Raw genomic sequence first — 288,358 nt, 5'->3', positions numbered from 1 at the left:
AAAATAAAGTAATAAAATATAATAATGTTGGAAATAAACTTCCTTAATTGAAGCCCGCAAAATCTAGTGGCATTGTCATACATCAGATTATGTGTAAACCCGCAATTCGTATAATAAGTAGTTGTGGGTGTCAACAAAAACATAATTATGCGTAAAAACAATAGTTTTCATAAGTAAACCCAAATATTATAGTCTCTCGCCCTAAATTTGTTGATGAAGATTGTAAATATAATGGAAATTAAAAGGTTTTTTTAAAAATATAGTTTTTTAGGGTAAAAAAATTTTCTCAAATCAAAAATAAAATCTTCCCTTAAATAAATATTTTATACGATTATGTATTAATCTGATTATATAATACCTTATTTATTTTCTATTTTATTCATTTTCTTTTCGATTTTACAATATGTATTTTCAATTCTACTTTATATATTTTCTATTTCACTTTATGTATTTTAAATTCAATTTTTAATCTTTTATATTCCACATTATATAAAAAAATTCTACTCATTATCTTTTCAATCCAGTCGTATCTTTTCAATTATACTTTATTATTTTCTATTCTTTTTAAGTTTTTAGAATTATACTTTATATAATTTTGATTTACTTATTTTTTTTATGTTTTCATATGTTATAAACGCCAAGTTATGCTCTCTCTAAAAAATTAAGAAGAAATGATTTTATAATGTGTTTAAACAAAGTTTTATATGTTCAAATTATTCAAAAGAGACAAATTTTTCACTGATTATATTTAAAAAGCCCAGCTACCAAAAAATCCATCAATTTATGTAAAGAAATACTTAAACACTTTTAGTAGAATTCAAATTTATTGTATGTATAATCAAATCATTCTATTTTTTTTTAGAAAAAAATTTAAATTTATATAGATATTTATGCAATTTTTGTATTCTATAGTATAGTCGACTTTTTAATTACACTTAGGATTTGTCACGTAAAGTAATTCGTTAGAAAAATTAACGTGTACTTTTTAGGAATATAGCTTTCTCTACTAATTGACATCTCAAAATTTTCATTTGATTTCTAATAAAAATAATGAAAATGGTGCTTGACAGGATTAATACCTTGAATTTTTTAATTTTAATTTGATTAATTTTTCCATGCCAAAATATATCAGTTTATACGCGTTTATCATAATTTAGGTATAGATAATATTGTAGTCTAATTTTTTGAAGATCAATGAAAAAATATATAAATAGCTTTATAAGGATATAATCAATAGAGAGATTATTATATAATTATTCAAAATGGCGTTTTAATACCTTTAATGTATTTTGGACATTTTTGCTTAATCAATAAAAAAACCATCTGGATGTCTTGTATCTATTCTTATTCTATAGTTTAATTGACTTAAATATAATAAGCAAATACGATCTTTAAAATGGAAAGATTATATGTCACAAATTGCGTAGTTTATAAACTTCACATGTTTCTTATTGTGTTTTTAATGGTTACTAGTTTATATATAAATACAAAATGAAAATTTTGTAGCTTAAATCAATAATGTCATAAATCTTTTGTTAAATTCATTTTTATCCACTTTCTGCTGTTCTATAGAGAGAAGAATATAGTTTAGTCATCAAATATGTCTGATTGTTATTTGAAATTTTACTTTTACGAAAAAACACAGCTGATGGAAAAATATTAAAAATAAATATAGAATAACTTTTTTACGCTTTTTAATTAAACATATTGTAACAGATTCTTAATTTCTTCTATTTCAGCGATCTTATATTATTAATTGTGTTATTCATAAAACCAATATATTATTGCCAAATCATTCCTTTTTTATTTCATAATAATAACTAAAGCTTTCTTTTATAAAAGAATACGGTGTGTTATTTATTTATACATATAAATTTTTTTTTAGTTTAATTTATGGAGTTATATAGAAGCTAAATTTTCATATTTTACATAATATAAAAACGTCAAAATATCATAAATCATATGTTGAAAATATGTACCATTGCCCTTATCTAATTCATATTTAATATTTTAAAATAATTATACACCGATTTCAGGATTTTCCAATACTAATTTTAGAAATTTTCCTATTTCTATTTGTTTATATTTTTTATGTTCATAAAGATACTATAATTCACAAAAATGGCATTAACTTTGCAATTATCTGCTTGATTTATGCTCAAGGTTTTTTTCTTTCCAAGTAATCTCTTTGACCATTTTTTTAAAAGCCTGTTTTAAAAAAAACCTGGTGTATGATATCAGATCTCAGCTGAAAACAGATAGATCATTTTTGAACAGCATTTTTGTGAAAAAAATATAAGGAAACGAAGAACATATCATTTTAAAATGCAAATTTTTATAGTGTATATGCTCTTTGATATAACAATTTTGTCACTTATTCAATCAATAGCCTTATTTTTATGAGACTTGGATTCCCGTTCTTGGCAAAACATAATAAACTTGTGCCGAATAAAGATGATTTATAAGCGCAAAATTGATATTTATAAGTGATTAAATCCATGATTTTGTATATCTTTTGTAAGGGCAAGTATAATTAGAAAGTGTCTTTTTTTTTTGAATAAAAGATAGGGGATTTTCTGACGCAAATAATTAGGCTTTTATGTAGATTTACTTCATTATTTTACAGCCGTAAATGTTATGTATTTTTTTCATGCATAGTTATAAAGGTAATTTATGTGTTACCAAATAAACTACATCCGGTTCAACGTTTTATATCAGAATTACGATGGGCAAACCTGTCTGTAATAATATGAGCATATAAATTCGGAGGGTTATTGTTCATCGTTAAACTTTGATTCTTTAATGTTTTTATGTTGTATACCTTAAAACAAGAAAAATCCACCATATCATAAATCATTTTTTTATTTATTTTGCATTTTGGTTGTTACTGTTTTTATTTTTAAAATATTCTTATATTGTTTTATGAAAACATGTTTGTAAAATTTAAGTATAAAGCTAAAATATTTTAATATATGCGATTTTTGATACGCCTAGAATCCTATTAAATTTATTAAATTAAGTTCCTAATGGTCTTAATCTAATATTTAAATGCATTATTATTATTTTAAAATAGATTTTGAGCAAGATTACGTTATTGAAGCATAGAATAAGCAAATAATTTTTTGATCTATCTTCTAACATTAACATTTTATTCCTCCTGCGGCAATTTCGATATTTTGTATAAAATTTTTATACTATTGTTTTTTCTGCAAAGATACCAGTATTTTAATATGAAATTCAATCTTAACACCTTCATATACAAATATAAATGGATTAGTTGACACTAAAATATTATATCAATATAAGCTTCTATTTAGACGTCTTAAGTGCAACCAGAATACCGACAGACATTCCAAATACGAGACGCTAGTTTATAGGGTCTAAAAATTTAAAAGCGACTATATATATTAAACAGTTATGAATTACAAGTTTATAAACGATGTTCCCTATAAATAAACATAGATATTACACATTAGAATCTGATAATAAAATATTAAATTTTTATGTAATATTTTTTAAGTCCCACCCAAACCACTTTTAGTAAAATATATTACTAATTGTTTTTTATATACGGGTTAAGTTTATTTTTAATAATTTCATCTATTGTGTAGATTGCACAACTCCTTGATGTATCTTTTGGCACATTCCTCTGATCTATTTTCGATAACAACTCTTCTCTCTTAAAAGTGATGGGTTAAAGTGTCTTGAAATATATTACAAATTATTTTTATTTATATGTTCCAATATCATAGATATTTGATAATACAAAGTAAATTGACTTTTCCCCCATAAATATCCATTATTTCACATAAACTATATCTTCTAACATAATCCCGTATTATAAGATGTATTTTGAATAAGTAATCCACGCTTGTTGGATATATTTTAAAGTTTAAGCTAATTTTCCGATAATTTTTTATATCAATATTTATTATTTTAAATAATATAGTTGGCTAAAAATAATCGATATTTCCGTTAACATTTGTAAAAATTAACCCATTTTTATTACATATTATGAAGTTATACCAAGTGATCATTAATTTCTAGTTTAGATGGTTAATTACATTCGTATTTCTATATATAACATGATCTACAAATTGTGGCATTAATTCTTTGTTAGACCTCAAAACAAAAGCTTCTATCTGAACTTTTGCATTCTTAAAAATTATAAAAAATATTTTAAGCTATCTTTGTCTTTACAAATGTTGGAAACAGACAAAAAACTAGCATTTATTTCTTTTTCGTAGAGAAATATAATCCCCAACATGCAAATAAAGTATTTCCAATAAAATATTCTTTCGGTGATTTCGCATATTTATAGTACTAACTGGTCTAATCTTCTGATTTTTTTACAATTGGTTGCATCTATAGTCATATTGTACTAGTTTCTTTATATATTAAGTTCTATTGCTTCATATACTTCTTAAATAAAGTTTAATAGGTCAAAAATATGTTTATTTTATATTTATTTTTTATAAAGCTGTTGACTTTCGCATTTGTATGTAATTACTGATAATTTTAAACATGACAAGCAATCTTTAAATTTACTGTAATTTAGAGAGCATCTAATAATATAAAAATCATCTACAATTTTATGATACCCTTATATTTCTTGTATTAATATAAAGTCAATTCTCGCAATTGAGGTATATTTTTCAATACACAAAACATTGATATTATACACATATGTGAAAATATATTTGCGGATTTGATGATTCTCATACAATATATATATAAAATGTGTGTGAACAATGGGCTTATGATAAATGAATTTTATTATTGATTATAATGTTTTTCTTTGTTTTATATATCATTTTATTTCTTTTTTTTATAAAATCGGTATAGTATAATAAAAAAATTTTCTTGTCTTTAATTTACTTTTTCGATGATTTTTTACTAAACAAACTTTTCATTACATGGTAATTCTCATTTTCCCAAAACATTATTATAATACTTAAATTTCAACCATACAGAATTCCAGGCAGTAGAATACTTATTTAAACATCAGAGACAAAGTTATGAAGTTTTTAGAATTTAGCATTTTTACTATCATTATATCGATTTTACTATTTATCAGGATGAGTTAGGACATAATATTTACTCAATTATATTGCAAGAGCTTTTATATATTTTTTTGAAATATCTAGTTTTGTTAATTCCGCTTATTACTCAAAATTTGTGTTGTTAATGAATTACATACAAACCTAATTTAAAAAATTCGTTTTAACAACAATATTATTTTTTTATGTATCTCGGGCTAGAATACTAAGTTATGGCAATAAAAAACGAGTTAAATAATTCACTAACAAATGCAATGACGCCATGAAAATTATCTAAAAATTTTTTAAAAAGTCACTAGATTTTTATTGCCTTCAAATAATAATTAAAATCAACAAAAATGACCATCTTTGTGAGTATTTAGCCATACTTTTTTTTGAATTGATTTTGTCGAATTCAAATCATAGGTTTACTTGTGAATACTATTCACTGTAAAATTGTTAAATAATTTCTATTCTTATATGTTCGAATAAAAACCGCTTTTTGAAAATCTTTCTTTTTATAAATTGTAATATCATAAAACTGGGTCTATGAGTTTGTTAAGTGCTCTTAAATTTATTTTTTTTCGGTATTTCACACAATGTGCATTTTATTGGAAAAATAATCATGTGTCTAAATGTGAATATGATTTTTTTTGTTTGTTAAGATAGAATTCTTATGATAGATTTGAATTAAAGGGTTAAACAGTGCTTCTGCGCGTGGTTTATTTAATACAGTGGCATTTCAATACAGCGGCCAAATTAAAGCATATTCATAACTTAAACCAGACCCTTACACATATTCTAAGTTTAAATTTTTTTTTAATATTGACATATAATTTTTGAAGTTTGAAATAACGTTTGCATTATTATGAGTTTCTGCGTAAGATTCACTTCTTCTAGGTCAATACCACAATATTTCACATGGATTTTGCCACTCTTCTTATTTGAATTTTAGACCTGCAAATTTACTCTGCTATGTATTTATTCAGCTAATAAAGTATTTAATTTTCTTTCAAACATAATATAATCATAATATAAATTTTGACGGGTTCAAGCAAAGATAACACTTGTTTTTTTATATTTACCGTTAGTAAAGCAAGATATGAAACACTAGATCAAAATTAATATTTAATACAACTTTTTCTAATTTTATTGCTGAAAAAGAAAATAAACATTTTAATTCATGGATGAAGGCTATCAAATATAGCTTGTGCTTCTCCCGTACAATGAAAATAGACTTATAGTGATTTTTATTTTGCCATGTTTACCTCAAAATGTGATAAATTTTAGAATTTATACAATAAGCACATCTTCATACACATGTTTCATCACTAGGCATTTTTTTGAACAATAAATTAAAAAAACATATTTTAAAATTTATTTTTTATGTTTCTGTAACTATAAAGATTTTTAGATATGCAAGCCACATTTTTTCATAAATAAAAATACATTTTTGTCGATATATTATAGGCCTTGACCCCGAACAGTGTTAATTTTAATTTTCAACTTAGCTTTACCCTTTCAATTCGCATTTTATCATAAAAATTAGAAGTATTTGAAACTTGAAAGGTTTATAATTTAACTATGAATTTTATTTTTTATTTAAAAATTTAGGAATCGTTTGCTTTAAGGTAAATTCAAGAAATTTCAAGAAAAATAATATGTAATTCTAAATTTATGGAATGAATTTGATAATCTAGTCTTACAAAGATGGCATATCAAAAAATTTTAAAGCATTCGTTTCATTTAAATCTTTTATATCCAATAAATTACCATTTGACCTACAAAATACAACATAAATAAAGTTTTATATCATTTTCAATTTTATTTATTGAAGCTATACTATTCCACTTTATTGATAAATATAACATTAAAGAGTAAAAATAGTCTCACATATAATTGTAAACATATTGAAACATTTTACAATAATGAAAAAGATTGTGGCTCTTCAAATATCTTTTAAATGCTTGAATATACAATATATAATTAATTTATAATACAATATCACAATAGTAAAAATCAAATTATATCATCTTTAATTAAAAGTGGATTGAATTTCTTATTGCAAAAAATGAAGTTATTTTACGTATGAAATCAAATTAACATGAGCGTATTTGTGCAAAAAATTATAAAATAATACAAAAAACTTGTGATCTATAGATTTCACGCTATAAAAATTAAAAATGCCTTAATTAAGAAAATTCATATAAGTTTGCAAGGTTTTTTCTTCAAAGATGCATAAATCCGAAATGAAGACTATTTAAACATTACTTTTACGTTTATTTCGCAAGAATATTATGCACAAGCAATCGAAAATATCTATTTGCTATTTATCCCTTTCTTTTATTATTGTTTCTAAATTCTTATATTTGCAAGATTTAATGTATGTTCATAATTCAATTTATATAAATATGCATAACAAACAGAACTTCAATGCAACTTAACCATGAAAAAATAAATAAAGAGATCAAAAGTATCCATATATCAAAGACTTTATCCAGTAAATTATTGATATTTAGATCTAAATAGAATCATAAATCGAAAATAAAGATTACAATTGAACATTTAAAAACACTATACACATATATTTGCATTCATTTTCTCGGAATATAACGGTTTTTACCCTTTCAAAAAATTTTAAACTTAAATATTTTTCTAAGTCTTAATTCTTTATAAAAAATTTAAAATGGTTAGTTATAAAACATGTAAAGGGAACTACGATTTTTGAGAAAAATTTGCATCAAGAGGGCAGACAGTAATTTTTATAGGAATTAGAAGTTTATTTTATTATAGATTCTAAAGTTGACTATCATCTCCGAAATGCTTAAAAAAATGGAACTTAGTGATTTAAAAAAATTATATGCGATTTAATTACTTAGGTTTTCTCTTTCTAGTTCATCAAAAATGGTTAAGAGAGAAGAATTAAACACCAAATCAATATTTACGATACATATACCGACTCTTAAATGTTTTATATGCTTTTATTTAATCTTTTTTATTTTTAAACACATTTTTCTTAATATTAAAAACACATTTTTTTGAAACAAAAGGTTTTCATAAAATCACAAATCAATTTTTCGTTAATATTTATTATGATAGTTTATGTCTCTATCATCCGAAACTATTTAATATACCTTTATTTAGTATTTATCTGAAAAAAGATATTTCAATAAATTAAATTTATAATAGAAGATGTTGAGAGACATATATTTATTTTTTTTAGGATGCTTGTACGATTTTCAAATATGCCGAATTAGCTTTCAAAATAAAGTGGTTTCATTTTTTAATCTCACACACTAACAGAACCATTCCATATAACTCTAAAGCATTGTAAATAAAATTCCAGTAAGATATGATCAAAAGTTATAGTATGTGATTAAGAAGAGGGTTTGTGTAATTTTCCGGTATCAACGGTAAAATTTCATATAAAAATATTCTACATACAGTTTATGCTAAATTTTCAATCGATTCTCTAAAATGAAATACTTGACAAGCATCATTTATTTCTAATTAACTTTTTTTTCTACCGCACTTATTAATTAAAAACGAATTATTAAAAGTCTAAAAAGTTATTAATCTTAAAAAATAACGATTGTATTTCTAAGGATAAAACTATCTTGGTAATTGTCGGGGTTGAAATCGATCTAAACCCCCCAAAATATACATGTGTCAAAAAAAGAAAAGTAAATAAAGTGGAAGAGGGCACAATAAATCATATGAACTTCAACTTATGGATTACAAAAAATAAACCAACCATTTACATATTTCTCTTAAATATGAACTACCCAATATAAACACTTTATATGATCACATCATACAAGATAGATCCCTGGTTTTTCCCACCGTTTGTACAATGTAAAATTATCCAGATTGACTTATAGGCTGTGTTTGAGATATAAAATCCATTTTTTGATAATATGTGGATCTTATGGATATTTCTTTCTGAAGCATTACCATTCAATTATCAAGAATTTAAAATTTTAAATAAATATTATAAAAGTTAGGGATGTCATAAAAATTTCACACATATGATTGAAAAAAATTGATTATTTACTCTTCTAGAAAGGCATTATTAGCAATAAAATGAGCATTTTTGTATAAATTTTTTTTTCGAAATGTAGATTTTCGCTTTTAATGTTTATTTGGTTTTTGTTGACTCTCTTAGGTGTTGCTTAGGATAAAGAAATAAGAAATCAAAGTATTAAGCAATACTTTATATAGTCCCGACATATATTAATTATATTTTTATGATTTTATATGCTCAAGCATCAATAAAATTTTCTTAATATAAGCCAGTCTAAAGATTTGGAGATTTTTAACTATATATTTTGACTAATTCTTGGACAGAATTTTATAATATCCTTTAACAAGACAACCTACGAATTCTGATATCTAAAATTAGGTTAATGATTTTTACATTTTATATTTTACAAAAAATATTACTACAATTAAGGTGTCAAATTTAGTTTTATTTTTACAATTCGATTATTATTTTTTTAACCCATAAATTTGGGAATTTTAGATTCTTACTTCTAAGAGCCTTATTCAAAAAAATAATTAAACTATATTACGATATATTTATGATTTTGTAGCAGAATTATATATAATTCTATCTGTACTTAAAAAATTATTTGTAAAGAATAACATAAGTTTTTCAAATATAGATAAAACATTCACAAAAATAAAATTGAAGAATTAAAAAATATGACGTTTCCAATTGAAAAAGCTTAAATAATCTATTTTTATGTGTTACCAGGCTTAAAAATACGAAAAATAGCGAAAAACGGTAGCTGAAGAATTTTTTAGGTCATGAGATTTGTGTTAAATATATAAGCTTGAACTATATTTTATAATTTCTGCCTATTAGAATCATGATTTCATCATTTTTCAATTATTCACTTTTTTTAATATGAACAGATAATAATTAATATATTTGTAATTTCACAGTATTTCATCATTATATTCTTTTAGCATTAATTGACCCTATAATTTTTTAATATCGCATACGTTTGTTTTTTTAACATTCAAATTTTTTCGTACATTCCTTGAAACAAAATTGTCTGTTTATAAATATGAATTAAATTTATTAAATTGAAAGTAAATATATGTCATATAGCTTTTTATTTTTTCAAAAAAAAAATTATAACGGCTCTAATAGGGTGCATAAGTAAGGTTATTCACAATATTTTTTTCAATTTTTATATAATATGCCACTGTTTTATTCATTACAATTAAATATATCAATTTAAACACACATCTGCTTAAAATAAGGTGAATTGCGCTTCGAAAATAAAAAGGCAGAAAATTTTAAAATTTTAATATGTGAATAATTTATTATATTTGTTTGGAAAATTATAGTTGTTTGTGATGAAGATATCAATATATCAGAGGATAAATGATTTTTAGTTATTTTAAATACGATTATAGATTGAATTGTATATATTAATGAAGTCTCAACGCGTAATACTTATAGTTTTAATGAAATTATTTTAGTGATCGATTAAAACTATTTTATTTAGGAAAGATCTGTGATAAAAAAACAGCTAATATAATATTTATCTTTTTTTTGCAACATATAGCTAAGATTTCATTTACTAATAAAATGTTTGAGATCAAATATTAGACCACAATAATTGGGGAATGATGAACATTGACTTTTTAGTGGTTGTTTATATTGAAAGAATGGTTCTTATTACTACATTCTAATCAATACGGAGAAATTATGTTTTATAGAATACGTGTCTTAGCCAGATTTATAAGAAAAATACAGAGCTATTTTGTGTTTTATATTTGCCTGACTGGTGGCTACGGTTAGTGGTAAAAATTTTCGGCTTAGAATCTTCAAATTAAATGTGTGGAAGTTCGGATCCTCATCACACAAGAACATCATAGATTACCAAACTGATAATGTATGCCTCCTAGCAGCGAGTGATATAAGAAATACGGCTAGGCTGACACATAGTAAATTTAGGCATTCGGCTTAAAAATCTTCTTGATTATGGCGCTCATTTCACTTGGCTCGAGTCAGGAACCCAAATTTCAAGTAATATAAACCATATTGGTATCATAGAGATGTTTTACCGCAGCGGTAACCCGATTTGCGCATTCGATAGCGTTAAAATTCGTTTTATTTGCCCATCTACTGTCACAAAAATTTTGGACTAAAAATATTTATAGTCTGTGGAAAGTCTAAATACATTATTTAAAGTTCAAAAGGGTTGCATTTTTGACGCAATTTTTAATAATAAGCAGAAATTATTGTGAGAAACATCCGAAAAGATATTGTTAAAAACACAATGTTTTTTATATTTACTTTATAGATTCTTTTCTCGAGTAGACAAATGATTTTTCCAACAAGCAATAGTTCTAGTACCTATATGAAATATATATTATATTTTATAAATTGATTTTCACTGAACAAACCTTTAGTAAATTGAATGTATTATGTAAATGAAAAATATCATACTTTAGTCTTCCGATTTTAAAGTTGGCATTTACATAGAATTACCTATTTGTATAATGTGGCGATTTTTTCTTTCAAGTGCCCAAATAGACAATTTATTAATAGTTATATTGAACAGAATAAAGTATCAAATATATAATTATTAGATAATATCAAATATTTCCCATATAAGTTATTTATTTATAATGTTTTTGGTTATATTTGCAGCACAAACATATAATATTCACGCATTAAATTAGTTAAAATCGAAAATTATAGGATAATAGTTTCATATTAAGAATGGTATGACTTTTTTTTTATTTCAAATGGCAAATATGCAATTTAAACACATTATAATTGAAAAATATAAATTTTGGTGAATAAGAGTTAATAAAGTATGCATAAATGAAAGGAATCGAAGTCACGAATCAAGGCATATGTTCAAACTATAGGATTGAGGAAAGCGCTTGAAATAATAGGTCTTGAAAGAAGAGAGGTATCTAAGAAGGTGTAAGAGAAGAGGATATAGCCAAGGGCATAAATATTATGTGTACACGGGAAACAATCAAGTTAAGCTTGAATAAATAATCCAAAAGAAAAAAACCCCAATTTTTCAAAAATCAAAATTAATTTCGGAAAAATATGATTCGATAGCACCTTATTCTCACATAAATAAACTTTAAAACATAGTTTCGCTATTTTGTTGTAAGATGACATGATCTGCTAACATAATATTGCAAAAGACTTCTAAAAGAACACGAAGTTTATAACCAAATCTAGACATACATTCAAACTATAGAACCAAGATATTATTGAATAAGCATTCTTTATCAAGAGGTGAGATATAGAAGAGGATGTAAGACATACTGAGATAACCAACATTTTCTTTTAAATTTATTAACAAGAACTAATCAAGTTAAAGTCGAAGAAGGAAAATTTAATGTTTTGACACAAATTAATTCAAAAAAACTTAAATATTATTTATAAAGAGATAATTTTTCTGCTTCAGATGTCAAATAGGCAATCACTGCATAATATTACCAAAAGATACTAATGATTTAAAATAGTGGTTTGATATTGATAGAATTTCAATAATTTTGTGTTTCACATGTTAGTAATTTATCTATTAGTTATGGTCTAATTTATATTTTAGCCATTTAAATTTGCTGAAGTACAACACTAGATGGCTCTATAGAACATGTTTACCAACACTTCTTTCAATTTAATAATTTTTACAATCACACTCAATATATCTTCATCTTTCAATGATTATTGATTCAGTACTTTTACTTAATTCCATTGTTTATGTATATGCCTTGCTTCAGTCAGAATTTATAACTTCTTAATATTAGACCTTTTATAATCTGTCATGTATGATAATATGCCGAATCCCATAGTAGTTAAATTACACATTTTTAATTATTTATCTTCGGATTAATTTTTGATTTAACTTTTATATTTTCACAAACAAAACTTTGATACAATCCTTGATCCATTCTTTATCAAATATTTTTTTTTATTTATTCCTCTAGTATATCCTCATCGGCCCCATCTTCTCTCAATACATATCAGTTCAAGAGTCTTTCTCAATCCTATGGTTTGATTAAACAACACACATAATAAAATTTTCATATCCGTAAAAATCAAATAAATCTTTGAAAGACAAATTTACCTCTTTGAACACAACCGCCTCAATAGATATATTCAAATTCTTCGAAAATATTTGTAACTGATGGTTTTTCATTTTTTATTATATTAAAATAAATTATCGATCTAGATTTTCATACTATTATTCTTATTTACTTCTAAATATTTATAGAAATTATATCTAATCGGTATAAAATTTAATAAATAGGGAAATTATGCTTGAAATTGATTCAATTGCCAAAAAATGAATATAAATCTTATATGTCGAGAATCCAATATTTAAAATAATTGAAACTCAAGTATATTTTGCCCAAGGATTCAAATATCTTAGAAAAAAATTAACACAATTTTTCTAATGCATCTTTTACCGGAATAAGGAAGAATTATATTATAAATTAACCTTTGAAATATACAATAGAAGGTATATATGAATAAAAAGTGGGTTTTTTTTATAAAAACAGCGCTTTATATATGCTACAAAAATTTCTCGTAATTAAAATTGTATTATAAAAAATGCAGAAAACTATACACTTATTTATTTACAATAATTGTCTAATCAGCAAATAAAATACAAAATTTTCCGTCTCGTTTATATTAATATATACTGAATCACATAAAAATCGTTTATCTTTATTTAATAGATAAGAAGTTGCTGAATATATGCCTAACAAAAATAAAAGCATTATTTTACACAGGAAATGTATTTAATGATTCTTTTAAATATATATAGATTATGAACAGATAAAAAAAGTTCTGTTGTGCCATTTTTAGTTATTTTAAAGATTTAAATCTCTGAAATATATAAATTTGTTGAAAAGAGTAGTAAATCTGGTAACTAAAAACAAGCTGAAATATGAAATTTTTAGATTTCCATAAAAAATACAAATATAATTGAAAAGATCGTATATCACAACAATTCGAAATTGTTCATCTATCTTGATTCAAAGTATTAAAGTAAGGTCTAAGATGATCCATGATCCATCTAATATAAATTTTTTGAATGTGTTTCATTCCCAAATTTATATTGTAGCTTAAGATCCATGTTAACCATTTCCAAAGACATATGTTAGCGTTTATATTTATAAAAAATATTATTTATGTATAATTTGTAAAATTTTATATTATTAAGAAAATTATTTATGTATAATCTGTAAAATTTATATATTATAAAGAATATTGATTTTTTACACGACCTTTTTCTATGAGCCTTCGATGATAGAAACATTTGTTTTTCCTTTAAACAGAACAATATGAATTTAAACATAATTTCTATCTATAACGAATATAAATAATAATAATAAAATCTTTGCAAAAATCTTATGCTATTAATGTTTTTAATAGTTTCCTCAATTTTTGTTTTGTGGTAAGAATTCTTTGCTTCGGTTGATACTTCGAAACGCTTCATTTGTTGAATTAACTATTGTAAAATCCCTTTATAAGGGGTGGGAGTAGAAGATATAAAATTTAAAATATATTTTTCTGCATAAAAAAATGGTTTTTAGTATAGTCATCCAATACTGTGTTCCATTATAAAAGACATTAAAATATGTTTCTAGATCATTGCAATTAGAAATTGTGCTTAATTATTAATTTTTATGAAAAGATTGCGATGAGAAATCTAAAATATTTTTCTGAAAAACCTTATTGAATTTTTATTTTCAAAATTTTGTAAAAGAGGTCAATTTTAATCTATTATTTTTTTTTTAGAAAAACTTTATTGAATGCATATTTTTTCTTTTCGTAAAAAGACTGCGATGTAAAATCGTAAACAGTTTCCCGATAAACTCTATTGATTTTTTTATTGAAATATAAAAAGCGGATTTTCTATGGTATATAAATTGTAAATTTCATAAAAAAAGCATTTTTATAGCAATTTTTTCTATAAAAATTGTGTTTAAAGGATTATAATTCCCATTTATTATTTTTAGTTTTGATGGATTTAAAGAAACCAAAACAAAACACACAAAATAGGATTTTTCTAAATTCGACTTCTATAATCTATTCTTTTGTTCTCCGAAATTGCTCAATAAATTTATTGAGGAGTATCATGCGTTAAATGCTATGATTATTCCAATTAATAAAAATCTGCGCAAAGAGGAAAAATTACATGCATTGATGATACCAATGAATTTTTTATCTAGTTCTTCATATTCATGTGTCTGACAGAAAAAAAGTTATTTTCTTTGTTATTGCTTGGAATTAAACGTGCATTTAGACCAGCCCAGCATCTTTAATCGATTCAGAATGAAATACAATCTGTTTATCTTCGAAGCCTACTGAATTATTCACATTTTTGTGTTTATAGAAATATCTATTTAGCAATCAGTATAATAAGAATTTCTTTATTATGCCATGATAGATCTCTTCTTTAAGCGTTTATTTTTTTTTATTTTCATTAACAATATAATTATTTTTTCGTTAACATTCGTATCCAACATCCAAAATATCCGAAATTATTGTTTTTATGGTACTTATGCTCACCAAACCTAGACACATCTATCTCAACCACACTTCTTTCGCCACCCATCTGTTCCAATGTTTCATAATACTTCGGAATTAATATATTATTTAATTTTATATACATTGCTCATATTTTTGTCTCATCATTTTGAAGTACATGAACATAATTTTTTTCTGTGTTTCTTGCATCACATTTGAATATTATTAGAATTATATATTTTGATGTTTATCTTAATAAATAGTAGCTTCTTCCCAATTATAATAAGTATTTTTAGAAGCACTCTAAAGAAAAACTGTTCTTTTCTTGTCAATCACCAACATATTAACTTCACAACCACAGTAACTTCAATTCTTTCCTCTTTTGTGTTTCATCGAAAAAAAGGTTTAAAAACAAAAAAGTGTAAATCGTGAAATTTCAGTTAACTCTGATCTGCTAAATATTTTAATGTCACGTAAGATAGACCAAACTATTCAAAAAGAATATATGAATTAAAAAAAACAAAAGGATATTCAAAAGAAAAGCAAAATGCACAGAATCATTTATAAAAACTTAATTAACAAAATATATTGATTAAATTAAATATTTATAGCACATATGCTACGCAAAAAAAGATTTTAAGAAATATTTGATTTTAAACAAAAACAATTGAAATATTTTAAGTTTCGTCAACATAAACCTAAGTATTATAAGAAATGAAATTCCCCCAAAGAAATAATGAAATAAAATATTCTTAAAAATAAACATGCCCTATATCTAATTAAATGCACCAATAGAAATATTTTTACACAATAGTTGCCACAACAAAAATACAAAAAACGATAAATTTCATATATTATCATTAAAAAATAAATCTATGGTACAATAAAAATAAATCTAATGCTACAATGAATTGTCTCAAAGAAAAAAAAAGAAACTGATTTTTATTAGTGTTTATGCAATATTTGCACTATTAAAAAATTGTTTCTTTAAATACACCAAAGTATTGCAAATAACTGTATTAAAATTGTGTATTTAATTTCTATTAGTTAGTAAATTCAAGTACTACCTATATCATTTTCCAAAAAAAACATATGAATAGGCAAAAATAGATAATATTCAGATGTTAAAATCATATTATTTTTAGTAATATGTATATATTTACAAATCATGTTGAAAGCATTATCTTTTATTGAAATATTTATTCCCCTTATTATTTTAAAAATATATGTGTAAGTAAAAATAATTATTATTTAATCTAAGAATCCATCATTTTTATATTGTCTAATTTACATCGGAAAATCATTAAAAACTCGTATTTTTGCTTAATATCTTGTATTTATTGATAAACATTTTAAAAATAATGCCTATTTATTGATAATACAATCAATACGGGTTCTTATATATTTAAAAATATAATTTTAATCTCTAATTAACCTTTTTATTAACAAATTAAACTACTTTCTAGAGATAAAAAATGACCTTAATTTATATTTATTCGATAAAAAAACAATTATTTATATAAATTCATGATTTTTAGCGCAAAATAGTCGTTTTGATCCATAAAAAAAATCTTTGGAAAATTCGCACTGCAGTTGTAAATCAATTTTCGGCATACTATAATAGATTATATTTAAGCTGAAAAATATGTGCTAGATATAAAAAACAAGGCAAAATCTAAATACTAGAATACGATTTTTTTAATGATTTATTAGAACGTGACTTAGTATAAGGTTTTTTTGTGGGAGGAATCATTGAATATTATCCGTAATATTTTATAAATCCAGGGTGAAATATCAAAGGAATAACTTTAAAGCACAAAAAACCATACAGTGTATCTTTTTAAAGATTTTATTTTACAAAAATATATAAAAATCTGCTGATATTTTCTCGTTTAATAAATCAAGCAGATTTATAGTGCTAAAAAATATAAGTATGTATTTTTTAGTAAAAAAGATATGTTCATGGAAAACAGTATAATTATGTATGTGTTTTTTCCCAATTCGGTATATCCAGGCATATCTTTCAAGCAGACAAAAATGTTTTGTATGATCAATTATCTACAATCAAATAATAGAAAAAAAAGAAATGATAACATATGTTTCTAATTTTTTTTTTCGTTTCTTAAAGGTAATCCCTAACATGTCAAATCCAATATTGTATTTGAGAAATTAGCATATTGATGCCGATATAATCAATTTAAGTACAAAAAAAGTTATAAAATATGCAATTTTTTTTTCAATAGATTATACTAAATCAAAATAATCTAATAAGGGTATTATTTTAGATTGTGTTGAATAAATAGACGAATCCATTTATTTTATAATTTACTAAAATCTGATTTTTAATTATCATAAAGCCTTTTTTCTTTATAGATTTTGATGACATTATATTAAGGTCTCTGTGATAAATTAAACCTGAATTGAAAGTAAGAAGTCTTTTTACTAGCCCAACGACTTTATAATAGAAATAGATAGTTACAGGAAATGAACCGAATTATATAAAATAATAAAAATAAAGGATTATTGCCATAATGCGTGCAAATTTATGATATATAATCTACGTGATCTCATTTAAATCCATGAAATCATTTAAATTGAATAAAATTTAAGTATATTTACCATGATATTGCCGCAATTATTTATATGCAATACAGAATATCATACAAATTAGTTTATAATGTAATAAAACATTAATATATTATGCGCGCATGTTTTTTCACTGATGCTATAATATATGGTGCCATGTTTTTCATTTTGTCGGTATTTACGTAATAATAAGTAAAATCAAATCTGTATTCAACTAGTATTTTATTCATGGTTCATCGAATTCTTTTTGTTTTTTAATTTTTGTCTCGAGTTTTATCAATAATAAATTTTAATTTGAAATGGTATGTTGATTTTTTTTGAAATTTGGTATAAATATATATTTACAAGCAAAAAAAGGTTTATTTCTTAGCTTATAAATGTTTAAAACAGCTTTTTGACTGTTATGAAATAGCTCCTAAAAATTTAAAACGTTTTTATGAAGAATTATGAAAAAAAATTTAAAACATCTTTATGAAAAAGTTATAAAGTGTATGAACCATCTTTGTAAAAATAAAAAAAAAGCATCAAAATATAACAATACACTTTAATCAATATCTAAATCTATAAAACATATATTTTATTCTTAACACAACATAAACAAAAGAATATGGGTATTATTTAGTATTTCAATTTCTAATTTCTTTTTTATATTTTATTGTTAAGTTCATTAAAGTTTATCAGAAATAAAGACGAGGAAGATATAGAGTTGATACATTATAGGCTATATAAATGTTATGAAATCATATTTAAATAATTGAAGATTGGAATTAAATACAAAGACATTTAAACCTTGCTTGTATTGTATTTAATATTGCGGTTAACCAATAATAAAACAAAAACAGCTATCATCGCAAAAAAGGGTGTCTTTGTCACTAAAACGAAGTTATTTGTATTACTAAACAAGTTCTCACAATTAACTCGCGAAAGTAAACTATCAAAGCCAAAAACTATGGGTATTATTGAGTGTTTCCCAGGGAAGAATGCTGGAAAAGATGTCCAATCAATGCGGTATAAATATATTAACCATTCATATAAGAAATAATAAGTATCTATAAATATAAATTTAATTATTTTGTTTTTAACATTCAATACAATCTTAATTTGATATTCTGCATTATTAAAGTTTTATTTATGTCAAAATTTATAGATCGAACGCTTTTTTTACATTTTTATAGATTTATGAAATATAAAATTCGAGATAAATTTACCATATCTTATTCATGCTTTTATCTTTAAAAGTATGTTTGTTACATCAGGTGCCATTGCCTAACTGATAAATCACCCCATGAGCTCTCTCACTACATCTTATTGTCCGTCATCAGAGTGAGCAAGGCTCTTTCTCGAAGACGACAATCGGTATACAGATGAAATTGGATCTATAATTTATGCTCGCCTGCTTAAGGAATATAATACAGTCTCGATCTTCTCTTGTCTATATCCATGCAAAACATTGTAGGTTGTTTTTTTCATACTGGGACCTGTCGATGGCATACACAACAGCATCTTATTTATTAGATTCTAAAATCTTAAACATTAATATAATAAAATATTGAAATCAAAAACCCACCAGTAATTTTTGGATTATTATAAATTTTATGCAGATTTATGAAATATAAATGAATATTTTTTTTTAGGATATTGAAAACTGAATATGTTTATTTTTAGATTTTATTAAAAAATAAATTGATATTAATTTTTTTTTAAATGTAAAAATGAATGAATATTATTTTTAAATATATTGAAAACAGAATATGTTTATTTTTTATTAAACTCTAAAAAAAATGAATATAAACTTTTTTATTAAATCTAAAACTAAATAATATTTTTTTTAAGATATTGGAAACAGATCATGTTTATTTTATTAAATCTAAAACTAAGGATGTTTATTTTGCTAAATTTAGTTGGCGAATTGTGAATATTGCGAAACTTAAAATTGTGCTTTTGTCTATTTGAAATAATAATGAGTAAATTATAAAAGATATACGAGTGAATTATATTCAATTTTAAAAGAAAATTTACATTAAATGGTTATTTTACCCATAAATTTTTTTAAGGAATTCTGATTTATATTTTTAAATTAATTAGTACGAGCATTGAAATAAAATTATAAATACAACAACTAATTCATATAAAAATTAAAACTTGATTTCCTTGCCATAATTTTATAAATACAGCCAGATAATGGTAGAAAAATAAGAGTTTTATTTGAGTCTTATAATATTTTTTTAGGCTGAAAAGATTTTATGGTAAAATTTATATTTTAAAGAATGACTATATTTTAAAGAACAACAATCATAAAAAGAATTCAGACAAGAATATTTAATTATTTCATGCAGCCTCAACGAATTCCTCGAATTTGGTATCACATCTGCAACAATATTCGAATTTTGCATTAGTACTCAAAAAGGTTCCAATACCACAATTAGAACAGCTCTTAGGTTTAATTCTTACTGTTCCATCATTCAATAAATCGAAATGTTTAAGAGCAACAAGTTTCTTTCGTATTTTTTTAGTCTTGACTTTTTTTGGAGTAGTGTAAGTTTTCTTCTTCTTCTTTTTACCTCCACGAAGTCTGAGAACTAAATGAAGAGTACTCTCTTTTTGAATATTATAATCGTTCAAGGTACGTCCATCTTCAAGCTGCTTTCCTGCAAAAATCAGTCGCTGCTGGTCTGGCGGAATTCCTTCTTTATCTTGTATCTTTGCTTTTACTGTCTCGATAGTGTCATCTTGTTCTACTTCTAAAGTGATGGTCTTACCCGTTAATGTCTTGACAAAGATTTGCATTTTTATGGGTACGAAAATCTCAAAAATAAATTATGGAAATGAATGATTTTTGGGGCATGATTTATTTTACATAAATTTGAAATTTCTCTTTTAAAAGGGATGTCTAATAAAATGGATCGTATCACTAAAATTTTTGTTCTATAAGTTTAAAATGTTGATAATTGAAATTCATCGTATAGGAGAAAGTATATAATTAATTAGAATTGTCTAGGATATTGTGAAAGATAATTTTTGTATAATTAATGACCCGTCAGTCGGATATTATGAAATGTGAATTACAACTAAAGCATAAACACAAACAATAGGATTGAGAAAAACACTTGAATTAATAAATCTTGAAAATGGAAATAAATATATGAGGAAGGTATTAAAGAAAATGAGACGAAAGAAGTATAACAGGATTGAGAAAAACACTTGAATTAATAAGTCTTGAAAATGGAAATAAATATATGAGGAAGGCATAAGAAAATGAGACGAAAGAAGTATAACAGGATTGAGAAAAACACTTGAATTAATAAGTCTTGAAAATGGAAATAAATATATGAGGAAGGCATAAGAAAATGAGACGAAAGAAGTATAACAGGATTGAGAAAAACACTTGAATTAATAAGTCTTGAAAATGGAAATAAATATATGAGGAAGGCATAAGAAAATGAGACGAAAGAAGTATAAAGGATTGAGAAAAACACTTGAATTAATAAATCTTGAAAAGAAAATATACATACATGAGGAAGGCATAAGAAAATGAGACAAAAGAAGTATAACAGGATTGAGAAAAACACTTGAATTAATAAGTCTTGAAAAGAAAAGATACTTACATAATGAAAGTTATAAATATGAGAAAATATAAAGACATATTGGGCAAGTCTGCTCTAAAAATAATATTAAATTTTGATCAAACAAGTTTAAAATTTACAAACATAAATTAAAGGATAAAAATAAATAAATAAATTATGTTGTGAAATATTTTATGGATATCCACAGGACTGTCTATATTTATGATGTTACTAAAATTCATCTTTCAGCAACAATAATCAACGAAATCAATTTTACTTAATATTTTGTTATTGGTTATTTAACCTTTTGATATAAATTCATCTTTCAGTAAAAACAATCAATGAAATCAATTTTACTTAATATTTTGTTATTGGTTATTTAATCTTTTGATATAAATTCATCTTCCAGTAAAAATTATCAATAAAATCAGTTATCTGAATAGTTTGTTATTGGCTTTTCGCCATTTTGGTATAAATTCACTTTCAGTAAAAATAATAAGTGAAATTGTGTTATATACTGAACATTTTGCAGCTATTAAGTTGTAATTTACTTAGATTCATCTCGTATCAAAAATAACTATGAATTCCGTTATTCTGATTATATAGTTTTACCCAATTCATTTCATTTTGCTTTAAATTCATCTTTAAACAATGAAAATTTTGGTTTATATGGTATTGATCGTTGCAATGCCACTAAATTTATGATTTTATCTTATTTATACTGCTTAAACATGATTAAAATCTGTTTTTGTACTATTTAAATTTTGTGAATGTTTATTAATTTGGCATCAATAAACATATTTTTTTTATATTTTTAATTATTAATCCTCAAAAATGCATTCATTTTGTCTTTTGTAAAAGTTTATTAATTTGGCATCAATAAACATATTTTTTTATATTTTTAATTATTAATCCTCAAAAATGCATTCATTTTGTCTTTTGTAATCGTTTATTAATTTGGCATCTATAAAAAATATTTTTGCACTAATTGTATCATTAAAACTTATTGTTATCTTATCTGTATTTAATTTCATTAAAACCATGTTCCAACACCAAACAAAAAGGATATATCAATTATCAAATCACACCATATTCAGAAAAATACTACATTAAATTATAATAATATGGATATCCAAGTTTTAAATTGTTAAAAATAAGGTGTGTCGTTTAGTTAAAAGACAAAAATAATAAAAATATTTTCGAATTAAGAAGCTCTCAAAGTTTTATAATGCTATGGTATTCATATCAGAATGTATTTTGGGGCTAAATATTAGAATTAGTTTCATTTACAAAAATAAAAAAGACGCAAACGGGTATTTTACTTAAAAAAAATATAACTATATGTATTAAAAATCAATATTAAATATTAAATCACAAAGGATAAAAGATTGAATATAGAAAATCTTTAATTAATCTTTAAAGTATTTTCTATAAACAGACTTTAAAAATTTATTTTGTAAGTTTTTAGGTTAAAGAAATTTTGATGTTAGTACAATATATGTACTCTGAAAACTGGATAATGCCAGACACAATTAGATAAAGTCAAAAATAACAGTAAAAATCTGATATATTTTTGAACATATAGTTTTGAATTTTGATTTGTTACATTGATAACGTTTCACAACAAAACAAAAAAAAACGGAGCCACGAATATCTCCTTTAAAAAAAACCAATAAAGCAATACAACTTTATCTAAAATTTAAAAATAGAAAAAAAAATGGACGACAAGTACAGCCAACATCATTTTCAAAAATTTCTAGAAAAGAAAGAGAAAAAAAAAGTGTACAGTCCCATACAAGATGAAGCACTTAAGCGCGCCTGCCAATTAGAAGACAATACGCATTCAAAAGCCGAACAAGCTTATCAAAAACTTCACCAGAGTTCACAAAAACAAAAAATAACCAGCGAACTTTTAAATTCACAAGGTGAAAAACTTGATGAAATAAACGACAAATCTCATCAAATAAACATGAACATGAAAGAATGTAACAGACTTTCGGGTGAAATCAAACAAGCTGGAAAGATTTTTGGATTTAGGATACCACTAGTCAGCAATGTAAAATCATATTTCTCTAAAGAAGCTCGTATGGACAGAAAACTAAAAAAATTAAACAGACAAGGTAGACTAACTAACTCAGAAGAACATGGGAAAGGCGAAAATGGCGATGAAAATGATAGTAACGAGTTTACAGGAAAGAAAAAACAAAAGGGTTCGAGAGATAACGAAGATCTCACTGGGGAGGAAAAGACAGACGATGAACTGAGAGCCATATTAAATGAGTTAAAGGGAATGCAAAAGGAATCTAATCACCAAAAAAGAATTATCAAATCCCATAAAGGAAAAATTGCGGAAATTTCTAGAATGAACGAAAATTCGGAACATTATATGAACACTACAAACAAAGAACTTAAAAAACTCTGATGATTGGTAATATTTATATAATACCTTATATTATTTATAATGACTAGAAAAATATAAAAGATTGTTTGAATTTGATTTTGGTAGCATATAAGATTTATTTTTGCTCTATTGAATGTTGAAATTTAGAATATTATAAAAAAGCAATATTTTGCAGCCTATACACATACATAAATAATTGTTCCTTGAATTATTAAGATACTATAGAATTTATCGAGATAAAAATATCGATAGTTATAGCATCCTGTTTTTATAATATATTTAACTTCGAACAGTCATTTCTCAGCAATAAAAAATTACGAATTAATGCACCATTCTTGATCTTTATCATAAAATAATTTCGAACTTGTGATTCTATTTTCATAAATATTGTCTACCCATGATTTTATAGTATTAAAATAAAAAAATTTATTATTCTTAGCTTAATTTTTGTAAAAAAACATGTTTATAGAAACTAATATGAAGTTCATTTAGAAAATTGCAAATTATATCATTTTTAACATATAAATTTGTAGAACTCTTGATTGGAACACTAAATAATAGCATTTAGTGACCAATTAAAGATTAGATAAAAATAAATATTGCATTATTAATGACACAATAAAAAAATATAAATAATTTATGGATTCAATCACATTATATATAAAATAATAACCGATCATTACATGGCTTTATTTGCTATTTGACACCTATTATCGAATATTTTCAGCCAATGATTTATTAAAATCGGGCATCAAAGTTAATAAAGCCAAAAAATAAATGAAAGTCGAAAATAAAAAATTTAATTGGACCTATATTATACGTTTAATGCCTAAATATAAAATATATTCTTTCTAGTTTGAATGTTACAACCTCTATTTTCTAGGGGGATATATTATGTGAAATGTTTTGATTTTTAGTTTTATTAGATATTTAGATTATATCTTATTTCTCACCCAAAATCTAGCAAATATAAAAATTACATAAATGAACTAAAATCAGAAAGACTATTCAGTATAATAATTCAAATAAAAAAATAATTATAATAATCAATAATAAAAAGTAAAAATAATATGATCATATTCATATTAATAATGAAATGAACAAGTATTTGCTATTTTTAAGTATATAATTATTTAAAAAAAATAATTGACTAGAGCAATCAATATTTGCCCTAGAAGCTAGCATTTCAAAAACCTTGGATTAATGGTTGTGTAATTGACTCTGATTTAATTAAACAAAAAGTAACTTTAAAATATATATACAACTTAGACAATGTCCCTAGAATAAATTTGAATGAACAAATATATTACATAACACACAATTTAAAGAAAGTGATATTGAATTTGTGATCAACACATATATAAAAACCACAAACAGTGGTTATATTGACAGCGAAAAAATTAAATTTACTAAAGAACTTTTAAATAATAAAAGAAATTATAATGTCCTTCAATAATGGGTATTTATCCCATAAAGAATCCCATTTATGCGTAAATATATATTGATTTCTTAGATTTACAAATATAAAAAACAGAATTTATGTAAGATATAATTTTCTACAGACATAAACTAAGATAAATTTTAATAGAATATAATTTTGAAATCATCAATTTGTTATATTATCTATATGAACACTAAGAGCCGCGCCATACAACATGAACTGAATTATCATTATCATCGTATCGACAATAACACCTAAAGTTTTTCTTTTTTTTGCTCCAATTCTGATTTGCGTATTAAATACCACAAAAGAACCATAAACCAGATTGTAAGTCAAAAACGAAATAAAATTGGTTTTTATAACTTCTGCAAGAGAATTAACCCCAAATATGGTACCAACTGTACATGCAACCGTCACAAATGAAAAAAGAAAAAACCCAGAAAATCCTTCCATCGAAAATTGTCTTTTAAAAATATCAACAAATATCGTTCCTGTAAATATTATTGAAAAAAACGCCATCGGCACAAACGAATAAAACACCCAATCAACAATATTAGCAACAAAGATTGCAAAGTATGCAAGAAAAACGATACCATATAGCAACAGTGCTAACTCTCCTCCCCTCAACAACCTTATATTTTTAATAAATGGTAATTTTTTTCTATATAACTTTCCACCAAAATAAACTGACAATAACATAGACATACCAAGAAAAAAAACATACACAAGCTTGAAGTCGATTGCGAAATCAAAAATATATAAATAAAAACAATATAAAAATATCTGTAAAGATATGAAGTCAGTGTAAAATATCTTCGTATTCTTGTTTGAACACCCCTTACGAATCCTTTCATATTGAAATTCACATGTGTTGTATATTTCATCATCAATTGCAGAACATCGTTTTCTTTTGCGCAGATGTTGATCTGGAGAAGGCGATCGTGATGGTGGTAGACACGGGAGACTCCTTTTATACATATCTTCACCTACTGGACCTTTTTGAATATCACACTTTGAGACATACTCTTCTTTAACTATATCAATTACCGAAAATTTATTTTTTTCTGCTCGGTCTTCAATAAAAAGTGTTTTTTCGTTCGCCTCCATAAAATTTTATAGAATCAAGGATCTATGGCATTATATTTCTTCGAATTTCTAATGATTTATTCACAAATCAGATGATTATCAGATTTTTTTCAATATAAACAAAATATTATTGATCATTTGATAATAGTGATGGTAATATAATACTTTTAAGCAGATTTACGTAAATTCAAACTAAATATAAAAAGTTTAAGAGAAGAATCATATAAAATTCGAAGAGATATAATTAAAATTAGAAAAATATTAAGATTAAAGATTATAGAAGCTAATTTTTAAAAAAATTTAAAATGTAGAAAATAAATACTCAGAAATCATTCGAAAATAATTCAATTTGGCTCTCAATACAAATAAACTTAAACAATAAAAGTTCCTTGATTTGGGGCATACCATTTTAAATTAGACTATAAGGCATGCAAGATATTTATACTATATAATTATATTTTATCTCACGATCATAGAAACACCTTAAAGATCTTTTTTAACTTATTATTTCACACAAGATTTATTTGTATATATATTTATTATGATTGATACCTATCGTAGCAAATTATAACGAATAAAATAAAATTTTAAAATAATTCATATTTATTTCATATTAAAACCAAAATTTAAATCGGAAAAAAAAATTATAAAAAGAATTTGTATTAGAGACATCTTTTCACCAAAAAAACCCAATAAAATTGCAAAAATACTTTTTTGTAATATAACATCAGGTAAAACTCACCTATATATTTTTACTCTTTAAAATGGCAGTATATTCAAGCTAATTTAATATTCATTACGTAAATTTATAAATTGACCAATAAATCGCCAAAGGAAAAAACCAACCAATAAAAACATCACCAATTAAAAACCACTTCAATCATTTGTATTATTTGTAACTTGATCTCAATGAGTCACTTAAATTAGATGAACTTATGCTCAATGGTTTATATTTTAAATACCCCATTACAAGGCAGAAATATCGCGAAATCCCTATGTTAATTCATATCGAAATACTAGATTTCTCTAGATTTTTGCTACTAATATAGGTGCATTATCTGCCAATTAATGCATTCAAAATATTTTCGGTCATATATTATAATCAATTTGGGCATGTACCCGAAGATGGAAAAAGGACGGCAGCTCATTTTTACGATATGATTATAAAACACAAAATATTTAACAATCAGAATAGAAATTCGATAGTCAAAAACCACTTTTTTCGTATATTAACATCCCAAATTCAATCAAATTTAGCATTACTCCGCTATTTCCTAGTTTTCACAAGAAATTAATTCGGGCTTTATTAATTGTTAGAGCCATTTGTAATATTAAATCATAAATTTATTGAGTTGAACCAGAAAATGAACATATCATATAGTTGACAGAACATTGAAAATACTAGAAATTGTAAATATGCAATTATAATTATTTGAATCGTGACTTACGCCTTTTATTTATTTTAATAAAAGATTCAGATCAAAGGAATGGCTTTTTTACATATTCATAATCATATTTTTTTATGATTTTCTTCGGATTTCCAGCTCAGCCATAAAGCTGAATAATTTCCATTGGTCTGCCACACCTATAACGTAAAGCATCGTTTATTAAAGCTCAAAATTTACGCTTCGAATTATACTCTAATTATTCGAATCTTTTTTTTTTTCTAAAGTCTTGTTGAATAAACACGAATTTAACTTAGACCAAGATAAAAATAGGAAAATATTATATTTTTATGATTTTTCTATTCCATATCCCCGTGTAAAATCTTATAATTTATTAGAATGAAAGATTTGAAATCTATATTTACTTTACTATGATCAAAAGATCACAAATAAAATAGATTAAGAGGAGAATATAATGATTATATATTAAACCAAATTTAAATTCGGAAATCACTACCTGAGTGAAAATATTACTTAAATATATCGAAACCAAAAACTATTTAGGGGGACTAACACATAAATTTTAGTTTCGAATATATTTTATAACTTTTTTAACTCGATATATTCAATAAACTTTCTTTCTTAATAAAAAAAAGCTTTTGTTATTTTTATTTAAAACCATTCTATTTTTGCACAAGAACTATTTAAGTTAGAATCTAACAATAAAAGAATCTATGTTGCTCTAAACCAATACAAATTTTTTATTTTTATTAAACTTTTCTCATTACCTTTTACAAAAGTTTGATTTTTGAGTTATTATATAATTTTAAAAGATAATCTCTCATAACAAGCGTTAGAAAAATCATTCATATAGACATACTGAATACAAATCTTAAATGTATCTTGGTACATTATATCATTAAAAATTAAATTTGAATTAAAACGGTAAAGATAGCTGGCGTTATTAAATTGAAATTGTAATATATAAATTTTTTCATAATAGCATGCTTAAACCCATAGAAGGGTTTTACCCGGTTATGTTTTCTATAGTGTTAGAACACTGAAATCTCGTTAGAAATAGCTTTTAAGAAAATAAACATTCGAAGATTTTGAGGGAAACGACAAGGGGATCAACAAAAAAATCATAATTTGTGAGTTATGTGTGCATATATATTCAATATATAAAGATAAATTTATCTACAATTCAGGCTTATCATCTCACATAATGTAATTTTTACAGATTTAGTATTCAATAATATATAAGATCGCAAAGATGTTTAAAAACCTAATATTATAATTATATTGTTAAATATATAAATAAAACTGTTGAATATTAATTAAAGAAAATAAAACCAAAAAAATACACACATACTTCCGATAAAAACACCTTGGAAATAATTTTTATCTCTTTTAGGATTAAGAATTTTCTATTAACCTTTAAATGACCACTTGATATATAAAAATTCAGATCTAGTTAAAATTTTAATATGATATTGTTGAAAATATCCATAGAAAGCTAAAAGGTATTCGCATTTTTGAACCGAAAGATTTATAAAAATTTTGAAATTAACTATATAAAAAGACGAACAATAAAAAAAAACAACGACATAATTTATAAACGTGTGTTAAAACGGGTAGATACTTCTAGACTATTTAAAATATAATTCAAAGAGACCTAACTTATTCTTATCTTTTTTCAAAAAAACAATTTCATTTTCTATATATTCTATTGAGAATGAAGTAAAGAAAGCCTTAGATTTAATTTGTTTTTCAATATAAAAATTTTTTTATTCCAGTGTGCAAATAAAAAAATTAAATGTAATTAAATAAAAATTCAATCCAAGAAGTCTTAAATCGTATTTTCATAGAATAGTCGTTCAATTTAACAGAAAATCAAATCTTTCGTTACGATATTTCTTTTAGCATCGATTTTCTTCGACTATAAAATAATATAATTATTCTAGATTAGTAAATGTATAAACAAGGTCTGAACGTAAAGAATAAGAGATATTTTTTGTGCAAAGGCGAGATTAAAAATACTTTAAGCAACAAGTTATTTTAAAATACCATTACAATAGAGATAAAAATAAAAACGAATTTTAAATGCAGGCTTTTGAAAATTACGTGGCTCAGGATAAAGGTAAATAGATCTAGACTTGATTTATACATACAAAACATGTGCAATATAAATATTTAATATTTATTTATGATATTATAACCTGAATTTGGTAAAAATTAATTTAAATTTAAGCTAAAGCCACATTGAATTGAAAGAATCCTTTGTTATTTGATACTTTAATATTGTATAGATAAATCGAACTTCTTAAACATATATTCTATTATGTCTACATTAAAATAAACATCAAAAAAAATTTCTTCTTAATCATTTAAATACATCATTATTATCTATTTTTAATATAAAATCATCCTATCATTTTAGAAATCATACAATATAAAATACAATTTGGATCTACGAAGAAAATTAAAAAAAAATACAATGATTTATAGATTTAAGAATGAAATTAAACAATTCAATCCTATGCATTTATTTTTGCTGTGATGTTCATAAATCTATTTTCTTTTTAAGTTAGAAGTGTGCTCGAATTCATATTTTTCCTGTGTATAATTGAACTATAATATCTTAAGTACCTTTAAATTTATTATTTCCTGTAATACTATATTTCCACACTTTAGAAATCACTTACATACATTCTATAACTCTCCTATTTTGTTAAAGGCTAATATGTCCAATACTTTCCTCATTCCTATAGCTTAAATTCTATCTATGACAAAAAATTACCTTTATTTGTAAAGTAATCATGGTAATTATTTCCGTGAGGCGAAAATTCAAATTCATTTTTTTTCGCTATTATTATTATACATTGAAACTAAGTCTGGAATAAATGAACAGCAAAATTTTAAAAAATATTTTGCATATTTAATTTTATGATGTGTATATTCTTGAATCCCTAGACTATTAAAAAATACATCTAAAGATAGTAGATACTGAATTTTATTTTCATGTTAAAATTTTATTTGTATAGAAATCTTACAGAGAACAGGCTCAGAGAAACGATCTTATTTTAGAAATTCAGGTCCATCACGTCATTTCTTATAATTCTTAAAGCAGCTAGTTGTTGTTTTTGCGGAATTTTTTGAAATACTTTCAAAAGCATCTAATAAAAATTAAAAATAAAACATATAATACGATTTTCTTTTTTCCGTATAAATGATTATTTATATTTTTGGATTAAACAGTTCAACAATTAATTGATTTCTTTATTTTTTCCAAGTTTATTCTATGTGTTTCGAAAGTATTACCGTATACTTAAATTTAAAAGACATTTATTTAATTAATATAGAACTAAACTATTAATTAAGGGCAATTCGGGCTGTGTTCCAATCACATTTACTATTAATTCGTAGAGCTAAAATACAATCCATGAATATTGGTTTAAAGGTGTTAGCCCGAAAAAACATATAAACAATGTAATTTGAATATAAATGATTGTATATTTTTTTTCAACAAAACAATATACTGATTTTGATATTGCTAAAGTTTAAATTTATATATCATGAAAAATCACTTAAATTCATTCATGGGCCAATTTGATATTACCTATTCAAATTTGTTCTGTGAAAACTTTACATCGCTCTATAGAACGGGTTCGCTTGTTACTTCATTTATTTTCATCATATTTACAATCATGCCTATTATATTTTCAGCTAGCAAGACTTATTAATTCGAGTTTTACCCACAATTCTATTGTTTGTACATATTCTTCAGGTAATATTAAAAACTCTTTAATATTAGACCAATGCTATTATTAAAGGCAAAAAAGGTATTATAGCAGATTTATCCCGGTGTAATTTTTATATAACTTTGTAGAATAATTTCATGATTGAAAAACTTTGTTTAATCATAGATAACCATATGTTCGACTAGAATTGATGTAATGCGAACAGACTGCACAAATAAAATCTTTAAAATAGTAATAATAACATGATTATTTTGTTGATATTTGAAATATATGATGTTTTTTTAATCTTATAAATCGATTTACGTGAATTTTTTATACGTTTTTTTTTCTGTATGAAATAACTTTAAATTTCACTGAAAATTTTATTATATCATAAGTTTAATGAAAAAAAGCTCAATAAACTTTTAATAAATTTGCACAAACCTAATAGTTCTCTATTTATAGTAAATATATTTAGTTATATTGTCCCCATTACCATTTAATCATAAAAAAATTTATATAATTTAAAACACAGTGTGGCATAAGTTAAGAATTTTTTCGATTCTTAAATTAAATCGCACATTATTCTCATAAAATTTATCAGTCGATAGATGTTACATATGCGCTCTATACATAATTAACAAAAAAATAGCAGAAAGAGGATTTTATATATCTTCGATTGTTACAAGTAATTAACGCACCTTTAAATTATAACAAATATACAGTAATCTCCTTTTTATAATATAATTGATTGATTTTATGAGCACAAGTCCATAATTTAATTAGAATAGATTCTCGATTTTTTGAATTGTTCACTAAAAATAACTTTTTTGCAAAACAAAACCATCACAGCCTATAAAATTAAAGATTTATTTTGTTTTGGCTTATTCTGATGACATTGTATACTGGTTGAAACAACATTAGCACACATAAATGCATAATGAAATGTTATTATAAAAGACCAACACGTTTCTTTGTTATGCATTAAGGCTTTGTGGGAAACCAAACTTCTATAGATGCACTGAATAAGATGAACATAATGTATAGAAAATTAGTCAAAATAAAATAACTCTGTGTAAAACGTTCGCTTGATACTTTCACCAACGTTATCAAAGATAAAGAAGTCTATATTTTACTCATATACACAAATATTTTTGAATTTATGTTTGCTGTTTGCCAATAAATTTTAAGAAAAAAGATTAAAGCGCCTTAACACTAAAAATATGGATATATTATACATTTAAAACATTAAGGTGCGTCAGAAATATTTTATACAATTAATTAAAAAAAGATCCTAAATTTTTAATCAATAGAACTTCTATATATGCGTCTGAATATATCAAAATACATGAATTGATTATATATATCAAGTTAAATTTAGAATTTAGGCGCAAAGGCCCGTATACAAATAACATATCAAACCCTTAATTATGCTAGCTGATTTTATATGCAAATAGCGCAAATTTTTTTATGTTACATTGATTATGTTTTTTCAACTCACGACAAAAATTTAGCCAATTAATATTTAGTAGAAACTCTTTGTAAACAATCAGGAATCATGAGTATGTACCCATATATTCATGAAAACATAAAAATAAATTTTCTAAACAATAACTTTCGAAACAGTACATAGCTACCACCGTATAATTTATTATGATGCCATGTGAAAACTTAAAGACATAAATGAATCTAATCGAATAAAAAAAAACGGACTTACTACAACCCGAAATTTTTTGGCCAATTTTGTTTTCATCGAAATTATTAAATTATAAAAAACAAAAAATATTATTATATATAAAATTCAAACCTTTTTTTTAATTTTAGAAGAAACAACCTCCAATAAAGTAGATTTTATTTTAAACTATAAAAAAGATAATATAAATAAAATGATTTTCAAAAGGTCTATACAAATTAAATGATATTTTGTTCTCAGTGTATTTCTTGCGTTGATGCACTTAAAATTTATTTAGTGCCATAAAATAATTATATATTGGCATTTATAAATTATTCTGATTATCTACACAATCTCATGACCTAATCTATGACAACAATCGGTTAGTTACATATTTATATTTATGAACACGTCACAAGGCATATCTAATCATTTTATTACGTGTTTACGTCTCCAACTTGTTTTTATCGTTCATATTTTTAAATCATCAGCACGAATTCAACATAAAAGTTTATATAATAATTCCTGTATCGTATGGTTTAAATTTAAGTGAATAAAAAAACACTATCACCAATAAACTATATTTAAGGCCTAAATAAGATTTATACTAATTCTAATGGGTAAATTCTTCTATACTATTATAAGATTTCATTTTTTAGACACATCCAAGCCAATAATTTCACCTAAACTTAAGGGTCATACAGAATCCCCAAATCTGATAGCGAAATTGACTAATTATTAAAGATATAGTTACAATGCCAGCCCAAAAATACAAAGGTATTTGTCTATTGATATCAAAATGTGCATTTTAAAGATTCAATTACATTTTTATACCTATATTAGCAACGCAACTTTTATATAATTAAGATAAAAAAATAGGCTATTAAAATAAGAAAATACCTATGTGAAGTTAAATTGTATAGCAGATGTTGTTTTTTAGTATCTTTTATTTTTCTTTAAGACAGTTGGATGTAATATAAAACATATTAAGATGTTTATCGGCATTTTTGAACAGCTTTTTTTATGCATATTACTATTTTTTCTTATTTCTGGACTTATATACGATTAAAGTAATCATAAAAATAGCCTTTTTCACTATTTTATAATACAAAATGGTAAAAAATTTAAGGAATATTATAATCTAAGATTTTGAGCAAATAAAAATGATATCTTACATTTATTGATAAACAAAATATTCGCTGGAATTATAAGAAGGAATAAGAATCCCAATTTTTCAATAAATTTTGATGGTAGATTTTACTTAATAGAATACCGTATTAAGATATATAATAGTAAGTAAGAGTTCATTAACAATAAATTTTTTATCCCTTTTTAATAAAATAGCAATTCACGCCTCGTATACAACTAAATATAGGGTAAGAGTATATTATTAGGCAAGATTTCATAAACACAGCAACACACTCAAATCCTTCAATTTTTGCGACCAAAAAATTAAAGATTTATATTGAATAATGATAAAAAAAACACATGATATTTTTCGAATAAATTATTTGTATAATACATATTCATAACTCAGTTTTAGATTTTTCAAAAAAATTAGTTCTCTCCTTGAAATCTTATTGTTGAATGAATATGGTTGATCTTAAAAATAAAAGAAGAAATGGGTATATAAAGATATAGAAAAACAACCTTTTAACTATAGTTGTTTCTGTTAAAAAGAAAAGATAATCAAATAGTTAGAAAAATATTCATAGAGATCATGATGCAACACCGTTTGTTAAAAATGCTTTGCAGCACAGATAAAAATAATGTTATTTTTCATATTTATAAATAAAATCGGTTTATTTTTGTATTAGTCTTCTATAATTTTGCATATTTAGACTACCACGAACATCTAAGATTATGTTTTAAAGAATTATGATGTTGAAATAAACAAGAACAGCAATACTTGGAACATATTGTGTTTTGATATATTTAATATTTCTCTAATCAAATAAAAATACCTTTTTTACAAGGGAATTTTATTTTTAGCGATATATATTAGATGACCTAAATTATGTTCATACAATATTCCATTTGTAAGAGGTAAAAATGAACCAGTGATATTTTTTCGGTAAATACATTGACTTATTTCTTATGATGAAAAGGGCCAATCAAGATTTTCAATTAAATTATTTCTTTTTAAAACTTTGTAATCTCTTTTATTTGAATTAAAATCATGTTAGAGCACATTCTCAATTTTTAAAGAAAATTGAATCATTGAATAAACTCTAAAAATAATTAATCTGGTAAAAATATCAAAGATTTTTTTTTGATATATAATATATTTATGAGTTCAATTTTAAATAGAACACTTCAACTTTTTATCCAGGTTAAAACTAAATTAGAATAGTTCCCGCAATATAAAAGAATGCAATTTAAAAAATTACTTTTATTTGCCCATGTTTGGATGCATTTTATTCATATGCTTAAAATTCTTTACCATAAAATGCACAAATTTGATTATAAGTGAGTCATGTCCCAATAATTCAAAGATAGAAATAAATTATGATATAACTGAGCCTACACTTCTGATATTAAAGATGGATAACAAAATATTTCCATTCCTCAGAGATATCAAGAATATGTTTGGATTTGAACCTGTTAAGATTAAAAAAGGCAGAAAATATACACATTACATATTGTATAACAATCAAAATCATGGCAAACAAAATCTAATTATAGATTGTGTAAAGACATTGCAAAAAGTATGGGAATATGGTTGGGAAGATGAGAGAGGGTTGTATATAGGATATACTATATTGTCATTAACGAATATAATCATTCAAAATGAGAATATCCTGCAAGATTTAGCTTATGTTCCGGATTTTACAGTACCGTTTCTTGCAATTAGCACATGTGGTTGGGGCTTTGCTGTTATTTTTGGTATTACAGTTAAAAATAGAATTAAAAATAAATTTTAAATCATATTGTATTTTGCATTTATTTTTTTTCATCTGTAATTTATCTATTAGCTTGCATTTTTCTTAAGGTGCAATTATTCATTTATTTTTTGTTTTTTAACTCGAATTATCATTCCAGGCCAATTATGTTAAAGTGTATTTATCTGTTGATAATTACTCATTATTTTTTTGTAAATTGACTTGAATTTATCTTTAGGTTTATGAATATAAATTTTTTATTATTAACTGGGATTGTTATGTTGATCGAATTCCTCAGATTTTCAAATGAACGAAGTACGCCTTATTTACACTATAATGATTATTTTAATTTTCTATTTGAATTCATGTATAATCTAATTATTTGACTTTTTTTTAGTTTAAAAAAAAATAATTTGCTATCTTATAGATTATATATTAGAATTATAAAGCTTGGTATAATTCATTTTATTATTCAAGCCATCTGTTTGGCGATATGTGTCATAATAATAAATTCAAGACATTAAATCTGCGTTTTTTATGGATTTACAATCTTATAAAATGTAAATGGAGGTAACAGTGTTTTTTTCAGAATAACGATACATTATTTCGCTATACTTATTAAATAAAATGGATTACAATCTTAAGTAAATGAAAATAGGAGTAAATGTGTTTTTTTATGCATACTGATACGTTGATTTGCCATATTTAGAAAATAAAATAAAATATAAAAAAGATTTTCGCATATTTATTAATTTTTTTGTAAAAAAAAGCATTTATTTTTTAATCCCGAAAATATGCCAAATATCGATTCATGAGCTCAAATTTGTTCAAATATTTAAATTTCAAAAATAAGATAAATTTTGTATCCTTAAAAAATAGACATTCATTTTTAAATGTCGAAAAAAATAATTTCCCTATTTTTATGGTTAAAAAGTGTCTCTAGATTGCATACCAGATTTTACAGGGCCTAGCCATGTTCATTCAAATATTATAAAGATAAATTGAAATTATACATTATATATTTAATTATGAAAGGTAACCAGATAGGATTCCGCTATTAAAAAGATCTTTGTATGTTATATTATTCCAATTATCTATTTTTATCGTGGCATTAATAATATGATTTACAAAAATTATTAATACAAGTTTCTTGCATTGACAAAAAGATGTAAAATACAATCTACGAAATGTTTTTTTTATTTTAATTTAATTTTCATATACAATAATAATGAGTTTTATTGATCATAAATCATAATTTTATTTTTAATAACTATGGATTCGTTTTGCCAAAAGAATTTAAGGGCAAAAAATACACTCTCTGATTTGATAGAATCAATTATAAAAAAGAGTAAAAAACATAATAATATATATTTAATAAAGTATAATACAAAATATTTGTTCTTAAATCGTTTAAAATATTGCTTAAATGCGGATTATCGTTGGTAAAGATAATTTTTTCAATTGAATTCATAAGGGGATTTATAAAGATGTATAAATATAACTTTAGACACTCTTGTGCAAATCTACCATACTGTAAATAATCACAAAATTAAAATATAATTTTGTGCATTTATATTTTTTATATTAAAAAAGAGATGAATTTGCGAATAGGTATATATGATATCCAAAGATGTACCCGACAGGGCAAATTTTTGCTTATACAAGAATATAAATTCTTATAAAATGTTTTCTTAGATTATTACATTTCACCGGGTAATATATTTATCTTAGAGCATGTCAACTTGTTTTCTCCTGGTGCATTCAAAAAAAAATATCTAATATCTATTCGTGATTTTTAAGTTTTTATAAAATATATTTTATTGCTTATTTCTATCACTATAATACCAATTATCACATTTTTGTTAGATTTGATACCTTTTAAAAATCAAACGTAACACAATATTTTTTTTCTAAAACCTATTAAAATCAAAGAAAAATCAGGGCTTAATTTCTGTTAAAAAAAAGGATTATAATGTGCCTAATCGAATTTTTCTCCTTAAAAGGAAATATTATAATACGAAAGCAAGCATATAATATCGGCTTTTATAAATAGAAAACGCTCGTTTAACTAAAATATGTTCGAAAATATTCAAAATATGCAGATATTGAAAAGACTCACAATTTTTATTGTATTTTATTTAGAAAAAAATTAATTATAAGAGCATATTTTTATGAGAATATGAAACTCAAAAGTATTCTACACTGATTAAGAAATTTTTATTATTTATTATTTAAAAAATAGTATATTTAGTGCATATTCGACCATAAAAAAATTGATTGTTTTATATAGGTTCAAGTTTGAGTGATTATAAAAGAATTTTTAGTTGTTTCAGATATTTTATTTATCATACAGGGTGATCTGATCATTAGAATCTGTATATAAAACTAATATCAATCGAATTAATATAACATGGTAATTTATTCGCTAAATTTTATTTGTGTGATAAATTCCTGCAAATAATAAATCCAAATATCAGTATCAAATGTCAACATATTTATGATATTCAACCAATACCGCATTTTTAATTCAAATAACATGCAATAAAACAAGATCTGCGATATTTTAGGGATTTGTGCACACATTTAAATTTCTTAGCAATAAACTTAGTTTTATATGCTTAAGAGTTTTTATTTTATATCTTGATACTAAAAACGTAAAAGCAATTATTTAGGTTCTTTTTTTTCTGGAATTATTCTATTTTTAAATTTATTAAATAACGAGCTGTAATTTTTATATTTAATAGAAAAATTAATCTAATTATTGGTTACCTAGACTTCATATATTCTTCAAGTGTATCCCGATCACTTCAAAAAATCTTTAATTAGAATAAAACTCCGTCTTTTTTGAATTTTAGCATAATATCAAGTTTTTTTATTCATATTGCAATAAGTAAAAACTATTTTAATGTAATAGAAAAAGTTGGGTTTGTTCGCAAAGATGAAATAGCCATAAAATACTGGTTTTTTTATACGATGGCTAATTATAAAAAATATTATGTTAGTTTATTTTTTCTATTTAGATTCTCCTTTTTTCTTGTACGGAAGTAAATATTATAAGATCGTATTGAACAAAGTCTCATATATATTAATAAGACACTCGATTGGAAAAGTATTGGAAAGTTAAGTAGGCAAAAAAAGATAATTTCTAAGATATAATAAAAAATAACTAGGGTGAAATATAAAAATAGGCAAAATTGAAGCGCTCAATATTCTTTTAGAACTTTAAAAGAAACAAAAAAGCGCAAAAAATAAATCAACTCACAGGTAAAAAAAATGGAATTTGTTAAAATTATCCTTAAGAAACAGTTCATGTCAAATCAAAATATTTCAAAATTTTGTTTGTATAAAATTTCAAGATATAATAATAAGAAATCGTATTCATGGATCTAAATTAAGTGCCCTCGAATTCTGAAATTTAATATTAATAAGGTCATCTATAATTTTAATCCTTTTGCATTTAGCTATCAAAATCTTTATAAGAAAATATATGGTTTATAGAAATGACATGTCCAAAATTATGTGCTAAGATTAAATAGTCAAAATTAAGCAATTCTTAATATAAATCGAATCATGTGTTTGCATGAATTAATAATGACACTTATTCGTGGCCTTGATCTCTTCTTTTTGGCTTGAAATATCTTTACCCAATAGATTTACACAAAGAATGGAATTAATATTCAAGAAAACTAGCTTTTATAAAACAAAAGGCGAATTTTCATGATTTTTATAAAAAAACATCGATATATAATGGTCTTATGTTCAAATAGCTTTTTTTATCCGAATAAATTGAATTTTTATATTATTGCGTAAGTTCAAATCATTTTCTTGCCACTTAAATAGCATATCATTTTATCTGTAGAATTTTTTAGACACTAGGATTATACATATTAATGGCAATGGCGCTTACAAACTTATATATGCGAAAAATAAACTACCTATATATATCAAAAAAAGAGCGTATAAAAATTTTGGGTACTGCTATATTTCATAAATTGTTTGGGGAATCAATAACATCATAAAAAATGTTCACTTCATCTACAATTTACTATGTCAAAAAAACATTTTTTGTGGTTTTTTTGTGTTTAAAAGCATTTTTTTCAATCAGATTGTTAACATCGAAAAATTTATATCGTCAAGGAAATCAAAATATCAAGCTATGAACACAAACAAATCCGTCATATCTTGCTCCTATAGATACTTATATATAGACCCCCGCGTCGGATTCGAATATAATTAACACCAATAAAGTAAGATCAACCCTTTAAAATGCCCATAACTTGCATAGTAATAACATACCTAACCAATTTATATTTAGCTTATTTGCTTTGCCGCAATTGTGTGATACAACTTGCCACAAGTTTATATCTTCATATTTATCCACCTGTAGCAGTCTGATTATTTTTTTTTACTAAAAAGAAGATCATCGATAGAAAGTTTTTTGAAAGATTTCAAGACATCATTTACATAAGGTAATTCATTTTCTGATAATTTCTTATACTATCAAGCATAAGAAAATTTTGTTAACATTTTAGCTCTATGGAAAATTAAACACCATTTATTCCCAAGTTGTGTAATTTTTATTAGAAATAGTTGATTACAATATAAACTTTCCTATAGGTTTGCAGAAAAATTCCTGCATCATAGCTTAAATTTAGACAAAATTTCTGTATTCAATACATCAGAGCAACCATAGGAGTTAGAGTATAATAAAACACCGATTTATTGCAATATTTTACTATCAATAATATAGAATAAATCTTTACAACAGAGATTCAAAACTTTTCTCATTCTTGAACAAGATAATGCACTAAGTTTTAAGAACTTTAGAATAAAGACAATTAGTTTTATTTTAATTCAGCAGTATATTATCAAATGATTTAATATATTTTGATTAAAAAAAATTAAAATTTTCATTAAAAATTGATTAATGTACAAAGAAATATTAAAATGATATCTTTTAAATGATCAAAGTAAATAATTGATCCATTAATTACAAAACTATATATTGTAAAATGTATGCTATAGCAAATGATATATTTTGACTTTGTTTTAAGGATAATACGGGTTTTAATAGCATTGGTTTTTTTAGCATACATAACATTTGGATTCTATTTGCCGGAAAACACCGGCCTTATGACTTATAAAAATAATAATGGATCTGAGGTGATATGCCAAAATAACAATTCGGTTTTTTCAATAGCTAATATTGAAAACGATGAACCTGAATTCGGATATGAAGGTATGTTTTTGAGTGATGGTATAAACTCAAATAGCTCAAAATCCTTACAATCGAAAAATAAATTATTCAATAGGGAAAAGAAGAGCAGACCTTATGGCGCAAGAAATCGAAATTATTTATTTAATAAGGGTTTTAGAAGTGAGAATAATTATAAGAACCGAGAAAGAAGATTCAATATCAAACCAATAAATAAACCAGATGACAATAAAATCACATACCATACAAATTTGGCCTCAGAAAGTCGACATAAAAGGAATATAAAAGCAAATGAAATCTTATTTACTTCAAACTATACCTTTTTACTAGGAATAGAACCTAAAACCGCGTGTGAATCAATAAAAAACTATCGAAAACTTAAGGGGGGTTATAGAGAAGACTTTGAAAAGATAAACAGGGCAAAAAAAGAGATGATCACAATATTTGGAAAATTGATCTCGGAATCTTATACCAAGGTACCAGTAAATGATAATGCTTTCCACACCTCAAACATATATTTTGATATAAAATATAATAAATTGATATATGGTCATAATTTCGGATATATTACATGTTTTTCGCAGAAAGAAATATACCTTAAACCAAATCATGCAGTAGATTACAATAAACTAAAAGTTTTATTAACGAATAATGACACAGATTCTAGTGAAATTGAAAATTTATTCAAAGAATCAGATAAAAGTGTTATTATTAGTAATTTATTAACAAGCGATTCGGATTATATTTTTGTAAAAGAAATCAAAACGGATATTTCTAAACGTTTTCATATAGAAATAGATAAAGATATAAACAAAAGAAACGAAACCTGTATGCTGAAAATTTCAGAGGATAATATAATAACTACATCTGATGATTTTTACTATTTGTTTTGTGGCAACCGAGCATCCATTGCAGCAAAATCAAAAGGAACCCATTTGATTTTTTTGGTTATATTTTTTTACAGATTCACAAGATAATTGTCAGCTGATTTTGTTCCCGAAAGAATTCTGCGTTCAGACATAAATTCACAAAAAAAGAATAAAAAAATATGATTAGGTTAGCTTAAAATTTTAAATCATCAAAATTTTATGCTTTTAATAAAAAAATTGTATTTAAAAATTTTTATATTGTTCTGTTTTCGGGTTATTTTTCATAAATAAAACGATTTTCGAAAAACAACAGAACTTAAAATTGCCTTTAATTACCATCCAAATTTTATTTTAAATCCAATTGATTTAATAAGGAGGTTTTTATTGTAAGATTAATTTGCTAACAGTCAGTTATTAAAATCAATTAAATAACTTAGACATGAATTTTGTAATAATAAAAAACGAGACCAGGGGCACATTATCATATTATGTTCGCAAGAATGTATAAAAATTTTATATATACGTAAAAATGACTAAAACTGCTATTGTATTCACCTTTTTTTTTAATTTTTAATGAATTGGACTTCGATATGATTAATTTAAATTTTATGATTATCTTTATTGAGAAATGAAAATTGAACTTTCTAATATAAAAAGTTTGATCGAAAAATTTTCTGCAAGAAACTTAAAATAATTAATTTGCTATGCTTCTTGCACATATGATGATGAAAAAATAGTAATCTAAATTTTAAAATCGATATTTTTTAATATATTTATCAAAATATATATTTTTAAAAATAAAATCTAAACAAAAAAAAATAGAAAGTTACATTTTTTTCAGTCGATACAAATAATTAATTCTTTTATTTTTCTTATCAACCTCAATAAAAAAACTAATTTCCAATAATAATTTTGTTGTTAATGGTTTTTTTTACATTTAAAATATAAAAATTATTAAAAAACTTGTTTTTTCCCTATGTATTTTAAAATTTGTGAAATTTTAAGGACATTTTTTCCAATAAGATAGATTATAAATATTTTATTGTTCCTCTGTACATAAGTTAAGTATCAGTTTCTCACATATTTCTCATCCTTAAAGCACAAAAAAGTGTTATAACAGTTTTTAAATATTTTGAAAAAATATAAATTTATAATATTAAAGGGTATGAGAAATATCTATACATTAAACAAAAATTTATGCATTAGTTGTTACATACACGTCTTATATTGGGCTTATATTCGATTTACGAATCACTGTGACATTAGATAAAAAACAGAATACCACCTTTATCCCATAAAAATATTTTATATTATTTGTTTAGTAATTTATAAATCCGATAAAATTTACCCGTTTTTTTTGCTTTTAATCGCAACAAAAAGGAAAGATAATGTATTTGACTCATAAGATTCGAAACCAATGAATCAAATTAGAACATATTTTTAGCCAAATATATATAGTATGGCATATTTATTCACACTTATCTTGGATTTAACAGGGGGCTGCCAACGAAATCTTATAAACCAAGCTATATAAAAACATGGACCTAGTAAAATCAATTCATGGCTTAAAATATGAAGATATTTTAAAATTTTGCGATCATATTAAGTTTTATAATCAAGACGCAAAATAAGCAAGTATAATCAAATAAATTTGATAGACTAATGAAAAAATCAATAAGTTATGATTAGCATATAAAATGCGTTTTTCACGCGAATGACAAAAAGATATGGCCCAATATATATGGTAAGCTATTAAAAAACTGATGAATAGCCCCTAAAAATAGAATCGAATTATTTACACGACTTGATCTTAAAAAAGGATACAAATTGGAATTATATAGCGCATCATGATTTTTAAATAAATTGCATTTAAACCTTAAATGATATACATAATAAATAATTAATATCATCACTGTGTTATAATCCTTCTTATCCAAGAATATAATAAATTATCCAAAGAAAAAACAATTACCAAATTTATTGGTCCAAAAACCACAAAAACGTAACTATATAATGCCACTAATTCAATATAAATTTTATAGTGTTAAACATAATAACGATAAACAAAACTATAGTAGTCATTTCATTTTTATGAATAATATCAATAATTTATAAAAAAAGAAAAATTCACTTTTAAAATACAAAAATTCTTATTATTTTCATAAATGAAAGGTTTTTTTTTGTAAAAAATAATTTAAAAGTTAATGCATAATACATGTCGAGTATATATGATAGAACTAAGATCGGGAAAAGCTGCAAGTGTACTTTACATGAAATAAGAAGCATATGAGAATATTATAAACAGAAAAAGACCATAAAGATAGAAATATATGGGGAATTATATCACAATTGTTAAATTCAATTTTTAGACTGCATCATTGGATGGGCAAAGAATAAAATAATTCAAGTAATTAATGCCTCTATCATATATTATATGCAGTTGTAACTAAATCATTTTTTATTTTCAAAATATATAATTAAATATATTCTGAACATACATTAAACACATAATTTAGTATATATTTGGATTTGAACGCTTTATAATTTTTTGATTTCGACTTAATTTTTATAAAGTTAAGCAGATTTTCTTAAAATATTTTTAATAATATAATCATATATATGGTTTTTTCCATGAACAAATTAAATATCATCAATTTAAGATTCAGGAAAAAAATACTACTTTGAAAATATAATTATTTTATTTTTTTTAATCTCACCTATAATAGAAAATTTTAGATTTACAATCGAAATTAATTCTATAATTTATATGAAAAAGTAAAGTTGATGAAAGATTTATTTATCATCAAAATTCTATATTTATAGCTAAAACCACATTATATTTAAAATTACATACAATTCAAAAATATATTGATGTATTTTATTTGTGAAATATACTGATAATTCTTCAAATTAATAATTTCTTATTGGAGAATATTTACCAATATGCCACATATGTCACAAAAATAAGGGGAATTGTATCATCATAAAGCCAATTGTGTAAAATATAATTAAAAATAGGTATTTATAATCAATAATTTTCAAAAAATAATGAGAATGAATTATTGTATTGAAATACACAGCGCTGATCCATTTAAAACTATAAATGTATATTCAGAAAGCTGATAAAATCCTTATTAAATTAGTAAATAAAATGCAAGATGATAAGTTAAAATATCCCCAAAAAACACAAATTTGTCACGAAAATATCCGTCTAATGCAATATATAGTAGATATAAGTTAAAATAGAACCTTAATTTTACTTAGAAAAATACAAAGTAGGATAAATCATATATCTAGTTTATTCTAAACAAAAAAATAAAGCGAAGAAAGCTTATAAAAACGCATTATAGAACTTTAATTATCTTTTTACCTGTAATATTTATTTCAACCTTTTCGAAATTTATTTTTCTTGCAATTCTATATTTTATCAAAAAATATAAAAGTTGAGATACATGATGTTCATACTATTAAGTGAGAAATATATCATATGAATTTTTAAAAACAATAATAAGAAATAATACAAATTTTAATATAGAGATTTAAAAGGCGCATCAAGAATTTCAAGGGGAGTTCTGATCTTTTTACAAAAAAAAACATAAATTTATCATAAATATTGATTTTTTTATAGATAAAAATGTAATGTGGTTAGACTGTCAAAATAATTCCATAATTTTTATATGATTTAAAATATATCCGATTATTTGAAATATCCGAGAAAGGTAAATCATATTTACAAACTACTTCATTTAAACTTTTATTAAATCGAATAAACATAGCAATAAATAAAAATGACTAAAAAAACCATTAAAAAATTGACAAATTAAAGAACTAAGATCAGGGAATAGTAGAATTTAATATCTGTGTGCATATCAAAATGTAGGGAAGAAATTATTACAAACGTTAAAATATAATTACTGTTTTCTTAATATTTGTAATGTCTAAATAGTATTATTTAATAAACAAATTTTTTTACAATGCACGAAAAATTTAGAATATATATGTTTTATACAGCTGTGAATATATGCCTAAACAAAATTCAATTTTTATGGAGAAACTTAGATCGAGCTTTAAAATTGAATAAAACCAAAAAAAAATTATTTATATTAACAGCCTAAAATGATTTCGAAATACTACAATATACTCCATTATGCTTATTTTTTAATATATAGCTCGGATTAATAGACTATATGATCCGACGAAATATCAGATTTTTTTGCTCTTTATAATATTAATGTAATATTTATATGCACTAATAAGCATAAAATTTAAATTTTGGTGTTTATTTTATATCTTTGGATGTGTTTAAGGTTTAAAAAGCAGGAAAAATTGCTATAGATGTAGTCCTGCATGTTTGTAACTATGAAAATAAGAAAAAAAGACTTTTTAAAATTTACATATTTGTATTTATGAAAAGACTAACGATAATAAATGACAAAATCAAACAAAATTCGAGACACTCGGTTTATTTTATTTTTTTAAATAAGAGTTTTTTTATATTGAGAACAAAGTAAAGTTTCCCAAAACACAGGTAAATATATTTCAATATCAAATAAATGTATAATATACCAATATATTACGCCTGAAAAAGATTCCTCAAAGTCTGTGACTTGGCTCTTGGAAAAGAAAATATCATTTGAAATCACGATAAATTATTAGTCGATAAAAATTATAAATGTGACTAGAAAATAAATATATAGTCGTGAATTGATATTTGGCTGCAAAAAAATAGTTTTGAAATAATAAAAATAGAACAAGGGTTGAGTAATTAAAGTCAATCAGAAAACTTATGTATAATATAGATATAAAATCTTTAAAAAAGACATTTAATTACTATGTAAGAATATAATTATGCTGTATTCCCTTGATGAAAATCCACGTCACGAGTATAGATGAAATAAATAAGGTCGAAAACGTTAAAACTGAGAAAATCCAATTTATTAAAATACGAATTGCCATTAATCTACGCGTGTAAACAAATATTATACTATATTGTAACATGGTATAGTGTGGTAACACATTATGATAAAAATTGTCTGAAAGAGATCGAAGTCAAAAAACAAATTGAGGTATATATTCAAACTATAGGATTGTGAAAAACCCTCGAAATAATACGTATTAAAAAGAGAAGAGGTATTGAAGAATATTTAAGATCTGAAATTGAAGAAAAAAGGAGTATATATTTGATGTTTCATGGGAAATCAATCAAGTTAAGCTTGAATAAAAATAAAAAATTACAATACTAAAATTAAATCATAAATATATTCATTCAAATTATCGATGGTATTGATACATTCAAGATACATATTTGATTCGAATTATTGTGATCAGAACAAAAATATACATTCTCTATTTTAAAACTTATGAAAAGCTACAAAGCAAATATTTCAAGAATTTGTATATATTCATATTATATATTTTTTTTGTATAATGGGTAATTTAAGAATGATTAATAAGATTTTCTTTCAAAATGATAAACAATTCTGGAAAATAATTTATTTCACAGATATATTTTCCCCTTTTTTAAATTTTGTATATTATTTTCGATCGTAGTATATATTCCCACATTTTTAATCCTTTAACTTCAAACAATAATCTATTATACAATCGTAAAATTAAATAATGCCTATAATTCTCTTATGATGAAATTTTATTATGGGGTTTTTATTTAAACTGAATCCAAAAATAAAACGCATAAGCAAACAGCCGGGTTGACTAATAACTTGAATTAATACTTTTTAGCCGAAATTTACATAGAATAAATTTTTAAATATGACTAAATAGTGATATTAATAAAATATGTTCTTTCAAGAAATCGCAGTTTTGTCAAATAATTATGTAGTTTGTAGTATCAATCAAACCAAAACATTAAAAAATATTTATATAATTTTTAATAGTTGAATATTACTCTTCTCAAAAAATAATATAAAATGCATTGCACCTCTAATCAAACGAATTTCAAAAAAATAATTAAGCAATAACACAAATTTAGCTATATGATATGTTGAAAAAAACAGTCGTGTTTAAAAATTATAAAAGGCATCTAAATATGAAAAAAAAGATAATTTTAACAAAAAAAATATACCAGGCAAACACACTTATATATAGGATGTGGTTTTTTAATATTAAACTTTTCAACGAAGGTTTGGATTAAAATCTTTATAAATATTTTAAGGAATAATATAACAATTACAAATCTACAGAGTGTAAACTCAATGCAAAGCATTTCATTTTATATTCCTAGCACAAGGAAAATCTATCATTGTAAGCATTATTAAAATTGGATTTCATTTTCGTATTTAAAAAACGCTATGATGCAAATTTTTTTGTAGTTTTTATATTATTACTCCAATGAAAATAAAGAGATAAGACAAATAACCTAATTTATGTTTATTTGTATGCTGCCACAATTCTTTAGAAGTGTTTTTAAAAATATTAAAAATTGGAAATTTAATGAGCAGAATTTTTTACGAATATCTCTATTAAAAAACGTTCCTTAAGTTTGATCAATAAATAATATAAATTTCTTGATATAAATAAATATATTCATGATTATATCCAAGTAAATAAATTATCCAAGACATTTATTATAATGTTACATGAAATTTGAAGGCAATTAGTATATATTTTCTTTATGCTGATATCAGTTAATGATACACTTTACTTCCTTTAGATTTTATTTTTCAAAAGCAGAAAAGTAAACAGATCACATTTTTAGATATTATCATTTAGAAAGGAGAAACAAAAAAAAAACAAAAAAGGATGTATTTTATGCTAAACAGCAAAAATATTTTATATATAGCGGTTCCTAGAAAAGTTAAATTGTATATTCGAGGCTAAAACCTCAAGAGTTTACATATGAACCTATTTATGGTTAACTTTAATGCTTTTTCTATCTTGAAAAGTTATTTAAATTATCAAAGACTATTAAAAATGTGTTTTTCAATAACTAAAAATCCGAAAAAAGGTTTTAAATTATTCTAAGTCTGCCGAATTTTAGGCTTTATTAATATATAATATTTTTTTTTATGTTGCAGAAATTTATATGTATTAATTAAAAGGGAATTACAAGTAAAATAGGCATTTTTACATCTTTATTAAATTAAATTAGCATTTGATCGTTTTTTGCCTGATATTCATTGACAGAAAATATGTAAAACTCGCGAATTATTTTGAAGATATTTAAAGGATTTAGATAACCTATTTATCAAAAAAAAACACAGAAATTTCATCGCTGATTATTTAAAAGAAAAAAGCATGATAAATAAGATTGGTAAATGCAATATACAACGAAAACGTTGATATAATTGTTTAAAAATCAATATTATACCATGGTCGAGGGTTAAATTTTCGAATTTAGAAATATAATAATATTGACAATTATAAAGAATTTTCGTAACAAAAACCTTTAAAAATTACATTAAATACCTTCATAATATAAATTAATTGTTTTTGTATCCATAGGCATGATGTAAAACAATAAAGGTTTTTATATAATCTAAAGAAACAAATTCATAGCATGAAAACTTAAATAAAAATGTATTATAAAAAATATTTTATAAAATTATGCAAAAATGAGGATTCATAAAGACTTTAAAATACAGATATACGTTTTTTTTAATATTCATCTAAATATAATGGTATATAATAGCTATATCGAAGCCAAACTAATGAAGCTTATATTTTAGCTACTTAAATAACAGTTAAATAAGATATTTGGAAAATTATATGATTTTTCAGATAAAAAATTTTTATGTGTCAAACTCGGAAATAAAGAAGCATACAATATATAACTTTTCTATGATATTCAACCTTAGATGACATATTTAAAAATCTTCTTATATTTTTTTAAATTATAATAGCACACTGATTATTATTTTTTATAGTGAAAAGTATAAAATATATGATATTTGTGCCATTTAGAAAATAAACTTATAAATTGCTTATCATATTAAATTTTTTTGGTTATAGGGTTGAATACAAATATGAAGTAAGGTTTGCGCATATAAAAATAAAATTCAGTCGAAATCATAAGTTAATAATTAGGAATGGATAAAGAGTATCTTTAATTTTTAAATTGTAGACTCAATACTAGTTTTTTGTTATATAATTATAAAATTACATTTAAAGATAATTTTTTATATAGGTTAGATGTGACAATATAAATGGAATTTAATAAAATTAAATAAAAAGACTAAAAAAATAGTAGGAATATTATTATGTCAGTTTTATAAAAAGTATTAACTAATAAATGTATAAAAGCTATCTCGCCCGAAATTTTTAAATATCAAAAATAAACGACATTTAGGCATATTAAAAGATAGTTAGATGGAATTCCAGCGTGTTTTTTTGATACATTTAAATATAGTTTCGTTTTATTTATTAGAAGCCTAATAAATATAGGGGAGCTTAAAAGTACTTATGAATTAAAAATACTTATCGACTTCTACAACTATGATACAAGTATTTTTCTCTGAAAATATTTTTTAAATAAAACATCTTCAAATATTGTATTTTTTATCATTTAATTACGGGTATTTTTCAGGATAGAAAAGAAAATTTAATTATATTAAATATCATGCTGTGCGGTATAACATTATAAATTAATTTTTAAAGATAAAGAATAATCCTGCATTTTTTCATGATTTTATCCTTTCACTTGTTTCAATAGTTTAAACTCAAATACAATTACTTATGGAAATAATTTATAAATCGCAAAAAATATCTTATCGAGATAAACATTTTTTTAACTCGTTTATGTCATTAAGAAATTAAAATGTATATAAACACAAAACAAATAGGAAAAGAAACACATAAACAAGCCAGAAGAACGAGAATTTAAAAGGATACAAAAAAATAAAGAGAGATTATATTTTTTTCTGCACTATTCAAACTACTTAATCTACATGATTATTTACGTAAGGTCACCAAAGGAAATTTTTAATAAAATATTTAATCCTTTTTTATGATAAAAAAAGGTTTATTATTCGAGTAAAGCTAAAGAAAATGAAATAAGCCCGGTAAATATTATTTTTTAAAATTATTATAAAGTATTATTGATTTTTTGATATTAATATTGGAATCCTATGCTGGGAGAATGGATATTTTAGACTAATTTCCTGCTAAAAAATGTGTAAGCAAAAAAATTGTGTAAAATAAATAACTGAATACATAATTATGAAATAAATAGTGTAAAAAATATTTTTTTACTTTATTTATACTAAAAAGATAAGAATTCTGGTACTTTATCTGCAAAATCTATAGTAAAATCACAAAAATTATTTTTTTAATTTAAATAAATTAAAAAAAAGTAGAATAATATAAAGCCCTATTTTTTAAGTGTAAGTAAAATGGAGTAGATAAAAAAAGAAATAAACCTTACAAGCCCAAACGATAATAAATTTTATATTTATTAAAATATAAAGCATGTATATGAAAATAAAATACACTTTCAGTACAAAAATACATAGTTTTTTTGAAATAACCTTGAAATTTCATACCAGACTGAAAAACAAAATGATTTAAATTACGACTTTTTAAATATGATGACAATTTAAAAACGAAATATCATATCTTCTTATCAAGACAATTGTCAATTATAATATGATGATTGGTGATATAATGGGAAGTTTTTAGCATATAAATGGATTGATTTTTGGCTATTTATAATTGTTTTTGTTTTATCTGTACATTTCAATTTTTTATTACAGCGTTATTTCGTCATAACAATATAAGTTCTATTATTTTTTATGCAATCAGTAAACATTATAAAATTTGAAAATTCGAATACATAAAACAAAATAAATAAGTTAACTTATCTTTTGCGGTAAGAATTCATTTGAGTCCTGCTAAGATCTTTACTTTATTACATATTTAGAACACATGCAGATTTTTGAACATATAAAACAATATAGACGGAAATATGAATTCTATGGTAAAAATTTGGGCTTAATAATAAAATCATATTTACAAGAAAACTCAGTATTAGCATTTAAAATAAAATTACATCTACAAAAAAAAGCATTTTGATTTTATAATGCATTGAGGGTCCAAATGATCCAGGAATCTTTATATTCGTCTAATATACTATGGCTATGCAATATTACGGAAATGAAAAAAAAATATTAAAGATAAACAATTGAACGATCCGGATTTTTTGAAGAAAACCAACGTATTTTTTTTATAGCATGATATGCAGGTCAAGACATACATTTAAATAATATAATAGGATCTAAATGTTTTTTGCTCAATCACATGATTGAAATTTTTTTTTATTGAAATTTAAATTTCAATAGATCAAGCGTTTTTTTAAGATTTGATGCATTATATTCAAACCCTTAATTTTACCAAATTTAAAATAATAAATAAAACATTTTAGTATCGATTTTATCATAATTTACTGCAATAACTTATATTTTTGCCTTTATTTGTAATGCAAATCTTTCTATTTTAAACTGCAAATGGCTTGGTTAATTTTTTTTTGAACTGTGGCATAGATTCATATATATTTTACTAACTAAAATTTCCTAAAAAAATAAATATTTGGAGTGATTTTATGTGAAAAAAAAGCCCAATAAAATATCATATTAATATATACCGTTCATGCAATTTCCATAAGAGTATCTTCTTTTAGAACTTTGTAATATTCTTAGATGAAATAAGATGAATAAAAAAAATCAAGAAAAAAGTTAATTTTATATTTATTTTATGTGTAATTTCAAGAAATTATACCAGATTTTGCATAATTATTTATAAAATTCTACTATATAATCTACCTAAAAAGAGGACATTTATATTTTTGTATGCTTGTTGTTTCGCAATTTGAAGAACATTGGAATTTCGCGATGAGGGCTTATTAGGATTTTTTTATCAAAAAGCAAATAAAAACCTTTGTTTTGACTTAAAATATCTAGGCTTTTTTTTATGTAACGGTTTTACGGGCTAGTAAAGTCTATTCAACAATTCAGCATACAAAATTTGAGTTTATAATTGAAATGTATAATTTAATTACATATTTTATGTAATTGACTACACCAAAAGAAGATTGAAAGAACTAAATTTTAATAAAACATAAAAATATTCGTTTATTTTATGCTTTTTTTTATAAACACATAATTTACGATTTATGTTCACATAATATTGTTTTAAAAATGGGGTTTTCAATTGTTCGTTTGCAGATTCGATCATAAAATATAAGAAATATATGTTTCTATATTTCCAATTTAACATAAAATAAATCATATATCATAGAAGAAACCGGGGAGCCGCCATTAATATAAATTCAATTGTATATACTAGAGTGAATCGAAATTTAAATGATAGTCATTCCGGGTCTAATTTGAAATGCAGCATCTTAGAAATGTATTCTCAAATTCTAGATTTTAGAGCAGTGATTTCTTTAAACCAAGATATTACTTGTTTTTTAAGTCAAATTAAATCAGAATTGTCTTGGTTTAATCAATTTTGGGTTTTTTATACATAATGCGGATACCGATTAGGATAAATATATCAGTATTTTTTGTTTTATTTATGACAAGGTTACATGTTAAAGACTTATTTCTAGGTATATACATCGCTTTAAATACCTTTTTGTGGTATTTTATAGAAAAGCTGTGTATTTGTATTATAATTATTCTTTACTATATTATTTGTCGCATCTAAACAGTGTATATTAGAAACTGGACTTTCATGTACTGCGACTCCCTTATTCTGTAATTATTTATTCAAAATCAGTATTTTCAGCTGTTGTACTTCAGAACAGATAGAAAATACCCAGAATAACAAAATTATAGCTTATTTAATACTATTTAGCGGATTTAAAGCTTTATTTAGATGAATCTAGCAAATTTGCTATGCATTAATTTTTCTTCTAATTTTATTGCTCAAATAATAACACAATGATTATATAAATGTAAAAAAATTATTAAAATAATGTTTATGATGTTTATTACGTTAGATTTACAAAAAAATTATAACTTAATTCTTTTTCGCCACATTCAATTTCTAATGCTTCAAATGTCTCCTTCATAATTGATTATTTTAGAATATATTTGGCGGATGAATAAATTTTTATAAATAACTTAAGAAAGTCACATTATAGATTACTTGCGATCATTTTTACTTACTATATAAAAGACAAACCCTTTTTTGATTTTTATAAATAAAATGCCATTTAAAAAATATGAAATTTTAATAATAGATCCTTAGATGTGACTTCTGGATAAAAATACTTATTAAAAATTTTATATGATGCTTTATAATTTCCATTAAACACACAAAACAAATTGTCACAATGAAAATTAATTTGATTTTGATATATTAATATTATTTTAATTTTTGTTTCTAAACGTACTAAAATAAAGAAAATAAATCGACGTTCCAGATAAAATAATATTGTGAGGAATAAACCTACCTTATGATTTAAAAAGATCGACAAATTATCAATTATAAAACTAATTTTATTGACTTTGTCATGTAATAAGCCTATTATGGTTATCCGATGGCTCAAACCAATATAATGTTTTCATGATTTTAGAGATTGTATAAAAATAAATTGTGAATAGTTTATTTTATCCTAAGAAACGAGGTAAAGAGAAAATTAAAATACAAGTCTTATTCTAAAAATTATTTATGACACCAATGACCATATTTTATAATTACACTTTATTTAAATAATGTCGAGGTCTTAAAATAATTTTAAATTCAATTTTGGTACTTAGCATATATTTATTTGATTTCAGAAGCAAATTCATATTGTATTGATGATACACTCGTAAAAATAATCAGCATCATTGATAAAATCACACATAAATTGACACTGCTAAAGCCCACATTTGACAAAATTCATTATACTTAGCTTCCATATTAACAAAATTATACGGTTTCTCACAGATGACCCTTGTGTTTTGCTATTTATGGGTCACTAAAATTATTTTATATGTTAGAAATAGAAGTCGGATTTGTTTTTATGTGTCTATTTTATTCTATATATGGCTAATAATCAAGAAATTTGCAATCAAAAGAAGTCGATTTTCGATAGTCATCCCCTAAACCCGATTCTACGATATTAAAATTATTTTCTTTTTATTATTTAATTGATTTTGAAGCGAAATACAATTTTCATGATATCAAAAAAATTATTTGCATGACTACTAAACAGTTACTTCTAGCTACTTTCATTTGCATATTATTTATGAAAAACATCCATTATTTGTATAATCAAGCGAATTTAATGCACTTAAAAAATAATTTAGTGATAAGAAAAAATTCGCCCTTGATGTCATATAAACAATTTTGAAACACAGATTAATAAAAATTAAATACAATGTTGCCGAAAAAATACTATTATTATATCTAAATAGCATACGCCTTTTGAATATTTAATCAAATTTTCAATAGTGACTTCTACAAGTGATTAACTAAAGATTCATTTAATTCATATTGATCAATTAATTTTGAAACAATCAATAAAAATTTTCACAAAAATAATGTGCATCACCAATAAATTAAATGGAAATCATTTGATAAATAGAAATCAGAAACAAAAAAATCGATTCTAATTAAGTATTTAGGACATAAAACTAATTTATATTAAGGGATTTCAGCTTCTATGGATTTTTTAAACTACATATTTAGAACTATTTTTATCATTTTTATTGGCACTTTTTTTCTAAATAATCAAATATCGTATGGGAATGACCTCGGGAATCACCTTGCAAATGAAAATAAAAATTATTTGAATGATTTTACAAATTTGAGTGTACAGGAATATGATTTTAATTCTGAAATTAATTATGATCATGCAAATCCATATATTTTTTACACTAGAACATTACTTTCAGATGAAGATCTAAGATATAATTTTTCAACTCCAGATTCAGAAGATCTTCAGAAAGATAATTTACCGGAAAGAAATAATATAGATTATACGACCGAAAGGAAAGATAATAGTCTATTAACAAATGAGATGATATCAAAGTCAAATACAAATATCATAGATGAAATTATTTCACATAAAGAAGATGATACAAGTGAGAATAGTGAAATAGCAACAAAGAGCCCATATTTCGAAAGAAATAAAAGATCACATGGCGATGAATCAGATAATTATGATAGCGATGAAGTATTTAATGCAGATACCATTTGTAAGGCGATAAAAATACATAAGAACCAAATAAAATCCATTATTAGCATAAGAGAACATGAAACTATAGCGCGAAACAATCTAAAAGAAGCTCTTTTATACGCCATAGAAAGTCTTTACAATCAGACTAGCTTTAAAAATACAATCCAATTCAATTTAAAAGAATTATTATATAAAAACAACATAACACTTTATCATAATTTTAATGCGGCAATACAAGCCCAGAAAATGTACAATTCATGCTTTGATAAAAATCTAGTTTTTATTGTGCCTATTAATAAAAATATATGTTGTTATGATTTTATGAATACAACAGGGAAAGAAACAAGCTTGCGTGAATTTATTTCGAAGAATAATATTTCTGGTTGCGAGTATGAAAAAGAGATAAATAGCAGTAGCGCACAAGATTATTTATGTACATTGAGCTTGAAAAAGGAACCTAATGGAAGCGTTAGTATTTTGCATAAAATTATCTTGAAAGATCATCTAAAAAATATTTTTTATTTAGGAAATCAACAAAAACAATTTAATTTTTTTTGTAAAAATAGGACAGAAGAAAAGATATTACATGATGTATATGAATCATTCGAGACATATTTTTGCTCTAATACTTATCTTACTGATGCTGAGAAAAATAAAATCACAATAGCACGTATTGGTTTAACTGTATTCGGAGTTATAATAGCTGTAGTAATACGACCTTTGTTCGATGATTAAATTTCTAAAATGAAATGAATTTAGTAAATTTTATGCAGAAAATATAACAAGATTAATTACAATATTTATAGTTTTTTTAAGAAAGGTAACGGGCAGATTTGCGCCTTATATTACACTTTTGGCGTGTCTTTTATTTTTTATACCCTTATTTTTAATGCCGAAAATCACGAAATCGTATTCAGATTGATGGAAAATATCGCGCAAAACCTAATGAAATCTTCGCTTGGCCCTTAAAATTTTTCTTTTTGGTGATTTCGGGATTTATTCATTTCTAAAATACTTCAAGTCTACTTCAAGAAATGTAGAAAGATACAGAATGTCTTTTGTTGGGTGACATTATATAAATAACACCTACTAATCAAAGACACATTAATTAAAATCAATTCAATATTTATGAATTTTTATTCATTCAAATGAAATTATAATAAAAGCATCTCAAAGCCATATCATCTTTGCAGCATAATCTTATAAATGAATTGCGTAAAAAATATTAAGATATGAAAAAAACCTGTTTTACAAGAATAAACGTTAAAATTAACGTATCTAAAATAAATGAACAAAAAATAATACTGAGGAATCAGTATAGAAAGTTTTTTGTTCATTAGGTGTAGTTAAACGCATCAAATCTCGTCGAGTTCAATACTTTGATAAAAATTCTACTTTTATTACACTTCGAAGTCCACTAAAACGTATTATTTTTCCTGGAGACATAATCATTTCAAGAATAGTGGTTTGGTTATTCTGAATTAAGTCAACTTGGCTATACGCATTCTGTAGTAAGCGACTGTCAGTCATTTATTGATGTAGTAACTAGGGCATATAAAAATACGATCGAGGGTAATATTCCGTCCAAAAGCTTATCATCAAAATGAATCGAAAAAATTAATGAAGCTTTTTTTGTCCGTCAAATGATTCTAAGAAATCATAATTTCGGCTTTTTTGGTGTTTTTTATATTTATGGCTAATCAAAAATAAAAAAACTTTTTTGAATTTAATTTTCTGTTTATTTTATAAGCGATCCTTAGATTTTTTAAATTTTTGCGCTTTCTGAATTATTTTATATATTTTTTGACCTAAGTAATTGCGTTTAAAAAATAATAGTATTACCTAATATGCGTCATTTGTAAGGGTCGAATCTAAAATACCTTTTTTAGTTTTTTATTCAATAGTAAAATAGTGAACATTTGCAGAAAAATAATTTAAGTTTTTCCAGTAAAAAAATGTACTTCTTTAAAATAGTAATATATAAAAATACTATGTGTTTATCATTTTACGCTAAAAGCGTATGATCCAGTTGGAATGGACTAATCTATTTTCCTCGAAAAACGACAATTTAAAAGAAAACATGTCTTGACAGCAAAAAAAGTCAAGAAAATTATAAAAGTAGATAAAATTATTTATTAAACCTGTTCTAAATCTTGATTGCATAACTTCAAAAAAAGTTAGAAATTTAAACCTAAATAAGGGCATAGAAGAATTATAAATCTTTTATAATAAAACCAATTTGTCATAAAAAGTATGTTGCGATAATTAATCAAGAAATAAAATTATTTAAAGAAAAAATACGAAAGTTTTACAAAATTTATATAAAAAAAGCTTAAAAGACTTGATCAGTGTCGTAAAGACAAGTGGCAGAACGAATCAGTCTAAATATGTGACTTTAATTCTCAAATATTACAAAGAATTCATTTAACTTATCGGAGCTCACCAGAAAAGAAGAATCAACATCCTAAAAAATACATTATAGTATAAGAAGAAAAATAGCAAGCACACCTAGAAAATGAGCCCCTAAACCATGTGCTCTGTAGCAAAAAATTATTTAACTACATAAAAAAATGTGAAAGCAACAATAAAATCTTGAATTAAAAATCGAGCCTTCATAATTTATAAATTATAACAATGAGGAAAAATGAAAAAACCTATATCAGAAGAAAAATTTTTAAAAGGAAGCTTGTCTTGATGTTATTTCAGACGATTTAATTATTTACTAGCGGATTTGTCAATTAATAATAGAAAAATAAGGAATGATTTATAATGGAAACTCATTGAAATCTTTTTGTGGAAGTTTAGTTAAAAATTTGAATAAATCATATAAAAGCAATTTATGAAAAGCATATTTGCGCATTATCTGAGAACAAAAAGGGAAATTTCGTTTTTTAATCAATCTAAGAAAACATTTACTAGTCTATCTGGAAAGCTTGCCGGTAGAATATGCGAATAAAAAAATTATTAAGAAGACGTCTTGTCTATATTTATTTATTCATGATTTTATCGCATATTTTCTCGTAAAAAGGTGATAACGATTGTTCAATTAAGGCATATTACAGATAAATTCAAAATGAAAGATCATTCGGGGTGGTAAATTAAAGCCAAAAATCCCTATGGCTTATATTTACTAAAAAACACAAAATATAGCTGAAATATTTTACTATTAAAATGAAAGACTCAACCAGTTGGTATCTAATCAACTCTGCGCTGTAAGCCGGATACAAAGACCCCAAGATTAAACGTTTAAAAACAGACCAATAGATAAAAAATACGTCAATGTCAATGAACGCCATGAAATGATGTTAAAAAGCGTAAAAAAGTAAATTTTGTATATAATATGGTTATATCTAAAGTACCTAATTTTTTATTATCGCTATATTAGCTCACCGAAGTGAATACTGTCAAATGAAAAATTTTCGATATGGCATGAAAACAAATAAATTTTTTATTTTATGTATGATAAATTTATACACTAAGTCGATGGTATGTCACTGCTCCCATTTGTTTTTGCGTAAAACCATAAAATAAATTGCCCCGAATAGAAATATAACTAGATGAATCTATTTATAGAACGAATCACTTTCTATTCAAAAATGAGACATTTACTTGCCTCTAAAAAGTATAAAGACTTAAGAATATGACATGTGAGACAATCAATTACTTTAATTGCACATGATTAGAAATAACTAGCTATAGTTTAGCCCCAAATGATACAAGATCCAGCTCATATACTGCTCTCATAGAAAAAAAGAATAGAAACTAAATACCATAAATGTAGTAAGATAGTCCACCAGCGCAAAAACAGGAATTGTTTATGAATTTTTAATTTAGCCAAAACGTATATTAACTCAAAATTATATTTATATTACCTAAAAAGTTCAATCTTCCCTTTAAACTTATTTTTATACTTTCTTGTAGTAGAGCTTGTGAATTCGGCAAAATAAATGTTTGTATATGCAAGGTTTTTATAGAAGAAGTATAAATTAGCAGCCGGATTGTCAAAAAGGCTCTTTTATGGATAGAGGTGTTGAAAAGACCTATTATATATAATTTATAGCGTAAAATATCATTTTAATTAGATTAGATTACGACTACTAATAAAGAACTGATAAATAAGGGCAGTAATATTTTAAATGGATGATAAAAAAACACATATAAACCTAGAAAAGATTGAATAGGTGTAACTTAGAAAATTTGTGCCTCGAATTAATAGAGATGAAACAAAAAGAAATATAAATATAAAAAAAAAAATCAACAAAATTTTTAGAAATTCATAGCTATTTATTATTTAAATAAAGGATCGTCAAGATAATCTAAATTGAAATATAAAAAGAATTTTATAAGCAAGGTATTGTTCCTTACTGAATATATTTTTTTTTCGAAGAAGAAACGCAGTGCCAAAATTATGGAGAAGCATCTAAGAAAAAATTTCATCTAAGTTATTGCAAAAAAAAACTTGGTAAAACTACAGACCTATAATGGCGAATTGGTGGAATCTTTCACTTTATGTTTGATGAAAATTTAATTTTAAAAGATCAAACAAATAAAAATACATTCGGTTAAGAAAGAAACTGACAGAGATAAAAGTAGACACTAAAAAAACATAGGTGGTTATTTAGCTTAAAAAACCAGATATTTTTATGCATTATAAAATCAAAAACTTGATTACATAAATGGAAATAGAAATAAAGTTTGTTATCGCATATTAATGTTAAACATATGAAGTCGATGAATATAATTTGCTGTGAATGAAAAGTATTTAATTGAAAAATATTATGTGTATGAAATAAGATTATTTTACATTTAATACTAGAAGTCATTGCCTTTTCCAAGTTTAGCAGTATAGTTTTATAACTTTCTGATAAGAGGTAACTCTCTTAAAGAGATTTATGACCATATAATGGGGTTTGAACGTGCTTTTTCGTATTAGAAAAGTTTGTAAGGCGGTTGTTGAGTTTTTTAGGTTGATTAAATGTTTCAAGATTATGTGCAGTTTTTTTTCATAAAACAATGTCTTTTTATACTTTTAGATGACAAATTCAATAAAAATGAAAATTAAGTGTTTATCCTTTATATTAAGATGATTTGCTACAAACCAAATAACGCAGCAAAGTTAATTATATATTGTGTGTGCACACCACAGTTTTATATATATATAAATTTAATGGAAGCCAGTGGAAGCATAATCATAATGAAAATAAAGGATCTGAAAAAACACTTAAATTAATATGTTTTGAAGATAATTGCATTGAAGAATATTATATAGATGATGGGCTGAGCAAAGTACTTTTTGTGTCTGTTTATATGTGTAATCTAAAGTTATACAAGAACAAATTTGATATATTAAGGATCAAATCTACACATAAATAAAGAATTATTCTATTTTTTGTAAAATTAATGAAAAAAAAATATTTATTGGAATTATCATGCTTCATTTACAAATATATATGTTTTTGCTATTCTTTTTTAATAAAAATATCATTTTTACCTTTTTTATCTATTAAAAATAGTGTTAACGTTTTTTAAAATATAATATACTTAATTATATGTTTTTTTGTAACTTTAAAAAAATTTTCATATCCAGATCCTATTTATATTGATAGTTAATTCTTTATATCTTTATACATTTTTTTCATACATAACATTAAGACGATTGTTATCGATGATTAATTTTGGTTTTTTATTTTCTGCCATAAAAAAACCATATATTGCGAAGTTTTAATTGTACTTATATTCGAGAACTGCAAATAAATTTTATTTCTCATTTTTATGAATATATAAGTCCAAAATGTCATCCTATTTTGTTTTTACTATTCAAAAATAATAAAATTATTTTGTGAAAACATTTTTTAGATGCATGTTCTAGATCAATTATATAAATATTTATGTATATTAGAGTTCTTTAGATCTCTTATTTCTGAGCATCATAACTTTTAAAGTAGTATAAAACACAAGTTTTTGCTATTTAACCCATGTATAAAATAATTATATAAAAAATTAATTCAAATATTTTTGTCAATTATATTAGAGCATATAGTATTTCGGCCAATTTTAGGCTAATTATATATTATTGTTTATTTTAGATGATGTATACTCGACACGTTAAATATGATGGCATTTTTAATTTAATAAGTATCTGCTTTATGTATTCTTTTCGATCTCTTATCGTCTTATAATCTTTCTTAAACATATTCATTAAACAAGGTTTATGTGCAATCTTTTTGCAAGGAATTGGTACTTTGAAATCGCAAAATAATTTTTTTTAAAATAAAATTTAAGATTAAGATGGTGATTTATAAGTTTAAAAGGTATAAAAAGTATAAAATTTATGGAAAATCAAGAGAAGTAAGATTTCAAGGGGTATTTTCGCTTAGAATCTATGGCAAGCTTTGTGGTACACCGATGTAATTCATAAAAACCATTTAAGACGTAAAATGTTATAGTTTTATAATTAAATATTTATCGTAGAACAACAAACAGAATATATATTGAATCAAAAAAATGATAAAAGGAAGACTTCAGCTTTCGGAAAAAACAACAAAAATAAGTGCAGGTAAGAACACTAAATTATTTTTGCTTATTTATGGATATATATTAGATTAATATGGTATTTCTTTACTTAAAATGCCGTGTTATTGGTATTTTATTTGATTTTTATTGTTTATATTGAATAATTATACTGTTATTACTAATAAAAAGAGAAACAAAAAAAATTTGCTTACTTCCCCTAAAAATAATGCTAAATAATTCATAAAGATCATAAAAATAAAAAAGATCATGATTTACGATAATGTTTTAACAAAAAAAAACATGATATGTAAATAAACCTAAGAATATGATCAGATAGAAAAAATACGCGCAATAAATAGGATTGTGATTGACAATTTATCATAAATTATTAAACGTAAATAACGTATACTGTAATTTTGTAAATATCATGTGTTAAAAGAGGTCTGAAATGAATCGTCTCATAAAGATGTTGAATTTTATCTTTTAAAAAAAATAAAAACATGAAGATATCCCCTAAATAAATCTAAAATTTGTCTTTAAAAAAATGACTTGCAGTAAAAATTTTATAAAAGGCATTTAAAAATATTTTAAGGGTTTTAATGTTTTATTTTTCGATTCATTGTAAATTTATATGATTTCCCAATTTGTGCAAATTCTGATAATTGTTTTCGCTGTAATAATTTATTAAATTTTTGATAATACGGAAAAGAACCTAAAATTAAGATATTATATTTGAAATACACGATTATTTAATGCTTCACAAACGCAGTAAATATATATAGAGGATTGAAAATATTTTAAACAATTTTATAATAATCAATGGTATACCTTATAATCATTCGAACAAAAAAAAACTTTAAATTCACGGCTTAAATTGATTTATCAAAAAATGAGAGGATAGCAGGGGCTATATTACGATAAAATAGAATGATACACCTGTATTTTTTGTAAATTAGGGCAGTAAAATTACATAAAACAATAAAAATCCATCAGAAAATAGAAGATTCGAATTAAAATATCCAAATATTGCATATAAAATGAAATCTTCTTTTGGTATAAATTTTAAACCATGTGTCTTTTCTATTTTAAAATATATATTTCTTTTTATTATGGAATGATGCTAGTGTTATAATTTTAGACCTTATGCTCAATAAAAGGAGATTTTGTTTCCTGTGTGCATATTTTATTTATTTTTTGACTATATCCTCTTCTCTTAAATCTTCCTCTATACCTCTACTTTTTTCAAGGCCTATTGGTTAAAGATTTTCCTCAATTATAAAGTTAAAAATACGCCCAATTTAGCTTAAAGCTTTGAAATATTTTGTATTTTAATATAGTATATGATGATAGAAACATACATAATTATAATATATACCTAACTTTTATCTATGTTAATTGTACATTAGTTACGAAATTTGGGATTTTTAATATCGCTGATTTATCTAATTCTGCAATTTTTTATGAACAAAACTACCAAAAGCAGTTTTCACATTAAATAAATGGAACGTATGCTTTTTTTCAACATATATAGATTCAGAAACATGCTCTTTTATAAAATATGCAACGAGAACCTTTTTTAGTAAAGTCCAAAATTATGTAGGTAAATCAAGTATTAATTAAAACGTGTGAAGTAGAAAAATTGTGCTAGAAATATTAAAAATATATTTTTCGAATATATATATAAATGTCAGGATTTCAATTCTTATTCCTATCATGCATAAACAATTATAAGAATTTTTTTCCCAATTTGTATGCATTTATTAGTTTTTATTAAAATTCTAGTGATAGAAGGTGAGTTTTACAGTGATTAACATAGATTATTCTGTAAACTGTCGAATTTACCGAACAAGTAATACCATTATAGTTTATATTGCATAGAATTATCAATATTACCAATCGATTATAATATAATTAGATTGTCACGGTTTTTGAAAAGAGATAAAATATTTTTCTGCATTTATGGTGTGTTCTAACAAATACGCAGACGTTTTTCTATCAAACTGGAAACTCTATCCATAATAAATCTAGAGGTGATGAAATTCTTCACTTAATCACATAATTTCAGGAAAACAATATTAAAAATTAGTAATGATTTATTACAAATTATACATATATTGGATTTTAATTGAAATTTAATTGCGATAATATTAAATCTAATGCATATTATTAGCTGTAAAACTGCTGGAATGGTATTTTAATATGCTCATTGACGTTTTAATTGCTCAGAAAACAAACTATAATTTTTTAAGTCAGAAAGATGATTATTTTTTTCATAAATACTCTTCAGAAGAATTTCAGGAATTGAATAAAATAATAATTCTGAATAAAATTTCTTTAGTATGCCTCTACCTATTGCACAAAATCAAAGCTTTTACTCACCATTTTTATAAATAATTATGTTTTTTTCTGTATTATTAAGACTTTAATAATTATGATAAACTAGAACAGGAATGAAAAATCTTAAGTTTTTTTATGTATTAAACTCAAAGTTATCATGATATATTATGGCAGTTTTTGATTTATTTACATGATCATAGAATTAAATTTTTTTTCGATTGCATCCAAAATTATGATTTTCTAGAATACAAATGTTTATAAACTTATAGAAAGATAATTAAAATGTTTATATACTTTTTAACTATTTATTTAAAAATAAATATCAGCCAACGATATGTGAATCCCATTGATAATTAAAAATGATCGATTCAGGTCTATATAATTCAAAGCTAGAATTTTAATATCTGTTTTACATATATGCATCACAGTTATATTCTGTAAAGATACATGTTAATACTAAACATTTATTTTCGATAAAAATACAGGATACCTATGAATTTACAGATAAATACAATAGAAAGTAAGTAAAAAAAAATTAACCCAAAAATGTACGAAAAATCATAAAAAAATGGAAGAAGTCTTTAAGTAAAATTATAGCTGCACATTTATATCCAGTCTAAGATTTTTTTATATAATTCAACAGAATATTTAATTTATCAACATAAGTTTATGTATTTCTAGTTTTACAATAAAAGAGTGTTTACAAGTAGTTATGCAACAATTACAACGTAAAAAAATTAAAATAAACAATTAACTGATAACCGAGATATTATATGATTAGAATTGTATTTTTTTCAGAAAGGATTAAAATAGCATGAATAAATCTTTCAATATATTATCTTTTAGTCTATTATTTGTTTCTGTTTCCATAATTTACCTTATGGAAAGCATTTTACTTTATTTGTGTTATTTACAAATTTTTGCGTATATTTTTATATATTTTACTCAAAACAACTATTTACCTTGAATTAACATTTATTATTTGGTAGTGTGGTTTTTTTATCCTTTTTAGAGAAATAAAAACCTTTATCTCTTCCAAAAATTTTCGCGTGTTTATTTAAATTAATTATAGACTAGAAAATGAGTAGAATGCTTGTTAGTATATGTATATATAAGATTTACTATAATATAAAATATATTTTTTATGTGTCTGCTAGATATTTTATTACTCATATAAATATTCATCATAAATTGAGTTTATTTTATAATAACTTGATTATATCTCATTAGATTTTATTTTATAATAAAAAAATACAGATTCCTATTTCGCTATATTAGAACATTCATCATGTACACGAACATTTGTATTTATTATTCATTGAAATCACAAAATATATTTCAAAGGCGCTTTATTTTAATAAATAATTAGATTTTGTGTCTTTTTGAAATAAAATACCGAAAACTCAAAATTTTCATCAATGCATACTTTATTTTGTTAAAAAATTGTGTTTTTCTTATATTAAAATACTAGTTTATGAAGTCAAAAACATTTTAAAAACAATTAAAACACTCGAAGATATGAACTATTTTAGTGTTTTCTAGACATATATTCGTCAATTTATGAGGTTTTATGGTCTTTCTGTAATCTAAAATATTGATTCATTTTTTTTACAATTAACCACGTACGAATATTATTTTGCTATTCTGAAAAATATAAGGTAGTTAAAGAAAAAACGGTTAGTATTTTTGGCATTACCCTCACAATATTCTAATAACCAACGAAAACGTCGCAACAGTTGAGTTGTGTAAATAATCGACCTATAATTTTATGTTAAACGACTGCTGGTTTGATAACCTTCGTGTAAAGGCAATAATAAATTACCAAACTCGTAATTAATGCCGCCTAGGTGCAAGGGATACTGTTAAAACAGTATGGCCGATTCTCAGTAAAAGAGAGCTCTTGGTTATAAACATATACTTGATTGTGGTGTTTAAACAACTCGATCCGTTTCTCGAATGTAAGCCGGGTCGGTCATCAGTGGCATATTGGTATGATAGGGATGTTTCCGTGTTACGTTTACCCGATTTAAGTTGTCAATACCATTAATCTTTTTTTTCTAACAACCAACGAATTTATATATTTTTAAATTGTATGCAAGTCACTTGAACATATCAAGTTTGAGAGAAGAAGAGCAGTTGATGAAGATAGATCAGGTAAGGTGTCAAAAAATGCATCAAGGAATTGTGTAATATTCCCAATATGCTGATTACGTCTAAATAGACATGATTGATAAAAAGAAACTTAATCCATATACATATAAAAAGTATTCAAAAAAAAACAGTAAGTTTCTCTTTTTTATTATTCGCTGAAAAATTACTCAGTCTCAATATATTTACAATACTTATTGGTTCGAGTGTTTCGTTTGGCATCCTGGCTCTTTAAAATGCGAATATGGTATTTCGCCACTACACGACGCCGTGTTATAAAATACATAAGGATGTAACAATTGATTGTTTATGTTTAAGTTATAAAGAAGTTTGACTACTCTAAATTTAAAGTAAAATATTTATGGTTCTATGAGAAATGATGTTAAAAAGCTTTTTTTATTTTATTATTTCATTCAGTGGCTTCCTCGACCTTGTTTTCCGTGTTAGCCACTTTATGACCCATCAATTTAAACACCTTTTTAGCATAGTCAGTACCATCCTCAATCTTGAATCCGCATTCAATAAGAGCAGTCATATAAATAACTTCGCCTTGAAGTTTCCAAGACTCATCGTTTTTCTCAAAAGCATCTTTTAAGTTTTTAATGATATCGCTATTGCAATTAATTTCGAATATTTTTTTAGTTTTAAACATCATATTAATCATTGGGTTAGAATCGGATCCGGGTTGACTTCTTATCATTTGTTCCATTGCTGCAGAATAGCCATAAGCGTTTGTTGATACTAAACAAGGAATATGTGATGGCATAGCCTTGAGGTTGATTTTTTCGACGTAAGTGTCAAGTAATTTTTTATATTCTTCAGCAAACTTTTCGAAAGATACTTTAGTTTCTTCATTGTCCATTTTACCTTTATCTTCCGTATGAGTTATTGAAGTTATTCTTTTAATATCGTGCTCTTTATATTTATTAAAGCCTTGGAGCATAAGTTCATCAACAGGTTCATACATAAACATGATTTCATCTTCGGGGTAAAGTGAAAGGAAAGGACTATTTATCACTTCTTCTTTACTTAAACCTGTAAGTACGAGTATTTCTTTCTTTGAGTCTTTTGGTTTTTTCTCAATATATTCGTCAAAGCTTATTGTTTTATCAACACTTTTAGATGTTGTATATTTTAAAATCTTGGCTAATCTTTCTTGCATTGCTCCTTTACTTTCTCTAACACCTATTTTCAAATTCGATCCGAATTCTTTCATAAAGGTTTGCATAGATTCGTCATCAAGTCTTTCGATCATTTCTACGACTTTCTTCACAAGATTATTTTTGACCATTTTCATAGTATTGGTACCTTGACAGATTTCTCTGCTTACATTCATTGGAATATCATCACTAGCTACTACACCATAAATAAAACTAGCCCATTCAGGAAGAACATCATTAGTAAATTGGCTCGTCACAAATACGTTGCTTACATATAATTTTACATTGCTGTTTTCCTTGTCTTTCTTTTCAAAAAATGATTGCTTGTTTCTTTTGGGGATAAAAAGAAGTAGGGTCAGGTTTATATAACCTTCAAGGGTACAATGTTTTACTGAGAGATAATCATCCCAGTCAGTGCTTATAGTTTTATAGAAAGATGTATATTGATCTTTGGTTACTTCTTTAGGCTTTACCATCCATAAAGGCTTTTCCTTGTTGATTAATGTTGGTACCTCGACCATTCTTTTTATTTTTTTCTTTGCTGCTCCATCCACTTCAGTAACAACTGGTTCATCATCAGCAACAACTGGCTCATCATCGGCAACAACTGGTTCATTATCGGCAACAACTGGTTCATTATCAGCAGCCTTATTAATATCTTCTGCGGCATCTGCTACCTCAGTTACCTTATTATCATCATTTTTCAAATTTTCTGTATCGGCAACTTCTGTAACCTTATTGTCTTCAAGAGGCGTGTTTTCATTGTTTACTTCCTCATCAAACTCTCTTTCTTCATTCTTAATAAGATAAATTGGATAGGGAATAAACATGGAATATTGTTTAACAATTTCTTCAATCTTATTCACATCCCTATACTTCTCATCTCCCTCACGAACATGCATGATTACTCTTGTACCATGACCCTTTATAGGTGAAACAAGTCCCTCACTTTCCTCAGAAACCATCGAAACTGTATACTCTCCAAGTGACTTACTCTCAAACATATAAGTACTATTGTCATAAACTGATTTGGTCACAACTTGAACCCTATCAGCCAACAAAAAAGATGAATAAAATCCAAGCCCGAATTGCCCAATCATTTTCTTCATATCACTTTCTTGTTTAAACTTATTCTCTGCTAATGCCTCTTTAAATTTCTTAGTACCAGAAGAAGATATCTTTCCAAGAAACTCCTTAAGCTCATTTTTGGTCATTCCAATTCCATTATCTTCAATACATATCCAGGCATTGGGCTTATCTCCTGTAGATATGGTAATTCTTAAATCACTAGGCTTGATCATAGTCTGCTTAAAATCTCCACCAAGAGTCTCTGCAATTTCATTGTATGAAAGCTGGAATTTGTCACAGGCATCGGATGAATTCGATACTAGCTCTCGGAACCCAAGTGACTTGTCGGAATATAATGAATTGATTATCGTGCTCATCAATGATGTTATTTCGGCATCGTATTTGCATGTTTCATTCTCGGTAGTTGGTGTAACTGCTGTTGTATTATTTGGTTTGGTTGTTGTTGTCATTCGTATCGATATCGGGATTTTCGCTTATTTATAGAGTTTCGGATTTTTCCGGAAAAAAATATGTTCTTGAAAAATCTGGAAAAAGATAGAATGATCAATAAATCAAATATAATAATGTATTAGTGCAATTATGACATCTTTCATTATATGTAAATGAAATTATGGTCGTAAATAGAAGATAAAACGAATATAATATACATTTAATACAAAAGAGCTATAATAATATAATAATGTGAATATATATTTCTAATAAATTTTAATTTGCATTCAATACAAAAGAGCTATAAAAATATGATAGTATTTTAATATACATTCAAACAAAGAAGTTATAATAATATGATAATATGAATATATTTCTAATGAATTTCAATACAATGAAGCTATAATAATATCATGTAATAGTATTTTAATTTGCATTCAATACAAAAGAGCTATAATAATATGATAATGTGAATATATTTCTAATGACTTAAATTCACACTTAATACAGAGAAGTTATATACATGATAATGTAGTGCTATTATTAGATGGATTTTAGTATACATTTAATAAATAAACATCACTATGATAAAAATCAACACCATTAATATTATATTATAGCTATAGTCTTAATATCAGCCGTCGAGACAAATTATATAAAGTCTATTGTATCATTTAATTCACCATCAATGCTGGTAGTAAAAGAGCATATAATATATATTACGTAAAAAAGAAAAATATAAAAATAAATCCCATACATTTTAATATAATAAATTAATATTAAATTATACAGGAAAATCATTATTAATTTTTTATATTAAACTGAAATCCACAAAATTTTCACTAATTAATTGTTGCTAAGGCACATGCTCATCAATGTTAAAAAATAAAAATAGACCCTAAATTGTATTTCTACCATCTGATTTTACAAAATAATTAAAATATCAAAATTTAAAGAATCGACTGGTGTTCGACTTTTCCTTATAAAAAACATGATTTAATTAAAAATCTTAAGAGATATTTAATATATAAAATAAAGCAGCGTGCATCATACTTGGTTATTTATATTATTGAAATACCAAAATTTGCAATTACTAGATTAATTATATAATCATGTTCTATGGAAATTTGAATCTCTTGTGTGTCTTACTATAATCACATTATGTTTTAAAGACATAAAAAAGATCATATTTCATGATTCGTCAATAATAATAATAAGAAATGGAATGAGGAATGTCTTTGGATGATGCATAAATTTTTGTGATTGGAAAATCTTATATCTTTCTGTAAACCCAAATCTTGTGATTTTTATTGATCTTAAATTATTCATTTTTAATGGTGTAATAATCATTCCCAATAATAAATTGCCCTTTACTATAAACCCAAATTTTGAATTTTGTGTTTTTCTTTAGTTTTAACTACTTTTATAATAGATTGTGATCAGTTTATTACGGGCTCAAAATCTTGTGTTTTTTTATTAATTACAACTACTTTTATTATAAATTATGATCTGTTTACCATAAACCCAAATCATAAATTTCGTGTTTTTCTATAATTTTATTATAAATTATGATCTGTTTACCAAAAACCCAAATCTTGAATTTTGTGTTTTTCTTTAGTTTTAACTACCTTTATTATAAATTATGATCTGTTTACCATAAACCCAAATCATAAATTTTTTGTTTCTTTAGTTTTAACTGCTTTTATAATAGATTATGATCGGTTAACTGTTTACTATATGCTTCTTTGCTTTAACGCTTATTAATCATCAATATAGACATTATTTTTCACCCATAAAAACTTATAATATTCTTTAATTTTTTTAGACCATATTCTTTATAGCCCTTTTACATCTCTTATTATGATCAAGAGTAACTTGAAAAAATCACTGGCATATTTTCTAATTTTATATCTTAAGAAATCCATTCAATATTCTTTAATGCTTCAAAAAAAGTTAAGGAGTCTGCTGATTTTCCCCCAAAATTCATATTTATAATCAAGTTTGATACATTATCATTTCTTTTCTACTTACACACAATCTAAATACATCTTGGATACACGTTATTTCTAAAATTACTTTTCTTAAAATAATTAAAGAAAAATTACTCTTGTATTATAATTCATATATTTTTTATTAATAATATTTAATTCATATATTTTTTATTGATATTATTAAATTCATATATTCTTTATTTTTATTGATATTATTTAATTCATATATTCTTTATTGATATTATTTAGTTCATATATTCTTTACTAATATTATTTAGTTCATGTATTTTTATTGATATTATGAAATTCATATATTTTTTATTGATATTATTAAATTCATATATTTTTATTAATATTATTAAATTCATACTTTGTATTAATATTAAAAATTAATAAAAAAACTTGCCAGAAATATGCTTAAAAAATATTTATATCATCGAATTATAAAATAATAAAAAGTAACCGTGATTTAATGTTTTCAAACTTCAATAAAAAAAACTGAAATAAACCCAAATATGCCATACTAAAATAAATATTCCAATCTCCATTTACATTCTTTTTTTTCAAATAAAACATTGTCTAACTACTACAATTCAAATTCATAAAAATTTTTATTACTTATTTTGGATATGCCAAAAAAACTTACATAAAGGTTTTAACAAAACTGTACTGTGCCTCTCAATAAGATAACTATCATTCTCGATTTATAAATTTAATAATAAGCCACAACTTAATTTTAATTTAACTTAGTCTATTCTTGTATAAAAGATTCTTGTGTAATTTATGTGTCGCAAGTCTAAATTTTGACTCTATATCTATAATCTAAAAAAACCGAAAAATTTGCATGTAAGATAGGCAATGAAAATAAAAAATCAATTTAATGTGTTATAATGTATGTAAAATTTTAGAAAAAAATATTTAGATAAAAAGTTTCAAATAAAAAGTGGTGTATATGACTCTTGGATGAATCGTTAATGAAAATTGTCATAACTTACTGCATTAATATGATTTTTTTTGTAAGATCGAGTAAATTAAATCAAAAATGAAATATCATACAAGATATCCAAATTATATTTATGTGTTTATTTATGGCTAATGTTTTATTGTAATAACAAAGAAAATAAAGAGATGTGTTCCCATAATAAATGATTAGCAGGAAACTTTAAACATTTATAAATATTTTTATTGAATTCTATGATATATATCGATGGTCAAAATAGACTAAACGTAGTATTTAAAATATGCATGTATAATACTAAATATATGTGTGTTGCCAGTGACGCTAATAAATTCATGGTATATAATATCCATATAAAACAACGTATATCTTATTAAAGGTTAAGAGGCTTAATATATTGTATAAGACATGTATATAATCAAATATTTACCAATACATTCTATTATTATGAAAATATACACAATATATTCTATTATTAAAAATATACACAATATATTCTATTATTAAAAAAATATACACATTCTTTGTTTAAAAATATTGCATAAGACATGTATATAATCAAATATTTACCAATACACTTTATTATTATGAAAATATACACATTCATCTTGAAAAATTTTACACAATACATTTTTATAAAAAGATATTAATCAATACACTCTATTGTCAAGAAAATATACACATTCATCTTTAAAAATATTACTATTTTATTTATTTCTGGGTTAATTTCTTTTTATCGATTTTATCTATTTAGACGTGTTCAGCGTGTTGGGAATATTGCACAACTCCTTGATGCATCTTTTGACACCTTCCTCTGATATATCTTCATCAACTGCTCTTCTTCTCTCAAATGAGATGAGTTCAAGTGTCTTGCGGAGTGTGAGAGCTTGCATGTATGCTTCTACTTCGTCCGGGATTTTTAACTCCTTAACATATTTTTTATGATATTTTGTGACCACCCCATCCCAAATCATCACATATGGTATTATTCTTGTTTTACATTTGTTTAAAAAATTACATAATACATTTTTATAAAAAGATATTTATCATTACACCCTATTATTATGAAAATATACACATTAATCTTTAAAAATATTGCATAGGACATGTATATAATCAAATATTTACCAATAAATTCTATTATATAGAAAATATACACATTCATCTTTAAAAATTTTACACAATACATTTTTATAAAAAATATTTACCAATAAATTCTATTATATAGAAAATATACACATCCTTATATTAAAAATATTACACAATACATTTTTATAAAAAATATTTACCAATACATCATATTATTATGATAATATACAAATTCTTTGCTTAAAAATATTACACAATACATTTTTATAAACAGATATTTACCAATACATTCTATTATTAACAAGATCAACTCTTTCGTCTATTAAAAATAAAATATTAGAACAGTTCTGAGAATAGTACATAAGGGGTATATTATTCTATTCCAGAGATTAACAAACACTACGTAGAGTTTCAAAAATATATAAATCATCAAAATTTTAAATATTAATTCTATTTTAAATTATAATTCCCATCCAAGCGCCTTTTTTTGAACTTAAAAAGAATTGTCTAAAAAATCATACGAATATTTTAATCGCATTTTTTCGAAATTATGCATACATTATATTTTTACTTTGTTGTCTCTGCTTATGATATCATGTCTGTTAAAATGGTTTGTCTTCTAAACTTATAATTTTACTCGGAATTTTAAATTAATTCAAGCCAAATATTCAAAAAAAAGTTGGTGTTCTTAATCACAGAAAATAGCTATACATCCCATTTTCATTTTAAAAATACAATTTTGGGTGTGTTTTACGTTTTTTTAGCCACAAATACTCAAGAACTTAAGAGATTTCCTGTATAGTTTATCCAGGCTTTAAATTGTATAAAAAACGCGAATTTTGGAAGAATTAATCATCGTGTTACATTTTTTAGACTTAAAACATACATATAGCAAAGATAAACTACGTTTAATCTACACAAGCAAAACTTAAGAATGATCTTTGTAACATATTTGACTTATGCTTCTTTCAACCTCGTCATATTTAAAATATTTTGGTGACATTTTTATTTCCTCGCTTTTCATATTCAAGTGATTGTTCAATCCTAATGTTTGTATATATGCTTCTGCTTCAGTTGGCATTCCCAGCTCCGCAATATAGGAATTATGTCATTACGTAGTCCTTCATCCCAACTTGGAATTTATGGAGCTAATTGTACTCTGCAATTTTAGATGTGATATGGTTCATTTGCCAGTAGGTTTGCATGGATATATCAATATTTTGCCATCACATCAAATAACAATGTTTCTTTCTTTTGAAGGTTGTCTAATTGGATCATTTTGTGATTTATGTGTATGCTAATATAACAGATAAACATATATTCCCTATAATATTATGTCCTTTATTTTTAAAATTATTTACTTCGGTATTTTGTGCTTTGTTTATTGCTAAAACCACACTCTAATTTACTTTTTTTACGTTCATAATTTTTACATAAAAAAAAACACTATATCGCAAAAATATCGTCCATCTAATATCAAAAATTGTGTGGAATTATTTATATACGTCATTTTTTTTACTAAAATGTATTTTATTTATAATTACCATAAAAACTATAATATGATAACCAAATAAAATATTAAAAATTACTTTTTGCTATTATTACTGTATATCGGATTTTGGATTTACATATTGATTTATAAATTTAAATGTTTTTTTTTTTAAAATAATGCCCCAAAAATTACAGAAAATATATATCAATTTATATTTCTTTAAGTATCTCAATAGTTCATTGAAATCATTAAATAAATTCTAAAATAAATATAACATTCGAATTTTAACCACTATGAAAATATTTAAACCAATGATTTTAAACCAAAACAATGCAGTTATAAGTGAGTTTTCATATCCGTGTGTGCTACATATTCTATGCACAGCTCTCTATATTTACTCAAAAATAACAAGATTTAAAATATATATAATGAAGAAAATAAACCATTGTCGCGCCTTTCCCATAGAAATTTCAAGCTGGAATATATTATTATTTAATGTATTCATCGTACAAACTTTTAAAATATCATAAACTGTCATAATGTCATATAACTAAACTGTTCATATTTTTTAAATATACATTATTTGTTTGAATTTAATTATAATTTTTTAATTTGTTACCATAATAAATTACAGAAGCTTTAGGCATTTATAAGTTTGAAATAAAGGTATTGTGTTTATTGAACAATAATAGTTCACAATTATATTAGAAATTGGTCGATTTGATTTTTCAATCCCTCTTCCCGACGCAATTACTGCGAAAAGAATGAGAACCATCTTTGAATTTTACTATTTTATAGTTTATAAAATATAAGGTGTTGGTGCTTGGATTTTTGTTATATTCTGTTCATAAATTCGTATAAAAATTTAACAGGTTTCAGATTTCCACTAGATTTGCTTAAATCTTCATGAACATAAAATTTGATAAACTAAAACACGAATTTATAAAAACAAAGCGTCTTCATATTCTAAAAAATTATTCATAACGCGTTTAAAATATATGAAAGTATTGCCCTCTCTTCATTTATATCCTTATAAAATTTTCTAATGATCGATTTTACAGAATCCATTTTTTCTATAAGGCTAATATATAGGAAAAAACTAGAAATATAGTAACTTGAACGGTATTGATCCAAAAATGCGAATAAAAATCTTTGTGTTGATAATTGTAGTAATATATAAAAAACTATTCATATTCAGCATAAAAAAAATATAAAAACTCCCTCTAAACATTATAAATACTTATCAAATTCTATATTATTAGAAAAAAAGCTTGTGATAAAGGAATAATTATATGATAATGAAATTTCTTTTGCATTTAATATTTTTTCCCTTTAAAAACAACAAAATTGATAAAATTAAATGCTTACTTGATTCAACAATGGCTATTTTTGATAGATTTGATAAATATTTAACCATAAAATTTATAGAAGATGTATTTGAAAAACAAAAAATTCTTAATTAAATTTATGTTCGCTTATTTAATGATCTTTATCTTAAAACTTGAAATCAAAAAGCATCCCTTTTTATGTTAAACTATCATAAAATGCAATACTTCAATTTTTTAATAGAATACACAATATGCCAGACGCGATAAACTCGTTTCTTGTGATTTAATATCTTGTATTAAACAAAATTATAGTAGAAATATCTAAAATGTGTTTTTTTGATAATTCGACGGAAATTTGTGCTATCCAGGTATTTTTTTACTAATGGAAACTGTTAAATTTTTAATAATATATAATCTTTTTCTTCTGTGTTAAGTTTCTTTTTATTAATTATGTCTATTTAGACGTCGTCAGCCCATTAGGAATATTGCACATCTTCTTGATACATCTTTTGACACCTTCCCATGATCTATCTTTATCAACTGCACTTATTCTCTCAAATAAGATGATTTTAAGTGTCTTGTGAAGTGTGAGAGCTTGCATGTATGCTTCTAGTTCGTCCGGGATTTTTAACTCCTTAATAAGGTTATTTTTAATATATAATTATATTCGTTTACTAATAATAATATTTTATCTGATCGGTTTTTTCATTCTTAAACATCATTAAAATAAATTTAGCAGAATAAGTCTGACATACAAATTGCTTTTTCGTAATTTTTTTTATTCCCACTGTCACAAATAGATACAAATTAACCTTAATATTAATATTATATTATATTGCGTTTTGTTTACATGGCGGTTAAAGCAAATATATTTCTATAGATCAACAATATTGATATAATTTGAATTTAATGATGATTCTAATATTTGTATTGCCAATAAAAACATTTTTTTTTGGAAATTACATATATATCCTTTACTTATCATATTACATATTTACTATAAAGTCAAATTTATGAATAGTTTCGGTATTTACTCAAATTTAAACACGTAGAATGTTTAGTTTGAAAACTGTAGTGTGCATGATGAACTATAGCTTAATCTATTCCTTAAAAAGTAATTATGTATTTTTTTATGCTCTTTATCAAATAAAATATAGTAATGTGTGTTTGCTATTAATTGCAAAAATATCATGAAATCAAAATAAAAAAATAAAAAAAAATGTAGATTTCTTTTTAAAATGTATGTTAGGTATTCAGATATCATTGTTTGGTTTGTGATCGTATTTATTTCTTCTTATCGTTATATTAAAACCCTATTTATTTTTTTATGTTAAAAAAGGGCATTTGCTTGCTATTTTCTTGCATATAGTGATTAATATGCTATAAAGTATTTTTTCATCGAATTTCTACTAATAAAAATTTAAAAACCATGTCTAGAACAAATCCAAATGACCTCTAATTATACCATTAGCTCTTAATTGAGATTAAAATATATATGATTATAATCTTTATTCAATATAAGTCATTTTGTATATGAAAATATAATTATAAATTATTAACTTCATATTTTGAGAAAAATATCACAGTGTATACACATAACCTCATAGAAAATGAGATTTAGCTGTTGTTAAAAACTTCGGTTTAAATAAATTCTGGATTGAAAAAAAGTTCCACATTCATCTCTGTTTTGGATTTTTTTAAATATCTTCTTTTATTTCTAAATAATTGTTAAATGTCAAACGAAATTGTGAGTTTATTAAAACCACAGCATTAATTTATAGCGCATATAGATAAAATACCTACGAAATCAATAAAAAAACGCATAATAACGCTTGTCAAAACCAGATAAGTACACTAACGGTTGATATAGCAATAAAAAAATCAAATAATATTCAAATGTTCAATAAAGTATACCTTTTAATGAAGGAACTATAAAAGACCATAAAAAAATCTAGTTATATATAAGAACATTTATTAAAATTACCGTATCAAATATCCATAAGTAAAAGCGTTCGTTTAAATTTTATATTTGCATGCACAAAATATATCATCAATAAAAAAAAACACTAGAACATGCATTATAATTTACCCTAAAAGATAATATGATTCACAACTGAGATTTTAAAAATTCTAGAATAAAATAATAATATAAAAAAGTGGTCTGTTGTATATGATTATGCTTCGTTCAGCTGTACAAAGTAACCTTGATTAAGTTTGTGTTATATTTATAAGTTTTCTTCCTCTACAAAATTTATATAAATATTACTTTCATGCTAACATCAACACTATAACATTATATTTTCATTGTTAAAACGGTATCTTTAAATAAAAATAATAAAAATTTTGTACATTACGATGAAAAATTAGCGTCATTTGGTGAAATCGAATCTCGTGATTTATATTTGGATGCTTGAGTTCTTTGATTTATTACATTTTTTTAAACAATATTGACTCTCCATCATTCTATAAAATATAGATGGATGCCAAATATACATGTATTAAGTTGATTCTAGTAAAAAAAAAATTTATAAATTATTATGATCGAGAATTCGCGCTATAGATTAGATCATCCTTATATTTTATATTCATCATGATCACCATTTTCAATTTCAATAGGCTATAAAATTTGTTAACAGCGCAAAATGAACAGTTTGTTCAATTATATAAACATTAATGAATTTCATTCAATGAAAAATTCTTTGGAATATAGAGTTCTTTTAACATATGATTTATGATTATTTTTTATTCGATGTACATTTCTTGTTGTGTTATAAGCACTTAATGATAAATTATATTTTTACTTTAATCACCGAAATGTAGAGGTTAAATTCACTTAAAATAAAACCATGTGTTTTTTATAAAATACTATAATCACGTAGCAATATAATAATGTGTTAGAAACTAAATATGAAATTATTTGAAGTATGACAAAATTCAGAGGGTGTTTAAAAAATATAACATACTATCGAAGTAAAATTTTATTTATCGTCTATAAACTTTTAACGTGTTAATTAATCTTCAAATTACATTTAATTAAAACAGTGAAATTTTAATTTTTATTACTTCTATTAGAATAAAAAAATTCAGATGCATGATGCTGGTTTTTACCTTTACATATAAATGGTTAAGAATTTTTTTCAACTTGTGATGCAAATTGCACTTTTATTGTCACAAAAAACATGTGTTTCACGATAAATTACGCATCTTAATATATTTGCAGCTAAAGCAATATGATGTTTTATTTTAGTTGCTATCTGTTCTTTTTTCTTTAATTTACTTATTTTAAGCGATTTTTGTTGTAAAATAAGCGTTCGTGTATTTTAGAATTGACTTTTAATTATAGAAATAATACCCAAAATTTCAAAATGAAAAACCCATTGATAATTTTTTTTAGAAAATTAAGTCGTAAGACTCTGAGATTTCTTTTTAATATATTTTATATTGGTCTTTTAAATGACTAATATAAATTACACATATCAATTGATGTTTTTGTTAATTAAATATTATTATTTTATGTCACATTTTTATTTGTATTTTTTTTATATTTTTGCGACAGATAATTTATAACTTTGTAGACTACATTCTCTTTTAAATATTTATGTTATGGTTAAAATATATATTTTAATGAAAAAACTATACAATATCAGCTTTTAAAAATATCCATAATAACTACAAATGCAATTGGGCAAACCAAGTGTTTCCTGACTCTAATAGATTAAATTTTTTTGTAATGAATATACATGAACACTTGGGCTTCAATACGCTTCCCAATTCATTTATTTATATTTACACTTTTTATAAATATATTCAAACATAAACTATGAGACTGCATTAATATCTTGCGATCTTATTAATTGAGTGCAAATTATGCTCTCGGAGTTTCCTTAGAATTACCAAAAAAGGTGAATCTTAATGTTTCAATTTTAACATTAAAATATCAACGCTTATGGATTTATTTAAACTTGAGTATAATATAAGAATAAAATATTACTAAGATTCTAGGCTTTGTTTCTTTTTTTTATTTATTTTTCGAAATAAAAAAGATCTTAGAGCAGATATTTGATTTAATCTTTTTCTTTATATTAAATAAAGGGTTCCCTTTGTATATTGTGAACTTTTTATCGACATTCAGCAAGATTTAGACAATTAAAAGGTTGCATATTAGTTTTTGTTTTGATTTTTCAAATATGAAAAAGAACTTTATTTAATTATAGTAAATAATTAATTTACGCATTCGTAATGCATCTGGCTTATTTTTATAATTTAAATTAAGGACCGATCAAAATACGAATTTCTTTATTCTGTATGCTTTGATAGTGTGTAAAACATAACGTATCATTTTTTGAATTTTCTACATGCTTATTTAAATAATAATCAAGAAATAATCGACATAATTTACGGAAATGATTTATTTAAACATTTAAAAAACAAATATAGCGTTATGTTCTTATGAAATTTATACTTTATTAATAGGAAATGCGGTGAAATTAAAACTACTAACGCAACTTTTTAGCGCTGGGATAAAGAATTATTTCATTTTACTGCTATAGATAATTATATTTAGACTTTGAGAGGACAATTTCAGAGAAAATCATGTAATTAAAAAAATAGATAAATAAACAGTTAAAATATATGCGAATTACATTTCCAATAAATAAATTTCGCTAACTTATTTTTTTATATTCTAATGCTCTCAGTTTTGTTGTTCTTTATATATTTTATATAAACCAAAATGGCTTTTTAAAGTTTATCTAGTTCATTTAACTTTTATGAATAACATAATTATATGAAACAACTCTAACTGCACCTTAAAAATTTTGCTTTTTTTTAAAAATCTATGTGCATATATTTTGCACAATATAATTTGTAGAACAAATATATAAAAACCATTTAAAATTAGCTAATCGAAAGACATTTTTATAAGCGCTTTTCAGATTCTATATTTGTATATTCTAATTCTTAAATTGCGATGAAATATTTATTCTGAACAATTAGAATCATTTATTATCAATGCAGAGTTCGAGATAATCTAAGCATAAAAATCAGTGATTTCAGTGCTAACGTAACAAAAAGATTACATACTCAAAATTGGGAATTCACATTTTTTTAACTGTGTATACCTACGACATTGATACTTCATAAACGATTACAGATTTGAAATCAAAAAAGACACTAAATTATATTTGGAGTCATTTTTGTATAACGGGTTTTTTTATGAGCCGGTTAAAAATAAACTTTTTGGTAATTTTTCAATACTTTGAATCTTTTTAATTGTTTTATTCTTCAATAGTCTAAAAGTATGTTCCTATTATTCATTAACGGAATTCAGAAATATTTTTCCAGAACCATAAGATTTGCCGAAAAATCTAAATTCTGAGAATGAAAGATCTTAAACTTCCGAAAATATTAGATCGATGATTTTATATACTGTTTTAAAAACTCAGAAAACCCTTTTATTTCTAAATAGGCATGGGAAAGTATATTCAACGGATAACATGGAAAAAATAATGTGGTTTGTTTTAAACCTTATTAAAATATATAAAAATGCGTCAAATTTTCTTTATTATATTTTTTTTATATATCTCATATACATAATCTTATCAACTCACGAAATATATGGATCGTTTAATAAACTACTAATAGCCCCCCAATCATATTTTTGCATTTTTTGTTATTTATATAGATTATCTTGAGAAATAAAAAAATCATAGCTTTAATATTTTATACCATTGTGAATACAAGGAATTCGCACAATATTTTCATATTTTCTACGTAATGATTTTAAAATATAATAACCTCAATAACCCTCCACCAAATTTGAGATATTAAAGTCTTTAAAGGACACTTTAAAATATTTTCTTGTGCCACACATAATAAATTTTTACAATAAAACGCCAAAAACTTTTAAATAAAATTCATCATATGTATTCGTTGATTTTTTATTCCAATAATCATGGTTGTATTTCTTATTAAACAATGGAATATTTAAATGTATTGAGAAACATTAAGATAACATCTTTGACGCAACAGGCATGGTTTGATTTTAGTTATGCCAGACATAAAAAATTCTCGATTAATGTTAAGGGTAAACACATTGCGACTGTAATTATAAATAGTGCGAAACTTTTTATTCTAACGTTGATTTCCCTTTTATTAAAAGATTAGCTAATTTCAAACTAGATTTATATATTTATAGAAATTTAGAGTATATTATGGACTAATTTAATAGCTGGATTTCTTTATTTTTTTGCATAGCTAGTATAATTGAGAAAAATTCCAATTTGTAATATATATCATTAAAAAGAAGACATTATTTATTATAAATAATTTATGGATTCAAACTTGAACGATAATTTACTAATTAATAGAACTATGACCTATAATCTATTCAAAGTACCTTTCATTTTTTTGGTTTATATAATACACCTTCAGTAAATATTTAGATGAAATTCTTTCATTCATTTGCATATCAAACTTTCTTTAACATTTAATATTGAAAATATGCCGAAACTTATAGCTTTTAATATGCCTTATTTGTCATATATTTATTATTCTCTAATCATAGAATTTTTGACAAAAATACGTAGTTGCATGTTCAATAGAAAAATAATAGGTGGAAGATACAAAAACCGGTTATTCTCTGTAAGAAATATAAAAAATCAAATTCATGGTTGATAGTTTTATATAGACTTTAAATCCATGGATTTCCCAGTCATTTTTCGGTTCACCTGTATTTGACGCTTAGGGCTTTTTTTAGCAGATTTATCAAGTTTATTTCATATTTCAGTTTTGTGACATAATATCGTTTGGGTGCTTTTCCATATCCTGAATTTTCAACAACAATCAAACCCGTAATTTATTAAATTGTGTTAACATTCCCATAAATTGAAATATTTCAAAGAAGAATCTTTTATTTTAATTCTTTCAGAGATAACACAACTTGTTTTTCCTTCATGTTTTTAAAATGTTTCAGGTCTTTTTTTAAAAAGAATATGTACTCGGTGTGCACAGAATAATAGAGAGGCTTTACATTTTATTTCTTAGGAATCAATATGAACATCGTTTTTTTGCAATATATATAACAATTTAGCTAAAGAAAATACAAATAAAAATAATATAAAGTACATTAATATAATATAATCCTTTAAATTAGATGAATATAATATTAAATCGTAAAAAAGTATTAACATACATAAAATGGTAATTATATTTAAAATTCTTGAATTTTATATACTTTAAGAATTTATTCCTGAATATCCCACAAAAAAGGATTAATTTTATCTAGAATAAAAAATCATTGTATAAGCTTTTTATAAAGTTAAAAAAAAAATTCTTTTGCATTATTATTTGTATATATAAGATCTGCGTTGTAATTGTAGCATCTTTTGCGCTTATTCATGAAAAACGATATCAATCACTTCAACTAAGTAGTACTTCTTCATTTTTGCTAGTCTGCACAAAAAATAAGAATTCTCTGTGATATTTCACATTTTTTTCTTTACAATATAAAACAAATTTATGTTATTAAATGAAAGTAAGACATAAATAGGTCTGGTGTTATACATGATCACGCAATAAAATGTAAATAAAGTATAAAATTGTGAAAAAAGATAAAAAATCGCAAAAACTACTGAATAAACATCTTAAATGCTCTAAATTCTTGTATCAATAGCAGCGAATAATATCTAAACATTTTAAATATCTATTTTTCCAACTACTATTGTATAATTTAGCCTTTATTACTTTTTAGCCATCAGGAAACCAGTATTTTATCTTATAACCAGAGAATCTTTTAAGGTGTATTTTTAAAGGACAATTTTGTCCGTGAAACAGATAAAATTATAAGCAGAAATTTTTATTCTATCATTAGAATAAGAGCCTATTTGTGCTTGAAAATAAATTTTTTGTTGAAGACTATCCATAGAAAAAAGGCTTTTTACAAAAAAATGTTTTTAGGCTGTGTTTCTTTGCATGATCAATTTCATTTACTAAGACAAAATTAGCTGATTATGCAAAATAAAACCCCTCGGAGCATCTATGACATATCTCACAGATTTATTTATTTTAACTCTATTCTTCTCTCATACGATATAAATTTAAGTTTTCTGCTATGGTTCTGTATGAAGAATACGTGTTTATACTGAGGATTTATGTATAGGATTATTCTAATCACATTTATTTTATGTTATCGGATTAAAGTTCGATAGTAAGCCATTAGCATGGATTTAATTTTTCTTTATGCACTTTACCTGTTATCAATCAATGTAAAAATAGTTGAAGGACATCGTAATATGTATATTGAAAATCGATGTCTTACGCTCATAAGTTCTATGGCAAATTGATGATTTCAAAAAGCCAATCAAAATTATCTCAAACTATTTTTGAAAAAGAAAAAAATAATAAATGTAAACTTTACTAGATTTATATTTTATACAAATCATTGATAAAAAAAAATTTTCTTATTTTATGCGATCAAAATATTTAGAGAAGTATATAAGCTAAAAAAAATTATATGATCGGAATGCATTTTGAAAAAATGGCTGTTTTTCATGTGAAAAATCATATCTTATATAGAAGAATGGCATAAAAAACGTAATTTTGCCATGCCTTTTTGGTTTTTAATTTAAAAAACGATGAATGGTTTTTTTATTTAAATAGAGAAAAACGGTGATCGTCAAGATTCTATTGAAAAATTAGAAAATAATTTGCAGATAAAAAGTTGTGCTAGTTAAACTAACCTAACGAAATTTCTGTAATTTAATGAGCGAAGTATGATATACCCGTAAATGACAAAAATGGTTTTTTGCAGTAGTGAAGTATATAAAGCCAAATTAGCGTGTTTATTTGTTTATTTTTTTCTATTTCTTTTATAAATAAAAAAATTCCCTGCTATAAACTAAAAATAGAGTGTTTATGTACCCTTTATTTATATTAAAAAAATTTGTATCTAAAAAAATGTGTTTAAAATTTGTATTATATGTTAGAGAAGAATTTCAACCAATAAACTGGCAAACTTTTCATTTTATCTGTATACACATATTTTTTCTACATCTGGCCTAATTGAATGATCAGAAGAATCTATGTTTCAAAAATGATATGCCTATACTATGACTTTACTTTTTTTTGGATTGAAATCCGATTATCTTATTGTATGTGTTATTTTAAATCTTCGAAAAATTTTAATGTAAATTTAAAAGATATCTATATAAAACAACAAACAAAGGTCTTCTTGAAATTTCTTCTATTATGCGTTGCTATTTTGTGTTTTTTTTAAACTTCTGAGGCATATCTATATGGTACATTATATATTCACCCAAAAAAAAGGTTTTCTTTATAAATGAAGTTTCTTGCTTGGTAAAACTGTATGAAAAAATGAGTTCATAGATATTCTGCATGAATTCTAAAAAATTAAGATCAATAAATATTTTGCTTATATTAAATTCCAGAAACTTTATATTATTTATTTTAATCATAATATAAAAATCGCGCCATATTAATGTTCATAACATGTATTTTAGTATATGACTGATTTTGACAGTCAGCTAGTTTTACTTCATCAAAAGTATTCGAGCAAAAAACAATAATTTATATAAAACTGATAAACAGTCGTTAATATATTTAAGACTTTTTATGTTTAAAAATAATTCCAAAGCTCAAATTTTAAGCTTTGTAAGTCAAACACGGTTTTTTGTCCATCAAATTATTTAAATTTATCCAACTTTTTATTTATAAAAATTTCAGTTTGTGATCAGAAATATAAAAATTTATCGGTTACCACTTTTTCAGTAGCAATCCTGATAAATTTATTGCTATAAAATATAAAATTTTAATTTCTATCACATCCAGTAAAAAACTAGTTTAAAATTGTGATAATAGGGCGGACTCATGTTGCGTAAAAATATTCCAATACTATATTTATCTGGGCTAATACATTTATTTTATAATTTCCAAATTTTTATACGTTCATTATTGTTATAATGTAGTTTTTATTAATGTATTATATTTCATGCAAAAAAAAAAACCCTTTATTTTATATTTTTGGGGTGAGATTATGACTGCAAATAATTTCACTTAAGAATCAAAAAATATAAAAAAATTGTTCTTACAACCATATAAATGTTATATATCACCAAAATACATAGCAAAATACTGCTAAACATTAAAATCACAAAATTTCTGCATGTTTGGCTCTTAATAAATTTGTTATTTCACAGTTTGAGATATTAAATAAAAAAAAAAGCAAGCAAATGACAATTAAAAGTTATATAGATTAAATATTGGCAAACTTACAACATGATTTATACTCTTTAGCCCACATAAGTAATATAGGTATTTTTACATCTTATTTGATTTATAATTTCTTGTTAAAATGCTTTTTTATTGTTTCGTTAATTTTTTATCATGTAAATACCTTTTTTTCAATCTTTGTATATTATAAGCGAACAAGATTTCCCTTGTATATTAAGCAATGCATCTGAATTATACATAATTATTTGCTGCTATATTCGAGACTAACTATCTCTGGTTATAATTACATGTACCAATTATGACAATTTTTTAAAAAAGGTATAAAGCAAGTGATTTAAAAATTAAAAAAATTATAAAATATATTTAAATGTAATATTTCGATTTTAATCATATAGATTTTGTCTACTATAAAATTCTCGCCATATTAGATCTTTTAAGCGTAATAACGTCGAGTATAGAACTTATATTTTCTCTGATTCAATAAAGAAGAATTAAATTGAATCAAAAATTATATTCCTACGATATAAAAAACCTTTAAGACATTTAAGCAACTTCTTTATTACTAGATTCAACCACCCATCTTATCTGCAAAGGCATTTTAAGCAAAAAAAAAGTATCTGGATAGCATAAAATTCTGTCAAATTATCAAAAAAAAAACTTTCGAATTAGGTTTAACATTTTTTTACGTTTTTAAATTAAATGTACGATTATATTTAGTTAAGAGGAATGTAGAAACAAATGTTTTCTTTTTTTAATAGTCAAAGCATCCTAAGCGTGTTTAAGTACAAATTTATTAATTTAAATGTGTATTTTTCTCATATTTAAGACGCATTAAATCAAAACAATAATATGCATTTAATATAGCTTATTTTTTAAACTTAAAATGCTATCTTTGACAATATTAAGACTATAGGATCTTATATTCATGTTACATAAAATTAAAACTCGATCATATTGTTATGATTTGCAAGAATATTATTTAGTTTTTTTATGTCTTATTTTCACTGTGATAAGATTCAAATTAGATACAAAATTAAGCTAGATTTGTAAAAAAAATCATATATTTTGATATTTTTTTTCTTATTTTGTTTATTTTTGTTTATTTTTGTTCTTTAGGCTTTATTGTAAATAATTTATACATTTATGTCAAGCGACAACTTTTTTTAAGCATAATAATTGAATTATTGTTCATTAATAGTGAATAGTTGCATTGAGAAAGTTGTACTTGGTCTTTTCTAAATGATAAATATGTTTGTTTTATATATTTTTATATGTACAGAGGGCACTGTATTTTATTTATCTGTTTCTAACAAAAAAAAATATAATTTAAGACTTATTTTTGTTATTTTTACAACACATTATTATGTTTAACACTTTATTTAATCGTATTTTTTTTTAATGTTTCTAAGGTATTAAACAAGAAATATGGCTTATATGCTTATACTTATTCTTCTTTTTCTTTAAAAATTTAAAAAAATTATATTGGTCAACTTGATCTTCATTCATAGAAATTTGTTCAAGAAGAACTTTAGATTGCTCTATAGAGTGTATTTATCTGATATTTTTCTATGCATTATTAATTTTACATTATTCCTCGATGTTCTTATTCTTTCAAGATTTATTGATCAAAACTCCCTAATAATATTAACTGTAAGTATATTTCATGTTCAGTTAGATTTCACAAATGTTTAATATAAGACTTGCGGTATTTTGAAATAAATATTAATAAAGGCATAAAAAAATACATGAAAAAAATAATATATCAATATTATGGCTTTAAAATATCATTATTAACACTGGTTAGTAAATTCTATAAAATAATGTTTGAAACTAAAACCAGCACTAAACTAATATAAAAAAGTAAAAATTTCTAAATTTGATTTATTTTCATTTTAATATAAAAAATGCTAAAATATTCATTATGATTTGAGACTTTGCCTTATTGTTTTAATTTAGCTAATCTTTGATTGCACTTATTACTAAAATATATCCACCATCAGGATGTATTTGATCAATAATCTTTATATTTCTTTTAAAGCTTTCATCTGAATTATTATCTGAAAATATTTCTATGTGCTTATTCACTTTATTAATTGACATTGCTTCATTTCTTTCAACACAGCCTTTTAAATAAATTAAATTCATCTCTTTCTGGCAAATTTTATTCGATTCTTTTTTTAATCCAATTGATTCGTTCATTAAGTTTTCTACTTCTTCTTTGTACACATTTTGTTGCATTTCTATGGGATCTGATCAATGGAATATTTATAAAGATACTAGAATATGGTTTTTTGGATTTAAATGTGAATAGATAACAAATGAATATGTTTGTGTTTTATGAATGTAAAAGAGTGAGTTTTTTGGTTTTACTCATATAAATATTTCGCAAATTATATTCTTTTTATAATTTCTGTAAACACAATATGTACTTATATTTATCTATTTTTCATGTAAATACAATTACTTATGTAATTTTATTAAATATTGATAAAACCACTTCTTATCTGTTCTTTCATTATCAATTTCTAAAAATAAATGGCACAGCACACGATATTCCCATAAAATGTTTTCGAATCTACAGCATATATTATTTTGTAAAATTGTATTAAAATATTTGGATGTATTCCATAATTTTAAATTTTTAAATTATAGCCGAATTAGTCGAAAGGTGTTTTATTTTTGACCACACAAAAAGCTTTAATTCTTCTTAGATATTGAATTTAAAAATATTAAATAAATATAAAAATTATCAAACATATTATATTTTTTATTTATAATACGACTGTAAATTTTAAATTGCTTGACTCTTATGCTTCTATTCCACTTTTTAGTTTATATATTAAAAATCGATTCATTTCAGCAAATTTTTTATGTGTATTAGTGAATAATAAAACTTGTCATTTAATATAGTATACAAATTCAATTCATGTTTTCATTTATATTCATTACAGGCAAATTTTTGTTTTAATTTAAAATTTGTTGATTTAGTTCACTTAGCATTGTTTTTGGCTTTATATACTGTAGGCTTGAATCTTATATATTATTTTTATTTACAAGGATTTGGGTATTTTTATTGTATCCCATGTGTACACATTATATTTATGCCCAAAATATACCCGTTTCTCTTATATCTTCTTTGATACCTCTCCTCTTTTCTTGAATCGTACATAAATTATATTGTTGAATATCAAACAAATAGAATAAAACATGGTAATTAAATCCATGAGTTAAGAATTTGCAACTAATTTTTATTAATCAACACTATAAACATATCAAATTCCAAAAAAACTATTACATTGACTTGAAATATTTTTCATCGTAATATTATCATTTTTTTCAATAAAATGTAATTTTTGAGCACTAATCAAGCCCAAAAAAAAATTCTTCAAAATACAGAAAAATTACAATTAAGATTCTAATCATAAAGGTCAGCATTCTCAGAGAGTCATGCATATATTAGATCCAAAATATTCAATTATAATGTTGAAGTTTTGAATCCTTCTAACACACAATCAATGATAAATTACCTAACTAGTAATTACTGCTTTCTAGCTTTAAGATACACAGCAACCTCATTTAGGCCTAACAACGATACAAAAAACTCTCTTCTTTAGAAAAACCTTGACTCGATTCTCGAACGCAAGTAATAAAAGCCATATCGAAATGATGAGGATGCTTCCAGTAGCTGTAATACGTTTTACATGATTAAAAACGCTAAACACCTTTCCAAATTTCTGAATATAACTCTTAAATAACATCTAAAATTATTAATAAGAAACTAAATTTTTCCATGCTGTAAAAATTATAAAGGGCAGATGTGCGAAAATAAGAAAAATTATGTATTTTTTAATATAATAATTTTTGAACTTTAAGCCAACAAAATTAAATTTTTTCTTATGACTCTCATGTAAAAAGCCAGAAACGGAAACCAATTATTTTGACGAAAATCAAGGGGTAGCTAATTTTAAAACTTTTAGCCCTTGTATATAAGGTTCCAAAAATTTTGAACGTCGAGTAATATACGCAGAAAAATGTATTTTTTTATTGCCAAGAAAAGACAATGGTTATGGAATCTTTATAAATGTTTTAATGTAAAATAAAATTTAATAACGCAAATCAAGGTAATTTTTTTTTTAATTATATCCATATGATTGAAATAATTATTTTTTATTTATGGTCTTAATTTATAGTGAAATAGAATATTTATCTGAAATTAAAATATAGGGATATCTATTGGATATTTTAGGAAATATAAATTATGTTATTTTTAATTACAATTATTTTCGACATCTTATCATATAAAACATATTATTGTTGTTGCGTTATTGAAAAAAAAATATGTAAATTTCTAATTATATTCAATAAATATACTTGAAATATGGGGTTTTACCCTTTAAATATATCTATAGTGGATTTATTTTATATCTAATATATGATTTTTTTTTAATTTTTTGATATATTTACAAACATCGTAGGATCACAAAATAATACTCTTGACAAATGTTTCGTTTATTAATTTTAAAACCGAAAAAATTGTTATTTATACATATAATATTATCTCTCAATATATAAAATCACATGATTTTTAGTATATGTTTAACAATATCTGATTAAATTTATTCATTTCTGGATAGTTTATGTTCAATAATGTGGAATTCACACTTTTAAACATGAAAAATATGGTCTGTATTTGAATATAGAATTCATATTCATTTATAATTTTTACTATTTTAAAAGCATAAATTAAAATGATTGAACATGCTGAAAAATAAATATGTTTAGAATATATATAAAAATGACAATGGTTTTGATAGATTCAAATGTAAGTGCAGAAAGTAATTTTCACCACAAGATATTTACTCTTTATAATTTCTAAAAATTTGTAATTTTCTAAATATTAATAATACAAGAAATATATAAAATTACAAATATTCAGAAAAATTATAATTACACTAATTAAAAATGAATGGCCTAAAATTGTTAATCTTTATTATTATTGTCTGTAAAAGCTTTTATACCCTATTTTAATAATTTTTGTAAAATATTAGATCTATTTCTTTGTGTTTGAATACCATAAGAATGCGTATATATGTACTAATATACACATGAAGCTATTGATCCGGATCTTAATAAATATATTGTGATCAAATTCGATATTTTTATTCTTTCTATCGGATAAAAAAGCAAAAAAATATATATCAAGAAGTTTACATAGAGGTTTATTCAACACAGTAATCTAGATGCAAATTGATCATAATATCTATAATTTCAAATTACTGTTCCTCACGTACTTGTTTGCATCAAGATACAAATATGAACTATTCACAGTGACCATATTTATTATGTTTATAATTTAATTATTTTTCAAGCTTCTACTAGTATACAAGGATATTCATAACTATCTTTACGTCAGATTACATGATAAAGCTTAATAACTGCAACATATTTTCACCTAAAATATTGTGAGTTTTTTCTCATTCTGAGACAAAAAAAAATATAGTTCAAGTCGTTTAAACAATTTTAAATTCAACTAGTTGATATATCTAAATTGGTTTCTTTTTATATTTAACCTGGTTCTTAAATATAACTCCTTAAGCATTTCTCTTTTTTATGGGCATTTATTTTTTTAAATCAGGTTTTTGAACAGTTTTCTAAATTGATCATATTTAATTTTTTTTTAAAGAGAAATACAAATTTTGTCGATATTATAACAGTAATCTTTATATTTGAATATCAATAAATTGTCGTAGAAATTGAAAATCATTTTAAATCAACAGTGGCTTTAATTAAAACTTTTCATTTATGTAGTCCTTCTTTTATCTACGTCCTTATATTTAATATATATAGTAAACCCAACCACATAAATAAAACCAGAAGAAGATTTAAGTCGGATATTTATCTTATATATACTAATAGTTTTTTAGCATCAGAAATTAAAGTCAACAGTGTTGATTAAAAAAATAACATATAATATCAGTTTGATTGTAATGCATATATTGAGAGCTAAAACTGTACTTTATCTGTATATGAATGTGAACGAAAAAAACAACTTTTTTAATTTAAATTTGTTAAAAAAATAAATAAAATCTCTCGTTTACAGAATTTAAAAAAAAATTGTTTCAAATTTATTTTTCTTTTACTAACCGTATTTTATAAAAATGCTCGAATTCTACATTTGAGCAATCCCGTTTGCATGCATCAGTGTCTTCAGTGCATCGGATTATTTTGTACATGTAAAGTAAATTTTTGCATAGTTTATAATAAAAAAATAGATTAAAAATGTCTTTTATATGGGGTAATATCCATTTTATCGGCATTCCATGTATTTTTAGATTCGCTTATGATCAAGATAGCAGCTAGAGTACTAAACATATACAATATACACAAAATATTAAGTTATATTATATTAATCTCAATTCATCACCAAGAGCTGTATTTATGATTAATAGTAAATTTATCGAATATACATTATATTTTGTTATTCATTATAAAATATTCGAAAAATTAAATTTTATATGACTGCAAACATATTTTAATTTCTTATTTATCTGTTTGGACGTTAATTTTAAAAATTACAACTCTTCTCGAAGAAGGGTGAATTGACCAATCTGAATGAATTAAAACAAGTTTATATGTTATAATCTGTTATAATTTATTTAAAATATATCGTATATACCTAATATTTTTAAAACTGAGATGCTCTCATCTAAAATATCGATTCCCGTCAATTTTTTCAAAATAATATATGTGTTCATACTATTATACTTTTTGTACTGAATATTTTTTGACATTTTATGATAGTTAGCATCGAAGTCACGCAAGAAATCTTGTATTTGCTCAACCAAACTGTCCATATATTTTAGTTTTATGCTTGAATATTTAGGAATGGAAGAAATTGTTTTGAAAAATTCCAAAATACATTTCACAAAGCGTATAAATGGAATCCTATAATATTTTAGATGACTATGAAAGTGTATTGCCCTAAAATTATTAATTTGATAAAAATTATATAAAGGAATACCGCCTATTAAAAATTTAGTGGTTTCTAATTGACATTCCCCCACAGATATTTGTTGACATTCCGTACATTTTCGTTTAGGTAAATATATTCTTTGTTTCGGGAGCATCATATTCGATTTTTCGACAAAAAAAATAAGTCGAATTAGAGCACTATGGTGGTTATTAGTCATTATTTTTTTGAATTCCACATTATTTTTAGCATTTTCACAAATCCAATGCTTTGTTTGCGTTAATAATAACATGTTTTTACAATATTCCTTGGTGTTTATTGCTTTATATACTTTAAAAAATTGACTTTCCCAAATTATTTGCGTTGAATTTAGGAAGAAACAACGCAGACTATATTTTAATATAAAAAATTCATTGATTAAAATCTTGTTCTTTGTTTCCAGCTTCAAATTAAAATCCTCAGTGCATATGTTTTGACAGAATGACATGAAAATATCAGTAATAAGATAATATTCAAGTGTGACAAAATTTGGAGGTGCTGTATTAGTCAAATTATTTTTAAATATATCATCTAACAGATGAAATTCTGGTAAAACATTAAGTATAAAGCTATTTTTTTTAAGGGAATCTAAACAGCTCAATATTTCATTGATTCTTTTACTCCCGAAAAACAGAAGTATCCGTGTCTCTTCATTTTCAAGCTCTTTCGATACTTTACTAATAAATTCTTCAACATTTTGTCTATAGATATCTAAAGTACATAGACATTCCTCAATAAAAATCTCTTTAGACTTATTCTTAAAGCCGTATAGGGAATTGAATTCTTCTAAAGATTTAAGCATGCAATTTTCAACTTCACTTTTATCTTTAGCGCTTCTACAGAAAATAATTCTTTGTATCGAAAAAAACTTATTGATATCAATTAAATCATATTCCACAATTCCATTTTTCCCCATGTTTCTAACACAATTATATTTTATCGAAGCTTCTTTTAAACAGATATCATCTTTCGAAGGATTATGCTTGGGTTTATCTGCGGAAACTTGTTCTTCTGCATTGTCTATTGAGGAATAAGATTGATTATTATGGATTTTATTTGTCTTAATATCGCCATTATCATTTGTACACAAGGTATTTTTGGAACAAGTTGATGTTTTTGTTATCTTTTTTAAACTAATCGGAATATATTTATAGACTTTTGGGCATGTACTGAGAAACGTTTTCACATAATTTCTATCATTCATAAAATTATCTTTTTTGATTGATTTCTTAGCTTTATCAGTCGATATCACTGGTTTAATTCGTTTTTTAATTGTTTTTTTAACTTTAAACGTCGGTATCACAGGTTTAATTTGTTTTTTATTTTTCGGTAAATTATCTTCGCATGTTTTCGCAATATTAGAAAAATAATCTGGGTCTTCTGTGTTAGGTCTATCGGTATTGATTAAAGCTTCACGCATAGCTTTAAGTATCGTGTCTTTTGGCTCCAATTGGTCACCTAAGGGTGTGCATATATCATTTACCGGATGTGCTTCAAGATTGATTCTGCTTGGGTCTTCCAAATAAAAAGCATCTTCTATTTCATCGTATAAATTTATTGTATTTGAAGGCTTTCTATACATGTGGCTAATATCTAGAACTGATTCACCCATCTCATATGAATGTTCTTGGTCAGTATTGGTTTGCTGTATTATTTCATTTAGATTTAAATCGGCCACGGGATCTCCGATTCCCGCCTCTAAACAACTTTCCATAACATTGGTAGCATGAAAGGTTGGGCAATTTACGGTTTTGAATATATCTTGAAAAGAGTCAACATCCATTCCTAATTCAGCATGAATTAAATGATCCGTCATGACATTATTTTGAATCATATCATTCAATGAGTCGCAATATAAATTTCCATTTGATATGTCCGATGTTGTATTCTGATTATATTGAGAAAGGAAATGATCCTCATAATTTGAAATTTCCATATCGGATCCTTCGTTGAATTTGGTTGTGATTATTCTGTTGATATAAGTCATAAATGTAAATAAATTCATATTAATTTTTTTTTGTAGTTTGCTAGCATCAAAAGATTTTATATTTGTAAAATTATGTGAATGGCTAATTTGTCTCTACCAAATGAGTAAATTAAGTATGTAGGGTTAAATTTGCAACAATTGGAAAGTAACGATTTAAAAATTTCTTTACAGGCTTCACTTGTTTTTTAATCTAGCGGAATATCATTCTGAAAAATATATAGTCCATGAATTCAAATTCATTTAGCGCTTCATTTTTAACTAAACATAAAGTGAATAGACATTCTTGTTGATTATATATTAATTTTTAATGAATTTTGTGTTCATTTTGCAAGCAATGTTGATATCTGAAATAATGACGTATGTTTTTTTTGCTATCGATGCTTATTAATAACAAAATTCATACAGCCTCAATTATTATCATCGGGAAATTACTAATTATATTACTCAAAATTTAAATGTACTTACCTTAGAAAAATAAAATTTATCGGGTGTTTTATTTAGGTTTGTGTTTTTGTTTCTTTTCTAGCCAGAACCACATTGGAATAAAAAAAACAGAATCGGAGATAAGAAAGTCACTACGTACATTATTTTTATTTAAATAGCGCAAACCTGCATTTTAGGATTTACTTATGAATTAAATTCGAATCCTATGATAATTTCTTGGGTATTTTTATGGTGCAAGCACAAATTAAACCATATTATACAAATTATAAATCTAAATATAGCATATATAATCTCGAATATTTCCATAAATAGAAAATAATATACCAAACCGGCCTTTATTTTCAATTAAAAATGTATACTGTTGATTTTTCGAGCGATCGGTAGATTGATTTTGTATTAAAAGACTGGTAAAATGATTTATTATATAATATTAAGGTTTTTACTGTCATATCATATGCGTTAAATATATTTTTCATGATAAATGTGGTTTATTAATATATTCTAAACATATTTAGTTCATTTTAAAAATACTTTGGATATTTTTTATCGACTAAAATTAAAACTGAAATCAAGTATTTTCTGATAATTTGTATCATTTTGTAAACATTTGTCAAAAAATAATAATTAACTATAGAATTACTTAGTAAATTCATTGTAGTGCAGATAAACAGCATAAAAATGCGGAAAGGTCTATTGTTTCTTATTAAAGATCTAATAAAATTTAAAATTCTAAATTCCAATTTAATTGCTCAAATCTCGCCATAGTTTTTCGGTTTACTGGTTTTTATTTTATATTTTTTTGGTTTTATACTATATTGATTAATATTTATCCTATTTAGACAACGTCTTGGGACCAATTTGTTATTCATTTACAGATTTACAATAAGAGCTGTCCTGTCGCCCTAAAAAACGATTTTAAAGTTGAATTATATAAATATAGGAAAAAAATATATTTTATCAATACGTGGTATATCAATATTTGGAAATAAATCATATAACTGCATAATTTATGATGAAAATAGATAAATAGCTAATGTTGTATTGACGCTATTAGGATATTTAAATGGACATACAACCTTCAAAACTTCGAATGTATGTATTTTGAATTGATATTTTTTATGATCGAAATTAATCAATTAAGAAGTATTCTCGAAGCAGCTGATCCTCAAATTACTCAAAAAAAATTCTTTTATACCTTTTGTGTTTTCATATAAATTACATAAAAATATTTTTCATTTATTTTCAATTTGTAAATATCAGTTAAATTAATTGTGATTTACACTAGGTTATATCATTACATAAAGAAATCGCTTTTTCTTATCTAAAGGTGTTTATTCCTTTTATTCTGGGCTAAATATTATTGCTTTTGTTAGAAGTTGCAGTTTTCAGATAATAAATATTAACTTCGTCTTTTATGACTGCAATCATAAGTTCTCTCTTCTTAGTTGATTCGGGTATACATATAAGACATCACAGAATAAATATACAAATGCATCATATCGCGACCATATAAGCAACTAAACGCTCTATTACCAGCAAATGTGTTTTTTTTATTTTTTAAAGGATCCTGTATAGGCAGTAAAATGGGCGGTAGACTTTTATTTAAAATATTTAAAATAATCTTAATATTTTTTAAAATGTTTAATGGCTAAAGTATTATTTTATCATGTGATTTATCATTCAGAGAATGTTAAAAATATTTAAATCTAATATTATGATTTTTTAAATTCAATAATCAATGAATATACAAAAATTAGGGTCAGGTTAAGTAGTATGGGCATAGATCCAGATTTAATTTTATAATTTTGGAGAACATATTCGGCTTTTATACAATATAAATACGAATTAAAACTTTAAATTTTCTATTCTAGATATAATGGTTTTTTAGTGCCTATTGTAAAAATATTTAATATAGTATCTACATCAGAGCAAAACCTTAGGCAACTTACAGTCTAATATATTGAATTTATACATTTAAATTGTTTATTGAAACATTCTATATCATATTTAATTCGAGTATAATAATCAAATTAAGACGGATTAAAGGTTTCATTATCCATAAAATTTTTAAATATAACATCAATACTTTTATATATATTTTTTTTCTAGCAAGAGACTATGTGGATTGAGCTTTATAATCATAGAGAAGCACCTAAAATATTTAATCTGCGCATATACGCTATGATTACGACCAAGATTGTCTTACTATAAGTGAACAAAGCTTTTTTGATTTTATACGCTACTATCATTAAAGGAGATTAAAATTATTGATTTTTATTTACATGGTCTTCATAAAATACTGATGTTTTATTAACCTAATTGTTACTAGATAAAATGCTAACACTATAAAATTCTCATTAAGTTAATAAAAATATGTACATATTATGTGTATTTTATCGAAATTACTTTAGCTTGATCTAAATTTTTCATTTAAATATCCTTATCCTATTATATAGGATCACTGGAATTTATTTCTTTAACGCATCTTAATATATTACTGTGTTCACTACGGATAACTCAAGAATATCTTCGTTATATTTCAAAATTCTTACATGATAAAAACATAAAAAATATTATCAAACCTTTCCCGTTAAGAGGTGTTAGAAATAAAATCCCGTAAATATTTAGCCTTATAGTTTTTAGTATTTATTTTTCTAATACTTTATTAAATTTATCTATTTTAATTAATTAAAAGAGCTGGAGACAAACAAACAAAAAAAAATATTTGCTTGCTCTTTTATTTAGCGAAATAAAATTTTGATATAATTTTAGGTTTTTACTATGTTATTTAATCTCTTAAGTGAAGGATAAATAAGAATTGAAATATTTATGTAGGAGTTAGATGACATGTCCCTAGACCTCTTATATATAATTAAAATTAAAATAATTGTATTGAAATTTCCAAAGCAAAATAAATATATTTTTATTATAGAATGCAATTTATGCCAGTATTAAAACAAAATGTCAAAATAAAAAGCAAAAGTATATTAACAACGATGAAATAACATGCATATTTGCCATAATTATTTTTTTTATCATATAAATTCAGTTTTATTAATATTTAAAGGCATAAAATATTATAAAAAAATATTATTAAAATAAAATATTATATAAGGGTACTTAATGATCACAAAAATAGCGATACTATTTCATTTCTCAATGTATATTATTTTATAGAGGCACGTATCAGTCGAAACTGGTTTTAATAAGTTGAGATTAAAGGCATAAGACCCATTCAACTTATACCCTATTGTTTTTATTTGCTACATATATGTATCACCTAATTGTTCTTATAGAATAAGATTATAATTATAATTTTATCACATTTTTACAGAAAGATAATTATTTGCATTTAGCGTTTCTAATAACTTTTATCCTTCTCTTTTTTATGATTAAACCATGCAATCAATATATTTTTATTTTTTTTATTTGAATTATTGTTAAGATGATTTTTATAGCATTTAAAATTATAATTACAAAATAAAAGTCAATTATTTACTTCATATTTAAACTTAAATATATTATTTACTTAAATGTATTAATAACATTTAACTAATATTATATGGAATATTCCTATCTATGTTATACTTTAAATAATTAATTTCTTCTTCAAGTAGATCATATTAATATTAAAAAAAAACAATTATTTTGGTTGTTGTATTTTTAATCTTTTAAGTTGGATTTTTCTGTTATTCTTCGAATTTTTTTTCCTTCTAAATGTTCACACATATTTATATTAAATTTATCAATCGGTAGATTTTTATTAAAACTTTTTACACATCCACAACCAATAAAAAGGTTTGGATGTCTCAATAGGGCATGATACCTATTATTTTTATGGATATTTATTTCCTCTCTTCTTAACAAGATTTCTCTGTATAAATAGCTAAATCCATACCTAAAAATTAAAGTGTTTTTTTAAGCCATATTTTTTTCTCTATGTATCAGCTTTCGACAAATTCCTAAAAGTTAATATATAGGTTGCTGTGTTTTTTCCAACCTATATATACTTATTCATAATTTATGGGGTTATTACTGTTAGATGGTGTAAGATAGAGAGATTAAAAAGCCTAGTAACTCAAAATTTTCTATTTTATTTTTTTTTATGAGCCTAAGTTTTTTGAAAGATTTTTCAGATTTTAATATGTATAGAGAAATTTTGCTTTTTCTCATGGGTAAAATTATCTGGTCTGACTCGTGAAATTTATATGTTGAATTTTTCTTCATAATTTCACCTTGATTTTTGCATTTTTATTTTCTATGTGTCCTTATTAAATCTAATTTTCTCTGGTATTATTGATTTTTGAACTTTAGAATGCGGGAAGCGAACACATCTGAACACTATTTGTCTGTCACCTTCGTATGTAATAGTAAAAAAATTATATCTGGTAGCCTTGGAACTTACTGTTTTAAAAAGCCCTTCTAAGTCTTGGTGTTTAATGTTTTCCCAAGAATAATATTTTTATCATAAACAAAACAGAATCTCACTTATTTAATCATTTATGTATCAGAATATTAGCTAATTTTAAAAACCCATCATATTTAACAATAAATTAACCCAATTCTAAAAGATTTTTAACGTATCTACTTCTTTAATTCTACAAATATAAATTTTTTATGCTTTATAAGCTCAAAAATTCATTTATTTTAAATCTTACTCGCAATTGAGATTAGGTAATAAAAATCAAGTGGCTCGCTAAAACATTGAAATTGTCTCTAAAGAGCGGCTCCTATTTCAGTGAATTTGTTTCATTTTAGAATATCTCCTGTTATTAACTAATTTAAATTTTCGGCATTCCATGGCTAGCTCCTAATTTTTCGGGCATTTGATTTTCCTTTTTACCATACATGTAAATATATAAGTTTATATATTCGTATTTTCAATATATGATTATCATTTTCAGCAAGGTCTTTTGGATTAGAATTTTCAAACACTTATATGTTATTTATTGTGGATTACATGGTTTTTGATGATCTATTAAATAAATCCCGCTATGTATAAAAAAAATCGTAATTTGTTTATTCTTAAATGTATTCACGTGAAATTTTCTTTAATGTATTTAATAGAATTTTTGATCTTTTTTCTGTATTCACAGCCATTTTTATTTTGTTTTGATTTGTAAAATTTTTAACTATTCCAAATCAAGGATTATTGGTTCTCTTAATTTTAATTTAACAAACTGGTATATTTTTTATAAATCTAATTTTAGGTTTTCTTTTGAAATTAACTTCAAATTTTTGGGTTGATTTATGAAATGATGCATATACTCAATAATACTAGGCTATTCCACTTTTAAATAAAGTCTTCTATATGTACATATACCAAGTAATATTTTTAATATAGTAACACTATAGTGGATTTTTTTACGAAATTTTTTTTTGAGATATCCAAAGTCTTTCTTTATTGCTTCATGTCTATTTAAAAGCTGACATAAGATATATATGTTGTTTGCATTTTCTATCTTTCAAATTTCCAATTTTTTGGGTTTTTTGAGCATTAAATTAATGTTTTATATTTTTTTGTTTGCCAGAAAAAAAAACTACAAGTATTCTTTAATTTTTATATTATTGATTTCTTTTAAATTTATAAAATTCTATAAAATGGAAAAGTGACAAACAGAATAAAATACACCCAGAAAGCATAGCATAAAACATTCAATGACTAGATACAGAAAGTAAAAAAAAGGTAGAGCAGATTGTAATTGATGTATAATAAACGTAAAATTTTTTAGATTGAAAAAAGCTCTACAGGAGGGCTGCATTTTTTTAGTTTGAAAATATGTATCTATAAAAACTATTGTGAATAGATATAATGGGGATATTTAGTTTTATAAAACGGTCTAATGTGTATAACACAGTCAAATAATAGTAGATTTACTCATAATAATTAGTGTATAGTTGAATTTTGATGTTATACCATAAAGAATACACGTACAGCGGAATACATAGTAAATATATTCTTTATTTAGAGAAAAGAACTTGAAAATAATGTGAAATATATTGGACATCCTCTAATACCAATTAAAAAAATAAGCAAAAACGCATATGAAATCGCAAAATAAGACACAAAATTTACAGGTGAAATTGTTTCAGATGCCATATTTTGATTAATATTTATCTTATTAGATTTAAACATCGTTCAATTATTTTTATTGTGTTTAAAAGCCTGATTATTTGATTATGCTGCATATTCTTGCACTTAAAACCCCAATAAATTTTAAAAAATAAACATTTAAAGGTTTTATATATTCTTTTATATATGTCAAGGTTATATTTTTACGTATTTTATTATATATTTAGCTGCCTAATGCCCACTAGAACCCCCAAAAATATTCAATAATAATATTTTATATATTTTAAATTATACTTACAATTTTTCTGGATTTACAATATTTATTCATACTTTTCTGTTCTTTCTTAATATTAGAATATAATATTTCTTTTAAATTTTTTATTGTATTATTTAAATAAATAATATATTTTAATCCAATATTGCATGCATTGTTATCTCAGAGTTAAGATTTTACTGATAACCAAAATTTATGCCATAATATCTATTATGAATAAAATTTCTTAGCTATTAAATATGTTGAATTCTGGTATTATTTATCATTTTTTAATCTATCTAAAACCAAGGATATAGAGATAAAAACATTACCTTATAGGCAAAAAAATATCCTAGCTATAATATGATTAAGCGGGAAGCTATAAAATATATATTTTAGCATTATATCTTTATCGATTATACAAGAAGTAGAAACAGAATTGTGATAAAACAAAATTATAAAATTATTGGTGTTACATGCATGATTTTATTTTCCATTTGCACACATCAAAAATGATTAGTAAAAACGAACCTTTTTCTTTCATCGACTCCAAAGAAAGTCTCCTTCTATATTAACAAAAAATATATATCATAGCAAACCATCTATATACTTTTGTACTTCAGGTTCTGTATATTAAGAAATTAGGTGTAAAAATGTAAGCAGAGGCATACAAACAACCAAAGGGTGAGGAGAGCACCCGCAACATTAAATCTTAGAATTCCTAGATGGTTAGTGCAACTTTGTGAAAGGATAAATATTATAAGAATCATTAATATAGTCTGGCCTATGGTGGCATCTAAAGTTCTACTTGATTGAAAAATACAAACGATTAATGAGATAAACCTAACCTTTAACTAATGTTTTGACCATAATTCAATATCAAATATTTAAATTTTCATATTTAGATGTTCGGATAGTTTCAATTTATACACTAATCATTTTTCAATCTATCAAAATATCAATGTTATGCAAAAAAAATATAAATTCCATACATAGGAGACATAGAAAAAAGACATATAATATATTTTTAAATAACCTAAATTTTTTCAGAAAAATGAAGAATTGTTGTAAAAAATGCTGGAATTTGCGATTTATATGTAAGGCATTCAGAAGTACGACTATTCTGTCAATAATTTGATTTTATAGCTTTGATCATATTAAAAATTGTTTAGGAACGAAATGACTTGTATTGATTTTTTATATATTAAATCAAATCATTCTCGAAACTGTAATTGATTTTATTGTATTTTCTAATTATATGATAGCCCACATATTCATACTAAAAACCTCATTACAAAATCATAATAGCTAAAATTTCATAATACATATCCAGACATTTCTATATAATTAGTGTTCGGGGCACAAATTATAAAATTTTTTTTTTAAATATTGTCTATGGAAAAATTAAGGCGAGGAATCCATTGGCTTGAGCGAAAATCATATGGACACATATAATATAATGGATGGTGAACCTTTAGATTTTATTTGAATTTGGAGCTAATATTATTTATATTTACCTATGTAACTTTAATTTTTACGGAAACTTGAATTTAGTGTGATATGTTAATTTTGTTCTTAAATTATCTTCTTAACTCTTTAATGCTATATTCTTATTTTTAAAATAACTATAATTAGATTCTCTGCTTTAATTTTCTGGGTGTGTATATTTAAAACTACCTTGGGCAGCATTTAAAAAGAAAATTTTTTCCAATCATATAGAATTTTTTTTTTAATACATATTATTTTTTAGCGTCAAAAATTTTAGCTTGCATGCCTCGGTCATCCGTCTTGGCCTTTTGTGTCTATTAGAGGATAAAACACCAAAGATTTTCCTATTTTTTTTGTGAATACTACGCCCTTGTGACAATGAAATGCTTAAGACTATTTTTATACATTATTTTCTAGAATGAATTTTTCATGCTCTTTAGATTTAATGGTATTTAATTTATCTATATTGGAGACGATTTGAAACATGAATTCTTAAGGGGCGAGTTATAAGTTCTTTAGACGTTTTCCGCATATGAAATCACTTGATATTGTTTTATAGTAGAGAAAAACCATTTTTTTTATACATTGCACAGTTTTTTAATTTCACTAAGTGTTTTTGTTTAAATAATTTACATATTAACCTCCTAAATATATAATCTTGGTTTTTCATATACGAAAAGACATATCTTGGTTAAAAATAATGTGCCTGTTGACGGATCCAAATTGTTGTATAAATTTATGATGTTTTTAGCATTTATTCTCTCAAAAGAGATTTACTAATCAAATAGAGAATTCTATTCTTGGTTAAACTCAGAAGAATTCGGTCTAAAAAACGAGCGAAGGCATTTTTTCACTAAAGTCGTATAAAATATCTAAAAAATATACAATTTATTGTAAAAAAACCAAAATTCACTGAATTAAAAATAAAGGAAAAAACATGAATACAATTTGAAAAAAGTCTTAATTATAGAAGGATACATTCTATAATAAAACGTTTTCAAATAAATTATAAGGGGTATCAATAATATAAGAACATGATTTGATTGATGAAGAGCTAAAATATTAAAATATATATTAAGGTATATTTAAAGAATGTATAAATTTAATAAAAAACCGAAAAATTTATCCGCCGAATATTTATAAAATTACTATGTAAATAAAAGCGAAAAGCCAGTTACATATCATAAAAAAGAAGCTTGTTGCATGCCATAATTTTCCAAACAATCTAAAAATTTACCACAGTCGCAGGAATTTGTATATTTACCTTAAAAATAATTTTAATGTATCAGATAGATTCTTGGATGTTTTTGATATACGTTTCAATTATTTAAACAATATATATACACTTAAATCCTCTTTGTTGAGCTTTTTAATTACTGTTAAATAAGCAGAAGTATTCTTAGATAATTAATCTATTTTACACGGATAAATAATTTTATGTTTATTTACCAAGTATTTACTAATAAAATATCATATGTTTCGGTATTTATTAAGTTGATGTTTCCCATTTCCCCCTGAATTAATATTGAAAGATTTCATAAACCAATGATTTTTATTCGGTGATAATATTTAATAGATATTTTTTTTTATATTTAGCTTTACTACTTTTATTTAAAACATTTATGCAGTTTCTGTATGTGTTTGCACCCCTATTTTAATAATATTTAAGTAAAATGCAAAAAATTTATGCTTTTTTGTCAAAAAAAAATTATGGTACAATTTTATTTTCTACGCTGCATAATATCATACAACATATACAAAAAATATTTATTTCTATTTTTAAAATTACGTAGATTTTTTAGTTTATTCTGGTAAGCAATTATTAAATTTTTGATGAAAGTTTTGTTTTTTTTATCCCGATATACTTATAATTGTTTTTATTTCTCTGGTTCTACGAGGGTTGTATTTTAAATCAAAATTTTATGAGCAATCATTTTGCTGATTAAGTAATTTTATCAAAAAGGTGTTTATGGTCTTCATACAAATTTAATATTTAGAAATTTTAATCTATGATTATTTTAGATATAAAGTTTGTCTTTTTAATTGGTTTTGTATGCTTCGGTGCTACTTTCACGGTATTTTTTTAATTAATAACAAGCATTTATTTACGGATTATAGAAGGGGTGGTATGGTTGAGTGGTTTACATGTCGAACCCCTGTGTGGGGTCGCGGGTTCCACTTCAACACCCCCCACTAATTTCCAAGCAAATATACTCTGAAGAAAAAAACCCAAGGGGCGGCTAGTGATAAATAAAAGATAAACTATAAAGCATTTACAAGCCATGAAAAATAGGAGGTTGCTGTGTAAGCCGTTGAACTGAGCCTCCAATATGTAAAAAGATCCCACATCGTTCAAAAAGGATATGGGTAATGTTAAGTATGGTTTTAGCTTGTATATCTTAGCGATGACTAGTAGACAGAATCTCATTCCCTTTAAATAATGACTGCCGCTTATGAGAAAGGGCATAATTCACAGTGAATTATTGGTAACGAGAAGTTCTGGGGGAATCCCACAGATAGACGCAGCAGCTAAGCAATAGTTCCTATTAGTATAAAGCGAACTTCCTAAAAGTAATAGAAGCAAAACAAGAATAAACAAAGTAAATTAGACTTGAATTTTTTTTTATAATACGGCCGATTATCATTATTTCGAATTTTTTTGATCCTACCCATTTTTTTATTATTAGTATATAAAAAGCGTTTTAAATTAGTTATTTTGTCATTTTTAATTGAAAACAATTAATCCGTCGTGATAATATAGCTTTATATGTCATAAAATTATATGTGGGGTAACAAAATAATGTAATTCATATGCTAAAAATCTCTTCAATACAATAAATGCACAAAACACTATTTTTGAAATCACAATTATAAAATGATTTTTAAGGAATGAAGACTTGATTAGGAGTATTATAGATGTTTTGTTTGACGCAAACATTGCTTTCGATCAGCTCATAAGACTAATCGAATGAATTTTTTTGGAAACAAATTTTCTAAAATCAAATAAATTATTTATGAAATTATATTTAAACTTATCTGTGTGCTATAATAAGAAATTAGGCCCCTGAATCGAAGTGGTGCATATGCACATATGAAAAGATTGAAAAAACTTATATACACAGTCTTAAGGGTAGCAAATATATTGCAGGTGACTGTAAGGATGCTATAGTTCAAAATGTGAAATATGGACCAATCTTAACTTTTTAGCGAGCAAATATGAAAAGTTGACAGAAAAACTAGCTTTTTAAAAATATATAGTTTAACGTTTACCTATAAAGAGCTTTTTAATCTATTTATATATATTCGTTTAAGATATTTAAAATGCCTTCATCTTCTGAATTACGATAATTTTTAGACGTATTTATATTTTAGACGGTATCTAGTAGTTTGATAGGTTTTTTTTGCTAGTGTATTTTATGCTTTTCTTGGATTTGGCTAATATGTAATTTTTCTTTTGAAATGCAAAATTAAATCCTTATATAGAGTTCTTATAGATGTATGAAAAAAAAATATTTTTTTTATAAGCTATTTACAGTTTTAATTTGACTATAAAATCTTTTTATTGCTTCTGGAAACATTCCCGTCATATTAATAATACTGTTGATTAATATAAATTGCTTTTGAGAATCGATTCATGTTTTTTTTACCACCAAAAATAAGTCTATGTTATAAGCTAAAATTTTTCTTTTACTGTGGGTTGGACTACCAGTATTTGTTGCATCCCATGCGCCAGGGTACATTTTTACGCGGTAAGATAATTTAACAATGCCCTCGAGAGATAATAAAGGTAACTTTTAATAGGTTAAATTAAATATTTTTTTGTCTAATATTTACAAATAACCAATATTTGTCACTGCCAATATAATATGTAGATAATAAAACTCAAATTTAACTAAGATTTCATTTTATTAGACAAAAAAAAATTTGTTAGCCTCGAAAGTACAAATAATACACTAAAAATATATTCAAATAGCAATTTTTTTCATTTTTATATGAAAACTTAAGTTCAATTTATAAAATACAAACTTGTTTTTACTTATGTAACATTGAATGAAACTCTTATGATAGGATTAGTATTATGTTTTTGAATCATAATAATTCTATGTTAAAGTTAAAGTAAACATGTTTCTTCGGTATTATTGGAAAAATCATATTTCACCGAAAAATAGTAGATTAAATATTGTTACGTCTTGTGTATTTTTCTTAATTTCTCTGTATTTAGATTTCATTTGAATAACCACCGCAGTTTTATCTATGTGCAACATACAGATTTTTAGAACATCTACAATTTTAGAACTGTGTTTCTAAATTTAAATTTAGTTTCATTTTAGCATACATGATTGGTTTTTTTCAAATAATCTATATATAGTGATTTAATCCACATTTTAATGTATTATTTACGATTAACATATAATAAATAAAAATACCATTGTAAAAAATATTTCAGACTTTTTATATCATTTACCGTCTATTTTTGATCTAATTAATACCAGTATAGAAAAAAACGTTGATTTTTTTTTGAATCTCGAAAATATAGGATCTTCCTCTAAATATGATACAAAATATACGTTTTTTAAACTTCAAATCTTTATTTACACACAAAAAAATATGAAAATATCATTTGTTTCGACAAGTTTTTCTATTTGATATGAACATAATTTTTTTATTATTTAGTGATGCGAAAATGAAATCAAATTTTTATTGATATTTAAAACTATCATATTTAATATATTTTATCCATAAAATGACCATCATAAATTTTCTATTAAATGACCTGCACATTTAATTCAAGTAAACATTTTTTTAGTTTATTCGAGTAAATGATATATCTCTAAAATGTCTAAAAAAATTCAAAATTAGTAATATACACGTTTCTCTTGTAAAAATAACAGAATTTAATGGTTTAATTTTTTTATGGTCGATCTTCGTGTAAGTTTTTTTACGTGATTGTAGTTGTGATAGTCTTCAATTTGCATAAATTTTTTTATTCCTTTTTTTTGAGGTTGGATTTTATATCTTTTGGAAATAAAATAAAAAATGCATGCAAAATGCGGCTTAAAATAGACCACTCAGTATAGTTTTGCGCTTTTCATTATAAATAGCGCATGTAAAAAAATTGGATTTAATTTATGTGTAAACTAAAGATAATATATTTCTTACATTATTATATGGTTTATTCTTATCGTTTAATATTATTTGGTTGTAATTTAGATAATATAATGTTTTGCTTGTATTCAACATATCTTAAGATTACAAATAGTTTGATTTAATTTAATGTGTTATTTTTTTAGCGTAAAAAACGATTATATCTATTTACTATTCGAAGCCGTGATCTTTAGAGCTAAAAACATCCATCATTTGCATGAATGTATTTGTTAAAATTTTATTACATAAAAAATATCAGGTGCTCTACGTTATTTTAAATCCAGAACTTAAATTTTTTAAGGCTCATATTTACTTCTTATTTTTAGCTTAATTATAATGCAAATATTAAAAAAATTACACATAATTAAAAAAAAATCTAGAATATACTAGTAAATATTTTATTAGCCAATTTTAAAGTTATATTTAAAGGATCTGAATATAAAAGAATAGTTTGAAAATTTATATTTTTTTAATCATAAAATATCATACAAATTCATTGTTGATAAAATGTTAAGGCTTTTATGAAAAATTTTATGGCACCCCATCATCTCAAGAATGATAAATTGATCTAAGCGAGTAATTATTTTAGGATGGAATTTTTCAACGTTTGACTGATATGTGGCATCAAAATCTTCAATAAACTTTTTTATGTCTTTTCTAGTCGTCTGTAGATCTTCAAATATCAGTTTATTCTGGTAGTCTAAAGAAATTATGCTTAAATAAGCATCAACACATTTTAGAAATCCAATCATAGTGACTGTTTCTTTCAGTATATATTGGTGAAATCTAAATTTTTTAGATATATCTTTGGAATAGTACTCGTTATATGCTATTCCATATATTTCAGATGATTTTTTCTCGCTACTTTGTTCATCACAAATAATTGTTCCCGATTTCATGTCTTTTTTCGATTGTGTTCTTATTTTCTTATTATTTTTAAAATCTAAATGATCAGCTATGAATATAAATCTCATCAAAACAGTATGAATGTTTATGTGATTTTTATTTTCATTGATTTTCCCTTTAGTGGCGGATGAAAGTGACTTGTAAATGGATATATATATTTTTCGATTGAAAATGAACTCACGTTGATTTATTTGCAAGTAAACATTTAAGAATTCCTCTTTCCACAAGAATTTGGAACTTTTTATGATAAATTTTCGAAAATCATGTCTTAATTTGTAGAAACTTCTAAGGTTTTCTTTTTTTTGCAGACAAATATCTAGTTCGAAGGTAGGATCTAATATCTTTTTTAGCAATGCAAGGCATATTTTCATCTGTATGTAGTCTTCCAACTTTACATTTATCGAATCAAGATTTAGAAAGCATCTACTTGCTAGTATTCTATCAAATACAACAAATTCTGGCATTAATTTCCTCAAAAAAACATTTTCTTTGAATATATTAAAGACATCTACCAATTTCTTCTTTTCGAGGCTTTCGACACAGATTAAAGCTTCAAACCCATCCTTTTCAAAATCAGCAATTTTAAATTTTATTTCTTCTTCTATTTTACTGACATATTGATCAAAAATACTTAAATTCTGCAATATAATTTTTTTGTGTGTTTTATAAAACAAATCGTATTTTATATTAAAATATTTTATCACTAGTATGATCTTTCTATTGATTTCATCACGACTATAAAAATGATTGCCGATAACAGATATTTTTAATTTTTTAAAGTCTTCTATTTTGATTAAATCACAGCCGGATGAAGATCTATATTTTGGTTTATACGAAAAAAATCCGATAATCTCTTTTTTTGCTGAAAAATCCGGACATTTGGGTATATTGCTTGTAAAAGTGGATTGTTCATTATTCGCATTGGAAATTGGTGTTGATAAATTCCTATTTTTTGACCTAAATTTTGTGCCCGCTTCTCTTGTTTCTTTGATAACTTCATGTTTTTCGTCTCCCCCAATTTTTTTGCATTTCGATGAAATTTTATCATTGGGATATGGTGTGGGTTGTTTTTCTATGTATGTATTTTCCTTAGGTTCGAAATGGATCTTGCTGTTATTATTTTGGGTTGCAATAAAGGTGGCTTTCAAGTCAAAGCTATCCGCATATAAACAGGGTTCTAATATATTTGCATTATCTTCCGATAAAAAAATGTTTGGAGATGATCCGAAAGAACTTTTCGAATGATCGGTATCATTATTTCGAAATGAATTCACATCATGGTCTCTCGAATTTTCAGTTATGGGAATCACACTTGTTTTTTTCATTATTTTTTCAGTAATATATTTATTTTGATGAGCCTCTGGGAATTTATTTGACTGTGAAAAGTGGCCATCGTATGCTATCGTATTCGTTTCTTCTATAGTGGTAGGGCATGAATTAGGGGGGTAAGTTTTAGATTGGGGCTCCATACAATGAATCAATGAATCACAGTATTGTTTTAAAGAGCGAATAGAACAGAACTGATCATTATTATTGCTCGATAAAAACCCCATTTTACCAAGCTCTTCTTGATCTAATGTATCTAGATCCGTTTTTTGTATTTCTACATCAATAAAATTTGACAATTCTTGAAAAACCGCATTCTCATCAATAAATTTATTCATTTGCAAATTAGAATGATTTCCCGAAATACACAAAGTACTACTTCCTGCAGGAGTATCGAAAAAAAAATCTGGATTTAAAGATGAATTTGTGTATTTTGTAATTAAAAATACTAATTTAATTCCAATCATCTTCTCCCTAAATACATTCCATATTTAAATATTTAACGACATTAGCCTTTTATGAATTTGTAAATAGATGCAGAATTAATTTTCCATATTTAGAAGTGATTTTTCTTATATCTATTATTTGATTTGGTCTATAGGTATCGAAGTATGTCTAAATCACACATATACATCAGTACTTGATGAATTTTTCTGTATTAATTAAGTATTGAATCTTTAATTAGCGAAATTCAATAATATTGGAATGTGCTAAAAAATTCGAAAAAAATATAATTTGCTATATATAGATAATCATGTTTCAAATTGGATTCATAAATTAATTCAATTTTTCATTATTAATCCTAAAATATATATTTAAAAATGAATACTACATTATACGATATATAAAGAGAAAAATTATTAAAATTTGATGCTTAAAAGTTTAAATTTAAATTTTTATATATAAATATCTTTGGCTGCTTCTTTTTTTGTATTGAATGTTTTTACAGAAATTAGTGTAAGATTATATATTAAAATATGTGATGTTGGATATATAGTATGATATTTGACACAATAAAATGTTAAAAGATCCGTTATATTCGTATTTATTATTTTATACTGGGTAATATCATGGCATTCTTTGACTACAAGGTGCCATTAATCTTAGTTCAGTTAATTTTAGTTTCATTATATAAATTAATTGTGTATTATTTAGATTTCTTAAAAAAAAACTTTTTATTCATTATTTATAATTGATGGCTCGTACTTTTTTTTGACATAATCATTTTATAAACTTTCTCGGTGCGACGCTTCTTACAAGAATTATCTATTAAAGTGATTTTCTTGATACTTTTGTTTATATGTATACCTCTGGTTCAGTTCATACTTCTACCTTTAATGAGATATAGCAAATGTAAATATCAAAAAAATATTTAAAGAATAAAGTTATTTACCATCTTTTCCGGTAACCGCCGTGGTTAAACATCTTCATCATATTAATATGGTTTTGATCACTTCTGCATGTGTTTGCAAATCACATAAACTTGTTTCAGCACCAAAATGAATTGTATGTTTAAAGTCAAAAGCTTACTTATACAGCGGAGCACCTAAAGTATTTTATCGTATTCCTTGCTGCTCAGCGGCATTTATTACCTGTTTAGTAATTTTACTATACCCTTATGCGTATCGAATTAGAAACATTAATCATTTAATTCAAGATTCTATGTCGAATATTTACGCACCTCGAATATTGCTTTTTTATATTTAATAGTAATTTTAGAGTTAAAAGAGACGATGCATTCCTATGTATGCTTAGAACATTTATAGTAGTTTAAAGAGATATTCTTACGCATTATTTAACCAAAAAAAAGGTATCTTGATATATATAATCTCCCTAAGAATATATTTTGTGTTTGAAACAATATGCTCGAATAATTTAAAATAAATTAAGAACAAAGCATAATTTTCCACAACAAACTATAATAGTAGCAGTTAAAAAGGGTTTATAGTTTTACTTTACTCGATATAAAATAAATTCGCAGCCGATCTAAATTATGAATTTCTATCTCAAATATCGTAAATATATTTTAAAAATCAAAAATTATCGTTAAAATACATTTTTTATTGATGAGGCTTAGACATTTTAAAATAAATATCCAAAATAAAGAGCTTTTTACTTATGGAACCAAAGGGTTTTTTATTTTAAAGCAAGTAAAAAAAACCTATTTATTTAAGCATTATAAATATATATTTCGTCAATGATATATGCAGCTGATCTATTTATGATACATTTATCTAGAAGAAATTTTCTTCGAATATTAAGATTATTTTATTTATTTATGGGTAAATTTCGATTTAAATTTTTATTTCTCAATCAGATTGTGGGCTAAAATCCTTGGAGCAAGCTTTATCAATACTTTTCTCTATCTCTTTCTCTGCCATATCCTCATCGATACCCCTTCTTCGTTCAAGACGTATCAGTTCAAGTGTCTTTCTCAATCCTATGGTTTGCACATATGCCTCGACTTTTTTGATTATTCTAAGTTTTTTTAAATGATTCTTGTGTAATTTTGTAACATACCAATCCCAGGTTATTACATATGTAATTATTTTCGCTTTACATTTATGGATCTAAGACAGTAAATTTTTAAGAAATCATATTTCTTTGTTTTCTCGTTTTCTACTAAGGTTATGTTATCGATGCTAGTGACAACTACTTCTATCAGTGTTATACAATCATTTTTCTTGTCATAAATAAATATACCTGGGCAATCATTTTTTTAATTATGACATTTGTTTTTAGCCTAGTATCAACTTTTATTTCAGCAAATTTATTTTACATAATTTCTTGCAAATAACGTCTATGGATTTTCTTTGTTTTTTTTAATTTTATTTTATTGATAATATAAAATGAAGAGATCTTACTATTTAATTGTGTTAATTTGTGTAATCATGACCTAAGATTCTCTTACATCTACTTGACAAGTGATCAACTGTTTTATAAGATTCATTGCATTGTGAGTATTTTAATATATCCCCGAAGAATGGTTGCTTTCTAAAAAACCAATTTATTTTAAAAAAATATAACTTGCACTAACTCATATGTTTATATGGGGTGCTTTCTATAAATCCAAGCACATCTAAAAAACTTATTCATAATAATATCAATACTTGCAAAAGGTTTAGGAAGGTATAAAAAATTGTTTTTGCTTTTATTTTTGGATTTTTTTATCAAGAAAATCCGATTATTTCTTTGACCAAAGTAAATTTAAGACTATCGTTTCTTGCGTAAGTTTAAAAACTAAGTAATATGACTTTGATATTTTTTTATATTACAATAATATACCGTATGAGTTACCTATTTTTTTGAACAATGAAGTTGGTAATTAACCCAAAAAATAATGTTAATCCATATATTTAATAATTAAATTATATAAAATATATAAAGAAAAAAATTATTTTTAAAATATGCTGAATGATACATCAAATTACATAAAATATTGGACGAAGATAAAGTTGGTAATTTCTTTTTTTTAAATTTTGAACGAATCATTCAAATAATAATATAAAAAATGCTGAGAATAATTTAATTAGTAATATAAAAAATATTGAACGATACATTTAATGATTAATATAAAAAATTTTATAGGTGAATTTATTCATTAATATAAAAAGTGTTGAAGAAAAATTTAATTATTAATATAAAAAATATTGAACAATACTTTTAATCATTAATATAAAAAATTTTGAAGATAAATTTAATAAACAACATAAAAAATGTTGAAGATAAATTTAATTATTAATATAAAAAATATTGAACATTACATTTAATCATTAATATAAAAAATATTAATACATACATTTAATAAATTTAATCATTAATATAAAAAATATTAATACATACATTTAATAAATTTAATCATTAATATAAAAAATGTTGAAGGTGAATTTAATCATTTACATAAAAAATTTTGAAGATAAAAACAATATTCATGTGTGAAACAACCACTGCATATCTGATTTTCAAGAAAAGCGTGAATTAATGCACCCAATATTTTCTAGTAATAAAAATTATGGGATTGATGTAAAAGAATATTTGAATAATAATATTTTTATCAAGCTGTAAGTTAACTGAGACCCCATTACTATAAAAGATGGTAAAACTTAAGATCCAGTCAATAACGATAGAGATACCATATAAACCGTATCCCGCCCAAATAATAACTATTGGGAAGATAATAACGTGTTTGAATGAAGGATCATCCGCTTTGATAGAGTCGCCGACCGGAACAGGAAAGACACTATCGATTCTATGCGGTGTCTTAGCCTATCTCGAAAATCCTTTATGCTATAGAGACTCGGATGGAAACATTCCAAAGGTATATATATGTTCCCGTACACATAAACAGATAGAACAAATAGTCTCATCATTAAAAAAAACAGTATACAGACCCAGAATTACAATTCTTGCTTCTAGAGCCCACCTTTGCATAAACCCAGCATTAAAAAATGTAAGTGATAAGAACACGGCCTGTACTGATCTATTAAAAAAAAAGAGCTGTGAATATTTTAATAAACGCGATGCATTTGCAGAACGAATCAAGAATACAATTCTAGATGTAGAAGAACTCACAAAAAAAGGAAGGAAATGCAAAGGGTGTCCGTTTTATGCTACAAGAATATTAAAAGAAACGTGTGAAGTTATATTTGCACCATATAACTATCTTGTTGATCCGGCTATTAGAAGATCCATGGATATTGATCTTAAGAATTGTATTGTTGTTGTTGATGAGGCGCATAACATTGAAGATTTTTGTAGGAGTGCGGGAAGTCTTTCGCTTTCTTCTGTTACTATTGATATTATAATTAGTGAAATGTTTAAAGTGCAAAGGGATCTCATTCCTGATGATTTTAGAAGAGAAATTATTTTTGTTAACAGTTTTATGAGAATATTAAAAGACTATGTGGAGGGTAATTCTGGATTTAATGTCACTAAAAGAATAAAGACTGATGAATATTCCCCTAATAACAATGAAAATGTCGATAATAACAAAGAGAATCACCCCAATTCAAAATATAATTTTTATAATAACAATAAACTAAATTCTTACACTAACAATAGTAATAATTTAATGAATGGTAAACAAAATACAGCTTACTATAATAAAGAAAATAAAGGGTATAATATTAATCCCGCCTCACATAATTCTCGAAAGATAAAACCCACTACATTACAAATTACGAACGACCCTTTACCAATAAATGCACCAAAAAGGGGATCAGAGGTAACCCTATCCAAACCTACAAAATTTGTAGACATACTAAAGAAGGGAAAGGGAATAATAGAATTTCTAGCCTCGATAAATATTCGCCAAGAAATAATATTAAAACTAAAAACAAGCCTAAAAATCTTAGGAAAAGACGACATTATTTCGCAAACTACCCTCCAAACCTTAGAAAGTTTATCAATGATCCTCGAAATAATATTTTTTGGAAATCCAGAAGCATACTCTTTCCTTATAAAGAAAACTTCACACGATCAATATAGTATAGACTTTTTTCTCCTCGACCCATCAGTCATTTTTGCACCATTAGCCCGATCTTGTAGATCAATAATTCTTTTATCTGGAACACTTACCCCCTTCAAAGGGTTTAGCACGGAACTCGGTTTTTATTTTAAGCATAGAATCGAAGCTCCCCATATAATCACAGAATCTAATGTGTTTATTGGAATTGTTAAAAAAGGTAATTTGAATAAGGAATTTATGGGAACGTTCAATAATTTTGAATCGTTTGAATATATCAATCAACTCACAAGTTTTATAGAATCAGTAAGAAAAAGGGTTGGCCATAGTGGTGGAACACTCGTTTTCGTACCAAGCTACTCCTTTTTGGAAAAGTTAGTGACAAGAATGAATGAAAATAGTGCTGTTTTTAAAGAACCAAGAAATAACTCGCTTTTCGATACAATTTTGAAACAATATAAAGCTAGCATAGAGAAGAAAAACAGCCCAGTTCTTATTTGCGTCTATAGAGGAAGAGCCGCTGAAGGTATGGACTTCAAAGATGAATATGCAAGAGCGGTTATCGCTATCGGAATCCCATATCCTAGCTTTAAAGACATGGAAGTAGTCTGTAAAAGACAATTTAATGATAATTACCGCAATATTCTTATCAGAGAAACCACCAACAAGCCTAATATTGCGAACAGTAATGATAAATCGCAAAACAGAAGTAATATTTCATGTATTACAGATCCTAATAGATCTACTGAAAGTATTAGCAACACTGGTAATTTAAGTCAACCATCTAACATTTTAAATAATAGCATAATTAAAGGGAATTTATCTATAAATTCAGAAAGTAATGGAAACTTATCTACAAATTTAGAAATTAAAAATAGTTTAGATGGATCTCAAAGTAAAACCTCACAAAATACAATAACACAAAGAATGACAGGAAGCCAATGGTACGAAATACAAGCATTTAGAGCCGTAAACCAAGCTCTAGGAAGAGTAATGCGCCACAAAGATGATTGGGGTGGTGTTTTTCTCGTAGACTGCAGATACGCTGAAAAAAAGGCAATGGGTTTGTTGCCAAAATGGGTTACTGAAAATATGAAAATTTATGAAAAAAGTGAAAATTGTATTGACGAATTCAAATGGTTCGTCAGAAAAAAAACCTCTGAATAAAATTTAATTTTTTATAAATTTTAAGAAATACATACAATATTTTTAATTAATAAAATCCGTAACAAAAGGTAAAATCGATATATAGATATGTAAAAACTAATATTATTTCCGTTTACTTAAGCCATAAAATGGAATGTGTGATCACAAAATAACATAATTCGTATATTAATGAGCTTAGTAATTCTGATGAAAGCGTTGTTGTACGCACAAACAAAGGGTTAGTATAACACTTAAATTATTAAAAAAAAGTGTTCATAGAGGGTGTTATATGGAGAATGGTATTTAATATATATTAATATGGATTATGGTGACACTTGTACTAATCAAGCTTTAAAAACAAGATACACGTAGAAAGGCTGTAAACAGGTTAAATATTATTGAGACGAAACTTGAATTTATAAGTCTTGAATCATATAATTTATAAACGTATAATAGGATTAAGAAGAAAATTGAATCGATTATTCTTGAATGTGCAAGAGATATAGTGGTTGGATATAAGGCAATGATTAATGGAGAAATACTAAACTAGCAGGAAAGCTCTATAATTTATATGTCTTGAAACTGAATATGTACTGAGAGATATGATTTAATGATGTATAAATAGGATAAAGCAAGATGCTTGCATTAGTAAGTTCTAAATATCAAGATATATAGAGGTGGGAAATGTGGTAACAATGTTACAAGATGTGTTAATATGGGGGAAGGCCATTGAATTTATAAGTCATGAAGATAATGAAGTAGAATGTGATATGAAGATGTATAAATGATATTAAGGAAGACAATTGAATCGATTTGTCTTAAATGTACAAGATTTATAGAGGTTGGTTAAAAGTAACGATATTTAAAGAAGTATTAATATGGTTCGATTAAGAAGACACAAAGGCTTTCTTAGTTGAAAAGGTGCAAAATGCAATGCGATAAACTAACCAACAAATAATTTATATTATTTATCTGCTTAGTAATAAAAACTATTACATGAAAGAATAAAATTAGTTAATGGATTTGCAACAGAACGCGAGAAAAGGCTTTAAATCACAATAAATTCAAATAAAGAAACAAAATTACCGGATTGATACATAAACGGTTTTTTTGACCACGAAGAACTAATCCCCGACATGGAAAGTATCTCCATCATACAAATAACCGCTTTCATCGCTTGGGCTTGCGTACACTAACGAGTCACGTTGTTTTGGTGTCACAATCAAGCGTATATTTACAATTGAACGCTTACTTTTAATTGGGTCAGACTATTAGTGTTTGCTGTATCTTATACTGCTAGGCGATATATATTATCAGTGTGGTAAGTGAACAATGCCCTTGCATGTTCATAAATTGAACAAAAATCATTTAAAATTATGATTATAGGTCGAGTATTTACACCACTCAACCATCGTTACTTCTGTGTAGTTTAGATATGAAAGATTTTTATTAGAACAACTTAAACATAGAAAACAAATATACTAAAAACAACATTACTTTATTAATGTGTCTAATTAGGATTTTATCCGCTATAAATTACTGTGTTGGTGTTTATAAAATATGATAATTCAACCAAAACAACATAAACATATATGCAATTGTTTATAAGCAAAGTTTATTCTTTAACCAACAAGTATATTGCATAATTTCTGTTATAAACGTAAGCTTTAATAACGATTATATATTAAAAATTTATATATTATTTTATTAAAAAATTATTTATTTGATAATTAGCATCAAGATTTCATAAATTTTGCTATCAACTATAAATTCTATTGGTATGGCACAATGTTTAAAATCTAAAATATTGAATATAAAAAACTTTGCACATAAATTTCAATTTATTTTAACAACACCTCGAATATTTCCTTCATCGCGCTTTCAATTCCAGAATACATTGTTAATTAAATTAAAGAAATATATTTACATTGAACTGGATGCATTTATTTTTATTTGAAATATCATTGGAGTGGTATGTTAAATATATACATTTTTTTTCACTATTTGTATTTTTTTATAAAGTCTTCGATTCTGTAACAGTCCTGATTTCGGTTAAACTAGACAAATCGATCATCTTTATAATCCTATTATATTATCCTTCTAAGACGCATATATATATTTTTTTCAATTTAATTGCTTGTGCACATGCGAAAATTTCTTAATCGTCCAAAAACTTTAGATAGATTTCGGTAAACAATTCTATAAAATCTCACCATTTCTCAAACAACACTAGAAATCTTCTCGAAACATAGAATGATTGATTCATGAAATTCATAAAACATAAATTATTCGTAGAAATTATTTTCATGATAATTCTGTGTATAGTGGGTTTTACAGATTACAAACTGGTTATAAAATTTTGATTAAAAATATACTTTCTTGTGTTTTAACATATTCTGGTTAATTTTTTTTAATGTAGTTTTTTTGTTATTCCCATTTTTTATACAAAAAAATTACAATTTAATCCAGTAATCATTTTATTTATCAAAACTGAGATAAATCATATGATAAAAAAGCTTTATTATCATTAATTTGTTTTTTGATCATCTTATTAGATTCTTTTTTTAACACAAAGGATGCACTTGTGATACACGTTCTTTGTTTTTTTAGAGAATTACAATCGTTAATTCTATACGTAATAAAAAAGACACGCAAAATTTGATTAATTTATATTTTCGAAACCTGTCAATTCACGAAAAACCATGAAATTTTCTTATAAAATGCATTAGACTTCATATTATAATAGAATACTTCATATATACAAATTATTATAAAATTTTATAGATATGTTCTACATCAAAAATATACGCGAAAATGGCTAAATTCAAGAAATAAATATCAATAATATTCTTTCTTGTTATAAATATCAGAAATTAAGAAAAATATCACTTTACTTTTAAACCTTTATTAGACCCAACTTATATATATATTTATATGTTAAATTATAAAATTTAAAGGTGGAATCCCCATACCCTTCTTTTTAAAGAAAGAAAATGTTTTTAAACTTTATCTGTACATATCTTTTATTTGTCTAATCAACTATATCAATCTATAATTTTTTGCCAGAAAAATAGTTAAATGATATTTTTTTTACATTGACAAGATAAAAGGCCAAATAAGCAATTAATCAAGAATATAATTATTATAATAACATTAAATGCATATCAAAATAAACTTTCATAATTTTTTTGATTTGACCGTGATTCCGGCTAATTTTATAATTCTAGTAATTTATTAAATATAATATCTTATTTTTGTAAACTTTTTCGCTGGTCTTTAAAAAAAATATGATGTATTTATTTGTTTATAAGGTTTTTAAATACACTGTAAATTATTTAACTTTCTGAATGACACAAATTTATTCACTTTAAATGCGGTAAAAGCTTTCACAAAATGAAAGATTACAATTAAGATTCGTCTATTTCCAAAATTATTTAACCAGAAACAAATATTATTAAAAATTTTAATCCGGTAAAAGAAGGCAATTATACAACGTTTTTAACGCTTATAAATTCCTTTATACACAAAAAAATTATTTCAAAGATAAATAGCAAATAATAGTGTGTTATAAACCTTAAATCCGAATATTAAATATTCATATATATTATAATTTATCCAGATATACATTCAAGAAACAGAAAAAAATCTCAAATTTGTTACTTTACGAAAAAATCTGTTAATTATAAACGAAGAACACTTTTTTCAATGATCAAATACTTAAAAAATATAATAATTTATTGCTAAAAGGTATTTAATTATTTAAGTGGAGATTTATGCGTTTAATTTTAAGAATTTTAGGTTATTTTTATAATAATTAAGACTTTCGCAATTAAAAAAAAACTGGATAAATATGAAAAAATCCAAAATATGTTTTGATCCGACTAAATGTCTGCTTTTAAGCAAAAATTACATAATTTCATTGTAATTTTAGCGATTTTTTTTTGCCTTAAAGTTTATTATGTGGTATAAATTTTTCAATCATATTATTTTTTAAGTGGTTAGGAAAATCATGTAAAATTTGAATCTGTGATTTTTATCGCTGCTTTAAAGAAGAAAATCCTATTAGTCTTTTAGTTATTTTTTTGAGGGCACATTTATTTTTTTCCGGGAAATATTCATTTATGAGCAATATTATATTTTAGTTGACTAATGTGTTTATGAATAATATATTCTTTTATAAAATTCTATACAATATAAAAAATGTGCAAAATTAACAAAAAACAAAATCAAAATGGATAAAAATTTAGATTTATAAAATGTAAATTATTCGCAATATACATTTAGAAGTATAATTAATAGCTGTGTTTTTTCTTTTTTAAATTAATATTAAGAAAAAATCCATTAATGATGAATTATATAAGTAAACACGAACACATTTGATCTGATTATTTTTTATCAAAATAAATATATAAACTGCGAGCACTCAAAAACGTATCTTGTTTAAAAAACGAAAAATTTATAACAATATAAAATGCCGCGGGTACGATAGCGCAGGTGTTTTAGAAGAGCTTTAATTAGTTGGCCTTGGCTCCCACCGCAAAACACCCTCGGATTATTATGAATTTACTCAAAACGAAAATACCCGCATGGTGCGGTCCATCAAACTGGAAAGTCAAAACATAACAAGACTGACAAGTCAGAATAAATTTGGTGGTTTCTGTGTAAGATGCTGAAAACGTGCACTTAGCATTGAATGAAGCCTGCTCTATTCAGCAAGAATATGTGCAGGTATAGACTGTGGGTAGAATAATTTACTACCGACGGAATGTAGATATAATCAGACCCCCCCTTTCATATCGACTACCTTATGGTAAGACTAATCTAATCCACAGAGATCAAGCTAGTAAAAAAATTTATTGAATTTAACGTGGGAGATCATCAGATAAGCAAAGTTTTTTGAATGTCATCAGCAAATTTCCTAAAAAGAAATAATATATAGTAAAATAAATAAATAATTAAGCAAATTCGTTTCAGATACAAAATATATATTAGTAACTATTTACCATTTTAAAATTTGTAAAAATACCGGTATATATGGTTATCTACTTAAAAAATTTAACAACAAATGAGTAATATTTTTATTTATGAATATCGAAGCGGCAAGGCATTATAGGTGTTTCGAAACTGAGTACGATATTTAGAAAAGTCTTGCTTTGATTTATTTATGGTCGCTTCAGAGAACCAGAAAACATAAAGGCTTTTGAGTAATTAAAAAATTTAAAATACATTGTTTTTTTTTGAAAAAATCGTCAATTTGATCTTTATGAAAGAGGCCCATTTTTCTCACAATAAACTAAACAAAAATTTAAATTAGATAAAATTATATTTAATTATGAAAATCTAGCATTATTAAAGCTCTCAAATTACGTTGAAAGTTCGAGAATATATGTAAACCCCAAAAGTGGGAGTTTAATGTATAAAATAACTCATAATATACTGTAATAAAAATCACATAAATGTAAATTTCTATTTTTTAACTCGACTTTAATGCTACAATTATATCTCAGATTCATTGATCTGTTTTTTTAAATATATGTAGTATGAATATATAAGTAGAGAAGACACAACAAGAAAACTAGTTTTTGGCGAATCAGTAGAAATTTAGATAATTTTTTTAATAAATTATATTGAACTTAATATCATTCTTAACCAGACTATGAAAAGAATTACCACCACCCGCAAAATATTTTATATAAGCTAAGTAAATTTTTAGGCGTTTATTGCTTTTAATATTTTTATTAAGCATACTACTTGTTTTTTAGCATTTTGGGTTGTTTTATTGTAAAGTTGAAACAAGCTGCATTTACAAATTATCAATTACCTGAAAAACTCGAAGTCGAAAATCAAGTCGAGGAACATATAAAAACTAAAAATATAGGAAAAACTTTAAAATAATGTGTCTTACCCACAGAGAATTATCAAGAAGAGAGTATAAATATTTTTTGCCCAGGGTAAATCAATCATGTTGCGCTTGAAGAAGAAACCAGAAATTACAATAACAAAATTAGCACATAATTAAAGCAATTAAATTATAAATATTCTAAAATTTAAATCAAGCGACTATGTTTATTTTACCAGTAATTTTTCTGAATAAATGTTTTTATTTGGTTAGAAAATTAAAAAAAAACAAACCTATGTTTTGATCTTTGCGTATCTCTTTGACCAACTTTTATTTGTAGATTAATTATAATTCTGATATTTTAGCAATCAATACAATATCACCAATCTGAAGGCTAAATCGCGTCGACTTAATATCAATTTTTATAGCAAAAAGTTTATAACTCAAATTTTCATATAAATTCTTCTAGATTCATTATGCATTTTATATTTAGCTTACATATATATGATCTTTTCGCAATCATCTTCATATTCTTATTTATTTACCATTTCATTGATTTTTCATTCCTACAATCTTGAAATTTAATTGGTCTAGAAAACATAATGAAGAAATAATTAAGCACAAATAATAAATCTCTCAAAATTATCCTAAAATTATTTTTAAATAAGTAAACCACTTGCCTGTCCATCTTTTCTATATATATTATTAAATTATCTGCAAAATCATAATATATATACTAGTATTTATAAGTTTTCGAAGCCTCCTTAGCTCAATCGGTAGAGCGATCGGCTTTTAACCGATAGGTCGTGGGTTCAAGTCCCATAGGGGGCGTCTTTTTTGCATGTAATAAATTTTATTTTGAAATGTACCCTCTATTAATTTAGTTGCTATTGTAATTTAAGTTTTGGTAAAGCTTTATAATACAACATACAAAATATGTCACTGTTAATTTATATATTTACGTAGATGATTTAAAACTCTGATTTAAAAAATTGATTGCTTTAATTCGTATTAGAATCAAAATATCTAATATGAATAATTTATATCAATCGGTAAAACACGAAAGTATACAACAAAAAAATTAAAAAAAGACCTTTATGAAGAATATCAATAAAGTATGGAATCTTATATTTCACCTAAAAAAATATTTTATAAAAAATTCTTGTTTAAATGTATTGCCTTCTGCAGCCGCATAAAAAAATGCCTGTAGGTAGCAGCAATACGCGTGACTTGTAAATTAAACATCTGGATAAAAAAATGTAAAATTTCGAGCTATCAAAACTTGAAACTCCAAATATTCTTTGTAGTTACGTAAATTGGCTCCGAATTTCAGAAGGAGCCATATTTTTATCCTTAAAATACTAGCATAATAAAAAAATTATATGTGTTTTTTTTCTGGTCTATCTTTCACCTTGAACATTCGTTCAATAAGTCCATAAGGAAATGCGATAATGATTGAATGAATTTATGATAAATTTATTTCTAGATATATTATAATACTGTATTTTATCCTGCTCAATGAATAAAATAGAATTTATTTATAGCCCTTTATTTGGGTTATAATTTTAATTTTGTTCTCTAGCACATCTTGCTTGATTTCCCTCGCACAAAGTGTATTTATACTTTCGACTATCTTCACATTTCTGAAGTCAATTTCAATGCCTCTCCCCTTTTCGAGACCATGTACATTCAAGTGTTTTTCTAAATCACAAGGTTTGTATATATGCCTCAATTTAGTTCGTGACTTCGAGTTCTAAATAAACTTATAACAAAATTTAGAAAGTATGAAAATTCATTCACTAATATATGTGTTTCAAAAAGAAATAAAATAAAACTTAGTTTGTATGCTCGTTATATTTTTAAAATATGATAATCATGAAATATGTGTTACAGTTTATAAAAACTTGCTCATTCTAGGAAATATCTAAGATAGTATAATTTTTCATAAGACTTGGTCTTCTTTGTGCCAATAAAGAAGATCTTGGGAATTAACTTTCAAAATAAATATTTTGCCTGATTGTATTATTTTATTAAGATTAAACACCGAAAAATCATGAATAGCTGAATACTATTATATTTATTGTAAAACTAAAGCATACAGAGTCTATTTGTCCCTGCTTGTAGTACGGGGTGGTTTCTCTCTCGAAAGAAACATTAAAAGTTAATTATCTAATAAAAAATTATTATATTTTCTAGTTTATGATTTTTTGATCGTATTAAGATAATTATCTAAATTAGAAATTTAGATCATTTTTAATGATAATTTATCTTTTATGTTCAAAAAAAAGTAATATGATTTTCTAATTGTATTAGATCAATGCATAATTACAGCAAATTCAATGCTTTTAATCTCAAAATTACATTGCTCAGTAGCAGTATTGCAATGAATAATTTTAGTTTTTAAGATATATTGTTATCCAATATCATTTTGAAACAAAAAAAAATCTTAATTTTAAAATAAAAAGATAGCATCTGCTGTTACATTTTATAAAGACATAAAGAATTTTATGAATAGAGGTAAAAAACGAGATTCTTTGCCCCAAAAAAAGTCACAATAAAATTAGATATTCCCGAATATTAACTCTATATAATGTTTGCTGATTAAGATGATTTAAAAGAGCACTTATGAGAAACAAAAGATTCAAATATATCGTATTTGTAAATACTTTTAAAACTAGCAATATATATATAGAAAATACAAACTTAGTTACATTATGATATTTTAGCAACTAACTTACACAAGAATTTTTTTCTAATATTTGTGATTTTAGTAAATTAATAACATTAAATGTTTTTAGAAGCTTATTCACTTGTATAATCTACTAATTTTTACATATGTTATCTATATCATATACCTTTTTTCATAAAAATGTAATTTATTATATGTAACTTCAAAACAGCAAATTAAATACAAAATTACACTATCAACCTTCAAATTTAAATTTAGATAACTATAATTTTAGAAATCGCATACTTTTTATGCCAAAATAGATATTATAATTTTATAAAAATGGCGTAAATGGTAAAATACTGCTAACGTATCCAAATTTCAAAATCTAAAATATTTTCATTGATTAATTTTAATATTAAAATGCAAAAATCACACAAAAATCTTATATCATAAAAGGCAAATTCCATGAAATATAAACAAAATCAATTATACCACTATGGAACTTGCAAATTTAGTTTTTATTGCAGCATATGTAAAATGTACTTTTTCAGAATTGGATTCTAGATCCCTATACAAAATATTTTATTGTGAGGATATTGATGTTGATGAAGTGGAAGAGAATTCGGAGATAGCAGAAGTCCACAAAAGAGGGAACTTTTCACGTGAAAAATTCATGATTAAAAAGACTGATTTTGACATGGTTAGTGAAAATGAAATTGAAAAATTCTCATCCGAACAAGAAATAAATATTGAAAGTGATAATCCAACTTTATCTAATTCAAATTATAACCCTGGCTTACATCATAAAGAGCCCGATGTGATAACTATAACATCAGACGTTAAAACATTTGTAGAAAGAATAGAAAGCTCCCCAAGGGAATTCAAAGAAGCAAAGAGGGAAAAGTTTCTATTTTGTAGCTTCTGTATGAACTCGAATATGTTTGGTTTTAATTAAAAATTACAATTTTTAACTAATTTTTTTGTGGCTAAAATTATTATTATCCCAAAAAGTGTATTTTTATATTATATAATTGTTCGCTAAGGTAGTAAATTTTAATTATTATGTTATCATAATATTTAAGAGAATAAAATTTCATTTTATTTATCAATTAAAATATATGGCCGCTTCGGATCTGTAAATACAGACAGACAGGCGGTGGATTAAATTTGTTTTAGTAGGTACTTGAAGATAAATGTTGCTATTAAATCATTAAAATGGGCAATGATAATTAATTGTGATAATACCACATATAGCGCTTTGAACTAGAGTATAGACATGAATCCTAATTTAAAATGTAGTTGAACACATTGATTTTTATATTTTCTCAAATTTTGTTATTCTACATTATTTAGCCAGTGTTCTTATAGACCGGTGTAGCTTCAAAATTTTAATTATTAAATGGGTCTAATTTTGCCAGAAAAATAAAAATCTTTACAAAGAGGAAATTTATTCAAAGGTTATTCTCAAAAATAACAATATAATATAGCTTATATGCAAAAATATTTTTTTTGGTGACTTTAATATTAAGTAATAAATATTTGGACATTGATACATATGATATTAACAACGAAGAATAATAAAAAAAGCTTAAAGATCACAAAATAGTTGGTCTTTGTAATATATAAAATTTTAAATGGATTTGGAAATGCTAATTTGAATGTGTAAACCATATTAAAATGACCATGTCACCATTGATAATCTCCTATGATCATAGGCATTGAATTTTACAAAAAAAAGGCTTATGCGTTATTGAAACATCAAAATTTTTAATTTCTCAAGTAGATGTGCACATAAATTTTAAATATACGATAGAAATTTATGGGATCCTTTTTTAATTTTTGCGAAATTTATAAAAACTCTTTATTGTAATATAACAAATGTAAATCTATCAATTGATACTTATTGTTTTATGTTTATATTATTGCGATAGAAGGCTATATCAAAAACTTTGAGAACACAAATGAACAAAATATACTATTTTTTGATATTACTAAAATTCAATTCAATTTTAGCTCGAATGTTGATCAGGTCTCTATATATATGATTATTTTTATATATTTAAGCATTTTTTCACTCGAAACTGACTTAAACACACCATAAAATTTGTTTTTATTTTTTGCGCTTAATATTAATATACTTCTAAAATTGACTACCTTGTATTCATATAATGTTTTTAAACTTTACTTATGCAAAAAGTATTCGAGCTAAGCCAACGATTTACATAAAAAAAGACCTTAAAACCTATGAATATGCAATATAAAATGATATTCTATCAATAAAAATACCGGAATTTTTACAAGTTACTAAAAATTTAATTTATGCCCATTGAATCATTTAAATTGTTTTTTTTGGTTTAATAGATAACCTACTAGAAAAAACTTACAAAAAACCTAAAGATTGTTGCTAAATATTTATGGAAAATTATGACATTTTTACCAACTTTTTATCTAAATTTATCAATGCTTCTGTTTTAAGTTTTTTCAATGAATATGGCACACAAATTGCGTAAAGAATACATTTTAATAAAATAAGTTAAATAATCATTATATCTTTTAGAAAAAAAACAGTATAATTGTATATTTATTCGTCAATAATTTTATAATATGTACTGGCCCATATAAAGTGTTATATTAAGTCCATCTAAATTTTTAATAAAAAGATCAACGAACAATCCTTGTACATCACATAAAATATTTAATTTTTCTAAAAAAAAATTATAATGCTAATATTCGAATCATAAATAAATAAGCATTATACATTTCTTATGCGCGGAGCTTTTCAAAATATCTTGAAAATATAAAGACTAAAGCATTTCATTTTGAATTTTGTATCAGCATAACTATACCATGGTGCAAAAAAAAAATTTTTAGCTTAAAATTTTTATATTTGAAAAAAAAAGTTTGGACAATTAAAAACATTTATAAATGAAAAAAATACATTTAACTATATATTATTTTGCTTCTTAATTCTATAAAATAGTTATATTAACAAAAAATTACGAAATTTCTGACAAAACTCACTCGCTAATATTGCATGTGGCATTTATTATTTCTTCTTTAGACAAGAAATATTTTTTTATATTTAAACTCATAAACGAATCTTCCTCATAGTATTAAGAAAAACACTTGAATGTATAAGTCTTGAGCGATGAAGATGCATTGGTAAGACTTTAAGGATGATGAGGGTATAAACCAGCTACATCAAACCTTTAATATAAAGCAATATAAAGTTTTGCGCAAGCAAACATGAAAAATTAAAACTTAAAAAAAGCTCTAAAATAAATAATGAAAAAATTCTATCTATCAGAAGTAATAAATATATAATCATAAATTTATAGCGATTTAATATTCTTAAATAATTGCTATTCTACAATATTACAACCAAAAAACTATTGCGTAACTATCTAAACACGGATAACTTCTTATTCATTTTATAAAATGGTACAAAGTCATTAATTATATTCCTGTCATGGATAATATGCCTTATATATCAACAAAATAAAAATAATTCATGTGATCAAAATACCCACAATTAAATTATGTAAAAGATTTATTTTTATTTTTAAGAGTATGATCTGTTCTTTTGAAGAGTAAATTTGCAATTTACCAGCTATAAATGGTCGAAATAAAAAAATGGTATTTAAAATTAAGGGTAATAAAGACATATCATTACATACATTATATGTAGAAAATAATAAAAAAATTTTATTTTCATAGAAACAAAATTTACGTATTATTAAGGGCAAATTTATTTAAAAATAATTAGAGGTTTATTTCGAAGAAAAAAATTTGATTGCCGCACAAAATTCCCCTTTAATTTATAAAACAAGAAGCATGCATTAATACTCATCTAAAATCATTTTCAAGTTAGAAGCATGGATACATTAGATTATCACATAAATGTAATTTTATAAAGTCAAAACTCAAATATAATGCTCATAATGATAAGTTTAGCTGTAATAAAAAAAGTGAAATGCACTTAATGGGCTTAGTTAAGTATCACTTACATAAATCCTTAGCGTTTATATTTTTTAAATTTATCTTGCACTTCTGTGTGGTATAAAATCACTAGATTGGGTAAATATTTGGAATCCGCTTGCTAAATTTATTTGCCTTACCGATTAAACTGAAACATAAATCTAATTTTTTTTTTGTATATTTTTTTCTAAAGGAATAATCAGTTTTCAGATTTTTTTAATGATATTCATAGGTCTAATAAATTTTCTTGATGTATAAAATTGTATTATATACCCAAAATAAATTAAAATAATAATATAAGTAAAAAATCTTATAACATATATTTAACCAAATTTTATTGATTCAGTTTTTAAAATTATTTTACAATACATTACTTTTTAAACACTAAAATAGCTATAGAACATTGAAGATATAATTTCTAATATATTCTGATATATAGTCGAGACAGTTTTTTTGTAAAAATAATAAATAAACCCGAAAAAATAGGCATTTCATATTTAGTATGTTTATTTGTGTGCAAATAGTATAATTCTTTTTTATAATTAACCTAATGCTTTTTATATTTACTTGGGTAAAAACATATCATCACGTAGAATTCAATAAAGTAATATGTGTATAAATAGGTCGAAATGACAGACCCTCTTTTTTCACAATTAATGTTTTTAAAAAAGTAAAAATACCAACCTCTAATACGCTTTATATTGATTTTTAATTTGTATAAAGGTCACATTTAGCTATGAAACCATCATAACTTTGATATAAAAAGAGTTACTTATTAATAAAATTTGAATTATTCTTGAATGCCCACGGATCTAAAAGATATATTTTCTTTCAATATCGCTTCATACTATCTTACGCTTAAAGAAAGGTTTTTACTATATATAATATAGAAAATTTATGAAATGATTACAAATCTAATAATGGAATTTGAAGTAAAATAAACGTATTTTTTACGATCAACATTTAAATAAGGTTTTTCAATTGTATTTTTTATTTCTACATTTTTTTTTGAATGTTACAAAACATCTGTAACTATTTTTTTTTATTTTAAATTTTATTCGGCATATTTAAATTGTATATAATTTTTCGTCGTGTTTTATTTTCTAAAATTGGATAAACACCATATTAATATAAACATAACTTGTGAAAATATTTCATGAATTTTTAAACCGGAATTTTAAGCATCTTGTTGCCGTAAGTTACATTTTCAAGCATCAGTTGGTTTTTTCGTATTAATCTGCATTACGGATTCACTAATTAAAAGACCATAATATCCTTACTCCATAGAACAATACTTATTTAGCAGTTTTTATTTTTAAAAAACACGCTTTATTTTATATATCTTTAAGTGCATTTCTTTTTAATTAAAAAAATCCATTTTTTAAGATCTTCTCACCTAAAGCACTAAACTTTGGTTTTTTTGGAATTCATCTTTTGATTAGATTATGTACACTTTAAATCATATATCAAGCCGTTTCTGGGCTATACCTTCTGATGTGAAGAAAAGACGGACAAAATACATGGTGTTTTAATTTTCGAAAACTAATATAACCAACAAGATAGCTTAGCATAAAAAAACCAAATAGAAAACAGATAAATTCTTGGTAATCAATATTAAAACTAAAAATTTTGCTCTTTAGTTTTATCTAATAATTAATTTTCATTAATGCTTAGTTCTTATAAATATTGTTCAATCTAGTCTTACTCGGCAGAAATAACAATTGTCATAGGAAATAAATCAGCAGAGAGAACTCACCTGAGTCCTTAGTTCCCTGGATATATTAATAGATAACCAACTAAATATTTTTGCTCTCTTTACGCTTTTTAATTGTGCTTATAATTAAAATACAAATTATTTTAAAAAAAATGAAAATATGAGATAGATGCAATATAGATTTCAAATTAAGGTGTTAGAGTGTTTTGAATAAAAATTTGTTGCCCCATTTATAAAAATTAAGGTAAATATACAACAATCAAACGTACTTTTATAGAATATTGTTTTCATTGGAAATTATATCATAAATTTCGACTTCTTATTGCAATTTATTATGCGTAAGATATTAACTTCAAGATCTTCTTGCATCTACTTAGATCTAAAGGGTATAATTTTTTTTAATATTGACTTACACATGAACAATTTAATTATTTAAAAATATATTTTCGATCTTTACACTATAATTTGCACATCCACGTTTATTTGAAACATTTTTTCTTTCTAATATGGTGTAAATAGCACCAACAAAGCTTTATATTATGAATTAGATCATGAGTAAATCCTTAAAAACTCCGAACCCAGTTAATTTTTATAATACTTTATAATACTTTATGATGATCTTTAGTGTTTATGTAAAACAATAAAAAATAATTTATAGTTTAAAATCTAATAAAATAAATATTTTAACATGGTTAGAAAATTATGATTATAATCATATATATTTTTAAAAATCAATATTATTCAATGGATTTATATAGAAAAATGGCTTTTTGTTTGATAAGAATGGTTTGTTTTCATTGAAAATACAAAACACAAGGAATTTTTTTATAAAAATTTATGATTTTACGGACAAAAATAAACCAGAATCGAATTCTAATATATTTTATAAACCATAAAACCACATTATGTAATTATAATATACCTACGAAGGACTTATTGTTTGAAATATTAAATTTAAATAAAATAAAGCCTTACAAGATGAAGCTGATTATTTGGCTAATTAGACTACATTATTACTATCTTCCACCTAAATTTTTGTTTGAAAACCTTTTAGGATATTTTAAAATGTAATAGTAGAGCAATTTATGGTAGTTATTGTTGATTGTAATCGGCGTATTAAATTAATTAATAAATTAGATCAAAATACAGCTTATATTAAGGTGAAAAAAATCTGCCATATAAATGCAAAAGCCAAGTTTGATGCTCATAAAATAACTTAACCTTACAGACGCGAGATTTAAAGCAAGTCTAAGATTTTATAGACCGCAGTTAAAATATAATTTGTAGATGAAAATAGAAAAATCTTTAATAAAACAAAAAATTGCTATTATTAATTTCAAATAGATTATAATTAAAAAGTATCTTGTTTTCTATATCCTGCACGCATGAAAATAAGAGTGTGTACTCTAAATAAACAATTTTACGGATCTACAGCAAAAAATACACAGTTTTGCCATAAAAATTTGTGATAGATATCGCAATACCTTTTTTTACCTTTTTTTCTATGATTTGTGCCATCATTATTTTACCTTTTTATTCAATAACGCAAAATATCGTAAAAAACCACTCATTAATGTTCATAATCGCATTTAATCTAAAATTTATCTCTAGAGGTAAAAATAGGTTTAAGATGTTTTCTAAATATCATAATCAATAAGTTTTATCGTAATGATGCTTAAATAAAGACTTTAAAATTATAAACAGTATTTTTTAATATTTACGGAATATATTAACATATAGACACATAGTTTACACATAAAATTGTGTTTATCGGGACAATCCTGGTTTTTGATTTAAATATGTTGCGATTTTTTCTGTGTAAGTAATGAATATCGAGCGAAAAATGATATTTGTTAATAATATACCGATAGCTTTAGCTTGGTATTTTTTCTAGAAATCAGTTCTGTTGTATTTAAGAATTTTAGGGACAGCATTTCTTTTTAAAAAAATTATTGCTCATTTTATTTATAATTAGCTAATAAATATAATTGTAGGTATAATATTAGCATAAATTTTACGTAAAATGCACAATGGTCGATATAATATTAAACAATTTCAAATAAAAAATTTACTTCTTTTATATAAGAGTATCATAAAGCAATATCCCTTATCAATACAAGGTTTTTTTATAAAAAATAAACATAAATTTTAATATTTTTAACCATGAAAGCCATAATTTGTGTCAATCCTGTATCCAAGATATCCATTTATTATTTATAGCTCATAATGTCACAGTAATTCATTAAAACATGTATATAAATCTTCTTAAGACAAATTATTAAACTATCATTAAATAAATTACCAAAGCTTCACTTTAAGCTGGCAATCGATATGTTTATTCATGATAATTATGAATATCTAAAATTTCTTGTATATGATAGAAAAAATAGACCCCTATATATTGTGCATTAAAACTCAATATGGTAAAATATATCTGAAATTAGAGGATATGTGCTTAGTAAGCTTATTATAAAATATAATCTTTACAAATAAACGATTAACAATATCAATTTAAAATTTTATACATAAAATATGCTTTTGAGAACTATCAAAAACGAGAAGAATAAACTTAATACCTATAAGACAAGAGTATCAGAACCAAAAAAAATTATTTCGAGAGAAGAAAATTTTCTGCAAATTGCAAAAATGATTTTTAGTTATGAATTTTTTTTTGAATGCTGATTAAAAGTCGTACATCCAATGATATAAACTATAATCCCGATCGATTGCAATAGAAATTCAGATTATTTTACAATTTTTTTTTGTTTGGGTATAATAATATCAATAAGAACTATGTATCATGGGTAAGTATATAGACAAGAACTACATCATCATATAATTTTCATTGTATTTATCTACTTTTAAAATTTAAACTTTTTTGGTTTTCTTGTGGCATAAAGTGTAGTTATAATTTAATTAAATGAATTTTATAAAATAATCACCTTTTATTTAAGCTTTAAAATAATTCGAAATAACACTGTTCCATGCATCTAAGAGATTATTGTATTGTAATCGCCAATCTAAAACCTGAATATATTTATAATAGTTTTACTTGAAATTTATAATTCTAGTACAACCATAATTTATAAAATATACATAGATTCGTTTTTTAGGATTTTGTTTTGGTTCTACCCATTAAATTTTTACCATGATATAAATTTTAGTAATAAAAAAATGCACTGTAATTTATGAATTATGAGATGGAAAGTGACAACATACTGATCATTATATAAAATATTGAAAAGGTCTAATTTAGGCATTGTGCCATTTTTTTGGTTCTATTAGGATTTAAAGCATTAAGTTGTCAAAAAAAACATTTTATATCGGCATTATGTGTGGATTATTTTTTTATAAATCTTGCACAGAATTCGGTAAAGTCGTTCGAATTTTAAAGAGTAAAAAAATCCTCTTAATTAGGCAAAGTTTCAAGAATTTTTAAAGGAATTTTTATCATGTGCAAATATTTCTACAGCAGCTATCAGTTTTTCAAGGTTTTTTATGGAAAAAATGAAGAATTGCAATTGAGGGATAAATAAGTTTTTAATAATTTGATTTGTATAAAATTTATGCAAAAAATTTAAGATAAATAGAAATAAAATTTTAAGCGCCAAATATAGATAGAAAACAACATCAAGTATACAAAGGGGTCATATTTTAGGGAAAATACATATCTTCTATTAAAAATAAACTTAAAGTCTTGATATCATCCCAAATGAAGATATTATTTGCCGATTTGTAAGCATTAAATCAATATATTTATAATTAACGTCAGAAAAAAATACAGATTAAAGATGTTTTTTTTATAATTTGATTATTTTCTCTGTAAAAAGTATTGGATTATTAAACAGCCCTAGTATTTATGTCGCTCTTAAAAAATTACATATATTTATTTTAATTTTTATTTAAAAAAACGTAGAATATCCAACGAAGTCGAGGCATATGTGCAATTCAAAGGATTCCGAAAGACCTTGAACTGATAAGCCTTATGCGAAGAAAGGGTATCGATATGCTGTAGCAGAGGAAGAGATGGTGAAAAGTATTGATAAATTTTGCACCAAATATTGTATCACACCATTTGCTTGAGAAATATAAATACAGATAAAAAATATACTTAAAAATAAAAATTTTGATTCGATTTTAAATTTTTTTGGATTTAAGATAAAATAAATCGATAAATTCACATGTATAGTGGTTTTAGAAGTAAAAAAGGTTTACTCGCATATTTATAACCCAATACACACCACAATTTAGGTGCAAATTTATTAAAAATTTCATTTTTTAATTTAGAACCTCTAAATTGATACCAAAATTTGTGAAAGTATTTAAAAGATCATGTTACCAGTGTTTTTATTTTTTACTTTTAGACTTAAGTAAAACACATCATGTTATATATTAATAATTGGAAATTATTTTTTTGCACAAAACAAAATTTTTCATGATTTCAGCAGAAGTGTTATCTCGATTTTCATCACTTGAGGATTTAAAATTCTTAATACAATCAATTACGATATTACGTCTATATTAACATGATAATCGTCCTTTTTTAAAGCTCTCTATAACATTATTATTTTTTATTCATACTTTTTGTTTTTTAGATTCAAGTTTCTCTTATTATTAACTTAAATACACACATAAAACCTTAAAATAACTATAAATGGGTTAAATTAAATATAGTTGAAGTTCAGCAACTAATTTTAAGAATATACAATTAAAATCTAAGTATATATGTGAAACTATTTGGTTATTTAAAAATTTATGATCAGCACCAATTTCACCTATTTTGTAGATTTGAAATTAATTTGATCTATTAGATCACTTCTTTCTAAATATGGTAAGTGATTATTCTATTTCAACAAAATTTATTAATTTGAATATAAAAAAATCTAACTAATATATGTTTTTTAGCACTAATTTTTTTATAAAGCAGTGAGTAAAAAGTACGTCTATAAGAAGCTAGAGATTGTTTTTTTGAATTTAAAAACACTGAAAAAGGTGGAATACATTTTATATTGTTAAACTTATAATATATTTATGTGTTTGATAATGTATTATAACTTTTTTTAGCCAGGGAATCATCAAATGACTAGAATAATTTTATACTAGCGAAATCTTGAAAATACCCAATATAAAGATTTACCAGTTTAAAAATTAATTTCTTGCTATTTAGTAATTTCAACTTGCTTTTTCTTAAATCGAAATTTATAGTACTCTCCTTTTTGATATGTTGGAAAATTTGAGGGTGATTCCGTAAAAAAATGAAAATTCGATGAAAAAGGCATTTTTGATGCTAAAGTCAATCTTCAAAGACATAAAAATCATAACATATTTGGTTGGATCACAATATCTCAAATTTTTATGTCTTAGGGCAAAAAAATCTATTTAAACAAGCACAGCAACTATATTTATGTACAAATCTATATCTTTAAATAAAAATACTTATAATTTAGATATATTCATATTAAAATTGCTGACATAAATTATAAATATATTTTTTGGTAAAAATTTTTACTTTATTACGGTTTATTATATCTTCCTTTAAAAAATTACTGAATTTATGCAATTTTTATGACTTATTATACCATTTATCAGCCCTCAAATAAAAAAAGGTTCTTCTGTATATAAACAAGTCTTTGAACAAAGTTACAATAAAAAATGCATATTAAATATAAATTTTTTAGAATATCGAATACTTAATCAAGAATCTTGATAAGTTAATTACCAAAACATAACAATTACGAAACGCCAATTTATTTGAAGTAAAAAAAGATAACTATTTTTTGGAATATATAAAATGTAAAAATTACCTATGTTCTTATCGTTAACATTTATTTTAAGAAACATTTCGATAATAATTTAATGTTCAATTTTTTGATTTAAAAATAAGGGAGATAATATTTAGCTGTTAAAAATAAAAAAATTATTCGTTTTAAAGGAAAATGTATCGGCTTTCATGTTTTTTATTCGTTTGAAAATAGTTTATTTTTAATATTTTTCTAAAGTTTGTAGTTTCGAATTAATATTAAAGATGACTAGCATCTGTGATCGTTCCTATGTTTAATATTTTATGAAAAAACATTATGACACATGTATTATCGTTTTATTGCTGTAATAATCTCAAAAAAACCTAGTATGATGTTTATTGCTTATCCCAATATATACAACTCTGTATATTTTTTTTGAAATGAATAAATTTAATTATGAACGATAAATTTGGTTTATATAATGAACTAAACCGCATATTAGTGTTTCAAATACTCTAAATTGTGCAATATAAGTAAATCATCATCTGATATAAATCTTGTACCTAAAATTGTGGCTGAGTGATTGGAAATAAACAGATCTATCAACAACTAACTTAATATTCAATGCCTCAAATTTCAAATAAATTTATTTACATCTATAATTCATATTCGTAAATTTTAATTATGTTTTATACACGTTGACTCATTTAACATTTAATTTTACTAAAATATTTCTAGAGGGATTTTAATGTGTTTACAATCACAATCACATGTCTTTATTATGTTATTAAAACGAATAATATAAAAATTTTCACATATTTATAAATATTTTGATATTTATTTGTTAAAACAAATCAAAAATTAAATGCATTATAAAAGCTTAAAGTTTAAACCCCCAAATGACCAAACATTTAAAAAAACACTAAAACAAACTATAACCAGAAAAAATAGGATTATGAATGCCAAAGAAACAATATTTACATACTACACAAGCAGAATATTATTGCGGATAACTGTAATTTTACAAATATTTAATTTATTTTCCCACCACAGCACTATTTTTTATGCGATAATCTATAAAATGTTTTTCCCGTAAGACTAATTTCTTTAACAGTAAAATATTTTAAAACCATGATTATTTTTTATCCTATACTCAAGTATGTAACTGCCCGAAACACTTGCATGTATGAAACAAATTGCACAACCTAAAGCAAATAGTACTACGCATTTTCTTATATCATCGTAAGTTTATATTCTCTCGATAAGTCTAACAAACTGGATAGAAATATTGGTTTAGTCTTAGAGAAAAAATATACTTTAGAAATGCACTTACACTTAAACGCAAAGATTAAATCCTCAAAGTTATACATTAAATAACTTATTTGCAACAAATACAACATATTTTCACCACCTCCACAGATACAGCATATTATTGGAATATGTGTTTTTTAGAGCATCAGTAAAAAACTTATTTGCAAAAAATACAACTAATTTCTGTCTCCCCCACAGTCATAGAATATTATTGGCTTATGTGCTTTTTAAAGCATCATTAAAAACCTATTTGTAAACAATACAAAATAAAATGCTTAATCAAACATTTTTTTTCTGCAAAAACAATCTAATTTCCCATACTCACATTATTTAATATTGTGAATAAAATCGATTGGATTGATTAGATTGATTAGAAACAGAATTAAATGATTTTAATGCATCCGAATTTATGCTTTATATAAATCTGTTTCTATTTAGCACAAAGATAAATTACACTATTTTAAAAAGATATGTTTCTAAATACTTAATTATTTTTTTGTATTTTGAATGAATTGATCTAATTTATTTCATTCAGCTATTTAACTATTTGTAAAGGCTCTTTTATTTTTGGAATTAGTCATTTACAACTTATGTGGCATTTTGTGTAATTACTCGGCAGGGCGTCTTAATTTCGAAATTGCTCTATTGTGATTGAAATCATTATTCCATAATTTATATGCCAGGTTTATATTATATATACATTTTGATGCAAACCCTCATAAATATCCTACTTTATTTTCATAATCACTTCTTCAGATCTATAAAATATAGAAATTTTTGATGAACTCCCATTTATCATTTTACTTGTGTTATACTAAAAAATCGAAAAAAACTATGTTTAAATGACATGTAAATCATTTTTTTACATATTTATTTGAGTTTTTTCAAGTTCAATTCTTCATTTAATACGAACTGTTTCTTTAAGACCTAATTAACAAACGTTATTTAAACATTTTTTTTGCACTGAAATCATTGGCGTTGGCATGACTGGCCCTGTTTCTGTTGTTTTTCTTATTCCTCTTGTGCTTTTTTACCAAAGACTTAAAGCTATTATAAATTTTATAACCACTGAAAAATTATAAAAAATGAAACCTTAATTTCTTATACTCCATAATTGAAAAATCATCAAGTTGGTTGACCTGCCTGTTTGAATGGAAATATTATTCATATAAAAACACAAAAATTTAACCAATAATAAAATACAGTGATTATCTAAAATAAATTTATTTTACAAATTTTCGAGGTTCATTAAATATTAGGATAAATATCGAAAGAAATGCAATCTAATCTGGTGTATTTTTTTTAAAATATAAATATGAGAATGAAATCCAAGAATTAACAAGAATATACGAAATTAAATAGATAAAGGTTTTTTTATAAAAAAATTGGAAAATTGTAAAACAGCTTTTATTCTGTGGATAGAATATCATGAATTAAATGGGGTGTGCAAGAATTTTTTTTTTCTATAACATAAGATACGGGATGTATTGCGTGAAATACTATAACTTTTAAAGTTAAAAGGTTCTGGTCATAGGGAAAAAAATATGAGCAATATGGCTCTGTATTAATCGAAATTGATTGTTAATTTTTAAAAGCTACAACTTCCGTTTATAAAACATTTTAAATTTAAGCTTAAAAGACACTAAGAAAAAGAAAAACAATAACCTTGTTGGCAAAAGGTTTGCTGACAATATGATCCCAAAAAAAAATTTAAAGAAATCAAAAATACTGAATGTATTAAAATAATATCGAGCCTTTTTTAATAAATATTTGGTGCATTATTTTATTATTACAAATAAATCTGATTAAAAATATATCGATGAAATCACCTGCTACAACCGAAGCAACTGTTTTGTTTCTTTGACATTTGAAACAATGTTTTTGTCTGCGAGCTTAGGCTTTCTGCATTACTAATTAAATCCTCCAATTTTTCACCTCTACAAACAACATCTTCAAGTGTTTGTTTCAATATAACCGTAGTTTCATCTAGTTGTTTATTCACGGAGCTTAACAAATCTTTTGACTCATAGTCTTCGAATTCTTTAGCGATTTTCTTGAACTCTGGAATTTGATGCTTTAATTGTTGCTTTACGATGTCTCTTAGTAACATATAAGCAACGTTTTGTGGATAAAAATCATCGACTACCATTACATTTAGAATTTTTTTGATATTGGAATCCATATCACAGGGTGATTCAGATGGATCTCTAGAAACATTGTTGAAATCTATGGTATTGCTTCCAATTTTCAAATTCTTGTTAATTTCACTTCGGAGACAATAAAATGTATATGTCTTATTTTTATCAAATGTGTGTGGTAGAATATGAAATTCATTGTCGTGAATACCTTTCGAGATCTTGATTGCTACTAAATTTATAATTTCTGTAATCGATGATCTTGCAAGAAATGGAAATGATGATTTGTTGTAATAGCTATTTTCGATTCTTTCTTCTTTTATATCTATTGAAAGAAGTGACACTATCATGATTATGAAGGGTCTTCAAAATAATTTTTTAATGTTAAATTTTAAAGCCTTCATTATGATTTTGCAGAATGTCGTAAATGTTCGGCTTTTTAAAAGAAAAAGGCACTTAAATTGTTTGTTTTTCTAGATTATGATATTACTGTAAATCCAGGACGATAATTTTTTATTATTTTAGTCCTATTGTCAATATTAAAACCAAACATTTTTTTGAAGTAAATAATAATTTAGCATCCCTAAGTTAGGAATGTAAACTGAAGCTGAAGCATAAGTACAAACAATATATTTGAGTAAAACACTTGAACTAATAAGTATTGAACGAAGATACATCGAAAATGACTGTAAATATCATGTGTCTTAAATAAATCTAGCAATTATGTTATATAGTGCAATACAAAGTTGTGCTTGAACAAATTTAAAAGCTAAAAATCAAATTATAGCCCATAAATTAATTTATACAAAATTCTTTTTTAAAAAACATGCATTATAAGGAATTAAGAATACCAACAGAAGCGGGCACAGACAATAGATTTGTGAAAAAAACTTGAATTAATGTCTTGAAAGAGATGACACATTGAGTAAGGCCATAAATATGTTGGGTTCAAAGACATTATTAGCTAAATATACATCACACAGAAATACTAGATTTTACTTGAACAAATAAAAAAGTGAAAAATCAAATTTAACATAAAGTCAAATCATCTATAATCCCTGTTAATTAGTAATTCTTGAAAAGGGAAGTTTTTAGGGGGTTTTTGTGAAGAAAATGTATTTAAAGAATATTAACATGGTCGGCTCTATAAATACATTAAAATTTTGCTACATTATAAAGCTATTAAAAATTACTGGGGTAAACTAACCCGTAAATAAAATGATAAAAATCCTTAGAAAAAACCTCGAATTTTTTGCATCGAAAAATTAGTGGGCTTTATATTTTTGGTGTATATAGCTACCGCATCAAGTTAGCTCGACTTTAAGATTGATAGTATAACATCTTCAGAATATTCTAGAAACCAATTTATTTATAATATGATAAATTTAAAAAATTTATTGCACTATAGTCGCAATGATGGGTCCGTTTTTACTGATATAAAGCCGTAGTTAATTATTAAAATATCGTATAAAGTCATTATTCCCCTGGTTCTAGATATTTAATATAAAATTAATATTGGTATTTACCATTGCAACACACTTGAACTCATCTCATTTGAGAGAAGAAGAGCAGTTGATGAAGATAGATTAGGGGAAGGTGTGGAAAGATGTATCCAAGGAGTTGTGAAATATTCCCAATAGAATGACTACGTCTCAATAGATGGAATCGATAAAAAAAACTTAACCCATAAATCAAAAATTATATGTATTACCTAAAATAAAATCGATTTTGGAGTTGAAATCGAAGATCAAACCATGGTTAGAAATACTTTGACTGGATAAAAATCAAGGAATACAACCGATTTATTAAAAAAAAATATAAATAATTGTGAAGTTATGAGAGTAATTGAAAGTTGTATTATAAGTAATTTATAAAAAAACAATTTAAGCATCAATAGTCTCTATTTCGTATGTTTATAAAATATACTTTGCCGATTAATTACATAATAAATAGAAAAAATATTTCATAAAATTCTACATCATTCAAAGAAATTTAAAAGAAAAAAAGGCTATAGAAAAAAGGTATTTTGTTTTGAAATGAAAAGAGAAAACGTATCTATAAGGTTATGTGTTTTCATTCACTTATCAGGTAATATTATAACTTTTTATTCATTAATACTTAAATACCTACAGCAAATCGTCATAAAATTTATTTAATATATTCCTAAATTTTTATCCATATTCTTTCTTTGATTATATATTTGATTAAAGATTGGTTTCCTTCGCAGTTACCCGTTATAAGTAAAAATTTAAAAATTTTTATTTTAAAGCCCGAATTATGCAAAAATTATTTGCCATATCTTTTTTGTGGCTAATATTGGTAGACTTTTTGGGAATAAAAGTGAAATCGTCAATAAAAAATTATTTTTTTATATACAACAGAAATTTATCGAGCATTTAAATCTCTATATACTATAAATTAATTTATATAACTTTTTTATATAGGATAGATCCTACAAAATACTTAATAAAGTATTATTTTTTCGATATATTTATTGGGTGTAGATATTGTAAAATAATACATTAGAAATAATAATAAGGCTTGTATGGGAATATCAATAAGATCTTGTCTGAATAAATTCTTTTAATTTTTTTTTATTTTAGGGCTTGTTTATAGCCTTCAAATAAGAATGGCAGAATCCATTCAGATTTTCAAAATAAAGCTTTTCAAGATTTCTAATATATACTTGATCCAAATATAAAAACTAAATTTGAATTACTTAAAAAATCGATTTTTTAATGGACTTCAACCAAAAGCCTAAATTTCATTTAAATTTTTATTTATAAATGTTTTTATATAAATAAAGAATTGTAAATTGCTGAAATGGTATAATTTATGTGCATTATTTTAAGAAAGTTTTTAAATGTATAGGAAATATTCGAAAAAATAAAACTGTCGATTGACTTTCTTTTGAATAAACCATTTATAAACACTGATTGTTTTAAACCAAGTTAGTAATTTATTCAATTCATCCCAATAACATAAAGGGATGATGATTTCGGGTTAACTGATATTTCAAAAAAATTAAAAATAGTAATTTGTAATATTAGAAGCTGAATTGACGCCTTAAAATAGAAAACTGTCATGAATTGATTTCATATACCGTAATCTTTATATTTAAAATCAAGATTATCTGGATTTTTGGGCTGTCTCAAAAGCCGCAACTATCATTTTTAGAAAAAATAAAATAATAAAAAAGGTTTTTTTCTGATCACATAGTAATTACTTATATTAATAATTTGATTAATGATTAAATGTGAATTTGATTATTAAAATTATTGAAAAACGTATTTTATATTTAAGTTCATTAATTTATATTCTTTATGCTGATTGCTGCAACTATATTAAAAATTATATCACTAGATACACCTGATTTTATAAATCTATATATAAAAGATTCCGGGATAGATACATTTATCATTGCATAAATTATTTATTATAATTACATTCACATTCTAATATTGAATTTTAGATTTAAAAAATGTATTGTTAGTAAAAATGGGATTATATCCACAAATTTAAAAACAAACTGCTGTCCAAGTTCGTTGATCAAAAATTATTATGCTGCAAATTTAAGTTTTTTTCAAAAAAAATTTGATTTAAAGTAACAAAAACAATATTAAACGGAGCAAACCATCAGCTGCATCAAAAAATGAGCAAAATAAATAATAAAGCTTAACTTAATATTTTCTAAATTCATATCAAAAATAAAAAAACATCAAGTTTTATGGATAAAAAGTTTCAGAAATCACTCGTACAACAGAAGGCAAGATAAACGAAAAATTAGGGGCAAAATTCAGATATTTATATCTGCATTGATATAGTGTTATATCCCGTTTTTATAATAATATTGCGAACAAAAATTATTATATAATATACCTGGCGCAAAAAAAACAAACTATAGAAATATGTCGTAATAGCAATGACTTATGTTGCATGTCATAAAAATATAATATATAGTGCTGAAATTTTTTTTAGGTTTATTTTATCAATAAAAAGTTTTATAAATTATGATTTATAAAAAGCCGAAATCCGAGCTTAAGATTGTGAAATCAAAAATGAAACAAATAAAAAAAACCAATTTTGACTGATTATAAGTTTAAATACAATATGAAGTTATAAACTGTATCTTAAAATATTTCCGACGCTGAAATTTCAAAAATAAGAATTTATTTTTAGAAACATATTAGTACGAAAGACATAAATTATTGTACAAATTGGCATTGAACGAAAAAAATATCACCTGTAAGTACAAAAATTTATGAAAAAAATACAATCTCAATTTTTTTTTACATTATCTTGGATATTTACCTTCAGATGGCGCTATTGAGATTGAATGAAAAAATTATATTTATAACCAATAAAACCAGGTTAACCAAAAATATTATATCAAATATCTAAATTTCAAAAATCTTTTTGTTTAATTATACTATCGTATCTAAAGATGTACATTCATACTTTCGTTTATATTATTTGCAATGATTTTTAATCAAATAATCATAAAGCCTTTAAAAAAATTTAAGATTTATAAATTCAGCACAAAGTTTATACAGATAAAAACTAAATATAGCTAGAGACTAAAATAACGTCATCGGAAAAAATTATCTGCAAATCAAAATATATAATTTAGTTGAAAAGGTATTGGTTAATCAAAAAGCGCAAATATTAGAATATATCAAGCGGTGTTGAAATTATAGAAATAATTTTTCATTTAGGTGCTTATGATATTTAAAAAATAGAACCAGACAATTTCGAAAATTTATATACAATAATAGATTTGTTAAATTAACTTATTTGATATAGATGCTGTTTAATTGAAATTATTTTAAAAATAAGAAGAGAGAGCTAGATTATTATTTTTTTGTAATGTGTTCGGTTAATTTTTAATTAATAATGTTATTCAAGCAAAAGTATAGCATCCTCTTTAGAACAGACTTGCTTGATTCTTCTAGAGCCTTATCATCTTGTAAACTTTCTAAATGAATCTCTTATTTTAATGCCAATCATTTCAATTCATTTTTTTTTCGTATGCTTCTGCATCAGCTGTTATCCATAACTCTTTATTTTTTTGGACTTTATGGTATTTATATACCGCACCATCCTATTTTATTGCCTAAGGTACTGAAATGTTTTGCTTTATAGACAGAAAGAGTTAATTTTATAGTTCACTATAGCTTCTTAGACATTAATTTGAAGAGTGGTCAGGCATTAAATTCTAGTTATCCCTATTTCTATTAATATGATCATGTTTTTATTATAGAAAAAACATAATATCTTTTCTTCATTCACAAATTTAAACATCTGTCTACATTATGGTTTTATTTGACTCTGTTATTTGATTTCTGTTATTTCTTGAACTGAGTGTCTTCTGATTTTATTTGATCCTTTAAAAATAAATTTTCTTATGTTTATAAAGTACATGCATCAAAACACTTTCTATTTGAATTTGTTTGCAGTCATGGGAAACTTTTGGTAGGTGATCTACAGTTTTAAATTCATCGCCTCAACATTAGTAGTTCGATTTTCACATACAAAAAATATTTCTGCTCCTTTATCAAAAGACCGCAACATCTTACCTTAGGTTTGTGCTTAATGTTTATGTATAATGATGATCCAGCTATTTCAATTTTTAATTTTCTGTCAATGCTAAAAAATATATTGGCAAATCTCTATGTTTTATTTTAAAATATTAAAAATTTTTACTTTCTGCTCAAATCTATTAAATGTACATCTTATCTAGGATCGGCTCGGTGATACAGTATTCTCTTATACGCAAAAATGTGCTTTATTTTTATATATTATTTCATACATTTCTGCTCATTTTTGTAATAATTATATATCAGTGGTCAATATCGCATTTATCTGAAATAACAGCATTTCCAATCTAAATTATATATTAGAAAGTCCTCATTCTATATCTTTATCATCTAAATATAAACTTTCTTTGTTATTTGACTGTAGATGAACAGATTCTACTAAAACAAATTTCTTTTGTTTAATATATTCATGAAGTTCTTCTGTCCTAGTTTAAGAACATCTATACAGTAGCTTACCGGCGAGAATCTCATTCGGGTTGTAGTATTTGGATGAATTTTGCGTTAAGATAAGTTTTTTATAGATTATAATTTCTGCAAATAATTACGCTCAAACTTTTAGTTCTTTTTGTATATTTACCATTTTGAGATTACAAGGTATTTATACACATCTTTATCTTCAATAAGAGTTGGAAATCCGATATCAATTTTTGTGTTTTTAAATTTATCCGTTTGTAATCCTAGCAATCGAATGAGTTTTGGTTTCTTCTGTCATCATTCTTAATTTTTCGCAGTCTTCAGAGGAAAGCCTTGGACATCAATATTTAGGTAGAGCTTTTTCTAAAATAATAATAACTTAAGTTATGTTTTTTCGTCGATATCACCCATCGATCGATCTATACGTGAAACAAATTGTGGTGATGATAAACCGTCGTCCTGTACTATTCCAATCTTCATACGTTTATTTAAATTTATTTGTTGTCATACTCTAAAAATAGGCTTTTTTACTAAACACCGTGTATTTGACCTTATAAATTATACTAGGGATTAAGTCCTTTAAACACCTTATGTAATTATCAGGCATATATAAATCAGACAATTGACTTTAATCAATCTATGCAGCACATAGTATATATCGTAATTTTTTTAGCACTTTATTTTTTTCTCCTTATATCAATCCTATAGTGCTATGTTGATTTAATGAAGATTGTTTGCGTATTTCTACATCCGATTGCTGTATTGCAATAGTCGTAAATTAATAAATGTTATCCATATATATTATAGACATATACTAACTACTCATCTATCAAACATTCTTTATGAATAGGTATCTAGTTTCTGTGCAAAACAAATTATTCTTCATCATACCTCTTAAGAAAAATCGGTGATATAATTGTAAATAAATGAGTAAAACAAGACACTCTAGCATAAAAAGCTATTTATTTCATCTAATATTAATTCTTTACAATTAGACATATATGTTAAAATTTTCGATCTTCTAGATTGGTAAAAAAACCCATCTTTGACTTTTATTTTCTAAAAACTCGTATGTACTCGAAATATTGAATGTTTTTACTTTGATTTTAACGAGTTTTTTACAAATATTATAATTCTAATTTTTTTAAACTTCAGTTTGAATCGTTCCATATTGTTAGAAATAACAGTAAAACTTTTTACATTTAATTATTATTGATTGTTTACACTTTGTAACAGAATCTTTATGAAAGTATTCGATCTGTATATTTCCAATTCTTATATCGCATTAATTTTTTTTATCTATCAGATATCCGTTCTATAATTTTAAAGTTCTTCTCATCATTTTTCATGGTTTTTATATATGCTTTAGCATAAACACATTTTTCTTAAGTTGCAATGAAATCAGGATACGGGCTTACTTCTAGCATTTTTAGTGTTTTTTTTTCTTTTAATTCAATCTAATTTTTTTAAAGCATATTCCATTTTTGGCAGAGCTCTTCATAAATCAGTTAGATTTTTTATAAATTTTGTCAATTTCTATCAAATTTATTCGGTTTACCATTGCCTGTATCATAATTTGCAACGTATTTCAGACTTTCTAAGATTTTTTTTGTTTACTTTACGAAATCGTGGCTTTTTTGAAATTCAAACTTTCCTATCTATCGATTAACCAATTCTCGTACATTTATTGATAAATAGATTTGTATTTTAGATTTTTTTTACATCCAAATGTTTAAAGCGGTTTAAAATTTCGTCGCTTTTTCACTTCATTTTTTGAAAGGTTTCGTAGTAAATTTTTCACATGGTTTTTCCACCACTTATTTTTGACAATTTTTTCTTTTCTTCTTTATTTGCTGCAACACATGTTTTTTTGTGGGCTCTTTCGCAACAATCATAAGTTCGGTTAAATTAAGGCGAGGAATACACTTGAAGCTTATAAAGATTGGTGCATCACATTCTTGAACCCACAATACATATAAGTTACAAAGGTGGGCAGCAATTTTTTACAAATCGATGAATATATGTAATTTTGAATCGTAAACAACATTTCCAATAATTGAAGGATAGATACGTCAAAAATTGCCTAATTTAAACTGTTTTATAAAAGTTAATTATATATAACACATAAAGTTCGTTAAGTAAAGAATCGATTTAAATGATATATAATCATAAAATTAGAGCAAAAAGTCATTATACACGAATAACCTAAGAATATTGGAAAGAAGAGTATCCACGTGGAACACGTATTTAGATGCATATGACTGTTCATATATTTTTTTAAATATATGTTTATTTATTTTTTATTATTATTTAAATGGGCATTCTTTTCCAATATTATTCATTGATCTTTACAATAAAACATGAAGTAGATAAAAGGGAGAAATCATGCGGGAGATTGTGTCCAGATAAGGAAGATAGATACATTGAATAAAATCAAACTTTTGTTAGTATAAAACTATATTTGTAAAAAATAACGTATATATCAAAATATGCAAACATATAGTAATTTATATTTATTTGCTTCATCATGACTATGGATTAATTATAAGTGGTTTCTGCTTAAGCGCATATCTCGAGAAATACCGAAATACAGTAGAAATGGAAATATTGATCTAAACTTGTTTGATTTATTAAAAATTATACAAATTTGAATGTATTTAACATGAAATGGTTTAAAATAATTTTGAGTACTCATTTCATGAAAAAATTATCGTTGATAATAGGTGCCCTAAAATTTTTATGATTTGACATTATTTTTGATCCCCCAAATGAGCTGGTTTTTTCAGAAAATAATCTTTATTGCATTTTGTAAAGCGGGTGCATCCTTAGAAGAATCTGAAACTACTTTAAACCCTAAAAGACTAAGTAGAAAAAGAAATTTCAATACGGGTGATTTAATGCTAGCTTCTACAAGCACCGTAAAAAACAATAATCAAAAAAATCGAACAATATATCAAGATATAGAACGATCGCATGTATATACTGATCAGAATATGCGTATGGTGTTGATATCCACCCCTATACTAATAAACAATGACCTGCCATCATTTAAAAATAACAATAAAGAGAAACAAATCTTTAAATGTATCTCTATTTCATCAGATGCAAAAGATATCGGAATTGAAGAATCGCACCCATTTTCCGATTCGAAATCATCTTTTACGAAGGACCCCGAAGGAATGCCTCTAAATCGTACGAACAAGACGAAGTTTATTGAGAAACTGGGCATTCATTATATTCAGAAACAACATTTTACATTACTTTCTCTGGAAAGAATAAACAGCCTTGTTTTTCATGAGATGAATGATGTAAATGCCAAAAATGTATTAAGAAACGTCGTAAAAAGATTTTCACTCGCAGTATCAGGTCTTTATGTTAAAAAATATGAATCAGCCGTAGTTTCGCATAAATTACATATTTGTGGGCTAATAAATATAACTTCTAAAGTTCTAAAAATGACATTTGATCCCAAAAAATTTCAATTTTTTAATCACATTTGCGTGTTCCGAGAAGATGATTTTTTTACAATTAATGATCTTTTACTAGCGATAAAAAACCACAACAAGCTTTCTAGATTTTTTCCTGAATTTTTAGCTTATGATGAACATAATAAGATAGCTTATATTTTTATGAAAGAAAACCAGCAAAATTATCAGACTCTTTACGAAAGAATTATCTTTGAGTATTTAGTATTGATTTTAAAAATTATATTGAATGAAGAAAATTTCAAGTTCCCTCATAATATTATCGGGGAGAGCCATGAACATTTCTTTAGGCTTAAATATTCTTTTAGAATTTTATTTATTAAAGGAACAAAACCCATATGGAATGAGGTGATATATAATAAATATCTTGAAAATTTGATATATGAGCATACCGAAGTGAATAATAATATGAAACTATCTACGAATTTAAGCAAGATGGATTCATTAATGCACAACCAATTTGTGTTTCCACAATCATTGGAGATCCGATTAACCTTCATATTTCAAACCAAAATGTTTTTAACAAAAAACAAGTCAATAATGGTTCGCGAGGTTGTGTATGATAAATTTAAAACCTTTATTTCATATCAAAACGGCGAATTTTATAGTTTTATATCCGATATTTTTCGGAATTTAAATGAGGAAGAATCCAATAGAGCCGATAATTATAATATAAAAGGAAAAGAAGGGCTTTTTAAAGAATTCATAACAGTATTAATAACCTACTTTAATTGTTGCTTAAAATCAAATTTATATTTAAAAAATAATGAAGAGCTATTAAATATAATCTATTTATTGGAAAATTCGAAAAAGAAAATAATTGAATGTCAGGTGAATAATATAAACTATGTTTTGCTTAAATGCAGAAATATATTTATTTCTTTATCGCAAGAAGATTATGCTCATCTTTTCCCTATAAAAGATACATCTGACGAGATAAGTAAACCTCAATGAATTTTCGCGGAAATAAAGACTTAATTACATATTTAAATAAGCTTAAATTTTTTAAAATTGTGAATTTATTATTATTATATTTATACGTAAATATCTGATAAAGATTACTATTTTTTATATGTTGGTAAATTTGTTTAGTTATCTGTTTTCGATATAATAAATATAAAAATGTTATATAGTATGTCAAAAATAATATTTACAGATGATTCTGTCAGATTTTAAATTTTCAAGTTGTTTATTATGATAAATTAATAAAAAATGTTTTTTCAATTTACTAAAATGAAAAAAAAACCTGATAAACAATTTAAACTAAGAATGTCTATGGAAGTTTTATTTTGTATTTTTTCGAAATCAAAAACTGTTTTAAATAAATAAATCATATTTTATATATTTATATTTATATCTAATGTTAGACCTGTTTTACTACTGAAATATACTTTAACTAATAAGAATTAGAATGGGAAATTTGTTTTGGAGTATTTATTTAAAATTTCATTAGGCTATGCAGCTATTATATTGATCCAGGCTGGAAAAATTTCCCCTAGTTAGAATTTTATAATTTAAAGTTTATTCCTTGTAAATTATTTTTCTAATCTTGATTCGAAATTTAATAGATTAGCTGAATAAAAAATGCATAAATCGTAAGTATGTGTGTATTTTTGTTTTGAAACAACTAAATACATTGGTAATTTATTTATTGAAATAAAATGTATTAAATTTGACATGAAATTCAACATTTATCTTAATTTTAAAAAGAAGGTTTTTCTTATTTTTAAAAAAGCATAAAAATTTTCCATACCATTATTTTAATTTTTATTCGAATAGACATTAGTTATAATTCAAACCGAGCCATTATTCAAACGAAAGAATTGAAGAAAATCTTTAGCCTAACCGGTTTTAAAAAAAGATATATATAGAGAAGAGATCATGGGCGCAAGTATAAATGTGATTTGCTTACGGAAGACTATTCACGCTAATCTACAGGAAAGATTCAAAATTACAATCCAAAAATCAACCCATAAATAAAAACATTTTAGAATTTATATAAAAAACAGATTTTATATTGAGTTTCATTGTGCATAAATAGGTGTGTTTTCTACTGGAAAAATATATATGATATTTAGTCATCTTATTACCAGCGGCCTTCTATAATTTTTTTCTAACCCATTCGACTGATGCTTTCTTAAATTTTTTTAGTTTAAAAACATGCCACAATTCGATTTAAGCCCTAATACTCTCTATATTCTTCATGATAAAATTTAACCAATCCATCTCGTATTTTTAAGATTTAGCACATCAATTTTTTTTTGCGAAATGGTAATTAAGCTAGTTTCGAGCTGAAAGAACATTTATAATTGGATTTTTGTTATAATTTATTTCAAATATTTTGATTTTATTCACTAAAATTGCTGCGAAAAGAGATCTATTTTCTTATAAATATACTTTCACATGTTAATGATATTGTTCAATAAGTTAATTTATCTTGTTATCTTTAATTTCCTCTAATATATTTTTAAAGATTTATTGTGACAGAGAAAATGCCTAAGGATATTTTAAATTTTATTTAGTTTTAAGCATTAAAATTTTCATTTAAGTAGCACTTATATATCTTCCTGTATAATCATGGCAAAATTATAATTCAACCATCTTTGTGTGTATTATTTATGCCCTAGGATCATTTTATGTGTGTGTTTATTTACTTTCTCAGCAAAATATTTATATCCACAATGAAAAGAGCCTTATAAATTTCTAGTTTCAGCTATCTCTCAACTATAGCACCGATATCTTATTTAGCGCCAAGTGTCCACTTTTATCTATAGTGTTTGGAGATACATATTTTAATAGGTTAATATTACTTTTTATTACTCGTTAAAAACTAAATTATATCGTTTTTAAAGATTTGAATTTTTAAAATTGCGGCTTTTCAAGGATATTCTTTGCATTTTTTAATGTGTTCATAACTAGCAAAATATTCTCTGAATCAAAACATGTGTTTTCTAATATTATAATAGGATATTAAAATTGTCATATATTCCTTTTGATTGAAGGCAGCCGAGTATTTTATTTGTCGATTAAGTTTTTAAAATTTGGAAAATTTACGAAGCTCAATATTTCAATAAATTATCTGTTTAATGCCTTATAATGTATGAACATTAAAAAAATTAAATATAATATACTTTAAAGTATATTTTAGAAAATTATGCTTACTTATTTGAAATTAGAAAACATATTATATCTTATGTGTAAAATTATACAGCTTATGGTTTTTAAAAACATGATTAGTTATCTAAATTCGAGAACTTGATGCAATAATTGAAGTGTGTATTCTAAGAAAATGCTTTGCGAACTAAAATTTGAAAAAAAGATAATCGTTTTAGCCATGATACATCTATTGTTTTGATCATAAGATTAAATATCATTATAATATTATTACCATTATAAACATTAGATGACAAATGCGTTTAAAAAAGCCATTACATGCGCAAAAACGAGAAATTATATCTTTTACAATTAATACTTATTTTTTTTATCAGAAACGAATCATTTCAATGTATTTTAAGTACTAATACGCAAAATAAACCAAAACACGCCTTTCTCATCTGGTATGATATATGTTATATATTTTTTTGAATCCAGTTACCTTTATGCTGCAAAAAAAGATTGTAATTATTAACAGATTAATTTAGTACTCTTTTTGATCTTTAGCTACGCCTTAAGGAATTATAAAGCACGGAACTTAATTTTTACGTATTTTTTCTTATATTAATCTAAATTTTTATTGGATATGATTATTATACGCTAAAAATCATGGTTATGCTTATTTCATTATGCACATAAGATCTAATTAAGTTCATTATTCCAATTACAATACTCACTATATTTGTTTTGTTCAAAATGTTGTTAGTGTATTTCCATATTATTTGGTAACCTAGACTTACTGATTATGTTCTTTTTTCAATTTAATTCTAATATTTAAAAATATTATCGATATTTTTTCATAATTTAAATCTATTTACGATTGAAAACGCGTTCACCAAGATCAAAATCTAAACACCAAAAATCATTTACATGACTATAGAATTATAAATTATGTTTCAATATGTTTGAAAAAAAACTAAATTTTTTTATTTTAATCTGCTTTATTACATTAAAATATTCAGCATGAAGCATGTTTGTGTAAATGCATGCTTATATTTAAATTGTAAATCTAATTCTGTAAAAATTTTATTTCATCATTTTACAAAAAAATAAAAGATATGATGAAAAATTTAGAGAAAGAGTTTTTTCTGCACATATATGGGCAAAAGAGGCTTGTCAAATATTATTTCCTTAATTTTTTTATAATAACCAAAATCATAAGTTTAAAAAAAGGATATTGGTATAAATCATCAAATTGAAAACATCAATTAAGATTTCGCGAATCAAAATTCAATTTAAAATAAAAAAACATCTAATGCAAATCAGATCGCAAATTTAATCACAGATATCTAAACATCAAACAAACTAAAGAGTATTCAGTAATTTTTAGAAAAAATTAAATTAATCATTGCAAATCAGCAAGTTAAATACATAGATATAAGAACCACATATAAAATTTTCATTTATGGATTAATTATAGAATTGTATTATGATTTTTTTTAATCCATTATAGTTGGATTGATTTCCCGTCAGCACTTCATTTCTACGCACTTGGATATATCCTCTTCTCTTTTCAGAAATTATTAGTTCGTAATTTTTCCTCAATTCTATAGTTAAAATCGTCCTCGATTTAGTTTGTGACTTCGAGCATTTGAGGGTTATTATATTGCCACTTCTTCATATTTTACGCAAATGGTATAATCTATGTGAAAACTTGTAAATTATTGACGATATATATGCTAGTAAATCATATTTTCTTTGTTAAACCTTTTGATCATGTTTATATTATATATACTACGCACACCAATTTCTATCAAGGTAGTGCTTGATTTGTCAACATATGAATGTATAGGGCCTATCACGAGTCATTTTAATTCTCATATCATCTTTTATTTCTACACATTCATTTCTTAAAGTATCTTGTACACAGTGAATGCGAATTTCTTTTTTTTAATTTTGCATTTTTTTCATTTTATATTTAGATACATCTTACAATCTAATTTTGCCTCTTTGTGTGATCGTGAACTAGCATTTTCACATCTGATTGATAGGTTATAAATCATTTTAAAGGATTCATAAATGTAAACACAAAATGATTTTCCTCTGAAAATATAATTATATTCACAATGAACATATGTCAGGCTTCTTCTGATACTCATATTTCGGTATTATAGCCAGTTGAAAAAATATTTAAAACTCTGCGTCAAGTAAATTAATACTATAAAAATAATTGATACTGTGTTTTTAATTATATACACAATAAAAAAATACTTTATAGGTTTTTTTGTGTCTAAAATTTCTAAGTTTTTATTTTGCTTCCAAATTGTTAATCAAGACAGAGTTTTGTGCTTACCCGATTTTTTACTTATATTCCAATGGCCCTTCTGGGCGATTCTCTTTTTCCTATGATCAATATTTATTCCACTTTTGCTGTGTGAGTGTGGATTAGAACTCTATTTTAAATTCACTTTTAACTTTGTTGCATTTTATTTACGTCCGATATTTATGGGAGGTTTAAGTTGTATGCAATTTTTATAAAAAACTTTCTGTGCTATTTTCTTATTTTTTTTACCATCCGGTCCTAATTTGAGTGATTAGAATTTTGATTTATTTATAGTATTACAAATTTATTTATTAATTTAATTTTCTTTACTGGCATTAATCTTGGTTTCACACTTAATTCTTATTTTTTTCTGTATTTTGTTTCTTCTATTTTCATAAATTGGGTGTTATTCTTGGCTTATATTATTCTAATACCATAAGATATTTTTATTCATCCTACTTATTCAGTAAGCTAGCGGCTTATTTGTTATTTTCTTTAATTATTGTTTATTTTTTTGTATTTATCTCCGTTCGTAAATTCCAAAACAAATGTGCTGCTTCTTCTTTCATATTTTTTTTATTTTTTCCTTTTAATCTGATGTTTATGTCTTCAATGAAGATAAATCTATTAGGTTCTAAATTTAATGTCTCATAGTTTGCTAGAAACTTTTGGGTCTTGTTCTTTTTCTTCTACTTATCGGGTCTGTTTAAAGTTAAAGCAGAAGCGACGATAAACTATCACCTTAGATCATCCCCTTAATATCACTTTTCTAATGTATCTCTGTTCTTTTCTGGTTTAAATATAAATTTCGTTTGTTTTAAAATTTTAATTTGGTATAATATATATTATTGAATTTAAAAATTTTCAAGTAGCTTATTAAGAACTCGTGATCAATTGTATGATATTTTTCTTTTAATAAAACCATGTAGCATATAATTTATCGTGTATTTTGTTTTTTTTAAAAAGTTGCTTGTTTGTTAATGTCTTGTACTTTTCTGGCAGTTCCTAGTTGGTTTTTCGATATTAAATTTATAATTATCGCTTAAATTAAAGGAATTTTAACTTTCCTGTTGTTAGTTATGATATATTTAAAAAAAATGTTGTGAAATCACATTTTGATATATAGGCGATCCCTTTTCTATGTCAAGTATCTAATTTCTGGGAATAATCTATATTTTTTATTTTCACCTGGTTATTTATGCCCCTATACTGTATTATTTTGGGGTATGGATGGTTAATTCTATAAAATTAAATTTATATTCAGTAGAATTTTGCTGCTTTTTAGTTGAATATCAAATCCCATAATCAAAGAACTCTGTTTTAGAAAGATAACTAGCTCAAAAGTATCTTCTAAGACGTTAAGGTGCGGGTGGCCATAAAGTTCGCATGCTTTGGTGTTATTTTCCACCAAATTTTTTATAAAATTATGGTATACGTGTTTATCGGGGTTCTTTGTAGTTTATGTTATTTCTGCTAGATATCAAAGGAATTTCTTCTTTTTTCTTTGAATTAAATATTTGTTCTTGTGAATTTCTTCCTTTAGCAGAGTACACTATTTAATTAGGGAATATTAGTACTTATTTTTATATATTGCATGATCATATGTTCTTATTCATCAAGAATCTTGTTACAACGTCTCATACTTTTCCTTGTTAATTTATTTCACCTTCTTCTCTTTACAATTCTGTTGTGTGTAATTATGTAGTCTTTATTGATTTTTGCTTATATACACCGTTTCTTTCTTTATATAAATATCATTTTTTCTATAAAGCCTGTCTTTACAACTAAAGCTTCTTGTCTCTCAGGCAGTCTGCATTATACTTTCCATTTGGCACACGTCTTTGAGGTGGTGGTTAGTTACAAAGCCTGATTGTAAACTTAAGAACATCCAATGTTTTTTAATCTTAGTATTAGTAACTTTCCCTACTTTTGAAAAATAGTAAATTTATATTTCCCTTATTATATTACTATTTACAGGAAGGTTCTTCCCATTTATATGGGTTTTTGCACACCATCAAAGTATAAAATTACATTCAGAATTGGTTATCTTTCTTCCTCTTATTTCTATTTATACAAATTTCGATAATGCATTCATTCACTGTGTCGTCTTTTAGAACTTTTGATGGCCTGGCGCATATCTTGTATATACTTTTAGCACATTTAAACATATAAATGTGTTTTCTTAGTAACTATTTTCAGCTGAATCCAGTATTCTTTTAAAACATTTCAGGCAGAGTGTAAACCTTTTAGATCCATTGGTGTTAATCTATGGTAATATCATTGGGGATTACTTCGAGCGTTAAGATAATGTGGTATTATTCTGTGATTTAGCCTATATACGCATAAATTTATCGTTGCAGTGATGTTTTATCTTCGTTGTTCTCCCCACATGTCTTTTCTGAATACCACAGTAAAAGTCGGCTACAAAATATAATGATGGATCGTATAAATGGACTAATTTATGGACAATAAGATTTCCAATATTTATTAAAATAAAGATTGTGGTATCTGATTAAAAATGGTTTCATTGAATTTAGTAAACTTGTCGTATAAATCTTTAAAGGATTTCATTTTTATTTAATTTATAAAATTCAATATATTATTCCCTTATTTAAATATCCTATGTCTAATAACAAGAGTCTTGAAACAAGCATAGATGAAAATGGAGATAACTTGGGAAATACTTCCATTCAAACTGAAGGAAATGCGTATTTTAATATAACTAAACAATTTTACAGAGAGATAAAGCCAGTGGAAAAAAATATAATTTCTTTGGGAAATAATATTTATGCCATGGTCAATAAAAAGAGCAATGATCGTTATTAATAATACAAAAATAAGAAATCCTAGCCTAGATTTTATCAAAATTAATCTTTTGGATTTTTTCTATTAAATAGCATTATTAATTATTTACATCAATTATTCTAAGCTTTAGGTTTATATTTATCTTTGTTTCTAACATTAGTTAACATAATTATTGTATGAATTTATTATATTGCACTTAATAACGCATATAACATTTTCATGTAGCATTTTTTTAATTTAATATCAATTCAACGGGAACTTATTTTCGCCATGCTCTAGCTCTATATTTATAGCATCTTGATTTCTTGGATTTATTTATAGGGTGGAATTTATGGATCTAATTTTAGTTTTTGTTCTTGAACACAACTTTCTTGATTTCTTATGGGCATAGCGTATTTAAACTTTCAGCTTTCTTCGTTCTTCAATGCATCTCCTCTTTCGATATCTATTAATTCAAGGGCTTTTCTACATCCCAAGGTTTGTATATACGCCCCAATTTGGTTCATGGCTGAGTTACTTCTGGAAAACTACGGAATGTATTTTTATTATTATACAATATAAACTATCATCATTCATAGTAAGTTCAAGTCAGTCGTGTATAAAGAAAGTTATCAAAAACTTGCGTTAAACGTTGTCAATTGAAGTTTAAACATTAAGATAAGACTACAATTCATTTGTAAGCATATTATTATAATTGGGAATTACTAATATCATACTTGATTCATAAATCAAATTTATCCAAGAAGAATTTATTCTGACCCACAAATTTTAACTATGATACAAAAAAGCAAAAAAAGATGTGATATAAACGTGTATCTAACAATCTGATTCCAATGGAAAATAACTGTATTTACCAAAGAACGAAAAATTATTTAGCATAAGTAATGCCGTATTATATTTACGTATCTTTAATATATATGCTCTTTACCACGAAAACACCTTATTTATTTATGGGTTAATTTTCTTTTTATAAATTTTATCTATTAAGACACGGTCAGCCCATTGATAATATTGCACAACTCATTGATGCATCTTTTAACACCTTCCCCGGATCTATCTTCATCAACTGCTCTTCTTCTCTCAAATGAGATGAGTTCAAGTGTCTTCGGAGTGTGAGAGATTGCATGTATGCTCTACTTCATCCATTATTTTTAACTCCTTACATATTGTTTATGAAATTAACATGCAAATATACCGTTTAAATGTATGCTGCAGCTCGTTATTCTTTAAAATTACACGTGTGTTCGCTATCATATAATAAGGGTAAATTAAGTAGATCTGTAATTATTTTCCTTAGGTATAATGTATTTTCTATTTCAATTGCCGTTAAAATTTGAAATGAAAACATAAATTTTTATTTACAAACTTTAAAAAATTATTTTAGTCTTAGATTTCTGCCGATTTTTGAAATTTTATGAATAATTGATTTAAAAATTTTTCTTCTTTGTAATAACGCACCAAATTTTTACTACAAATTTTGCATGTGGCTATGTTTAATTAAATTATGATCAAATGTTATTATTGATACAAATATCATAGATCAAACTTGGCTGGAATTTCATCTGGCATAGCAGTAACTGCTATCTATATATGTTTAATAGTGAAACATTAAGTTGTAGAGTACACAGTCGCTATTAACCACCCCAAATTAATCAATCTTTCCACATTACTAGAATTCTGGTTTCAAATCGTAGAATTATTGAATTTAACTTATGGAAATGCATTAGAAGAATGTATATTTATAATAACTTTATCATTTGAACAATTTTTCATGGTAGATATATATTCAAACACTTAAAGCCTTTACAATATCTAAACATTAGTCTTATAATATTCATAATATAAAATATAACTTAGGACAAGCTTTGTGAAATTCGGATATTATATACGCTTTCAAATTCACATGATGGTTAGAAAATTGAAGCTGAGAGCTTCCAGAAAAATGTATTTTTTTTAAAAAAAAATGAAGCTCGTATTAAAAAGTAAATAGATATACCCGTTTCATAGGGTTATCTTAATGTGATATTTTGCTTTCTAAAATTTAACAATTGCAATATAATTCATGTGACTTTAATTCTAGTTTTTTCTGGTTGTATATATAGCTTAAATAAAATTTCCCGATACAAATTTATGATGGGAAAGATATTGTCGTATTTTTAAAGTAATCATTTGATACATATATTAATCTAATATATAGATACAATTACCTAAAATGATTTACATGTAAACGAGTAAATTATACGACTCAATCACCCGTCAACTAAAAATTTAAAAAAATAGAGGAAATTGAAAGAAGCCTAACTTATATTTTAAATGCCAAAGAAAACGGCATCTTCAATATATTCAATAATTTTGTTTTTAAGAAATATAATCATATGTTGAAGATCCATCATTATCTTAATTATTGATTTGACTTTCTAGTAAAAAATAGTACATTTACATATTGCGCAATATATAAAAAAATTACTGTGTCAATCAATTATTTATTTTTTTGGAATTCATAATTTTTAGAAATAATTTGTCCATATACGTCTTTTATATTGGCAGTGACGTGTGATCAACCTAACATTCCATAATGGTATTTAGGAGTGAATAAATAACGTATTGCACAAGGAATTTGGAAAATCTAGGAGGATAACATCTTATTCAATTAACAAAAATACATAAACTTAAAAGAAAGCTATAAAGAAATTTGGATTCTATAATTTATAGCTCAAAATCACCATTAGAAAGTTATTGTCTATTATTCCGAAAATTATTATAATTTATAAATTTAAAATGATTTTTTTATATAAAAATACTCAACCAGCATATAAAATTTTTATTTTAGAGATTATTATTGATTCCCATCTACTTTATAATATCAAGCACGAAACATCGATAAATTTTTATTTTTAGTTATTATTTAATAGCTAGCTTGATCTGTATATTAAAAATGGCTGGTTTTCAAAAGAAAGATAATGCATGCAATTATAAATAAATTTATTTTTGGTATTATAGCATATAATTTTATTTAATCGATTTGTCTAGAATATAGATGCAATTAAATTACAAATTTTCAACATTTAATTTCTATTTCCATTGGCTTTCTAAATAAAGCTTTAATTATTTAATATTATTTTTTATTTATGGGCTAAATTTCTTTTTATCGATTCCATCTATTGAGACGAAGTCAGCTAATTGGGAATATTGCACAAAATCTTGATACATCTTTTGATATCACCCCTGATCTATCTTCGTAAACTGCTCTTCTTCTCTCAGATATGATGAGTTAAAGTGTCTTGATAATCGTTTAATAATCTATAGGATACTTTAATATGGTTTTATATATGGGTATATTTCGGTATTATAATTTTAGATTTTCTCTTCAAGCATAACGTGGTTGATTTCCTGTGAGTACATCATATACATACTTTGGAAAATTCCTCTTCTCTTATAGGATAGACAACATCAATATTTATATATAACTTGTATTTATTTGTGATTTTTCGTTATGATATATCGTTAATAAATTATATTTCTTAATATAATATTGTAGATCTACACATTCATAGAGATACATACCAAAAAAAAATTAATTTCCATTTACCACCAAGTATCATCGAAAATATTATTGATACACTATTGCTATCAGAATATATTCATTAATTAATTAACATGAGTAACGAGAACTTTTAATCAGGGATAAACAAAATTATATTTGATCTAAACATAGCCAAAATAATTAAAAAAATATAAACTGTGTAGAAATAATAATAAATATAAAGTAGAACACTGTATTGTTCTGAAATCTTACATTAAATTTAAGTGATATTATAGTTTTTGTTTCTAGTTTAAAAACTTGTTCTTTTTATTATCATAAAGACATGTTTTTAAAAGGTCAAATATATAATTCTATAAATAAATAAATGTCCATTTTAGGGCACCATAAATATTTAAAAGAGCTTTCTGCCGTGAATAAAAATGACAATCATTTTAATTTTCCGATATTTTTTTATAATATATGGATCATGTAGGAATAAATTTTTTATGTCTGTTCCAAATAAAATAAGTGAGATTCAATTAAAGTTGGATATAAACCTTGAAGATGAAGAGAGAAATTACTTTGAGCTGAATATAAAAAGAAAGGAAGAGAGGAACATTATAATAGCCCACTATCTATTATATAAAGAATATTACGATCCGACCAGTATAAACAAAATTTATACTATGCGAATTTTTCATTGTGTATGCAAAATATTTTACAACAATAAGCGTAAAAAAAACATTATTGATCTAGGATTTTGTTATTGGATCGAAGAATTCACCAATATTTTTTTATTTTATATCAGACAAAATCGCAGTGAGTGGCGGATGCGTTGTTTTAATAGAATTATGGTTGCATGTCGACGAAAAAAGCTTAGAGAAAAACTGAAAGAGGTATTTTACAAGAAAACCGCACTTTCTTTTTTTATTTTATTTTTGAAAATTTCTATGCACCCAAAATCAATATATATTAGTGAACCAATACATTATAATATAAAGAAACTAGAAAAAAAATATATGTTTCTAAAAAATGAACACCTTAAATATTATATTATCAATAAAGAAAAGAATAATTATAAAATAATAGACGAAGTTGATATAAAACACACCAGAAGAGTTACAGAACTTCTGGATTCATTTACCTCTATATGTTCTCTCGATCTAGGAAAAAATAGGGAAATATGCACAGAAATTTTTCTAACAATTATTAACAATGTCAATAGAAAAATTTTAAAAGAAAAATCTTTTATCGATACACTAGTGTGCTACTTCCATCTATTAAAAAGACGAAATGGTATAAAAATTTCCTTTGATAAAATAATCTGTCTTTTGAGGGTTTCTTATATAAACAATATCTTATTTTATAAGTTCGATCGATTTTTGTGCAATACTGGACACATCAGTTCGGTTGTAATGGGATTAATTTATTGCATAATTTTAGAAAAGAATGGAGTAGCTGAACAGCCACTTCCAGCATCAATAACTTACCATGAAAGAAAAGAGATGAGAAATTCTTTTATTTTAGCATTTTTAGCCCCTAAATATAGACATAAATTGATTAAAAATCCCCTTTTTCATGATATCCTGTTCCCTTTCTATTTTATGATATATCAAAAAGTAACTATCATCAAACCATCTATCATCAAGAATAAGAATTTCCTTTTAGAGTTGGAAGATATAAGAGATATTTACAAAGGAGTTTTTTTAAAAGCCATTTACGGTAGAAATTATGAGCTAAAGGAAATAAAATATTCAAATTTTATTTATTTTTTAAAGATGAATAAAACTTTCGAAATCGTAAGAATATGGGAAGAGATTCTTAATAAAAAGGAAAGAAATAATAATGAAATATCGAAATCAGCAAGCCATGTTTTTGGGGATGAAAATTATTTCGAGTACCATTTCAATTCCTCGGATCGAAAAAAAAACGACATATGCGAAATATCTTGATATAATAAATCTTATTATCTTCATTAGTTTTTATTATATAAATTCTTTAATTCTATTCGATGATAGCATTTTTTTAGTGAAGAAATAATTTTTGCAAATTTAATGATATATATTTCGAATCATATTTCTATCAGATATAAATTTAAAACATGAAAATTTTGAATGATTTATTGATAGCTGATTGTGTCAAATTTTAACCAATCTAAAAATTAAAATTAAAATAAAGACAAATACTAAGTTATTGTGATGAAAATTTTTACTTTCACGCTATAATAACGTATATATATCGTAAACCAAGTTAAAAAAGTTATACATTTTTCATCTGTTTTTATATGACATAATCATAATTTGATATTGTTTTCATTGATAAAAAAAGTCAATGCAAAACATTTTATGCATTAATAGTTTGATAATTTGCATTAAATCTTTGCTTATAACAATTTTGAATCCAAACTCATTCAAAAATTTAAATTTTATTATCAAAAAAACTCAGCATTTTATAAATATTGAAGGAGTGTATTGCCTAACCGAATAATTTAGTACCTTTAAAGGAAAAATATCAATACGCTTGCATACGCCTGTGTATATGGGGTTTTGAACCTAGCTTATTGTTTTGCTTTTCGGCGATCTTAAATAATTTTTACTTTCCAACCCTTATTGGATCTAATAATTAGTTGTATTAAATTTATGATCATCGCTGGAATTAGTTACGAACAAAATTTATTTTAGTCTGCTTTTTCACAAAAAAAGATTTACAATTAGCTGGGTTCATTATACAATTGAATACACACAATTTTATCTGAAAAGTCAGAAAACATTGAATCTGCCAGAAATCACACACACAAAATGATTTTTTTGAAAAATAATGCATTTTTATGTATAAAATAAATTTAAAAAAATAATTGCTATGTTATGAAAATGATGCAATTATAGTTTAAGGTTAAAATATGTCTATCAATAATTACCAATGAAAATATCTGGAAAAATTAATGGATTAATATAGTTTTAAAAAATTATTTGCGATGTTTTTTATTATTTTGGGTCTGTATATGCTTATTTATCAATAAAGTTGCCATAAGTTATTAAGCCAATCAAATTTGAAAATATTTATTTTATTTTCGAAATTTCAACATGGGTAACCGCATTTTTTCATGTTTACTAATAATATGTTTAATTCTAAGGCTATATATATTAAATTCATATTTTGTGTATTTCAATGTATTTATCTAAAAAATAAATGTGTATGTTTACTAAGAAGATCATAAACCGATGTCCAACCAAATAAATTATTTCAAATATTGTACTGAACGCTTAAAAAGATGTCTTATAACGATAACATATAATTTATTCAAGAAGTTTATATGATTTTAAAGAAAAAACTACTATTCTTCCTTACAATATTCTAACTTTATCAAATTTTACTTAGAGCAAACATATCGGAAATTCATTTCTTAATAACTTGGATTTTATTACAATACAACCGCAATTCAGCATAAAATCCTAATATTTTGCACACATTATCATACAGATCATGGAAATTTAATATTATTATTTTTTTTTCTATACACAAGTGTCATTTATAATTAATAGATTTCTGCAAATAGTATTCGGGGAAAAATAAATTTAACAAGTAATTCATAACAAGTATGTTAAAACATCTTTATAGACAATTAAAAATACGCATAAATATCTTCATAGGCATAATTCTGCTTAACATAATTCGAAATCGTAAAAATTTATGTAGCACAGTAAATATATAAACAAGTGAGATATATGCCATATAGTCAAATACCCATAACTTACGGGTGTTTTTCTATGTGAATATAAACACAATCTATAGCATTATCAAAATTGGTTTTATAACATCATAATAGACATAGTAAATAACAAAATATAATAAATTAATTTTAAAATCATTTTTAATATCATAAAAATAAAAAATATAGCATAATATCATAAATCATTATGATTTATATCAAAGTTGATCATCTAATGACAATGTAAAAAATTCCAAGGTATTCAAATAAAAAAAAAGTGATGAGAAACGGTTTTTATGATATTTATATCCTTTTAAAAAATAGGAACATTCGAAAATGATCGGTTTTTTAAAAAGCAAAAAAAATTGTGAATTAGATTAATCAAAGAAAATTGTTTAAAGTTATACTAATAACAGATTTATACTAATTATGTAATAAAATATAGTAGAAATAGTTAATATTAGTACTTAATATGGATAAACATAGATCTTCAGATTACAAAGATACTCGACTTCTATTATATAGCTTTTTATTGTCGTAAAGAAGTAGTGAAAGATCTTGGAACTCGTTTTTTTGTCAATTAAAATATTATAATAATTTTTTTCGGGGTTACTTAGGTCTTTTTGTAAATTAAAATATATATAAAATGCTTGTGGGGTACTTTTATGTCAAGAAAATTATAAACATTGATATGAAAAGCTTCTAAAAAAATTTAAATGGAGTTTAAATACAATTATATATAAGTTATTAGATATAATAATTTATATGAGACTTGAAATATAATTTGATTTCTGTTATTATATAAAATAATTTATTCGTGATTTGAAATATATAAAACGAGACACGGTTTATATTTATGTCTAAAATATTTATATATTTTTAAACCTTTTTTTAATAAAAGCTAATTGTTTTTATTCACCTTGCCCTCATATATTATTCATAGAACAGAATTAAGATAAAGACGATATATGCGAAGCATTTAATTTCATAAAATATTAAAGATCAATATGTTTTATTAGACCAGTAAAAATTATCAAATTAAATTTTTCTAATATGAATATTTTTTTTATGTGTTAAAAAAAAATTTTAAGACCTTTCTGTTTTCTAAAAAAAAATCTAACAAGAAAAATTAACAAATAAAGATTTATGCTTATGTTGATAAAAAATTTCAGTAACGAACTTATAAGATCGAAAATAAAAATGAATAGAAGAAACCAACTCTTTAGTTTAAAATTTTCTATTGTGATAGTGAAAAAGCAGATAATAAAAAATTTATTTGGGGTAATATAAAAACATATACTTAACAAGAAACTGAGGGCATCAGAAACAATTTTTAAATTAATTATAATCTTTATGTATATATATATAAAAATGTTAATATCACCGATTCCGAGACACTTTAGAAAAAATAGCATGAAATTCTATTGTGTAAAATAAAGGATAAACCATTGCACTAACAGCCTTTCACAGCCAAGAATCATGATATGGTTGATATTTTTGGATCATAAATATGAATAGAAGACGGATAGTTTAATCCAAGTGTGAAGGTAAATTCTTATTTATTCAATACAAAAATGTGTTTTTCGGTGAGAGGATAAAATGCCCACATTGTAACGGCCATGAAAACAATCAAAAATCCTGTAACGAGATGCAAGAAAATGTTAAAGCATGATAACACGCGAAGGCAAAATGAAATAATAAGATTTCCTCATTTCATCCTATCAAGACGCTACGTTTTTAAGAAAACCAAAAAGATAAGAACTCACTCAGTACAAGAGATCTGCGAAATCGAAAATGCGGAAATAAAAATTGATATCAGAATTAAAACAGATATATAAATCAAACACAAAAGACCAGATATTTTTACTATATGATAAAAAAGAAAATATTATTACGTTTATTAAAATAGGTATAACTAACTTTGAAAACTTAACTGAAGTAGAGAATAAAAAATAGTAGATATTTGGCATCTTGACGAATTAAATTGGTTTAATATAAGAATTTAAAACATTAGTAATACCATATGCAATGACTTGGGATAAGGTGGTTACAAAATTCCATAAAAAATATTTTAAGGATTTAAAATCACGAAAGAAGTAGAAAGATACATGTAAACTCCCACACTTCGCAAGAAACTTGAATTCCCTTAATTTGAGATAAGAAGAGGAGTCGATGAATATAGATCAGGCTAAGGTTCAAAAGATGTATCAAGGAATTGTGCAATATTCCCAATAGGCAGACTACGTCATAATAGAAGAAATTGAATAAAAGTAACATAACCAATAAATAAAATTGCATGAAAAAATTTCAAAAAAAAACATTTGTATTTTAATAATATATTAAGCTTAGTTGATCTAACATATAAACTATAATCATGATAAAAGACAGATTTTATGGCCCGCAAATATAAATTAGAGTTTTATATGTTTTTAAAAATATTTTATAGAAAAATAAAAGGTCGTAAAGTTTGTTAATCTTTCAATAACTACTGATTTAGGTGATTTTAAATGTTTAAAGACAGTTTTTTACGAAAAAATTCAATATGTCATAATCAATATAGAATAAATTGTTTGTTATCCGTATTATTAAAACGAAAATGCGAAGAGATTTGAATATAAAATCAAGATCAAAGGCAGAATCTTTGTTACAAAAGCAAATTATGATCGGATCCGTAATTTTTTAAAAGAATATATAAACTTTTTGGATTTTTATTTGTCGTTTTTATGTGCCTATTTTTCACGATCACTTAAAATATTTTGGCAAAATTGAAGTCTTAGTACTAAATAGTTGTATAAACTCGAGTAATACACAAATTATATTGAATTAATGCGAACTTAAATATGAACTATTTTTTTGCTCCTTAAGCATAAATATCATTCAAAAAACCATGATAAATCGACTTTTTATTAAATTTAGAAGACTTTTATATATTTTTTACAAAATTGAAACGTTATATGATGATATGATTATGTAAAAAAAAATTAGGACAAATTAAAATCATTATCTAATAGCTAGAATGCGTAAAAACAATTTCTGAACAAAATACGGCTACAATAAAAGAATATATCCTCATTAAAACAATATCAAAGGCATTATTTATAATTTTGGTTCATTATATTCATTTAATCGTGCAATAGTATCATGATCATGACTCTTGACAAAATATAATTTGTTGGTTAGATAGGTTTCAATGATAAAATTCAAAAAAATCATTTGATTTTAAATAATAAAAGTTAATAAAATACTTTAACTTTTAGAATATCGCGATAAAAGGTGCATTATATGCAATAAATTTAGCTTGAAATTTTTTTTAATGTCTAAAAACTAAAATATTTTGAAATCAATCTTAATATCCTAAAAACGCTCTTTATTTTGTATTTTCTCGTTGTGCGACTCATTTTTTAGTATTTTTGTGTTTTCAGATGCAATGATAATTTAACACGTATATTATTCTTTATTCCGGTGACTGTATGAATAAATCGTTTATATATTTTGACAAATCCAACAATATCCTTTAATTTATTTATGAATCACAACAGATCTACTGGGCATAATTTATATTATATCTGTGGATTACCCTCTAAATATCTGCAAAGTGCCTTCTTCTACATTACAGATGGGCTCTTCTTGATATGAATTTGTGCTATAGTTAAGGTGTATTAAATCTGCCCTAATAAACAATCAGAACAATGTATTATCATCCATACAGTATCCAAAATATCTAACTTTGTTTCTTTGTAATCATCATTGCTTTCTATTGAATCAATAAATTAACAGCTGTTCTTCTAATTGTTTGGTATGATATTTGTGAGTAAATACAAGTATATTTATAACTTATGCACTTCTTGATAATTACATGATCGACGTGTATTTTTCATAAATATATTTGAGTTTTGCGAGTTAAATGTTTTAATATATTTTTTAATCATTAAAATCACTTTCCTCTGTCATTTTTTTGGACACACGTGAAATATTGACACACAAAATGCCCGAAAAATACAAACTTTACTTAAATCACTTTTATTAATTAAAAGAAAATAGATATTATAATTTTTTCTTAATAATGTTTAGCAAAAATCTAATATCTTAAATGGCTCTAGAAACTTAAAAAATAATTTTATAAAAATTATGTTCTGGATATTCACCCTGAAACAGTATGGTGAAGAATCTTCTAGCTTACTACAGTATTTTTAGAAAACACCTCGCTTTCTCCATACATTATTCCAATTAAATAAATGCTTTAAAATTTTAATATAAAAAGCTATTTTTGATAAATAAAAAGGGGTAACAAATTAAAAATTCACTATGACTTTTTTATGTACATAAATAAGGCATTTCTACCTCTTTTATAACAAACCACCAATACAGCATCTATGAAATTCATTATTTAATTTTGTGTCGTCTTTTATGAAATTCTATATGGATAATTTTTTTCAATTTGTCTGTATTTAAACTTTGTCGGGATCTCCTAAGTAGAAGTAACTTGAAAAAAGTACAGTAAAAATTTATTTGGAAACAAAGAGGGTTGTATTTTCATAAAAAACAACGGTAACGTATTATTTAAACACTATTACGGCTATTAATATGCATAAGTTCATATTATGTGTAGATACCTTCGTGTTTAGTTGAATTTTAAATGCTTTATCTTGTCTTTCCGATTCGTTCTTGCATAAAATATACAAACTATGCATAATTACTTTGTATTTTGCCTACTGAGGAATTTCTTCTTAAATTTATACTTTATTGTAAAATAAATTTATAGGGGCTGTTTACTTCTACTAAATAGAAAAATGTTCGTTAATATCATTAAATAATTCGAAAGTTGCATATTTAGCTATTTATTTTTATTAAAACAGCGAAATATTATTTTATGAATTAATATTATCTAAAAAAAGTTTTCTTGAATTATTGAATCCATTAGCCTAATATATTGATTCTATGTTGAATTTTAGACGAGTTTGAATAAGAAAATATATGCATGCTATTCTTGCAATATCTGCAAATAACCTTGCGCTATCAGTATTATTATTTGAAATGTGATTTTAATATTCTGAAATACCCTAATTATTATAGCACAATTTTAGACGTTCAAAAATTTCTAAGTAAATTTCGCATGATTTCTTTTCTTCTTCCCCTATAAATGTATGCGCAATAACTGAATTCTTACACTTCTTGATAAAGTCCATATCTGAAATATCATGTATGATCTGTTTTCTCATTGGTGTGGTATTATCATCAATATAGTTCGCAGAATCATCAAAGGTAATCGGATTCCTATAACTATTGTCGTTCTTTCCCATATAATTTTCAAAAGAGGAAACCCCAAAACCATCACGAGTACTTGATAAACGTTTGCTAGCCATATAAATTTCCTTAAAAAATTTTATGTTATTGCCAAATAAAAATTGTGTCGCTGATGTTACTTCGTTGATTTGAAAGCTTTTTTTTTGTTTAATTAACTGAATACAATATGCTTGCTCATCTATTCTGCTTAAAAAATCATATATATCAATAAATCTAGACAGAAAATATACTATTCTATCTATTTTATCACCCTCTAACACATTAAATAATTCATTTATAATTTTTGTTTTATTATTATAGCTTTCAATAAGAAAATCGAATTTGATACTGCTTTCTTGAAGATATTTTGCGGTCTTTCTTAGAAGTTCGATTATACTGTCAACAATTTTGGTGCTTTTTATATTTATTTTTGTCGCTTCTATAGAATTTTTGCCTAAAACCACAAAAGGTGTATCCGTATGTAGATTTTTATGACTATTAAATTTATCGATTATCTGATTGCACAGATGAAAATAATCAACCAGCGCTCTTTTGAGTGATATTTTTTCGTACTCAGACTCACTAAAATTTTGTAGTTTGTCGATATCAATTAAGTCTTTAAAATCATTTTTATCTCTATAAATGCAGTTTTCTTCAATATCTTTAGATGCCAATTTAAAGGATAATCTTATGCAATTTTTAATGATTTCTTTGTAAGAAATATCAGAACAGTCGATCGAGCCATCCATATATGTTTTTAGGCATGATTTCGTTCTCGTAGATGTGGCTAAATTTAAGAATATATGTGCATAAATTTCAAATTTTCTACCTGATGAATTTTCGAGTAAGTTGAATATTCTCTTCATTACTATCATGGAATTATCTCCTTCATCGATGTATTTGTTTATGTTTTTTATGTTTTCTGGAAATATAATAACGAGACTTGTCGAATTGTATAAAATATCTTCATCATTGTAAAGTAGTCCTGGAACTTCTGGAAAATAATATGCAGGGTCTCTAATTTCGTCAATTATTCGATCCATATCACCAATCTTAGTTATTTTTTTATTGGACGACTCCATGTTGATTTTTTTGCATTTCGTTTTAAATCTATTTTCATTGATTTCTATATATTTTTCAGGCATGAAAAAATAAGATTTTTCCTTTAATAAATTCAAACACGTATTTTTTGTTAAATTATTTGAAAATATTACCCTTTCTGATTTACTTTTATCTTCCTCTTCTGTTGTATTATGTATACTGACACCAGCGTTGGAAATGTTTTGAGCAGTTTCGACTAACTTTCTGCTGTTATTTTCGTGTCTAAGCATTTCCGTGATTTTACTGGATAAACAAATGAGTTGAGTTAAAGCAAAAATAAAAATGAAAAAATTACAAAAATAATCTGTTCTCATATAATACTGTAAATTTATGTGCATAAGAACAAAAAATTCAATCTAACGAAGTTTCTATAATCGTTTAATATAAATAAAACTAAAATGGGAAATTGAGATTATAAATTCCGGCTCTAAATATTTCTGTCGTCAGAAATGAAATATTCAACTGGGATATTTTTTCATAAACAATAGGATTTCAAATTTAAATTTTATATTGTTCGAACAAGATGGAAATTTTAATATTGCATAAAGCTACATAAACGCATTTTGGGTTTTATATCGAAGGGATAAGTCTATTTATAAATTTAACATTTGTAAACATCATAAAATATAACCATATTTTATTAAACATAAATTTTCGAAAAATGCAAATTTTACACATAAAAACAAAATATTTTTTGAGCAATTTAAGTAAATAATAAAATACACCTTTAAAAAAATTAATTAAATCGCATCTTGTTTTATGCACTAAAAAATATTAGAATAAACTAGACTAAAAAAATACTACAAATTTGAAAAAATTACTTAACTATTGTATAACTTCCAAAAAATAATGTATATTTTTTTCTTTCTCGAATTCACAAAAATTATTCATAGCTTGACATACGTGATAAAATAAAATCCCTTTAGATCTAGAAAACACATATTTTCATCTATTTTTTTGGTATAATATTTTTGGAATAGCTTTTTGTAATGATTATAAAACGAAAATAATTTTAATTTGAAACATTATCTGATTATATTATTAAGAGCTATTATTAGAACTTCGTTTCAAAATATTTTGCAATAAATTATGATTGTTTTATCATATTGAGGTTAACATGATGTTTTTACTGATTAAATAATGTCTTTTGTGCATAATTATGATCAATCTACTTTTTTAAAAAAAAATAACACAAAACTCAGATCTTATAATCTTATATGAAGAAAATAAAATAAAAAATATTTTCTTATCTTATACAAATGAAAAGTTGGCATGTAAATTTCATAATGTTTACAAAAAGCGATTATGCTTTAAAATATAAAATTGTAAATGTTCGATAAAACCCACATAAAATTTTTTTATTGCTTAACCAACAACTATTTTTATTAAATTAAACCATGAATTACAGCATTTTATTTTGCGCGAACCTGGTATGTATTCTTTCAATTCACTGTTTTTTTTTAGAAAGTGAATTAATAAATTTATAAATAAAGTACCATCAATGATAGTTTTTTTTCTTTAATCGGCACTTTTTAGTTTACTCTATGGCAAAACAATTAGTTCAAGAAAGTAAAAAATTAATCAAAGAAGGTATATTTTAACCATATTAAAATTCATATTATTACAAATAAATGGAAAAATTAAATTATTCTATGTTTGCCAAAATTTACGGCGAAAATGTTAATAAATATGATTACATGATACTATGCATCTTTTAAAACGCCAAAAAAATCAAATGTAGTTTGTGGAATTCCTATAAATTATAAGTTTGCGATAAAATTTAGATATAAAAAGGGGTCATATATAAAAGGAAAACAAGTATAACCAAAAGATAATATTTGAATAAAACTAAAAACTATTACTCAATTTTATATATATTTTGCTTACAGCTATACAGATTCATGCAGAATTCATGTGATTATCCCCATATAAATCCAAAGTGTTTCTATTCTTTGTGATTCAAAGTATAAATAACAAAAATTTCACTGTTTTATCCATTTTCTGCAGAAAATATCACTATGCGTTGCTCTCCCCAAAATATAGTTTATGTTCATGTTCTTTTTGATTTTAAAAAAGGCGGAATTTAAAAATATAATAAAAAGAATACACAAACTTAAATTATTATCAAACTTTCAAATGCAACAAGCTATCAGTTGCATTATCGTGATAACTAAATAAGCTTAAAATTTACATAGAAGGGGGGTTTATTCGTATTTATTGTTATTAATGATTGATAATAGGGCTTTTCTCGGCAATTGGTTCTTTCAAACATAAGTAAATGCTTTTGAATTCTTAGAACCTCAAAGGGTATTTTTGATACGATCTTAAACCATATAAAACTTATTTGTACTGTATACATAAAAATGCTATAAATTAAAGCATATTATAGTATCATAGACTACAAGTATTTTAGGTTTTTTCAAAAAATGAACATTTTATTAGGCTTCTATTTTTGATCAAATATTCCAAATTAAATAAGATAAATGCGCAACTAATAGATGAAAACGGGATAATAGAAACAAATACATAAAAAATGTGCTATCAAAAAATAATTTGAGATACAATGACGCTTAAGACACAATAAGTGACAGAATTACGTATTATAAATACTCTTAATATAAACATTTTACACAAACTAAATAAATGCAGTAGGTTGAGCTAATTGTAGTAACCATTAAAATATATGTAAAGTTGCTAAGAATTCAATGTATGATATTAGTAATTACATGTTACACACTAAAAAACTAGAAATTGTGTTAAAGTGTAAAAAATATAGATTTCTTTTATGATTATGCCTTTTTATACTACCCTAAAAAATATAGGATAGAAGAAACGAAAGAAAAATAATTTTAATCATCAGCTTAGCTTTAAAATATTAAATAATAAAAGCTAATATGTATTGGCTATAATTTTACGGATATATTTATAATATAATAGATACCTATTAAATGTTACATCATAAGATACGAATACATTCTGTCAGCAAAAAAATAGTAAAAAACATAAAATGGTGTGTAATATCAATAAAAACCTCTTTTACAGCTTTTTTTTGTAGCGCAATCATAATATTAAAATAATGAATATATAATCCACTATTAAACATAATAATTTTGTTAAAAAGGTATGTTTAAAGGCGAGCGTATTTTTTAGATAAATTTTTTTACTGAAATATATATGCATATGAAAACTGATAAGGTGATTCAAAGATGTTTGTGTAATATTATAATAAAGATATACATCAATTTGAAATAAGCCTTGAAAAAAAACATAATATATAAAATTTGACCAAACACTGTTCTTTTTTATTTTATTCCATCCAATTGAATTAAATATAGATTTATACATCAACTCCATGAAAAAAAAATGTTTATTTGTTGTGTTATTTGGTTACCATGCATTTTAGCATACTTAAAAAGCAGATATGAATAAAATTCATAACAATTTACTGCAAAAGGAAGATTATAATACTAAATTTTATGTAAATTCTTTGTTCTTTATGTGTTTAAGTATATTAAAAAATAATTATTTGAATTGTGAAATAATTCATTAATCATATTTAATATATTAGATAGAACATAACAAATTGAATTTCATAGATTAATCTAGAATCTACTTGGTTCATCACAGTATAAATGTGGCTAGTTTAAATAAATCACATTTATATACAACTAGTAAGGATTATAATAAATTAAAATCTGGGTGTTAACATCATGTGCAATATGATCAATAATAATCTATAAAAATTCGAGAAAGTTTATCAAGTGGATCATATTTATATCAAGAAAAAATAATTAAAAAACCCGGAATACAAAAAATCTATACCAAACCAGACTTCATTTAAGATTCATAAGGTTTTTTTATTAAGCTTTTTCATGAATTCATTTCACTCTATATAAATGATGTGGTGTAAAAGTAAAAAAAAACTAGGAATCAGAGACTTCGAACATATAGAAATTATGGAGCATGCAAAAATAAAAACATAAATAATACATAGTTTTACCGACCAAATATCTTTATTTATGATTTAAAAATTTGATTGCAGTTATTGCCGGCAATGTATTAGAATCGAATGCTTAACAAATGCATAAATCGATAATTGTCAAAATATGATTTACTTGCAAATAAAAAACTTTGATTATAAAATGCAATATATCATTTTATGCGTATATATTCACTAAATCTTATAAGCCGCATATCGAGTGGCTAGAAATGCCAAAAGAAGCGGAAAACAGATACAAATAACTCGAATTTAAATTAACTTGAACTAAATAAACCCGAAAAATTATATGTCTAGAAGAAGTAATGAAGGGAATTTATTTAAAATAAGCATAAATATGATCTGATCTACAATCATTCAACATTTTACTTTGCGCAAATGTAAAAAGCGAAATTATAAGTAAATTTTGGCAATAAATTTAAAGCTAATTTTACTATGATTTTTTTTTAATTAGAATAAGTTGCTATTTATAGTAATTCATTAGTTAATTAAATATATATTCTAAGAATATAGCAAATGATCGAAATTTTAAATATGAGATCGTTTATTATTGTCATTTTTTTATATAATATTGCATTATTCAGGTATACGATCATATAAATATATATTCACTGACAAAAAATAATTATTAAGGCAAGAAACCAGAGTGAATGAGTTTTCTAGAAATAAATTAGAGGTCATGATGCGCTAACTGAATTCTGCTTGCATACAATCGCAGGAATTTGAAATTGAAATATAAGTAATTTTACTCGAAAAAGGAACTGTTTAAAGAATACGAAATATTATGATATAAATTTATATGGGTATTTTTTAAGCGATGCTATATTTGGATTGTTAAATTTATAATAAAAATTCAAATTATCGTCTTAGATAGAATTTATTTAAAAATTAAAAATACTATAAAATATTGAAATATAAAAATCAAAATATTCCACTTAATATATATTTATTTAAGATATTAAATGCTATAAAATATTATTATGGAAAGTAATATTTGAAAAGACCTGAAATATCATAAAATAATTTTTTTAAACTCTTTTTAAACAACCGTATAGATGCATCAAAAATAAAGATTAACATTAACCACAAACAATGGAATCTAATAGTACGTAAAATTAAAAGCACAACTTCCTATAATTTTATTCCGATTTTAATTAAATTTATAAGATAAATTTTTGAGGATGCGGAGATTATATCAAAAACAGCCTTTTAGGACAATTGTTTTAGATCACATCAATTCATGTATTTTTTTGACATAAAGGGCATGCTTTTTTGCTAAAAAATAACCAACTTGTGTTTTATTATGCTATTTCTTGTCCTATGGTATTTTTCAAATTTGCATAATTTTTGAGAAAAACATAATTCAAAATGTAGGAAGACTGTTAGTATACTCATGATGTGCGGCACGAGATTCATAAGAATATTTCCATAGATATTTTGCGTAGTAAATATAATTATCTATATTAAAATTGTTTGTTATTGCTTTTATCAATATCAATATATTTTATTATTTTTAGTACATAAAATTATTTTAATTAAATTGGAGTGTAAAACCACGATTATTCTTAATTATCTGATCTGAAAAATTAAAAAAACAATAAAATCAAAACAAAAGATCACTTCACAAAATTAAATAGAGCAATAAAACCTTTTCAGATCTAAATAAACAATAAATGTTTAAAAGAATGTTTGATAGTATGATTGAGGCGAAATAAATTAAAATTACTGGCCAAAATTCTCCAAATATTTTATAATAATAAATATTTTATTTACTTTTTAAATATAAAACCAAATCCACCTAATTAGATGCATAAAATTTGTATTTATAAAAAAATTAATGCGATTTTCTTGTATTTTTATGAAAGTTATTCTATGTCTATATAGAAGCTTAGTAAATAATATTTTTTTCCAATACATACATAAAATTATATTAAAAAAATGTTTAAATTCATTTAAGATGCTATCAGACTCATTATTAAATTATTAATCAAGCGTATCAATCTTTTTTTTACCAAATAAATTTAATCATAAAAAAAATTTTGTTTAATGCTTTTAGAATGAAAATATTGAGCAAATTTTTACTCTATTGTGGACATTCGATTTAGTGTGGAATTACTTGTCGTTATTGATATGTAATTTTGCAATTATTTAAAAGCTCGAGAAGGTTATTTGTTATTTCATTATGAATTGACCGTGTTTAAAAACAAATATGGTAATTTTGGATACTGAGCAAATAAAATTTATAAAAATATCTATTTATTATAAACCAAAAAACTCCACCGATTTAGCCATTTATAGCTAAATCCCAGTATAAATATAAATTGTTTACAACCCTTTGTCTTCAAAATAATTATACGTGTATGACTAATAAAAGGACAAAACACAAAACGAATTCTTTATTTAAAAGTGTTAAATAACATAACACTATCTTAATCATTTAGTACTGGGTTAATAGTAAAAAATTTTGAAGTAAATAAATTTTGACATATTATTTAAAAATTCGAATAAATTCCATAAAAAAGACACGTTCAAAAAAATATACGAAAATAAATACTATTTTAATTAATTTATATCTTTTCATCTCTGGGGTCTACTTCGTATTTATTTTCATCTTCTGGTAGCATTTCGCTCAATATGATTGTTCTGTAGTTTTCATACAAATCCAAATCAGTTGTATCGACCAGGCTTTCTGCGTGACTACTTAATATAAGCTCTTTTAAAAGCTGAAAATCACAATGTTCAATATTATCTGTCTCGGCAGTTCCCCAACGATATTTTCTTACCCTTTCCACCGAACAAATAACCGTGAAAGGGATTTTATCTCTCAAACAATTATTGTTTATCCCTCCGCTTGCCTCAATATCAAATGGTTTTATTCCATTTTCTTTCATTTGAAGGCAAATAGACGCCTTTGCCTGGATCTTTTCATCAGCAGTCAATGCGTCACCCTTGGCTATTACTGGAATTATATTTACCAGATTATTAGCTTTCTGGAGAAATACAATATCAGTCTCTTTCATTCCATAAACACTCGGTGCTATGAAATACAATAAACAGTGAATCCTTGTATCTTCGTATCTTGGATTTCTTTTCACTTTGGTCTCTTCAGCCAAATACTTGTCAAATTGGAGTTTTATGAAATTTATAACATTGTTGTGCAAGGGCTCATCATTAAGATCCTTTCCAAACCCCGGTGTGTCTATTGCTGTTATCCTTTTTTGCACACCCTCGCAATCTATGTCAAGCACATACATGTTTATATCATCGGACGTGCCCTTCACTATTTCTTTTCCGAGCAGGGTATTTATGTACGTAGACTTTCCCAGGCCCGACCTTCCAACCACCATAAATGTAAAGGTGCTTCTTCGATGTCTCATCACCATAAATTAGCCCAACTCCATGATATTTATATTTATATTTGAAACATGGTTTTGCTATAATTGAATACTACTGTTCAAGATTTCTAAAACGTGTTTTATAAATTTTAATTTTATCACTAAATATTTTTATTTAATGCTTTTAATGTTTAAGTTTTGCTTATGTGTAATATCCAATAATTTGTCGTTTATTTTTAAATCATCCAATGTTATTGAAATTATAAATGTGACAAATTTGAAAATTTAAAGATCAAACGTTTAATGATGTATTGGAATTGCAAAAATATACATGTTTAAAGTGACTTAAGTTTTAGATTCTAATTCTATAATTATATAAATTTTTTTGCGGTGAATAAATCAAATAAATAATTATACACATTATTCAAATAAATTTTTTCATATTTGTTTTGCAATTAGATTCACTTTTTTTTATTCGTGGGCTAATTGAATTTCTTTAGGTAACCAAGATTGCTTTATAGATCAGATTTTACTTGTACTTCTTGGTTCTAATTCTCTTTAAAATATTAATAATCCAAATTTTCATTTCAAACTATCAATTCGAGTGATTTTTTTAGATTATATTGTTTGTGGCATGTCGCTTAGAATACTACACCATTTAATATTGACTTATAGCATTTTGTGGTTACAAAATCACATGGTTCTATTGTTTTCGGTATTTATTATTTAGAGCGAGGCTTTTTGCTTGTAAATCATATTTTCTCATATGTTCATTTTATCGAATTTTCAAATATTTTTTTTTGGATCGTCGGACATTTTTCTTTGATATAGTTTCGGTCATAAAATAAATCACGGTGATATGATTCAAAAGAATTTTGAAAACAAATAGATTTTGAATGCCTCGTAAACAATAGTTTTTTCATAATTTAAAAATACAATTGATTTTATAATAATAAATAGAGTTTATATATGATTTATTTTATAAGCATAGGTTTAAAAGATTGAATATTGGTTGATTTGTGTGATTAAGTCAATTAAATTAAATGTTTAATTTTTAAAAAAATAAAATGTTTTATAGTTTTGTGTATTAAAATTCTATTCACTAATTTATTATTTTAATGGTGAATTATTGTAAATTTAAGAGAAAATATTGCTATAATATCCACTTTTACATTAAATGGAAAGATAATGCTATATGTAATCATCAATATGCCACTAAAAAACACTTTCGAACGTACTTGAAGCGATTGAAAATTGCATACGAGGCTGTAAACGCAAAATACTATTTTTTTTTCATAAAGAAGTTGCTCTAAAATATTAAAATTACTATTTTATGTGAAAAAAAAATTTGAATAAATAAAATCTCATGTAGGCATTTTAAAATAAATTAGTTCATAATACAAGTTGTGATAGAAAACTTCATTTTACTTCAACCACGCAAATTTTTTAAAAATTAATATTTAATTTTATTAAAAAAAGTTAAAATATATATAAAATTTAGATATATTTATATATTATTAGAATTTTTTTTATACGTGTATTATGTGTTTTATTAGAATTAGAGGACAATACAAAGAAAAATAGACATACTAAAATAAATAAATCGTTCCGCAGTGCAAGGAATTTTGATATATGACACAATTTTCAAAAACACCCAATTCACCTTAAAATTATTTTTTCGATATTCTAACCTTTTAAATCAATTTGCGCGAAATTGTTGCTAACGAGAATTGACTAATAATATTTGGAAATATTGTAAATGAAATTTCTGGGTGATTTAAGTCGTAAAGCAATTTTTTTATGCGTTTAAAAGAATATAGATATTTTGAAAAGAAGCAAATGATCAGAATAAAGCAAGATGAAAGTTTTTTTTTTGCCGGAAACCTTTTAAGAACCAAAGTTATATACATATTGAGGCATATAGTTTTATATTTGTTTTCCCATGTATAACTCTTCTGTTTTCGAAAGCATACCACTAATGTTATTATAAATGCTCGTGGGAAAATAAAATATAAATACTATAAAAGAGTTTAAGAAAATAAAAAAGGCTAAAGTTGTCGTGGAAATAGATTAGACGAAGTTTGGCAAACGATAATATCATAAAAGACATCTATGAAGGTTCTTCGTTCTTAGGATGGTCGAAAAATCAGATCAGAAAATTATGGCTATTATCGTGCTAGTTTGTGAGTAAACTACTTTATTGAAACTTTAGAGAAATATGTACATAATATATAACATTCAACATATTTTGGAATGTTGGAAAGGGTTTAATTTGTGGGAAAACCTTTGCGGATAATATTACGGTAATTCTCTCGGTTTCAATATTTGTTTTATGATACAAGGTCATAAAAACAGGATTGAAGGAAACTATGAAATAATAAAACAAATAAGAACCCGCACAAAAAGAATAAATGAAAGAATTTATGTTTCTCAATAAATATATAACATTAAAAACAATTTAAACAATAATCAGATCTAATTTTTTGCAAAATATTTGTTTACTTAAATACTATTTCTCTGGGTCACACATTTTGTGTGATTTAAAAAATTATAAAGTTGTTATTATTATTTTTTTGCGCAGAATCAAGGATTTTTCGGTAATTTTTTTTTAAAGCTTCAGATATAGGCTACAAATACATATTATTACTCAATAAACCTAAAAGAAATTCAATTTATGAAAATATATTGTATGAGGCTAATCTACATGGAATCCATCATATTGTAATAAAAAATTAAGTTGGCTAAGTCTAACTTTTGATTGATCGCAACGAAAGAATTATCGTAAGTTACATTTTATGACTTTTCTTTAGCTATTTTTATATTATTCTATCCTTAATATATATATTTTTGGATTTTGGATGTATATATAGGATTTGCACTGTCAATTTCGTATACTTTTACAAAATTGACCTATAAAGTTATTGATTTTTCATTTGATGCTTTTAATAACGTCACTACTTTTAAAGCCAACCAGATGATACAAAGATAAATATATCGCAAATCAGTGCAATTTTCTGAAATAGATAAACCGACACTTCTATGAAAATACACAGAGCAAAATAAAATATTTTGCATCACCTCTGATAAGTCTAATTTAGATGATGAAGTATAAATGAATACATAATTTATATGAAGCTTTAATACAAATTTACCATTTTTGACCGAATTTATTACATTAGATGCATATAAAATGATTTTTAACAAATGGCCACCATTCATAAATGGATTTAGATTCACAAGTAAATTTTTAAAATTGATTAGGGATTCGAAGTATAAAAAGTATAGTTCGAAATATAAATTTGACAAGTAAACTATATAAAATGATCAAACAATATGCCATCGTATCATTAGAAAATATTTTTCATATGCCAAGAGTCTTTAAATATAAATTTTAATATATTATTACTCGAATTGCTATAAAAAACCAAATTAAATTAAAATCAAATTATCGCAAAATTTAAATTGCAAGATATATCGAACCTAAAATTCATTTAAATTAAATCATTCCAAAAATTAATTTACAATTGTTCCCACACAAATTTCAATTGATATTAAACCATTCCAAAATCCAATTAAAAATAAATTGATCTAGAAATTAAATAATTTATCCCTATTTAATGATTAATAAGCTAAACGATCTAAAGATGGCAATATACAATAAAGATTATTTGCTAATTAATGAAAATATAGAAGTATGCTATGATCATGTTCTTAAAGGAAACGACTATACATTTGTAACAGTTTTCCATAAATTGTTGCTGATGATTAAATGTGAGGATCCAGTAATCAACAAAAACATCAATAATGCATTGCTTGTGATACGTCTTATTGCTTTGCCGTACAAGAGGTTTATTTGAAAATATATTTTATTAATATAAAGATATATTTCGTAACTGTTTATATGTATAAAACAGAAAATTGACGTATTGTTTTTATTAAATATATTAAACAATTTTAAATATAAGCTGTCTTTTTATTGATTTAACCTCTGTTTCTGTTGCCAAAAAAAAATTGTTTTAAAAGACTAAGCGCATGTAGTTGAGACAATTATTATATTTTGGCTATAATATATAAAAATAATTTGCGAAAATTAATGCAAATTGTGCATGCACCTAATATTTCTGTATAGTTAAATTATAAAAAAAGAGATCATCTTTTCTTTAAAAATTTTAATATTTGTGCTCTATAATTGGACTTATATGCAATAAAGGCATCTTTATCATATATTTTGTGTTTAACTGCAAAAAAATCCATGATCTTTTAGTATATTTTTAAAATATAATAGAAAAAATGTATATATACATTTCTATCTTCACAAATCCTTTAAATCGAACCCAAAGATTCTAACAAAAGATATTTTTACAATGCAAAAAAGCTGTTCGTCTTCTTAAGGTAAACTGCATCATAATAGTTAAATTAATAACACATCATTTTAAAAATTGTATATGTAATTCAACAAAAAAGGTTTGAAATGATGTCTTGTACAGATATCTACAAATTTATAATTGTATTTTTTCTTCTTTCTTAACATTAATTTTTTTCCATATGTAAGTGAATAAAAATTTGGCTATGATTTTAAAGGGACCTATCTACCAACATGTATCTTAGAAATCAAAAAATTGATTATCAATCACAAATTTGATTGTTGTTACTGTATCATCTATGTGCATATAGTAACTATTGTTGTCATTTTTTTAGGTTAAAACATCCCTTTTTTTGCTTCAGACACATAATATATTGCCAATTACTTTATATAATAGCGTTATGTTTCTTTTTCTGACAATCTTTTAATTTTATCATTCAAATATTCTATAATACATTCATATAATAAATATTATTTGGGCCGATACCATTTCGTGAATCATTGCTTCATTTATTTTATATCGCTCAGATAGGGAAAAAATAAAAAGTGTTGTTTTCCGAATTTTAAAACTTATTAACCTTGCCCCTTATATTTTCTTAATCAAAATACCTTATATTATTTAAACTTTTTTTGTGTCATAGTTTATAAATTTTTAAATATATAATTTTACCACTAATATTTCATGCATCATATTAAAATTATTTGTAAATCTTTTCAAACAATAAAATTTAACCTTGAACTATATAAAAAATACTGTTTCTTTCTATATATACAGCATTTAAATTACTACTGGTGCGAGAAATTTTTTTATAGCTAACTTCGTGATTGAAAATTGCTTTAAGAATTATTTTTCTTATAAAACCAAGGTATAGTCGACTAAATTTTATACGTTCGTTAAAAGCCATTCTAATTTGAACTTACTTGTTTTTTCTATGGTTAAAATATCAAAAAAAGTTCAATAGCAATAGACTTAATTATCATAATTATTGTTATAAATAATTATTATTAAAAATGATATCGATTCTACAAGATGTAGTTTTTTGAATTGTATTAAAATACAAAAAAAAAGAGTTTTAGCACGATCTAAAAGACAAAAAAAATAAAATTTACCACTTATTTATATTGATTATATAGCTTTGATTAAACTGAAGGAAAATTAATTATCATTATTACAATTAACACAAAAAAAATCTAGAAAATCAGAACAAAGTTTATTTTTACAATGTGTAGTAAAATATTTTGTTTAACAATTCAATTTATATATCGTGTATTGCTCTTAGTTAATTTCGTTCTTCTTTCATCTTCTATAATATAAAAGTATAGTGGTACCAAATAACCCTTACTTGCATTCCTTAAGTCTGGCTAATAAAATTAAACAAATGAAAGCTCGTATTTATTTTTAAAAGAACAATCAATCATATTAAATATCACAGAAAAAAAATTTAACGAAAAATTTCCCCGGAGATACTAGTTTCTGGCATTTAAAAAATAAAATTTTTGCTTTTTATTTTGATTATGGATATATGTAAGATATTTTTTATTGTATGACTGTATCAATCCGGTTATAATATGAAGAACATTTTAAGTTATACTTCCTGTAATATACAAAAAAAATGTGTTTTTTATTTATACTAATTTTGCAGTAAATATGCCAGTTTATAAATAGGGCAAAATTCAATTTTTATTTTCGTTTTTTTTTTACCTTCTTCATTTTAAGAACAACTTATATTATACTTGAAGATCTAATTAACTTTAGAACATTTTTATATGTATTTTATTCATTTAAAATGAATTACATCGTTCAATATTTTCATTTCCTTTGTTTATGTACATGCTTCAACATACGTTTACAACCCAAACTCACATATAAAAAGTAATGTATAAATACTTATTATAAATCCATTTAAAAAAGATAAAAGTAAAAAAACCATACAAATTTATAATTCTAAGCGCCCTTATTTTAAAGCATAGAAACACAAAAAATGTAGTGAAACCAATGAAAAATACTTAAATTTAATAAATTTATCAGAATTAAACTGTAAATATATATCGAAACAAGAACTAGAAGATTTTCCTAACAACTTTATAGTCAATACCGATTCTAGGCTCAGTAATTCAAAAAATTAAGATAAAAAATATTAAAAGCTTTATTTTTTGTGTTTTTTGACAATAATAAAGTTAAATCAGAAAGTTATAGGATATCTTTCTCAATGTATGGCTTAATTAAGTCATAAGTTCTTAAAATCCATGTGCTGTATTCAACCGATTAAGCATGATGATTAAATGCATCAATATTAATTTTTTAGATTTTAGACTGAAAATAATATAGAAACTTGTACATATCATGAAAAAAACTTGTTTTAACATAATTTCATCATCAAGAAATATTGATGTAATAATTCCAATCTAATGTATTTAGATATCTTGAGAGTTCAACAATAATGAATTGTCCAGGTTTGACTTTCCACTCCACGTGTAGGTTTTTTTAGAATCATAAGAAATTTTTTAAGGATATGTTATATTATATAAAACCTTCCTTCATCTTTTTATTTTTTTTTGCCTCGTATAGACCGAGTAATCGATCATACATGATCATTGATTATGATCGTTGTTTTACCAGGTTTATCTTAAATAATTTTCACCTCTATATTATTTTCGTCTATTCAAGTACATCATCAGCAATAGAATGCAGAAAAATGACAGATCCGACAATTAGGTTAGCAGCAGCTGAGCCCTACTACGAAGTTTTCAGAAATAATTGTATTGGAAGATAAAAAACCCCCAAAAATACAAATATAAACTATATTAATTTAAAAATTATGGTATTATAGCGATTTTATAGAAAAAAAATGCTTTAGAATTGAATTTAAAACATTAAAATATAAAAGCTTTTCACTGCAAGTGTTATACGTGTTTTTTATTCAAATTCTAGGGTTAATATATACAGATGGTTAATTGGTTTGAAAACTAAAATAATTTTATCGCTTAAATTATTTAGAAATTTTAAAAAGAATTATATAAAAAAAGATAGTTTTGTAATTATAAAATACATATAAGTTGTCTAAATTTTCTTTTATGGATATTTTTAGACGATAATATTTTATTGCAAATAATGGGTCCGAGAAATAAAATTAGCAAAGATTTAAATTTTACATTATAAAATTACAACTCTTCAAGGGTTTTTGCAATTGAAACTTACAATTTCTAATAAAAATTACGATAAATTTATAGTATTATTGTGAAAAAAACAAACAGCTGGTATAATGTTCATAAAATAATCAAGAAAACAAATTTATATTTTTGTGTATTTAAGGTGAAATATCGATTTAAAATAAAAAAACTAGCAGGTGCTTAATATTTCCTCTAAACAATTCAGAAAATTCATTCATATATGCAAGTATTTAAAATGCATTATCATATAAAATCACAGATGCGAACAATACATTTATAAACAATTATGTATAATAAATTGTACCTTTTAATGGCAAATTGTGTAGATTTATTATGATTATCAAAAAAACAATATTTTTTAGAGCTACACCCATATTTCTAAATTTTATAATGTTATTTTGAGCACAAGTTTGTAATTTACTTTCAACGTTTATTTTATGGTAATTTCGCCTAATTTTGATTTGCACATTTCCACACATTAAAAATACGGTTAGTTTCTAAATAATGCTAATATACATCAAAAATATTATTGAATAGTATAAGTAAAACATTTATGCCCATAGATATTTTATTTTAAATTTTATTTGCAATATAAATTTATCTAAGGGTTGTATTTTTAATTTTTTGACTAGAAATGCTTTGAATGGCAAATAGATCAAATTATATTTATGCTTCTCAAAATCATATTTCGATAATACCTTCAGACACATAAATTTTTGTTTCATGCCACATTATATGTGATTTCCATTGTATTCTTCTTGTTTAATATCCTTCATGCATACAAATTTTGATTATGAGACACATTAATTTAATGCTCGTATAAACCTTTTTATACTTTTTTCTTTCTTATAGCATTCAAAACCTTCATGTATACATTTTTGTTTCATGTCACATTATTCATCTTCTCTACAGACTATTATGCTTCTTTTCTGTCTTATACCATTCAAAACCTTCATGTATACAAATTTTCATTTTAAGACACATTGATTTAATGCTATTCATAAGACTTATTACACTTCCTTTAGTAAAACCTCTTTCAAGACTCCTGCTGTACATCTTCACCTCCTAAGAATTTTATAAATAAAGATATTTTATCTATTCTATTTTTTATGTGCATCCCAAAGTTTCTGTTGGTATTCTGAAAACTCTCCTTAATATACTACTTAAGTAATTTTGTAACCATATCATCCCATTTTGAGATACATGAAATTATTACAGTTCTGATTTTGTACATTAGTGATATTTAATAGGCAATGAAACTACTTTTATACAGTTTTTTGTTTATAAAATTTTTAAATTATCGATACGGTTATTTCTGGTCTCAAAATAACCATAAGAATTTTTATATTTAACATATATTTTTTAAAATAGTGAATATGCTATTTTTTTAAGGGCTAATATATTTCGATTCCTTTACTAAGACGTACTTGGCTCATTGCGAATATTAAAGTACTTCTCGATGTATCTATTAAGCTATCCCCCTGATATCCTTATAACCGATCATCTTTTTTTAAAGACAAACTATACAAATATTTAAGGGCTGATTTTTCTTTTAACTTTCCATGTTTGCTCGTGCAAAACTTTAGATTGCTCTATACTCAAATTTTATGTATACTTTTTCAAGCGCATCATCTCCACAGTCTTGCCCAATAAATATTTCAAGCTCACGACCCATATATTCAAGTGTTTTTCTCAATACTATTGTTTCTAAATGTGCTTCGGCTTCCGTTGGTATACTCAATTCTTAATATAAGACTTATGTAAAAACCATATTTAAAGACGTATTTTTGCTAGAAAGAGCCTCTAAAGTGGATAATGTCAAGCAGAAGAGAAGATATATACGGTTATAATATAAAAAAGCATAGAACGATGGAAAAACCATTATAATACCACATGATTAAAAATGTAATTTTTCTGGTATCAATAGCATAGAATAATTTTAAGGAACAACAATAAAACCACATTATCAAACATATAATTTTTCTGATAATAATAACATAGAATAATTTAAAAGCACAAAAATAATACCACATTATAAAACATATAATTTTTCTAATATCAATAGCATAGAATAATTTTAAAGTACAACAATAATACCACATTATCAAAAAAATATTTTTTCTGATATCATTAGCATAGAATATTTTAAAAGTACAACAATAATACCACATTATCAAAAACACGTTTTTTTATATAAAAACACAATATTTATTATATAAAAGTACAATGCATTAAAAGGCATAATAATATAGACAAAGTAAAAAAGCTTTTTTAAAAATACAATAAAATAGTATTTAATTTAATAATGGCTATGATAAGTTATATATGATATGCTAAAAAGAACTTGTTGGTAAATTTTTAATTTATTGTCAAAATCTTACCTCATTTTCTTGACGTATTTTCCAGAAGGATCGACGTCGAAGCCTTTCTCTTTTAACTCAGCTATATCTTTTTTGACATTTTCGAGGGATTCGTAAGTTTCGAACTCGATATAAGCGTCTTCACCTTCACCTCTTTTTTCAAAAGAGCTTATTCTTCCGTAAATTTTAAAAGAGTTAATTATGTCGCGGACGTTAAAGACAAAACCATTACGAAGGCAAATGACTTTTTTAATATCCTTAACATGTGCTGTCACCAATCCTTCCTTTCCAGATTTCTTACCCGAATATGTGCTAATTGTTTCTTCATGATTTTTCTCATAAACGATCTCTTCGTCAAGAATGCGTACCACAGAATGTATTATTAATTTTGTTTCTGTATCGAGTGTAATTGTTTCTGCAAATCGAACATTTTCAGAGTCTTCATAAATTAATTGTCCAATAATGAGAATAGAACATATGTTTTTGTTTTCAAGAATATCTTGACTTGAAATCAACACTTTTGCGATATTCTTTTGATGTGAGTGTAATGCAAATTTATGGAACTCTTGTCCACACGTCTTTTGTTTTTCCTTCTCTTTAGTTATCGATAATTGTCCATTCGGTGCAAAGAAGTTGCTCAATGAGGATGGTGAGGTCACAATTACGTTATAATAGAGCTTAACAAATTTCTCAAGCTCTTCTTGTGATTGTTCTGGCGCCATAGAAAGGGTGGAAAAATTAATTAAGAAGTTGTTGAGGAGTTCCCGTAATTATATTTTTGCTCACCATAATATAGTTAATCATGTTTCAAATATCAATTTCAAAACACTTTTAAATAGTAATATGCGAATCATATTTTTTTTCATGCATCACGATTAAAGTTTCCTTTTTAACACCAAATTTATTGGTTCCGATTGATCTAAATAAAAGCTTTTTAAAAAATAATGTAATTATAAACATTAGTTTCAAAACTAGTTTATTTTAGGCAAGTATATTCAAACTTAAGTTTTAAGGACTTCTTTTAATTTACTATAATTTTTTTGAAACACATCTTTGATTCACAAAATTCAAAAAGAGTTTCTAAAAAATTAGTTAGAGAATAATTTATTAAATTCATTTTTACATTTCTTTAAGCGCATTCAAAGCTACAAACAATTTGAAATAAGAGTTTCTAAAAAAATTATATAGTTTTTAACAGAGTTTTTCGAAAAAAATTCATTGGTTTTTTTTAATTATCATTAATAGCATTTATCGCTACACATAGATCAAACAAAAAAACACAATTTATAAAATTATGTAATTACATACATTTTTTCAAAATAATTCGTTTAAATTTATGTAATACGTGAATTGGTCAAACATAAGTTTTAAGAATCCTTCTTAGTTATCTTATAAAAAATCTTTATTACACATAAATTTTTTGTAACCTATAATTCGAGTCATGTTTACTCATAGATTATTTTTGAAACCAATGTTTATTAATTAGTCAAAATAAATTTCGATCAATATTTTTGATTCTTTTTTGATCTATCATTTAATATCAAAAATTGTTTTAAAATGTTTCTGGCTGTATTATTATTTTTTTGAATAGTAATTATTCAAAAGTAAAAATTAGTTTTTAGATTTATTTCAAGTTTTTGGATTGCGATTATTTAATCATGAAAATAATTATTTTTACCTGTTTTTAGATTTATTGTGATCATTTAATCATGAAAATGGTCATTTTTACTTGTTTTTAGATTTATTATAATTTTAATATAAATTATTTAGTAACACAAAGTTTTCCCTATGAACTAAATTATTATACTATTTCTATTAGTTTTTACTCAACTACAAGTAATAAGTTTTTTTTATAAAGAAGCCCTTGCAATGAATTGATACCAGTATTTCAAATACATAAATAAGACAGCATAAATTTTATTGCATTTTTTCATATGGGTCTAGTTTCGTCTTTTTAGAAATTCCATGCACTGAGATGTAGACAACCCATTGAGAATATCGCACAGCTCCTTAATGCACCTTCCCGCAATCTATCCTCGTAAACTGCTCTTCTTCTCTGAAATGAGATATGTTCAAGTGTCTTGCGAAGTGTGAGAGCTTGCATGCATGCTTCTACTTCATCTAGGATTTTTAAAACCTTAGCATATTATTATGGAATTTTGTAGCCACCCCGTCCCAATAGTCAAAGCAATAAACATTTGAAGATAATATATTGCACTTCTAAGAATCCAAAAAAAGTCGATATCTAAACCAAATCTAGGTATATATAAAAGTCATAGGATTGAGGAAGCCCCCCGAACAAATAGATCTCGAAGAAGATGATATACTCAAGTCTATAGATATGATGGGTCCATGTGAAAAAATTTAAGTAAAGCCAGAAGAAAAAAATCTAAAATCTCAATTACAAAAATAAACCATAACTAAAATTTCCATTATCTACATAATATTATAAATAAAAAAATTATGCAGACTAGCATTACACCCGAAGCCCAAATAATTACAAAAATGTTTTATAATTTGAGTTTAATTCCAATCAACAGATTATAGATACGATTCATGGGTATCAAAAGGCACCTTTACATAATTATACGTTTTATAAATTAAAAAAAAATGGTGGCAGAATGCATAGAACTTTGAATGAAAAATACAAAATATATGCAATCAGGCTGAAAGTAGAGCCCTGTATTATAAAAAGAGGATTGATAGCAAAAAAAGTAATGAATAGTAACTATTTGTTAAAAATCATGCTCTTTTTTAGAAAGAGAAATCGTACAATTAATAAATTAAAAAAAGACAATAAAACATAGCTAAACCATTTGAAACATGTTGAAAATAATAGTATATAGAATTTTATTTGGTATTTCGAGAAATCATAATGCGAAACTACCAAAAAAAATTGCGGGAAGTGACAAAAGAACGTTATATAATTTTAAAGTGTCATTGCAATTTTATTAGATGCGTTCTGAAAGGATTTAAAATATATGTATGTAAAAATAATATTAATGTATTCTATAATTTCTCGGCTGAATTAGAAGCATACAGTCAAGCTCTCACACTTCGCAAGACACTTGAACTCATCTCATTTAAGATAAGAAGAGCAGTTGATGAAGATAGAATAAGAGAAGGTGTCAAAAGATGCATCAAGGAGTCGCGAAATATTCCCAATGGGCTGACCACGTCTAAATAGATAAAATTGTTAAAAGAAAACCTTACCCATAAACAAAAAAAAATTTATATTACAAAAAATAATCCCTTTTTTATCAATCAGAATAAATATTACATTTTATGTATTGTGTTTTAAAATTAAAACATAACAACAACAGAGTAAATAAATGATTAAAATAAAAATAACATAGTATAACGTAGTAATTAAGCATAAACATAGATTTTATGGCATATAAACTACTATTAGAATCAAAAAATAAGGTTATATTTTTTAAAGCAGTTAAAAATGATTTAAACGCGAGATTTAGATTCATAATGGAATTTTATGGTTTTTTTCAATTTTTTGATGTTTAAAATTATAAAGATTACTTATTTATCCAATCAGTTAAATTAAAAAGTTTTCAGCTACACCTATCAAAATATCGTTTAATCTTCATTCAAAACACAACCACTTTATAAAGAACCTAATCTATTTCTATAAAAAAACCATAACCTGCTATTAGGGCTAAATTTATAAAAGTTAAAATCCTATGATCTAGAGTTATATATACGATAGCCTATATTTGAAAGCTCATTTAGATCTTAATTCTGCTAAAAAATTAGTCCAACATGAAAAAATGTGTAGAGTTTTTTATTATTTGATATAATAATATTTTTATTTATTTTGCAAATTGTTATAAATATTTTGGCTAAAAATTAAATAAATAAGGATATATTAGAAATCAAGAAAAGTTCTTGCTTTGAATCAAACATACGGCTCAGTAATTATTTTTTACAAAAATTTGATTTATTCAAGAAACACTGCCTGTCGTCCTCTAGTATACCGCCTATTGTACGTATTTCCATCCCAAAATAACACCAAACGATAAGAATTTTACATTTATAGTCGTTCAAAAAGAAATATAGTCAGAATTTGATATGATAATTAGGTTTTTACCATAGAGAAAATTGCCTTCATCTTAATAATGACTGCTTTTAATTGCACTCGTGTTCAGTAATAAAGCCAAGTTTTTTCAGCGTTTACGCAAGCGTATGAAAAAGTCAAAGGCATTCGTTCCCATGGGCCTAAATACCAGTGTTTTTAATATAGTTTACAGCCATGCGACATTAATCATCTTTAATTAAATGAAATGCCTTTGTGTGAAGATAATTTGTACCTTAAATCGTCTAATTGATGATTCCAGGTGTAATATATAGACAAAATAATCATCATTTGTTTAAGAAGTTGCAATTTACAACAAAAATCGACTTCTTTTACGGTATTTGCAGACGAAAACTCACTTACATATACCTTTTAAAAATAAAATTTGATATTTAAGCGTTTAGACGATTTTTACTTACACCTTAATACAATTTTTTATGGTAATTTGTTAAAAAGATCGTAAACTGTTCAATTTATAAATAAATTGATTTCTAATACCTGATTTTTATTCATTTATGGGCTAATTTTTTTTCTCGCGCAAAGCTTTAGGTTTATCTTTTTTTAGGGATTTACTGTATAGTTTATTCACCAACAAATTGTTAATATTTATTTTATTTATGGGCTAATTTGATTTTCTCATCAAGCATGACGTGATTTATTTCCTGAGAACACACCATATTCATGCTCTTGTCTAAAATATTCACTGATATCTCTACTCTTTTCAAGAACTATTAGTCAAAGGGGTTTTCTCAATCCTATTGTTTGTATAATGCCTCAATTTGGTTTGTGACTTAGAGTTTTTCCTAATTAATAAACTTGATTTAACATTAATTGCGCAATTACATAAAAAAATAGCCATTTATTCGTTACTGTACTTAATATATTTAAAACACGACGGTCATATATTTGTGGAATAAATAGCATCAAATATTTAGACAAAAAACACGAGTTTTTAAAGAAACTATATAAAAGCGCACATAACCTAATTATTCTTTATAAAAAGCCTGTTGTAATCTTTAAGTCGCACACCTACGTGAAAAAAAATCGGGGAAGCAACCTACGCATTCATACAATGCCAATTACGTGTAATTGCTTTAGATTACGCTCGGATCTTTTATGTGTGATGGTATAAAGACACCCAAGTATTAACCTTTACATAAAATTTTATCAAATTAACATATCTCATAACTTAATAAATATATTAAACATGCTTTATATTATAAAAAAAACTATATCACCATGATTTGTTCATGAAAGAGATCTAAGATGATTCTTGCTTTAATTTAAAACTTCGTTTTTGAGATTCTTTATTTCTTTCTTCATAATTTTCTTAAGAATTTTATAAAGTTTATATTTTCTTCCTATTATACTCGTTGTCTCACCTGTTTCTGGATCAATTATAGAATTGTAATTTTGAAAACGACTGAAAGTCACCGATGAAAGTGAAGATGATTCAGACGACTCTCCCTCAAAAGAATCCTCTTCATGAGAAGATTGCATCATTTTTTGGGTCACAATAATGTCATTTCTTAAAAAAAATATGAACAAATCATGTAATTTCTCATCAACAGATTTTCCGCTTCTGATGATTTCTTTATCCTTAAGAAGAATTTTGCTACTTTTCATACATTCTAAGCCAGTGGGCTTTTTGAAAATGCCAGGGTTTCCATGATTTTTGTCGTGTATATTACTGCTTAATACTTTGGCGCCTAGAGTAATTAACACAGCTCCTTGAATTTGTAAACACCTAAAAAAAATCATTCTGCTATTTAATGCTGTTTATTTTTCATTTTAAATTTAATAAATATTAAATTGATTTTTTAAAGTATTGTGGTTTCTTTTCTTTGATTAATTATAATTTTTTTGACACGTATATAATAATATGACAGATATGCAAATTTGCTTTTGAAGACAAATTGTAATTAGAAAAATCACTAAAATTTCTTAAATTAAGATAGTAACATTTTTGACATAAATTTTTAGAACTTTACAACCAAATAATTTGGTAACTTCTGCGTATTATAAAATTAATATGTAAAAAATTTAATATTGATAATTTCAGATCTCGCACAAATCGATTAAAATTCTTTTTTAATGGCGGATCGAAGATTTATTATTGATTTTTTTTGTTGATCTGACAAATCTTAAAAATTTTAAATATATTTTCGGTTGCTTATCATTATAGAACCTAATTTATCTTAATTCAGCAAAATTAACAGATGTATTAAAATGGAAGAAACTTGATTATTGGTAGAATGTGCAAATAAATCGCATTTTGCTTGGTCCTTGTAGAGGATATTTTTTGAATGTAATTTAGCAATTTATTGTGTCTTAAAATGGAAGAAACATGATCTTTCATATGAGCAATTTATAAATGGAATTGACTACGCTGATAGGTGTAACCGGTGCGTGCAAGTTCAAATAATACTAATATGGCTTTAGTTAAGGTCTTGCGTTAGAGAATCGAGTCATTTTTTCCCCGCCAATATCAAGTGTATATTTAAATTGATAATTTTGTTTTACTGTTGGATAGTCTAACAGTATTTGCTTACCTCTTACATCTAGTGCGTAATTAATTACTCGTTATAGTAACTAATAAATACCCAGGTTGGAGATATCAACCTCCAATCATTTATTTTGAAGATTAGTGATTAAATTTTTACATTTATCAACCATTGTCGCTCGTCATTTTTTCATGGACCACGTGTATACATTAAATTTTTATAATTCACATATTTGAGAAAGAATATTCAAAAAAACAAATTAGAGAGCGGTAAGATATCGCACAAAGAAGTTTTGAAAAGGTAAAAATATTATTCGCGTCTATTTTTATTTTAATATACAATTTCTATAAAGATTTTACAATTTAATTATAGTCAAATGAGAACTTATGTTTCAATTATGCCGATCGATGTTTTTTACTTGTGAATTTTAAGCTAAAATTATCTATAAATAAAATAATGCCCAATTAAGAAATCTGTTAATTTACAACATCACAAAATCCTTCAATTTACTTGTATAAGCTTTCCATATGCGACATAAATTGTTCAATGCCTTTGATTAATGCATACAGAAAATCAAATATAATGCTTAAAAATAAAACATCAGGACCACTATCTTTTTACCTATAAATGTTTTAAATACACTTAAGGATATAAGTTTTTTTTTCAATCGAAGATAATTAAAACATAGAAAAGAAAATAATATCCAAAAATCACGATACGACAGATATTACTATTTTTTGACTTTTATTAAACTAGAAGTCTGCTAGAATGACGTGTTTTTTTAGTCACCCAACCATGATACATTTTTAAAATTATTTAAAAAGATTGATCAAATTTATTAGAATCATGTAATTAAATGGGAAAAGTCAAATCTTAACCATAAAATACTTTATAATTCTTTTTATCAAAAATGGTTTTCAATTGAAATATATAATTTACAGTTCGGAATATTATTGTGTCGAGTCTCTAATAATTATTTATTGAACATTATCAGGGCGAAGAAAAATAATGAATAAGCAAGAAATAGTGTAATATATAGGATATGGTATATTAAATCAATAAATATGCAATAGTGATCATCAGGAAGCTGTAAAAAAATATTTTATATTAGATGGTTTTTTATTTAAATAGAAATGCACCTAAAAACACATCTTCTGATATTACAAAAGAATATTAGATCATTTATTATAAACAAGATAAATAAAGTATATTGTCTAAATATTTTGAAAGCTAACAGTATAAAATTTTTTCAAAAAGCTTTGAAAATTATAGATAGCAGAAAATAAAATAAAACTTTATAGAAATGTAAAAAATCACAAAGTTTTATACAAAGCTTAAGAGAAACGTTTGAAACCTTTTTTGTTTTGCGTAAAGTTTATGATCATGGTTTTTCGTTGCTTAAATCTGCATAAAGTCTGAAATGTAAGCGTCATAAATAAAAGGCTATTTGTTTAAAATATGTATATTTAATATCCAGGGCCAGAAGAAATGGTTTGATTTTGCTGTATTTAAGATTGAAATATAGTCTTCAGGGAATAAATAAGAATGCCCGAATGTGTTTAATCAGGGAATCTGTCGATCTCCGGATGAGTAGATGTAAAAAAAAATTAGGTCACGACTATACAAGAAGATATAATAATAATATTTTTTCCAATATTAAATTTCAGTGAGGTTAATTATTTTAAGTCAACAAAGAAACCCGTAAACACTTTGTTCAAAAAATCAGGGGAAATAACTATGTAAAAATCAAAGTGGGTTCCAGAATAGAGAAAAAAAGTCAAAAAATGATATATTTATACACGATAGGGTAGAAAAACATTGCATTATTAAAAAAGGGTCAACAGATTTGAATAATATTAAAGTAGTATATAGTGCAAAACCAAGAAATTATGATCTGCTACCATCAGAAAAGTAATTATTATACAAGTTTAAGATAAATATTGGGCTATTTATCTTAAAATGAATGGTAAGTCAAGACATTAATCAAAAGAGTAGATCAACAAACTCGAGTTATGAACTAAATCTAGGAATACCTTTAAACTATAAGTCAAAGAAAAACATAGAATAATAAGTCTTTAAAAAACCTGAACAGCTGTAGAAGAGATATAAAAGGATAAATATAAATATTTCGATAGGATATACCTAAGGAAACTTATAAAATTAAGCTATAGAAAAAACCCCCCACTGTTTTAACAAATAAAACGGATAAATAAAGGTTTTATATGCTATTTTTCACGTTTTTCAACCCATAATTTTAAGAACCTTCTACGTAAACGATAGCGAAGGACTAGAGTTAATACTTTGAATTGTATTTTAATGATAAAAGAAAACAAGGAAGAACCATAAAGTATGATTCATATTTTTGCTGCAGAGCGTTAAAGCATATTATAAGCCAAAAAGTTGTTTAATTTGATTTTGTTTTTCTTTAAGAAATAAAACGAGTTCATGGGATGGGGGACGATAAATATGTTTTGTGCGATAACAAAAAATTTATATTCTACTCATTTGAAAACAAACTGATTGTCAAACATGTAAACATCTATATATTGTCTTTCAAATCAACTATTTTAAAAGTGCTTTCTTTCTAAGAGCATAAATCGTAATTTTTTTCGTTTTCCTAATGCAAAAAAAACTTAAAATTTGAGAAAAATATTGATTCGGCATAAAGAAGTTATCATAAAATAACATGTATTATGACTTCACATGTAATTTCATGTTTAAATTAACTTTAATTTTTTTTGTATTTTTCAAATAAAAGATTTTAAAATTTACTTTTTATTCTTTACTCTGTCTAGTTATTTCAATGTTCCATTTTTGTATATTTAAATGGTTGATTTAGCGCAATAAAATAAATCTAAGATAATTGTGGGATATTTATTTGATTTTATAAGCCTGTTATGTAGTTTTTATTTATTATATTTTTTTTTTCGTAAATAGATTTCATATAATACTAGTAGTATCTTTCTAAATTTTTTTTAAATTGCGAGAATTAATTAAGGTATGTATTATATAAAAGGAAGAAACAATTTAATTATAAAATTAATTGTGTGTAAATTCAAATATAAGAAGCATGTAAAATTATTCAACTTATATATAGGATAAATTCCAATTTCATTTATAAAAAAACACATCCTACGAACCGATAATGTGAAGTTATAAACTAATAAATTTTTATATAATTATAAAACCTTCTGAAAATTCTGACTCTAGCAAGTATACAATAGCGATAAATTCCTCTATGTTTTTTCTAACACATAAATAGATGAAGACCAGCCATTTTGAGCCCATATTCCCTCAAAAAATTCAGAAACAGTTTCAAATATTCAGAATAATGTGCATTTAATATGTTGTTTATAAAATGGAGCAAATTTTCTGTATTTTTATATTTATTTTACAAAATCTCCGTTATTGATTGGATTCAGTGCAATGTAAATTGTCATTTTATAAAAAAAGTTATAGATTCTGTAGTTGTATTTTAAAGATAGAAATGTCTAAAATTCACTCTTAACAAAAATAAATCTTACCTATAGAACATTAGGAACATATAAGTAGAATTCGCAGAAATATTATTTTAATATGCGCTGTTCCAATTTGAAAAATATAAGAATTTGGTTTGTAATTCACTTCGAAATTTTGATGAATAAGTTTTATAATAAATTTTGTGTTTATCTTAGAACTCGTATTACTTAATTCATGATAATAATCATGTAAAATAATAATTTTTTATTTATGGGTTAAGTTTCTTTTTATCTATTTGGACGTGGTCAGGCTATTTGGAATATTGTACAGCTCCTTGATACATCTTTTGACACCTTCCCCTGACCAATATTCATCAACTGCTCTTCTTCTCTCAAATAAGATGAGTTCAATTGTCTTGCGGATTGTGAGAGCTTACATGTATGCTTCTACTTCGTCTGGGATTTTTAACTCCTTTACATATTTTTATGTGCATGTAAAATAAACTTTATTTATACAGAAAATATATTTTTTCACATTAATAACTCTAAGTTATTTATGGGAATACAAAATTTCAATTTTATGATTTTTGCTGCATTTATGTGATTCAAAATTACCTTTCTGATTTTAAGGCGGCCCTATAGAATAATTTCGTACATTTAATTTGTTTGAATTGTATCAATTACACAAAAAATCTTTAAAATATTTTTATGATCTGATATTAATTATATTGATCAATTTTCTTTTCTGGATATGCCATCAATCAATTTTAAATGCTCTAGTTATGCAGGACAAATCACGCGCGATTCTATTATATAGGATAGCGCATGCCTGCTATTTATCTAAATTAAATTAAGAAAAAAAACATCACATTTCACAATATAGACCCTGAAAAAGCAACCAGAATATCTTGTAATTCACTTAAGTCCAAAATTCTATCGTTTTATTTTAAAAGCATAATATAATAGGAACACCAATTTTTTTGCTTAACAAACTATCAGAAAAAGCTTAGGTGATTTAGCGTTTTCACTGCAACACATACCTAATAATCTTGCCTCATATATACACAATTTGCATCTACATCATAGTTAATAAAGAAAATTAATCAACTAGAACAATATATAATTTTTTACAATTGGGACTGATATATAATGTGATGAAAAAATCAATCATATTATTTTTTCAAATCTTTTTACAGCAGAATAATTTTTAAATTGTATATTTTTCTGTAAAAGAATTTTTTTGTAGCTATAGTTATTTAATTGAATTTAATTATTTTTAATTAGTTATAGAAAACTTATTTATAAATAGAACTTGGTTTTAGCAATTGTACGTACTGCTAAAAAAAGTTCATATATAAAAACTCAAAAGTTATAAAATCGTTGTTATTTAAAGTATGCACATCCAACGCGTGTACCGATGAAAAAAGTAAACGAAGTTTTTTTATACAATGATTTCAAAATCATGTTCAACTAAAATAGTTCAATTTAGCTATTCGTTAAAATCAAAAGTAAACTTAAATAAATACAATTTATATATTACATGGAATTCCATTATGTTTTTACGAAGAATATTTGGAATCTGTCTTTTTTTTTGGCTTGACTTACATTACTTTTTTACCAATTGATAATTTATTTTCAACGTAACTTGAAAAATTTCAAAATTATTATCGTACAAATTAGGACAAATTTAACTTATGATGTATTTGATGACGTGAATATGCTTTATATAAACAATTTAAGACGATCACATAACGGTACAAATCAGGAATAGCATATATCGTATTTTAATTTGTAAATCAAAGTAAATATTTGTTAGTTAATAATAGAACAGGTTGTTAAAAAACGTCTTTTGTGCGCCGTATTCGCATCACTACATTAACATCAAGATTTAAAAAAGAAGCGATTTACATTTCTTTTAAAATATTCTATTCTTAATTAAGAAGAATTTTGTTTTTATAACTTATATAATCAAACACATATATGATTTTTTAAATTAATTTAAATGTCAATATTCACATCAATTATAGAATCAAAATTGCAATTTTAAATTATTATAGCTATAAATTAGAAGAATATTTAAAATACAAAATGAAATTTATTATATTATCTATTTTTACAGAGATGGTAAGAAATACTTCTACAATAATAGAAAACATTGAAAAAACGCGAGATGATTCACATCTCCCGGAAAAGATGCCTTTAGATTATCAGAGTGTGGCATCTAATGTTGATTCGCTTGAAAAAGTAATTAATCTAAAAATTTCAGAAATATCCGAGCCTTTAAACCATGCAGAATTCAATACACAGCTAGAAAGAGATATAACAACAGCGAAACAAGATCCAAAAAATAAAATAATTTTAAAATCAAGTAATGACAACCTAGATAGTAAAACGTATGACCTAGCGGGTATATCAAGATTTATACAAGTTGAAAAAAAATATAACGATGTGGAGGTAAGTTTAGATTCAAAACTTAAAAAACCAAGTAATTCTGTTAATTGTTATGATCAGGATGGACTGGCTTTAAAACATACTACTGAGTTTAAAAATAAGTTGAAATTTTTTGAAGATCTCTCTATTTCGAAAATTCAAGAACAAGCCAGGTTTACAGATTCTAAAACAATACAACAACCGCTTTTCAAAAAATTTGGGGGACAAAAATCGTGTGATGAAGACGATAAAAAAAATCCGTTTCAAAATAAATAAATATTGATATTTAAAACTAAGACTAGAATTATTTATATTGTATAATAATTAAATTTTATATTTTGATCAACGTCTAATCAGAAAATCTTGTACGTCAAAAAACCAACAAAAACATTCATTATTTAACTTCTCTTTTAAGTTATTTTTGCCACACAATAAAATAGTATTTTCAGCAAAAGATATGATTAAGATTTCAGAAACCCTTAAGATAGTAAAAGGTCTTCAATGAGACACAATAAAATGTATAATATATTTGAAAGTGTATGATAAAAAAAAGAATGACATTAACGTACTCATAAAATATTTTTTCAAAATTTATTCTGATTTTTATTACTTCTAAATCGTGTCAATTATCAAAAAAATTAATACTGATATTATCGTCTAGAAATAATTATTCTTGTTCCAAACTAATATAATCAAAGACTAGTATTTGTGATAGTCATGGTATTATGCATATATTAATAAAAAAAGTATCTCGATATGGGTATATTTTTTTATTAAATTAAAAAATAAAACAAATTTTATGAATATCGATAAAAGCATGGCAAAAAAAGAAAGTAGAGTAATATTACAAACTAAATAATTAGCGAATAGATCATGGAATTTTTTTGTAAATTAAAAAAAAAATTCCTAAGATTGAAATATGTTTTACAAAATATTCATTAAAAGGGTGTCGTTCTATAGACTATAGTCTAAGACTACAAATTTATCATTTATTTTAATTTAAAATTACACAAGAATTTTAATATATATTATGCAGAGATATTGTGTTATCGGTAATGATAGGCTTCTTATGTGTGAGATTCTAAGTTTAAATCGATTTGAATTTTAAGACAAGCCCTGCGGACTCAATATATCTTTTTATCGGATGAAGTCATTTATTATCATCTAAAAGCCTTCCTTCTCAATTATATTCCAATCATTTATCTATTTATACCTTCAATTTCTATGAACAAGAAACAAGAATATAAATTTATTTATTTTCTCAATAATAAAAAATTCAAAAATGAAAAAGATAAAAAAACATTCTCAAATCAGAAAAAATATCAATAAAATAAAATAATACAAATTTTTGCGCTTATAAAAAAAATCTAAAATCGGGTAAGGTGCTTAGATAAACGACTAAAAAACTAAGCTTGATGCCCTGAAAATAATAAAAGCACAATTAATTGCCTTTTCTACAGTTAAAATTGCAAACTCGTTAAATTGTTGGGTGTATTATCACTTTTTAGTGGAAACTACTATAATAAGAAGCTTTTGTGGATTATGATTTTTGATTCCGTTCCAATAAGATTAATTGCTATATGTGGCCTATCCAGCCTCAATTTTACTTTACTTGTACGAAATTTCAAAAATTAATGCTGATTTCTTGTTATAACAAGCCAGTAAAATTATCGACATTTCAATATACAGAAATAGGCACTAAGTTTATATTATTAAAGAATAGTTTTTACAGCTAAAAAAATATGCGAATAGCTTAATACTTTTTTTACAATCGAATTTTAATTTTATTATATTTTTGAATATTGAAACAATATGTTCTTCATTCATTTAATAATATACACGAGAAGGGGAAAGGTTCTGGAAATTTATTGCAATCAATTATAAGTTGAAATCGAATAAATAAAATTGATACAAAATACAAAATAATATAACAATTTCTAGTGCTTTAAACCACCTCCCCCAAAAATTCTATACTACCTAGAACTATAAAAAAAAGGTAAAAAAGCTACTTGCAGAACTTTCATATTTTTGATGCGTGGATACTTTAATTATAAAAAATAAACAGATATAGTACAAAATAATGATAAAAAAATATCGAAAAACCTAATTTTTAACACAGAAAAAGGTTAATATTGATATACTCAACATTAAAAAAACTTTGGGAATTACATTTGGACTTCAATTTCCTTTTACGATTTTTTTTGTAAATATATAATATCCAAATTACAAAAAAGCTGAAATTACCGATGACATGATTTTATGATGATAACTTTTATCTATGCAAGTCTTCTCTAAAAATAGCATGTATTGTTATATTGCTAGAAAGTATATAAAAAATTATTGATTGCATTGTTTTTTTTCAAAAAAGATGCAAATATTTTTCTTTAATTTTTTTTATTATTATCAGTCATTAGAAATGCAAAAATAGAATATAGCACATATTTAGGAAAAGCAAATTTTCTTATTTTTAGAATATAATAATTCTTTATTTGTACTATGGAAACGCATAAAATTTTGCCAGAAGTTGTTTTTAGCTTTTCGATATTCAAACTACACATAATCTACAAAATGATATAAATCAGTGTAAATCTTTTCATAAATATATTGAACATGAATATGACCCTATATATTTGTATAAGTTATTAAGCACATTAAGATTAAGAAAAAATATTGAGTGGATTTATCGCATAAAGTATATTAAAGAACCATGTATATAAGTAAATCTTAAATTTCGGCAAAATTAGATACAGGGTGTCTTTTAAATGTGTACATAATATTTTTATTAAACTAATTATCTTTAAATATTGCAATAGTAAAATAAATTTCCCAATTAATTTTTTATATGCACGCATATAATTTCTTTATATAAAATAAAAGGGATATAATATATAAGTTATAAAATCATTAAAAAATATGCTTTGTCATGAAACAATGCATAAAAGAAAATAAATTTTATAGAAAGTAATTGAAAAAAATTCACTTCGACAGGATACTAAAATTAATTTGTAAAATAACCAAACAATTCGTAATTTAGATGCAAATCAGAGATAAAAATCATATCTATAATTTTTTATTAATTTTTACTATTCAATCCAAAATGTGCCGAGCTAAGTGTTATAAGACAGAAAAAATCGTGTATCAATATTATAAAGACGGTTTTGCAGTGTTTACACGTAATATAGTGTTTTGATGCTATAAAAGGAAAATTTATTTTTGAATACGCTGTTTACTATATATATTTAGATTTTGATTCATTATAAGATAAAGATAGATATTTCGTTATAATTTTTTGGCAAAGTTTTTTATGCTCTCAATTAATTTTATGAATATCTTACATTCTAAGACATATTAGCTGATATTTATATACCATTTAACGATTATATTTATATTTTTTACATTTATTTAAGCCTTTAAAAGTTTTTAGGCTATAAGCTGCTCTTAGTTTTTTTCCAATAAAAAATTTAATAAAATAAAAAAGTATGATGCAGCTTGTGCTCCTAAACATTTAATAAAAAACAAATTTTAGTGATAACATACACAAAATGGCACAATTCATACATTTTTGAAGATTTATAATACCTGTACAAATATTATTAAATGAAGAATCGTAGGTTCTAATCTTTATTCTATACATTTAAGATTTTGGCATTTTATCTTATTGTATGATGGGTTATTCATTACAAATTCGCTTATTATGCTAAAAATCACACAAAATCTTTTTAAACATTTTTCATACTGTTTATTTATATGAATGCATATAAAAATAATAATTCTTTATCGCTTGCCTATCAAATTTTATATTGCGCGCATATTTTTTTTATTAAATTTAAAGAATTTCAGTTTCAATAATTAATCATCAAGAAACCTTTCGGATATTTATCTCAACTAAATGTGTATAAGCATATTTTTTCATATGGTATATTTTAATCTTTTACATTTGTATTTCTTTGAACATATGTGAATTTTATTTTTAAGTCAGATTCTCACATGTTAAATTTTTCATATAAATAAGAGCTTTTGAATAGAAATATATTTTTTTCTTTTACACACATAGATCTTAGCAGCTATTTTATATATTTTTCGATAACTTTCTAAAAAACTTTTTCACAAAAAAAAATAAAATTAAAATGTCTTTTTTAAAATGAACAAAATTTTCATTTGCTCTATTATATCTTTTACAGAAAATTTCATGGGAAATATTTGAATCATGCCAAATTAAAAAAAAATAAGCCAATAATTCCAATTTTATTTTTTCAAATATAGAAGACACTTGAAATCAAAAATACACGTAATAGTCAGAATAATGCGTTTATATTTTTTAAACTATAAAATAAGTTTTTTTTGCATATAATTAAACCGAAATGAAATTTAGGGTACAGTAGAAATCGAATATATTTTAACGACTCAAAACTATATAAATTTTCCTATGTATTCTCTTATGTCAAAAAATCTCTAAAAAACTATAAAATAGAATGTGAGCACGCAATAAAGATCACTATATTTTTAATTATACAAAGATGAATATAATTTGAAATCATTATTAATCGTTAAATGCGTTTTTTGGATTTATGCAGTCTTTAGAATAACTTTATAAATATCGCTATGAAGTGAGTTGGAGTTGACCGTAAACATTTTCATGTTTGAAAAATGCATGTGGGCCGAAAGTTAGGATCTAAATTATTTTAGTAAGATATTTTATATTTAATAATATAATATACATTTTTACCATTAAATATTAGATTAGCATAGAGAACCTAAATAAGTAACAGAGGTGAATCATGAGGTAAAAAATGTGTAGATTTTCACTGTAAAAAAATATATTTAGCGTTTATATAATTTATTACAAATTTTAAATTTGCATTATAGCTTAAAAAATATAAAAGGAAGATTTAACACTTGTTTAAGTGTAAAAAGTTTACATGATTTAGTATATAGCAAAATATATTTATTTATAGCTAAAATTCGTTTTTTTGCATAAAATAAAGGCGGTGAATATTATGTAATTATTAATTTTTTTGATCTTCACAAAAACTCATTTAAATTGTTAAAAATAGTATAAAGTTGGTATAATAGATTTTTCAAAGGTCTACCAGGCATGAATACAAACAATGATACATCTTTAAAAACTCAATCCTATAATAAATTCATAAACCATTGTTGGGTTAGGATTTAAGTCAATGAACAATAGCTCTATTTACTCAAAATAATTATTTAGAAAGATTTATAAATTTTTTAATGCTTATTACATATTCTTAGAACAACATAATATCCTTCATCTTGATCCTTCGCTTTTTTCAATTAACAGCTTTCTTCAAAAGACTCTTTAATCCGGCTTTTCTTGTCCGAAATTGCGATGCAAATCAAACAACATTTTAGAAACATACCATAAATTTTTTTATTAAATTTATTGATTCTTTTTAGAGAAATCGCGAGGATTTTTATTATTTTTTTTCAGCACATCAAGTTTATATTGAGCAATAAAAATTTCTTTGTTCTACATTACAATGCCATTTTTTATCTATAATTTTAATTCATATCCTTATAAAGAATTCCTGCGGGTTTTTTATCATTTAAATTTCGATATCTTCTTTGAATTGAAAAATTAGTGCGTAAAAATGGAAAAGTGACAGAGTATGTACATGTATATATTTCATATAAAAATATTGAATATTTTGCAATGCATAATTTTTTAAGGAAAAAAATATTATAATATTACTATGAAAATTTCGAATATTGTTATAACAATAAATTCAGATGGTAGGAGGAATACATAATATATAAAATACAATCAAAAAAGAAAAAAATATATATTAGGAGGAATTTCTTAGCGAATTTATTTTATAAGTATCGTACCTTACATATAGATAGAAGAAAATATCGATATGCCTGTGTATAAGACAACAAATTTTACATATAAATATGCTTTTTTAAGTTTAGTGTACAAAAAATATTTTTTTATATAAAATTAGATTCAAAAAAAAGAACTTCTATCAAACACAGAACCAAAACTCCCTGATATAGTCCGAACTTGCCATTAAAAACGAAAAATGAAAATCAATAGAATTTATTTGCTAAAATGAAAGCTTATGAGTAATATTAAAACAAGTATCCTGCATGTAGTAAATATTATAACCATGCTTCATTTTTTCACATAATTATTTAAAACGAACTGTCTGGGATAAAAGTGTATACTAGAATATAATGGATATTAAAATATCGATTGATCGAAAAATATCTTTGTCTTTTATAAAGAGAAAACTCGATCACGTAGATAGTAATAGGAATAAAAAGTATAGATAACCCGTCTAAGTTTAAAATAAGAAGCATAAGAAATATAGCATACTGGTAAAAGAAACACCTCTTATATACAAATGCCGGCACGAAATGTATCATACGTCATAACTTGATGTGTTTGGTTACAAAACACCACAAGCCGTATATTAAAGAGCAAGGAATTTTAATTGAAGCATACGCGCAAAGAGATGGAATTTAGAAAGGCGCTTGAGCTAATTAAGCTGGAAAGAAGAGTTGCATTGAGAATATGTATAAATGATGAGTTGAAAGAAGTATCAGTTGAATCTTTAAAGAGAATTCTAAATTTTTTCTTGAACAAGATTAAATAACATAAAAACACATCAAACCATAATAAAAAATAAGAATATAACTGTTTAAAAAAATATTTTAAGGATAATTTTTTTTTACGTGATCAACTTCATTTTATAAAAGAATTCAATTGTTTTAAATATACAAATTTCAATGGGTTAATGTAATGTATATCTGCAATCAGTGCAAATATTCATACATAATAAATTTATATTTTCAAAAAGATTGCATATATATATACGACTTGTTTTTTGTATATAATAGGATTTATAGCAGTACGATATCTTTTATTGACCTAGATATTTTCAACAAATTTTTTAAATTAATTCATATATTTATGAAAATTATAAATAAACATAAAAACCTACGTATTGTGAATATCTGCCATAAAACGGCAAGTATTTTTAGAATTAAGTTTATTTGATAAAAAATTTGCACAGAAATTAGTTTTAAAGGTTTTTATGGAATAAATTTGTCAGTAATTATCTTTACTAAATCTAAATTTCAAATAATATTTTTACTGCTTGAATCGAAATCAAAAAAGCAATGGAATGGATTCATAAAAATTAATTGAATTTATTTTTTGAATTATCTACTAATATTATTACGTAAACATAAATTGATTTTTATTTATTTTTTAATTTTATTTTTAGCTTTTATCCTTGTTCAAGCAACACATAGATTGCTCTATAGAACACTTTTGGCTGATAATTTTTTCCGCCTCATCATTTTTACAATCCTCCTCAATACGTCTTCTTCTCTCAAGACTTATTAGTTCAAGTTTCTTTCTCAATCCTATCATTTAGACGTATGCTTACGCTTCTGTTGGCATTCCTAACACCTTTATATAAGCCTTGAATCAATAAACAATATAATTAGTTTTGTAATATGCACAATTCCGATTCATCTGACTTAGTTGCCTTTAATTTAATTAAAAACATTTCCATGGGGTTTTATTTGTATATTTAATCAATAACTTAACATCACATTTTCACCAATAAAACAATTTAAACTATGCTTTGATTTAAGTTTGGATAATTTTTATTAAAACCATCAATTTCCTTAGCCTTTTTTGTTCGATTTTAATCTAGGGTAATAAAATATAATCATCATCATATAATAAAACTAGATTTCAAAATTATATCGAAACTATACGTAAATATCTAATAATTAAGAATTAAATTATTTATTTTACGACTATTTACATTATTATTAGATCTCAATTCAAAACAAAGAGAAATATAAGAGCTTTAATATGGAAATAAACAACATTGTTAGTCTATATTAGTAAATTCAAGACTGATGCATGTCATAGAGTTTACTTTTAGAGAGTATAGGTGACAAAAATTAAAAATTTAATTACAAGGATATAAGAATCGAATAAATTAAGGTAAAAGTACCAAAACCAAGCAGCGAAATATATAATTCGATTATATGTTGCCATAAAAATCAAATAAAATCCCAATAGTATGCAATATCAGTCTATTATAACAATCATTAATATTTTAAATTTTGAAAAAACATATATAACCACAATAAAACTGGTAGATAGGAAAACATGGGGTTAAGAATTAAAAAATAAATACAAAAATCGAAAATAATCTTGACTATTAATTTGGTTTTAATCTTATAAAACTAAAAAAATTGTATTATATCCGTTAATTTTCTCATGAAGATCGATTTGTAATTTTTTTTAAACCCCGTTTTTTGGGCCGAAATTTTTTTGATATTTAGGTATTTATAAATCAGAATGTTAATGATGTGTTATATGTAGAGGAAATATAAATAAAAACGTATTTTATTGATTTCAAAAAATAAAAAACGACGGGGATATTATGAAATACCAAAAGAAAAAAAAATTCAGATGGGTTCTCTCTTTATTTAATATTTATTAAATAATAGATCAATGATTCATTTAATAAAATTTTTGTATCTAATTAAGATCGATTTTCTATTCATAAGCACCAACTTTCACCACTTATAATCTGGATATAAATTTTCTGGTAATCTTAAATATGTAGATTTAGATTACTATAATAGTTTTTATATCAGTTAAGAAAAATTACAAAAAATAAATAAAACATCTTATGAATAAATATAAAACAGTTCGTGAATAAGTTTATATACACATCTCTACAGTATTTATAACGGAATTACTGCTCAAAAGCTATTTAAAATATCTTTATTTGATCTGTTGTAGCAGAGTTTGAATGAAATAAAGATATTAGAATTCTATATTTTTTGGATAATTTGAGATTTAATACTATCGAGAAATCTGACTATATTTTTTAATTTTTCTTTTAAATCATAGTATGACTTGAATATATTAAACGCTATTTTTTAGCTAACAATACAAAAATACCATTTAATTAATGACCATTGAAATTTTATTTAATAATAATACGGTAAATTTTTATTTTAAATTATTTAATATTCTGTTAAAAATCCTATATTTATGCCAAAAGTGATTGGTTGTATTGAAGTAAGGATCGAGTGATCACATTTTAGATTTAGAGTTCTAGTTTTAGTTGAAGTAAAAAGATGCTATATATTATTGAATTTTTTTTTAGTATTTAAAGGCTTAAAAATCACTTATAATTGATTAAACTATCTAGCTTTCTTTTTTATTGATAGTTTTTTTTACCCATAATCTATAAAATTATAAAAATTTTAATTTTCCATGCACTAATATATTATTATAACAATCTATTCTACATATTTTACTGGAAGAATTGGGGCAAAAGAAATAAAATTTTAACAAAAAGTTGTTTCTGTTTCGGAAATCGGAATTATTCTTTATTCTATTTTTATATGAGAATCTTAAATCGGCCTTTTTTTTCGAGAATTTCTCATTAATAGAGTCATAGTATTTCAAAATTTCACACGTACAATGTATATAAACTTGTATTTATATCAGCACTATATTATTTTTTAAACAATTTTATGTTATATTGAATTGTGCTTACAAATTTTTAAAATAGTTCATCTTGATCTTTTTATATTTGACATTATAGAATTAAATATTAAAAACATGCTTATTTTTCTAGAATAAATAATCATCGTAAAAAAATTACATGAAATCACATTCCAGAGGTATTTTTTTCTGGTTATAATTTTATATGTTGTTTTTTTAGTTACCTTGATTGTAGAACACAATTTGAACTTTTAATGGTATTTATATGAACTAAACACAATGCTTGTTTGTAGTATAAGTATGGTTTCTGGAAATTATATGCAAAAAATTTCATAATAAGAAATTTTGGTAAAAATACATCAGCTGAAAAGCAATTTTTATATTGAGATCTTATATTAACGATTAAGCATTGAAAACCTATATGATGGATAAAAATATTTATTTTTTACATGTATTTTTGGCTCATATCCCGTGTTTTTAAGAATCTTGAATTTTTATCAAGATAGTTATTAAAATTTCTGTCCCAAAATTACTGTTTTATGATTATAAGGATTACAGAGTGGGTATATTTAATCTATTGAGATGTGGTGTTTGATGTAACAACAGGGATAAACTAAAACAAATTATCTATTCTAAAAACATATATGGTGAAGTTCAAAAAATATAGAAATTTATATTGAATTACATGCTACCAACATTTTATATTATTTTTTTAATAAAATTATAAATTAGAATGCTAATTTCGAACATATTTTCCCGGATAAAAATTCGATATATTTATGTTTCCACCAAGTCAAAAAAGTTGTCGTTGTCTTTTACTTCATATTATTTAAGAAACTCGGGAAATTTTGAAGTTATATGCAATTTAAATTCGGTTTGTAAGAATATGTATGTAAATTGTTATAACATTTGAATTTTAAGGATTTTTTCGGTATAAGCGGAATATTTTACTTCTGTGTTGGATAAAATTAATTGTCTAAGATTTAAATTTACGAATGATACAATGCATGTGATAAAGAGTTAAAATTGTTCAATATAAATGTGGTGAAACTAATAACATAATTCGAGAATATTTTATGATTTAAAGGAATTCCATCCTACAAAATGTATGAAAAATACTATTATTTGACTGCTAAGTATATTAATAGCACAAAAGGCAGTATTAAAAACTTTGTGCATACTATAGATACATTATGCCTAGCTTAAACACATATATACAATTTATTGTATAAATTTAAAAATGCATCAATTTTTTCGGCAAATCAATGGATTTTAAGTAAACATATTTATAAATAAATTATGTTAATTTATGTTTTAATTCAAAATAAATCTTTAGAGGAAAAATATATGCAATGATGTGTTATGAGAAAACATAATATTTTGGCAAAAAAACAATAGAATAATGAAAAAAAGGCGTTGAATCAAAGAGAAAACGTCGGAGTATGCTTTATAAATACTAATATTTGCTTTTGTGTGTATAAGCTCTGCGGATTGCACAACAAATATAGAATTTTCTAAAAATATCACTAGAATAATAAAAAACGGAGAAAATACCGCTTTATGTTTTATAAAGACCGTAAAATTATATCAATAAATATAAAAATAGTGAAATAAATATAGAAGAAACTTTTTTTGAACATATGGGATATAAATATTAAAGTCAAAATTTGTAACAAATAGCGCCGGATATAAAAAAATATGTTATCCTCAAAGATGGCATTAATAAACCACAAACATTTTTGATTTTACCCGTGGAAATCTTTTATTAAGACAAAGCTTTACAAAATTTAAGGTGAAATTTTTTCTTAAAATATATGTACAATAAAATCGAAAAATTACAGCGAGTATAAACCAAATTAGTTTCAGACGTTCAATTTCAAATACAAACTTCTCATAGACGGTATTAAGCTAGTATTTTATATTTATGGGCTAAATTTAATGTTATAATGTTAGTTTTTGTTATCGAGAACAGCTTACCTGATTCCCTGTGCGCACAGCGTATTTATACTTTCTATTATCCTCTCCTCTCCAAAAATATCTTCCATACCTATCCTTCTTTCGAGATGTATTAGTTCAAGGGTTCTCGTTATTAAGGTAAAAATACATTTCATTATAATAGATAATTTTAAAGCCAAACTTTTTACAGAAAAAACCATGAATTATATTGCCTCGATGAGATTTGGTATTTTGAAGAAAAACTGAAAAACAAGATTATACAGAAAAAACCACCATCCTATCAACATCTAAGTAATTAAAACTATAATTAACAACAATAACTGAATATCACAAGTAAGGGTTGTGGTTTATAAAATATTACAGAATTAAGAAATTCTTTTAAAACAGTATCAACTTATATTTGAAAAGGTCACACTAAGTCGAATCGTGTAAAAAAGAAAACCTTCGTTCATAATTAAAGAAAAAGGCTATGGCAAAAACTTACTTTTATCAACATAAAGTATTTATAAAAAGAAGCAAAATGTGTTATTTCCGGATAAGTAAAAATACGAAAACTCTATAAAGGCATATAAAGACGATCATTGTAAAGTAAATTGATGTAAAAAAAATAATTTTACATGACATAAATTGTGACACAATATATCATTGTATGTTTTCACACATGGTTACGAGAAAATATGACTTAGTAGATCAAAGAAAATCATAGGACACTTAGTTTAAGAAATAATATAAAAAAGATACAGCTATAGCTGAACAAATGTAGCTATTATAATATAAATTAACACATAAGACTAGAAATTCATACGAAATTATTTTAAAAATTGATCATTTCTCTTAAATAACAATAAATAGTGCAGATAATCTGAAAGTATTAAAAATTAGAAACAGAAAAAATATTATCTATTAGCAAATGAAATTTTCTTTTTTAGAAGATGGAATACATTAATTTTATGATAATACATTATATGCCTTAATATTTTAAGATTTATATGTGTCATATGTAAAGGATTTGAAAATTCCAGCGAATTAAACGCATATTCTCAACCGATAAGAATGTAAAACCTATATTAAAAAGTCTGAAATTAAATATGGCTTTTATGATTTTGCGAGTAGAAAATATCAATAAAAGCATAAGCGAGATCTGTTATATCGAGAAAGAGCAATAAATATATTCATCTTTCATTTAAATTAGACTAAAAAATGACATAAAAAATAAATATATTTTTATTTTGATTTATAGTGTATATTTTGTATGTTAAATACGTTACAAACTGCATTTTGGTTTTTTTATTTTATAACTGAGCTTTGTGAATAGTTTTTATCACAAATGTTAAAAATTTATGAAGACGTTCGATTAAAACGCAATTATTTAAATTATAGACTTAGGGAACTTATTTTAAAACCCACTGTTTTTTTATATAAAAGAATGTCGTACAGTTTAAAATATAAGGGTTTCTAGATAATGACATCTTAAATACTTTTTAGAAAATTATTTTATTAAAGGCATGTCGAGGGATTATAGTTAGAACATAAACTACGGATTAAACTAGTGTATTAGATGTATAAGGCTCTTAATAATTCAAAAATATGTGAATTTATTTTTAGGCATTAAAGAAAGTTTGGGATTTTAATAGATTGTTTCGGTGTTTTAAATATATAGAAGTATTATTGGGTAATTGTTAGAAGATATTTATGCACTTAGTACATACTTGATAATGATTTTTTTTGGTTTCGTTAGAACATCAATAGAAATCTACAAACGTAGATTGAAATATAGGGTTTTTTATGTATCATTAGAAAGATTACACTTTTTGATGCAATCCTTTGAAAATTATGTAATATCGGTTTGTTGTATTCAATGTGCCACATTAGTGTGTAAATTGCGTCTAAGCGGAAAAATGAAATCCAACGACAAATATTTACAAAAATACAACTTAATACATTTGTGGAATAAATTGGGAGTAAAAATATACAATTATTGATTTTAACATAAATAAAAGTTGATTTTTGCAGTCATGTATTTATAAAAAATATATGAGGAAGAAACAAGCTGTATTATAAGATTTTCAGATCAGATTTTATTTTTAATATTTATATATTGCTTTATTACTATATTAAAAATAAAAACTGACATCAAATTATCGAATTACAGACAAGATATCTTCGTGTATGATAAAAGGTAGAACTGTATTATTTCGAGAGAAATTAGCGTAGCTAGTATCGACAATATAAACATAGTTGAGAGTATAAAATTGCGAAAGTATAATATTATAGAATCCGAGCTGTAGTTAATATACAAATGAAAGACAATAATTATCTCATACCTATAAATTAGGACGGAGTGGAGACACAATGTCTTAATAGTCAATTGAATATTCTCGAATTTCCGAACCATAAAGTGGCTTTTATAAACCTTGGGATTGTGAAAAATCCTTAAATCAATAGGTCTTGAAAGGAGATAAATTATGAAGAAGACTTCCGAGAATATAAGATAGCCGAAGGTCTAGATAAACGATGCCACAGGAAATCAAGCAAGTTGGGCTCGATAAAAAAATCTAAAATTCTGAACGTCAATTTTGCGCAATGTTAAATTAAATCACGTGATACAATATCTGGTAAGGAATTTATAGATAAATTTTGTAATTTTTTTTTATCATTAGCTTTTAGTGCCGATTAATTCTTTAAAAATCGTTTATATATGATTTTAACCATTTTTTAATATTAGTATATCTTAAATTTTTATAAAAGAGTGATATTTTATCTTCCATTTAAAGATAATATGCATTTTATTTATATTTTTCGATGAGCGAGAAAGAATACGAAAAAAGCAATAAACTTAAAGGAGAATTATAAAATTCAGCCATTATTTTGATAGTGCAACTTATATGATAAATCTTTGTTCCAATTAATTAACATGAATCCAAAATTTTAAATATGCATAGCTAGTATATAGTTAATCTCCGGCTATTAAAAAAATGTAAAAAACATTGTAATAATATTATAGCTTTGATATTAGCATCTTGTTGCCTTTTTTTAATAAATATCGGAATCGATGTTTATATTTCTAAGAATCCATATATGTAGACCCAAATAATGAATAGAGGATTATCATCCTGGTTACAAATTTGTGCATTTTAATATTATTCATAATTTTAATTTACTTGCTCCAATAAAGCTTTCTAATGTTTTGTTGATCAAACTGAATATTTTTTTAAAGCACTTAACTTCAAAAGATGATTGTAATCTTACATCACATCGAAATATTGTAATACATTTAGATGATATAGATATACATTCAAATCATCAGATTAAGCTTCTCATGTATAGCCATCACAGCAAAATATCAATCTTTTAATCAATTTTGAAAGATTGATATTTAGAATATATTTTTTAGCCGGGTATTTTAAATCATTTATCGATCAATTAAAAGATCAAAAAAATACGTGGAAACAAAACTATCAAAAAATAAATTCAACCATTTGAACCTTCATGCACCTTTTTTGTGAAAAAAATAATCGGCTATGTACGTGTGGAAAAAATTGGGTGTATATTCGAGCTTCAATGAAACATTTATGTTCAAATGCATGCATTCAAAACTCTAAATATACCAAATAATATTTTTTTAAATCCTATCAATTCATTTAAAATATACTGATTTAATTTTAACCCATGTTAAAAGAACAGTTAAAATTGTTTTGGATATTACGTTTCACATGCTTAAACATAAGAGTAGTGATGATTTTACTTTTAAACAATGCTTTGAAGATGGAAACAGTCGAATCGAAGGCAGAAAATAGTTCATGCCAGCATATATATGTATCTACACCAGTGGATCACTCAAAAAATCGTTCTACTATTGAACATTTTGACAGAACGGTCGATCCTTGTAACAAAGATTTCTTTGAATCTGTCAAATTTGTAATTCGTGACTTTTTGATCAAAAATATCCTTCTTTTGTGTAACAAGTTAAAACTAATGGAGAAAAATCACAACCCCGAAAAGGCTATGGAACTGAAAGAGAATCTTATCTATTTATTTTTGTTTGATTTGGTTGAAACTTTGTATGGTAAACAAGATAGTAGCTTTGTAGACATCTTAATATCCGAGGATAACAAAGAACACACTCTTAAAATAGAAAAATGTTTTTCAAAGCTATGCAGAAACTATCCATTAAATCTAAGTCCACTGGACTTTTATTCACTTTATCACGAGAAAAAAGATTTAAAAGAAAAGATCTGCAGAAATATAAACGAGCTGAATGTTCTTTTAGGTGAATTCGTATTTTTTTTATTTCAAAAGTCTGAAGAAAAAAACAAACTTATTGAGCAGCATTGGAATGCTAGTGAAGATTTTTTCTTATGCATAAAACGCAAAGGTGAGCACTTGATTGAAGTTGAAGTAAATCAGGTGAAATCAAAATTCGAATTTTTTGGCCAGTTTTTTATGAGTTTTACTAAAAAGATTTTCAATTCCATATATTATTCATTTTATCATTTGATTTTTAGGAACACATATGTCAAAGAACCAGAAAAATCATGCGCATACGTACACATCGGCGCAACCTCTTTTTTTAGAGCTTATAAAAAAATACTTCATGATTGCTGGATCAATGAATACTTCAAAAGAAAAATCGGATTTTCATTTATACTATGGTGCTAGTTCAAATTATAAAGATTTAAAAGGATACGTTGAAAGCTGTGATGATATGAGAGTAAACTGGCTGGAGCATAAGGAAAAGCATGTTTCTTATATAGACATTGCATATAATTCATACATTCAACATCATTCAGCACTACTTCCTTTCCAAATGCGTTATGTAATATATGTAATGTCTTTATTTGACGCAAGAATAGAAATTAATGAATTTTTCGAGGAATTTAAGGGCAAAGACCCATATGTATGCTTTTTAACATATGAAAAATTAATAAAAACCCAATATGTTATTAACATGAGTCAAATTCTCGACCTACCGGAAGATTTCAAAAGGACTATTTTTAATGAATATATCGAAGGTTTCAATAATTTCAATGAAAACAACAATAATTTACTCTTTAAAAAAACTTATCAACAGAGAATTAAAAAATCATCATATTCACTTGAAAATCGGAATTTATCCCAAATTATTAGATTCATTATCGAAGAAAGAAATTCAGAGCATAAACAAAAAGATAAGGATTCTTCTGGGTCAAATTGTAATTTTAATCAACTAGAAAAGGGTGGAGTTGATTTTAAAAAGTTATCAGGCGGTAGTGGAAGTGTAACTACGTTTTCCCCGCTCGCAACGGATCATAATACAGCAATTGAATTGGCGAAAGCTAATACACTTAGTGTTAATCACTATAAGAATAAACCAAATTCAAAGAAACAAAAATTGATAAATAAGCGAAAAGATCACAATAAACTATTGGATATGAATATTGTGGTACTCGATTAAGGTCGGAAATTAACCAGATCGATCGTTGAAAAAATACGATGGATGGGTGTAAAACATCTGAAAAAAGCAATATAATAAAATAATTATTTTAAATATATATTTATCTTTCATAAATAGTAAAATTTAATCAAGAAACTAAAGTACATATTTATACAATAAAGGGTTAGACAATAAGAATCTTTATTTATTGTACCCGAGTTAAAAGATCCAACCGTTAAATCCAAATAAAAGACAGTAGAACTTATATTGTATTACGAATCTTTATGTATTATAATAAAGTATACGTATAAATGAAGATTTAGTTTTTTTTCATATTTCATAATACATTCATTAAATTTTATTTCATGAACATCAAGTAATTTGACCACCAATATAAATATAAAGTTTTAGTCAAAAAAATTAAACAAAAATAAGACCTTCAGATATAATGGTCATTTTAGCTCTGTCCGTGTGTCTGTTTTTAAATTGATATGCTCAAAATGCTAATATTTAACATTTTCACCCTTTTTAAACAATTTTTTTTAGTGAATATAACATCCAAGGCATGTGTTGAAATTTTAGATATGTTTAATATTGATCTTATACATTAAATGTCAATATAATTAGCAAAAAATTAGTCATTGGATATCAAAAATAATATTTCTTCAATCCAAATAAGTAAACTGAAATAGCAGAAATAAAAACATGCATTTTTTTATTCTTAAAAAAATTCATGCTAATAGTTTCCAAATTTTTTTTTTAAATTCAAATTAAAAAAAAAAGATAAATTATGTTTCTTTGATTTATAAACATCTTATGCCAAGGAAATATCTAAATGGTATGTTTAAGATGAAAATTTTTTTTATAAGCCTTTTTAAATCTTTTTAAACTTATTATAACACTTTGTGTATTAATATTCACTACAGAATTAATAAAAAAGATAATTAGTCTGGCTACCCATCAAACATATACAATTAAAATGTAATTACATATTTCATAGACTTAAATAAGAGAAAATTTAAGAGGAAAATAAATTAAATCTTTAAATAGGATTTTAAATAATCAAATATCGCATCTAATTTTTTTAAATACATTCTATAACAATCTACTTGATTATAACTATTTTATATAAAAAAATCCATCACTTAGCACAGAAAATCGTATTACTAAACAATCTTATTATTTATATGATCAAAGAGTTTTACAAGTATATAAAGAAAGTGTTTGAAATCATTTCCAATTCGACCGATTTTTTTTATTTACATAAAAAATTACTTGATGCTCATAATCAAGCAATGAAATTCTGGCATTTGAAAGATTATGCATAGTTCTATAAAAGCTATGTATCTTGATTTTATGGAATAAGTTCCACGTTTTATGTTGATAGTGGTAATAATCTATAAGCTGTGTTTTTTGTTATTCCTGTATATCGGTTTAAATTATAGAAAGTTTTAATATTAGCAACAAATTTTTTCGGTTACGGCTAAGTAGTATAAATGTTTATTAGATGTATATTGGGACAAGATCGGCTTGTTTCATATAAAAATTCATGTTCCAACTGTAATATATATGAAACATGATAAAACAGAATTAAAAACGCTGCACTTATTCGTATAAAAAAAGTAATTTAATTTATGTATTCTGCAAAAAAAAATATTATTTTTGACGGGCGAATCAGAAACCAATATAATTATGCCCTAAAAATTCAATTATTAAAGCAACATCCTCGTGTTCTTATAAATATTTATAAATGTACAGGATTGTTACGGTGCCTGCATAAATAAAAAAATAAAGGTGCAATGGAGGGTATAATACAAGTCCGCAACAATAAAAAAACAATATACCTCCTTTATTATTAATTTTCCATTTTCGAGATTTATTCTAATTTTCAATCAGATGAATTTATAGGCTATAAATTTATGCGCTATTACATATATCAAATACAGCAATACTAATATAGTAAAAAGACAAGAAACCGAGTCTTTTATATAGTTGCTTGATGTAGAAAAAATGCGAATTTAAAATCATTGGATATCGAAAAAAAAGGAATGCAAAATTATTTTACGAATAACCCATTTTTCAATTTATGTTTTATTACGGCGTGCTGAATCCTTCATTAACCTATATAAAGCCATTTGGTATTTTTATTATTAAAGATATTTTTTTGATTTTTTATTTATGGGCTAAATTTATAGTAGTTATTTCGGTTTTTGTTCATGGGCACAGTTTGCTTTATTCTCTGTACGCACAGCGTTTTTATACTTTCGGCTATCTTCTACTCTTCAAAGTATGGCTATGAGAGTAAGAAGAGCCGTGGTATGAATGTGTGTGTCTGTGTGGGGTCCAGGCAAGCTGTCAGTTGAGATCATAGTTGCAGGATCGGGTTTTGAGTGTTTTTCTTTGTAGTTCTCCTCTCCTGTTTTTTTTATTCTCCATTTTAATGTAATAAAGATAGAATAATAATTAATGCAAATATAAATTATTCTGTTTCGGTATAGAGAGTTGAATAAAAATTTAGTAGTTAAGAAGACAGCATGGTTTTTTGTATAGATCATAAATGACATGACAAAACATAGAAATATACAAATATTGCCATTCCTTATGAATGTTATTATTATCTAATGATTTTTAACTGAATTTGAGGTTTTGGGTTTATGTCTTTAAATACAGAGAATGGAACATAAGTAATTTTTTAAATGAAAAAATCACGTGGTTGAACAATTTCATCAAAAAAAAATATGTTTAAAATCTAAATAGATTTATCTGTTTATATTATTTTTACTGTTTTTAGAGATATATATGAAATTGTCATACTTAAATTTCGTAGAGATAATCTGTTTACAATCAGAATTAAATTTCAAGTTTATAATTTTTTTTTAATCTTTGAATATATGGGAAAATGAAAATTCACTTTTACTTATTTTTATTTTAGAAATACCATGAACTCTTCGTGTATCTTAATTGCAGCCTTCTCCTTCACTTTCATGAAAATTTTCATATTTATGCTTCGGCTTTAAATTATCATCTGAAATAGTCGAATTGGATGTTAATGAATCAAAATCATGAACTAGAATTTTGTTTTTGCTATTCGATTTTTTGGTCAATGCAATTTGTTTTGGATCATCTACTGCACATTCGTTTTCCTCTGATATTGTTTCTAGTTTAGATTTACCTTCCCTTTTATCCATTTCCAACCACCTTATAAATGATGTATAATCTTGTTTTTCCGAGTCTATAGAGGCATCAAAATTTAAATTAAAATCTTGATTCTCTAAAGATAGATCCGATGAAAAGCTGCTTGAATCATCAGAAAAGCTCATACTGTCAGTCACTTGTTCATTTTCGTCATTTTTGGTTTCTGTAGTGGAGATACAGAATTTGAACATTACAGTCAGCATAAAAATCATTCAAGTATGTTTTCTTGTTGATAAATATACAATTTTTTACTTAAAGGAGTTCTTCATATAATTTGATATCAACTATAATATATATGTTGATATCAATATGATAGCAAGAGTTTGTGATTTTTTTGGATAGATCCCATTTGTTTTCTGATTAAAATTGATTCAATTTTTTCTATGCACATGTTTTAAAATTACAAATAAAAATTTTCATTTGTGTTAATTCGAAAGTAAAGAGTTTTTACTTTTTAAGGTGAGCTAAATAATCTTTTTACAAATGTATTATGGCTCTAAGAAACATGTTGAGTGTCTCAATACATGTAAAAAAATCAAAAGCATGCTTAGATTTTAGTAGAACTGATTAAGATAAGTTAATTAATCGGAAAGAAATATCATTGATTTAGAATGATTAATCATTGAGAAATTAGATGATATGACTCAATAGTTAAATCTTTTTAAATGGTATCATTACTCTTAGTTAAGTTCATATGGTCTATAATAACAGAGAGAACTTCCTGGGTGACCCGTTACACCGGGTAAACAATTAAGAATTATACATGGGGCAATTAACACATTTAAATACCCGAAGGTGTATTATAGAATTTATAGAATGGGTTTGTACATGAATATACACATTTTGATGACTCTTTGAGTTTGATTTGCTGATTCAAAAAAACTTAAAACTTAATTCATAAAAATTTAAAGAAAACAGCAGCTAGTTTATCAAAAAAATTATTTTTATTTAGGAAATTTAAAATAAAATCAATATTTCAATAAAATTGATTACGCATACATAAAAATGATTTTTGTGATGGATATGGATACAAACACATTTAATAGAAAAAAATTATTGAACCTATATGGTGGCTTTATTTTTAAGTCATTTATATTTTTTATTGTTAACATGTTTCAAATTATAAATTTATCTAGTTTTATTATGTTTAGCCACTAAGATTTTATTTACTAGATAAGAACAAGTAATATCTATTAAAGCTGCACACAAATAATTTTTTTGTGGTTTATGTGCCTCATAATTGAAATAAATCAGATACTTTTCGGGCTACTATTATATTAAATGAATAAGCTACCCATCTTCAAAATATTCTTCCGCAAATTTATTGCCTTAATAATATTGTAGAAACTAAAGTGTATAAAATCCGTTATTAAACGAATACATCACATACATCACGCTTGGAAGATTGACTATATTACATGCCATATTCTTAATGAAATTTCATCTGGTTGTATGCGATTGATTTGCTAGTAAACTAGTGATAAACACAAGTTATTTGTTTATTCTAATTATGAGTAAATCTTGAATCAAAACCAAAAAAATACAGCCCTAGTAGATGAAAAATCCAATTTTAAATCGACGAACGAAAACATACATAATAAGAAAATCATAAATTTACTAATTGCTCGGAATAAAAAAAACTTGGTTTCGACATTAAAAAATTTAAATTTGTAACTATTATTGTATATGCACTTAATTACACACATTTTTTCCAAATATAGTTTGTAAGACCATTTTATATTTATGTGATCTAATGATGCATATTAAACTTACGATAAATTATAATCCTTTATCAAACTTTTTTTTATTTACTTTTTATTCAAAAACAATTGGGAATCATCTGAAAAAGAAAATATTTTCTAATGATGCCAATAAGTATAACTTAGTCCTTTTTTTAAGTTTATAATATCCTTACCGTGTCGAATAAGTTTATTTGTGTGATATTAATGCATTTTCGTACAATATTTATACTTAATTTTTTAATTTCATAATATTTTATATTATTATGAATCTAACGCCAAGTATCCCGAAAATTGAATGTTTTTTCCGCGCCTAGAGGTTTTTTTAGATTTCCATACAATTTCTGCTGTTATCTTTCACATTTGCACATCGAAAAAGACTGACATGAAATAATATCTAATTATATAATCATATTAAAGGCTAAAAATAATATAATGATCTAAATTGTATTTTGAATATCTAATGTTAGGATAAAATTCTCGTATTACTATTATGCCATTTCTTTGCTATACATTAGGAGATTAAAGCCGCTTATATTGTGTGCAATATTTAATTATGTTAAATTTGGCCTTAGTAAACTTTGTTCTAAGCAAGAACGACCGATTTTGGGTTGAATACTTAGATTTTCGAACAATAACTCAATTAAATTTTTATGGATCATGTGATTTAATCTTTTTAATATGGTTAGGGGGAAAAGAAATCTAGAATTTCATAAAAAAATCAATTTGCTTTAATTTAATAGAAAAAATCAATTTCTGATGGCCAAAACATGCGAATTAGTATAAGTTATGGTTCATTGAAGGTAATTTATTCACACAAATTCACTTAAAACCTTAGACATTTTTAGAATGATCCAAAAAGTCATAATTATTCAAATAAAAGTAATTTATAATATAAATTATAAATAATTTCAAATATTTTAATTTAATGTTAATTTAATTGCCACATTTTTTAAGATATACACTTGAAAATTCATTTTTGAGACATTTATTACTTTATTTTTCTAGAAAAATATTTTCTTGGGATGGCAGATATTTTTTTATATTATTAAATAGTTAAAAACTTTGGTTGATCAAAAGACATTCTATACTATCATTATGCCCAGATTTTTATATTTTAGCATTTTTTTGTTAGTTTTATGACTTATATCAGCTTAAGGTATTTTATAAATTTAATTAGTATTTTTTAAAATATTCAAGGGCTTAGGGATCGCCATTATTCTTCTTAGTAGCTTTTAGAAGAGTAAATATATACATATGGGCTCATCTGACATACTGATTATTTTTCTATAATCCATATAAATCCGGTTTCGACTCGTGCAAAATTGATTCTATTTTTTGAAATTTGCTCCTTCCAATTTCCCTTCAGTCATTTTTATTTTTTATATATATATTCCATGTTGTTGCTGAATGCAATATACTAAGATAAAAACTAAAGATTTTATGTTAATAAACGCATAAAACCGTTTTAACGAAGAAAGTCGTTTTGGCACATATTTCCATTCATATTATTTTTTCTATAAAATGAACATCATGAATTCATTCAAGTTGGTAAATATTTGATTTTAAATTATCCTATTTTTTAAAAAAATAAACAATTAGTAATATTCTCTGTATAAAGATATCTAGACTTTTATGTTATGTTTTTCTTTAAATTTACATTTAAATAAGAGAAAAATTTATTTCTGTGTAAGTAAAGTTCTAAATTATATTTATATTTATTTAAAAGGATCTTGAATAGAATTTAATAGAAACACAAATAATTCTATTTATAAATGCACAAAAAAATTAGAATTGTGCAAACAATCATTGTTATCGTTGTTATAATCTTTTTTTTATAAATTATGTAATTATCATATCGAGTGATAAAGTATAAATAAATATATTTGATTATTGGTCATCGAGTAGCTTAATGATGTAAAAAGTGTTGAAAATCTGCATAATTTGTATAAAAAAAAGATTATTTAGCAAAATATTACCGTACTTAATATGAATATAAAGTTTAATTAGGAATATATGTCTTAATTAATGTCGCGATTCAAGTATTTAACAATATTAATCACACAAAGTACATTTAGAGATTTTTTTTTTACTCGCTGTATATTTTAAGATGCATGAATATAATTTATAAATTTCAAATAAAATAATTTGCTTACCAAAATGGTTTTCTTTTTAAAAATGCTTAAAAAAACATTTAAAGTATATAAAAATGCACAAACCTCGGGGTAATGATTATTATATATTTGTTTATACAAAAAAATATATATAGTCTACTTACTAATAATTTTACCTAAATATATGACAATCGAATATTTGGTATATAAAATCAATAAAAAATAAACCAAAAAAATTCGCTTTTTTATTTATACAAAGAATATTCTGATATTAAATTTTTGAAAGCTAAATTAATTAAAATTTAGAAAATTGGGTCTACCTTTTCTATAATCATATGTTATTAAATACTCGCCTTTAAAAATACAAAAAAATGATAAATCGTTTATAAGATATAGAGCAAATAACTTAATAATTTTATTTTGGATGTTTATAGTGATTTAAAAAACAAAAATAGACATTTTTATTGGATAAATTTATTTAAATGTATTATTCACTAATATAAAGTGATAGAGTATTTTAGATCAGCATGCCAAAGGCTCGTTATTCATTGGAAGTCAGAATATGGGGATGATTTCATAAGTTAAACACGAATATTCCACTAAGTTGAAAATTATATGCTAACAGATATAACAAAATGCTAAAAAGAAGATATATCTATAATATCTATTTAGAAAAAAAATAAAAATTCACTAGAATTAAAATATTTTTTTTTGTTAGTATCTTTATCGTAAATACAGATATTATGAAATAATTGGCATATAAAGTTTCTTTATAGGGTAAAATCATGTTTCAAAAGGTTTTAACATCTAGAATTGTATATTTAATCTTAAAATTTTTTTTTGTACTTTGATTTTTCACTTATTCAATATTTAAGCTTGCAAGAAAGAAAAATTATTATACTTTAATGTCTATTCGCCAAAAGTCAAAAAAAAATCACCAGAAAACATGTAATATAAAAAGATCTTTTATACATCTATATATTTCTTTCGACAATTCCCTTTTAATCGTACAGTTTTTTAAAAAAAATGATGACATGAACAAAAATATATTTAATAGAAAAAATACCAATTTTATGATAACAAGTAAAAAATAGGTTTTCTGCAATGTTCGAAAATGAAATTAATTGTTTTGTTTAGTGATCCTTTAATTTTTTTTAAAAGGCTGGCTTATATTAGTTAAAAACATCTTTTAAATGCATATATTTGAGTTTCACAATAAAATTGAAATTATAACGTCTATAAATTTATTGATTATCATTTATAAATGAAATGTTACTCCATTTTCAACAATAACATATTTATTACCACTTTTAAAATGGATTGTAATTATAATATCGGAAATCATAGTGGTACCTTTTGAAGTAATAGTTAACACATACAGAGCTCTGCAACGAAAGATATGAACAAAATTTTGGGAAAGTACATTTAAATGTGATAATAATGGTGAAAACTATTTTTGAAATGATTACCGTGTTTTCTATTGGTTTTTACTATTTCCGATAAATTTTACAGAGATGAATTTTTTCCCTAAATCTTTATATCCCCAAAAAAAAATTTTAGTGTTTTATCAAAAACCTATTTTAAAGAATACAATTTTTTCGTATTTTGATATTTTTACGATTTTATAAATATAGTCGAACAAAAGTAAAAAGTAGATTCAATCAATCATATTTATTTATATTAAACTGAAATATATGGTATTATTTGAATATCAAATCTTTTAAAATCCAGAAAACTGTAAGGAAAATTATAAAGCATATAAAATACCAAAAATATTGTTTCCGAGCCTTTTTGCGCCCTAGAGTTTCACGCAGCTCTTTTATAATATTAGTGGCAGTTGTCTCATCATTTCTCACTCGATACATCAAACTATCAATGGTTTCACCATGGGTTTGAACGATACAATCGATGTATCCCTGAATGTTTGAAATTTCATCAATTTTCTCTGCTATCTCATCCATTTTAGAGTTTCTCATTGTGGCCAAAGAGACATAGCAATGATAATTGTTTTTATCCGGCTCATTATAGAATGGTGCTCGTGATTTAAAACTTTCTTCACATGATGAAGTTTCAGATAGAACTTGCTCCGGCGTATTTATAATGTCCCGGTTGTATGTAAATTTATTGCAATCTATCTTTGTGATATTTTGATCTGGATAGGTATCTAAATATTCTTTGTATTTCTTTTTGAATAAGCCGTAGCTCTTAATATCAGAACCTACTACCTTGATCTCTTTGACCATATAGTCGGAAATTTCTATGATTTCATTAATTTCTTCATGTAAACGATGATCCTTTCGTAATTTTTTGCCTTTGATGTAATCTAACTTCTCATTTAGAATTTGTGTGTTTGTAGATATATTATCTAGCATTGCCTTTTCTGCCAATAACTTATTTATATTTGTTTCGAAATGGATTCAGAGATGTTTCAAATAAAATATTTTAATACAATTTTCTAAAATGTTTTAGAATTCCAATTTATATCATTTTTAGTGTAATTTTTGAACAATCGGGATTTCAACGGCATCGATGTTATTATTCATTTATATATTTTCGAATTTATCAACTTTATTAGTTTCAAATACCTTTTTTAGTTCATATATAAACCTTAAAAAATTATATAGTTTCAGCACAAACGACTTTTTTACAATTAAATGGTACACTAAATGCCGTTCGAACTTACCCAAGTTCACATCTCGGAAGTATAAAAGCTAAAAATTGTGATCGTATGCTGATTAAAAAACACTATAAATCGTATATTAAGCATATGTAATTATAACCGTAGTAGTAAATCTGGCAAAAATGATAAAATTTCAAGAATCTTGATTTTTAAATTTTGATAAATAAAGATAATGGATATAGGAAGGTTGTGAAGATCGAAAAAATTATTATTATAATCTGCTCGAAATAAAAACAGTGTGTTGTGCACAAACGAAAATTTACGGCACACTATCAGATTATATATAAATAAATTAGTTAATTACCGTTGATTATTCGATACAAACGTTTTCCCACAAAAAACCACATTAAAAAACCATTTAAGCCTTGAAATAATTCAAATATTAAATTCCTGCCACAATTTTTTTTTTAAACAAACAACACCTTCAACTTTATTTTTGTGAATTTCCAAATGCATAATTTTTCATGAATAATTTAAAAATTTTGTACAAAATAAAAAAATTATTGATAGTTTATCTTTTAAATTTCATGCATCATGCGATATTTCAGATATATATGTATTGATAATATCATGTTATTCCAATATGGTAAAATTAATATGTGATTGCAAATCCTCCGTTAAATAAAAAGGCACAATTTTTTTTACAAGATAAAGCCCAGTAATATCGAAATTAAACCTCTCCTAGACAAACATTTCAGTAATCCATATTAAGAAGCTTAGATCAAAACTCAAAAGAAGTTTTGTTTTAGATATAAAAATATGTGTATACCTAATATATTACTTTTTCTAAAAAAAAGATTGAAAATATTTGAGAACAATATTAAATGTTTATTTATATTTGTAGAAATACTTTACAATGCTTTATTTTTCATTTTATATGATAAGATAGGAAAAACTGTATGCTGATACTTTAAAGGTTGTGTTGGTTTTTATTTACGAATTATGTTGATAAAAAGCCTTTATATGATGTATTCGTTTCTTATTAGTTTTTCGAGGGAAATTTTTTATATTACTTTAATAAAAATATAACCCCGTTTTGAAGAAAGTACAAAGCCTCCATCACTATATGTATTATATTTTTAAAACTTTAACTTAAATTTTTTTAATTGATATTATGTTCGAAAGAATGACACATGTAGAAGATTCTTTAAATACCACCATTAAAATCTATTCCAATTTATATTTATGAATCATCATGAAATTATTGACGAAAATAATGTGTATATATAATCGATCATCTAATAAGATTTTTTGATTTATATTTACGTTCTAGAAAACTGATAAATTTAAAATTTAAGTAATATATAATATTTATATCGTTCAATAAGAAGCATAACTTTAACTTTGCTATTAATTTAAAATTTGATCCAAAAATATCCCGATTGTTTATTTACAGTGGAACAAGATAAATAGCTTTTAATGTACATACTAGAAATAATATATCGATTGCAGATAATAAAGTAAAAAATTTAGGAAGAATCAATGCATATATGCAAAATTGTAAATTTATAAATTTCTTTTATTTAAAAAGCTTAAATTGTATTCATGCTTTTTTTGTGACTTGAGTTCGAGTTATAAATAATTTATTTTAGATAAATGAATGCGATCATTTTTATTCACCGTAAATGAGAATATGAAGCAATATATTTATCATTGAAAGATGTATGAACCGAGGCCTTCGTTTTAAACATTAAATAGCTGGTATATTATACAAATTATTTTAGAATTAAAATTTTTAGTACATTGTTTTATGATACTTGCAAATTTTTTAATATTTTTCCTATAAAAAATTTGAGGGGTATAAGATATTTAAAATGTCGTATTTTTTGCTATATTTTAATCAAAATTATTTCTTTCACTCGATATGATTCTAGATTGAACGATTTCCATACAAATTATTATTTACAAAAAAATTATAGACTTTTTAATTCTTTTTATCGTTGCCAGAAATAAATGACTAATGTATCGCATGTTCTTTGTATAAAAAAATATTTTTGGACACATATTAATATAAAGATCACGAGTTTTTGCTGTATGATATTTTTTGCTGGCATTAAAACTCTTCAAATTCAAAGTAAGTTTTATTATTTACAATCATAATTTTAATTAAATTCGATTGGAATTTTGTTACTGTATTCAGCTTAAAGTGTTATTATATGCAAAAGGGTCAAGTATAGAATTATAACTTTTCAAACAGAATATCTTTGATTATTTTGCTATAAGTTTTTATTGTGTGTGAAAAAAACACGCAAAATCCATTTAGAAAATTATAGGTTTTTATTCTTATAGATATTCTTTATATAATAACAGGTATAAATTAGCCATAATATTTATATTAACTATGTTAAATATATTTCTTGTTTTTTTTCATTTAATATTATATTAACTATGTTAAATATATTTCTTGTTTTTTTTCATTTAATATGTTCATGAAAAATGCTTAAAAATATTTAAATTATACGACTTTTCTTTTTGTCACCAAAAATTAAAGGAAAGATTCATTGTGATTCTTTAAAAAAATAGATGTTTTTATTACAGTTTTTACTATGGATATAATATTTCTTGTTATATATATCCAATGGGGTTGGTTTATTATTTATTCACAAGGAATCAAAGAACTTAATGTGTCGTAATTCGAAAAAAAGATTCAATATATGATAAAAATACTATATAATAAACATATCAGCTAAAATTGGATATTAGATGTTTATGGTGCATGAAAAAATATAGTTATAGTCTTTGCAAAGAAAATTCTCATGGTAATCGATTACAATTTTTATGCGGCACTGATATCATAAAAAAGGCATACGAAAGAGTAACGAAGTTTTAAGTACAAATGAAATAAAAAAACCATGAAAATTCCAAATATTCGGTTATTCAAAAAAGTCTTTCCTTTTTTTTAAAGTTATAGAATTTGCTTTTTTGAAGCATCAGATAAAAATTTTTCATGATAAAATGAGTCAGCTTAGTGAAATTCGGCTAGCTTGCTAAGAATTTTTAACAAACAGCTATAGAATACATAATTATTTGTACACATAATGATAGAAATAGTGAAATATATTTAATTTATAGATTATATCTAGTTAATTACCAGATTAATTTGTTTTTTAAATATTTATGTTTAAGAAAAACCTTAGATTACAACATAAAAGAGATGTATTTGATTTTTCTAAATAATTTTTATCATTAAAATATTATTCAATGAGTCTTCTTCTTTCCTGGCGCAATATTTTGTGTGTTTTTCTTAATAATATTGTTTGCGCGTGTGTTTCTGCACAATTGACATTTTTAGCCCCTTCATAATATACGAACTGTAGTATTTTGATATTTATTCAAAATAGAATTAAAAATGCTCTTTTTTAGCAAAATATCGTTTGTAATCATGCTAGTTATTTCTAAAAATACTGATATGTGCCAAAAGACATAATCTATTTATTAAAAGCATATATATTTGAACTTGGAGCTGTAAATTTACTTTAAAATGTAATTTTAATTCCTATAATTAAAAAAATTAAAATTTAAACACAGTGAAATATATTTTCATCATAATAAATAAATTTATACTTGCACCAAACATGAGACTATCAAAAATATATTTCTTTTTATAGAATTTGCAAATAATGTTATTTACTAATTAAAATTTAAACACAGTGAAATATATTTTCATCATAATAAATAAATTTAGACTTGCACCAAACATGAGACTATCAAAAATATATTTCTTTTTATAGAATTTGCAAATAATGTTATTTACACATCGAAACAAATGAGAAAATCATAAAAAAATTCTTATTAAAGATAAAGATACCATAAAAATATTGATATGATATAAGCATTACTCACTAAGGGCATTAATATTTTTCGATCTGGTTATTTAGATAATAAACTATTCTTATAACTGTTTGCATTTTAATTTATATTTTTTCTTTTTTGGAGGCTTTTGTGGGTAAAAACCCAAGAGTAATTTATATATCAATCGAAATAGCGCTTTAGTGATCTTTCTGACGATGTACCTTAAACATATGAAATTTTTAGAGTCTTACTTTATTTTTCTAATTACGAATATATAAATGATTTTTTTGTAATTTTAATAAAAATCGTAAAATCAATATAAATAATATGTAGTAAAATGCCAAAAAAGAAGCATAAAAGCAATAAGAGATTTATATATATCTTGAGCACTATATTCAGTATATTTGTATTCTATATTACAATAAATAATTGTCCTAGAAGATTTTAAAGCATATATATCGATAGTATAGAACAAATACTCCAGAATAGTAATATATTTGATGGAAAAAACACAAAATAAATTTCTATGTGTATATTATAATTTTTTCGCAAATTCTCTCTTCTTGATTTTTGAAACACAGCAAAAAAAAGATGGATCCTTATTTTTTTTATCTGTTTAATTAGTTAATTATTTTTTTCGGATTTTAATTGATCGATTTTCTAAGAATTCATCATAATATCATAATCAACATTTTCTTATACGTATTAAATATGCTGATAAATTAAACAAAATCAATTTTTTAGGCTTTTCATTCATCATATTCGACCAAACTTTACCCAAGATTTTACCATTAATTCATAAAGAGATGTTAAATAAATAGAAATCCTACAAATTTATTTATATTACGATAAAAAATTATTAAATTTATTTTCTTAACTATTAGAAAGACAAAAAAACAGCAGAAATGCACATTGCCATTATTTTTATATAATATTAACTATCTTATAATATTTATAGAAAGAAGAAATTTGTTTCTGAGAACAAAATTCTTCACTAGAATCTATAAAGAATCGGTATCTTCTTCTAAAATTATGTGAATTTTATATGTGAATGTGTCGAACAATTTGTATTACTTTCTTGCGCTTTGAACTTTAAAGGCACAAAAAAATTATAAAAGAAAGAACCATTTATATAATTATATACAATATTTGAATCGGTGATCCATTTCAAAAATTTGAAAAACAGGCATAAAAAAATATCTATGCTATCGAAATTAAAAAAAAAATAGCTTTTACATAATAGTTCGGCTACATTCAAGCTAATTTATTTGCCTTTAAAGTATAAAAAATTTAGTTTTATGTAAAAAAGGCTTTAATTATATAGAAACGATCTTAAAATTATATGTTTTTTTGTTTTGGACCATTTTGGTGTTTAAATTTGGGATTTTCTAAAAAAAAACTAAACTTGATTGATTTACCATGGGTACATCATACCTATACTCTTGTCCATACCTTCTTCTCTTACATCTTCTGCATATCATATCCCACTTTTTTATATTTCATTTAGCATAAGATTTTACTCAATCTTATAGTTTAAATATATGCAACAATTTGATTTGTGACTTTCAGATATCTTTTATGAGAATCTATAGTTATTCTTTTTATTTATGGGTTAATTTCGGTATTTTAATTTTATATTTTTTTCTTAAAGCTTAACTACATTTATTTACCGTGTTCATATCACATATATACTCTTGGCTATATCCTCTTCACTTACATTTTTTTCGATACCCCACTTTTTTTCAAGAAAAATACACAGATTATTATTTATGTAAATTTAATAATAGAAATTTCAATTCGTATATACAAAAATAGCGGTCTATGCATAGAATAGAATAGCTTAATGCTTCTTTAATTCACATTAAATTTTTTCTTGCACAAAATATCCTCTGAATTTCAAGACTTATTACTTTGGGTGTAAGATTCTATAATTACTGCCATCCCTAACTCTTTAATATACAACTTATGGTATTTTGTGACAACGATATTTCATGTTATGACGTATGCTAGTATTATTTTACTTAGATTTGTAAATTAGGATGACCCATTTCCCTGTATGGATATTAAAAGTAAACCCATAAAAGTTATTACACATGAGGTTCCTAGATCTAAATTCAATTATAATTAACGCACGAAAGCCTTGAGATATTTAGACATCAATAATAGATTTTTTTAATTTATCCGGAAATGGCGTTCCGAATTTTTAATATAAACAAATTTAAAAAGTTCATATTAAATGATATTGGCAAAATAATAATTAAGTAATATAGGCTCTATTATAGTTTAAACTTCAATATTTTACTTGTTTCTTTTATCAAGAGATAGTTTGGGAATTATATAATTTAAATTGTCTTTAGAAACGAATTAATAGCATACATTCATTAATTATTCGATGATTCCAGACTTCCTAGCATATTTTTTCCTGAAAATTGTAGTCACTGCGATATCCAAGAAATTACATATAAATATAAAGTTTTTATTCTATTCACTGTAATATAATTAATATATTTCAATTTCACATTTTCGCATCAATTAACATCTTTAAATATATTATAAGGTGGCCCTTACAATTATAAAAAGAACAATTATAAAATTTATGGGCATTTTAATTATTATGGTTTTTAGATAACCATGAATATTTTTTTTGAATTAAAATATCGTGATGTTTAGTTAATAAGTATCATATTTTGACTGTTCATTTTTAATTTAAATAAAATTTTACGCCCTCTAAAATTTATCTTTTAATTTGTAAGCGATGAATTCTGCCATTCTTTGAAAATTATTCGTTTTTTTAGAAAATCTTTCCTATGATACACAGAAATCATAGTGCAAGGTTTTCTTTTATTTTTGGTTTTAATTTAGGTTTTTTATATAAATTCATTAGATTTTAAATAATATAATTTTTATGTATAATAATATGCACATAATACATAGATCTGGATTTTTTATAGCCCTTGATTTTCACTTTCTTCCACTTTTATTATATTTTATCATGTTAACTATTTTTTTAAACCATATCATTATGTGTCAAGGTCAAGTGTTTAAAATTATTTTCTCTGTATAATTATTAATACAGGTATAAAAGAATAATTAGTTCACCAAAACAAAAATTTGTATTCTATTTTTAGTATGATAATTTTTGAACATAAGAAAAAAAAATGGGTTCTTTATTGAAGTTAAGAGAATAAATTATATTTTACGATTATTCATAGAAAAAAAAAACGAAATGTATTCATTGATGTTATTTGTTTCAATAAAGTTAAGCATTGAAAATATATATAATTTGATCAACTGTAGAAAAAAAAACGAATTTTATTTATTGATGTTATTTGTTTCAATAAAGTTATAAGAATAAAATATATTGATTATTTTTAGAAAAAAACGAATTATATTTATGTATTTTATTTGTTTCTATAATTTTAAGAGAATAAATTATATTTTACGGTTATTTATAGAAAAAAAACGAATTTTATTCATGTATGTTATTTGTTTCAATAAACTTAAGAGAATAAAATATATTTCACGGTTATTTATAAAAACTTTATGAGTATTTATTTTCGCTGTCTACTGGGAATATAATTAACAAACCTAGAAACATCATCCATATTCTCTATCATTTTTTGGAGGGCGGGATGTGTTAATCCAAAAAAATCCGCTATATTGCGTATCTCCGGTGGGAAAGGGCCATCAAAACAGGCTGAAAATATATCCCATAAACTATACAAATCGCCTGTCCATTTTACACCATCCTGTCCAATAATTTCAAGTTCACATCCATCTTTAACATAACAAAAATAAAACATTTTATTTTCAGTATACTTTTTCTCACATTTTAAATGCAGTTTGTATTTTCTTTTTGCTTTAAACCCAAGTGGAAATATAACATCTTTTAAACAATACTTATTACAGTCTCTATCTGGCAGAACACCAAGATCTAGTATGCTCATCCTTGTGACTGCGTTTCCCATTATTATGGGGTATTCTCGCGAATCTGTGCTGGTTAAAAGTCTTGACGGCTCTTTTTCATAGCATCGAAGTACTTCTAGTGCGCTTTCTTGCTTCGACATATTTTCAATGACCCGTGCATCGAGTATTCGTCTTTCATCGTTCAAATTCCTTCGTCGTTGAACTTCAGCTTTGAAGAGATCCGATAACAAATGGTTTATCTCTATTCGATTATTGTTCATTTTTGAAGGTGTAAAATATTGTATAATATGTATTTTTTTGTTGACCTTCCCATATTCATATTCTTTTCTTTGGAATTTTAAACACTTGCTCTGTATAAAAATTTAAAAATCGAATTATGTTTGTTTGTATTGTCCTTTTAAACTGAAATATTTAATGATAGATTTAATTCTTTTTCAAATCTTGGTGTATTCGAGTTCTGATATACGTGTCTCTCTGTTTCTTTTTGTTAATTATAACTTCCCTCGTAAATTGAAGAATACCCAATTGAAAATCAATGGTGCTAAAATGGATGAAATTATAAAATTATCAACACATGAAATGAAACTAATTATCAACACATGAAGTGAAATTATAAAATTATCAACACATGAAATGAAACTAATTATCAACACATGAAGTGAAATTATAAAATTATCAACACATGAAATGAAATTATAAAATTATCAACACATGAAATGAAACTATAAAATTATCAACAAATGAAGTGAAATTATAAAATTAAATTACATATGTTTGCTTTATTTTATTTAATACATAATAATGCCTAATTTCAATAAAATATATATTCTATCATGCTCAAAAGAAAATAAGCTATATTATAGAGCTAGTGTCTATATAAAAGCAAATCTATCTATAAATTGCAATTAAATTAAAAGATACATCCATAGTTCTTCGATATTTTCAATTTAAAATTAAGGTGTTTAGTATTATACTGCCGAGAATAACTCTCAACAAAAAATGGACTTTAAGTTTCACATCTAGAAAATTATATAAAAAAAATCATAAGGTATAAATTGATTTAAATTTATTTGTGGCCTGTTTAATCTTTCCTCTCATAACCAAGCAAAGCTTGATATTTGTAGAGGGAACTAATTTATACATCTTTCAATCTCATTATATTCCCGATATTCATGCATACAATTTTATTTTCATTAAAAAACTATTCCAATGCCTTAATCATCCTTCATTTTTGTGCGTATGCCTCGTTTTTTCAAGAGCATTTTTCACTCCTTAATATACGACAAATGTATTTTGTGACTACTCTATCCCTTATATTGAAGGTCGGTATTTTAATTGCTCTGTAATTTTAAATTAGAAAAAAATCAGCAGCGAATATCCTTTTCCTTTTTTTCATAGTCATTAGCAAGGCTCGTTATTCCTATTTTATCGTATTTAAGGGGTTTTTATAGAATGAACAATAAATGGTCGACTATTGCATGGTTGATGTCTGTTTTCATCCTTGTATCCACTTTTATAACAGGCAGTTCGTTTTCTATTAATTCTTGAACTGGTTCTTTTCTGATATTATATATTTAAAAAATTAAATTTCTTCGAAGCATAGAAGTAGAATATATCAGATCAAATTAAATTTGTATCAGTGCTTTTAAAGACCTAGCATTCTTTGCATCTACTTATGAGCAGAAAGTCTGTTTTCTAGACTTTCCAATAGTCTTGAAATTCAATGTTTTCCCAAAACACGGATTTATAGTTTGAGTCAAAAAAATCTTTCTTCTTATTCATGGTTTATTTTTTTTATGTAGCTATTTTCAGAACGAAATGTACATTTAATATGCAATATTTAGAAAAAAATGGTCTCTAGTGCATTTTTTATCTTTTGCTTAGCACATAATGCTTCCTTTTTATTTTTGCATATTGATTCTATACATAGCTTGTCTAAGTTCTAATCTGCCATCCGAAGCACTCTTTTCTATAGTTTTGTATATAAAATAAAGTTGTTCTATGCATTAGTAATCCTTTGAAATGCCTTTTCGCATACACTAACCAGCAAAGCATTTCCTATAGTTAATCTTAAATTTCGCACCATATATTTAACCTTATAACTTAAATTTTATTTAAAAGGTATAAATTGTATTAAGTAGTTACACCATGTCATATTATTATTTTATATTAAACTAGATATAAAAATTATTTTATATTAAACTAGATATAAAAATTATTTTATACATACATGGAAATAAAAAGGCTTGCGAAAAAGCGTTTCATAGCAAAAAGAGGTTGTTTACCAATTTCGATGACCAGAAAAAAAGATGTTATCATATATCGCATCTATTAAAAGGTTTTATAAAAAGGTTTTGTAATTAAATCTAAATGATCAAAATTATTTATGGAGTTAACTATGCAAATAATTTTGTAAAAATAGAAGTTGCATAATATAGTATATGGCTGTTCACACTCAAAATTTGGTTTTATTATGCAATTATGGTAGTTATGAATGAAAATTTAATCAAATTTTTTGAAAAAAATGGTGTGAAGATGGCTCTCAAATATTTATGGGGTTAGAGGCATAAAAAATTGCGTTTGCCAAAATTGGCTGTTTATTGATTTTATAACTTATATTAAATCATTTAAAATTCATATTAACAGTAATTTTTATTTATGGGCTATATTTATAGTCGTAATTTTAGTTTTTGTTCTCAGGCACAGCTTGCTTGATTCTCTGTACACACAGCGTATTTATACTTTCGGCTATCTTCTCCTCTCCAAAGTCTTCTTCAATACCCCTCCTTCTTTCGAGACCTATTAATTCAAGGGTTTTTCTCAATCCCAATGTTTGAATATATGCCTCAACCTGGTTCGTGACATCTAGTTCCTTCAGGTACCTTCTATGATATCGTGTAACCACACCGTCCCATGTTATAACATATGGAATAATTTTTGTCTTGAATCATTTAAAATTCATAATATACATTTATTTTTAAAGTTAAATCAACTATTTCTAACTGAGTATGAACTAATTAGATTTTTAGATTTCTAAATTCATTAAGAAAAACTTTATATTGCTTTGAATAACGGACTTCCTTGATGCTTCTATTAGGTTATCATCTTTACAAATCACATTATATATATTCTTCTTTTAAGACTTTCAAATTCAAGTGTTTTCTTCAATCCCATATTTTGTTTGTGCGCTCGCTTCTGCTGGTATTACTAACCCTTTAATATCCTAACAACACAACTAAGGTTATGTACAAATATATATAAAATATCCGAATAAAAATTATCTGAAGGAGTTAAAAATCCTAGACGAAGTAGAAGCATACATGCAAGCTTTCACACTCTGCAAGACACTCGAACTCATCTTATTTGAGAGAAGAAGAGCAGTGGATGAAGATAGATCAGGGAAAGGTGCCAAAAGATACATCAAGGAGTTGTGCAATATTCCTAATCTACTGAACACGTCAAAATAGATACAATTGATAAAAATAAACTTAACCTATAAATAAATAGTCGAAATTCCCGCATTTATAAACCATAGAATTTAGAAATACTCGTGAACTGATATGTATTGAGAGAAAAAGGTATCGATATGTATATAGCGGAGGAAGAGATAGTAAAAGCATTGATAAAGTTTGCTCCAAAGATTGAGAAAGAATCTTGAACTGATAAGTCTTAAGAGAAGAATGATTATCGATGAGGATATAGCAGAGGAAGAATAGTAAAAAGTATCGATGAATTTTGCTCTAAGGATTGTATCACATAATCTGTTCGAGAAAATATATAAGTCAAATCAAAAATTAACCCATAAATAAAATAATAGTATAATAATGCCCAAATACCAGAAATTGCAAAGTAAAAATGTTTTTATGGGTTACTTCATATTAAGATGTTTTTGATGAGATTAATTGCTAATTTATAATTAAAAACTTAAATTAAAATGTTTCAAAATTTTATTTGTATTAATGCGATCAAAAACATCAAAATGTCATTTTTGTGTTTTAATCATAATTTTTTTGATAGAACCGAAAATTTTAAATTATTTATTTTAATAATTTGGGTATCACGTTAATAGAAATCGGTGTAACTAGTATGGATAATATAATAATGTTCGAAAATTAGAAACTAAGAAAATATGATTTAATATCATCTAAATTGTCTTTAATGCACAGTGTAGCATAAGATTATACCATATGCCGTAACATGGGATAGAGGGGCTGCACAAAATAATTAAAGGTACCTATGAGAACTAGAAGCCATAAACCAAATCTATATTAAATTTTAAACTAAAGGATTAAGAAAAAATCATCTACTAATGGGTCTTGAAAAGAGGAAAGCCAAAGAATAAGATTTAAGAGAAGAGAATATAACCAAAATTATAGATATTATGTGTTCACGGGAATTCAATCGATTTAAACGTGAAGAAAAAAAATCTAAAATCACAAAACCAAATTTAACCATAAATAAAATCAATTTAATTATACACTCTATAACCGAGGCATATACATAAAATATACGATTAAGAAAAATCTTCTACTAATAGGACTTGAAAGGGAAAGTAAAGAGGAAGATTTAAGAGAAGAGAATATAAATAAGGGTATAGATATGTCAGCCCAAAGGTTAACCAATATCCTTATGTTCGAAGATAAAATCTAAAATACTAAAAGAACCCATAAATAAAAATACAATTCATAATTTTGGTGTAAATCTTTATATTCATAATATTATACCACGATTCGTATACTAAGAAGTTAAGAATGCTAGTATAAGCAGAAGCTTACACTCAAACAATAGGATAGAGGAAAACACTTGAATTAATAAATATTGAATAAAAAAGATGCAACAAAGAGAATAGCAAACATGATGAAGTGGAAATAAGAATCAGACGAATCTGTTTATATAACAACCTAAAATTCTGATTTGACAACTATAAATAGCTAAAAATCAAATTAAAACACGAATAAAATTGATCAATATTCATATACTTGTAATTTAATTAACAGAATTGATTATATTTAAGCAATCATTTTTGTAAATACTTCGTAAAAATGAAATGTTGATTCATCGCACCGTTTTCAAGAACATCCTCTCGAAATCTTTTAAATAATTCCGAGTTCATCTGATTCCAATTCATATCCACCATTTTATAAAGCATAGGTGAATGAACCTCAAAAGAAACCTTTCTAGCGGCACATTTGTGTTTATAACAGAAAAGTAAACACTTGAAAAATCCAAATTCTTTAAATAAAGATGTTTTGCTGTTTGTTTCTTTTAAAATTTCATCAAACGAAATATCATAATCAATGAGTTCAGCTGTTCCATAAAGAAAAGGAAGCATTTGGTAGTCGTCGATTCCCCAAACACCGTGACTTCCAGCTGGCTCCAAATTATATTTATAAATTATGTCTCTAACCAAATCAAAATATTTTATCAATGAAAAATAGCATTCATCAATTAGCATGATATTCTCTTTGAATAAACAATACAAAAAACATAAAAAATTTACTTCATGACCGGTGCCATAATCTATACGCGTTTTGTTTCCAAAAGATTCTTTGAGATAAATCGATATTTCTTCTGTACATTTAGGCGATATTTTTGTGATTAAACTAAGTGATTTTTTATTAACTTTATCGTAAAAATCTCTGAAGGCAGTGTTTCCAAATCTTTGTGCTGTTGTGTGGAGTTTTATCTTGTTATTTATATTATAAAGATGTAAAATTAAATCGTTGATTTGTGGTGAGATTCTTTGCTTGCCTCTTCTTATTGAGATATTAATATTCTTTACAAAGTTAAAAATATCTTTGTATGCTGGTGTATCACTAAAATCCATGGGTATAGGGTGCCTAACATATATAATAAATTGAAGAGCTCTAATATAATATTCTAAAGCATGAAAATTACTATTTCTACTTACATAAAGCATTATAATCGAAATTATAATCTATACATTAACTAATGAGCATATGATTTATTATAATAAAATCAAGGATTTAATAATTACAATAATTTTCTTTCAGAAATATAAATATATGCAGCCTAAGAATAAATAACAGTTTAAAAATAATAATAAAAAATACACTCCATGTGATAATGGCACATTATTTTATAAATATATTTTATCATTCATGTTAGCGCTATACTTAATAATTATATTACAATTATTAAATAACTTATACCAAATGCAGAATCAAAAAATTTATTAAATTACAATCAAAAAAATATATGTCATATGAATCATATCTAAATTAATTATAAAATTTTCATACAAAGTTCAATCACAAAGTATATTAAAAAATATAACTAATAAAAAAATACATACCAAAAGCAATAAAATATATAAATTACATTATGGATACAATTTTGTCTTATATAAATACATACTTCTTGTTTCGTCGTATCAAACTTCAAATCACCAGAAGAAATTAGTTAAAAATTCAAGGTGAATGTTGCGTTATATGGTAAGAACATTGCTACTAAATGATCTGATACCTATACTATATTTTCAATATATATTTTAATGCATATAATAGCCAGTTAAATTTAAATTTATAGAAAAAAGTCCAATTATTAAATAATTTAGATGTAGATTGGAATTTCGTCAGATTTTTGTTTTTGAAAAACAGAAATACATATCACGTGTTCCAAATTTTAATTATAGGCGCATAGAGTATTTCATCCATTGAAAGGAAAATACAAGTAAATTTTAAATCAAAAAATTTGACACATACTATATGCGCTTATTTTATAGATAAGTTTATACAAGATTAAACCATTCACTTTACCCTTTACTTCTAATGATAGAGAAGGGTACAGCACAAAATCATAAAAAAAACTTACTATATGAATTTATTTCTTTATAATGTTTGTGTCAATATATTTACACCTGATTGAATCGCATCTTTATTTTAAAATCAATTACAATATACATTTGTAAACCTTACATCTTATAAATACCAGATGTAATTTCCCTTCAAGATAGGAATTTTTTTTTTAAATAATAGCTATTATCTTAGGATATTCAAAAAAATATCAAAATCATAGTTTAATTTATTATATTATTCAACACAATAATTGTATAAAACCACAAATTTTATTTTATTAAGGATTTACATAATAAAATTTATAGTTTATTACATTTTTTATTTGATTTTCGTATATATTACCAATTACAGTCGCATCACAATATTTTTTTAAACGTTTGAAAATAGAAATATATTTTAAAAGAAATTGTTTATTCATTTAAGCTATTTTTACATGATGATATTTTCTTATAAAGCATAATAGCATCGTCAAATCTTACATTGAATCTACGTATAATTTTATTATCATTAAAAATATGATAAAAATCTTTGAAGTTTTATCATGATGATTCTCTTCTGTAAAATCCCTTATTAAAATTAGAATTCCGTGCGTGTACATTGTAAATGATGTGTCAAACCTTTTTTTTTGCCATGTCTTCTTTTTATATTCAACCAAAAATTGACAGATTCGTATAAAATAATGGTATAATAATTTTAAGCGGCTTGAATTAGATTTAAAAACATATTTTTCTATTTTTTAACACCAAAACCAAATCGATTCATTGGATTGAAATCCTATTAAAGTGATGTTTAAACATTTAAAACTTTATTTAATCCCCCTTAAACAGAATTTTGGTTATATCGATAATTGCAATTTCAAAAATTACCACTCGTGTTTTACATTTAACACTTTATGGTGTTAATTTCAAGGTTGGATTTTAGTGTCGACTGTATTATTTATATACCCTCAATAAATAAATTTCACGATTACGGTCTGGTTATAAATTTAAATAACCAATACATAGCATATATATTGAACAATAGAATTATAATTTGCTGCACCTCGAGTTATTCAACACATCTTTCTAAAAAAGATGAATATTTCTAAATTTTAATATTGTAAAATTTTATTATCACATATGTATAATAATATTATTCGTAATACATGGTTAAAAGTAAAAATATTCAAAGTGAGAAAATTGTGATATATTTAAAAACACAATTTGTATTTTACTAAATTTTTTTTTGCTAATGTTTTAAGTTCATATAAGCGTTAATTATGAAAAATAAATCTTTCCTTAATCGGGAACTAGTAAGTGTTGTATCTTTTTTCCCGAAAACGCATCTTGTGTTTGTGGTTTCAATGATAAAATAACATCTCTAATAAGCAAATTTAAGAATCATACGCCCTTACAAAAGATATGAGATAAATTTTTTTATGTAAATACCTTTATGGAAAACAGATTGCATATCTTCGCCAATTTTTATTGTTCAGTAACTTAATGTTTGAATATAAAAAATTATATCCAGTTACTTTATAAGATTTCTTATATTATTTTAAATCCCAGGTAATATAATTCTTGGATTAGAGTTTTAAGCGGGATTTTCGTAAAATCCAAATAGAAATAAAATAATTCCGGTGAATATACATAAAAGAATTGTGTAATCTCCACAGTGAATCAATTACAATAGGTGATTAAAACGATATATTACAGTGTAGATAAATGCACTATGATTTAAGGCTATAAATAAACTTGATTATATACCTCATAATACAGTTGAATATATTTAATACATCTAATTTAATAATGAACATGCTTGATCGTCTATTATATAATTTAAAAAATAAGTTTCTGGCATTTTATAAGCTGGAGCGAAAAAAATTCATATTTAAAATTAAAATAACGTATTTTTACGGAATATCATAGTTTAAAAAACGAAAGGAATTTTTTTGAAGTAATTCTATTGCTATATCCGGGAATTTTGTGTTTAAAATTCATTTTTAACCAAATGAATTTGAATAGCTGCCTATTTTATTTGAATTCGTTTTATGGCTTATTTTTATGACTTCCACGAAGTTTAAATGCTGTATTAATCTATAAATTAATTTTTATATAATATTTGAAATTGTTGTTTTACTAAACCATCTTAAATCCATAAACCCTTTTTTTTAATATTTTAGTAGAATTATCAGCTTGTTATCTATAAAAATTAATCAACATTATTGGTGTTTTTTATATACTTAGAAAAAAATAATCAAGCCATATTAGTGTCTGCTTTGGTCATTTTTTTTCTCCAATAAACGAAATAAAAAAAAATGATAACGCTTTGAAAAAATATTATGTTTGAATTAACAAATATTATAAAGAAAAATCAAATTTATGATAATAAAGGACATATAAACCAAGCTAATCTATTGTTTAATTGCATTTAAAATATTCATTGAGTAGATTATACTACTTTTTCACTTCTTCTTTTTTATCCGACTCTGGATTTTTTGGCTTCTCTTCGACATCTTTTCCGTTTTCCTTTTCTTTCTCTATCGGCTCTAAAGGCTCATCCGGTTTTTTGCTGGATAAACACTTTAATATAAACAAAAAAGTAGTTATTATAGAATTGCACGTATTTTTCTTCATATTAATTTAGTTTTACGTTGTTATTTATAGTTTTTAAAAATTAAAGTGACCAGTTAAAATATTATTTTTTTGTAAACACTACTCGTCACAATAAACTTATTGCATATAATTTTAGAATATTTGTATTTTTTTTTAAATTCACAATTTTAATTTGTTTGCCTTTTTATCCATTATCAAATAATACAGCCCACAAATTATCTGATTTTTAATTATTAACATTATTGGTTCCAAATCTTTTGCACCTTTTAATGAATAATAATGTATTTAAAACCATATAAGCAGCTTATTATGCAAAAAAGTACGTTTTATTCGTTCATAATGCACATTCGAAGTTTAATGGCTATTTACTGGACAATATAAAGTTCAATATATCATGTACCTTTAAAAATATACTTATTTTCCACTTTAATTTTAAATATTCATAATGGATAGGCAAGAACGTTGGGAAACATACCAATGCCTATACTTTAGTATTTTTATTAAGTTTTTCTCAATTTTACGTTTAAATAAAAACAACATATACTTATCGTGCCGATGCAAATATGGTAAGCCATAATTTATTTTTATAATTTAATAAGTCATAAAAGTCAACAACATATCGAAAATAAAAAGGATGAAAAGCTTTCAATATTGTCTGAATACCACACCAGATGCATATAATTTTTACATAGTTGGTAACACATTTATATAATTGTATTATATTTTATTTTTAATCTTCATAAAAATACTGACAATTATTAAATATACATGCATTGTCGTAATTCAAAAAATTATTTAAACATTTGCTGCATGAACATGGAATTTGATATATTAAAATTATAAATATTTTAATTATGTGTTTAATGAAAGTGTTATTTTAAGATATGTAAGGATGTATCTGGTTTTTGAGAAAAAAATTATTTATTTTGTACTATAATAGTTTACAAACACAAATAAAAAATTTTATAAAAAATTACCAGAATTGTAAATAAATAATTAAAATCATATGTTTAAAATATACATGTTTTTTTATTTATCATTTATTCTTTTCTTCTTGATCTTTTGATGAGCTTTCTTCATCCTTAGCACCTTCTTTTCCCGCCTTATCTTTCTCACCACTATCTTTCGGTTTTTCGCCTGGAGGCTTGGCTTCTTCTTTAGTGTTTACAGCGGCGAAAAATACAAATATAGACAACATAATATTAAAAAATTCGAATCTCATTATAAATTTTATTTTTTGATGTATTTATACCTTTTTTTTATATTATAACCTATCAAACTAAGCCAAAAAAACTTGAAAATTTTTAATGGACATTAAATATATGATATGCAAATTAAATTTTTTTTTAAGCGCATACCTATAAGTAAATTATAATACATCAATCATGTAATAAATTAAATTTATTGAGCATTATTAGTTTTTTGATTTTACACAATAAAATTTAAAAATTGGTTGTTAATTATTTCTTGATTGATCTAATAAATACAAGAAAAATTAACCATTTATTTCTCATGTAGCATTTAGAATCAATTATTTTACCTAAAAGATCCATTAAAAATATATAATTAAGTTAAATAGGTTCAACTATCACCTATACATTCTGTTCTTCAGAAAATTCATTGAATATGTCTAACGAATGAATAAAATTTATAAGACAGTTGTAAAATAATCGAAAAATTTACATAAATTTATTTATAGCAAAATAAACTTAATGCATAAAGAAATAACACGATATATGCACTAATAGTGAATAAAAAACATATTTCGGTTTAAAATACTTATATGTAAGCTTTTTTATGACATATTATCAAATTTTTGTTCTATTTTTATTATTATATAAATATATTTCTCAGTTACAAGCATTTACAAAATGTTTTCACCGCAAACACATCAAACTTGGATAAATTATGTCTAAATATTTGAATCATAAACCTGAGTAATTTTTCATTTTACGCGTGAGATGCATTTTTTTTTAAGAAAATAGAAAGGTTTTTATACTATGCTGGCGAAAATTTATATATAATTTTTGATTTTATAGTTTTATAAAATAGAATGTTCTGCCTTAAGGCATATTCTTACAGCTTTAAAGCTAGATAAACAGCAGAGGGGTTGTAATAAATTGCTCTTCTTCATTAAATCGAAAAAAATTTTCATGAAAATTTTCATAAAAATTTATGTATGAATTCGTATATTTCTTTCTAAATAATTTATTTTACGCTTTTATACCTTATTTATATATATAAGAATTCTGTATACGATATTCCCAGCTGAACCCCAAATATATTCTTTAAATTACAGCACTAAAATATACAATTTCAATTATTAATAACACAATGATAAAAAAATTGAGTTTATTAGGCTTTAGAGAAGATATCTTAACAGTATTTATTCTAGTTTTAATTTAAATTTATATAGACCCATAAATTATACTTTAATGATCATCTCTATCATGAATGATTTTTTAAGTTTTTACCAATTAAATCACAATTTTATGCTTCTTATGTCCATAAATCTAAAAAAATTACAATATTCAAAGCAAAGATGTGATTTATATACAAATTTAATTATTTATTTTTCTCTTTAAACATATAAAATAAACTATAAGCTTCTAATCCTAAATAAATTATAATATTACAATAATAATAATCAGTATGAAGCCAAAATTTTTGCTTTTAAAAAATTTCGAACCGGAATTTATCACACTAATGTGTATATCAGCTATCATATTTAATACAAAATATTTATCATATATATAAAACTCTAATTACATCATATAAGTGATACTATTTTTTGAAATATTACATGAACACCGAAATATGTGGGTAAAGATCATAAGAACTTCCCTCTTAGATATATTATAAATCTTTATAAATTTTTCATTATTTATTTTCAGTCAATTTATATGCTAAAGCTCATGAAAATAGAAATATGCCTTTATACCATTACATTATAAACTATTACATCACAGGTGCAATTTGCAGAGTTCTTATTTTTTAAAGAAGCTGAACAATGTATACGAAGTTTCTATATTTTATGTCTAAAGAAACTGGTGTATGAATTAAAATAATAAATTATATTATTATTAAATCCAAATATTGCATGAAATATTTTATAAAGTATAAATGTTAGTGCATAGGTTTAGTTAATGTATTGAGGTTCCTCTTTTTTTTGTTGCATATCACAAATTTCATTGAAGATTCATACTTATTCGAATTTCAACCAGATCTTTTCCCGGTAAACTTCATAAAAATTCGGATGCATTTACATATAAAACACTCTTAGCAACCCTAAATAGATATTTGTCAGAACACAAAAACCCCTTATATTTTTCTAAATTACTGTTTGCGGCAAAAAATTATACGTTAGAATAATAATGAAATTTTGTATTATTGTATGCTGAAGGTATATTTTTTGCACTTTTATTCTATCACCATATTTTTTTTCGTGTAGATATGACATTTACAAATTTTCTATGCTAATTATTGGAAAAATTAGATATATTATTTTTTTTCTTTCCTAGTTTATTGTAGTTTTGGCTCTTTTTATCGTACACTAGGCATTTTTTTATCTTGTAATTCTAGTTTTACCCAATAAATCTAAAAATCTTCAAAATAAACGTATTAGAAAGTACATAACAATTATAATTACAAAATTATAATTTACTATACTCATATAAAACAACTGTTTAAAAAATTAGGTATTCTGATCCACATAACAAAAAAATATACAATTAAAAAAAACACATCATATCGACTTCACATTATATAATTTTTTTATTATATATTAAAATGTTACACATCATTCTTGTGATTTTTATTTTAGTGCAGAGGGAATCTTATCAAACAGACGATTCCCTAAGGAACGTGCTACTTGCATTTCGTGATTCAAGTTCTATTTTATATTAGAACCATTTCTAGATTTCTGATCAAATATGTTAATTAATGATGGAAATGTTCTTTTCAAGTTATGCTATGATATTAGATGATCAAAAGTGTTTTTTGGATAAAATATTAGAGAAAGTTTATGAGAATCTAGATATTAATTTTTTTAAAAAATTTAATATAAATAAAATAATTGGAAATATTTTAAAAATTATTAAGAGCCCTGATGCATATAAAAACTGCTATTTATGATATTATTATCAAATAATTTATATGGATACACACATATAACAGCAAACATACACGCATAAAATTTACCCATTTAAATTATGAGCAGTAAAATTTAATTAGACAAGGAGCCTATTTATATGTTTGGAAATCTTATATCAAATCATTTAATTTTCCATTAAATATTAAAATACAAATAAACAAATGAAATTAAAAAACAACCATAAATTATACGAATTTAAACATTAAAACATTTGGTTATTTTTTACACAAAACGATAATACATGTGTAGCCATTTATAACGCAAGGAAACAAAAATTCGAAACTTTTTAATGTTTTTATACATATAAATTTATGTTTTTACTCGAATTATCATTAAGCATCCAATCATTGGTATCCGCATGCCAGACTATATTTTTTTATGAACACTATTCTATAATAAATATGGTTTTTATAATCCCATAAGGGAAATTTCATTATCATTGAAATTATTTTTATACTTTGCTTTAACTCATGTGCAATTAACGTCAATTTTTATAGTCTTAGTGATCTATAGCCATAAAAATACGACAACAAAATCTCAATCACTTCTACAAGCTTTTTTAAAAAATAGATTTTATTTTTAATCGTTTGTTTTTGAAAAAAAAAGGTTTAGGTTGCTTAAAATATTTTTATTTATTAAAAAATTATATGAAAATACAATGATTCCACTTGTTTTTTTTTGATGGGGCATCTTATTAATAAAAAACTAGTTAAATACTTTAAATTAGCATATCAATCTTTATTTATATTCAGAAAAAATATAATAAAATTTATAAGTATTTTAGATATAACTTTAAATCTATTTTGATTTAAGACTGACCTTTTTTAACGTTAAAGAAGGATTTTTTAAAATATTCTTTATCATTTAGAATGAATTTGCTTTTTTTTGCTTAGAATTGTGTTTCAAGAAAATAAGTATCTAGGTTTATATTTAGCAAAAAATTAAAATATAATATTTTAATGCAAATGTGAAATTTTACTTTAATAAGCTCCAATATTTTCACCGCTTATAGAACCACACATATATATGGTTTTAAAACTAGATTATCTTTGTAAATAATATTTGCTGAAGAATGATTCCAAGTTATTTTTTAAATGAAGATGAAATAGTTAAATCTGAAACTATGAAATCAAAAATTTCCGTATCGAATTGATGCAAATAAATGATGAATATGGGAATTACGAAATAGAAAACCAATTTATGATTCGATTTAGGCAAATGTATGAAAATTAAAATTACTCACGTATAAATGATTTTTTTATTGAAATTTCTTAAAAAAGCAATTTTACAAAATATTTGATTTAATATGCTTATTTTGATGACAATAAAATTATTTCAATTTTATATTAGATATTTCTAAAATAAATATAATCAAATAAACTAGAATGGCAGAAAATTATTTTATTATTGAAAATTAAAACCTGTAATATTGAATTTATGGCAATATATGCAAATTAGGACACTAATTTGTCCTATCTGAAACCAGAATCTATATTAAGAAAATATGCCATTTAAATCGATGGATTTATATGTAAAAAATTTATAGATAATTATATTTGTTAATTGATAATTAAAAATCAAATTTCAGGAATTCTTTCCCTGTAATCCTTTTCCGATTTATCTATATAAACGCTCTAAAATGCTCGACTATGCATTCTTTTTTATTTCGTGTGCTTGTTTTTTTATCTATAATTATCCTGGGCTGTTGCGTTTTTCAATCGCATGCTATATGGGATGTAGCTAAAATTAATAAACCAGAAATAAAATCAGAAAATAATTATAAATTTATTGGTTTCATTAAGCATAAAGAATATTTATTAAATCGACATCAAGCACATAAAATAGGCTCAACAAAAAATGAATCAAACGTCTATGAAAGTTTGAATAGTGACGAAATAATTGCGCATTCGGATAATTATCCTTTACCAAATCCGCTTTTTAGAACTTGTAATAATTCAAAGACCATAAAAAAGGGAGAAATCGAAAAGTTAATAAAAGACTTTTTGGAGCTAAACGAAGAACTCATCAATCCGGATTGCATTGATTCTAATAAAAAGGTAAGTTTTTTTCAACGAATTTACGGACATAGTACAATGAAAGAAGTAGAAGAGACCCTTAAAAAAAAGTTGGATTTTTTTAATGATTTCGGCGTTATGTCTATATATTCAGATATTTCGAATTTGAGTGAATACAGAATAGTCACCGAAGATATTGACATAAGCACAAATGATCAAAATGATACTGCCAGCTTGGCTCTTGCTATTAAAGAAACGTTATTCAATCCATTGGGTAAAAATGTAGATTTTGAAGAATTCTGGGTGCTTTTAAATAAGATGAAGTGGTTATTTGATAATCGACATGCATTAAATTATGATAATGAGAACTTCCCGTTAACAAATATTATTTTAAAGAAATTAATAGATTTAAAAACAGGAGATTGTCTAATCGATAATTCGTTTGACAAGCCATCGTGTCTCGATCTTGATAATTATGTTTTAAAGGAGTGTTATATAAATAGTATAAACGAAGCACTGGTGGAATTCGTATTAAATTGCAATATTGATCTTAATTTTAGAAATAAAAATCCGAATAGAAAAGGGATGCCACTATCTTTACATGAATGGCTGGATTTAATTGAAACAAGTAAACTTTTGTGCAATAAAATAAATTTAATTCCAGATGGCGATTTAAAAATTTCTTATAATTTATCTTTTGGTGGTTTAGAACAAAATGAAATAGTGGAAAATAAGCGTTTAGAAGCTCTTTATAGAGCAAATACCGAAAAATACATTAGTAATCGGATGAAAAGCCTAAAAAATCATTGTTCACAAGTGAGTCAAAATAATACAGAATCACCTGTATCCGATTATGGTTTGAAATTTAAAGAAGAGATCATTTCAAAACATAGTTTAGACATGATAAAAATAAATCAACAAGAAATATATTCAAGCGCGAAATGGTTCGTAAATATTTTCGAAAATATATTATGGACAAAGAACATTGAGAGACCTTATGATAGTGTGTTAAACGAACAATCATATTTCCAACATAGAAAAGCAATTCTTAGAAAATTTATTTTCGATCAGAATATCAATTTTGCAAAAGAAGCCTATTTTCATATGAAAAAAATTGCGAGATATTTTGAATTCAGCAAAGATGAATACTTTAAAGATATTGTGAATAAAAGAATGGAAAACTACCATGAAGATTTTGAAATGGCAACAATTGAGGACATTGATTTTGAATATGAAGAACTATGCCTAAAAATAGGGAACAGGAAATCTACTTGTGAATATTTTCTTTCTGAAATATGTGATTCTTATATAAGGGGGGTATATTTGAACGCAAGCCATTTTGATACCGACAATGAGACATTCAAGAGATTTTATGACGGTTCCGAGCTAGTTTGGAAAGAGTTTAAAATAATAAATCTGTTAACCGAAGATGACATTAAAAAAGATAAGTCGTATTATTGCACAAAGGTTTTTGTGCCCACCAGAAGTAACTTCAGGATAGTATTTGTCGTGGGCTTTAAATAATAAGTGAAAATAAAATAAATTAACCATCAAGAAAGCTATTTTTTAAAAATGTTTTAATATTAAATCAGCATTTGAAGTATCAAACACATATCGAATCATTGGATTACGTTTTTTCTTAATCAATCGGTTTAAACGAAATAAACACTTATTATTCGAAAAAATCAATATAAAACGTGCAAAATATGTAATTAATAAATAATTTAAACTTTAATATATATTTTTAAATACAGAATATCTTCGATGTTACACGTTTTAATCCTTTACTTGCCTCAAATTTTTCACAAAAGACATGATATATATCAAAAGAGTTCATGAAATAAATTCAGATAGTTTTTTTTGGGGAATTTTTATTGTTTATAAAAGTTGTAGGGACAAATCACAAATATTTTTAATAAAACTTTCATTTCAAGAAAATCCATATACTTCAAAATCGTTAGCTCTATAATAAGTTGGTTACGTGCAGATGAAATCTTTATCCAAGAAATCTTGTTTCTATGCTAATATATGAACCTTTTATCAACAATAATAAGATTAAAATTAGAAAAAATAAATAATTTAATGAATTTAAAGGTTATTTTTTTATAACCACTGAGACTAGAATAATAAGATAATTCTATTTTTTATAGCCATACGCATATCATTTACTAATTAATCAAAGAGGAAAAGTTCAAGTTCAAAATTGTTGCTTTTATCTAAATATCGTTGTATTTTTATAACGCTGAATGCAATTATTTTTGTAATCATTAGACCACATATTAAAAAATTTATTATCGGGATTATAGCATTTAATAATATTTGGCTTATAATTATATACCCAAAATTTTCAATACACTTTATAAAACCATTGATATCAAAAATTTATGTTTTTTTATTTTCTAATATTCCTTAAAATTATTATTTATTCGATTTTTTATTAATATTTAGAAATTAGAATTTATTTATGAGTTAAAATTTGTTTTTTGGCTTGTAATTTGTTCCTGCTAAGTTTTGATTATTCTATATAACTGAACCACTAAAATTTCTTTCAGACTATTCATCTTTACGATCTTCCTCAATGAAATTCTTAATTACATACTTATATTCAATTTTTTTTGTATGCTTCTACTTCAGTTGGTATTCCTAACTGTTTAATATCTGATTTATATAATTTTGTACTATATTATCCCAATTGATGACGTTTGGCCCTTCGTTTTCTGTATTTATGCAAATAAATATTCAATTATCGGTAACCCATATTAAATTGGCTTCTATTTTCATCATCTGTAAGTTATTTATTTTGTTAATCCTATTTCTATAACGTGATCAAGTTTTATTTATAATTGTAGACAATGATACCTGTTCGATCATGAAATAATTCTATATATGTTTGCTTTGTAGTATCCTTTTTATCCCTGCCAGTCCAATTCAATTTTTTCTTGAACTTAGTCTGCAGATCTTGTTTGATTTTTTTTAATTTAATTTTCAAGCCATTATTAATTAAAATAATTTCAAATAATACCAATCATCGGAATATAACATATTTAGAGCATATTTATAGATATAATATTTAAACATAATGGCGTCATATAATATTTAATCAAAAGATGAAGATACAATATTTGAAAGAATAGGGCATGTAATTTTGAAAGTAAATAGTATAATCCGATAGAAGACGATTATTGTTCTGAAAAACTGAAGTCATTGATAAAAAATTAACTACTTGTAAATACATTTAAATTGATAATTAAAAAAAAATCTTGTCACACATATAATAAAAGATTAATTCAAAAATGTTTAAACATGTAATAAGCATTATGGAGGTATTTTAGACGAGAGTCAACTAGTTTATAACTTTAGCAGATAAAATCATAATAGTGTAGACCTTTCTATGCATATTTAGTTTCTAACCACCTTTGGAGTTATTTATTGGTCACTAGAGTCTATAATAGTACCATTAAAATCGAATAAGTAATAAATACAAATAGAAAAAAAAGATTTCAAAAAAATTTAAGTTTAATATCCTGTAAGAAAAATCATTTAATTATGATTTTAAATAAACATAAAACACACCTCCGAATATAATTCACTTGGCTCTATTTTATTGAACCATAATCCATTTGTAGAACAATGCTTATCATGATTTAAATTTTTGTAAAAATTTATTTAAAGATACACTATGAGAGTGATCAATTTCTTGTGTGACGTCAAACTATTGATTTTAAAAAGCAAAATAATATCATTTTTACACTAGAATGTTAATATGCCAGCAACTTTTGTTGAATTATTCAAAAAAATGTATGATATTTCAATTGAATTCTAGCGTATACGCCAAGTAACTTTTTAAATTGAATGTGAAATTAAATTTTTAATAGAATGTAAATTAATAAATACATGCCAAACTAGTCCACAAAACAACATACGAATATTTTTAAACCACTTAGAATATTATTGAGGAGATATATGGGCCGGTATTTCCAATTTGCTCAAAAATGAAATAAAAAGGCTTAATTACTCGCTGAATGACATTTAATCCGTAAATAATTACGGCTATTCAATTTAGAATGGTTTTAAAATAATCAATAATTTTTTTAAACCAAAAAAGAAGAAATTTATTTTGCAAACTTGACTTTATCAACAAAAGGTTAAAAAAAATTCGCTTTAAATGCCAGTTATTTCTCAATACGAGAATCATACTAGATTTCAAAGGAATAAACACTGTATCTGGTGTTTTTAGTTGATTCCTTGGATATAATAAATTAATGCATCGTCTATATCCAAAAGATTCTCATTATTCGCAAATAAAAAAAATACATTTTGGTCTATAATTTATCTTAGCGTATATCGATCTTGATTTTACATGGTATGGGTATCTTTGACCATGATATTTAGTTTATATTTATTTAGTTCGCTGCAGAGATCGTTGGTATGCGGCTAGTTACTGACCCAACATTTCAAGATGTAAATTTTGCTTAATCGGCACATGCTTATCTTTTTCGGATTAAAATATTTCTTTGAATGGGAATAAGATAAAAATATATATTTTTCCACTTTAAAAACTATAAATATAATCAGATAGAATCTAAAGATGATTTTATGTTTTTTTTACTTTTCTTATTTATATTTGAGTAACTTGAATGACCAAAAAGTAGGGATAGAATCGGGAAACCGTGGTTTATTTGAAAACTCTGATGAAAAGGTGCAAAAAGTAGATAGTTTAGAAAATAAGAGTTATAAAGAAACAACACTAAATATATCTACATTTGTAAAACACCAGATAATTGAAGAAAAAATTAGTATGGAGCTGCTGTACAACCTGCTTGTTTATCTTTTTATGAATATAAAGGCCGATACAAAAGAATTTCTAGGCTATATTATTTTTAGAGACAATTACCAACTTTTGGATAATCATTTACAAGAATGTTTGTATAATATTTTTAAAAAATACTTTTATTACTTGTTAAGACATACCATTGATGAAGGCGCTTGCAATCGTTTCCTCGACACATTGAATTTAAAATGTTCAATCGGGTTTTTAAAATCTTGCAATCAAGTATATCTTAAGATGTGGGATAAAACATTTAATAATTTTGTTGTTTTTCAGAAAAATGTACATACAAAATGTAATGAGAATCTAAAAACTGTAGAAAGTGCAAATTATTACATATACTATTCACTAATGATTCATTTTTTTCAGGGTTTAAAAAAATTCATAATAGAAGATTTAATTAACCGAAAAGTATTTCATAACTTTATAGAGATTAACATACCAGATAAATATATCTTCCAAGATAGCAATAGTTTTTTTGAAAATATTTATCCTTGGAAATACGATGGCAAGATGTTCTTTTTTAAAGAAACGGTTTACCCTATGATGGAAACTAAAATTGACACAGCTAAACACAAGAAAATAAAATGCGTTTTTTATTTGGACTTGTACAATCTCAAAGAGATGGTTTTTGGAAAAGGCATAAAGTTCTATAATAATTTCAATACTGGGAAGGGTGATGAAAATATCGAGAAAACTGTTTGTTCATACGATAAAACAAAAGATAAAGGGGATTTGAAGGCCATTGCTGCTGAATATATAGCAGAAATGATTCTTGGAATAGATAGTTTTCACCAAAAATTTACAAATAAAAACCTGAAAACCATTTTCAACATCGATATTATTCTCTGTAATCATATTAGAAATGATCTACATAGAGAAATATTGTTTCTTGACTCTCTCGATACCCATGAATATTTTAGTGACGAAAATTGTTTTACAAATAATCCTATTATACCATTTAAAGACAAGAAATATAAATTTAAGACTCGCAAAAGTTACAATAAACAAAAGGAAGAACAATGTTTAATTGATGAAATAGATGATGCATTTTTTCGTGCGATAAATTATTATCTAAAGGCACATAGAACATCTAGTCAATAAAATTTTGAAATATCTTCAATAATTTTTACAAAGTTGTATTTTAGTTCTACTCTTAAATATTAATTTATAAAATCAAGAAGGCTGATTATTTCATATAAATGCAAATTTTATATTTTCATGGCATATATTTTATAAATATTTTTAAATTTGCTATCTAAATGCATGCGAAGGTTTTTTAAAACCAACGGCTAAATATAAATATAAGTATATTTCATGTTGAAGATAATTGAATCCTTTTTTATGACATTGAAAAGATCCTATCTTTATAATGTGTATTTTTTTTTACAAAGAAAGATAGTATGTTATTACCTATATAGAGGAAGAAATACCTGTATTAATCACCAGGTGCAGTTGTTTTATATCTCTCGATTTTGGCTTTTAATTCTAAGAAATTGCAAAAAAATCATATCACTTTTATTTAACAAAATAATTTTTTAAAATTATCGTTGATATCTAACTTAAAAAAGTAGAGAATAGACTAAAAAAGGATAATAATTTCGTATAATTTAAAGCTTTATAACAATATTATATTGAATAAATAAATTATCACCATGTCTATATCTATATTAAGGGCACAAATAATCGAAAGTCTTGGTTTTTTTAACTGGGGGGGGGGGGGGTTAGATTATTCACACAAAAATTCATAAGCCATACACATGATATTATAATAGAGTCCCTTTATAAACTAATTAAGGCGCATATTTCTAGAACTTGGTTTTATGAGCATTTAAATTTCTATTAATAGGAATAAAAAAAATTTCAAGGTCGGCAACACCATGTGAAATTGAAAAATTAAAGTCACCAGACCAATTAAGCGCTAAATAAAAATCATTCGATTTCAAATGCTGGACATAAAAACGACAATTGTGTTTTAATACATTTATTTATAATAAAATAAAGGATTAAGATTCACATATTTGCATTTGAAAGCTTCGGTTCTATTTAAACAAATATTAATTGTTCTTATACATACCTTCTTTTTTATTTAAAAGAGCTCTGATTCTATTTTTTTTTATAAAATATAAATAACATTTTTTTCGATTTACACATAAATTTTAATAACCGATATAAATAAACTTAAAATGAAAATATGTAACAGGTGATGAAAAAAAAATAGAGGCTTGTTATGTATGATCTAAAACAATTTTTTTTTCTTGATTTGCTAATCTTTAATAATATAAAAGCTACGAAAAAGTTTGTTTTGTGTGGAATTTTCATCGCTAACACTCTGTGCATTTTTATTGATTACAGATAAAAAACTAATTTAACTCATAAAGATACCAATTAAAAATAGAAGAATGATGATTACCAAGTTGAAAAGCATTTTAAGACTTTTCATTCATAATAAGAGTGTGCATAATTTTTGCAAAAAGTTTATGCAATATTTTATAAAATTTGATTAGTAAAAACGACCAAAAAAATTTATCTTGCAATCTCGAATTATATTTCTAGGCTCAAAGTCAAAAATATCAAGATATTGTTATAAATTTTAAATATAAATTAAAATAGTTGAATAGATTTATTTATATTAATGATTCTATGAATCTTCTTGCTTTTATTTTTTTTTGAATCACAGTCACCTATGCTTAAATATGATTTTTGATCTAATTTGATTCATATGCCGATAAAAAGCCTCGCTGAAATAATACATATGGTTTTTAGACCTATTCTGGTTATTAAAATTCAAATTCCATTGGTTTATATTATAGATCTGTTGGTTAAGGGAATTTTTTTGATTAATACACATATATAAGAATTCACACTGTTACTGCATGTATAGAAAGATGCTGATTTTTTATGAGTTAAGATATTTTTCTGTCATTTGGGGAAACCAAAATTTAATGAAATAATCCTTTAAAAATATTTAATAGCACCAAATGCATAATTTTGTTGCATTCGTTTAATAACACAAAAAATTAGAATTTATTTTTTTGCTATTATATTTCCGATAATTCGATTAAGTGTTTACCAAGCAAAATAAAAAAATTTATTTTAAAAAAAATACCTGCACAAGTTTTCACGTGGAGCTAGTGAATAAAAAATTTAATATATAATTATAAATATGGTATTAAGAATTATGTCTTACATGAGAAAATATATGCAAAAAAACACGATGAACGAATTTAAAGGTTCAGGATTATGCGAAATTTCTTTCCAATAATGATCTAGTTTTCACCTAAAATTTTAAAAAAGTATTTTTTGCACGCGTGATATGAATTTATTTTTGATTTAATTCACAAGGTGTAAGTTAAAAAGGGAAAATCTTATTATATTTTCAAATCACAAGAATTTTGAAAGCAAAGATATAATTTAAAAAGACTTATTCTAAAACGAAAAATCGATTACCAAATTGGAAACTTATATTGAAGTTTCTAAAATACTTATAAGAAAAATTTTTTCAGAAAAATATTTAAAATTGTAATAGAAGCAAACATATAGCTCAAAAAGATATTTTATATAAAACTTAACTGAAATATTTTTATAAATAGACTAGTTAACGATAGAAACAAAAAAAATTTGATTTTTAGCAGTAAAATCTTTTATATAGAGAAACTAGAAGCAAGCTGTATGTTTTTGCTTAGGCGAAAATGGAAACAAGCGAGAAATAAGAGTACGATGTGTTTGATTTGTTACTTATATGTGAGATATATACTAGATTTTATTATAAATTATCTTTTACTGAATTTTTAGAATAAAAAACACCCAAAGTAACATTCTTGTTTTCATAAAAGATTCGAATACTGAATTTTTATCATATGATTTAATAATAGACTCTGCTTATATTTTGTTAAAAATCAATTTTAAAATACTGTCTTGTATTTAAACCTGCAATGTTATAATTTTGCCGATACTAGTTAAAAAAAGAAAAAATACATTGTAAACTTAAACACAAAAGATACATAAAAGCAGAAACACTTATTAATACAGTATTTGCCATAAAATTAGGCAATATATGTATTCTTAAAGGATTATATACTGCTTAGAACTATATTTGGTTAATATTACTGATTACATTCTCACCGAACACAAAAAAATAAATTATAAAAAATTTCGATAAAAAAAAGATATTTATTATTTATTTTGTGTTATATAAAAGTACAAAAAATCCCTAAGTATCATTTTGAAATGCTTAACTATAAAAAAATGCAAAAGGTTACTGAAATTAACTTGTTGTGTAGCTATACTCAAACGTAAAATATTTGAAAGAGCTAAATGACATAAATTAATAGCAAATTTCACTTATTAACTACAAAATACAAGATTATACACTATTAAATTGATGGTTAGAAAAAAAATATTTTAAAAATTTGAACTGCTAAGAGTGAGTGAAGTATAGGCGAAATAATATAATATAGATTAAAAAATGAAGTTGAAATAAATTTAAACTCACAGTAACCATACGATAAACCAGCATCCAATAAACAATTTAATTCGATGCAAAATACTGCTAAATCGAAAAGCTCATCATAAATTACACGAAATATAAATTTACGTATCGATTTCAGATCAATGAATGCAAAATTCTAGGGATATAATGTATTTAGCATGGAAAAAACTCGGTCATGTACTATCAAATAACCACTAAACTGTGATATAAGATAGAAAAAAGGAATATTTCAGGAATCAGAAATTGTATAAAAGCTTAAGCAAAAAAAACACAATTCAATATTAATTTAAAAAAATGTAATTTTATCAACAATCTAGACAGACAATATATTTAATTTGTATTATTTTCAATGTTAGCAAAAATAGTATATTTTTTATTAAATTAATGATACAATAAGCACAGTGTAAAAAATTTTTTGCAAATAAAAAAAATCCATTATAATTTTCAAAAACAGAAATATCAAATGTTCATTATTAAGCATAAAAGATGTGTTTTTTACTAAAAACATACGTTGTATATTTGATTTATCACTATATTTGTATATTTCCTATTACATTATATGAAAAATATGCCAATAGAATCTTCCATAGTATATTTTTATCCTTTATCTTTATATTAATATTACGATTTTTTTGTTAAGCCTAATCAAAGTATGCCAATTTTTATAGGTAAAATCACAATTCTACTTTTTTTTGTGATTTTCGAACTATTTATATCTAAATTTCCTAACTTACGCGCATCACATTTCATATTTATGGGATTTTTTAAGGCATCTAATTGTATTTATCCACGTTTTAGGCTTTTATATTGGTGCATTTATTGATGAAAATTACATAAAAACCAAGCCAAAAAATCGTGCAAATACACCTAAAAAGCTTTCGTTGCAAAATAATCAGCTAAAAAATTATGTATATGTAGCTAATTTATATAACCACAAGAATAGTATAAAATGAACATCCATTTTTTTAAATCAATGTGAGAATATGATGATGTCAAAAGTTTTATTTTATTTTCTGTTATGATATGATAAAAAAAGAAAAAATATCTATAATGTATGATAATTACATTTATTCGCAATAAAAAACGATTTGAAAGAAAAATATTCTAAAGGCTTTGATAGATAAAATATGCGAAAACATATTTTTGAAATAAAAATAAACTAAACAGAAAATAATAAACATAGAAATAATATGATAAATGTGCTTTGATGATAAGTTTGCATGATTACGGATGCTAAATAATAGAAATCAAAAATATATTCTTTTTTGAATAATGCGATTAATTTTTTTATTTTTTTACTTTTTAATGAAATTCTCGTCATTTATGATGTAAGTATTAACAATTATACTAATTTTTGGGAGTACTTATGCTACATAAAGCCTTTGCAACATAAAAACCAATTACTTTCATAAGTTTATAATTTCATATATAATGGTATAATGTTTAACTTATATGATTATATCTGTCGGTATTTGCAGAATCAATTTTAACTTGATAAATCTCGCATTATTTTCACATCTAGTTATTTATTTCTTTTAAATATCACCAAAAAGGTGAAAGATATCTAAATAGCAAGCTATTACATAAAAAAAATTAGAATTATTATATTAATTAGAATATGATTCAAACATTTATATATATTTTTTAAATATATTTGAAAAATAATGAATTTTCATTGACTATAAATCGGAAAAAAATCCATTTCTAAACGATGGTGTCTAGAAATATCACTAAATAAATGAATATTTTTTACATGCATATATATTTTCAGAATTAAAAGACAAGTTTTTTTTCAATGAATTCGTCTAAAAATATGTACTCTTCATATTTAAGGGAATTCATCAATAAAAGACAGTATGAACTTTTTTTTAAATTAATTTTATCTATAAAAAAAATACTAATGCGAAAAGAAAGATTCACAATTTACTTTATGGCTAGAAATGATTTTTTGTAAAATTTTGAGAAAACTTTTCTATATGGATTTATAATAATCTGATTCTTTATGTAGATTTCTATATCTAAAAATATTTTGAAAGGGTTTTCGTGCAACTTTAGACATCAAATTGCCTTCACTTATTAAAAAAACGGCGGAACAAATTTATACTACAATAAAAAATAGAGATTTTATCAACACTTAGTGTACACTAAAATTATACATTATAGAATTTACGCTATAAAGGAAACCAGATACGAGAAACATCAAGCATTTAAATATTTTGAATATATTTTTTTTTCTAATTTCTAAAAAAGTTACAGGTGAATATCTTATTTAGAAATGATATTCAATAAATTGTATAGCGAAGCACGTAAGATTTACAAAATTATACTACCATACTATCATTTTAACTAATAAAATCTGCTTGAAATTAATAATTTTTAAGACAAATCCGATCATTCATAGAAAGATGTTTGCCATATATAACTCATAACTTAATAAATTAGAATTGTTTATAGCTTGTATTAATTTGTTAAAATGAGTGTGTATACAGGATACTGGTAAAAGTATGTAAAAATTTATTAAATAGCCAATGTTAGTTGTATTTAAACCGCCAAACATCATTTATACTGAAAATAGTATAAAAGTTAAGACAAAAAGACATAAATAAGTTAAAAAATATCTTTAAAAAGTTGTAATTTTCAAAAAAGCCGCTAGATAAAGTATCTGGGTAATATATCATAAGATGTCTGCTATTTATCTAACCAATCGAAATAATAGATATGAGCAAATTTTAATGATATATTTGATGTCTTCCATTAATATTCTAATCACAAAGATTACCAGATTTTTATTCCATTTGTCGTTAACACATAATGAAAACTTTTAATGTAGGCGTTCAAAATTTAAGGTAAAAGTAATTCGAATCCACAAGTTAGTATATTAAATTGACTAAATAGCTTATAAAAATGTAAATTATAATATAAAAATCATATATTTATCATAATTAAACATAGGATATATATGTAGAAAGTAAAAATAATTCTTTGCTTTTAAAAATTGAAAATAATTCTTATTTGTAAAATTTTTTATAGCCCTCATAAATTGATTCGTAAAATTATTTTGATCTGTGCTATAATATATCTAAATATTTAGAAGTTCCAAAATGTATAATAAGTATAAATATGAATAAACCCTATCACAATGATTTAAGGCCTTGTTTTTTTATAAACTTCGAAGATAAATTATTAGTAAAACAATATTTGCAGTATAAAAATTGTTTCAATTAGATAATAGAAGTTATAGTAAAAACAAGAAAAGTTTAAAATCATAAAAAGTCTTACAAACTATCAATTTCTGTTCTTTTTTGTATTTTTACGTGCCATTTTTAACATTATAACAACAAATATCTTCGAATATTTTCAAATAATTTTTTTCCTAAAATTTTGGTTGTATTTATTTAACTATATTCCAATACGTTGATTTCGATCGTTCGCAAACAGTTTGCTTATACTTTCATAATGTAAAAAATTCACTTAAATCTAAGCGGGTCGACTAATATATGATACTTTATTTGCTTTCTGGAAAATATTTTTTCCATTATTGATGAGATTATTTTACGAAAAATTTCTTCTCTTATAAAAATATGTAGAAATTTATTTCACATATCAATTCTAAAATTATTTGTTATAGCTTTCCAATTTTCTTTAATTAATATATTATATTAATCGTGTTACATCTGATAAAATCATTAGTACCTACAAAACATATTTTATTTTTGCGCTCATAATTTAGATAAATATATAAATGACCCATTATATGAACCAATAAAAATTTAAATCCAACTCGCTTATATTCACAATGATAAAAGTAAATATTTGGAATAAGCCTTTGGGAAATTATCCAATTAACCTATTATGGATAAAATACTAACCCTTAAAATCAAAGATAAAATCAAATTTAGATTTTTTTTAACTAGTGTGTATTTTATTATAGTTTTGCTGTTTAATTATATTATTTCCGATTAAAAATTTTTGCATATTTTAATCTAGTCTTTTTGCATTTTTATCAATCAATGTATTCACATTGAAAATAATTTCTAAGCATCATTTTAATATTATTTTTTTAAATACTTTTGAATCCTATTTAGTTAGGTATAATTAGTATTATAAAAATAATAAAGAACAAAAATAATCTGATAAACAAAGAAATAGACATGTCCCTTATAAATAAAATGAAAGCTACAGATGAATCACAAAAACTAATAATCGATAATTTTAATGTGTATAAATGACATTAAATGTAGAAAATTTTTCAATAAAATATAAGAAAGATTAAATTATATGTGAAACTGATAAGTATGTGGTATTAAGAGGGGTTCGGTATTTCTTGGAATCTAAAGAAATAAATCTATAAATAATTTAATACAGATTTAGTGAATCGAAGCAAAATATTGGAACGGATACATTAAATATTTTTTAAGTGGTTGCTTTGGCCATAATACAAAGGGGAAAATGCGATAATCGATTATGGGCTGGAATATTGCATTTTATTTTCTAGTTCTTTAGATGATCAAAAATTACTGAAATATCCTCAAATAACCCCTACACCCATCCGAAATACAAGATACGAAAATCATGGTTTTATATTTTTATCGGGGAAAGATAATTATTTCTGCAGGATATAAGCAAAATGTGGATGTTTATAGGTATGATGAAGATTTTCCGCGAAGCGCACCCCTATAGACGTTTATAAATTAAAAACATCAGACTTTTAATTTTATATGTAATATATGATACTATATTAAGACTCAACAAATAAACGCATAAGCTCACAGTCGAAATATATTTAAGGCATTTTAATCAAAATAAATTATATAGTTTGTAATTTGCGGATAATAGCTTTAAAAAAAACTATATTGAAATATTATATCACTATGGGGGAAATTAATCAACTTATTGCCTCCTTACGTTTTTTCGAACCTTATAAAAGTCTATTTTACAAGAGCGTGACATTAAATTTATTTTTAATTCTATTACGAGAGTTTATTTTCATGAAAGCATTCGGAAATTCACTAATCAATATTTAGAATCAGACAGCTATGAATATCATAATTATGCAAGATAGTGTGCAGCCGAAAATTAAAAGAAGTATTTTTAAGTAAATCATGTTTTTCATTAGAATTTTTAAAATGAAATTTGTAACCTATGAAATAAAAAACAAGGCTAAAAAATCTTATGAATATATAGTCGTGTTAATTTGGTTTTCGCTATTTTATTTTATATAAAAAAGCTTTATTTTTATCTATAGAATATATTTTTATCGAAATTACCAAAGAATATATATCTTTTAATATTTTTTAATGCAATTAAATTATAAGACTTAAATATTCAAGTGTTTACCTTGGCATTTTTTTATGAAAACTGCTTACTCTTCTATTAACCAAAATAATTAAATAGAGTTGCAAAGCGATATAAATGTATTTCAGATTATATAAAAACCTGCAATAAAACCTATAAAATATGCCTCTGTGATGAAGCTGTCGCATATATTATATGAAAAATAAATAAGAAACAAACGATATCTTTCTCGATTTCATACCAAAAAATTTTAAACACTGCTTGGTAAGTAATATTTTAAATTTTGTGCTAGATAAAATTGAGAGGTTATATATTTGGCTTTATTCATTGCATAAATGAAAAAAAGAAGATTAAAATCTAAAATTGTTTTAATTACATTATAAAAGTAAGCCTAATGGGGAAAAAATGAAAAAATTTACTGGATGATAGCGGCAAATAATTCAGGAATTGTACTTATACATACCATATATTGGCCAGTATAACACCGAAATATAAAAAAGTAGCACTGATTCTTATTCTGCATCTACAAAAGAGTCCTATTGATATTTATATCATTATGCCAAGACAAAAACAGTACCAGTATATCGGTAAAGACTACCTTTATACTTGAAATTACAAATGAAAAGATTATTTTTAGTGTATAAATTTTAAGTCATCGGCAATTATATGAAATTTTACAATTCAACACCTATAAAGCTAGGTAATTTCAAAATATCATAAAATAAAGGGATAAATTTATATAATACTATAGTCAATATCTTCATAGCTTAAAAATATCATTAATATCACAAAAAATTAGCCAGACATCCTATATTTTATCACGAAAAATTTCATTTCGATTTTATTTATAATATAGGAAAAATCAATTTTAGCCTAATATTGATCAGTGTTAAATGATTATGCTTTAAAGCGAATCTTGTTTATAGATATGATTTATTTATGGGTTAATCTAACTTTATGCTTATTGATCTTGTTCAAGCAAAACTTTAGAGAACTGTTTAGAACATATTTGGCTGATGCTTCATAACACCTCGTCATATTTAAAATCTTCCTAGATGCAACTTGTTTTTCAAAATTATTAGTTCAACTGTTTTACACAATCTTGATGGTTATGCGCATGCTTCTGCTTTATGTGACGTTTCCAACACCTGTGCATACCAATTATGATATTTTGTAGCCCTACCATTTCAAGTTATGACAAATGGTACAATCCGTGTTTCGCATTTGTAGATAATATAGGGTTTATTTAAATATTAGATTAAGAGATAAAAATCCCGGACGAAGTAGAAGCATACATACAAACTCTGTAATTCCGCAAGATACTCGAACTCATTCGATTTTCGAGAGAAGAAGAGCAGTTGATGAGGATAGATCAGGGGAAGGTGTCAAATGATGTATCAAGGAGTTAGCAATATTGCCGATGGGCTGACCACGTCTCAATAGATAAAAAGAAAATTTACCCATAAATATTTTTTTTTTGATGCCTCACCAGCTTCTTATATAAAATAATTTCCAGGCTCCTGTTATTATTATTTTGTTTAATCTAAAATCAGCAATTTATAATTTGATACCTATGATTATTTATATATTTAGGTTTCTATTTAACAAATGTGATGTTAAATGGTTGTGTTCTTTTTGAAGACAATTTTTTTGATGGAAGTTCAAAGCTTTAGATTGTTGATCTATATTTCAATTTGTTATACCACTTTAAATTTCACAAAGATAAATTTAGATATGAAATCCGATAATATAAAATATTCAGCTTCCAAGTGAAAAGTAAAATATATTGCAAATAAAATAAAACCACTATTTTAATCTTGTAAAATTAATTAATAAGGAATTAATAAATTTGTGTTTCTGTGTTTTCCGAATTAGACATTATTCCAAATACTCAAGATAAGCGTAAAAAAGGTATTTAATTGTTTTATAGGTCTTTTAAGATGTATGATATATTGTTTACGTAATTATTATAATTACTTTGTTCTGTTTTACATTTATAAATGTGCCTATTATAGACTATCACGCGATAAAATAATTATATCTTGTGATTTAATGTTGGTTATTCTACCACGATTAATTTTCTGTATCGTATTTTATAAAGCTTCTTAGCGGTTTTTAGGATTTTAAGAGATTTAAAAGGTAGAGAAAATTATCATTTCACTATGTCTGGTGTTATTTGTATATAGAAAACTCTACTGCTACATTTCAGCTGGTCTTATTGAAATGCAAAGAATATTAAAAAAAGTATCTAAAAAATCAATACATTTTTAAAAATATTTTTATTTATTTTATGTGCTTGTATCTAAATTATTTTCGTTAAATGACAATAATATCTTTTTTTTGCTCTCAAATTATACGATTCTATGTTCGAATAAATATATATTTCTTCTAATTACCCAATAAATTTTATAAACTAATAGTGTTTTTGCACCAAAAAACTGCTTTTATATATGAATACTTTATAAAAGCCGTTTATTTTTGTGCATTGTATATATAAAAAGCATGATATATTTTTAAAATGCTCTTATAACTAAATTTCTGGTTTTTTTATAGTTTTAATACGTGAATCTATCTAATAATTTTGAATATAAAATTTAAAATATTTCTAAACGGTTAAATAACTAAAAATTATTACAGTTTGTTTAATGTGAATTTGACTAATTTTTATCCCTATAAATGAAATTTTTATAAAGTATATAGGTAGAATTATTATAATATAATTTCATAAAAAATTTAGCCGCTAAAGCCATCTAGACAAAAAAAACTCAATGTTTCTATTTGTTCTAGATTTAAATTGTAGTTTCACATATTAAAAATTATTTCCAGGGATTTTCACCGTGACGAAATACACTTCGAAATTTGAAAAGTTACATACGATACAATTTAGTCACAAATAAATATAAAAATTTTTGCTAAGAAAGAACTGTTTATATATTCGACGATCGTTTTTTGCAACATATTTTTATAAAAGATAGCTTAATATATGATATATTAACTTTCACCGGAAAGAATTTTGAAACACATTGATTATTTTATTTATGTGCACATATCGCATCTATTTAGAAAATTTAAATTTTATTCTAATACTTTTAAAAAAAAAAGTTAATATGGTGCAACTGTATATTTCAATCCTTTGATGACCAAATTTTATTTTGGGTAGTTCTGCAATATAAAATATTCCTCTATAAAGAAAAAAAATATTCCAAATTAGAAAAAAATATAAAGCAATGTTTTCTTTGCTATAAAATAAATAATATGCGATTTTTTTTTTATTTTATTTTTTTTATTTTGCTAATTCTTGTTTCGTTTCTGAAATCAAACGAATGGGTTGAGAGAATAAAATTAGAATCTACCACAAAACTATCTAAATATACAAATCGCTCATTTATTAAGGAAAAAAATAACTTTCTAAGGTTTGGTAGAAGCATTGAATAGATTATTTCTTAATATAAAAAGGGTTTAAATAAATTCAAGCCTCCTGGTACAATCGATTTTTAATTTTCAGAGTTGTAAAAAGCAATAAAAGCTTATAGATGTTATTTGTATATATTTGCATCAACAATGCTTCGGTATATTTTAACAGATATACAGTGAAAAAATAATTAGTAAACTTTTTTTATAGTATGATCTTGATATTTTATGCTTACCTAAACGTGAACCTATTGCCTGTGAAAACATACGCAATATTTTTTTGCATAGATAAATATTTTTCTTATTTTAATGTGATCATAGAATAATAAAAACTTGAAAAATATATATCTTTCTGTTCTTTAATATAAAATCACCGCTCATTAAATAAAAGAAACAGCACTGAGTTATTTATAACAGTATTTTCAAGGTTTAAATATTCGATCTATAATTTTGAATTTAAATGAGTAAATATTTGAATCCTCTACACGCGAGATATTTTAAAAATTCAAAGCAGGTAACTAATGCCCTTAGCTGCAAAGGATACAGGAAACACTTGATTACCAAACCACAGTAAATGGTGGCTTAGTCTTTAATCATAGACTTAATTGTTGCACCGAAACGATTTGACACGACTTCCGGAGAATATATAAGTAAAAAAAAGCTATAATGGCATAATGTAAATATTTTCATGTAGTTGAGGTTTGATGCCCCGATAAAATAAAACCCATTAATCAACGTGGCGTAAACTATATAAAAAAATGCTGATAATACCATATTTCTAACATATAGGGTGAAATGGTTGATAATGCACGGAATTTATATTTCATGTTATAATTACAACGTAATATTTTAAAGTATATTGAGATGTATTTTTTTTAAAAAATGCAAATCATTTTCAATAACATGTGCACATTTTTCAGGTGATATTTAGGTGATATATATTTAATGTGACATTCTTTGAAAAATAATACAATACACTTTCTTGTTTATTAAATAATTTACTAGATTAATTAGTAATATAAAGTATTTTTACGCATATAAAAGTCTGTTTATAGGCTTACTCTCATATAATAATGCAGTGGAAATTTATTTCTGCTTACTTTATTCTTTAAGCTCTATAAAGTAATATTTTTAGATCTTATTTATAAATTCTGACAAAATTAATTATTTTATAGATTGGGCGCATAAGCAATTTAAGTAAAAAGAAGACAGGATATTCTTTGTGCAAAAAAATTATAAAGCGAAGGATCATCCTAAAAACTTATGAATACAAAACACAAGATTTCATCAATTGACGCATTGAAAGTACTTTGATTATATAATATCTTTGTCCAATAGATTTGGAGCAAAATAAAACAAGACGATCTTACAGACAAAAAAATCCAGAATTCCAATAATGCATATAATTTATCGTGTAAATTTTTTTTAGAACCATGGTAGCGCATGATTTATCAAAAAAACACATTCAAGTTGTTTTTGGAACATGTCAATAAATTTCTCATTTTAAGCATATATACAAAATAGGATTGCTTTTAGCAATCTGTAATTAATATAATTTTAAATTAATGCATATACCATAAAAAATATGTTAAGGGGCTACAAATTCCGGACAGAGTAGAAGATGTTTGCAAGGTCTCACACTTTAAAGAAACTTGAACACATCTCATCGAGAGAAGAAGAGCAATTGACGAATATAGATCAGGGGAAGGTGTCAAAAGATGTAATAAGGAGTTTTACAATATCCCCAATCGCTGATTACGTCTAAATATATAATTGATAAAAAGAAACTTAACCCATAAGTAAAAAATATAATAACATTAAATCAATCAATAAGTTTATTCAAAATTAGGATTGGGGAAAACCTTAGAACATATGGGTCTTGAAAAGAGTATAGGGGTAGAAGAAGATTCAACATAAGGGGAGATGTAGATGATTCAAAGTACTATAAGATGTCCTTACGCAAAATCAAGGACATTGTGCTAAAAGATAAAATCTAAATCAAAACAACAAGTTGACCTGTCAATAAAAACAACTAAAATTAATTTATTTAATTAAATGGCCTTTGATTAAATCAAACAAAATTTTCTACAGTTCAATTTTTATTGAAATAATTTTTAAACGTAAAATTATAGGACACATTAAACATACTAAAAAAATTTAAATTAACTTCTTTTCCATTATAAATTTTTAGTTCAACAAATTATTTTTGAAAGTAAATCTATATACTTTTTAATTAGAATATTCATACCGTAAAAAAATATTAAGAAATTTTATTCATATTTAGTGTGCTTTTTCTTATTCATAATGTGGATATTTCTAGAAGATATGATTTCAATTAAATTAATTTAAAACCCCATTAATGGAATTTGAAGTTCTCGAAATTGTAAGATACTTGACACCTTGTGAAACAACAACCCACAACTATTTCTATTCATTCGATATATTTCTTTACAACGAAGATTATTATAAATTTACACTTTCTTATAAATACTATGAATCAATTATAAACGGATTGTTGTTTAAAGGTGATTTTATTCAAATTACAGAAAACAAAGAAAATGTAATAGAATTTGAAATTATTGAAAATAAAAAGTGTTCAACAACTAATGATCCAAAATTACGGGAAATATATGATGAATACAAATTGGATCTTAGTTATATTCCTGGGCTAGAAAAAAACAGTTTCACTGATCATTACGATAAATTCAAATACATTTTCAATAATATTCCTAGTAAATCTTCGTATCTTCCATTTCTTTCTGATTCACCACATTTTTCAATTATTGAAATTCCAGAAATTCTTGTGAACAAATATTCATCAGAACAATTCCCAATTATAAATTCTGTTTCTGAATCGAGGCATACCAAGAATCCTATTATGGGAATCATTACGCATAAAAGCAAAGTATTTACATTTGATAAACAATATAATAACCCGTATTATTTCTTTATAATTCTAAGCAGCGGATTTCAGAATGCCAAAATTTTTTTTTGGAGGAAAAATGCTGTTTTATATCATCAAAGTTTAAAATCCGGCGACATCATTTTGATTAACAATTATAGAAATTCTAAGCAAAGTGTTTTAGGTCATTCTATTGTTCTTAATAGCTATGCTGAATTGCCTTTAATCGATGGAAAAGAGATACAAGTTCAAGATAATTGCGAAATATTTAAGTGTAATCGGCTCGATGAAAAAACCCACAGCGATTTAAGTCGTGTTGAAGACGATCTTAGTTCATCAGAATCAAATGATGAAATTTTAAATTCACAGAAAACAGTAAATATTAGAAACACAAAATATTTTAAAAATGTGTATAGCAAACTTTCAGGCAAAATTATATTTATGGGAATTTTGATGCGAAAAAGATATAAAAATACGCCGTTTTTGCAAGCTAAAGACAAGATAATCGAATTTGTAAATATAAAGATATATAATGGTCGGAAAATATTTTATGTACAGTTATTCAACAATTCTTCCTCTGAATTCAATACTTTGAAAGTTAATCAATATGTGGAACTCAAACATCTATGGAGACTTAAAAGAAATTCATTTTGTTTCTATACTTCTTCGGTTTTTACTGAAATACTTATCCAAAATGAAACAATAATGAAAAAAAATCCAAGTGAAGCCGAACCAAATATTGTTGAGGATGTTTTGTGCTTTTTACCCGACAATTATGCGTCTATAAGCGAAATGGAAAACGAGGGTGAGGTTACCGCTTTTAAAAAAATATCAAATAAAAAAGTCAAAATTATCAAATATTTTTATCCAGATATGCTCACATTACAAGAATTGCTGTATAAAAAAGAAAATTTATTGATAAATGAATCGAAAAAATACATGGTAAAGGCCAAAATGTCCTCTTTTGATTTATCGAATTTTCAAGAAGGGTTTATAAGTGATGAAGTTATTTCCCCTGAATATTCTATAACATTTGATTCACTTGTTGATGGCAAAAATGAATATCAAAAAACCGGAATAATTCATATTTCTGATGATACTTCTCATGTAGAAACAGATTTAATAGTATTTTATAATAAATTCAATGATGAAGAAAGGGTAGATGATATATTTGCTAAAATAGGGGTTAAAGATTCTTTAAAACTACACGATAAAATCGATAAGATTTGTTTATTTATCATTGATGGCTTTAGGGTAAGTAAAGATGATGTAGTTTTGTGTTTATCACAAATTCTTGATGAATAAAATTCCAATGTGGTATTACTCATTGCATGTTTATATAAAAAGTTATTTTATTTTTAAGATTACCCGAGTGTTTATATAGTTTTTGAAATTTATTATATAATATGTTGCTCCTTACTCCAAGAAAGCATCTTTTTAGCAGGTTATGCTTCATTTTTTTTTAATTTTCATTAACCTGTAAAAAAAGTGTATATTCAAATCAAACACCAATAAATACCTTAAATTTAAAAAAAAAGATTTAGATGTCCAATAAATATATATTTACATTTACTAGTATCGTAATTTACATATGCAACGATTCATTTGTGGAATATTTATTTTAGGCCTTTAAATGGCTACAAACAAAACATAGATTGCTCGTTGAACTATTTCGACGTATGGTTAAAAATATCACATTTTTATAAACAAAATTTCAAAATGTGTATTATTTTATTAACACCATAAACACATTAATTTCTATTTATGGGTGCATTTTCTTCAATTCAACACTATCTTTTAGATTGACGTGGACAGCAAAAGTGGAAAAGCGTAAACTTTTCAATCGATACCTCTACATTCTTGCTTATATACTTTATCTCTTCTCTTTTTTGTTTCGATGATAAAATTTCAGGTGTCTTCTAAGTTTAAAAAGGCACATATTCCACTTTTTGTTATATTATTATAAAACCCTAACATTTCATTATCAAGTAATATGCATAAAATATAACTTTTATTATGTTTTATCTGTGATTTTATGCCAAATTAAATGTAGTTAAAGTCTAAAATAAAAAAAATAGCAATGATTAAAATAAATATGCCATAATTGTTAGCTCAATATAAAAAATAAACCATAAAATCCATTATCTAGGGGTTTTAAGATATAGCATTTTTTTCTAATCATCACACGTAAATCGCCAAATAAAAAATGGAGGGTTATTTCTTTCTAACGTGATAAAAAAATAATATAAAGTTCGACGCGCATGCTTTGATAAATTTTGTTGTAAAAATTTTATGTGTACAAGAATATTTTTCTAAGGATTATTTAGGTTTATGTTGTGAAGTTTATTAACTTATTTAAGCCATATATACTTCCAAAGGTATAAATATTATACAGAGTGTGAGGCTACATGATTTTTAGAAAAAAAAACAATTATAAAGAAAAAAAATTGCCATAATAACAATAAGTGCTTATATAAATTTTGTGGCCCCATTTTAAAAAATTTGGGACCAACGTCACTGTTATAAATACCAGTGTTGGCTTTTCCAATAAAATGAAGCGAACAAATTGATAAATATTCTAAAAAATATCCGATATTTCTGATTGTATGTATTTTCTAAAGAGAAAAAAAGTTGTTTTTGTTATATAAAATTTTAATCCAATCAATTAGAAATTTTTTTTTCAATGGTATAATTATATGAATCTATAAGCTCTTTATGTTAGTTTAAAATTTAAAGGTTATAAGAGTTTTTTTATTTGATTGAAGTTTATAGACAAACGAATTCTGCACAAGTTAAGTAGACATATAACGGTATATCATTTTGCAAAAATATAATATTAAATTTACACTAAAAGCTATAAAGGTATAGATTTTAAACCTTTTCTTTATAAAATAGATTTAAAAAAAAAACCAATAGTTTTTCTAAGAATTACATGCTGAAAAATTTAATAAAGCATTCTAAACGTTTTTATATTATATTAAATTTAAAAATAATAATGTATCAGATTGTAGTTTACATGTTTTTCTTGAATAAACTATACTAGTATAATCTGTTTTTTAAATCAAAGAAAAATTTAAAATGCAAATATTTAACAGGTGCTATATCATTTTTGAAATTAATAAAAATTTACATCATAATGGCATAATTTATAGAAAACAAAGCTATCTTTCAAAATAAATGCTTGAAAATGCTTGCTTTTTTTTGATAGCTTGATGGTATATATTCCTTTGAATGATAAAAAAATACAAAAATGTATAATAAAAATGAAGCATATAGCAAAAAAATATGTTTTATTTTGAAATTTCAATGTTGATTCAATTACATTTTAATACTTTACATTATATTTTAAAAAGTTAATAGTAGCACTAAAAATATACAATTAAAATCCAAGTTTAAATATAATTCAGGGGTATAATACCACGAACTAAAGTTTAATTATTTTTATTCGTTCCCTACTTTATCAACTAAAAACAGTATTAATTCATATTTTTGAATATTTTATTTACTATTATATTATAATCAAATTTAATTTTTAATCAAGCTAGCAATAAATTATCCATTCGGTATAGTGAAATAGAAAATCCTCAATCAAACTAGTAGAAAAAAATTAAATACTTCACAGTAAATTCGCCTCAACATATATCAAATTATAATGTTTTTACTAATTTCTATGATTAAATAAAATGTCATGATTTAAGTAGATTAAATTATATCTAAGAAACCAAAAAGGGGCTTTTTACCTATAATTATACCAAATCTATATAATAATATAGAATTCACAATATTCATTCATTTCTTTTATAATATGAAAATATACCTTTCTTTGAATACCTTTTATATATTTTTCTTATTTATAGATTGAATGGAGGTATGGTTATAAAATGTTTACTTTATACATAAAAGCAATAATTCTAATTAGTGCGCACATTTCAAATTATTTTTAAAAATTGTGCGATAAAAATGAATGTATTTTCTATTCGGGTTGACACTGCTTTCAATTAAGCACCAGCTGTTATACTTTATAGATGTTTATATTTATTCGTGCGCGCTAAAGAATCGTTTCCTGCCTTCTTTAATACGCTGTTTTACAAAATTAAAAATATTTATTTCAAAAAACATTAGAAAGAATTTAAAATATGCGACAAAGTTTTCAGTGAAAATTAAATTGATTGAATTTTTATATATTGGGAGGTTTTTTAAGGGAAAAAAAAGTTCTCGCTGTAAAATATATTTTTTTATTATGCGCGTTTTTAGTTATTTTTTTAAATTCAAATATAAAATAGATTATACTTATAAGTATTTAATATAAACATGATAAATTAAATATTTTTGTAAGAAAAAGATTAAATTTATATTTTTTTGTATTCACATCTTTGGTATTAATATTTTTAAAACATTAAACTAAAAAATTTAAAAAATGATTTATATAAAAAAAAATAATATAAAATATAAAATATGTGATGACATGGGATGGGGTGGTCACAAAATATCATAAAAAATATGTTAAGGAGTTAAAAATACCGGACGAAGTAGAAGCATATATGCAAGCTCTCACACTCCGCAAGACACTTGAACTCATCTCATTTATGAGAAGAAGAGCAGTTGATGAAGATAGATCAGAGGAAGGTGTCAAAAGATGCATCAAGGAGTTGTGCAATATTCCCAACACGCTGAACACGTCTAAATAGATAAAATCGATAAAAAGAAAATTAACCCATAAATAAATAAACTAAAATATTAAACAATATAAGCAAGCCATTAGATAAAAATAGTGAATAAACACATGAAAGTATTTCATAACCATAAATTATATTTTTATGAAAGCCAAGAGCTTTTTTAAGTGACGTGAATTTTACTACGAAAAATGTGAAAAAGAAAGCATATAGGATTTAAATCTATAAAATTACCTTTATAAAGTATTTTTTTGATTTAAAAGAGTTATACTTACTAAAAACAGGTGGTTTACATTAATTAGCTTAATATATCCACGATATATCATTTGACTATTAAATGTGTCATATCAAATTTTCGAAAGAACTTCTTATATATCGCATAGCAAAATTCGGTATCTCAAATCAATATAAATACAAAATAAAATTTATATTTATGCAGCGATTTTTATAAATATTAAACACAACTAAATTATATATCGCATTATCTGGAAGCCAAACGTTTATAAGATGAAAAAACGCCTTTTTTATAATCTATTCAGCATAATTTTAGTAAAAGACAATTAAATATTATCAGTAATAAAATCTTCTATCTTATAGATGAAAATTACAATTTCAAGATCCATTTCATGTTATTAAAAAATTTGAATTAGTCTTATTTGATCGATCGGGGCTTGATCACTTATAATTTTATTTAAAAGTTGAATATTTATTTACGCTAATCATTAATTTGTTAGCTATAATCAGCCCTCAATAAATATAAAATTTATTTAAAAAAAATTGTGATTCTATAAATAATCTATATTTCTTTATTTCATGGTTATTCTAGAAAACAACTTTTGGTGTGCAAGATCCTGAAAAATTGTAAAGAAAAACTGTTGATTAAAAATATATTATATAAGCTATTTAAGTTAAGGCCCAAGAAATTCGCACATTTTAAAAATATATCAAGTATACTGTTAGTTCGCACCAAAAATTAGTTTTCGATTATTTGTATTTTTATCCAATGATCCAATAAAAACATTTAGAAAATCCAAAAATATTTCACGAAGACCCATGAGAAAAATGGTAAATCAAAAAACAGTTTTCTTATAGAATACATTCAGTGAACGAAAAAAACATATATAATATCTTCCTTCAACATATATTTTTTATTATAGAAGCCACTAAATCATATTATATAATAATTTGTGCCTTGTTCTAATTAATAAGAAACCGTTTTTAAATGTAATACGTGCAAAAAATTAATAATGAATAGATAAACGAATCGACGAAGCTTAGTTTGATGCTTTTAAAGCTCAAAACTATCTTTTGTAGTTGTTTTAAGCTATAATTTGTTTCTTTGATTCGGATACTATGCTTTTATTGAAAAATATTTGTTATTAGACAAATAATATGGGTAACAGACAAACCAATACAAAGGAGCTACGGTAGCAAAATAATCCGAATTTATCCAGCAAAGAATGAAGAGTGCAATCATACGAAAGAAAACTCTTTAGTAAAGAAAACCATTTTTTTGAATATTTTATTAATTGAGACAATCTCAAAAAATGCTTTTCTTGAAAGAATTTATATTCAAGAGTGTTATGATTAGATCCTATTACGCTTCAAGAGTATGCCACGCCTTGGTTGGCAGAAAATAATGACTTACTATATCACAAATTTGCAAAGCACTTGTCTTACAAAAAGTAAAAAATATAGGAAATGAAATTCTATGAACAAAAATGGTAGAAGATGACTTGTTTGAAAATTTGATTTTGAAATATCTTAAAAAGAAAAATATAAAGCGATTATATTTTGATCAACATCAAAAATTTAGAGGAAGCTAATTTTTTATAAAAGGCAAAATAATTTATCAAAAATGGCATGTTGAAGCTAGTAATCAAGGGATAAGAGTATAAAGGAGCAATGAATATGTCATTTAGCAAAGTAAATAATAATGCCATAGAAGATCTATAAGATGTTGTAAAGACAAGTACCAATGAAAAAAATTATAAAAATATAACTAAAAATATCAAGATCTTACAGAGCATCTAATTAAATTATGTATAGCTCACCAATATAATTGTAAGGTACTTAGAAGATACTAAATTACAGTGAAAGAAGATAAACCCCAAAAATTGTTTGAAAGAAACAAGGATTTAGAGCTCTTTATCAGCGCAAGAATCCTCTGCTCATATGAAAAATTGAAAAAACTGCAAAAGACTATGCAACGGCAGAACAAAATCTATTCAAAAATCATATTTACTTGAAGTTATAAATAGAATGAAGAAAAAAAACAACAAAATTAATTTACAAATGTCTAAAAGATGTTAATTTTTAGCAGGCAATCGAATAATTCGAATATATTAAAGAAATTTTATCGAACATTTGAAAAAAAGAAAAATTTGAAATTAAGAAGAATTAATTTAAAATTAGATGATTTTGAGAACAAGTAGACGTAAAATAATCAAAACATTCAGTTTCAAAAGTTTTCTTTTGATTTTACAGGATAACGAAATTGAGAGGTTTTTTTCACATTCCAAGAATTTTTATAAATTTCTAACGACTTGCATAGTTAAAAGCTGCTAGATCTGATGGAATCTATAACTTTTTTTATAAAGAGGATGAATATTTTGCATCAGTTTAATACAATAATATCTTTTAGATAAGTTTGGAAGGAAAAATCACAAATCAACGATTTTATATTGGAAAAATATATCACATTTCATCTGAAAATGTTATTAAATGCATTGGTTTTCGACCCATAAATCGTATGGATCATCACTATAAATTTTAAAATAAAATGATATAAAAACTCTTTAGTTGGAAGTGGAAACGTCTAACCATTAATCGGAAAATCAGCTGAGTACCATACAACTGGTGAAAGGTGCTTATAGCAAGCGCTAATAAACAGCGAATATAGCAAAAAACCAAGCCCCAAGTTTATCGATTTAAAGAGACATTATTACTCATTCGATCAGGACTATTTTATGGCGGTATTGTTAAATATTCATCTTCCAGAGTGCGAATACAGGTTTATACGAGTAATAAAAAGTAAATGTAAAAAATCCTTAAAGTGAAAAAACAAAGAATTTTTTTTAAAAAGTACAATACGAGGAAAATTCCAAGTCATTAGTATATCATCACTTCTATTTGCATGTGCATGGACCTATTAAGTAGATAACTCAACGAAAAATTCACTTCTGTAACTATATCATTTAATATATTTTTATACTAAAGCTTGTGACGCGAGATCTAAATAAATTAAAAAAGATTACAATAGAAACAGTGAATTTCTTAAATTGCAAAGGACTAGAAATGAATAAATCGAATCTGCACTAAATGATTATAGGTGTAGCGCCCATGCGAATCCAATATAAGGTAAGGATGGAAATAAATACACTTGAATTAAGATATTAGGGAATCTGCAGTAAAAGATGAAACATTTGTCAAAATTTATGATAAAATAATATCAAGAATTATAAAATCTAGTCAAAACGAACCTTGAAGACTAAAACTTATACAAATAATATGAAATGCACGTAAATTTACCAGTAAATCACTGCATAGGCGTTCTGAAATCAATATCATAAGATTTTTTTAACATAGATGAACGATAATTAATGTTTAACTAAAAGAATATGTTCCCTTAAAGCCAGCAAATCAAGAAAGATTTTATTTTAAAATAGAGGCACACGAGAACGGATTATCAAGTATATAAATTTTTATAGGAAAAAATTCTTTAGAACTAAATATGACACTATAAACAAATAAAGAAATACCACTAAGAAGAGCAGTTATATACGAATAAAAAAGGAAGAAAAAAATACACATATCATCTATAAACGAATAAATAAGTGACAAATATAACTAAGACAATCTACCAATAGAATCTCTTGATTTAAATCAGAAAGAAAGTTTTGTGGACAACATAAAATATAAATAACTACATCAAAAACGTTTCATTATCTACAACAACTCAATGATTGAAAAGGCCATAACTTCAAGATTAAAAGATTAGGATATCTTGTGCCAAAATAAGAAGCAAACACGGTTTTTTGCATAACAGGATATGTTTTTTTTAGAAAAAATCCAATTTTAGCACAGTGAAAAAGCATATAAAACAGTAGATCCATAAGAAGCCGATATAAAATAATGCCAAGCCATTATTATATCCAAAGAAATAACAAAAACGTAGAAGCACACACTCTATGTTCTAAAGGACAACTTATAAAAATTTAAGAAAATCAAAAATTCGGTTCAAGAAGTAATTGTAAACGAACTAGCGTAAATAAAGATATATACAAGGATAAAAACGAATTCTAAATTATCACATGATTGTACAGGCATTCTTGTGTACGATAAAAAGAAAAACTTTATCTCGTTAATAGAAATAGAAAAATCAAGTGTTAGTAGTCCATTGAAAGTCGAAATTAATTGCCAATAAAATGCGATCTATTAGCAAATGAATGTATTCTAATTTACAAAGAAGAACTTGAGTGTTGATATACATCATAAAATTGATTGTGATGTTTATAAAATACGATAAATTATATATTAAGGAGTTAAGAATGCTAACGTAAGCGAAAGAATACGCACAAACAATAAGATTGAGGTCGAAACTTGAACTAATAAGTCTTGATAGAAGAAGATGCATCCTGGATGATTGTATAGACGATGAGGTGGAAAGAAGTATCTGCCAAATCTGTTCTATAATGCAATCTTACTTTCGTTTTTACAACTATTCAAAGCTATCAAACATAGTAACCTACAAAAAAATGTAATTGTAGTACGAAAAATTAGTTCCAAAATATAAATTGACATTTTCTGTTACTAAAAAATATATAGAAGCACAAATCAAACTTCAAATTAATGGCTATTATTTCTATATTAATTTATTATAGAAAAGCTATTTTTTTTGCATAAATTTTTGTATGGTTTGTAAATTATACCTGCAATTTTGTTATATTTATCTTAAGCATATTTTATTTTCAATTTTCATGCATAAAATTTCTACAAAAAAAACATAAAAGTCATGATAAAAATACAAATAAAAATAAATTAAACTTAAATATCTAGGGCTAATTGAAATAATTCTGCCTTCTTTATATTTTTTTTGTATCTATATAGACGCCTTTATATGGATAAAAAATATGGATAGATTTTTTAAATTTTAGTGGAAGTTTTTAAATCATTAATCAATTAAAAGATTCTTGAATAAAACTATTCTTAAATATTTCTAGATGATTTATTTATAATAACAAAAAATTAAAGAGAATATAGATACATACCATTTATTCCGCCGAAGTAAAAAACATGGTTGTAATATAGTCAAAGATTCGCAATTGCATATGCTCTGGAATATCTTAAACACCTAATATCTTATATTCAATATAACTAAAAAAACGTTGTTATACCCATATTTAAAAAACTATAGCTTTATTTAATACATCATTGCCATGGATTGATTTAAACACGCTTATTGTTTCAATTTTTTTATAATAAAAATAGATAATACATAGAAAGACAGTTAAAAAAATGCATTAAAACTTATTTTCATATTATGAACATAAAAAAGATCATTATTGTGTGCAAATAGGCTTTGTTAAAAAAAAACACATATGATTTATATGAATAAAATTAATTTCGTTTTATTTTTAAATTTTCTGTGATTTACACTATTAAAAAGTCTAAAATAAACAGAATTTTTTTTATTTTTAGATATTATCACCCCCAAATTAATTTAATAACAAGAAATATATAAAATGTTCTTATTTTATAAGAAGATTATTTTAGATCAAAATACCTTTTTTGGGAAATCATTTAAGATAACACAAGATATGTTATAAATAAAATACTTTGGGTTAATTATTACCTCATAATTCAGTTTTACAAAACACTCGAATTTCATATCTCAATAAAAAAATGGATTGAATCAAATAAAATTAAAAACACTTTCTATGTATTTCAAAAAAACTTTAAACATCTTACGGAAAAAAAACCTGTAATGATGTTTTGCTTTATAAAAATTATATACCTTCTTTATCATATGTTAATAAGATCCTAAAATAAATACAATAAGAGAATTGTAGATTAATAGTCAGTAATATTGGGAAATAAAAGTTGTAATTTTTGGATTAAAAATCATATTATTAATATTTATCATGATTTTTTTGATATGAAACATTAAAGCGTCCTACAAAGCTTTAAATTCAAAAATACAGTTACAGAAGCTATAATTTAGAATTATGCAAAATTTTTAAGATGTTTGATTTATTTTATTGCACTCCCAAAAAAAGTTTATGATATAATACAACTCTATGCAAGAAATATTATCTTCTAAACATACTAAATACTACGATATTGATTGGTATTCGAGATGTAGAAAAACCAATAAAAATAAATATTTATTTCATCAAAAAAATACACAAATAATAACCGAATCAAAGTTGCCTCATTGAACCTTAGTTTTAATTAACACTAATTATTTGTACCCGATAAAAGGGTAAATTTTCTGCTTTAACTAGCTTGACTTTAGCAAACAATATTAAATGTGAGATTAAAATTTTATTGATAGAAATTTCTCTTGAACTAATATTTAAAAAATATACTTGCCCAAATGAAACCATCGCTTAAATTTCCCGAAATTCTTTGAAACCCTGTTTCTAATTTCTAAGAATAAACCAGATTTCATGCTTACTGTATATGACTTTCGTAATACTCGTTGTCCTGTATTTGGATCAATTCCATCACTGAATAATTTATTGTTTTCAGTTTTAAATATATCTTTGAACTGGTTGTAGGTGCTTAAATCAACAAATATATTTGAAGATGGATAAAAAACTGGATTTCTTATATATAATTTTGTGTAGTAATCTAAAAAAATCACGGGTAATTCAAATCCGTTTTTTTTTAACCATTTTTCAGCCAATATAGTGATTTTTGAAGGTTTATAATTTAACATCTTTAAAAGTTGCAATATTATTGGTGTGATATTTTGACGTATGTGAATCAATTCAAGATCGATCACTTCGGATAATTTTAAATTTGCATTAATAATCTTTAACACAAGAAAATCATCATTTAATTTTTCATTGGTTAAGGAATCGTAATTAAATTCGTATAATATTTTTTTGGATGTTTCTGATGACAGTAAAGGGTATAAGATACTTTTATGTTCTAATTTCCCTTCTATGTGCTTTAAGATTTTCTCGATAGAAGGTGAAGTTTTGATTTCAAAAATTTTATCTAGTGTTTCTCTATTTACAAGAAGGTAATCGTTTTGACCCGAAAAACTTGAAAATGTGACATCATATATTTTTTCACCAAGAGTTATAATTGAGACAAACTCATCAGGAATCACCACCTTTTCTATTATTTTCTTTACTTTAATCACATCTTCTTCACACAGAAATTTTTCAGGGGCTAAAGCTTTGTTTTCTTCGGAACACATCGACTGTGTAAGGAATGTATTAATTTTTTCTTTATCCGATAAGCCTTCTATTGTATTAGTGTACTTTACCGGTAGAGTTGATTCAAATTCATTAATAAGAGTGAAAAGTGTCCTAGGTGGTGGTATGGGATTACGTCTTAAGGTGTTCCTTCTTATTTTATTCCTCCCGCATTGAACATTCAAGATCATATTAATAATAAACGCATATGATGCAAGGAATCTCATAGACATATGTACTGATTATATTTTAATGTAAGTTTTAATAATTAAAAAATTAGTAAAATAGAATTTATACAGCCTTTTATGGTGTGTATTTTCTAATTTAGCATATAAAGACTTAATTTTTACGTGGAAAAATGGTTTTTCATCATAAAAATTTTCTTCTAAAAAGGTAAATTGTGATTCAAATTTACTTTTTATAGATTTTTACAAATGAAAAAAGGCTGTCTTTATAAATCATAATATATTATAGCTTGAAAATTATGTTTTTTATATTACATAGATGTTTAAACTTAAATTTATATCTAAAAAACACAAAAAGAAAGATGCAAATATCTTATAATTGCAAAATTTTTATATATTTTTTTCGTTTGACAGACTAAATTTTAGTTAATATTCTCATTATACCACTGTTTATTTATTTATTTTTAATCTATATATTATAATCTATATATTATAATTATATAAAGTTTGATTTATTTATTTTAGCAATAAAATATGTGTTTTCTATACCCGATAAATTTTTATTTAAAGCATAGCTGAAAGAAAATAAAATTGTTCATACATGCAATAATCCCTGTTTGGTACATAATCGAACATCTTCATTTTCCTTTATTGGTTTTATTTCTTGCACTTTCTGTGATGATTAAGTTCAGTATATAATAAAGTCTTGTCATGCAAAAATATAATTATTAAATAATTTGCAGGCCAAAATCAAACGGAGTTTATAATATTTTATTGTAATTTTTTAACCATATCTATAAAATACATACTTATCAGAAATAGCTTCTCAAAAAAGTATTGTATTTCTTAAAATCAATAATTTTCATTATTAAGTCATTTAATTGACGTTTGAAAAAGAAAAAAGCTTGTCACATTAAGAAATACAATATTATGATAATATAAATAATGTTTAAAGTGTTATTTAAACGTAAACAATTGTTAAAAATACACACAATAAAAAAAAAGAACACAATTACAATAATATATAAATATTAATATTAGAATAAAAAATTATTTTATTAGAAAAAAACCAATATAGTTGTAAATAACTTATTTCTATTATATCGTAAATCTTGTGTTTTATATAAAAAAATAAAAAAATTCATGCTTGATAAAGGTAACAAATGATATTAAAATTCAAAAACTCTATTGGTTTAATATTTTTATTTAACTCTCTAATGCAAATATTTTGTAAAATATATATAGTATATGCTTAATTTTGTGAACATACATAAATAAAATATAAACTTTGATTTTTATTTAAGGGCTATATTTATAGTCGTAATTTTAGTTTTTGTTCTCAGGCACAGCTTGCTTGATTCTCTGTACACACAGCGTATTTATACTTTCGGCTATCTTCTCCTCTCCAAAGTCTTCTTCAATACCCCACCTTCTTTCGAGACCTATTAATTCAAGGGTTTTTCTCAATCCCAATGTTTGAATATATGCCTCAACCTGGTTGGTGACATCTAGTTCCTTCAGGTACCTTCTATGATATCGTGTCACCACGCCGTCCCATGTTATAAAATAAAATATAAACTTAATAAATAATTAGCACTATAAATTTGTTCAAGAAAGTACTAGTCTTTGTATTTTTGTAAGTAAGATTTATTTTCAAGTCGAAAAATTTAAACTGATTTTCTATGGACTTAAAAGAAAAAAAATATATTTTTATTGAATTCAATTTTTAATTATAAAAATATATTTGTTTTAATAATTGTTTGGTCCTCGCCATGTCATATATGCTTTTTAAATGAATTTTAATTTAAAATCCTGCTCTTTAAATTCGGGTTTCTAAATTTTTAATTTAGAAAGATAACCTGTTGTAACTTTTTATAATATTTTAAATACTTAAATTTATATAGAAACATTTTAAAATAATCAAAGAGATATGTTTTTATATCGATCGAAGCAAGAAATAATTTGATTGAATTGTTATAAATTTTGTTGGATGATTTAGAATCTGAACAATATCCTATAAAATACTAGGCCAATATACCATAAAAAAGATTGCTTGCATAAAAATACACCGATATTTTATTTGGTCTGTGAAAAAGCGAATATATTGGATTTTAAACCTTTCCATGGTATAAAATTTTTTGATATGTTCCTACATTAACTAACATCGAGTAATTTTAGAACCTAAATAATATTATTGAAAATCATTTGCCTGCTAATAAAAAAAATTAATTGGACTTTACGAAAAAAATT

General features: G+C 24.3%; 1 non-coding gene and 1 pseudogene across 1 annotated transcript; one reads left to right on the top strand and one right to left on the bottom strand.

Annotated features, from left to right (window-relative positions):
- Positions 1–20,481: 20,481 nt before the first annotated feature.
- On the bottom strand, positions 20,482–20,940 carry LOC147065802 (uncharacterized; annotated as a pseudogene).
- Positions 20,941–125,149: 104,209 nt separating this feature from the next.
- On the top strand, positions 125,150–125,222 carry TRNAK-UUU (transfer RNA lysine (anticodon UUU)). Its single transcript has one exon. It is a non-coding gene; the product is annotated as a tRNA-Lys (tRNA).
- The last annotated feature ends 163,136 nt before the right edge of the window (positions 125,223–288,358 follow it).

Source organism: Rhyacophila brunnea, unplaced genomic scaffold (assembly GCF_057557595.1).
Source record: "Rhyacophila brunnea isolate RB1 unplaced genomic scaffold, BYU_Rbru_1.0 scaffold_55, whole genome shotgun sequence".
Taxonomy (NCBI): domain Eukaryota; kingdom Metazoa; phylum Arthropoda; class Insecta; order Trichoptera; family Rhyacophilidae; genus Rhyacophila; species Rhyacophila brunnea.
This window is presented reverse-complemented; position numbering and strand designations above follow the sequence as displayed.